Source organism: Lepisosteus oculatus, chromosome 7, assembly GCF_040954835.1.
Source record: "Lepisosteus oculatus isolate fLepOcu1 chromosome 7, fLepOcu1.hap2, whole genome shotgun sequence".
Lineage (NCBI taxonomy): Eukaryota > Metazoa > Chordata > Actinopteri > Semionotiformes > Lepisosteidae > Lepisosteus > Lepisosteus oculatus.
Genome location: NC_090702.1, coordinates 5,102,148 through 5,390,505, shown reverse-complemented (window position 1 = coordinate 5,390,505; position 288,358 = coordinate 5,102,148). Strand labels below are relative to the sequence as shown.

The 288,358-nt window shown below is 40.5% G+C and overlaps 3 protein-coding genes, 1 long non-coding RNA gene and 1 other non-coding gene across 8 annotated transcripts; 3 read left to right on the top strand and 2 right to left on the bottom strand.

The window, feature by feature from the left end:
* Positions 1 to 47,164: 47,164 nt before the first annotated feature.
* trnac-gca (transfer RNA cysteine (anticodon GCA)) lies at positions 47,165 to 47,236 on the top strand. The gene has a single exon. It is a non-coding gene; the product is annotated as a tRNA-Cys (tRNA).
* Positions 47,237 to 77,172: 29,936 nt separating this feature from the next.
* avpr1aa (arginine vasopressin receptor 1Aa) lies at positions 77,173 to 83,717 on the top strand. Its single transcript, XM_006633806.3, has 2 exons — positions 77,173 to 78,397; positions 79,455 to 83,717. Exons 1-2 carry the CDS (start codon positions 77,431 to 77,433, stop codon positions 79,745 to 79,747), a joined length of 1,260 nt encoding a protein of 419 aa, XP_006633869.2. The 5' UTR covers positions 77,173 to 77,430; the 3' UTR covers positions 79,748 to 83,717.
* Positions 83,718 to 109,812: 26,095 nt separating this feature from the next.
* On the top strand, positions 109,813 to 194,861 carry ppm1h (protein phosphatase, Mg2+/Mn2+ dependent, 1H). Its single transcript, XM_015353294.2, has 10 exons — positions 109,813 to 110,234; positions 137,696 to 137,861; positions 144,228 to 144,569; positions 155,786 to 155,898; positions 160,723 to 160,807; positions 165,032 to 165,150; positions 177,000 to 177,063; positions 178,586 to 178,693; positions 182,782 to 182,933; positions 185,668 to 194,861. Exons 1-10 carry the CDS (start codon positions 110,002 to 110,004, stop codon positions 185,813 to 185,815), a joined length of 1,530 nt encoding a protein of 509 aa, XP_015208780.1. The 5' UTR covers positions 109,813 to 110,001; the 3' UTR covers positions 185,816 to 194,861.
* A 16,032-nt stretch (positions 194,862 to 210,893) lies between these two features.
* LOC138240793 (uncharacterized) lies at positions 210,894 to 212,579 on the bottom strand. The gene is made up of 2 exons (XR_011190038.1): positions 212,200 to 212,579; positions 210,894 to 211,610 (listed from the first exon to the last, which is right to left on the bottom strand). It is a non-coding gene; the product is annotated as an uncharacterized lncRNA (long non-coding RNA).
* Positions 212,580 to 215,439: 2,860 nt separating this feature from the next.
* mon2 (MON2 homolog, regulator of endosome-to-Golgi trafficking) lies at positions 215,440 to 285,436 on the bottom strand. 4 transcript variants are annotated; one of them, XM_015353281.2, is made up of 36 exons: positions 284,944 to 285,436; positions 268,494 to 268,557; positions 266,398 to 266,525; positions 263,854 to 263,985; positions 263,023 to 263,152; positions 261,223 to 261,320; positions 259,266 to 259,391; positions 258,566 to 258,760; positions 257,749 to 257,873; positions 256,168 to 256,307; positions 255,561 to 255,714; positions 250,771 to 250,991; positions 248,129 to 248,210; positions 245,796 to 245,977; positions 244,663 to 244,710; positions 242,294 to 242,406; positions 240,376 to 240,480; positions 239,859 to 239,939; positions 239,681 to 239,754; positions 238,747 to 238,837; positions 237,857 to 237,958; positions 236,022 to 236,132; positions 234,911 to 235,086; positions 233,301 to 233,463; positions 232,171 to 232,464; positions 231,067 to 231,265; positions 228,589 to 229,214; positions 226,890 to 227,033; positions 223,920 to 223,937; positions 223,444 to 223,572; positions 222,149 to 222,339; positions 220,180 to 220,240; positions 219,947 to 220,070; positions 219,028 to 219,235; positions 216,916 to 216,998; positions 215,440 to 216,109 (listed from the first exon to the last, which is right to left on the bottom strand). In XM_015353281.2, the coding sequence occupies exons 1-36, from the start codon at positions 285,049 to 285,051 to the stop codon at positions 215,946 to 215,948; spliced, it is 5,190 nt and encodes a 1,729-aa protein (XP_015208767.1). In that variant the 5' UTR covers positions 285,052 to 285,436; the 3' UTR covers positions 215,440 to 215,945. The 4 variants fall into 4 exon arrangements, with proteins under 4 accessions (XP_015208767.1, XP_015208769.1, XP_006633870.1 ...); XM_015353283.2 differs by lacking the exon at positions 223,920 to 223,937; XM_006633807.3 differs by lacking the exon at positions 244,663 to 244,710.
* Positions 285,437 to 288,358: the final 2,922 nt, after the last annotated feature.

Below are 288,358 nucleotides of genomic sequence, written 5' to 3'. Positions count from 1 at the left end.
CCACACACCTACCTGGACACTCAGTAAAGATTCTGAATGAGCAAGGAGCTGCTGTTCTGTTCTATTTCATTGAGTTTATAGAAGCATTAAATAGAGTTTATAACAAAAGGACGGGAGAGATGACAACAATCAAGTTCAATCAGACTCAGCTGTCAGTAATTAGCAATCGCTCCTGACATCCATTCCTCTCCCAAACACTATAAATACCTACGAGATCCTTATCTCTCTCTCTTGCACGTCTCTTGCATCCCACCTTCACCCCATCTCCACCTCTGCAGCTTCCCCTTGGTCACCCTGCATATGGGGGTCATGGTCTCCTTGTTCTATGGCCTGGAGGCCAGCCCTCAGCCAAGCGGGTTAAGCCACAATTTCGCTCCATGACGGGTGTTGTCATTCCTAGTGAACTGGCTGAGTGTTTGATAGACCACTTAAAGCTGTTTCACTTTTGACAGACCTGGTGGAAATCACTGTATTTGAAGACATCACCATGACCATAATGCTGGATATACACGGCAAAACAGTCAGACTGTAGTGTAGTGAAGTGTGATGTGAGAAGGAATCTTGCTTAGCACAACAATGCCTTTGGTACAGATTGAGGGAAATCTTGTTGCTCTGCAATAACACTTCTTTCTCTTCTGCAACCCAATCCATTTGTTGGTCAACAAGCAGAATTATACCAGCCCACAACTTCCATTAAACATTGTAGAGGTCCTGCTGTGCCACTTTTCATTTTGAAAATGGATCATGGTTCTATTGTTCTGTATTTATTGGCACACCTTGATTAATACCTATTTAAAAAAATGTTTAAAGCCATTAAATAGGAGTAATTCTCTTGAGAAACAGTACATATTGCAAAAACATACAGGGCCCTGAAAACACAAAAATGGAGTATGTAGTTTATTGCAATTTGGTCATAGCTCTTGGCCTATGGATGTTCACCCTGTTTCCCAGTCTGGCTCCTGCAACGTGCTGTCAGAAACCTGACACTGGAGCTGTGGGCATGCAGCAATCACACAGGACTTATAGGGAGACAGCCTGTGGGTGGCTGGATTTCTGGAGGCCTGCTGGTGAAGAGGTTTCTCTTCCATTTCTGGGAAGCAGTCCTAAACCCTGGCAGTCACGGTCAAAACCTTATTCAGTTGTTCTATGGACAGAGTAAGATTCTGTCTCTGGTGCTATATCTCCTGTTACTATGATAGGTCCCCCCTTCACTTCGCCCCAAATAAGATTGCTGTGATGCCTGCGCACATTAAAACTCACACTGAACCAAAGTGTTAGGAATCCCTGGTGGAAAGATACAAGGATCCTGTGCAGACGCAGGAGTGGGTAGTTGACGAAGCAGGCAAACAATCCAATACGATAGGCGATTACGTAGTCCAAGGAGAAGGGTGTTTCAGTAACCAGGAAGAGCGATAGAGGTGAACAATCCGAAGCAAGAGGCAAGGTCATGGTCAAAAGGGGTAAAGTAAGTTGTAATCTGGGGAGAACACAGGAGGCAAACAGTCCGAGACGTGAGGAGAGGTCTGTAGTCGAAACGGCAGAAGGGAAGTCCAGAATCCAGAATAAACGAGGTACGGGGGAAAACCGCCAGGTAGAGCTCTCAAGGAGTAGACTCAATAACAAGCAACGGGAAGCAAGTTAGGATGGTATAAATAACACAATGTGCTAGAGCGTTTGCAGGTGTGTTAACGCGTGCGGCGGCGCTTGTTAATAATAACCCGCTGCTGGTGCTGGTTAGATAGCTTCAGAGTTGGTCTCCGCTGGCTGGCGGTCGTGACACAAAGAAGTGCTCCACAAGGAGTCCACCATTTTCTAACCACTTTATCCAATACAGGCTCACCAGGGAGCCAGAGCCTATCCCAGTAAGAAATGGACACAAGGCAGGATACACCTTGGGTGGAACCCCAGTCCATGGCAGGATACACGGACACAAACCTGCACACATTCACACCAGGGCCATTTGTCCCAGAAGCCACATTGTCATAGCCCCAGCCTTATTCAGTTGCTGTATGGACAGAGCCAGATTCTGTCTGGGGTGCTATATCTCCTTTTACGTTACCGTGACAGGTCCCCGATCCTCTTCTCCCAAAAAAAGATTACATGTGATGCCTGAACACATTAAAACTCACACTGAACCAAAGAAGTGCTTCACAGGGAGTCAACCTTCCATTCATTTTCTAACCACTTTATCCAAGACAGGCTTGCCGGGGAGCCAGAGCCTATCCCAGTAAGCAACGGGCACAAGGCAGGATACACCTTGGGTGGGACGCCAGTCCATGGCAGGATACACAGACACAAGCTTGCACACTCTCACATCAGGGCCAATTGTCCCAGAAGCCATTTAACCTAGCAGTACGATTTTGGACTGGTAGGAAATCAGAGCATGTGAACCATGAACAAAGGGAAAATACACAAATTCCATGCAGATAGCACCCCAAGAATTGAACCTTGAGCCCCAGTATGAGGCAGCAATGTTAACCACTGTGCCACACCTTGCAACGTGTCTTGATTCAGCAAAACTCTTCCTCGGTTATAGATTAAGACTTGCTGTTCAAACAACCCAACACAAACTAACTCCACGCACATCCTTTACAGAATATCAGAGACAAACCTACAGTAAATGTACCCATGAAAGAATGTTTGCTAGGCCTTCACACATTAGCTTATGGATTAACTGGTGATTATCACCTCAAGTGTGACTATTAACAAATATTAGAGACCTTAATGGGCTCTAGTGGCAAGTCAGCTGTAATCACAATTTTTACTGCATCTGGCCTGCCACAGTGACAGTACCACTCTTGTTAAGAAACTGGCGCACAAGGAGCCCTTAGTTTACTGAGGTCTGTGGTCTTCTAACTCTGAAAACTACAAGTGTTGTTAGTGAAACCTGTAGTTCAACAGTGTTCTTTTCTTTTTGCCCAAACAGGATAATAAATAACTATAGACTGAGTCACTGGGGTAACGTTAAATTATGACATTTAAGTGTCTCATTTTCAACAAGGTCAGAAGACTAAAACAAATTAATGTTTAATGGACCTCTATCTCTGATCAGTGACCCACATCTTGGAAAGCTTATGGAAGTTAGGGAGGTAAACTTCTCAGTCCTCTCCTCCTAATTTCTATATTAACAAGGTAAGGTTCTGGATTTTGATCACCACTGAAAATTATGAAAGCTGTAATTCAGTATTCTAATGATCCTTGAATTGATGTCAGACTAAACTTTATTTCTATTTTTCTTTTTTCTTCTGATTTGTTTTGCACATTTGTAACTGTATATGTTCATAGAAAGCACATCTTGCCGATGATTTCTGAGAGCAGGTTTGGAAAAATCTAAATGGCATATGCATATGACTTTTCAGTTTAGCTATTGGGTTCATTAGTAAAGAGAAGCAACAGTATGAGATCCCTTCACTGTATGCACCTACGTGTAAATAGGAAGCAAGATAAAAAAGCTTAAAACATCCTTACTTAGGAAAATAATGAATTCGGCTGCCATCAGATGAATGAGACAACTTCTTCATCAATGTCAATTTGGGATATTGCAATAGAGAAAGCAGCTATACGGAATGTTTTATGATGCAAATATATCAATTAATCAGGAAATTACAGCGAAGTAGGAAAAACAACAATGTCCTCTCTGCCAGTCTCACTGTTCATGGTGTTCACAAACGTTTTATTTTTACAGTATTTTTACAGAATTCTACCAATAGTGTCTGTATTTACCTACAGTTGAAGACATTCTGCTGTTAAAGTATGCACATTTGTAATATTTTTAAAACAAACTATTTTTGTACAAATCCTCATATTTGTACAGGTTAATGAGTGAAACAGGTTAAATGTCAGCCAAAACTGCAAAAAACAATGTTGATTGTGTAAGTTGTCCCCCTCCTGTGTGTACTGTATCTATTTCAAAAGTTGGTTAAAGTTTTAATTTTGTTTTTTAAGTTCTTTCCTAGCTTTCTGAATGTGAAGATAGGATGCATACTATGCATACTAACTAGGAATTTTAAGATTTTGATTTGTGTTTTAATGTGACATTGCTACATAAACTCAGCTCGCACACTGACTGGTTTTATGTCCAATTTTCAAACTATTTTGTTTTTACCATCACCAGGTTCCATTCTCTGGAGTATAGGCTGTTAATCTCTTTGTCTCAGACAGCACGCTCAGATCAAACCAAAAAACTGCTCCAGGCGCACTTGTTTTTTATACTGTCTGCGTTCCCATTCAGACAACAAAGCCGTGCAAGGTTTGAGCCGACAAGGAGTTTCAAATGTCAGAGAACAGATCAAGAAATCTTTTGCATTTAAATTCTCAATCGCAGTAAAAAACAAGTCAGGAACTGATGGTCACAAACGCTACCAAAGGACTATTGTGTCAGCGTCAGAACTTGAACTTAATTTAGTCAACCACAGCTTAGTTTGTAGTAACTTTTTATTGAACTAAACTTGACGTTACAAGTTAGAATACACGGCAAGAAGGGAGAGCTGAAAATTAACAGTTCAGTTTAGGTAAGGGTGAAAAGCACATTGGCATTCAAAGCTTGTTCATGATATATGGTAAATAGCTACAATTCATATGGGACTGGGAGCTTAGGGGTAAAAAGATGCATATTTCGCTACATTTAACTTTTGTATTCTTGCTCGTTGGAGCACTCGCACATTCCGCCCTGTAAAAGATCAGCAGTACAGTTTAATCTATGTTGCTGAGAGTGTGTGGAGAAGCTTAGCTTTCTTCTCTGTGCTGTAAGCCTTCCCCTACAGAAACACACTACACTACATCTGCGTGAGATGTTTGATAGTTTTCCCATGATTTTCCCATGCATAGAACATACATTTGTGCAGTTTCGCCACAGTGACATCATTCTCTACCACACACTACCTGCCTTGGCTGTAGATATCTGGCTCTGGCCTGGGGTCATTGACCTGGTCTCCTGACCTGGCTTTTGAACAGATGCCTTCTCTTGTATATGGCACCACAGAAATAGCTGATGGGCGGGACAGCGTCATCAAGAATGGCCAATGGACCAGAAGTAAAATGCGGACTCATGTTATTGCCCTCATTCACGGTAATAACATGGCTGGACTCAGACAATAAAAACCAGTGTAAAACTGTTGCAATTCTAGGCAAAGTGGGAAATACACCTTGTGTGTGCGTCTCCTTCAGTGTTCTCCCAAAGTGGCCATTTACAGTACATTAGGATTAAACCGGTCTCAAACCTTCACTGGACTGCGCTGTGACTCCTCCCGGAATTTCACTGAGCTCAATCGTACTGTATTTCACTCCCCTTTCGCTGCCTTCAACTTTTAAAAGGTTGAATTTGTATGACACAGCTCCACAGGAGGCATTCTCTGCACGGAAATCATGTGTTAATAAAGTTGTCCCCCAGCAAAGCCAAACTATTGTTGCTTTGTGCATCATGCACCCCTCTTGAGGAGACCGTGTGAATAAGGGCAATGAAGATCCAGACCTGACTTGTTTTACTTGCCTTTGCTGATTACAGTATCACAGAATATAACCCATTTTAACAGGTTTGCACAGAGCGGCCTAACTCCACAACGTGGACAAAAGTTACATTTCCAAACTTACATGCAAATGAAAAGAACATTATTTAAAGCTCTCTGAAATACAGCTAAATTTCCTTGTATTGGTTCTGCACAGTGGACAGAGAAAAGGCCTTTCTCGGGATCTGCTGGACATAAAGTTGTGCCAGGATTCTTAAAGGCTTACCAAGGACTGCAGAGTTGAGGTTTTGACATTTTTAAGGCATTTTTATGTCTTTTTGACTGAGCAAGGTGAACCAACATATAAAGGAAAAAGTTAAAATGCTTTGGATAAAAAAAAAATCTTTTTTGGACTCCTAAGGATTTCTCATATACAATAAGTGCTGCTGAGATTTTTTCTCAATGACAACAAAATTGCTAAAATCTTAGTTTTTTGGAGGAGTGGTCTTATGCCATTTAAGCTACAGATATTGTCACTGGACAATGTTTGAAGGGAAACAAACACCAAATAAATCAATACATAATAAAGTTAAAAGAATTGTGTAAAGTGTTAAGCATCATGGGCATCAGGAATCCAAAATCATGATATTTACAATGGTGTACATCCATACTCATTTACCATTTCTTGACAGCTTTTTATGCTTGCTGGACATACAGTATGAATATCTTTGTAGACAGGACCTTTAGTTACTTAATTTTATTACCACTCCAAACATCCATGAATTTATTTTCAGGAGAGAATTTGGAATTATAGTATTGGTATTCAGAATGGCTGGTCTTTCCATGTGGCATGCCAGAATCAATACTGATTTAGAGAGCAAAGCTAAGTTTCTTTCTGTGCTTATTTTGGAATAAGCATATTGGCATTGAAACTCTTTAAACTTTGCCAAATTGTTGTTGTTTTTTTGGACAGGGTGAAGTTCAATGTACATGTATGATTTTTGTCTAAAAAGCAACATTTTGTACCTTGAAATGTTCAAATGCAGTCAGGTAAATAAAAATTACAAAGTTTCATATTCCTTCATTTAAATTAAAGAAAGACAACATTTACAGTGGAGAATTCCTCTTTTGTTCTATTTGTTCTGCAATTCCATTCAATTTTTTATGAGACAACTATGTTACAACAACAAGCATCACTTACTGTTTTCGGTGACAGTGTCATTTACTGTAAGTATATTTTGTTCTTGTGGGAATGTTGAGAATACTTAAGAACTTCTAAGAATTACGCTATACAAAGCTTCTGTGTTAGCCTAATTTTAAGTTTCATATCCGGCTCAATAATTCATGGCATTGTTCGATATCAGAACCACTGCTTACGTGCGTGAGTCACTGTTACTTTTAAAAAGACAACAGTTCCCACAGCATAATGCGTAAACAGGACAGAGCATTTCAAGTCCTTAAAAAAATTGAATTACTGTAACATTTGGTTTGTATTTGAGCTGCATTTGAATATAGGCTTACTTTGCATGCAGCAAGGCAAAGTATTGTGATTGCATTTGTCAGTTTGGCTTTATGGCTCATGGGAAAGACATACTGTGTACTGTACTTTAAAACAAATCCAAAATGTTATTACCTGTAGCCGTACATGAAGTAGGTGGACAAGAGGCTGTAGAACTAGCAGTGGTGCCATCAGTTTCAGTGAAGGCTGTATGAAATACTTTTTCCCCTCGTAGCAAACAGATAAAAATGAAGATGGGGACGTCAGTGAAATCTGAAAACATGCTGGTGGGTTTTCAAGGCAACTTGAACATTGGCTCTGGTATGAGACTGTGTCTGTGTGTGCCCTAAGTGTATCCTGCCTTGCACTTGTAGCCAGATGCTCTCTCTGTTCCGGGCTCTGTATTGGTTCCCGTACCAAGCGAGTCCGGGATCTGGAGCATCTGGTCCCTTTCCCCCTTTTCCCATCCGACCCTCCACCGGATCCCGCTCCAGTTTTTAATCCTGTTTGTCCTCGTCTCGGATGGACCGCCCGGCTTTGGACTTCTGCCTCTCCTTGGATTTCCCTTTGGACTCTGTTTTGGATTGTTTGCCCCAGACTCACCCCCCCGAACACCTCCGCACTATGGACATGCCCCCCGTTTACATTCTGGACTCCTGCATGTCCTTTTCCCCGTGTTTTCCTCAGATTGTGTCGTCTGCATAGGGTCCCGAAAGAACACTTTCATTACAGGATTATTATTATTATTAAAATGGAACAACTAAACTATGTAACGCTTTGTAATCATGTAAACAAAGGAATAAAGATACTATAAGACATTCTTTGAGAACACTGCTGTTGAAACCTTATGAAAGCATTATGACAGCACTGGGAGGATAGGAAATGAAGGAGATGAGCAATTAATGCATTAATGGATGAAGAAAAGGTCTTTTCTCTGCATCTTCATTAGAAGCATCTTATTTATAGTTACTGAACAAAAAAGAACTATTACCATTAGTCTTTTTTTAGAACAAGGGACCTCATCAGATCACAATAATGTAATGAACAACAGGTACAGTAGATTATCTTTCATCCATCCATTTTCACTCTTTTCCTGATGAGGTTACAGTAGATTAATCAGAAATAAATGTAATCTTCCATGATCGTTAATTATAGAGATATATCACATGATGAGTGGACCACAGCATGTTTAATTAGAGTTATGTGACTATTATCTTGCTAATATCCCACTGTCAGTAACCTTCACATTCTACAGCAGAACGTCATATCCATATTTATATGTATTTGTATTTTATTTTAGACTGTGACATTAAGGAACGAAGAATTCAGAATTAGTTTTTCTTGTTATCACCGTTACTTTGGAATCAGCAGGCAAGATCTAAAAAGAGTTAAAATGTAGTAAATATTTGCCTAGATTATTTAGATTGAATGCTGACGATTTTCACTCTTGACTTTATTCTAACAGGATTATTTACACATTCTCCAGCAGTGCTAAAATTTGCAGAGGATTAAGAGAACAATTTTGTGAGAGTATTAGTCTGAACTTCAGGCACAGAACAACATAGTTTGTTAAGAACTTTGAGATCACCCATCATAAAAATACTGTATCTGAAGTCAAAAGACTTCGATCAGCAAAGTATATAAGGTGATAAAGAATGAAAATATATACTTACATGTATAAACACAGATTAAAGTAGGGAGTATTACTCTACAACATAAAGGAGGAGCAGAGTCTAACTGAACATCATAAGGGGAAAAATTATGAGTCTGTATATTGCAGTTGTAATTAAAAAATGATGTACTGTAGATGCATTGCTGAAAAGGACTGTTGGGATATTTTGACTCTTACAGTAGGGGTTCCCAAGTTGATAGAAACCAGGCTTTTTCTTTGTCTTCCTGATTAATAAACATCTCTGCAGGTGGGAGCAGTTTTATATTGGTCCAGTTCATATGTAATTTACATTGATTTATCCTAATTACAGCCTTACAATATTGATTAATTCAAAAGACATACCGTAGAAATCGTCAGGATTCCTGCTGCTGCAGGTCTAGAATCTCTGTATTATGGTACTGTATACTGTAAGTAACAGGTGTGCAAAGATGAATTACAAAATGACAGAATGCTAAAGAACCCAAAGTTCTCATCAGAGAATGGGTCATAATGGTCCCGCTGGTCAGTGCACAATCACAGAGACCACAGTATATGAACATACAGTAAGGGGAAAGTTATGAATCGATATGCTGCAGCTGTAATTAAAAATAATGTAGATGCATTACTGACAAGGATTGCTGACAAACTGACACTGTCTGTTTGTGTCCAATGGTTTTTAATCTGAATTGGCATGTAATTTGCAGACAAGTACATTTAGGCTTCAATAGAACAAGTTTTTACATTATTTTATAATCATTTTTTGCACATTATTATGAATGTCATGCACATATTTTATAAGTATTACATCTTTAATGTCTTTAATGTATCCCTTTCCATTTCTTGATTTATTTTTATTTTTTCTAGAAATGTTGCTAAATAATTTACTTGAGGTTTTTCTCTGGCTATTTTCACCATGCCAACATTTTCTCTATGAATATAAATACAACCTTAGCATTCCTAAGACACAGGAAAAACAGAAATTGTGGAGGCACAATGCTAAACATGAAAAAAAGCAAATAGGCACAGGAACTTAACGAAGATTAATGAAAGGATCTTCCTTTCTATGGGTCAGACATTTAAAACATTTGAAGTTCATATTAAGAATATGTCAGAAGCAACCAAATGCAGATATCAATTACAATACAAATGTATAAGAAGATGAATTACTTCCTTAAGAAGATGAATTACCATCCAAGGTGTCAAGTGATGGAGTGGTACGTTGGCGCAGCTGTGGGGTTAAAGGTTTAACTCTAATACCAGTGTGGAGTTTCTATGTTTTCCCTATGTCCTTGTGGGTTCCCTCCGGGTCCAAAGACATACAGTACTGGTAGCTGAATGGCTTCGGGGAAAATTGGCCCTGGTGTGACTGTGTGTGTGTCTGTGTTTGTGTCTGTATGTGCCCTGGAAGGTACTGGTCTCCCATCCTGGGTGTATCCTGCGATGCGCCCATTGCTCATGCTAGGAAAGCCTCTACTGTAGTTCCCCCTTTGATCTGATATTGGATAAAGCAGTTAGAAAATTGGCGGGCGGATTAATGGAGGTCAGGTGCGGACACAGAAATGGTAGACATGGCTAACAATTGATTCCTTTGTTTGTCAGAACACATACTAAGTTGCCTGCAGAATATCTGTATTTATCAGCAGTAGAATTTGAATATAACTGAAAGAGTGAATGAACTGAGTCCTTTAGGGACCTGTGAAGATACAGTAATAAGGTGTCGGAACATTACAAAAATAAACAAGACCTACTGTCCACCAGAATCCGGACACTTCCTGTCTACTGTCATTGCATTAATCATAACCAATCAGTGATGTCAGCATTACAGTCCTCCACATTGTTTAGGTTTCAACAACAGTGGTTGACTGTGTCAAGTGGATAGGCCAGCACAAAAGGTTGGAGTGTTTTGTTGAAATGTGCCTGTTGCCTAAGTTAAATAAGTTAATTTAAGTATTTTGGTATTTATTTTGAAAAAGTTGGTGAAATTAGTTTGAAGACTCATCATATCTCTCAAGTCTGGGATTGAATATGTCTTTTTGTGGCATTTCACTTTGTTTTATACCACCACTACACTGTATCTCTCTATTTTTCATTTTGTTTCTTGGATCTCTTCATAGTTTTGTTTTTTTGTGGGGTATTTGCGTGTTCTTGTCAGCTAATGCTTTCGCTGTGTGGAGATCATGGAGCTTTTTTATTTCAATTCTCATCATCCCAGATACGCTTTGAAGTATATTTTGAAACTGAACAGATAAATTCCAGAACAAAGGCTCACAGAAGAGAGCACAAGTCAAATGGGGAGAAAACAGTACGTATAGAAGTAGATAATGAATGACAACTGTTTAAAGTTTCAGTGTTTGAAGGGCAAACCAGACTCATCCCAAGAGTATATTGATCAAAAGCTACATAAAAATCACAAACAAATGCAACTTGCACACACACACTAACAGATCTTTACTGTGGACTGATACAACAAGAACATCATTTTAAGAGAAGCTTCTGATTTGCAAAGGTGAAATACTAAATGATATCTGTATGTTTCATACTAGTAGGTGACAAATCGGCTGCTTAATAAAAATCTCCATTTGATACGTTCCTCCATCCTACCTTGATAGGTAGGATATTCTCATTTCTAACCAAATTCAATTTTTTCAGGTTATCCAATATGCTGTTTTGTTTTAAAGAATAGCCAGACTCTTAATGCGATAAATATTCAAGATGTCATATACTTGCCTTCCTTATAGTTTTACTTGCATAGTTATCCATCGCAAGTGTCCTAGATACAGTATAATAATTATAATAATTGCTTACACTTATATAGTACTTTTCTGGACACTCCACTCCAAGCACTTTACAGGTAATGGGGACTCCCCTCCACCACCATCAATGTGCAGCCCCACCTGGATGATGCGACGGCAGCCATAGTGCACCAGAATGCTCATCACACATCAGCTATCAGTGGGGAGCAGAGTAATGAAGCCAATTCATAGATGGGGATTATTAGGCCATGATTGGTAATTTTTGAGAAATGCCCTAGGATTTTTAATGACCACAGAGTGTCAGGTTCCCGAGTCAGGTTCTCTTATATAATCAAATTCCAAAGATGACAGCTGACCATTTTGAATATTTCTGTATTCTGATTTGAAGTTTTATTCTGTTGTTTGTGAAATAACCCATATAAATTAGTCCATAAGCACAGTGGTTAATTATTTAAATAGCTGACTACTTTGAAAAAAAATTCTCAAAAACCCATCCAACACATACTGTATTATTGGTTCGATGTGCACAGGAACTGAGTGTGGAGAAACTAATGAAGAAAAATAATCCACCCTACTAATCTCACCATCTTTTAAACATGAAGGAAAGCAGAGATGCATTAAAACAGACTCACAATTAAAGGGAGTCATTTAAAATAATGTCTGCTAACCTCAGCCCCAATGCATTTCTTTGTAAATCAGTGTCATGAAATTCTAATTTCAAGCCAGGAAGGATGGAAATCAACTTTTAAATTAGTCCAAGAGAACGATCAATCAGTTAAATTATTCATGTTCGTTGGCAGGTGCCTGCATTTGTAACATACCTCCAATAGCAGAGCGGTGGTCCTGTTGCTAAGGATCTGCACCTGTGGCTGGAAGGTTGCTGGTTCAAATCCCACAGCTGGCAGAGGAATCCTACTCTGTTGGGCCCCTGAGCAAGGCCCTTCACCCCAACTGCTCCAGGGGTGCTGTATAAATGGGTGACCCTGTGCTCTGACCCCAGGCTCCCTGTCTGTGTGTCTCATGGAGAGCAAGTTGGGGTATGTGAAAAGACAAATTCCTAATGCAAGAAATTGTATATGGCTAATGAAGTGATCTTATCTCTTAATACATCTTTCACAAGGAATAACAGCACCCATCAAGGCAATGACTTTAGGTACATTAATTAAAAAGTTAGACATGTAAAGTTTTTGGGTCAATCTGCCTGGCTGAAGCCCAACATCCTGATCGGACAACGAGGAACCTTTGGAACCCCAGCAGGGTGAGTGAGGAGTGACCAAGGGGCAGCTGTAAAAGTGAAGAGAGGTGGAGTAGAATGACAACGAGACAAATGGAAGAAAATGCGAAGCTTATTATGGTGCCTTTCATGAAGCAATGCCATGGAGGGTATATAATAAACAAAAAGAATCTAAAATCATTATAGGAAAGTGTGATTCACTTGTTTAATTTGCAATGACATACTGTACTGTCACACTTATTATTCCATATCACATAGTAATATGCCGAATAAGATATTTACATTCAATCAATGCAGTAATGCTTGCTTGGATCATACATTTATCTTGTTTTGGGTTTGTCGAAGAACATATTACTTTATCTTTATTTATTATTCCCCTATAGTGGAATTAAAACAAATAGCCAAACAGCACAGCACCACTGAATACCATATACAGAGAAATAATTACAGACACAAGGCTTAATCATTTATCTAGCTACATTGTCTTGCAAAAGTATTCATGTTTTTTTTTTCATGGTTTCCTGTTCTGTTGGTTTAAAATGTCAGGACACTTTGAAGGTGTAATTAATATTTGTTAAATGCCCAACCTATGCTACACATCCAAAGAAAAAAAAAAGAGGTAAACTGAGGAATAAAAATGGTAATTTTATATTTGCATAAGTATTCAAACCCGTTGTTATTACAAACCTAAATTAAAGTGCAAAAGAGTACCTTGGCCACCAGTATAATGAGTTGAGTGTTTTCTTTCTGTGTGCAGCAATAGTGGTTCACATTTTTTCAGAATAGATACATTATGAAGCAATTGAGATGGAAGAAAATGACCATGCAGTCATGCATTGTAGATTATAGATTTCTGCTGTCTTTCTGCTACAACTGCTTCCTTTCCTTGGCTCAAAAAAAAATAACTTGGGTCCCTTCCCCTTCTCAGACATAGAGTGTGCAAAATAGTTACATCATCATTCCACACTGTTGGAAAAGCAGTTAATTAGAAAGTTATGTGACTGAAAAAAGATCTACTGCATGTCTCAAGTGACTGTATCTGCTGGATTGATATGCGACTGGAGGTCACATTATAGAGCTAGCTTCACCTTAACCTTAAACATACATTGTTTCCCAAGACATAAATTAATAAGAATAACAACCACAGACAGTCAGGACTTCAGTTGTATGTCTTATCCAAAGGGCAGTGCTTTTGTTACGGTATAATGTCCCCAGATATACAGTACATGTGTCACTATACTGTTAGGTCAGGACCCACGCAGACCACAGGATGAGCATGCCCTACTGGTCCCACTAACACCTCTTCCAGCAGCAACCTTATTTTGGCAGGTGGCAGGTGGCAGATTGTGAGCTGAAGGGTGATTTAGCTGCTCGCTATATCATTTACCTTTTTTCAAAATAAGAACAGCCATTAATTCTACTGCCATCCCACATTTTGGTCATGCGTGGCATACAATGCTTGCTTAGACTACAAGAAACAAAACTCAGCAGAGTTCGACCAGTGCTGGCACATGCAAATTTACCCCTACTCAAGCTGCTTGTCAATATCTAGCAGTCACATTGACTGTGCAGCTGGGAGCAAGTCATACTGACTGGGGTTTACTTTGCCACACAAAAAATAGGTGATTCACAACTAAAGGATGAAAAAAATAATTTTATACACAAAAGGTACTGTAAGGCTAAGAGTGTGTAGAAAAGAAACCAGGAACCTGTAGAACAGCACACCATCTTTGCCTTATTTCTGACTTCAATATGTTTTAAAGAAATTACTGTTTTCCTCACCTTGTTATGGTAAATTTATCTTTTATTTGTGCCCCATTCCAGTCCATTTGGCTCCTGAGTGTTCAATTAAAGTGACTGTTGTTTCATTGAGCAGCATCTGATTATATTAGAACAATATTCATTAAGCATTTTCAGCACCACTGAATTAAACAGGCTGTACTGAAGCCTGGAGCAGTGCCAGGCGACATAAATTATCTAAAACCGAGGGAGCAAAGAGGTAGTTCACATGCACTTGATACCAAAATGTAATGTCTTATAAATGCTCTAAAGTTATTGCCTTTTAAAAGTGCCAAATTCCTCCTTTCAATCACAAAATGTGCACTGAGCTGCCAGACTTAAAAAAATATGAGTGAACTGAGTTAACTCTCCTTATTATACAAAACAAAAGTGAGTTAGAACAAGAAGCTTTGGTGGAATAAAAAGCCATTCATCACGTTAAATTCCAAATAAATGTTCCAAGTATGAGAAATATGAAAAATACAGGATAAATGCCCCAAAATGGATAATTCCATCCCCTCATATTTATATTATATTTTAAATATATATCCTTATATTTCTGTAAACTCGTCTTACTTTGTACTCACGTTTCATTTTCTTCAGTCACTTTTCAGAAAATAATAATTTCTTACACTTATATAGCGGTTTTCTGGACACTCCACTCAAAGCACTTTACAGGTAATGAGGACTCCCCTCTACCAACACCAATGTGTGGCCCCACCTGGATGACGCGACGGCAGCCATAGTGCACCAGAACACTCACCGCACACCAGCTCTCAGTGGGGAGGAGAGCAGAGTAATGAAGCCAGTTTAGAGATGGGGATTATTAGGAGGCCATGATTGGTAAGGGCCAATGGGAAATTTGTCCAAGACACTGGGGTTACATCCCTACTCTTTTCGAGAAACACCCTTGGATTTTTAATAACCACAGAGAGTCAGGACATGAGTTTTACGTCTCATCCAAAGGATGGCGCCTGTTTACAGTATAGTGTCCCCGTCACTATAATGGGACATTAGGACCCACATAAACCGAAGGGTGTTCGCCCCCAGCTGGTACTTCTAACACCTCTTCCAGCAGCAACCTTAGTTTTTCCCAGGAGTACAATGCACAGTATACAATTTACAGAAGACTAGATTAGAAATCATAATCAGTAGGAATGCAAATCTTCTTTACCACAGGATTCATGTGGGACTTTTCAAAGGGGTGAATTTACTTGGACAGTTTCAACGTGAGCAGGCAGGTCAAACCAACATGTTGCTCTGAATCACCTTGGTTTGGGAGACCAAGGCCAATTTGATGGTCAAAGCTGTGGTTTACATGAGACAGTTTAATCTGTTTGATACCTCAAAACTTGTCAAGTGTCTGCGTCTGCTCTCCCCTCCCAGAAGTCCTTTGTGTCACGCCCAACATTCCTCCCCTAGAGGGCACTCCACTACTCCCGTTATAAGTCCTGTGATTGTTGCTAAGCTCCTCAGGTGTACCCTGTGATATGTCCTGCTATGTAAAGACTAGCTCCTCCAGTCCTCGGGCTCAGCATTAGGGTACGGATGTCGCGAGGCCCGCCTAGCACCAGGATATCTCCGTCTCCTGAGGGCATAGGCGTCATCCCCGACACTTCCCTTGTTCTGAGTCCGGGGTCTGGAGAAACTCGCCCCGTCATCTTAGGACCTCCATGTTCTGCGTGTGTTCGTGTTTTCCCCCTTCCCCAGGATTTTTAACCTTGTCGTGTCCCAGGATGGATCAATTGTTAATGGATTCCTGGACTGTGCCCTGAGCTGCCTTTAGACCTGCTTTGATTTGGAATCCATTCTTTGTCTCCACTGCTCACTGTCTCACGGAATGTCACTCTTGTTTTGTGCACTATTCAATCTCTGTGTGTTTTCCCAAACCACGCCTCCCGTTTTCTCCAGCTCTTACCGCATCACATAGGGTCTGCTACAAGATCCGACATGGTTTTCGGACTGTGGTCCAAACACTTTGTACAAAATACTGTTGATTTTAAGATGGTGTCGCACTACACGGGGCTGTTAAGCAGGTCACTGGAGGACAAACTTTCATTTAAGAGGGTATTCCATCAAATGTTCAGGACACCATCATACAAAAACATTAAATGGCTTCCTTTCATTTGTAACCTCTTGCATTTTCGTATGTGCTGTGCTTACCAAATCTCTCCATTCCTTAATAGAGCAGCCGTGATTAGCTGACATCATTAAACTGTATAAATCCCATTGAACTGTACTGTATTTAAAGAAATAATAAACAGGAGGAATGGGATGAGGATTTGTGAGAGTAAGAAGTGTAAGAAAATGAGAAGGATTTTGCCTTGTTCTTCAGCACGTGCATGTCCTACAGATAATTCACACCTTGTCTTCCAGTGTATAAACAATCACGGCACTAAGTAATTAAATGAGCCTCTTGTGACAGGCCAGCAGTAATTAGTAGTAACCAGCAGTTTCAACTGACCTGCCATTAGAGATCATTCAGCCCTCTATTACATGTAAATATGTTCACAAGTGGTGAATTAGTTGATTGATTAGATATCTGGGAAAGGGTTGAGTGTCACATTCTCATAACAGACACAAGCAGTTCTTCATTTTATTTCTTGAGCACAGTTTTAAATAGCAAAGAAAAGCCGAGCGACATACCTCAACCCAGTTTCATCGTGCTCGTGATAATAATATGCTCTTATCGATCTACTGCAGGACACAGGCCTACTGAACGCAGAGTGTTGGGTGCCTTTCCACCCCTACAGTATATGAACATACCTTGATACAAAATAATCACTTAAAGAACTCTCTTAAAGAACTGGGCAGCTTCAACTCCTGATACCTGTCACAGATGAGTCATGCTCTCCATTTGCCTTGCAAGTGGTGTCAGCTACAGTGTGTATGATGTTTGAGTCGACCCCCATTCTGTAAATTATGCGTGAAAGTGCCATTTTACCTTGGCTGACTGTTGGAGGTCCTCTTGCCTTTTTTTTAACTGTGTCTCTGTCTTACTGGCAATACTGAAAGTGTAACCCAGCAGTGTCTAGTACAGAGCACCATCGGGCTTCTCTGGAAACCAAATTTGTGCTGGAAAAGGAGTCTTTTGAGCTCAGACACCTGTGCTTTATTTGGCTCCAAGCAAACTAACTTTGCATTTCATTTTCATGTGTCTTGCCGATTTTGTTACCCTTTCTCTGTGGTATGTTTTTTTTCCAAACTGACCTTTTCCAAGCTTCTAAATAGCACAGTGCCCGTAGTGATCTTTATTATACTTGTCTCCTAAATTCTGTGAATTTAGCAAATTTGAATTCTGGGGGGGGTTGGGAAGGGCAGTGAATGTATTTGCCCAGTATCTGCCGCCTTGTCATTAACCTTTCTATGTCCCACCTAGTATCCAAAGGAAAATTCATGCATTAGGATACATACTATCCAGACTTTTTAATTGGAAATATTTAAATATATACTGTATGTGGGAGTGGGCACCATGGAGGTACAGTGGTTGGCATTGCTGCCTTGTATCACTGGAGTCCGGATTCAATTCGTGGGGAACTATCTGTGTGGAGTTTGCATGTTCTCCTCGTGTTTGCGTGGGTTTCCTCCCGGTTTTCTGGTTTCCTCCCAAAGTCCAAAAATATACTGGTGGGGTAATTGTCTTCTGGGAAATATTGCCTCGGTGTGAGTGTGTGTGTATTTGTGTCTGTGTTGGCCCTGCGATGGACTGGCATCCCAGCCAGGGTGTACCCTGCCCTGTGCCAGTTGCTTGCCAAGATAGGCTCTGGCCCCCACTGACCCTGTATTGGAGAAAAGAGGTTAGAAGATGTACAGTATATGCTGATAGCTTTAGTTCAACTGAAAGAGACACTCTGAAGCTTATTTACAATGGAAGATAAACTGTGTAATTGCAGTGAAAAAAGCTAGGGTTAGGAAAACTGTAAAAAGGAGAGTGAAGCAACTGTCACCTAAGAACAACTGTCTTACTCTAAGTGCTTAATTAATTTAAGCATTTAGAACACAGTTATGCTCTAAATGCATAGCTTAAGAGAGAACTCTTTGATCTGGGTTTGAAAGTTTAGCACAGGCCCATTTTATTGTTTTGACATAACACAACATCAACCTCAAAATATCTAGGCACAACACAGAAATATTAGTTTGATGGCTCTGGAATTAAAACTTAAAACTTAAAACCTCAGTTGTAATAAAGATCTGAACCCTTAACTACTCTGAACTCTTTAAGTGAACCAAAGACTTCTATGGTTGTTTTCCACAAGTTTAGCAGTTTGTTCGCTTTTTTATTGAAAAGTATTTTTTTGTATGCTGGAATGTACTCTTTATTAAAGACAGCCTTGAGGAAACCTTTATGGTTTGATTTGGGGTTTAGGTTGAGCAAGGATTAAGAAAGCTGCTATGTTTTGAGTAAAACAAGTCACACAGTTACGTTTTAAGTACTTGAATACAGAGTGTATTGTTTTCAGTTTGAAAGTTTTGTATGAACCCATTTGAGTTTTGGTTGTAATGTAACATCAGTCTCAAATTAAAAAAAATACTTGAAAAATCAAAATATGACCAATACTTCTGGAGCCTTTTAAGTAAAAATACTTTAAACAAATATATTACTTTAATGGTTATAACTATAAGCCTTAAATTCTAATCCTTAACTACACTAGCTAAAGAATCTAATTCTTGAAATTATATATTCTAAGAGCGTCCAAAATTTAATTTCCCATAATTATGACCTAATCTTGTTAAAAATAAAGTGGGTTTTTTGTATTCCTAAAGTGAATTTTGATTAACAATTAAAGACGGTGTTGAGAAAGCATTTTGATTAGAGTTAGGGTTTTGGGGCAACAAAAAAACACAATGCTCTGAGTGAAATGAGCTTAACAAATTTAAAATGTTTTTTTAATTAATATTGTGTAAGGTAAAGACTGTTTTTTTTTATTTCTCCAGCCCTCCCGTAACCCTGAATTGGAGGAATCACTTAGAAAATCGATGGATGAAGTATTTCCTATTTAAGAAGTGAATTTTGATCTTTTAAAGCTATTGTTGAGATGGCATTAAGCTTACTACTAAGGGTTTGATCAGATCTAGGGTTAGGGTTAGGAAAACCCTGAGTCTAAGAATAAAACCACTGTTTATTCGCAGATTGAAAATTGAGTATGGACCAGTTTTAATGTGGTGGCACTTACAGTATTTATGACAAAAAATAAAGGTATGATAATATGTTCATTCTAAAACACAGTCTAAGCTAAGCCTTGGACTACAGTTCCATATTAGATTGGACCCTTAACCTGCACTGAAATCCTGCTTTCTTTCTGTACTGATTGCCTTCTGTATCCTGAGAGGCCAGTCTTTTCACCAGCTCCATACTGCCCTGAATTTCCTGCTGAATTTTCTCTGATTCTATTTGGTGAACTTTGCCCTATCCTAATCACCAGTCTTCCTTTTCCACATGGAGTAAAAAGCCCTTCTCATTTACTCCTTCATGTAGCCATGGAAAACATTTTCATACTTTTTTATACTTTCATATCACATCATGAAACTTCACGTCTCATATCTTAATTCTTAATTTGTTCCTCCTGCACTCCCAGTTACTCTAACCAATGTGTGGACCCGCACATTCAGAAATACAAGTCTGAATGTGAGGTGGACGCAACTGCAAAGCCAGTTTTACCAGTTTTTGGATACGGTTTTCAGGTTGCTGAGATTTAAAAAGGGACCTCATCCATCTGCAATCTCACAGCAGAGTTCACCATCGGAGGCCTCAGAGTCGTGGTTTGAAATGTCACCCTCTCACATGTCTTTCACCATTTGGTCACTGAGCTCCACAACCTTCTGGGAGTGTGGTTTGGAGAAGCCATTTTGTCTGAAACTACTGGCCTCTACCACTGTACCAATCCATCTATCTCTCTAGAGGCAGGGGACCTGCCTATTCTTTAGGGAAAACTGCTTAGACATTCAAAAGTCTGGAATTGTATGAGGCAGAACTGCTATCCATTATGCTACTGTTAGCTATTCATTATACTGAAATGTATTACTGGATTACACAAATATTTGGTGGTAAGGCTCCCGCATTTCAGTTTGATGAGGAATGATAGCAGCCAAAAGTTTGTGTGACTGTAGAAGTGTTCAGTGAATTTAGTGAAAACTTTGGCTTAACCTGCTTCACTGAAGGCCAACCTCCCAGCAAGAGGATAGGGAAATTGGCATGCTTTGTGAAAATGGCATTTGGTATTTACTGTATGTTAACTGAGGCGATTATGTCAGAATTAGGCACGCCAGGTGAACTTAATTAGGTCGGCTGCCTTACTCCCTCCAGAACCTTAGTTAGAACTCCATTTGAAGAAGACCATCGGCTATCAGCCGTATACAGTAACTGCTTCAGGGGAGTTTTTTCAAATGAGGGGCAAATCGTCTGCCGTGTGTTCTGTCCACTCAGGTCATTGACTTTTCGGCATGCAAGTAGACCCACTGCACTGTTTTCACATCCTGGGATGACACATGTCCTCAGGTAATTTGCAATATAAGGTACAGTATGTGCAATGTAAACCCCTTGTTTAAGAGAGGACCTAGGGGAGTTTAATCAATTTAAAAAGACAGGGCTTAAAGTAATTCTGAAGACAAATAAGATAAGAAGAGATATAAGATCACTTTATTGGCCATATACAATTTCATGCATTAGGAATCTGTCTTTTCACATACCCCAGCTTGCTCTCCATGAGACACACAGACAGGGAGAGAAGCTTGGGGTAAGAGTGCAGGGTCAGCTGTTTTACAGCACCCCTGGAGCAGCTGGAGTTAAGGGCCTTGCTCAGGAGCCCAACAGGGTAGGATTCCTCTGCTAGCCACAGGATTTGAACCAGCAACCTTCCAGCCCCAGGCACAGAGCCTTAGTCACAGTGCCACTGCTCTAGTTTTAATATTTGCAGTAAACTATGTAAGAAAACCGGCTCAGGGACGCCAAATATGTAATCATAGTGGCTCTCTGAAGGCACCAGTTCTGTAGGGTTTGGGCATTTACTGAGACAATTATTAATTGTAGCAGTAAATCACAAAGTTGATTCTTTTGATGGGTTTAGAATCAAACCATGCAACATAACTCAAACAACGCAAACACACAGGTACTAATACACGAGGATACATTTATTAATACATAGACTATGCATATAAACCTAACAGATCTTATCAAGAGGGTTATCAGAATACAAAAGGTATATTCGGTCAGTTACAAAGAGTTACACATATCAAGAGGACATACGTTCAGTATATCATTCATTAAGACCGTTTTGTAAATGCACTTGGTTATAACTTCTACATCAGATACTCAAAACAAGTACATAACTCTTAGGAATTAAATTGATATCAACTGGTTTGGATAACAATTGAATTCTCGAGTTGTAATGCAGTGAAGTTGAATACTCATCCAATTTCTGGGGATTCAGATCTCCTGCGGGCACAAAGAAACAGTTGCAGGCTGTTGCTGTCCAATCCACGCTCTCTGGCTCCGTGCCAGGCTGTGCTGTGCGGCTTGCGACGGTGCGCTGCAGATGCTCACTGACCGGCTAGTTAGTGTTGGCTTTAACTAGCAAAGTTTGTGCACAGGAGAAAAGATGACTGTGGGTCCCAGCAAGTCAGGAAGAGGACCGGTTCATTCCTGATGAAGAGCTAGTTCTGAATAGTGATTCAGCTGTCCACAGTTCCGACCTGTTCACGAGGCCTGCTGCTGGTTACTCTCTGGCAACCTCCACTCTAGACTCTTAGAACAAAGGAAAGTTCTGGCACTCGGACACACTGGCCGTTCCGTGGTTGTCCGGGCTGAGTCTCAGGATGGTCAGGAGGTGCGCTGCGAGAATGTCCTGCCCTTGGGAGCCTTCTGCTCCTGGGCCGTCCTGCCCTGGAATTCTCCTTTGAATTCCCTTTAGAACAGTCCACAGAATCCTCTCCAGAATATTACTGAATCTTACTGAATCTGAATCTCAATCTAACAGGCTCTCTGTGTTGCCTGTTTTTACCTGGAGGAACTTCAGCTTATTGATTGGCTGAAAGTTCCATGGGCATCAGAGTCCCACGTGGGTTACTCGGCCCTACCAGTCCCTGATTGGTTGATCAAGGTGAGATATGAGTCACTTACTCCTGACACTTAGGAATGCAGTCCAGATGTCCATCTAGCACTCCCTAGACAGATAGGCTCCAATGGGTGACCATTGATTATGATAGCCAGGCTTAGCTAAGTGCAGCCCCCTTTGGGAGCTGTCCTTATTAGGAGAAAACATCTTAAATCACCCTGCATGAATAGTCTCTCTGTGGCTGCACCACAGAGATGAACAGAGAAATGGGGCCTCATTTGGGAAGGCTCAGAACACTTAATTCTTTCTTATTAATAAGCCTCGCCGCTACAACTATATATATATACTTTCTTCTCTTTTCAGCATGAAATAAACCTATTATTTGTTCCTTTTGCAGCCTACGCATGCTGATGCAGCTACCCACCTGAACTACTTCAACCTACATCTGCTGCGACCCGCTATGCCTGCCTCCAAATCTTCTTCTAGATCTCTTTGTCTTTCCTTCTCTTCCTCCTTGGATCACTTGACCCCATCTGTATATATACTATATGTGTATCTAATAATATAACAGTGTCATTCCATTTATATACAGTCTGTCCTTCTGCAATCTGGCCATTACAGGAATGAAGTCTCACAACAACAGTAGGTGTAATAAACAATGGCTGAAACCACAGTTAAAAATCAATTTATTGTGAAGGTCTGCAGCTTCACCATGGTAATTCTTTGCTTACTGAATAATTGGGACACCAAGTGAAATCGAATGTTTTTTTTTATCTTGCTCCCCTGGTTCACTGAGAAAATAAGATATATTTATGTAGTTATATTTAGTTGTATGTTTCATAGGTTCAGTTAGAATCTGTGCCACATTTTAATGCAATATGTTGTTTGCAGGAATTAAACAGAAGTGATAAAAAGGTCACTTTAAGAGCTCAGTGGCAAAATCTTGGAATTTTACTACAGAAAGAGAACCCTATAGTGTTTCGTTACAAACAATGTACAAACAATGTGTCACATTGTCTTCTAATAATTATCTATCATTTTCAAGTAAGCACACACAATTGCCTGTCCATCATAGATTGTGACCCCATTTTTCAGTGTTCTGCTGTCTAGACATAGTGTATTATATGCCCTTTAGCATCAGTCTAGGGTTACAATTCTTCTTCAAGAGACTGATAATTCACAGACACTTGTAAAATTAGTCTTTCTCTCTTCCCTTAAAAGGAAACAATATAGTGTACAAGAAAAAAAAATACAAAAGATGCAATCTTCTGTATCATATACTGTACAGTACTTCTTAGGTTAGTAACCATAGGTTTAAAAGCAATTTGGCAACATTTAAGTCAACATTACTTTCTCGAGTCAATTAAGATATTGATCTTCATAACCCTTTAATGCAAATGTCTTTGAACAGTGATAGGGTAACAGGGTGTCTTAAAACCTGGTGTTATTTATGAAAAAGCTGTTTAATCCTGCTTGTTTCAGTATACTTTGCTTATCTGATTCCTGCATTCTTATTGAGTTGGCTATCTGATTTTTTTTTTGAAAGTGGAAAAAGTCAAAGATTGTTACACTACCTTGGAATTTCCTGTGAACCTAGTAGACCTAGTACAGTCATTATATAATAGAAAAACCTTAAAGAATACAGCGATGAATGCAGTTTTGAAATGAACGCACCAGTACTTACTCACCCACTGCAAACAGATAATTTTATTTCTTAGGTGACAGAGCTGGGGTTGGGGAGCTGTAACACCGATCACTTAAAATGCCGGTCTTGTTTAACAGATATACAAAGAACTCCACTCAAACAGCTTTAGAGGAAATGGAGGCCCCCAGTGTGCAGCCTCACCTGGATGATGCGACGGCAGCCATAGTGTGCCAGAACACTCACCACACATCAGCTATCAGTGGGGAGGAGACCAAAGTGATGAAGCCAGTTCAGAGATGGAGATTATTAGGAAGCCGTGATTGGTAAAGGCCAATGGGAAATTTGCCCAGGATGCTGGGGTTACACCCCTACTCTTTTCGAGAAATGCCCTTGGATTTTTAATGACCACAGAGAGTCAGGACCTTATTTTACGGCTCATCCGAAGGACAGCACCTTTTTTCCAGTATACTGTTAGCTTTCCCAGGTATACTTACCTTTTCCAGGAGGTCTCCCATTCAGGTACCAACCAGGCTCACACCCTGCTGAGCTTTAGTGGGTTAGAAACATAGTAGTTTCTTTACATTCTTCACATTTGGCCATCTCTTCCAAAGATCTAATCCAGCATATTCTTGTAGGGACCAGGGAGTCAGATTTCCGTAATACGACTGAGTACTGTAGCTCATTCTAGATACCTACAACTCCTTGTCTCCTATAGCCAGTCCTAACTGCACATCCTTTTAAATTGTATTTGTATCCTCGATTCCTGTTTAAACCTTGCCATTATAATGTATAGCTGCCGCTATTACAAGTCTTTATATTTTTTCTGGTCTGTTTTAAATTTAAAGAATTTACCAGCTTTTTCAAGAAGATACTTGTCGATTGGTAAAGCAGAGAATTCATATTTGCTCATATACTGCTTCTGTTATGTTATGTAAAATATTCTCTATGTATAAAGAAGGTAAGGCAACTGAACATGACATTGTGCTTACAAACACACAGACTACAGTGCTCCTGAGGACCTTAAAGAAAAGATGCATCTACAATAGCCAGCAGCAGAATAGCTTTTAGAACTTTTGTACTAATGCTCAGTGTAATTGACTTTAATTATATTTATCACTACTTTGCAATTACTTTATTTGCAGAACAAACAGTGCATGAAATGAAGGTGTATTATTTTTGTGTATAATTATTGCATTAATTAAGGCTTTTGAATGCATACAGTATCTGAAGAGCCACTTGTTTGAACAGTAGCTTGAACTGGATAAACACCTTTGAGCACATTTTCTGTAAAACAAACAATCCCCCAAAAGCTGCAGTGCACAGCTGGCAACTTGCTATAGCTAAACAAGTGCGAGTTTGGCCAGTAAATTGGTAGGAGACCTCCTGTGAAAGCTAATGTTGTTGCCTGAGTATAGTGCTAGGGACACTATACTATAGATAAAGGTGATCTCCATCAGATGTGTGTGTGTGTGTGTGTGTGTGTCCTGTGATGGACAGGTATCCCATTGAAGGCAGGTGGGTGAGGGTAACCCCTCTCCAGGAGACCAGGGAAAGAATCAGAGTCCAGGCTGCAAGGGTGATGTGATCATCAGGCCTTTATTTCAGCTGAAGTTAAGGTACCATACAGCAGCATGAGAGGAAGAAAGGTTTTTTCTCCCTCTTTCTTTCATTGATCGTTTCCCCTGACAGAGCTCTCTTTACAGCCATATAATAGAAGTTACAGAAGTTCTCACTTCCACGTAGGCCCCTCTTCCAGCAGCTGAAAGACTTTCCTTTCTTGCCTTTCTATAATCAAAAACTTAACTTGTAGCTACATGCAGTCTACACATTATGTCAGAATTACAAGGATATCTGTATATTGTTTTAAACACAACTTCCTACAGATGCAAGGTCATCGGAGCTTTGAGTAACTGCTGGCTTAACATAAAATCACTTTATTAGCCTTATACAATTTCTTGCATTAGGAATTTGTCTTTTTCACATACTCCAGCTTGTTCTCCATGGAAGAGGAGAACAAGGAAGAGAGCCTGGGGTCAGAGTACAGGGTCAGCCATTGTACAGCACCCCTAGAGTAGTTGGGGTTAAGGGCCTTGCTCAGGGACCCAACAGAGTAGGATTCCTCTGGCAACTGTGGGATTTGAACTGGCAACCTTCCAACCACATGCACAGATCCTTAGCCATAGAGCCACTGCTCTGCCCCTCATATCAATGGGCTCATATTGATAATCTTGTATTTTTTTCTCATAAAATCCATGGAAAAATAGGTTTCTGCCAACTGCGATGTCAAACCCACGATGTGTCTGGCTTTTCCTGGAGGAAGGGTTGTGGGTGTCTGATGCAAGATACCTAATCGGGCTGTTAGAATCTACCCTCTTTAAAGGAACAGCTGGATGAGATCTTCGGATCATTTAGCTTCCAGAAAACCAGGTGCAAGATAGGACAAACAGCCTCTTGTCATGTGTAATATGATTATTTATTTGTTGTATGTCTAACATTTCTCACAACAAGGGGGTATGTAATGGTTAACTTCTGTCTTAAAACACACTTTACACTCTAGCAATTTCTGATGATAATGTAGGGCTTTTATTTAAAGCTGCTTAATTGGAGTGAAAAATAGACTCACCTGTCTTAATTAATTAATTGGCATCCAGTTGGAGTGACATTCCACAGGTGGAAAAGAGTATATTTGACTGGCTCTGTAGGTAATTGGCTATGCTCTTGGATTAGTAACCAGGTGTTACTCTCCTGTATATTAGTAGCCCAGAGGATAGGGCTATCTATGGTCCTGCAGGAAAGGCATAAGAGTTCAGAATAGGATGCAGCAAGTCTATGTAACACATGTGTAGTGTTATGGCTCATCTGTTTTAATTTCAACAGACAGGCTTGAAGTCTCTATGCCAGTGGGAGTTTAATAGGTGTACAGATGAGAATAAAGAGCTTGTGATTAAGGATTTGTGATTATCTAAAGAAAAATGCAGAGTGATGTGTACTGTAGCTCAATCACTTGGGTACTGAGTTTATAAGGTTCCAGTGTCTCATTATGGAAGGTGCTTAGTAGCAGGAAGCAAAGTTGGAATATGGGGTGTAAAGGGTTTTAATCCATGTTAAGTGCACCTCTGTATGATGGGGACAATTGTTTTCTTGTATCTCCCGTTCTGTCCTTCCACTTCTCAGATTAATGCCTCCTTCGCTAATACTTAATTCTGGTTAGTGTATGGAGTTGTTTGGTTATTGTACTGTACAGTAACTTAAGATGTACCATGATAGGATGGATATATATATATAAAATAAGTGTTATTATAAGTAGTAGTCTGCATTAACATCAGCTTCAGTGCGGGAGATTTATAACCATTAAATACAACACCAAAACGGTCTAGGGATAGGTAATGAGTGCATTTGGCTTCTTTTGTTTCTAAATTAATGGATAAGCCAGAAGTACATAACTTGAAAGGGGGATAATTATTAAGCAAACCTACATAGAAAAAAACTGAGGCAGACATACTTTCTCAGACAAAGATTTGTGTGTACCGTACGTCTGTGTTTGTTAGGTCTGGTCAAACAAACTAATAATTATAGGAGTGAGTTCCACAGCACTACCGACAAATTCAACCTTCTAAACTCAATTCATAAAAAGAAGCCCTAATATTTTTATTTGGGTAAGGATGTCTGTTTTTATCAAATTAGTACTGCGCTACTGTATGTGCTTACAATCAACAACCAATGATCTTTCTCTTCGGAGAAAGGGAGTAATATACTATATTTCACTTTAAGGATTTGAAAGGGGAAACCAAGTATTTCTACCAATGAGACAATATGCCCTGGCTCCTTTTCCTTCATTTAATCTATGTCCCTTCAGTTCCCAGTTTTTAACAGGTTATTGTGCGCAATTGAGAAATCAATATTGAGAATACCACTGGAAACTTAGAACCCTGTTTTTGTGCTCCTCTTCTATTCTTCTATACCTTTTTTGTTTTACTTTACAATGTTTATTATATGGGCTGGAGGTCCTGATTTAAGAACATTGCAGAACAAAGCCATTTACTGTTGTTACCCCCATTCAGTAAGCTTATCTGAACTGGTAACCTTGAGCTGTACATTTGTCTGCTACTAGAATTTGCATCCAATAACTTTGGAATTGGCAGCTATTGTGTTAAGGAACAGAAAACATCTGATTTTGTTAACTGCTTTTTGGAGCACAGTGAAAATAACCAGGAAAAATACATCGTAAATTGCACAAGCTTAATATTGAAAACCTATTTCTAAAAAATAACTTTTTTAACATCTAGACAGCGTGTTTACTGCCTAGATCAGTGGAAAATTACAAACTGCAGTACTGCACCCTGTGGTTAAAAAAAAATCAAATTAACATTTAGTTTAAATGACTTAATGATCCTAAGCCTTCACAAAGGAAATCTAAAACACAATTCTGCATGATCTCTCTCCAGTTGCTTCATAGGCCATCAAGAAGGATGCCAATATGCATTATAAAAAATAAGTGCAGGATCAGTGATATAAGCCCATTCCAGCTTGTTTTGATTTTCCAATAAAGATACCATCGATGTGTTAAAAGAACAGAAACACTCACACTTTTCTGCTTACTGTAAATGCTTTATTTTCTTGTATACTATTTCAGGTTGTGACATTTTTCCATTCAAAAACATTTAAGGTGGGCTTGAGGCACAATTATGACTCGCTAACAGAGTACATAAATTCCACAATAATATTATCACAGTATGACTATCATACCTTCTTTAAAACTACCACCTCCAGTGGCCAAAATATTAGGAATCTCAAATGATCCAAATAGATTTTCGCAGGGGTAACACGTGGTAGACCTCCATCACCCTCTGGATTGAGGTCCAGAACAATCCACAGATCTTCAGTCTTTTGAAGATACTGTAGGTGAAACCTATAAAATATGGAGTTCAATTTTATATACCATTACCCTCATTATCTCAGTATCTGCTAATATGTAGATGACAGTATTTCTCCTTACTTTTCTAAACCCTCAGCCTTTCACATGTGATGGATTACAGGAAGATATACTTCATCCAACAAAAGACCTAACAAAGAAGAGTGTATGCATGTACTGTGCCATCTACTGTATGTGTGTGTCTATTTGTGTTAATTAAGGTCTGAACAAAAACGCTTTTGACTTTATGAATTTGTATTCATTTTTTGCCAAATGTGGATAGCCTCTCACATGCTGCTTTGTATATTACATGCTGCTTTGTATATACTGACTGAGAACTAAGTTTAAATAAACTAATGTTCTACTCACAAATGTTTAAGCCCAATAATGGAAAGCTGAAGACATTTGTTATTTCAATACAATTAAAAGCAGTTGGTATCTGTTTTGATTAATCCGAGACTGTGCTTCACATCAGAGTTGAACACATGGATGAAGATATAGTGTGCAGAAGATGGCTTCAGATTTCTCACATACAGTATGATATGTTTGATTCATCATTTACTTATACTACAGTAGATAATGTGGAGAAGCAATAAAAAGGCAAACAATTTTGAAATACAGTAAAAAGTGCTGAATTTAATTCAAGGGATCCTGTTAAAATATTGCATGTACCACTGAGAAGGCTCCACAGCCGAAACGTCATGTTTCTTTTCATGTCTTTTCCACGTGGAATTAACCTTTACTTGATCCTCTGCAGCCTGCGCATGCTGACACAGCTCCCTACTACTTCAGCCCACTTCTCCTTCGACCCACCATGCCTTCCACTAAATCTTTATCTAGATCTCTTCATCATTCCTCCTCCTCCTCCTCCCTGGGCTACTTGCCCACCTCTCTTACTAAACCAGCATTCCGTTTCTTCACAGAGATCTGTTCCAACACCAGGCTTTCTAACCACCTCCTATTCCTTTACAGGTGTCGTCATTCTAATATTATTCTTAAAGGATTTCGTTTGAAATTGGACACTTTTTACTGACACCACCCAGATTAACACCCAGAGGCTTCTACAGCTATGTTCAAGGAAACTAACACTTTTGACCATTTTCTCCCTCAAACAACAGTTTACTCTTTCCGACAGCAACATCAAACAAGCCAAGAACTTTTTATGGGTATAACAGCTCCACATCATCTTCCCTTTATACTCAGATCCCTCAATCCCAAGCTTTACCACTTCCTCACTGCAGAGAAAGATAAAAAACTCAATCATCTTTTACAGAAAAAAAAACGTCAACATCCCCACTACCTCCACTAATTCTAATCTGACACCCGAAGAAGGCTCCACAGCTGAAATGTTGTGTTCCATTTCTTCTCTTTTCACCATGGAATAAGCTTGTTCCTACTGTATGTATCAGTAAGGCCTCGTTTATAAAACTGTGAATGGTAATATTGTCCATGTTTGAAAAAAGATATTGCAGCTCTGGAATGAATACAGAGGGGAGCAACCAGATGCATTCTGGGATTTAAGAGTGTCTTTCACTGACAGGCTGGTAGAACTGCACTTTTTAGTCTTGAACAGAGAAGACTACGGGGGCATCTGATACCCATTTAAAAAAAGTCAAAGACATTGACCAAAAAACAGTGGAATGGATTTCTTAAGAAGAGAAAACTGAATGGAATACTTAAAACTGGGTTAACAAAGGGTTGGAGGGATTAGAAAAGTTCTCCACTACCACTAATTTATCACTGAAGTCAGTACCCTGGTCTTTAAGTAACAGTTGAAAGAGATCCTTGGATAAATTAACTACTAACTACTGTACCAAACAGGCTAAATGGGGAAACCAGCCTAATTTCTAACCTTTTTTATCTTGAAAAGGATAAACCCACTGACTCAATGTGATGTGAGGGAGGAATTTTATAACTAATGCCTTTCTCAAAAAGGTATACAAGATATTGTGTCCACTGAATCTTTAAATACTGTATCTGTAAAAAGTATTTCCCATTTTCATTTTATTTCACAAGGTTACAATCTCATTGTTTCCTCAAGCAAAGACAAATTATTTCGCACAGGTGTGTATACTGCACTACGGACTTTTATTAGAACCATGGAGAAAAACAAATTAAATCGTAATATTTAATTTAAGAAGAACATACGTTTGGAAAGCCTTGTCATTTTTACTTGTCATAGAAATCGCTAAAACCATCCACGTTCAAGCTGGGAATGCTTACTGACACAATGTTGTAGTTCATGTCTACACAAGCTAGAACACGTGCTTCTTTAGATTTTTTTTTCAAAAAGAGAGGAGTGTGACAATATTCTGCTGTTGTGAAAGTCAATGCTTCTTTGCACGGGACAATATTCTTAAATATATAGTACAATGCAATATACACTATAAATATAGTAGGCAACATTGTTTACAAATTAACTATTGAGTTTAAATGCAAAAATGTTCTCATATAAGTGAGATACTTTTTTGTATAAATTAGGTAGTTTTCTCGTATACAGTATATTAAGTTGTTTTTTCCCTCCATGGCACTGAAAAGCTTCTGTAGTATATCCACTTCATCCAATAGAGGGACACAGGGGAGATGCAGTCTATCCCAGGCAAGCAATGGGCACAAGGTAGAATACACCTGGGACAAGATACCAGTTCATCACCAGGCCCAATTCCCCCAGAAGCTAATTAACTTACCAGTATGCGTCATGCCCTCTGCAGCCAGAGGGGGCTCCTTCTCTGTCCTGTCCCTAGTTTCCTGTGCTTGCTCTCCTTCCAGTGTCTCTCTCTCTCTCATCCTAGCGTTAATCCCGCATCAGCAGGGCTTGCTTGTTGGCACGCCCGTCTCCATTTGATGGTTTGAACCAAATCTTTGAGCTGACGTTGCCATTAAATGCGACCGAGAAATACTCCGCCTGCCGTCGGAGTGGGGGAGGGGGGGAGGAGAACAAAGTAATGTAGCCAATTCATAGAGGGGGATGATTAGGAGGCATGGGAAATTTGGCCAGGACGCCGGGGTTACACCCCTACTCTTTTCGAGAAACACCCTGGGATTTTTAATGTCAGGTGTCTCTCTCTGGGGCTATATATTTCCGGGTCACTTATTCTGCTTCACTCAGCGTTGGCGTTCGGATGTCCGGAGACCCGCCTAGCACCAGGTCGCCGCTCCGTCCGTGGCCTGAGGGCATAGGTTTCTATACAGCAATTCAAAAACTCTTTGCACTGCTGAGCCCGGGCTAACCCCCCGTTCCGCATAGGGTCTTTCTCGCTCTCCTGCCATTCCACGGTTCATCCCTTCCGACATCCGTGACAGTTTGTCTTTGGACTGTGGGAGGAAACATGCAGAGAACATACAGACCCCACCCAGATAGCACCTCAGGAGTTGAACCCACTGTGTTGCCCCCTTTGAATATGAAAATACCAGAAATGGTTTGCTGGCGGAGGAAAGGAACTGTTGAGCACAGATGGTTTTGGGGAAAAAAACTTGCAATTCCCAGGACTCGACAAGCAAGGCTGGTTGGATTGTGCAGACAGGAATTGCAGGAATGAGCCAAGAACTGGAGGAGCCTGTAACAGCACATGAATATTTTAGCAACTTTATCTGACTTTAACTTATTTCCCTTTAGGGTGTATTTGCTCTGTATGGGGAATCATGAAACTTTGATACCTTTTGCTCAGTGGAGTGTGACCAAATGTAGACATCTGCTGCTTCAGCTTTGATGTCTGATTTTGTGGTTAACAAATAAAGAGTTCAGGGGTTACACAAGATTCATATATCTCTGTGTTTCATTCAGTGAGATACTGGAAATGTTAAAGGTCACTTCTAGCTGGCAGTCCGTTTTTTTCCTGCATTCAGCCCTTCACCTTGGTGTTTATATTTTAGAGGAGAATTATTTACACTATTAAGAATGGAATTCATTCCCACAAGGCATACGAACTTGATCAATACATGTCTTCAACTGGTAATGTTAAAGTCGAGCAATTCTGGTACTAATAGCAATGTATATTGATAACACATAAAAAATGATGCTATTATATTAAACTTTAAAAGATTTCACCTTCAAAGCCATTCTTTATACAATATCTCAGCCACAAGGAAATGAACTGTTCTGTACCTTATGGGAGCTCCAGCAGTCTGAAAACCGAGACCTTAGCGACTGCTGAATATTTATCAAGAAGCACCAACGTATTGATTGATTTTTGGTTCAGCAGGATATGAAAGCTACACTTTTTAATGCCAAAGGACTGCATCATTCAGACTAGAAGGAATATTACTAAGCAGGAATTTTGTAAGAGAGTGGTGAAGATGGAATAACAGTATAGAGACAAACACATCAGTCACTGTCGATGAACGCAGGTGATAAACACATAATTGAAACATAAACGCATTTGCTAATGGATTTCTTTGACAATCCAGGGCATATTATATAAAGCAGAACACTGTGTTAAAAGTCAAAGCATGTGGGTGACTGTATTTTTTGTAAGTCTGTACATTCATTTTGTTCTGCTCCTGTAACAAGTATGATTGCAATTTGTTTAGTTAAAGCTATCAGGGTAAAGTTTCAGAGGTTAGTCAGGGATTACAAGTTTCTTTCAGCAGGTCACCCTCACTTCAGCTCACTTTGCAAATCCATCTCTTTGTAGCCGAGAGGGCATTCAGTAGAAAACAATTTATTACCAGCCACTGAGGAATACGAGAAAAGAAACAACCTTGCTTTTGTCATCTGTGTTTTAGGATCAACCAACGGGAACAATCCCTGAACTGTAAAGTTTAAATCTACCTTACTACAAATGCATATCTACATTAATATTACAGTATATGTATTTTTATCATATTCATCATATTCTTTTAATTTTTTATGTTTAATAAAATACTGTATACCATATATTACTGTATATGAAATTGCAGAAGAGTCCAGCAAAGGTACAATACAGTATATAATTTTTTTATAAAGCACTTGGGGAAGGTGAACAATATATCTGTATAACTCTTGAAATGCAATGCATCAACTTATGCAAATGATTTTCAATTAATAATAGACTTAAGATTTTCAATATTTAATATTTTTAAGTCTCTGTAAAGTTTCAGTTTTTCAGTGACAAATGTTAGCTGGTTAATATTGATATCGAGAGCTGAAAACCATGAAGTGCCAGGAGCACACCGATACCTATACAGTTTTTTAATTAAAAAAAAGTTTATTCAAGACCAACAATTTTGTGGTAATAAATTTGGTGCTTTTGATAGATGACACACACACATCAAGGTATCTATGAATTGGCTTCATCACTCTGCTCTCCTCCCCACTGATAGCTGGTGTGTGCTGATGTACTGGTGCACTATGGTTGCCGTTGCATCGTCCAGGTGGGGCTACACACTGGTGGTGGAGGAGAGTCCCCATTACCTGTAAAGCTCTTTAAGTGGAGTGTCCAGAAAAGCGCTATATACTGTAAGTGCAAGCAATTATTAATTATTATTATGATGTTACAAAGAAAGATTTAAAATTCAAAACTTTAAAAAGTTAAATCCGTCAATGCCTCCATTGATTCAAAATGAATAATCACAATGCACTTACTGTATATAAGGAGATTTTATATCTAAAGAGATTTTAAGTGATCCCAACCTGCAAATTAGAAACAAACACTGTGCTGATCCGTGCCTTTAATCTTTGTGTTGTGGTCAGCATTACTTACACCCCAGTATCATATACTGTACAGTACAGAAGTTGCTATTTACAGACAAATCCCGAGGAACAAGAATTTCACTGCACCAGTGGCCTTTAAATAATTTTACAATTAATATTATAAATATTTTTTTTGACAAAATGGTGTATTTTAAAGATTTTTGTTTTATGTATACATGTCTGACATCCCTGGTAATTAATGTATTGGCAGGAAATTCTATACGCCCCAGTAGCTGAAATGCATATAATTGAATACCCTGATATATTGCAATTTATCACCACTATTATCAATGCCAGGGCACCACAGTGCTGCTGTGGATAACATTGTTTTGAGTTTGCATGTTCTCTCCCATGTTTCCTCCAGGTACTCCGGTTTCCTCCCACAGTCCAAAAACATGCTGGTGGGTGAATTGGTTTCTGGGAAAAGTGGCTCATTCACCCTGCCACACCCTGTCCCATCCTGGGCGTATCCTGCCTTCTGCCTGTTGCTTGCTGGGATATCGGATAAAAGTTAGGAAATGGATCGATGGATCGATGGATCGATGCTATGAATGCAGTTAGAACACAGAATCTGTTGATGCATGCCTGTACAGTAAATACAACGTTTCTGCAAAAAAATAATTAAACAGATGCAATTCATGCTTTTAGGGTGACATTTTTGGTTTTAAGGCAAACAATTTTCCCCAAAACAATGAAATACACAGTAGAAGTGGTGAGTGCAAACAAGGACATTGGTTGTTCTTCCTTTTTCTTTCTGACTATATCATAAAGACAATCTGTTAGATAGTTAAAGGGAATAGCAACCCAGAAAAAAAGAGGACTTTCCCCAAGAGGGGAGCAATGAGGAAGTGCTTTGATCCCGGAGGGCATGTATTGGATTAGGAGAGACCACTTAAAATGTGAAAATCACAAGCAGTGCATTGTGGGTTGAGGAACATGGAACGGACTTTCATCATCATCCTTGGCCAGAACCTATTTATAAGAACTAGGATAATATTTAGAATAATTTAGAATACTGACATCTGTTAAAAACTGGTGGGAAGGGCTGGTGGAGAAGGCAGTTCTCCAAAGAGAAAGCTGGGATAGATAATACATCTGGGCGAACATGTTCCTCTTCTCTGGAGTTGACTGCTGCACTTCCCTGTTCACTGGGGTATCTAAATCCACCCTGAACAAGCTTCAGTAGGTCCAGAATCCTGACCAGGTTGCGTGTGAGTGATCACATTGCTCCTCTCCTGGAGTCTGTGCTTCCTGTCAGGATTTGTGTTAACTTTGAAATCTTTATGCTCGCCTATAAAACTCTGCACCTGCCTTCTGCAACCTGCCTGATTTATTATCTTCCTACTCCCCACCTCGCAACCTTCATTCATGTGGATCTGGTCTCCTGTCTGTCCCCCAAGCTTATCTACACTCTATGGGTGCCAGGGTCGTCTCCTGCTGTGCCCCAAAGCTCTAGGATTCTATTCCCAAAGTTATCAGAGAGTCACCTTCCCTGAGCACTGCCTGATCTAGACTGAAATCCTTCTTCCTCAGAAGGGCTTTTATGTAATTGATTTCCATCTTACACTGCACTTGAAACCTTTTTCCTTTTAGAGCCGCTATCTTTTATTCTTATTCTTATTATAATAATAATAATAATTGCTTACACTTACATAGCGCTTTTCTGGACACGCCGCTCAAAGCGCTTTACAGGTAATGGGGTCTCCCCTCCACCACCACCAATGTGCAGCATCCACCTGGATGATGTGACGGCAGCCATAGTGCACCAGAACGCTCACCACACATCAGCTATTAGTGGGGAGGAGAGCAGGGAGTAATGAAGCCAATTCATAGATGGGGATTATTAGGAGGCCATGATTGGTAAAGGCCAATGGGAAATTTGGCCAGGACGCCGGGGTTATACCCCTACTCTTTTCGAGAAATGCCCTGGGATTTATTCTTATTCTTATTCTTATTCTTATTCTTATTCTTATTCTTATTCTTATTCTTATTCTTATTCTTATTCTTATTCTTATTCTTATTCTTATTCTTATTCTTATTCTTATTAAGGATGTCTTTTCCCAGTCCCAATATAGGGATATTTTGGCCATTGAGTGTACTAATAAAACATGAAGTTCAGAAGAAAAGAATAAAGAAGGATGTGATTTTCCCCTCCGTCGCCATGCTTATTGTCTAAGGTATGAAACAAAGAGCCAGATTGTGGGTGTTCCAGTCACTGAGCATTAGAAATGAATCAGCCGAAACCACCTGCTCATACTTTCAGTTCTATATGTGCAAAACTAAATATGGTTTCCTTTTCTGCTGTATTTTTGGAAGACTTTCTTACCATTTCTTCAGTTACATTACAGTTACGTTTCTTCTTCCTCACCTTTCTTTGTGATATTTTAAGAATTAAGGTAAGCAGAAACTAGAAAAATACAGGAGTGCTCCTACCCCCTCTCCCATCCCCACCTACAGCAGCAACTGCTCCTAAACAGGAGAAAAAACAAAGAAACACTTAACCAAAAAGCTGACGACTGCAACAGTGAGAGAAATGAATAAAATACAGCATGTATGAGTAAACGCTGAAATAGGATTGGCAATTAAGAAAATTTGTTGACGGATGTGATCTGGTTTTTTTGCTGTTTGATTTGCCATAATCAATCACCTTTCTCCACTTCTTGGAGGTGTTGTATTTAGTTAGCTGTGTAACCCTACATTTTACTCATCTTTTCATCACCTAAAAAGATCACAGGGGATTTACTAAAGCCTACCGTACCTTTTCAGGTGTCTTCTATCTTGCACAGGCAGGCATTATTTAAGGCTCCTCTATCTTTGCAATAATACCAAAAGGTCATTTCAGAATTTTCAGAAGGAGAGGTGTGGGATTTCCTTCAGACTTTTTAATATCAGAAAATCTCTTGGAGCTTGCTACTCTTGAAATGGATGTATCTAAATTGTCCAAAAGCCTTCTGTAGCAAAACCCAAACCACACTAGACTAATTATCGTTACGCAGAGGTTGTGAGTGAGACAGAAAGGAAACAAAGGAGTAGAGTGTTTTACAGTGGACAGTGTGCCTTTGGATTCCTGATATCCGGAGATCAAAGGAGGAAGCTGACCTGGAGGATTTGAATCTGGAAGATACGTATTATGGGATGGGGACTGAGGACAAACCAGATAGCAGCTGTTTAAATGTTTCCAAAATGATAGACGTTAAGCGGTGGAGGTGTAAAACGTGTAAAACGTGAATCGTCAAAATTCAGAATTCTACCCCGGCAGAAGGATAGTTCTGGTTCTCATTTTTTGCCTATGTGGAAATTCTTTTGCACCGATGTTTTTGAATTGTGAGGCGGTTACAGACAAGCCTCAATCATGTGATGAGGATAAACGCAGAGCTCTTATTGACAGGTTTTCCCTCAACCTGCCTCGACTGATGACTAGCCGTCAGTTGAATAACCACTACAATGAACCAAAGATCTACTGCATTGGGTGGCAGGGAAAGTGAAGTTAGGGGTGTTAGAATGATGCACACTCAAGCAGAAAGTTCTAGAGGCCCCGATCTGTTGATATGAACTGCAGTTAAAGTTTTACTGTGCTACATTTTGGAAATAAAGAAATTGCAACTCACAATGCAATGCAAACGTGTTTAGTCATGGGGAATATGACAAGTTAGTGTTCACCTTCAAGCATAGATGTGTCATGAATGAAGTGATGCATTTTGGGTGCTTTCATTCATTACTTTCATTCATTACTGTCAAGTAAATTACTGTCAAGTTTTGACGTTTTGAAAAGGCTTCCTCCTCCTTTTGCCAGAAAGGATTTGGGCCATGTAGGCTTTTGTATCACATTCTCAATTTTGACACAGATCAGCCTAGCCAAGCGTCCACTGCCCAGAGTTATGTTAAGATGGATGTGTAAAAAGAAATAAGACAAACATTTTATGATAAATGGAAGGTTTTGTTTCACATTTCAGAGCAGCTGAGAGCTGGGAGGTGGCACAGAGCAGGCGGGAGACAAGCAGTTCAGTTCCAGCATAAGAGGATTTATTGCCCTTATCTAGCGTAATAGGGGAGAGAAAGAAGGGGAGATAAAGAGAGAACAGTGACTGTAGTTTCCTATACCTTGACATGTGGCAAAACAGAAGATGGGGGGGTACCCCCATATACAGGGTGTTGCAGAGCAAACAGAAGCAGGCAGGGTCAAGGGTCAAGGGTCAAGGGTCAAGGTGCAGCAGTGCAGTGTAAAAGTTGGAGTGAGTTGGAGTCCAACACTACAACATCAGGCAAAGTTGACTGCAATCACAAGAAACATAACAGCAAATAGCATTAGTTAGTAGCCTTGTATAAAAAACTGGATAGATTCCTTTAGTGACAGCATCATACTTAGGATTCCTTTAACAGCAGCCCACAAAAATATTGTGGCATATATAAGTTCTTTATACATCCTGAAAATAAATCTCTATCCAGTATAATTTTTAAAACAACAGGCAAGGCGTGTCCTTGATTTGCCAGACTGAATGTTCTCATGCACTGAGAGCACTTAAAAAGCTTTCAGTCTCTGGAAAAAATGGAATCTGCATTAATCTCATTGTCATCCGTGACTGAAGAACGTATTTTGTTTTAATTAACGTAATCTTGCATTTGTCCAGTTAATTACTTTTTTCCCAAACACACACAAATTGAGAGGGATGTTGAAATACTATTGAAATAAAAATGAATAAATCTGTGGATAGTTGCAAGGGAAAGTTCACAGTGTAATAAGTGATCGTGCAAAATACAATTGAAATACTTCGCAAGGTGTAACTGTGTCAAGTTATAAGTCCAAGTGAAGTTATTCCTTATAACTGTAACTGTACGTTAATAAAGATGATCAAATAAATCACATTATACAAAAAACAAAACCTCTTAAATTGTCACAGATGACTTTGTCCATTTTTCTGTCTTGAGAGACATACAAGATGTTTCTTTGCAGTTGCAAAATGGAATTGGCATTTCATGACAAAACGCGGAAGTTGTGAATTCATGCCTGTGTAAGATTTCCTAATGGCACATTAAATTAATATAATAAATTACAGAACACTAACAATGGGCAAAAGTCAAGTTTATATTTTTCCATTAAGGAACCACAAAACCCACAAAATACTAAAAGAAACATTTATTAATAATTATAATTAATAATAATTGCTTACACTTATATAGCGCTTTTCTGGACACTCCACTCAAAGCACTTTACAGGTAATGGGGACTCCCCTCCACCACCACCAATGCGCAGCCCCACCTGGATGATGCGACGGCAGCCATAGTGCACCAGAACACTCACCATACACCAGCTCTCAGTGGGGAGGAGAGCAGAATAATGAAACCAATTCATAGAGGGGGGTTATTAGGAGGCCATGACTGGTAAGAGCCAATGGGAATTTTGACCACAGAGAGTCAGGACCTCGGTTTTACGTCTCATTCAAAGGATGGCGCTTGTTTACAGTATAGTGTCCCCGTCACTATACTGGGGCATTAGGACCCACATGGACTGCTGGGTGAGTGCCCCCTGCTGGCCCCACTAACACCTCTTCCAACAGCAATTTATTGTGCATACATAAAAAATATGACGAAAAGGATGCATTTTTAAGTTTGCTAGTTATAGAACTAGAAGTTGAACTTTGCTCCCGGGTCATAATATCCCCTTTGAGAAATGTCATTAGGAGACTGGAGTGAACTGCACTACATTAAGAATAGCTTTAATGTTTGAGAAACTGGACCAAAGTCATCAAATTCCTGTACATTAATATTTTGGTTTGGAGTTGAAGGCTTGTCACTGCCAAACCTTCATGCCAAGACTGTGGCACCAGTACTAAACTGGCATTTTTTCTGGGCACATACTGTAGCCCAAGTTTAAGAATGACCGATGTGAATCAGCACAGTACTGATAGACCACAAGAAAATGGAAAAAGTGGTATGAATACAATTATAGCACAATTAAAAGGTTTTCCACAAAGAGGCATTGAATAAGGACTTACATGAAAAATAATTACATAAGGCAAAAAAACAGTCACTTGTTTGAGACCTTAGAAGAAACGAACTTTTGTGGACAACAACAGAAGCTTCTTTCACTCACTCCAGTTAACATTAAATGGTGTCTCTCGATCAACCACCCTTGATTTTATTTGCATATCTCTAGAAACAGATGTGCACTGTCAATAAAATACATTGATTGTGTCAAATACTGGATTTCAGGAATTAAAGGTTTCAAGCCATTAACATCTGCATAATGGACTTTCACCAGCAGAGACATGGCAGGTTCCCTTGAATGGATCAAATTTCAGCCCATTGTGTCAACTGCTAAACTGACCAATTCAAGGCAATAAGCAATGTCTCTGGCATCAGCGGGATTCATTTTTCAAAGAACAAATGTTTGCTGGGCACTCCAATATGACCATTTCCTACGTCTCCTATTTTATTGTTCATAATAAAAGAGCACTCTACAGACTCTTTTATTGTAATAATTTATTTTAAATGGTGTTTATAAAGGGACTGCACATGATATAATGTATAATATATGTACCTTTGGGCACCTGTACCTACATATTTTTGTTCCATTTTATGGTACAACATTGTGCTTATTATTCATTGGAATAAATGGAATACAAATCTCTGTTCCTTAAGTTCGGGTAGAGGTACAGTAGGTAAAGTTAAAATGATTTTCTTAATAAATCACATGGTCATTAACGGGACAGAGATGATGTTCATGAGCAAAGCAATGGTAGAAAAACCCCTTTGTGGCTGTGATGTGGAAAGACTATTTCTGTTTTCTTGCTCTGTTCGGCACATTTGTCAAAGCAAAGAAAATTACTTTTGAAAAAAAATGCATATGCACTGCACAAGCATGTACTTTTGAATTTTTTTTTTTTGTATTTAAAGGGAATTTTTATAAGCAGCTGTGTCTCCTGTCCAAACTACAGACATCCTTTTCTGAAAATGACTGAATAAGATTAAGAAAGAGAAATCGCAAGCCTACTCTATTTACCTGAAAATATATTAATAGAATAATTGTTGAGCTTCTTGGAGTTGTTTCCCTTAATTAATTATTTTGGGGAAAAACTTTTTCCCAGGGGCACTGTAGTTAGCCTTGCTTCCCGACAGAGGTTGGGCCTTGGGCTCAATTCCAGACCTGGGATGCTGTCTGTGTGGAGTTTGCATGTTCTCTCTGTGTTTGTGTGGGTTTCTTTCAGGTGTTCTGGTTTCCTCCCACAGTCCAAAAACATGCTGCTGTGTTAATTGGCTTCTGCGAAAATTTGCCCTGGTGTGAGTGTGTGTGTGTCTGTATTTGTGTATGAAGTGATTAGAAGATAGATGAAAGTCACAGTGGCATACAGTAGTCCATATTCATGCGAGGGTTCAATAAGGTGATCCAGTTTCCTGAAAGCTTCAACAGTCACTTTGCAAAACTAATGGATGTCTCTCAATTTTATGTGTGTGTGTTCTGTGATAGATGATGTCTCCTTAGTTATGTTTTTTCTGCCTTGTGTACTGTGCCTGCCTGAATAGGTTTACAAATTATGGAGTTTCTCATACTTTGAGATGACACAATCATTTAGTCAAAACAACACATGCACTTTCAAAAAAGTCTCAGACAGGTCTAGAACCAGACAAGAATATTTTCCCATATCCTGCCATAAATCTCTACTGCAAGTAAATATTTTGTGGATACGACTGCTTTTTCTTTAAATGTCAGAGATTTACTTCCAGAATATTAATGTTCCCAATGCACCAAATTGCTGCTTTCAAGCAACATAATGGAGCAGAGTAGAAAAGTCCATCCTTATCCATCATTTAAACTTAAAAATGTTTCAGCAAAAATGAGCTAATAACACAATATATCATGCCAGAGGCAAATGCACCCTGACAAAATGAGAAATTGCTCAACTCTACTACTTTGCTTTATCCCTTATCGACAGAAGTAGAATTCCACAGCAGTAAGAGTCACATCTTTTAATAACTCATTAAACATAAAAAAGAACTAACACATTTGCCGCTCTCTGCACAATTATGATAAAGCGTCAAGCATGAAGAAATATACACACCTGGGCTGTCACCACTGTGCCATGGAACAGAAAGCTGCTTAAGTGTAGAAAGTACTTTCATTTCAACAAATATTTTAAACCCTTGATATAATGACACAGAAGAGGTATTCAATTAAATTGTGCTTTACCCTACATAATGTGCTCACCTACGGGACACATAGGAAGATTGTGAAAAATGTTCTAATTTGAACATAAAAGCAACATAAGAAACAATGCAGACAAGAGGCCTTTTAGCTTGTCTAGTTGAATTGGATGCTGGGAGCTGTTTGGTTGTTAGCAGCTATTTGATCTAACTCTCAGCTAACTGTTTCTTGAAAGAAGCCAGAGCAAAGTATCAGATTTGACAACATGGCTGGGTTCTTTTTTCCAGTTTCCCATAGGCCTTTGTATAGTTCGTGTTTCGCTGTCAATTCTGAAGAAGTCCATTGAGTTGACTTTGTCAACGTCTTTGAGGATTCACAATACTCGAAAGTTCTCCTTGTAGTCTTCTGTATTTGAGAATTTAAAAAAGTCTGTCATTTATTCCTTTAAGTCTGGGAAAGTTTCTGGTCAGTCCTCTCTGGAACTCATTCTAAAACAGCAATATCTTTTTTATAGCATGGTGACCAAAACTGTGCACAGCATACTGAACAAGGTCATACTGATCCACTGTACAATTTCAACACAGCATCTCTCTGGTTTTCCCACATTATCCAGAAGACAGAAATGAAATATCTACATACTGTACTGTAAGCACTTGAATCTTTCCGCCACTATAAAAGTTAATCAATTTTATATTTATATTCAGTTATGGCTACCTGAATGTAACACAGCTCCAAGTCATTTTTGTCTGGGTCATTTTGAATCTCTTTTGCATCTTCTGCAGAATCTGTTAATCATATTGTGATATCACCTGTGACATAGAGACCAGAATCTGAAGAAGGAAAAGCAGGGGTCCAAATACCGATCTCTGTGAGGTTCCAATAATCACATCACATCAAATGTTTAGAGCAATCAACCTTTGTAACATTTTTTCTTAATTAATTAATTCTTTGTACAAATAAATGCACAGGAAATGCTTTGAAAACGCTTAACTTACAATTCAATATTCTTATTATTGACATTGTAATATTTCTGTACCATCATGATTGAGAAAAAAATGTCAAATGAATTGCAGCGTTTTTTAATACCAGTTTAGAGAGATTTACCAATGTCACAACACTGTTATTACACTGATACACGGGCTGTATTTTTAGACTGCAGGCACTTGTTATAAAGATGCTGAATCACTGACCATTTAAGGAAAAGGACAGAGGCATTCTCATGATTTGACGTGATTTGAAAGAAAATCAGGAAGACCTTTACATTTTGAAAAATATGACTGGTTTGGAAAGTAATAAAGAAGACCAAGATTGGTGATTGGTATTACCTGTTTCTCAGTTTGCAAAATGCCTTACCTTTTAATGCTTGCAGCAACAATCATTGTACATTAAACCAGATAGGCTGCATATTCTAGAAATGTCAAGAGTCACACCTCCAATCAAATGCACAGACTTGCAGGATCTTGGAGTGTAAGGGGAATAATTTAAAGATGTAGAAAACATCTTTAAATGCCATTAGTGGTTAAATGCCATAACCAAGGCATACAATGTATTTATTGCACATCCAAGAAAGAGGTTAATGAAAATATGAATCTGAGACATTATTTGCTAACAGCAGTGACAGAGGAAGGTTTCATTTGCATGCTACTTTTCCAGAGTTGTTTTCCAAAACTGTGCATTCAATATGAAAAGCATTCTCATCTGTGGACCAGGGTCACTACTCATCTTGAATGTCTGCCCTGTCATTATCTAAGGCAGTACACCACACCCACGCTTGCTTTGCCTAACATGATCTGTAGGCCATACGCCTTCACAAGTCGGTCATGAATTTCAGCCTGTGGCGTGACTTTTCTATGAAGAAATCAAATCAACCTCCCCAGTGTTCCACCATGCTCTCACAAGGCCAGTCATCTCTGGAGTGACACATATTACCATAGATAGGAGAACTCAGAGCAAAACAGATTTATTTGATTAATTAAAACAGTCAGTAGCCATATCACTCTGCAACTCACAACTGGCAACCCACTGAAGCTAAGCAGGTGTGAGCCTAGTCAGTACCTGGATGGGAGACCTCCTTGGAAAAATTAAGGTTGCTACCTGGAAGAGGTGTTAGTGGGGCCAACAGGGGGTGCTTACCCTGCAGTCCATGTGTGTCCTAATGCCCCAGTATAGTGACAGGGACCCTTTGGATGGGATGTAAAAACTGAGGTCCTGACTATCTGTGGTCATTAAAAATTCCAGGGTGTTTCTTGAAAAGTGTAGGGAAGTAATTTCCCATTGGCTTTTACCAATCATGGCCTCCTAATAATCCCCATCTATGAATTGGTTTCATTACTCATTACCAGGTAGATGCTGCACAGTGGAGGGGAATTCCCATTAACTGTAAAGCGTTTTAAGTGGAGTGAACAGAAAAGTGCTATAGACGTGTAAGCAATTATTATTATTATTATTATTAAAATGAATCTGTAAATCTTTAAATAACATGACCTTTTATAAGCCAGTTCCAGTCGCTGAATATTAGTTGTTTCATTAATTTTCTTTAGTTATTAAGTTCATTCATAAGCAAATTAGAATAGGCAAACATAAGTAGTTTTGCCGATAAATGTATTGTGTTCCTGCTTATTTTAGCCATTTTTTTACCATTTATAGTGACTAAACATTTGATGGAAACTTACAATCAAAATCTTAATTGTTTCCTTGAAATGTGACCCCCAAATAAACTAAAAATAGTGTGCATTCTTGCTTATAAAAAGTGTACTATTTTTGGATATTATGGCTTCTGTGTGTGATTGTTTCAAAATGACGTATTCTCACAGAAATCCTAGGTTATCTCTTTGGAAGGACTCACTGTTATCTGGCAGCGAACCGGAGATTTGGTGAAGGTTTGTGGTCAAGAGAAGTAATTAAATTTACCATGGTGACACTTCAGAAAGTATGAATGATACGCCACGTTTGATTTATGATGATATTGATGAGGCCACGCTTGTTTGTGCTCCTTTTATTGAAATTTCTTCAGAAATTTACCCCCACGCACCTTCAGAATTCTGCTACTCTATTAAAGATTTTTCACAATCTGTAAACTCCTGTAATTTCTTTGTCCTTAAAATGTCTCAGTGAACTGGAATCTAGTACAGCAGTAAGGCTACAGCCTAACCAGGATACCAGGAGCTGTGAGCCAGAAGCACTGACCACCACGCACAGTGCTGCCCCGATCTGTAGACCAGGGTGACAAAGACAAACTGCAGCCTAATGCTGAAAACAATAGGTTTCAAGACCATGACTAGAAGCAATGAAAAAAGAACCAGAAAGAAAAATAGATATAATGTTAGAAAAAAATAAATAAAAATTAAGATTTTTTAAAAAATATTAGTTAATTGCTCTTTGAATTTCAACTTGAAACCACCTCATATCTAATGATCTACAATCTTCTTTCTGATTTCACTATACCCTTTGCTCCAGACATGTTTTTTTCAGCAGTTTATCTTCACTATCATCGATGTGAAAGTAAGCCTTTAATTGAACAGTTAGAGTCTCACAGGCTCCGAGTAATTTAAAAATGAAGAAATTGTGCAATTTCATGGACACATACCACTCTTGAAAACATACCAAAGTCAGCCCTTAATGTAAAGAAAAAAGATCTGATACCATCTCTGTAAGTTACTGAATGGGGGTAGAATTAGTTTCCATAGAGAATAAGCTCTGTTACCCATTGTGCTTTCATTGACCCATTTTAATGTCTCTTAACCCTTAGATTTACCAGTTCACAAGGAGAAGTGGTTATTATGTTGAATGGTTTATCGTCCGATAGTTTACACTTCCTGAATAGAACTCCATTGACTGCTTTATCAGTGACATACTGTACTATAGATGGATATCACATGGTGGAGTTCTGTGCAAGGTCAGTGACAAAGGAATTTATTGGTATGTCCTAGTTGCTTGCGTACAGTATGTCTTACTCTCAAACAAAAGCCATCTTTGAAGTCCTAAGATGAAAAGGTACAGCCAGGAATTAAAGTAATAAAAACAATAGTTCCACAATTAGCATCATGCATCTATTCTTTTTGAAGAGCACCTGCTATTTGGAGAACAAAGAAAATGTTCTTCAACTTGCTGCCTTTATGATGTTAAATTTATTTATATGTTCTTATTAATTATCTCATTTTGTAATCATCTTTTTTTATGTGTATATCAATGTTTAAGCAATGATCTAGTGAAAGTGTGCTGCCAATAAATTATGCTTTAGTTAATGCAGATGATCTGTAAATCTAGAGAACAGACCCCATTTCTATTTTATACAAGGAACAGAAACATTCAAATGAATAAAAAATTATGTAGAGATCTTATTAAACTTTCTTCCCATGTAGAACCAAATGATTATCATTGAAGTCTGGGGGTATAGTTCAGTGGTAGAGCATTTGACTGCAGATCAAGAGGTCCCTGGTTCAAATCCAGGTGCCCCCTGTTTCCTGTCTTTTTGCCACCGGCCATATCATCCTGCAACTCACAACTGGCAACCCATTGAAGTGAAGTAGGTGTGAAGCAGGTCTCCCAGGAATGAATTTCCATTAACTGTAAAGTGCTTTGAGTGGAGTGTCCAGAAAAGCACTATATAAGTGTAAGCAATTATTATTAATTATAATTATTAATAAATGTTTCTTTTAGTATTTTGTGGGTTTTGTGGTTCTTTAATGGAAAAATATAAACTTGACTTTTGCCCATTGTTAGTGTTCTGTAATTTCTTATATTAAATACATGTGCCATTAGGAAATCTTACACAGGCATGAATTCACAACTTCCGCGTTTTGTCATGAAATGCCAACTCCATTTTGCAACTGCAAAGAAACATCTTGTATGTCTCTCAAGACAGAAAAATGAACAAAGTCATCTGTGACAATTTAAGAGGTTTTGTTTTTTGTATAATGTGATTTATTTTGATCATCTTTATTAACGTACAGTTACAGTTATAAGGAATAACTTCACTTGGACTTATAACTTGACAAAGTTACACCTTGCGAAGTATTTCAATTGTAATATAAGTGTAAACGATTCTTTTTGAAGCAATATTACTGTACCAGTAACCGAAAGCATTTACTCCAAACACATTTTTAAAATGTTATTCTTTCTTCTCTCCTTTCATCTGTAAATTATCCCTTTTCCCTTTTCCCTTAATGTGCATCTTTAATAAAGCAAGTGAGGCAATTAACTTAGCTTAGGCTTGCTAAAAAAATATTGTCTTTCCATGCACCCTGAATTGTTACTCAGATAATATTTTCTTACATTCATCCTATAATGTTGTGCAACCATAGAAAGAAATGAAAAATTAGAAATAAAATACACTTCATAACTTACAGAGGTGTGGTACAGTAGTTAGCATTGCTGCCTTGCTACACTGGGGTCTTGGGTTCAATTCTGGACCAGGGATGCTGTTGGTGTGGAGTTTGCATGTTCTCCCTGCATTCATGTGGGTCTTCTTTTGCAGTCCAAAGACACTTTTAAGTTAACTTGCTTCTGGGAAAAGTGGGCTTATGTGTGAGTGTCTGTGTTTGTATCTGTCTACCCTGTGATACACTGGCATCCTGTCCAGAGTATGCACTGCCTTTTTCCCCATTGCCTGTCAGGTTAGGTTCTGCACCCGTGACCTTGAATTGAAAGAAGAGGTCAGAAAATGAATAGTTGGAATATACAGAATTAATACTATAGAAATAATCTGCTTTCAAAATGTTGCTCTTGCTTTCAAAGTATGATTAAAAATGTCTACCCTTACAAATCCTCTCGTGTGTGAAAATTAAGTATTTGTTGTATTTAAAAATACTATAAATAATACTATAAAGTATTTAAAAATACTTAAGTATTAAGTATTTTATTTTCTATAATGGAACTTTTATACAATTTATACATTATACACTTCATTGACTTTTACTGAGATTTTAAACCATAGTTTATAGTTCATTTCAAGTATTCAAGATTTTTTAAATATAGTTTTGTTTAATTTATCCCATAATTCCATGTGCACTCACATCCCTAAATAACACCCCCTGAGAAGAAAATGTTTGTTTTTTTAAAAACACAACAGTGATGCTGCCACAAGTTCATTAGCATGAAATATGATGTTGTAATGGGTAGCAGAAAGCATTCATAGTGATTTTTCTAAGGTAAGATGCTAAACTATAAAGGTAACACCCTCTTCGACATGAGGTATCAAGATAAACTCCCTGTGCACACATACCTAACTATAATTAATAATAATCCCTTACATTTACAGTATATAGTGTTTTCTGGACACTCTACTCAAAGTGCTTTACAGGTAATGGGGACTCCCTTACACCACCACCAATGTGTAGCCCCACCTGGATGATGCGACATCAAGTTATTTTTTTTAAATGATTGCAAGAAAAATGGTGGATTTACTGTACGGTACAGGACATTTGTTCAGCATCTTCTTAAGCATCGATAAAATCCCCCCACTTGGGTGGCTATGACAAGTTCACCAAAATAAGTAATTCTGCTAAAATTCAAACTAGTGCTTCTCAGCTTCATTAAAAATTGTTTACAAAACTCATCATGCAGCCTTACCTTTAAATAATAAGATTACATGAAAATGACCCTATGCTCACAGTGTGACATTTTTTTTCTTATTTTCTAAGCGAAAACGCAAATTTTGTTAAAGCCTGCAGACATTCCTGACTTTTCTCTTCCCCTGGAACACAGAGTAGCTAACATAATTTCACGGGCTCTAAAAACTCCCAAATCAACCTCTTTTGGGGGCTGCCTGTACTGTAGTGTCTGGAGGGGTGCCCAAACCCCAGCACCTGGCACAAGCCCAGTTCCCTTCCAGCCCTCATAATGACCTGTGGCCTGTTCTTGAGGTGTCTAACCCTTCCCACTCCCCAGTTTTTCAAAGCTCTAGAAATCTCTAAAACTTTCACTTGACTTTCTCTAAAGAGGACTTTATTGAAAAACAATTTCACTGAAATTAATGTGGGAGGAGGAAAAACCAGCAGGAACTGAGCGGTGTTGTTGCTACCCCCGTGAAGTCTTGCTCTGTGGGCTCTTGGGTTTCCGATGACACTCCCCAAGTGCTCCTAGCCTTGAGGGCCTGTGACGCTATTGAGCTGTAAAGTGCTCTTCCCTGCTGTTCTCATGAAAAGCCATAAAGAAGAATGGAAAAATTAAGAGTTCTATTAGAGGCGGGGTAGCACATTTTGTCTAGAAAACTGTTCTTATTAGGCTAGTTTTCAAAACTCAGAAGTTGCCATTTTTGTATCTGTCAGGTCTGTTTGCTATGAAAATGAAAGTGCATGAGCCCGAGGCCTGCCTAGATTTTTCTGATTTAATTTATTCAGCAGCCAGTGTTGAATGGCTGAAGTACTTAATTTATTCAGCAACCACTGGTCTCAGAAATGCTTGAATTACCGTGTTGGATTCCTGACTGACTTTTTTTTCACTGTAAAAAATAAAGGTGCCTTAGTCTTGTATATGTAGGCCTACTTACAGTTTTCCAAGCGAAAAAAAAAACATACTTATTTTTAAAACATCTCAGACTTTTGTATGGTTTGGGGGATGTAAGAAATGTCCTTTTAGGAAAACTTTGGAACTCTTAACAACATTAGGGTAAATGGTTTTATATTTGCAGCTACCCAGGAATACTTAGCTACTCAGGAGGTTCAGAAATTTCCGGAATCAAAGTATTGACTGGCAAACAGCAACAGCAATCAGCTATTGGGGTGACAGAAACAAATCAGTCTTGACTGTAGTAAAACTATGAACATGAAACTGCATGTTTCAAAAAGATAAGGCACCATGAAAATTAGAGCTGCTACTTGGTATTGAGGTTAAATGTGTGTCTTCCTGATTTTGGCCTACTGAAAGTCAGTAAGATCTGAAGACAGGGTGCTAGGAAGTGCCTGGCCATAAAAGATGATGTGCAGATCCAGTGTAGGGACATGCCTAAGTACCCTAACACTCACAAATCTATTTTCACCCTCACAATTTTTCAAGGTCAAAAGAAATCTCAAAGAAACACCACTGATATCGAGTGAGTGGTATTTTCTTTTTGAAGATCTGGGTGAAAACAGAGGAGAAGGAAAAAAGACATAGCCCTGACCTTAAAGTCTGGCTTCACTCTTTTGGATTCAGGGTGTAATTGTATAAAGTTAGATTATATTCTAAAGAGTCACAACCCATTTCTGTTGTCTCTCATCCACAACCAGTCAAATACAGTATAAGGTTGTTATGAAGAGATCTTTGAAATAAGTACATACTGTATCTGTAACTTTCATTGGCTCCCGGCTGAGATGGCAGGATATTAAGCACATTATCACACCTTGTTTTTCCTTTGAAACACTCTGTAAATTCATTTTAGAGTGGTTTCTGCAGCTGGTCCTTATTATGCAAGACCCTGAAAAATGTGTTTTATTTGCAGTGGATTCAAGCACCTCCTTTTCCAATAGCTGAAGGTGAGACAGCTGAAAAACATAAGAACATCAAAAAGGTTCATGAGAGGAGGTTATTTGTCCCATTTTGCCTCTTTGGTAGTTAGTAGTGTGTTTATACATTCCATCCAGCCATTTCTTGAAGGAAGCCACAGTATTGACTTTAGCCATATGATCCTGTCATTTGTTTCACACTCTGACAAACCTTTGGGTGAAAAGTGCCTCCTATTCTTAGTTTAAAGCCACTTCCACAGAGTTTTGATTGTGTCCTCCAGCTCAACGATACAAACGGTTCAAGAAGGGACCTACCTTGGATCTCTGATTCACAACTCCATTCGATGATGGACTTCAGTGTGGGCTGCATCAGGGACTGACAAATAAACCAAAAACCGGTCTATTTGTTAATGAGAGGGCAGTCTGCACGTCCCTGGGGAATATCCAGTCTTGCCTTCAGCTGACGGAGGTGAGGATCATGGCTGTCATCTTCTCACTGAGCAAGGAACCCAGGAAGAATGATGTCAGTCAGATGGATAAGAGGCCGAAACATAAATAGCATGAAAGTGGCAGAGAAGGTAATGAGCTGATTTACAGTACTGTGCAGTATGCCCCATCTAGCAGAATTGGGCCACATTTCTAATCTATTCATTACTGGGTTTCCTGAAGGTAGGAGCAAATAATCCTACTAAGTTTGTACAGACTCTGCTGCACTTCAGGTAAGGACAGGACAGTTCTGAGCTTATCTTTACACAGATGAATAGCTACTTCTTCATTTTGCCCGAAACAAAGAAAACACCCCCTCAGAACTAATGTGCTTCCTTCCTGTTCTTCCCAAAAGATGCAGAAAATGTATTGTTTTGGTTCAAAATTCCCTTCACCAGATGGGCCAGTAGAGGTTCCTGCGTTTTCCCAGCCAAACTGAAGATCATCCTTTCAGTCGCTTAGATTCAGTGGCAGGAATGTGAAAATGTGTTTCAGAGCTGCAGAGAAGCAATTCCTAGGGTCCAACAATGTACTGTACTCCTCCCCCCTCAGTTTTCTGGGATAATACTGTTGCTACACTTTGTACTGGGCTTTTTCTAATATCAGATCATCTGATGTGCTGATATAGTGAATTTTACAATGGCTGCGCTGCTGTTGTACTAAATACACTGTTATGGGCATGTGGCTAAACCACAATTAAATAATATAAGTTCAAGTTCAGGAGTGTTTCTATTAATCTTGGCATTTACATGCTGACATTACATTTCACACCATACTGATGAACTTGGTTGCTCATCTAATGAGAATTCCAGTTATCGCATGTCAAAATTTGATTCTTGCATAAACCAAGATGACTGATTGCCATTTTGTTCTCGAATTTCACAAGACAGCTTTCTTGGGAAATACTGCACTGATAGACTTCAATGTTGGTGGGTTTTATCATACCAAAAAGTGCTTCAGGCTTGTACCTCTCTGTAACGAAGCGTTCTTAAGGACCCTATGCAGGCAACACAATCCGGGAATGAGTGGGGAAAACACGGGGAAAAGTCATGCAGGATACGGGGATGAAAACAGGGGGCATGTCCTTGGTGCGCTGGTGTTCGGGGGAGCCTTGGGTACGGATGGCGAACCGAATGGCGAGCCTCCTCAGAAGGGAGCACTGACTTGGCTTGAAACCAAAACTGCTGAGCAGAGCAAAGTGCTATCTTGAAACAGGGCTTTTAAATAGCCTTAAATAGAAAACAGGGAATTGAATAAGAAGTAGGAAAGTGCCAATTAACACGGATCACGGAAAGGGGATCCGGTTAAAGAAGCAAACCCTGGAAAACCGTGAGCCCTCATGAGAATGAGATGGCATCCCATAGCAACCACTAACCAAAGGACGTTGTCTTGTTTTGTTCCTACAATGAGTCATCACCTGCATGAAGAACTACTAGAAGACTGCTACTAACTGCTTGTCTTCACAAACTGTCTAGACAATTAAATTGCTGTCATTCTCCCCTTCTTTCTCTCACACTGTTAGTGTTAGTGGGAAGGAACTTGGTAGGAAGCATTAGAAATTGTTTGTACAGTACTTGTCAATGTAGTGGGGCTAGTTTGGGCACAGTGACTTCATGGCCCTCTCTGCGCGTAGCAGGGACCTCAGGCGCCTGGGGTGAGGGAGGTCTCCTTTAGCTCATGTGGCTGTCTCCCTGTTGCGTTAGACCTGGAGACCCGCATTCGTGCCCCAGGTGTTGCAGCATGAAATGAGCAGGGTGGAGAGGTGGAGGGCACGAGCCTGCACAGAACCGTGACGTTCAAATCAAGTCTTCCCTTTTTGTTTGTTTTCTCTTTTTTTTAGTTTTGAATTGTATTAATTTAGTTCAATATGTGTTTAAATTTTTTTTAAATATCTTGTTAAAAGGAAGTACAGATTATATTCATTTTATAAATGTCTGCATGGGCTTCTGGCCCATGTAAACAAAGCCTTACTGTAGGCTTTTATTTTGACAGCAAAACTTTACAAATGGATGAATGGTGTTCAGATTCTTGAGTGTCATAGCTAAAGAATGACATTTGAAAGTTTGTTTTCCTCGTTGTACAGGAGGGATTATCATGGAATTTTATCTCCGTGTACCACAGAGTCAAACACAGTCCTAGAATATATAGAAAAAATCTTAAATCACAGTTAATCTCTTTGAACAAGGGCCCTAAATTTGCTTACCAGAAATAAGAAGCAAAAGACTGATATTTCTTTCCTAATGCTTCAGCTGATTTGTAAAAGAATATGTATAAGCATAGTTTGAAAACAGCATCGCCATCACTGGTTCAGAAACAAATCTAAATTTAGATTTTTATTCATGAGAGTTTTCAAAGAAGACAAAAATGCATTTCACTGTTTCCATGATGACAGTGGATGGGAGTCCACACGTGATTATGGGATAAATGAAATAATAAAAGTCAATGAACTAAGCCTCATAAGGTTTTCCTAAATAAATGAGAGAACACTAATAAATCTTTAGAATCACATACTTCAGATAAAGTTAAATTTCAAGGAGGATCAGTTTAAGTAATTTGGTTGTCTATTTGATTTCCTGACTACTGATGTACCCAATCTATTGCCTATTTTTTTTTAAAAAACCTTGCACCACAGTAAAAAACATGATAATCTTTTTCTATTGCAGTTGGTTGCCCTGCAAATTCCTGCGAATCGATTAACAATTGTTTTATGGACTTAACAAATCTTACCTGATTTCCAAAATCATGAAAATGGCTACAGACCCCATGTCTTTGATATATTGCAACCATGGTTAATTTGAAGATTTGCTGATGTTCAAAAGGGTTTTCAAATACTGTATGTACAAATATCTTTTTTTTATTATAGATGTTAGCCTACAGGATTGTTCTGAAAACCCAACTTTGTTTAAAAATAAAGTTACAGCAATTAAAAAAAGGTTCTCAGCAGTAACGACAATTGAGACCAGAGAGTACAAGCAGCCAGTCCCATAATATGAAAAATACTGTGGGATATCACTTATTTTCTGAACAAGATCATGTAGAAATTAATAAGACATTAAGGACTTGTCTTTTTAAGAAGTCAAGTGACCTCAAGCCTTGACCCTTTCACACTTTTCTTCTAGGTTTCACTGCAAACTTAAATGAAACAATATCTTGTTGAGTTAGTCAAGACTGTCTTTAACAGGATCTATTAAGGCCCTGATTGAAGACTGCAATAAAACCAAAAGGTTTGAGGCTATCTAGTTTCAAGGCTGAAGATTAGTGGTATAGACAGTGTGTCTATAAAAAATAACGCAGCATCATGTTATACGATAAAAACAGACCCCAGTCTTATAAAACAGATAAACCTTGGACTCCAATAACATTAAAATGTGTTTTAATCCCAAGCAAAGGGTAAAAATGTAATTTTCAGTACCCCTATGGCTAACAGTGCAATAACACAGCATGCCAATTTATGGGTAGTTTGCTAGTTTCTGACAGTGAAATAGCACTTTTAAAAATGAAAAAAAAAAACTTTTTTCAACAAAAGCCCAAAGCAACATTTTCTTTTATCATAACAGATAGCTTTGATCTGATTATCTGGTTTACAGATGTACATTACATGTAAAATAATTTTTCATTGCAATAATGAATGTAACTACAGTTATGTTTCCTGTATTTTCGAGAGACACAATTGTCAATGTATGCATGTAATTTTGTGGACTCAAAATAATTCCCAGACTGAAAGAATTCTTATGGAAGCATTGTAGCACCACTCAGAACAAAATATTTACTGCATTATTGGTTGATAATGTTACACAATGTTGTAATTATTGTCAGATAACCTTCTTTTTTAGTAATTATTGTATTGATAATAGATAAAGGTCTTCTAATTGTTTTGTTCAGTACAGTGTTACAGGGGAGCTGTAGCCTATCCTGGAATAAGGCAGGATACACCCTGGACAGGACACACACAGACACAAACATGCACACGATCACACTCACAGTTGGGCCAATTTTCCCAGAATCCAATTAACCTACCAGTATATCTTTGGACTGTGAGAAACCCACAGTAAAACCCACAGAAAATCAGAGCACCCAGTGAGGACCCACATGAATACAGGGAGATCATACAAACTCCACACAGATAATACCCAAGGAACAGAACTCAGAACCCCAGCACTACAAGACACCAATACTTACTGCTGCGCCAGATAATATTAGATAAAAGTGCTCTTAAAATAGAAGGTTACCTAAATAGAGAATACCAGCAATAGATCAATCGGGTTGATCAGTAATTAAAATTAATTATCGGAACCCAAAAAAAGATGGTAAGGATTTTGCCAGGAATATATCTGAATTCTTTGTTCCCTGGCTCAGCTTTGGAGAAAAGAATAATAAATCAGGCACACCGGATTAAACACATATTTATTAATAAGGACACAGTAAACAAGAGAAACATACAATATGCATTATTTACAAACAAGGTACCTTGAAGACCTGTCCTGACCAACCAGAAAAAACTCCAAACTGCTGCCAAGTATTTGAATCCTATATAAATGCTTGAAAATGAATGGGAACCCATCTCCCTATTCTAAAAATGCATTCACTAACCAGGAGAGACCATTCTGTAATCTAGGGATTCTCTATATGGGAAATCAGAGTTTCCTAAAACATCAGAATAGCCAGCTGTCTTAACAAGGTTCAAATACTGAACTCCAATCAGAAAGGATGATACTGTAGGAACAAGAATCCCCCACCGGTCTCTTTTCCTCTCCCCCTGTGTCTTGATATCCTTTCTCCAGTCCTCCTCTTCATCTCCTATTTCTCTCTTCCTACCTTCTGTTTTTTATTTTCTGTTCCTCAACAATTTATGACTTTTAATCATTTACCCAGAACTTAATAAACCAAGGTAAAACACTTTCGATGAATGTGCAGGAAAGGACTTTGACGTTTCTCAAGCAACTGTTCTTCCTGAGCTCTTGGGGGGGAAAAACAAAATGATCAGACCGTTGTGTCCTTTTGCCCATCTGTCGCATTTGCTAGCTTGGACTTTGGTCTTCTCTCCCTGAGTCATAAATATCCTAATTAAATATGTTTGACTAATTGAATTGACAAAAATGATTTGAGTGAAAATTTAAATGACATACAGTAGGTGGCTGACTGGAGGCCAATTAGTTTTAGTACATTTAACACTGCCCACCATCCTGTTTGCCAACCCTAATTTACGCCTCCAAAGTGTATGGCAGATAACACAAATTATTCGACTTCCTCTGCGGTAATTCTTAATTTCCTGTTGGGTGAGTCGTGCATTCTTTCTGCTTTCATTCTCTATAAACACCAAGTAAGATTCTCTATGATAAACAAGCAGCTGGGACCATCTGGGCTCGTATCTTTCGTCCATATGTGTTGCTGTCACTGCTGTTTTCCCTTGGTGATGTTTCTTTCCTGTTGGCTGACTCAGTCCCACTTAACTCCACTAAGCATCACCCTGTTCATTCTTGGAGGACGCAACCGAATTGCAGCTCAACTTCCTATCAGGTGGTCATACTGTATGATAACAGGGGCTTTTTTTCCGGACCCATAAGCCTGCAGGGAATCTCTACATGCCATCAGGGAGATTTCTGGACGTGGCTTGGCCGGTTTGAGCAATCAGGGAGGCTTCCGAGTGTTGAATGAAATCTCCGTCCATCCACTCATTTTCAAACCACTTCCTCCAATTCAGAGTCACAGTTCCAGTCCAGCGCAGAGCACACACAGACACAGACACACACACTCACACCAAGGCCAATACTTCCAGGAGCCAGTTCACCTACTGATGTGGCTTTGGACTGTCAGAGGAAACCGGAGCACCTGGAGAAATCTCACGCAAACACAGGGAGACCATGCAAAGTCTACGCAGATTACACCTTAGGCCAGGAATTGAACCCAGGGCCCCAGATGCTGCTTACCAATGCACCAATGTGCTGGTCCTGAATGAAAACATCTTTGGTTCTGCTTGTGAAAATGGCTAAATGACTGCTACACCATCCCTCTGCTCAGGGTTTATAGCCAAATTATCAATATTGTAATGCAACGAACATCAACCAAAGGCACTAATACAGTAGGTGCTGGCACTATGGCTAAGGCTCTGTGCCTGTGGCTGGAGGGTTGCTGGTTCAAATCCCACTGCTGGCAGAAGAATCCTACTCTGTTGGGCCCCTGAGCAAGGCCCTTAAACCCTCTCTTCCAGGGGTGCTGTATAAATAGCTGACCCTGTGCTCTGACCCCAAACTTCTCTCTGTGTGTCTCATGGAGAACAAGCTGGGTTAATCAAGAGGATAAAATCCTAATGCAAGAAATGGTATATGGCTCCTGCAATGATCTTATCTTATCACAATGTGCAGAGTCCTGATTAATCATCACAAGTCCTCCTGACTGAAGTGTTAATCCTGACAACAAAGATGAAAAAATGACCACTTAAATAAAATTTTGTATCACTACAGTATATAGTACAGTATATGCACAGTGACTCAAGCTTGGGACAGATCAGGCAGACCTTATGCACAGTTTTCACAAACCATTGCTGTTTGTTATGATAAAACAATGACAGATAAATTAATTACAGCACTTTGTCAAAATATAACACTGGATGATAAATCCCCATAATGTGATAGTAAATCCACTATAATTTTTTAATCTGTTGTTTTGAGTGTACTGTGCCTTTCTATATTGCATTGCTTGAGGCCAAAAAGGAAATCCACATAAGCTCACTAAAATTAAACTATAACTACTTTCATTCATACCCAAGCGTCAGACTTGTCTCAGGTCAGTTACCAACTTCTCTCAATATGGACCTCAGTCCTACTGTTGTCTGGGGCAATGCCCATAATCAGTAACCAGAAGGAAACCAAAAAAATCCTAACAGACCTTTGCATAAACTACAGAGGCGCAACATTGATTGCACCGAAGTCAGTTTAAGGATTGAGTATTATGACTGTATCTACAGGAAAATAAGTTTGGGCCAAAGCTGAGAAAGTGCAACAGATGTTCCCAGTGTTGAAGTTTCCCTGTTCCACTATTTACACTTCTAATAGAAATCTGTACACCACATGCAAAAAGAACTGAGTTTTTCTTATGGGGCAAACTGAGAATATGCATTTTAGGATATGCAGTCTAAAATGAACAAAAGTGCTCTTCATTCTCCTGATATCTCCTTTTTCACGTGCAGCATTATTTCAACATCAAGTGTTTTCTGCTTTTCTGTTATGATTTAAATTTCCATTTTTGCTCTTGCTCTGGCAATGTTATAACTTTCTTTGGAAAGCAGAACTTGACTGTTCTTTCACTTTGCCTTTGGTATAGACTTGTCCTTTTTTGTCTTTTGTACCTTCTCTAAGAATTATCTCTCATGGGATTAGGAATGCTGTGCCATAAAGAACATTCAATATGCTTTCAGTCATTGAACCATCAAGTGGGTGCGTTCTTTAGCAAGAGAACTATATATATAGTATAGCAAATACAAACTGTGTTATAATATTGTTTTTGGTTTCAAAGACATTTTCATCTTGCTTATGTATAATGCAGGTCAATAGTTTTAATCCATCCCTCCCTTTTATCCAATTTAGGGATGCAAGGGAGCTGCAGCCTATCACAGCAAGCCAGTCCATCACAGGGCAAACGCAGTCAAAGACACAAAAACTGTAATGCACAAAACTTACCCCGGGACCAATTTCCCCTGAAGCCATTTAATGGCTACCAGTATGGCTTTGGACTGTGGGAGGAAACTGGAACACCAGGAGGAAACTCGTGTGAACATGGGGAGAACATGCAAACTCCACACAGACAGCACCCCAAGTCAATCATTAAACCCAGGCTCCAACACTGCAAGGCAGTAAAGTAATCCACTGTGTCACCCTGCTGCCGTAGTTTGAATCCATTTCCATTTAAACAAGCCAGGATATTTTAGTTTCAATGAAAAAAATATTGGTGGGATTGTGTTGCTATAGCTGTAGCTTCTACCAAGAAACAGTTGCCTGAGATTCTTGGAGGATCAATTAGCTACTAACTACTAAACAAGCTAGATGGGCCAAGGTCTTTTTTAGGCACTCATAGATGAATCCCATATTTTGTGTGTTCTCATGTAATCTGTCTTGAACTACCATGTAATTTCTTCTGAGAGTTGCATTCAGTGTCATGCGTTTTTAAAATTGTGTACTGACACTGTGCAGCTATTTCTGTAAGCTCATTGGAACTCTGAAACTGTGAATATTTCCTTTTGAAAACCTACATATGCACGCTGCTAGGTAGATTAATTAATATCTACATTTTTTAAGCATTTCACCCATTTAGCATTTAATACATTCTGGTACAAATTACAGTATAAGCACTTTTTTATGACTGGAAAAAACAGCTTTTTGCTTAGAATTTTTTACTTTATTTCCCCATTTGCTGTAGAATTAAAACAGCTCTGACAGAAGCTAAGAATGTATTGTCATCTTTAAAAGCAATGTGCAGGATTTTATTTTATCCTTGTTCATATTTATAAAATCTCAGTAAAAATGCTAGACTTTCCGACAAACCACATTATTCATTCCCAATGGATTAGTCAAGATTATGCTACCAGCTTAATACATTTTCTGCAGCACTTTTTCGAGGAAGCTGATTGTAAAACACTTCTGCTCACCTAGAGCACATATAGTCTCATTGTCCAGGATTAGGGTGAAAGTGCTGCAACCCTAATAGTAACCCTTATGCATTTTTTCTGTTCTACTCTCTTTCAAACAATCAACTCAGGCCAAAAGTCAAGAATTTTTTTAGTTAAAAAAATTCTGATTAATCCATTCCTCTGAATAATAGTCTGTTCCTGGTAGAAGACTCACAGTAGAAATATGTCTTTCAAGTCCCCTGACATTGTGATGCATTTATTTGTGATTGAACAATTAAGGGCAAGTGGAAACAGTAAAACGTGCCGGTCTTTTAAAATGTGACCTTTCACATTTTCTGTACAAAGATTGCAGAAAGTCCTTTCCTTGTCAAAAATCCTTTCCAAGGGGCCTTAGGATCTGAGCAGAGTTTCTTTTTTGTAGAGGACGGAGGAGTGCAACATTTCACCGTGATTACTTCCAGTTAGATTTTCCCTTAAATCACAGGACCCAACTTGTTCTAGGGAACTTCAGGATAGTGTGAGTTAACAATCCATAACGATCCAGATCGAAGCAACCAAAATGCCACTCTAGCCTGACAATAACTGGACAAATTTACAGCAAAAGATAAAAAACACTGCACTAAGCAACTTTTCTGAAGTACTATTTCTCACGCTTTAAAATAAGATGAAAGTCTTTACTCTGAGTAACTGTCAAATGAAGACAATTGGAATTCACCATAGCATTTTTTCATAATAAATATGTCCCTTCTCATAAAAAGTTATCTACTCGTTGTTGAGGAAACATATTGCTACGTTTTAACTCGTCATGTTTGTTTTGTTGCTCAATGTTTTATTAAAACATCATTCTTCTAATACCAATGTTTTCTGCTTTCTTATTAACACTGCAGTGTACAGTTTTCATTTGCATCCACTATAGATATTTGTGTAATTGATAGCAAATGTGATGGATGTGGTTTTGTTTCTAGGTTGCAAATACTGTAGTCATTTTCTGACTGAACCTGCATTGAATATGTTGTGCCAATTTCTTCTGCATATAAATTGAACATTAAACCACATAACTTTTTTACAGACTTTATTTTGTTTGATGAATCTGAGAGTGCAAAACAAATTTCTAGGCAATTAATCATCAAGTCTGTAAAATAAAGTTGAAACCTTGACTGGTTATTCAAAAGAGACCCTGTAGTTGATGAGCTGAAGCTGAAAGAAGACAAAATACTGTATGATTCATAAATACAGTAAAAACACTGATGAGAACTACCTACTAGAGAGGCTGTATTCAGCACAATTTCTTAAACAATTAATCAGTTTAGAACAAGCTTACTACTTGAAGTACAGCATTCATTTCTTAGTTTTAATACACAGTCCATCACTCTGTGACCCACTGAAGCCTGGCCAGTACCTACTGTAGACCTCCTGGGAAAGCTAAGGTTATTGCTGGAAGAGTTGTAAGTGGGGCCAGTATGGGGCGCTCATCCTGCGGTTTGTGTGAGTCCTAATGCCCCAGTAAAGTGACAGGGACACTAAACTGTAAAAAAGGCGCCGTCCTTTGCATGAGACATAAAACCCAGGTCCTGACTGTCTGTGGTCATTAAAAATCACAGGGTGTTTCTTTAAAGAGTAGGGGTTGTTAAGAAAAGTGACCAGGAAGGTGTTAACACCTGTGTCCATGACATTTACTAATCATGGCCTCCTAAGAATACCCATCTGTGAACTGGCTTCATCTTTTAGCTCTCCTCCCCACTGATAGCTAGTGTGTGGTGAGTGTACTGGTGCACTATTGGTGGTGAAGTGGGATTCCCCATTAGCTGTAAAGCACTTTGAGTGGAGTGTCCAGAATAGCACTATGTAAGTGTAAGGATATTATATTATTACATCATGCCTCAGACAGGACAAATTCTGGCGTGGCTGTGCTGCAAGAAAAAAAAATGTATATGGGGATTTTGTTTTTTATTATCAATGTAAGCAACTTTCATTTGTAAAGCGCAATGCATTCTGTGCTCAAGCAGTTGATTTTAGTGTGAGCTTGAGTTCAAAAACTTGTTTTCAGAATGTGTTTGAAACCCAGGGGAATTTTCACATAGAAACACAACAGGATTGTGTCAGAAACTACTACTTTTAAGTCTAAAATAAAGACTTATAGAAATTTGACAATTTGGTTTAAAAATTCAAAACTGAGTAAAAGCTCAGAGAATTAATTATTATTAATGAATAATTAGTAGTTATTGATTAACTATGGTTTGATATCTACATACTGTACTGTATGTATACAGAATAAAAACAAAATGAGAATAATAAACATTTTTACCTCAACTAATACTTTACTGTATATCATATACAGGTATATACTGTTGCTTATCAAAATAATCACATTTTAAATATAATATAATGTATTTTATATCTAATGTATGTGCAATATATAGTACATACTGTATGTACTGTATAAATTTCCACTTAATTGAAATACAAAGTTTCCACCTTCTTCACCTAAAGGAGAAGCTTTTGCATAACTCAGTAGTGTTAATTCAAAACAATTATTTTGTACAATACAAAAACAAAAAGTATGTGTTAAACTTTTCCTACTTAATTGAGTCAGGGGTGTTTTTCTGGTACCTGTATTGTTAAGATCATGATTTCCAAAGACAGAATGAAAGGCAACGGGACCTTCAAAGCTAATGAGAAAACCCTCATTGTACAAGCAATTACATATTCACTGCAGAATTTAAAACGGCATGAAAAACAAAGGAGGAAAAAATTACATAAAAGGTCAAATCTAGCAATAGCACATGCAGTACAAAAGCAGCTGGGTTACACTAAGCTGCCACACAGCTCTATGTACTGTACAAAAGACTGAGACAGCCTCCACTGTTTTTACTTCAGGGGAAAGAAGTAAATAACATTCCAAAGAGAATTTCCTTGATAAGAACTTTTGTCACACAATATAGACACATATCCCCCACCCAAAAAAGGTTGTTAATGCCTTTATCCATTTCTCTCACTAATTTTGTTGAAATGACAAAGAAGACAAAGAAGATTTTTTTTTTCACTTGTTTGCTGTTTCCCTTTTTAACTATACAGTATTGTAGCTCTTGCCGTTTCCCCACTGGACATTTTGGAGGGAGAACACCCAGGTCAGTGCGGATGACCCGGAAGTAGAAACCCCTGTCAGTTCCAGGGGGGCTTGGTGAGGATAACTGTGATGGGAAATTCTTGTTTCCCTGGCAGCCCGCCACATGAGCAGAGAAGCGTCGTGCACAAGTTCCTCTAGACCTTAAAAAGTCAGCTTGCTCTTCATTTCAGCTCACTCCAGTTCAATTGGGCTTGGCACTTCCATGTAAAAGTTGGTACAAAACTGCATTACAGATGGATCTCCACACTACAATGTGCTTGTGTTATTGAAAATCACCTTACATTACAATTTACTATAATATACAATACACATATACAGTACAATATATATGTATTATTGGAAAAAATACTTCCACACAGAAAAGTCACCTTCCTTGTCTGAAGTACTGAAGTAGATAGATAGATAATACTTTATTAATCCCATAGGGAAATTGATGTGTTACAGCGGTCCAGCCCAAGACAAGCAAAACAGACATCAGAATAGTTATAAAACAAAAGACAAACAAAATAAATAAATACATAGGTGTGTGCAAAATGTGCTGATCATAGTCGCTGTAAAAACAATAAAATATGTGCAAAATGTGCATAGGTTTATACAGACTGATTGTCCAAAAAGTACAATGGAGTAAACATGCTGTCCATAGAGGAGCAAATGAAGGGCTAACAGTCATAGCCTAGGGCAGCGTTATACACCCTGACAGCCGCCGGGAGGAAAGACCTGCGGAAATGTTCCCTTGAACACCGTAGCTGGAGCAGTCTGTGTCTAAAAGTGCTCCGCTGCCCAGTAACAGTCCCATGAAGCGGATGAGAGGTGTTGTTCATGATGGCTGTGAGCTTGTTCAGCATTCTCCTCTCAGCCACCACCTCCATGGGGTCAAGCCTCATCCCCAGCACAGTGCCAGCCTTATGATGATAGTGGGATTCTTCTTGTACTCTGGGATTCTTTGGGGTGTAAAATACTACAGCATATATATCAAAATGATTATTCATGATTATTTTCAGTATGAAGTTAACTTCTACTTCCTTTGCTGCATGCACAGTGATTCAACATCTCACTCTGACGTGAAGTAATAAACTGTATTAACACTACCCAGCAGTAAAACAACTCATCTGCTTATCTGGGCAGAATACTTGGAAAGTCGTTTTTGTGAGAAATGTACAATATACATAGGACGTCATTGTGAAATGGAAGAGCAAGAAAAGAAATGCTCTGAAAATGGTGAAGGCATTATAGAAACACTTTTAGAATATCTGCCAGGCCAAAAAATCATACGCTTTCCTTACTGAAATCTTCAGCTTAGAGACCTGTTTGGAAAGTTTCACCACAGATCGTTACAGTGTGCTGTAAGTAAGAAAGAACAGAAGCCTCAGCACAGTAAGGGTTGCAAAGGAGCTACAGAAAAAAGATCTGACTGCGGTCTTCATTCACACACCAAGGAAAAAGCTTCAGGCCAGTGCATCTATGAGACATTCCTCAGAAAAACTACCCTGTATTAACCAGAGAATCATTCCTTAGTGGGCACAGATCTACAGAAATACAGAGTCTAATTCCGTACGAAGGACAAATGACACTATAATAACCCCTTTCTGAGGTTCTGAGAAGATCCAGCTGTGGTGACAAAGGGCTGTGGAATGTGAGAAAACGCACATGATTCCCAAGCATTTTAAAATTGGAGTTACAGTGCGACGTGGATGTTCAGAGCATGTACTGTAAGGTTACGGTCCGGACATCATTCATTGTGTCATGATCCACAATGACTGTTACAATGTTTTAAGCTCACGAAGAGAATTAAATTGCATACTTAAAAGTTTCAATGTCACCGAGACCTTCCAAGAAAACTGACGGATTTCTTCAGAAAGCGAAATAAAATACAGGATTGGGCTCCACAGAGTCCTGGCTGAAACCCTATTGAGAATTTGGTGGGTTACCTCAAACCTTAGTTACACCACTACTATCCAACTTTCAGTGAAAATTCTGAATCAAGAAACAAGCTGCTTGACAGGAATTGTGCCCCCTTTATAATATAATGTCATGATTTAACTGGAGTTCTTTGGAGGTATAAAAAACAATAAGAAAAGCAGAGAATGACCTTGGCAGTGGAAGGGAACTAGACGAGTCTGTAAAGACCATGAGCTACAAGATCACTCTGATTTAAAGGCACAAAAGCAGCTTTTGTATTTGATGCACTGTTCATAAGGAGCACGACAGAGCTACTGTAAGTTATAACAAATGTGTTGTGGGCCAAAAGGTTTAAGAAGCTTCTACCCTCTATAAACTATAAACTAAGTCTATAAACTTGCATGTTAAAGTCTGTAGTCCTCCTATGTAATAAATGCCAAAAAAAAAATAAATAATTCCCAGAGGCAGTTACAAGGAAGATGACCAGGAAACTCTGGGATATGAGGTCCAACATTTATCCACTGAAGCTGTGTGTCCTTGAGTATAAAAGGACATGGCAAAAGTCTCTGATTGGTTTAATCACATAAATAAAAAATGTGCATTGTTTATGAAATTGTCATCCACCAGACCCACTTATTGGTCCTGAATTTTAATTTTCTTTTCTCTTTTCCAACTCCACTTGAGGAACAGTCATTTCCTTCATTTTACTTTGAAGTTGCACTTGTATCCATGTTGTCCATAACCTTCAATACTCACTTTCCAACATAATTGTAAATACTGTACATTAAAGGGCTGTAGATTAAAGTTAATTACATAACCAGAGATTGATTGTTACAAGCTGGTTTTATTTCTGTTTACAATTGTAACAAAACTGCAGATTTAGAGATATTGTGCATATTATACAATAATTTATTCAGTCTTGTCTTTGCGAGGTCAGCTTGGCTTTCTATATAAAGCACAGAAAGGACACAAGTCAAGTAAACAAGTATCAAGCACCGCAAGAAGCATCCAAAAGATGAAGAAAAAAAGGCCACAGAATACAAACTAAAAGACTGAAAAATGAACGGAAAGCAAAGTATTTAAGTGGTTTACAGAGGATTCTACATAAACAAATAGAATTGCCTTTCATTTAAGATCATGGTCACATAAGGTACTGTATATTTTCCAAATGAATATTAAGTGTCTTTTACGTCAGTAGTTAATAGGAAAACAACAGAAAATGGTGCAAGAAACGACAAAAGAGTTTTTACTCTTTTTTTACTACAGCTATTCCACAAACCTTCAAATCGATCGGCGCACACCACGAACTGTAATTGTGGTATGTTTGCCGACAGAGAGAAATACGAGCATCCCACTGAGCCGATAATCCTTTCTGTCTTTTCCAGGTTTTTTTTTTCTTTTGGCCCGTTCTTTAAGAACCACTAATCCCTGATAAACTGCATTGGGAGTGTAGTTAGTCGGGTCAGAAGGTGAAAAAAGCAGAGCAGCAGGATGCCAGCTGGAAAAAAAGGGCTTGTTCTGGACAGTGACAGGCTGCAAGTTCCCCTGTGGAGGAGGCACCTCGTCTCGTTCTGCACTGTGACTGATGGGATAAATCAATGTCCCCTCTGTGACCTCTTATCAGGCACTCTTCTTCTTTTTATGACTGCTGTCCTTTCCTCGGAGCTGTACAGTTCAAAACAGCTGCATGCCAAACGTGAAATGTCCGCTGAAGAGATCTTAAACAGATCTTTATACTGTATCTCTTCCACGATTCGAACAGCTTTGCCTTTTATGTCTGTTTGCTTCGCTAGTATGCTTGTGTTTCGGTTGTGCACATGATGTCATAAGAAATTATTCACCTTTTACAGTTTTACAGGTCATGTTGTTTGAGTCGGATTTTATACAGACGGCTTTCTCAGTCTAACTAGAGTGACTTTGATACTTAAACTTTATTGATTTGAATTAAACCATTAAATATCAATTCATTTTTTTGCACACATGTGGAGGGTGGGATAGTGGTTTTGCAGCACTGGACCCTGGGTTCTGTCTGTGTGGAGTTTGCATGTTCTCTACATGTTTGGGTGGGTTTCCTCCAGGTGCTCTGGTTTTCTCCTTCAGTCCAAAGACACACTGGTAGGGTTTTCTGGGGAAACCGGCGCTAGTGTGTGTGTCTGTGTTTGTGTCTACATCTGCCGTGTTGGACTGGCACCCTGTCCAGGGTGTATCCTGCCTTGTGCCTGTTGCTTGCCGGGATAGGCTCCAGCTCCCCCATGACCAGGAACTGAATAAAGCAGTATGATGATTAATGAATGGATGGATTTTGATTTTGCAGCTCCTCAAATCATTTATTTACTGGGCTTAAACCTTTGCATTTATTTTTAAACAACACCAAAGTTGTGTCATTGGTTCCTACACAACGGATCAGACGGAGAAGTGAGAAATAGGTTCACTAACTGAATTGGGGGTGGGGGGATTTGGATATACCGTAGATTTAGCAATCCCCATATTTACAGTAGCTAGGACATCAGGGTTATCTCTTACAAACTGTGCTGAAAGATCTTTATTGGCTAAGCAGTCACAGCCTTAAATTAGCATATCAGCTGAAGGCTAATACCTCCAACAGCATAGAGTCCCTGGTCACTAAACTGGGGCAATTCAGGTCCAGGAAAAATATTATCTAAGGAGCCACCAACACCACTGTACAGCAGCAAATTGGTTTAACTTGCAGATCAGCCAACCCCATACTGACCAGAACCAGCCTTGTTTAACTTCTGAGCTCTTACAAAATCAGATTAAAAGCTGTTGTCCTTTGTATAGTATTGTTGAACAAACAGTCTAAAGACATTATTTGTTATTTTAGGTTATTTTCAATTGAGGAGCCGATGTTGTGCTCTTTCTCTAGACTGTTTTAATACTCTGGTGTTATGTCTCTGTTTTTTCACATTTCAGGCAGAAATATTTAATAGAGTAGACATATTTGCTTTGACATCAACAACATAATTTGGAAAATGCCACACATCAATGTCAGCTGTTAGTCTGCACTGCCATTTGGGATAACCTTGAACAGATTCAGTGCACTACAAAAGCAAAAAGAGTCTGTCAGTCAGCCTCTAACTTACTGATACTGAAGGACCTTTTAAGCAACACTTGACTATTTCGAGTTTTCCACTGTGAATCTGCACAGAGTAATAATTTAAATGTCTTTTTTTTGCCTGGTAATTACAAACCGAGCTGAAGACGATAACAAGGAAATAATGCATCACATCAATATGGAAAAAAAACCCACAAGCCTAATGATAATATCAATGGACATGTTCTATCAAACTATAGTTAAACATTATTGCAAGTTCAACTTTAGAAATAATTACTTCACTTTCCTGTTTTGACAATTATTGCAGATAAAACATTTCATGATTTAATGATACAGTTGCCTTGTAGTCATTCTGTGATAATCACAGTAATTTACAACACAACGTGCATGTCAAAGTAAATGTCAAAGAGTATTATCTACTCGATTGAATTTTTAATGGCTAAAATGAGTACAGTACATCTTATTAATTCCTTAAGATATTTCTACACCACTATTTATAAGTAGGAAAATTGCCCATTTGCATGTTATACTCACCTCACACAGCAGGAAGCATCTAAACAATTTTACTGAGCATAATAACAAATTGATGCTAAAATCTTCCATTTATCCCTTTTTTAGTTACATCCTCCAATTCAGAATCATGGGGGAGCCGGGGCCTATCCCCACAAGCAGAGTATACCCTGGATGGAATACCAGTTTATCACGTCAACTGTCAATTTTTCCCAGAAGCCATTTACTCTACCAGTATTTTTAGATTGAGGGAAGACCATATAAAGCACCGGGACACCCATAGAAACCCATGTGAACATAAGGAGAACATGCAGACTCCATACAGATAGCACCCTAGTACCAGGAATTGAACCCAGTGCCCCAACACTGCAAGGCAGCAATGCTAAACATACCAAAGAGGCAAGCATGCAGTACAAAATGTTGTTTTTGTTGTTGTTGGACACAACAAAAAGAAAAAAAGCAAAAATGTAGAATATCCCCAGGGTTCGGAAAGCTGGTGAACATTGTGAAGTAAATTAAAATATTATCTTAACAAAATATTTTACTGATTCGCATTTTTAGTAGCTATCCAATCACAGAGTTAGCCAGGATCTTTGTACGATATAACATGAATTAACTAGTTATCAAATTAAACTATTTGGAATGATAATCACCAGCCGCCATATCACCCTGCAGCTCTCAACAGGCTACCCACTGAAGCTAAGCAGTATTGAGCCTGGTCAGCACCTGGACCTCCTGGGAAGCTTTGATTGTTGCTGGAAGTGGTGTTAGTGGGACCAGCAGGGGGTGCCCACCCTGTGGTCTGTGTGGGTCCAAATGCCCTGGTATAGTGGTGGGGACACTGTAGTGGGCGTTGTCTTTTGGATGAGACATTAAACCGAGGTCCTGATTCTCAGTGGTTATTAAAGATCCCCGGGCATTTCTTGATAAGAGTAGGGAGTTATCCTGGTGTCCGGGCCAAATTTCTCCCCCTCGGCCTTTACCGTGGTCTCCAAATTGTCCCCATGTATGATTGGCTTGCACTTGCCCCGCGATGGACTGGCACCCCATCCAGGGTGTGCCCCTCCTTGTGCTTGTTGCTAGCTGGATAGCCTCAGGCTTCAAAGTGCTTTGGCAAATGACATGACAATCCCAAGAAATGAACTTCTCAAATGTATCTTATTTTTTATAGCTGTAAAAGCAATTATTTTCAAGCCAGTTAAAATTTTGAACCAGACACCCTAAAGTGTCTGGCTCACGGAATCATAAAACACAGTACCTTCAACCAGAAACGTTACTCATTTGTGCTAGAAAACACAGCTTGATTTTTGCCAACTGAATTTTGAGTTTCCGAATGTGGACCTTGTTGCAGTTTGAATAAATCTTTGAAACATAAGAAAACCTGCTGCAGTTTTGAAGACAGTGAGTGTGTTTGCTGGAATGCAATTAAGATAGGCAAGTATAATGCTCTATCACCCAGTCAAGCGTTTATAACTTGAGTACACACAGCATGAACCTGCTTTATAGGCTCTCCAAGTTCACGCTGTGTGCTGCCAAACACATGATACAAACACCTCACTACAATGCTATCCGGGAATATGCCAGCTAGTCACTTTTAATATACTGTACGAATTTGAAAGAGTCAGACAAAATGTCACATAGTAGTTATTTTCAGTGCAAAGGCGTTTTATGACATTTATGAAATTCATGAGCACTTTTATTTACTGACCTGTTTTCCTTGTAAATGTCCCCATAAAATCTGCAGAAATTGACTGCAGAAAATAACAACTCTAATCTACTTTCTCTTATCTTATGCAAAACCGGTAGCAGACCATCAGTTTATAACTGTTAGCTCTCCAAATTGTGTTCCAATTGCCTTACAAATTTTAAAACTACATTACATCTGGAGGGTCCTAAGTGGATCAATCAGGAAAAAGAGATCTGATCACATTGCAGACTGTATCCAGAGATCCAATCTGGAATCTGGAATCTGTGGCTTGCGGACTGTGGCTGTGTCTCCTGTACTGTATGTGCACTACTTACCACAAGAGGGAGACTCTCCTAAACTCCATTCACGGTCAGTTTGTAGACCTTGATTCTCATTGCAGCCGGTCCACATGCCCAAACAATGGCAAGAACAGGAAGTTCACGTGTTCATACCTCCTTCTCCACTTGTGTGACTCTCGACTTGTTCATTCCACTGTGACAACAACATGGAATCAGAAGACTTTGAGGGCGGTTCATCTCTGTTCAGGGTTGGGGTCTAGAGAGAAGGGGCATATAGTGTGAATGATGACCAGTCAACTTTCGAGTGAGAGATGGTTCAGGTCTATAACAAATAATTCAATAGTTCAGTTAGATCCTAATGGATGTAAGAGAGAGCCGAATATGTATATACATACAGTATACAGTACGTACATGTATATAGGCAAGGCTCATCTAGCTAAGTTAAAGGCAGCTGGACAGACTGTCCAAACCCCTCCTCGCTATTGTGAGGAATGAGCTAGGGTGCCAGTGCAAGGGTGCAGATCGGAAGGGGGTTGAATGCAAGGGAGATGCATGGAAAGAAGTCCCAGGTGTGAGGTTTAAATGTGTAGCCAAGTGGTAAGTGTGCAAATTCGGATCTCCCAAATTTCTATTATAACTTATGTTATAATTCCATTTATGAGAGAGATAAGATCACTTTATTAGCCATATACAATTTCTTGCTTTAGGAATTTGTCTTTTTGCATACCCCAGCTTGCTCTCCATGAGACACAGACAGGGAGAGAGAGAAGCCTGGGGTGAGAGGGCAGGATCAGCCATTTACAGTATATAGCACTCCTGGAGCAGTTGGGGTTAAGGGCCCACCAAAGGATTTGAACTAGCAACCTTCTAGCCACGGGCGCAGAGCCTTAGCCACAGAGCCACCATTCCGCCTGCATATAAGCCAGGTACAACACTGTAAGTGATTTCAAAAAGTTGTGTGCTTCATCAAAGTGAGGGAGGTATCTAGAGTGAGATCTGGAGATTGAAAGAATGCAGCAATGGATTTCTCATGTAATGACTGAGATGAGTAGGGCTCAACAGAGACTCCTGTCCTCTGGTTACTGTTAACTGGACCAGTGTACTTCTGGTACTGCCAGTGACTGCTCTTTGACGCAGCTCTACTGTTTGTGTTCTGGGCTTACAATGAGAAAATAAAAGGATTGGCCTAACAGTGCTCTCTCAGATGTATGTAGTCCGTCTTCTATCTGTCCTTGTGGAAGAAGGGCCATAGCAATGAGTTCAGCCAACTACAAAATTTCCAATTCCAAACTAGGGGATATAGAAATTGACAGCTCTAGATGAATATTCTTGCTTCTGGGAGAACTGAGCACATTTCTCTACCCCTTCATTAACTTAACAAGCTTTAAAAAAAAAACAAGAACATCAATGAAATGACTATTTCATTATGCAGCACTAAACTTTAACTTTTGTAACATGACACGTGCAATGAATGCAATCTTGTGGTGAATATGTTTGAGGTGTCTGCTCTAGTTTCTCTGAAAGTTATATATATATGAAGTATTATAGTCAATTTTAGACATGCAGTGCTGAGCAAAAGGTAGCAAATAAGATTAAATATTTTGCACTGTTCGTTTCTACTAAAATTGTAACACTTTTCTTTTAACAGTCAAGGCTGAATTGTATTTTGTAGTTCAAAAATTAGAGTATCCTTTTTAAGTTTAGAAATGTACAAAAAGGAGAAATAAATGCTAAATGTCCATCTTGGTATCTTCTGACCAAATCTAAGCAGAATCAATAGTAGTCAAATTTGTATAGTAGCAGATAGTGCCAAGAGAACTTTTGATTGAATTGTAAAAGCTAACAACAAGCTTATTATACAGCATATTCTGTACATACAGTACTGTATATTGTAACGTATGTCTGTGTGTAAGACATCTAATACTTTTACACAACAGTACACAGATGAGTGCTGCAGTAACATGTCCATAAAAGGTTATTCGGAAAAACAATCAATATAAACATCCTCATAAATATAAAAATAAATAAATATAAAAATCTCCCCATGTTCCCATTTGTTTTATATCCATTTTTTCAAAGGTCATCTGATGTTAAAACTCACTTTGGCTTATATTTTCAATTTACAAAATACACAGTAAAAAAGTCAAGCTACTTATGAAATGCAATATAGTACCACTTCAAAACATTTTAGATGTTGTTCATTCTGTTTTTCGATGAGTTGTACATACTGTACATTGGCCCACAGTCAGAACTGGTGATTTCTAAAAGGCATAGACACTGAAAAAAACATAAAACTTAATAGCCAAGGCTGGCTTGGCCTATGAGTTAGTCACAGTACGTCCTTGAGTTTTATTTTTCAGACTCTGTTAGACATTTCTAGTAAACATGTACAGTATAGATGTATATTAGAGAGAGTTATTAGGAAGTTCACAAAGTGATGTATCCCTTCAGTTACCCATTTCACAATTCCCATGCTTTCTCTGAAGTTCTTTCTTCATGTATTTCTTGTGATTAAGGCAGAAAAAAAAACAAGGCAAAAGATGCCAATTGCACACATGTTCAAGAGTTATTTCAAGTTTCATGCGCTCTTCGCTACTTTCCAGTTAGTATTTTTGAGACACCTGTGTGGCTACACAAATTTAGTCAATTAAATGATCTTTGAAATATTGTACCCCCCCGAATATGAGCTCTTGGGTTCTAAATAGGGGTTTCAAAGCCAAAAGGTTAAAAAATTAAAATTGAATTGTATGCCTCTGGCTGGCTGGTCATTTCTATCACAACTCTGATGAGAAGTAACCACCTACAATATAATTGGTCTCAGTGCCTGTACCTAGTGCCATATTCTTTGACTGGATTAAAATTTCGTCTTAGGAATGTGATATTAGCCATCTGGGAATTGTTCCAGTGCCTACTGGGAGAGACTGAGACGTGTGGACATGCTCCTTTGACACAAATTTGCTGAGCCATTCATTATTTGACGTCACAGCATGCCTGCAGGTTACAGAGAGCCTGACCAATTAACCCTAACTCCTATGAAGGACGTTCATTAATGTGGTAGCCTGGTTAGGTACCCTTATAACATGCAATAAAAACAGACTGATCAGGACTGTGAAGGTAGCTAGAACAACAGCTATAGCTTTCAGACATTTACGGTAAGCAAACAGCGCAGAGTCCAATATAATCACTGACTGTCATGACCACCCCTTGCACAGTGAATCTGAGCTCCTTCCATCTGGGTATCGATGTTGACTGCTTAGATTCAAGAGCAATAGACCAAAGTTATCTTTATTATTCCCACAGCAACCTACCTGCTACATTTGGACAATCAACTGTATATTTTACTTTATTTAATGTATATATTTATTTTCTCTCTCATTATTTGGGCAGCAGCCATATCACCCTGAAGCTAAGCAGGTGTGAGCCTGGTCAGTACCTGGATGTGAGACCTCCTGAAAAAAACTAAGGTTGCTGCTGGAAGAGGTGTTAGTGGGCCAGTAGGGGGTGCTCACCCTGCAGTCTATGTGGGTCCTAATGTCCTAGTTTAGTGATGGGGACACTATACTGTAAAAAGGTGCTGTCCTTCGGCTGAGATGTAAAACTGAAGTCCTGACTCTCTGTAGCCAGTAAAAATCCCAGGGTGCTTCTCGAAAAGAAAAGGGGTGGTGTCCTGGCCAAAGTTTCACCTGGACTTTACTTATCATGGCCTCCTAATAATCCCCATCTCTGAACTGGCGTCATCACTCTTTTCTGAGCTGGTGTGGGGTGAGTATTCTGGTGCACTATGGCTGCCATCGCATCATCCAGGTGGGGTACACATTGGTGGTGGTGGAGGGGATCCCCATAACCTGTAAAGTGCTCTGAGTGGAGTGTCCAGAAAAGTGCTATATAAGTGTAAGGAATTATTATTATTGCTGTTCTTATTTGTTAATAGGTTCACGTTGTCTTAAATGTATTATGTAATGTGTTATGTATTTTACCTGGCTGCAATGCAAATTAAGCCAAATAAGGTAACGGTTTAAAGAGTTATGCAAGTCTACTAGGGGATTCTTGACACCTTTAGTTGGTGGGATGATCCAGCTCTCAAGACGCAACATGAGAATGACAGAGCTCACCTTGTATCCCCAGTGAGAGGTTTTAATGGTTAAGCCAAAAGTGAAGGAACGGGAGAGTATTGTTTGACAAATTCTCTTCTGTTTCTTTTCGAGGGGATTTTCTTCCTAGCACACTGCCCCTTGGAAACCTTACTAAAGCCTTCCAAGCTTTCCCTCTCTTCCCTGCTCCATCTATTTTGAGTTTAATTTTTCTTTGCTTCTCAAAATAAACACAGTGTAATCACGTCCTGTGAACATCGTGTTCTGTACCTTCAGTCGTTTTGGATTATAATTAAAACGCAGGACAGGTGCTTGACTGGAAACCAATTTGTTCGTGTCGCAAATGGAAAAAAAAATAGACTCTTTGACACCACCTTTCCGTGGAGAGATAAGCAGCCCTAATTTCTCCACAAACCGACAAAACAATTCATGCTGGTTAAACAATGCAGTTCTGTGGTCTCTTGAATTGTTCAAGATATTGAATGCAGCACCAGTGCAATATACAGTATATGTTTTTGATGGTACTGTATGTGATTTTAAAAATAAATTTTCTACACAACGAAGTGATCTTCAAAGGAGTGCCTGGCTAGATTTTTTACAGTCTTAAAAAGTAGCAGCAGCTTATACAATTTGTAGAAATCTTTAACTTGGGCCCCGTGAATTTAATTTGTAATTAGGAAAAGAGAAGAGCAACTCCTTTTTGTAAGCCACATAATACAGTATATACTGTTGTTAAGTACTGCTCAGAATATGTCCCTTTATTTTATTCAACTTTTTGACAATAGGTCTAAAAATAAAACGCACTATTTTAGACTAAAAACGAATTGGGAAGTACACATACCTGTTCATTAATTAGCGTTTTGTATTGTTCCCTAATTCTGCGCTGTGCGTAGGAATTCACAATGATAGTGTGCTATGAGTTTTTGAGTTTTTCTTCTTCCTCTTGACATCCGAAACTATTCCTGGGTAATTTTGTTTCAGCGAGTGAATTGCTAGTACCTAAGAACATCTCATTAGGCAGCAAAGTAGCTGACACTAACAAAGATGTTATTAACGTATCCCGAATATATCCTATAGCTCGATTTCGAAAAGTTTGAATAATGAATGAAACTGCTGTATTTCTTCCTTTTTAATGAGACCTTAATTATCTGTTTTTTTTCCAACTATGGAATGACGCCGTTTTGATTGTATTTACTGTAAAATATATGACATACTGGAAAACTCCGCTGAAATAAACTACGCGCAAGCATTATGTAGGTAATTCTAGAGCAACATCAACGTATGTTAATCTGATGTTTTAACAGACGGGTTAACATAAGATTTATTCATTTCAATGCGGAAAATCCTCTGTGCTTTTGAACACGGGTTCCATATGGATTTTTCTTTTCGAGTTGCCAATATGAACACTTTCGATCACAATCCTCAATCGGTTGAAATGGAACATCTGCAAAACTGGTTCCGCTTAGAACTTCGTTATGTACAGTAAATACTGTATACTCGCCGCTAGGTTTTTGATGGCTTCGGAAAATGTGATATTTGTAGATCCCTATCCGTTTGACTAAACTCATTGAGCAGTTCCGAAAAGCATGCCCCAAACCCAGTTTGTGATTCCTGTCAAGTGGCATACTGTAAATGTAATCCTAACACAATGCAAATATTTAGTGCTTAAGAAATCAAATTAAACGATTTTTCTATTATTTACATATAGTGTAAACTGAGTAATAAACCCACTTTACCGAACTCCTCATTTGAAAAAAAAAACTAAAATCTTTTCTGCTTATTCAGAAAGCACTGTTGCAGTAACTCCGCTCAGGATATGCGTTTTTCACCAAATTGAGGTTTTGATTTTATATCAAAACTCCATGTATTCTATTATACTGCAAATATTTAAGAATGCAGAAGTTACGTTTAAACGCTTTATGTAACATCTAAAACCGACATTCTTTAACCTCCAAAATATCCTTAAAAGATAGTGTAATAATACATAAAATATTAATAAAAAACATTTCAAAGTACCCCCCCCCCAAACAAAAACAAACAAAAAAGCATGAGCATCTCTTTCAATGCATACATCGCAGCTGTTTTTTTTTTCTTTATCACAACTGCTCAAAATTCGATAAATATTTCTTGAAAAGTTTATAGCGTGTATTTATTGACCTGGGTTGGTGGGAGTGGGTTATTTTCAGTGATGCGGCGTGACTAACAGCTGGCGTAGACGAAGTGGGCTTGGTTGATAGCAATTTGTCGTTGATTAATGAAACGCGAACCTCTTTAAAAACGTCTCTTCAGCTTTCCAGTTCAAACATCACTCCATCTGTTGAGTAAGTAGGCGGCCGGCTTCGCGCGTCTTGGAAAGTAACTGGAGGGCAACAGAGCTCCGCTCCTCTCCACTTGAGTTGCTGGGAGGAGAGGTGAGGGACGGGGCGAGGCTGTCATGCACTTCCCCGTGAATGTGCTGTTTTACTCGGGGGCCATGAGGAATTTTACCGACGAGAATCAGTCCTTGGGTCTGAGCGCAACCGACGGCTCCATGGCAGGCGCCGGCAACGCCAGTTCCTCAAGCAACGCCAGCGACCCTTTCGGCAGAAACGAAGACGTGGCCAAAATCGAGATTACAGTTCTAAGCATCACCTTCGTCGTGGCCGTGATCGGGAATTTGAGCGTGCTGCTGGCGCTGTACAGGACGAAGAAAAAGATGTCCAGGATGCACCTCTTCATCAAGCACCTCAGCTTGGCCGATCTCGTAGTCGCGTTTTTCCAAGTCCTGCCCCAACTGTGCTGGGAGATCACCTTCCGATTCTCCGGGCCGGACTCCCTCTGCAGAATTGTGAAGCACCTGCAAGTCCTAGGTATGTTTGCCTCCACCTACATGATGGTCATGATGACTGTCGACCGCTACATCGCTATCTGCCACCCGCTGAAGACACTGCAGCAGCCTACCCAGAGATCTTACATTATGATCATCGGCACATGGATATGCAGCCTGGTGCTCAGCACGCCGCAATATTTCATATTTTCTCTGAGCGAAATTAAAAACGGGTCGGACGTCTACGATTGCTGGGCGCACTTCATCAAGCCCTGGGGCATCAAGGCGTATATCACCTGGATAACGGTCGGGATCTTCCTCATCCCGGTTGTCATACTCGTGGTCTGCTACGGTTTCATCTGCCACAGCATCTGGAAGAACATCAGGTATAAAACCAAAAAGCACGTCGGGGAAACTGCGTCCAAAAACGGTCTAATTGCCCGGTCCTCCGTAAGCAGTGTCAGCACCATTTCTAGAGCAAAACTGAGGACGGTGAAAATGACTTTTGTGATTGTCTTGGCTTACGTCGTCTGCTGGGCTCCTTTTTTCATCGTGCAGATGTGGTCTGTCTGGGATGAAAACTTCTCTTGGGACGGTACGTGCTTAATTTAGCGTTTTGATATTTCTTTTCTGTAAAGCACTGCATCGTAGAAAAGAAAAGCAGATTGCAACCTCTGAACAAATCATTTTATGACCGGGCTAGTTAATTACAATTAATTGTCAAATGCTTGCAGGCGCTGTTTCCAGAAATTGTGTCATACTTCTTACTGTTCCACATTCCACAGACACGCAATGTTTGGGCGCTATGATTCAGTGCTTCTGAGGTGTCTTCAGAATATTCGAAAACTTTGAAGACATGAGAAATGTAAACGACATTAGTTTCTCTTGGCTTCCTTAATTCGTAAATGCAAAAGAAAATTAAAATCGTACAGTATCAACACAATCTGCCTATATATCTGCGTATACTGTATACGCATACTGTATACAGTATATAGATAATACTTTAATAATCCCGTAGGGAAATTGATGTGATGTGTAAATTGATATCAACAGTTTTAGAGTAGCATATACAGTACAGACGTTATATGTTTAGAAATAATATTAATATTATAATAATAATAATAATAATAATAATAATAATAATACCCCAATATTTTTCTTAGAAACTTTTCTTTTGGCGGGGTAAACTCTGGAGACTTTTCGAAATGTCCATATTCCTTATGTTTATACATTGCTTAATATAAGTTTGGGCCGTGTTGAAAGTTTAAAAAAAACATATTGTGTTCCGTGCAGTAGTTCTCAACGACTTTTTAAATGTTAAATTCGGCACGACTGCGAAACATGTAGGCTAAGAAGGAGCTCGTTAAAGGCGTGTTAATGAAATGAATGTACTTCTATACTTAACCCAAAAGACTTGAATAAAGATCATCTATATTTTCGTTGGTATATACCAGAAGTTTAAAATAAACATGAGGTAGAACGAGTGCCAATGTACGAATATGAGTAGGTTGTTACTGTATTTGTAACTCTCGCACTGGTTGGTGACTGTATTTTTCTTTACGTGTGCGTTACATATGTCAGACCGAAGCTTAAGCAAAGACTTGAGTCCGGTCTCTATAATGAGCCATTGCTCGCTTTTTCTCCCCTCCTAGAATCGGAGAACACCGCGGTGACGCTGTCTGCGCTGCTGGCCAGCCTGAACAGCTGCTGCAATCCGTGGATTTACATGATTTTCAGCGGACACCTCTTGCAAGACTTCGCCTTGTGCTTCCCCTGCTGTCAGAGGCTACAGCAGAAGTTCAGGAAGGAGGATTCAGACAGCAGTCTCAGGAGAAACACCCTTTTAACCAGAATCAATAACCGGAGTCCGACATGCAGTGTGGGGACCTGGAAAGACTACGACAATTCGCCCAAATCCTACAGGTCCATTCCGGCGGAATCCTAAATCTGACTCCGATTTAATCTGTTTATTTCATTTTTGATGTATCAGTTTCGAATTTTAACGGCGCAAGAAGAAATTTTATTATTTTTTTAGAAAGCTTTACTTCAGCTATCGGTCACCCGACGGTTACAAGCTGAGGTTGTATTGCACAAGCCGACCTACTGTACAACCTACAGAGTTCGTTCATTCAGTAGTATAATACTCCAACAGCATAAATGACATACAAAATAAAATATTAAACATATTTAGAATTTGTGAGCAACAAGTGCAATATTTTAAAGCTAAGCAGCACTAGCTGTTAAACCTCTTTATATTTTTTTTTCTCCGCGTTCATTTCATTCCTATTAGATTTCACACGTAGTATTATATGAATCAGATAAGGGACTGGACCATTATCTCCATAACAGTTGTACATATGAAGCCTGTTTGGTCTCATTGGTTTGGCTCTGCTTTATCTGTGATGAAGACAATATGCACGTATTTTATATATGTTTTAAATTTCGACCTTGCACCCTTGGCTAATTAGTAAAACGCACACATATGCTGGTCAGTATTGCTGACTGTGAGTGTTTGCATGTGTGTGGACCAGCTAAAAAGTATGCATGGTTTTATTTTTGGTTTTGGTGAGAAACTGTGTGTGGTTGATTATTTATGGCTAACCTGTGGGAGCAAATGATACACCACAGAAGGTCCGTTTTTCACATCATATTTGATAGGATTTTTTTTTACAAAAGTGTACTTCCAACCCCAAAACAATGCTTCACAAACTGTCAAACATCACTAGATAGGCAGAGTAACATTACAAAACATTTCCTGTTCTACTTGAGTATGAAAAAGTCCAGAAGAATTATTTCAGTGTCTCATGTTAACAAATAAGTTGTTCGCCGAGAACATGAAGTACATTTGTAGCGGAGCATTTTGGGGAGTTATGGTGGTTTTTTAGCATGTTATATTTATAGGTTTGTTATTCGTATTATTTGCTTTTTCCAGAGTCTATTTATTGATTGTATTTGGTAAATAGTGTATAGAGAAAAATGTCAAAAAGGTTGTATTCTTGATTATATTAGTACAGTACATACAAATTTATGTTAAATTTAAATATGGGAAATTGCTTGAAGTAATGGTAAGTTAACTTTTCTCAGCTGCTTAAATAATTGCAATTCTGTTAAGTTTGGTCCTGAATGAATCAAGTACTAATGCATTGTATAAGACAAACGGGCACTTTAATAACGTGGAACAATATTGTTTCTAGTATCTACATAAAATGTCACAGGGATTTTCAATTATATTTCATTTCAAAAGTTCAAAATAGACTGTCGGCACAACCAGAAACTCGCAGGTGTGGTTAATGTGTTCTTTTAAACAGATCTCAAGATTAAAAGTTTTGGCTTCTGCTGAATGCGGAGTCTTGGCAAATCTTGGAAACTGGAAGTCAAGTCGTTTTAACACATTTGCAAAGTAATTAGTCTGTCAGAGTGAATATAAGTGGCCATTATTTTTCAGCATAATAACTTTCCATTACAAACATTCCACCCAAAACTCCATTATATTGATTTATTTTCTTCAAGTGAATATAGCTGGCCATTATCTTGCATCATAATAACTTTTCTTTACAAAACTCTCCACACAAAAATTCAATATACCTACTGTACTTATTGTGCTGTATGTATTGTAAGTGGGGGCTTTGATCATGCAAATGTTCCTTAACAACTCATTGCAGTTCATTTACTCATTTTAAATACAGTAGGTTTTAAAATATTTTGCTTGTTGCTGGTCAGTCATTAAGAGAGCAATGGTGTGCAAAATATTTCCAAAAATATACAATCTTTCAATAGATCAATCTTCTTATTGCCATAAACCCAGGGTAACTGAGAATACTGAACTTGTCATATTTTTTTTATATGTGGCATAGTTCAAATAAAGCAAAATCACTTACTCTGCATAAGCGTCTGGACTGATGTGCTGGGTGTGTTTTAGGCTATTGTGTAGCCTGATGTAACTGAAATCCAATCTGAACATTAAATATTGTTCTAAATGTCAATTCAGTTACCCCAGTAAATTCAAATGATGGAAAGAAAATTTATGGGAGGAGAAGAATGGGGAAATATGGAAAACAGCTCAGAGTATTCAAATCTAAGCACCACAGATTGACAAATAAAAAGTGTCACTAAAGTAAGGGGATAGCAGTGCATTTTGTTCTGCATGTGTTTACTTGGTGCTTATTATATGAACAACACATTATCTAAAAAAATCACATTGCTTAACACCTGGAGAGATTTTTTTTGCTCTCTCTTGTTGATTTTATTTAACATTTCTTTAAATGACTTATTAGTGCACATGTGATGTTCCTAAAGCTATCAGAAATCTGCAAAAACAACTTGCAATAACGTTCTTAGGTAAATATCATACTAGAAAAAACACACAGACTTTATGCATATCAGTAGATACCCAACTGTCATATTCCTCTCTTTTCATTATGAGGCCGGAATAGCTCGGAAATTGTAATGAATTTTGGCGTAACCAAAAACATTTTAAAAAGGAAAGCTCCGCATTAATCGTTAGGATTTGTACAATATATAAAATGCACTAAGATTATTCCAAGCAAATGTAAAATTGTTTTGTTTTTGACAAGTTCTGTGCATACTTTTTTTGTGGTGGTCTCTACTTTTACTTTGTATGCAATAAAAAAGAGAAATATCTTAAGCATCTAAAGACAAAAATAAAAACTCTATATGGACAGGGCCTATACTGTTATGTTTCTATTGATTTAAAATGAAGATTTTATAGTGCCTAAATGACTATATGTGTAGCAGTATAATGTAGCTATTTTAGGAAGATGTCAGACATTAAATTAAATATACATGTGATCATCTTTTGAGTTAGTTAGAAAATCTTACTAGCATTTAATAATAAACAAGCGCAGAATATCCACAATTCATACTATGGGTGTGAGCTATGTGTACTGAAGTATTTTCTTACTGTGGCTATCTCTGTTATTTTCCTCATTTCTTGGTCAGTTTTATGCAGCCTAGGACAAGTTATAAGTACAGAGACAGAGTGTTTACTCTTCAAGAGTTAATCGACAGCCCATGAAGGTCCAATACCATACATGCGTTTGCTGGAGACTGCACCTTCATACTTTACTCATTCTTGAAAGATGCTTGTTTTTCTAATATTTATTTTGTTAGCATACACAGAGAACAATAAAACTATTTTAAGCTTCACAGCAGCCATGAGAAGGAGATTACAGTGCTCTTTAAAGCCTTGGGGAAAAAAAACACATCATTGGCCAATTAAAAAGCAATGCCATACAGAAAATGACTTGGGTAATATCTTTTTTGACACATAACAATGGCCTAAAGGAGTGATAATTCTCAGTGTCTGACCATGCTTCATTATGATCATAAATGTCAAATGCAGCACAATCGGATTTGCGCCCTTTTGGAATTGAATTATGAGGTTTTTGCAGACTAAAATCCAATGCAGTCGAGAAAATTGGACACGGAAATGGTCTTAACCATACTGTCTTTTAATTCTGCCAAAAGATAACCGGACTCCCTAGGAGAAAATATGAAAGCTGTTCCCTTGTGACAGAGGAGAAGGGCTTGAAAGAAATACTAATTTCAGTACTACAGGTCCTGGAGGTTTTCAAAGATAAGTCAATTTCTTGCTCTTTGGGTATCACTCAGAATTACTTCTGTATGTGTTACTTCTTGCTTTTGTGGAATAGAATGTCAATACATGGTTTTCACTCTGGTTATCAACCATCTTCCAAAGACATGTTCAGTCAGACTTGATTGCACTGGTTCCATTTTTCTTGACCCTGCGGTAGACTGGTCTTCAATCCATGGAGAGGGACAGCACCATGCTGATGACGTCTTGTTTCTTATTGATACCTACAATTCAGTCCCCTACATTCTAGACTTATATGATTACAAATCCTATTTTTGTAAACTCCGTTGAATGCTACAGTATGTAAAATAAACTGATCAAAATAAATTTGTGATCCTAATTTCACTCCCACTAAAACACAGTAAATCAATTCTGTTATATACTGATGGAAAAAAGAAACGCAACATTTTCTGGAATGAGAAACTATAGTTATAGCTTATGTACTTTCATAAGAATTTGTCCATTTGTTTTTAGCCCTCTGACCAGCAAAACAGCTTGTGCAGTGATTGGCATTGCAACTTGCCAATCACACGAAAGCTCGTTAGGTGCTCGAGTTCCAGGTGGAACAATGCCTGGACCTTTAAAAAAGCCTTAATTCAAAGCTTAGGTCACTACAAGAAAAAGGCCACACTTAGTCAGTTTTCTGTGCATTCCATAATGCCTTGAATGTCACCAGAAGCAAGGGAGAGGGCCATTGGCTTGCTGCAGGCTGGCATGTCATGTGCCAGCGTTGCCAGACACTATGGAGTAAGCCGCTCCACTGTGTCCCGACTGCAGAGAAGGTCTCAGCAGACTGGCAGGACAGATGACTGTCCAAGATCTGGTCGCACTCAAGCGACCACATCAGAAGAGGAAGGACACATCAGACTGGTCCATCTGAGAGATCGTTTCAGACCCACCACCCGTACTGCTGCTGAAACCGCCGGCAGACACAATGCCTGCATCGGTGACAGTGAGGCTCCATGCTGCTGGCCTTAGAGCAAGGCGACCTGTCAGAGGCCCTCTGCTCACACCTCCTAGATGTCACACCCGACTCAGCTTGGGCCAGACAGAAGCTGCAATGGACTCGTCAGCAGTGGTATCAGGTCCTCTTCAAGTGTGAGTCACTCTTCAGCCTGTTCCACGCAGACGGGAGGGCCAGAGTGTGGAGGAGGAGTGTTGCAGTTCTTTTTTCCATCGGTATACAGTATATATCTTTGTTTGGATTGGTAAGCAATTGACAATCTTGCAGTGCCCTGAAGCTTACACAGGCGTGACTTCAGCTGGTTTTAAATATTATTATTGGGCTTTCCACTTAAAGGTCTTTAGGACATGGTTGGATGTGATTGGATCCCAGTTCATTTGTTTTTTTATGTTTAATTCAGGAGTCATTAATTAAACCAATCAGATTTCAAGATTTATGTCCTGACCACAATGACAGGACTGTCTTCTTTTTTAATTGGGCCCGTTTCTATCAAACATATTGGATATTGGGACAGAAATCAACCTTTATCTTGGAATTACTGTCAAGATTTTACAAACTCATTGATTTGGAATACTTGTCTCTTATTCACTGGGTCTCAGTTTCGTGCTTATTCACCGTGGTCCATGCTAGATTCCCACACTCTTCGTGACTTTTCTGATCACCTGAATATATATTTGTCACATTTAAAAATTTCTATATATGAAATATTCTCTCCTTTGATGTTAGTGTAGTAATTAACCACCTAATTTTCACTTTTAAGAAATAATTTAAAATTTAATAATTCTAAATTTAATTTTGAAATGAAATTACCTTTTTAATTAATCTCAGTTTTACAGCACACGACAATTGCACAAGAGTATTTATTTCATTGTCTGTTCTGAATACACTGGACATTATTGCTGTGGATGCCTGTGGCCTGCCCTAAAAAGGAAAAAAACAAACCCTCAAAGGACCAATGTCCTTGTTTTAAACAAGCATATGTTAATTTATGCCAAAAAGGACAATCGGTCCTTTAAAAACAACACCAGATTGCCCTTTTATTAGAATCACGCCCATAGTCATTTAAAAAAAATAAAAATAAACCCACTGCACAACACTTGCACGTTATTCATGAGTAGAATAATGAGAATACACTTTCAATGCAACTTCTAAATTAACAACAGGTGGAGAAAATTGCCCTGCTCTAATTGGTAACTCTCATGAGATAACAGGCAGAAAATGATCAACAAATCCAGTGGGTTTACTCGGAAGGCACATTTTTACATTTGTATTAAACTTGAGAGAAATAAAAAATCATAGCCATTGATTTATAGTAATTTTATCTCCATGTATTAATGAACAGAGAGCACAGTTTGGCACAGACAGCATTACCGGGAGAGCAAATAAAATATACGTTTTATATATACTTCTTTTAAGTGATTGCTTCTGAAAAATGGCAAGACGTTGTAAGATTTGACAATGTCTGTGGGTGACAGAACTCATTTCTAACAGTACAGACTTGTGAATAAGTTATTCTCTCCCATTTTCTTATTGGTCTATACCAAACGTTCATGTGAACAACACTGTTTCTTAAAAAAAAATTCATTTAAAACCTATCATTTACAAAACTATCTCCATATATTTCGATGGGGGATTTATAGCTTTATCATTGTAGAGTCAAAAATCAACTCACAGACAAATGTTTTTTCATTGTTTGTGGATGGAAACCAGAGGCCAAAGATGAGCTTTTTTTGTCAGTTGGTTTCCTATGAATTATTGTCTTGAAACTAGCTTTCATCCCAAAGATAATTTAATATCCAAAACATGAATCATTGTATTATTGTATTCAAAGGTACATTTCAAATGGGAGCTCCACTAAATCAGACGGTTTCACTAAATATCCGTGTTTTTCATTGCCCTGTCATAATTAAAATGTATCTACACTGTCAACATATTACAAAAGAAACATTTTTTCTTTAAACAGATCACAAATTAATTGAAAAAAATCAAAGTTTGCAATGTATACATATGTAACATCAGGGAACATATTGCACCTCATAAATGTCCTTGTGGGAAGTAACTGTCTCTGAATCTGGAAGTTTGTGCCTTTTTGCTCCTATAACGCTTGCCAGAGGGAAGGGGGGAGAAAAATGAGAAACCAGGATGACTGGTATCCTTAGCGATACTTCCAGCCTTCCTTGCATAACATATGCACATTATTTGTGCATTTATAAAGCGATGTTTAAACAGGCATAAGAAATAGGGACCATTAAAAATTCGAACTCGAATATTGCTTTAAATAGTTCAAATTCTAGTGGCCATTGGCCACTAATTCCACAAGGTTTGTTTTAGAGTTAATTTATCCTGGCTCTCATGGCTATTATTAAAACAGTAACTCCTGCACTTTCATTAGAGTATTAAATCTGTTCATTGAAATATGCATCCCTCCTTCAAGACTAACACCTCTGTTAGCCTGTATGAGGCTTACAGCATGTACTGTATATGTAGATTTGGGAACTTTGTAGCAGCCTAAAGCAGCCTCAATAGCACTGATCAAACTATGAACTATGAACTATGTAGGCAAACACTACATAGAGTGTCATTATTCATCTCGAGAAATTTGATTTTCTTTATTTTCTCAATTTGTGTTCAAGCATCATCTAAATGAGTCAACATTTATTCAATCCTATTTCCCTCAGTGACAGTTAAAGAGTTACTGTAAGTAGTCAACTTTTTGTCCCAGAAACAAAAGTGCTCAACAATAGTATGTTGTCTTCAAAGACAAAATTAATTCAGCTGAGACTACAGTTGATTTTCTCTTATACCGGCCAAAGGTACCTTCATATATTCAAATCAATTCTACCCATGAATGGGACTTCACTGTACACTGTATTTTATCATTCCTAAACTGATAGGGATAAGCTCTAAAGTATGCTGGAATAAAGGAGAAAGGGCTTAAAAAGTGACAGTCATTCTGCTATGACTGTTACTGGTGCATAAACTAAGAACTAGACTGAAACTGAACGTGTTTTTTTACTCAGGAATCCTGTCTTTGTACAGAATAGGAAATGATGTAACTGATTAATATACAGTAGATCAGTGTGTACATACAAGTAGCAAAAAGACAACCTGATTTCTCTTCTGCCTGTGACAAGACAAATGGCTTATCTTTACTGGAAGAATCATCTCTAATTCAGATGTACTGGAAAATGGCAGGGGTGTGGGTGTGGGGTATGAGGTTGATTGTCATCCTACTCAAAGCAGGTCTCATTGTACTATAGCTTTCTGGTGCAAGTTTTGAAAAGCAGCTTTTGGAAATAACTGCCTCAGTGTTGTCCAACACATTATCATGGATTAGTTAGCATGCTACCCAAGAATGAAATGAAACTGACATACCTAGAGCCATACAACACATAAAAATACATCAATTTCAAACAATTATCTTCTTGAACACAAGAACAAAAGGCTTGACTTACAGTATATTCACTATTCAAAGCATCTACAAGTGTGTTTAGGTATTCCTCTATGTGTGTATGAAGTATGACACATTCAACCATAAAAGCTTTAAATGCTGTTCTGAAATTTGTATCAGTGAAGAAAGATTAATTAAAAACATAAAAAAACACAATAACGATGCTGTAATGTGCCTATTAGTGTAATTGTTTAACACTGGCACTGCAGGATACTTGACTGCAACATGAAAAACTGATTTTCTTTCCTTTCTACCAATTAGTAAGACAATAATATTAATCTTAGGTGACATTAAAAGATCTCTTTGTACTGTATGTCTGGCTATATCTTTCTGTGATAAAAGCCAAATCAACATCAGAATAAATCATGAATGCAGAGAAGCCACTTTTTAAATCTCTAGAAGAGTACAGTATAAATACAAAACATGTGTCCCAGATCACAGTGCTTTGCTTATATTGGATTCTAATAATAATATTTTGTAAAAACCTTTTATACTTCAGACCAGTGCTGCTTATTCCTGATCCCGGAGAGCCATAGGGTCCTCAGATTTTTATTATACCTGAACTTTTAATGACTTGGTTAAATCAAAACATTGACTTAATTGTCAGACAATCCCTTTGTCTCGATTTCAACTGTTTCCAGCTCTTTGATCACAGAGGAGTTTGAGCTTCTTTGTAAAACCCACAAGAATGTGTCTTTCAAGGAGCTCAAGTGAGCATCATTACTGCAGAATATACTGTAGTAAAAAATATGAACATGGAGACGTTTGTCAAAAATGGCTTATTTTTAATTTAGCCACACAGTTTAAAGTGGAGAGTGTTCTACTTTTACTTTACTTTATAGGGCAAAGAGTTCAATTGGTCTAATTAAGATTTAATGAGAGAAGTTTATCTCTTAAAAGTCATCCTTTTGATAACATAAGAAGACTTTATAATCTCTCTGGATGAAATTTGCCAAAGAAGCATTGTGGAATAATGGGAAGATACTTTCAGGTGGACATTTAATAAAAAAAAAAACAACCAATTGATTTTGCCAAATGACTGACTGCATATACTGTAGGATGTCAGGCTCTAAATTACCCAGACATCATCTTTCCAGTCTTTATCGGTTAATCATCTCAGCTCTAATCCATCCAGGAGATTGTTTCTTAAATAAATAATGGTCTTCAAGTACACAATTTTTAAAAAAGTAATAAAAATAATCGCTAATATGGGGGAAGGGAATGACATTGGACTCTCGGCACAGATGCAGTTCCAGTAAAATGTGTTTAGCATATGTGAAAGTTTAACAGCAGTTTCAGATCACAAATGTGAACATGTAGCTCTTGCCAAAACCTTAGATTAAACCTTCTTGAGTAAAATAACACTGCTGAAGGAAATTGATTAGTAATATTTACAATTCTTAGCTATGGTTAGTTAGTGTTTAAGGCTGGATGCTGTTCAAAAAGCTAATAAAAGGACTGTTTGTTCTTCTTTCTGAAATTCACACTGCTGCTTGAGAAAAGATGATGAACTATTTGTATTATAATCTTTGGCATTAATAACCTTCACACCATCAAAGCCCAAATTAAACTTGAAACTGATATTTTGGGAGCCCATGTGCTTTTCTCACATAGAGCTTTTCAAATATGTGGAAGGTTTTCTGACCACTCACAGCTTGCTGACGGTTAACAGTATTGGTGTTTTTGGAGTCTAAAAAAAGGTAGGACAGCCTCCATTTACCATGGTGAACTATTTCCTGTCCTATCCAGGAGTATATGTGCAATAAATACTCATTCCATGTTTATTGTTAAAGATAAATACAGGTATATTCAGTATATTTCTTTATTATGCAATACTGGGCTTCGGAAATGTTAATATCACCTCATTTATAAAACACTTTGTTGTTTTTGCATTAAGATGACACTTGATTTAAGAAACTGTTCTATTGTGTATTCAATTTTTCCACATTTTATGAAGAAACTTCAGGAAATTTCCATAGAGGAATATCTAGAATAATGTCTCATTCACCTTAGAGAAGTGAATAAATAAACAAGATTGATTTCCATCAGTCATTAAAGTTGGCATGTAAGGTTTTCCTAATGTCTGCAGTCTATGAAGAATTATGAAATTAATAAGGAAAAAAAGCCCTTATTCCCAGCTACATCTGCACTTCTTCGAAAACTATAGAATGCATGTCTTGAACAGATGTTGTTATTCTTCACAATTTAAAAAAGAGAGTACCGAAAACTGACTTCAATTATTTTAACAAGATCTACGATGCATTCCCTTTTCTTTGACCATTTTCTTCAAGCTGTGCTTTGAATTATTATTGGATCAAGGCTGCAAGAACATACACGTTTGATTTAGCAGTAGCATGTGAGAATTTTATTTTTTCATTGAACATTTCATATTATGAATCTGCTCTTATCTGAATGTACAATAGTACACAAATGGAGTTCATATAACGAAAGTTAGGGAGGGATGACAACAACTATGCTCGATCGTTCCCAGCTGTCAGTAATCAGCAATCACTCCCTTCATCCTTCCTCCACCAAACACTATTGTCAGGAAACAGTTCTTTCCGGGCCCTATGCAGACGACCCGATCATGAATTGTGAGGAAACACTTGGGAAAAAGTCATGCAGGAGAGGGTATGGAGACAGGGGGCGTGTCCAAGGGGTGCAGGTGTCCAGGAGGAGTGAGTCCGGGGCGAACAATCCGTGAGAAAATCCAAATGAGTAATCCAAGACAGGAGACTAAGTCCAAGGCCAGAAGATCCATCCGAGGGAATTAAAACCATGAACCGGGTCGGGACCGGCTGGGGGGGATCGGGAACAGAAGGTTAAAACCATGACGGAGCCAGACGCAGCAGGACCCCGGGCTCTCACGAAGCGGAATCCAATGAGGAGCCAGGAGTGAGGTCTGCGTCTGGCTTTTAAGGAGGAACTGAAATAGGGAACAGGTGCAGGTAATGGGAGAGAACGAGGAAGAGCTGGAGCGCCCTTAAGAGGAGGAGTAGCAATCATGACAACTATAAATACCATTGCGATATCTCTCACCCTGGCATGCGAGTTTTGCATCCCACCTCCACTCCAACTCCACCTCTGCAGCGACCCCTTCGTCACCCTGCGTGGGGGTCCTGGCCTCCTCGTCCTATGGCCAGGAGGTCGGCCCTCGGCCAAGCGGGTTGAGCCAAATATCCGCTCCATAATAGTGTCATCACGCTTTGATCTTGGGCATTGTCATTCCTAGTGAAATTTAATAGTCACTCTGAAAGTATTTATAATAATAATAATAATAATACAAAACTTTATTTTATATAGCGCCTTTAAAGGTGGCTTCTCAAAGCGCTTCACAGGATGACAATAACAATAATTAAGAAGACTACAACAATAAATAAGATTTCACAAGATAGGACACAATTATAATTACAACAATACAACATTAACAATAGAGGAGACCGTGGAAGGTGGTATTAAGAAGAGCAGAGGGGTGAAGAATGGAACCAGTTAAGTAAAGGCTTTTCTGAAGAAGAAGGTTTTGAGTCATGATTTGAAGGAGTTTAGAGAAGGTGACTCTCTGATATCCTTGGCAAAGAGTTCCAGAGGTTGGGGGCATAGCAGGAGAAGGCCCTGTCGCCCATACAATGTAGACGGGCTTGGAGGACAGTAAGGAGGGCAGAATTTGAAGAGCGGAGGTTGCGAGGTGGGGAGTAGGGCGATAAAAGTTCAGACAGGTATTGAGGTGCCAAGCCATGTAAAGCCTTATAGGTGATCATGAGGATTTTAAAGTCTACGCGGAATTCGACCGGAAGCCAGTGCAAGGACTCCAGGACAGGAGTAATGTGAACACTTGCACTAGACCTGGTCAGGATTCTGACTGCTGAATTTTGGACATACTGCAGTTTGTTCAGAGTAGATTTAGATACCCCAGCGAGTAGAGCATTGCAGTAGTCAATTTGAGAGAATACAAATATGTTGATCAGCTTTTCAGCCACAGTTAATGACAGCATAGGGCGTAGTCTTGCGATATTTCTAAGGTGAAAAAAAATATGTTTTGACAGTATGCTGTACAAGTGGGTCGAATGTTAAGCCAGAATCGAATATAACCCCAAGGTTTTTCAATTTTGATTGAAGCTCAAGTACAGAGCTATCTACAGATAGGGTTACCGGACTAGCTTTACGAAGTTGATTGGGGGTACCAATAAGCATGAGTTCAGTCTTGTCACAGTTAAGATGAAGAGTCATCCAAATTTTTATGTCAGAGATGCAATTAGATAGAATAGAGACAGTCACATCAGTGTCAGGTTTGGTATGGATGCATATTTGAATATCGTCAGCATAAAAATGAAAGCTGAGGCCATGTGATCTTAAAAGCTGACCAAGTGGGAACATGTAAATGCTGAAGAGCAAGGGGCCCAGTATTGAGCCCTGGGGGACACCAGACTTGACATGACCAATTTCAGACCTGTACCCATTGAGAGAGACAAAGTGACAGCGATCAGTGATGTAAGACTTAAACCATTTGAGGGCAGTGTCAGAGACTCCAAACACAGTCTCGAGATGAGAAAGTAAGATGTTATGGTCAACAGTGTCAAAGACAGCACTGAGATCAAGAAGGATGAGTATGGAAAGAGAACCAGAATCAGAAGCTATTAGGAGATCGTTGGTGACTTTGACCAGGGCGGTTTCTGTGCTGTGAAGTTGACGGAAGCCAGATTGGAGGGGTTCGAAAAGGTTGTTTGTCATGAGGTGGTTATGTAACTGAAGTGTGACAGCACGTTCTAAAATTTTAGAGAGAAAGGGTAAGTTGGAGATGGGGCGAAAGTTGTTTAGATTGTCAAGAGCCATGTTAGGCTTCTTTGGCACGGGGGTAATAGCAGCAGTTTTGAGGACCGTTGGTACAATGCCGGTGCTCAAGGATTCATGTATAATATTGAGGACAATGGGACAGAGAGAAGAGAAACAGGACTGGAATAAAGTGGTGGGAATGGGATCTAAAATAGATATGGTGGGTTTCATGCGTGTAACTAGTTTGATTTAACATGGCATGAGGGTGCCACGGGGGTGCAGTAATTAGCATGGCAATCTCACAGTGCTGGGGCCCTGGGTTCAATTCCTGGGGTGCTACAGTATTCAGTGTGTGTCCTCTGATAGACTGATCCCATCCAGGGAGTATCCTGTCTTGCGCCTATTGCTTGCCGGGATAGGCTCTGGCTCCACCATGATCCATGACTTTCATTGTTTATTTTTTACTGGATAAAGAGAGTAGAGGACAGAGATTGAAAGTAGAGGACTTTATAACCATATGTACACTTACATTGGAATTCTTAATCGCGCTAATCTCTCGGGACATACACAGTACAGCAGACAACACCACACAATATAGACAGTACGTTACAACAACAACAATAAATATGTAATAGTGAAATGAAAAAACATGATAGACTATGCAAAAGTGCATAGTGTAGATGTACATTGAGTCGAAGGCATTGCAGTTAGCTGTTGAGGATTTTTTACTGCAGTAGGGTAGAAGCTGGTCTTGAGTCTTGTGGTTCGTGCTTTAATAGTGCGGTACTGCTTGCCAGAGGGTAGGGGGGGAGACCAGTTTGTGGCCGGGATGGTTGGGATCCTGATTGATGGATTGGGCTTTACTGAGACAGAGGATGGTGTGAATCTCACCGGTTGATGGTGAATCACATCCTATAACCCTCTGTGCCGTTGCCACAACCCCTAGTAGTGCATCTTTGTCATGCATAGGTATATTGGTAGGATAAAATTGTTAGAAAATGGATGGACATAAAAATCCAATCACTACACAGATGGGCCAAGTGAGTTTTGGAAAACAAATCAATTTACATGAAACGTCTTAGAAGGATATGATTTGTACAGTTATCCTGGAATGCAAAATTCGCTTGAGCTTCTTACTGGAAGGAATAGCACGATTAGCTACTGTCGTATTTCTGCTGATCCACAATTCTATCTGTTTTGTCAAGATGACAAACTGAACTTCTAAAAAGCCACATGATTTCTACCATGTGTGTCAAGCATTAAATCGTGTTTTACAATACTGTGAAAGTATGTGAACTCTTTTATAAAACACTGCTGTGGGCTGGTGCTGACAAATGTCAAAGGTGTCTGGACGGAGTAAAATATCCGCGTTTACGTCAGGGCGTCTGAAAGATTTATTAATTTTTCTAAAAGCACGGCATGTACTGCTTTCTAAACACGTTCTTTTAAAATGTGTATGCTGGACCTTCCAGTTACAGAAAAGGTCAAACAGAAACTCTTCCTCTTTCTAGTGATTCATTAATCCTGAATGGTAAGTTGCTGTTAAGGGCTTTTTCCCATGTCGTGTTAAATTACACAGCCATCATTGAAAATGACCATTTTGTTCATATTGTGTTTCCTTATGCTGTATTCTACAATAGTTTGGTTATATACTGCATTTCAGTATTTGGCAGGCTAACGTATTACAACTTTCATCTAATTTATTAAACATCAACTTGATACGTGAATAAATCATTAAGTAATTACATAATTAGATCTCACTAGGTCATTTTTGAATTATTATTTGTCAGAATACTGGATTAAAGAGTGTTTTTCTATTAGGCCCTTTAATAAAGGGTCAGAGTGAGCTCGGAATTCTTGGAAGAATATGAATCTTCAACGACAACCATTTGAGAGTTTGAGAGTCCTATACTGCATGTTATTTGAGTTCATCTGCATTACTTTTTTAAATTAGCACTTTACTCTTCCCCAGAGCAAATTGTTGGCAGATGGTCTATGGAATGGAAGCTTAAAGTTACCAAAATACCATCTTATGTTGAGGAAAGTCAATGCAGAGTTTTGAAGTAATAGAAAGCTAAAGGCACAGCCCTCCATAAATTCTCAGGTGCACAAACAACACAAAAAGATACGAAAGTGAACCAAAATGAACTGAAAGATATTTTAATAATAATAATAATTGCTTACACTTATATAGCGCTTTTCTGGACACTCCACTCAAAGTGCTTTACAGGTAATGGGAACTCCCCTCCACCACCACCAATGTGTAGCATCCACCTGGATGATGTGAAAGCAGCCATAGTGCGCCAGAACGCTCACCACACATCAGCTCTCATTGAGGAGGGGAGCAGAATAATGAAGCCAATTCATAGATGGGGATTATTAGGAGGCCATGATTGGTAAGGGCCAATGGGAAATTTGACCAGGATGCCAGGGTTACACCCCTACTCTTTTCTACTCTGGGATTTTTAATGACTACAGAGAGTCAGGACCTCGGTTTTACGTCTCATCCGAAGGACGGGATTTTCTCTCTGAATGTCCAATTTACACACTTCAAGTGATGACGCACATAAACTGGTGATCAGAATTATGGTATAACATGGCATACAGTCATATCAGCAAAAGTCACCATAAATTCACTGAATGATGTTTATGAAACATTATTAATAATCTCCAAAGAAAATGCAACAAACATAATACAGTATGCTAACACTTACTGTAGGTCTAGTTCTAGGATAGGGGGAACTAGATAGGATAGTGAAAGAAATGTTTCCTAACATGTTACTGAGCCTAAACAGAAAGCTGGGTTGATCCTAAATCACTTGAATGAGAAAAGGAATTGTAATACTCTTCAAAAGGATTTGATCGGTCTCACCAGTGATCAGAAATACAGAAGCTTGAGCTTGACGATACAGGGAGAAATAAGATCTTAGTCAGAACAGAGTGAAGGTGAGTGATTACAGTGATACACAGCTGACGTCACGTGACAGAATTCCTGCAGACTGCATAACTGTGACTGCTGAAGGAATGGTATTTGAATTAGAAACGTTTCTAGTTAAATGTGTCCTCAGGGGCATTTAACTTTTTTAGAAGGGAAACTGTTTACCACAATTTTGTGTCCTTCTGGAAGTCCTACGTGGACAGTTTCACTCACTCTGAACATTCTGTTTTTTGTTAGTTAAGGAAAAAATGTACTGATGTTCATATACAGTAGTATTTAAGATGTTGCATTTTAAAAATGAAACAGTTTGCAGATTCTCTCAAAAATGTCTCATGTGAATGTCACATGGAATTGTGACTATTTTACTGTTAGTGTATCGTTGCTTCCTACAACAAATTTTTATTATTTTGCAGAGTTCACAGAGGGAGCTGCAACTGCAGAAAAAAAAACTTGCAAAGCCCTCTAATTACACTCAAAATGAAGGATTTAACTCAGCGCAGCCAAATCCAGAGGTTCTGCTGTTTATCTCCTCAGTTGTTAACGGTTTGAGAAATAAAAAAACAAGGGCAGACCGTGCCAGCTCGAAAACAGAGCACACAGAAGAGATGAAAACCAGAATACCCCTGTTGCTTTTGAAAAAAGGCCAATTAGGAATCATTCATAGCACTGTCGTGCTGATCGGTGAGGTCAGTGGTGGCCAGCTCTAGATCTCTAGACTTATTTTGATCAATTGACTGTTTTCCTTTCCAAGTCTATAACAATTGAAGCATTACAGGAGAAAAGGAAAACCTTCTGGTCTAGGGATCTAATCATTCATCACTGACTTAGCTTTTAGAAAGTCAGCATTCTGGTATGATGCAATGTCGTTATTTCACTACAGTCAGCATTTGAAAACTATTCACTATTTCCCCCCCAAAAAAGACGTTTAAAATGTTATTTTCTGCTGGTAAAGAACCTTTTCTTTTTTTCTGCATGCATCAATGACTCCCTAGCCCTGTTTAACATTGATGTTTAACATTAAAAACAAGAACAGACTAGTGTTGCTTTAGTTTCTCACGTTTGCATGTTTTCAGAACATATGCTTCCACTTACAAAGCTAGCCTACACATAAAAAAAATGACGTACTTATGTTAGAATAAAATTCCAATTTAAATACGTATATGTATTCATGAGTATTTGCCCATTCCTCCTGGCAGATTTTCTCAGGTTCTGTCAAGTTGCTGGGGAATCTCTTACAAAGTCCTCCCACAGATTCTCAATACTATACAGTCAGGACTTTGATGGGGCCACTCAAGGACATTCTCTTTCTTATTTTTAAGCCGCTCCAGTGTAGCTTTGGCCTTGTGCTTTGGGTCAATATCCTGCCAAAAGGTGAATTTCCAGCGGTTTTAGGTTTCTTTCACAGACTGAAGCAGGTTTTCCTGCAATATTTGCCTGTACTTTGCTTCATACATTTTTCCTCAGTCTAGACAAGGTTTGCTCATTGCTGGAAACCAGTACAATGGTGTTGTCACCACCATGCTTGACAGCAGAGATGGTGTTGACTGGGATGATGTAACATTTTGCCTTTAGACCTTCCTGTTCCAGTTTCGTCTCACCTGACCACAAAACAAATTCTGACATATGTTTGCCGTATTCCTTACTATGTTCTGCAAAATACATGCAGAATTTGACATAGAAGCCAATGTGGGCTTCCTTCTTGCCAGTCTGCCATTCAGGCCTGCTTAGAATTATGGACATTTTCTCTTGTGTCTGCCATTGAACTAAAGTATGTACAGTATCTTGCTTAAAGTCGCTATTGACACAGTGGATATCCCTAATCAGTTTTCTAACTCCATGGCTGCTCAAAGATATATTATTGAAATCTGTGCCTTTCTACAAGTTCATCTCTGAGTTGTTTTGAAAGTTCCTTTTTCTTCATGGTTGAACCCTGGCTTGAAATTCACCACCTGACTGATAGATCAAGCAGAGACTGATGTATATCTTACATCTGGTACACAGAGGCCTCATAATTTTTTGTGAGCCTTAATACAGTAATTTTGTGCACCTAAATTAATTTAGATTTGCCACAGCAAAGGGTATGCAACCATTACTTTTCCATTTTTCCTCTCTATGCATTTCTTTCTTTTTGTGTGTGGATTTTTGTGTACATTGCAAATATGAATTGCCAATTTAAATTGTCATGACTACAAGCTACATAAAGCTACAAAATGTAAACATTGTGCAAGGGCCTGAACATTGTTGCAGGGTACTGTTGTTCAATGAATAATTACAGTTTAAATTAAATGCATTTGAAATGCGTGACCCATAATTCACTTTGACCCTTACCTCCAGTAAAATATACTCAGGATCTATAGCCTGCTGTTCACAAGGCACTTAACTAGAACAGAGATACAAGGGCTATATTGCTTTCTGAGTTTATATTAACATTTTCTGGGACACAGTGGGTGCAGGGAATGTGAATGCAGTACCTTATATTCATCAGTTTGTTCAGCTTTTGTTTCTTTCAGCAGCGATTTCTTTATGGCGTGATATCCACCCTTCTCCTTATGCACTGATACAAGAATGCATAGATGCAGTATCATGATCCACATAATCAGTCACTTAACTGTCCTAACACCAGCATACTCCCACGACTTCGGTTAATCAGACACCAGCCCAGTCTAATTCTCTGAATCGACAGAGCACTAAATAATCATCCAATCACGCTTCTTGACTTTCACTGCACCTGTTATTTATACCATTCTCAAACCACACTTCTTTTCTTGTACTTAAACAGCTTGCGGTTCTCCTTGCTCATTCACTGTTTCAAAACTCTTCTAAAGATTTCTTCTAGCCTCAGTCTTTTGGAAACTGACTCTCAGCCTGCTTCACCGACACTGACCTTGCCTAGCCCAGTTGTTTTCTCTGGGGACCTGCATAGGGTTCTCTGGTTCGTTTCATGACATGCAGCAGCATTTGAAAACAGAATCAGATAAAAAATAATATTTTTGTTTCTGTGATACATCAGGGACACAGGAGGAAAGTTAGTTATAAGCAAGTCTGTCTAAGTAGTAGGTATATGATGATAGAAAGTTCAACAGACTCTCATTGTCACGATTGGAATCCCTCCTCTTAAGGCGCTCCGGCCCTTTCGTACTTTAGTTGATTATGTGCACCTGCCCTATGTTTGTCCCTGCTTAATTAAGCCTGGTGCTCTCGCTATTCCTGACTCTGCATTGGAAGACGGACACCTGGAGGCCCGCCTACCATCAAGTCGCTCTACGTCCGCAGCTTGAGGGCTTAGGCTTCCGATCGGCGTCCTGACTGATCTGAGTTCGGGTCTCAGAGCGCCTGGCCTCATCACTCCGTTTTTAATCTCCTTGTTCCACGTCCCTGTCCTTGTTCAGGATCCTGTACTGGATTTAGTGGTGTTTGTTTCATCCTGGATGGATCCCCTGGTTTTGGACTTTGGACTGCGCCCTGGATTCCCCCTTTCGGACTGCCTGGACCTGTTTGCCATCACCACGCCCCCCGAGCACCGGATCACACCCCCACCTGTCAACCCATCCTGATCCTCTTCGTCTCCTCCCCTGATGTCCTTATTCACTTACTTCCGGATTATACCGTCTGCATAGGGTAGTGAACTAAGCTTCACACTCATCACCCCAGTATTGATACTTCTTTTCTGAAATGAAACCCTGTTTTCTACTTTTTTCTATAAAATGCCTTGGCACTTGGGTTCACCACTGAGTTCATTCTGTAAGTAAGCTAATGTTTTACATGAGGACACCCTTACAAAATGAAAAGAAAACATTTCAGTGTGGTAAACCAAAGGAATCTCAGACCTAGGTAACAGGGGAAGGCTTTGATTTGACCCACAAACTGAAAGGCCATTTATGTTGCCTCCGAATCCAACACCAGTGCTCACCAAACATCTCCATTGTTTACCCAGAGTTAAAAAGAGCATTTTTACCACAACTCCATGAAAACATTTTTCATGGTTGTCAAATGTAGAGGTTTAGATTGATAAGGTTTTTGTCTTTTGTTGACCACAAAACGCCCCCAAAAAATGAGACTCGTCAATCTAACGATCAGTAATGCTGTGTTCTTCCAAATCACTCTTTTAATTATTGGGTTTGGATTCAGTTTATGTATTATCCACACAAGGCACTTAAATTCCTAAGTTTGTGTTGCTATACTCTTTAAAGGTCATTTAAAAATCCTTGTTAAAGTACTTCATTTGACCGAAAGAGATGCTCCTGGCCTATGATACGATTACTCAGACTGCTGCATATCCCAGCGAACAAAAGGAAGTGTTGAGGGTAATCGTTGGGTCAGTAGGGCAACAATCATTTCTTGCTACTGTTGATCACCCTATTGCTTATCAAACCAGCACTTTTGGTCACCCTATTGCTTATCAAGCCAGCTGGCGGCCTGGCTGCCTGCCTGGCCCTCTGCGGTCTCAAGGGCTTCATCAGTCAGCCAAGTCGAGGAATCAGCATCGGGGTCAAAGCCGTAACACAGGTCGGGAAGCCGGAGGTTCAGGAATTAGACAGTTACGAGGATTTGAAGACAAGAACTGAGAGCTCCACTGGTAAAAAACAATACTGAGCATTGTGGTGGTGGTAACGAGCCCTTAAGTACTCTGGGAAGCAGAAGGTGCGGTGATGAGCGAAGGGCGTGATTGGAAAATTATTTCAAGTGTCGGCATTTGCGAGAATTGGAAAGGGCTCGTGTCTGATTAAGTACAGTCGTGACACCAACCCCTTGCTGCCGCTCCAAAAGTATTCCAGTCCGGTACACGCCGGCACCCAGTCCCCACACAGCTGTCCCCACTGGATCATCAGTCTGCCGTGGTTTCGACATCGCCATCAGTCACCTGCAGGGCCAGCAGTTCAGGGTGTTGTGGAGACCACCGCAGCTCCGTTGCTCCACAGTACACCAGCAGGCGGTCTCCGCACCAGTTAAACGGAGACGTCAGCAGCTCACCAGTCAACTAACAGCCGGCAGCCCACGTCTGCAGTGACTGCCTGACTGACTGCTGCAGTGACTGTCATGGTCACCAGCTCTGACCCACCCAGCCTTTGGGCTTCTCTGGTGAGCTCTGATGCCTTTAGCCTACGGGCTTCTTGGCGAGATCCACCCCTTCAGCCTTCTGGCTCTCAAGTGAGCTCTGACGCCTCAATATTTCTGCGTCTCCAGGAACCTCCGAAATTCCCCAACCCCAGGCATTTGGAATCAGACCTGAACCCCCTTGCAGCTACCTTTGGTGCACGGTCATGGCATGACACCAATCATTTACTGTACTGTATGTGACAATCTCAGTCACAGCTAGCTAGCCAGGATTCAGGCTAGTTAGTCTCTAGCCAACCGAGCCCAAAATGCAGTCTGAGCAGAGTCCTTTATCTGTACAAATTCTGTCCTAACACTGTTTTTTTCACAATTCATCATTGATCATTCCATTAATCATGGAATGTCTCTCATTGTCAAAGACAGTTTTAAAAGCTTTAAGCTGTATATTCTTACAATAAGCTGAAACATCTTTAACATCTTTGTGGAGGAGCCGCCTGTGTTTGGAGTGGAAGCTGGCATGTAATTATTCTGTACTTCAGTAGTTCCCAACCCTGGTCCCAGAGGGACACTGTCTTCTGGTCTCTGCTCCAGTTGAAGTTCTTAATTGCGGGATAATTGATTACAGTTTTCAATCTGGGGCATATTTGTACATTTGCTTTCAGCTCTTGAAAGGTCTAATAGGATTTGTAATACATATCATCCCAATAGTAAGTTTTGAGTTTCTGACCTGCCCTTATTTAGGTGTATTGCCTCATATGTAACCAAGTGAACCTCCCTAGAAGGCAACATTGCTGGATTGTGTCGTACACCTCTGTGCCACTCTTACCTATGTCTGTTCATCAATTGATCAGCTAGTAAGATCTGTTTAGGCAGGAGCAGAAATTGAGAAGTGGCTGCATAAAGTTCTGTATTCTGATGTTGTGAAAATATTGTCTTTGAAATTAAATAATGGTCATAATAAGCAAGCAGACCAATTATGTGATCAATTAGCACTGGAGCTGTAGGTCTCAGCTGGAATGAAAACCAGCAGATACACTGTTCTTTTGGGTCCGGATCTGGGCACGACTATTGTAGGTGCCAAAGAAAATTCAAGATATAGCTGCTGAGCTATGTTGTAATTCTCACAGCTAAATATTTAACTTCTAATAAACCCTCTTGAAAGTCTCTTATCTCAAAAACCATAAAAAGAAAAATAACCAAATAATGTTAATACCTATTGATGAATGACCTCAAACAAGAACGAAAGAGACAGTAAAAAACAAAAAATTATGAAAGAACACCATGTTCTCTGAAAAACCTCAGTCTCCTGCTTCCAATTAAAGCAAGAGTTGAACAATTATATGAACAACAACCATGACACCATTGTGTTATAACCCCTGCCCATTTTGTGTCAGGAGATGTCTCAGTATCATTCATTCTATCGTATTAATGCATTTTTTCACATTTAGGTTAAAGACTGTAGTTAAATCATGTTGCACCCTAGTGGTGAAAAACAGTTTACTTTCAATGTGCAATGAATTGCTCACAGATTTTAAGTACACAGGGATAATAATAATAACTGCTTACACTTATATAGCGCTTTTCTGGATACTCCACTGAAAGCGCTTTACAGGTAATGAAGAGTCCTCTCCACCACCACCAATGTGCAGCATCCACCTGGATGATTCGATGGCAGCCATAGTGCGCCAGAATGCTTACCACACTTCAGCTATCAGTGGGGAGGAGAGCAGAATGATTAAGCCAATTCATAGATTCCAATTCATTAATTAGCTAAAGACTCAGAGAAACACCCCTCAGTAGAATACACAGTTTATTATCTGAGAAGAAACTGATCCGCTCAGTGATGTGCTGAAGATTCATGCAATCTGGTGTAGATGTTAGTAGCTCTGTGCACATGGAGGCAATGAATTCTGATTGTACTCTGATAAAGGGCAGCTATGTTTTGTTCATGATTTGATGATATGTGTAACTGGGAAAGCTAAGGTCGCTGCTGGTGTGGTGTTAGTGGTGTTAGTAGGGCCATTAAGGGGCACTTACCCCGTGGTCTGTGTGGGTCCTAATGCCTAGTATAATGACCTCGACACTATATCGTGAAAAGGCACTGTCTTTCGGATGAACTGTAAAACCGAGACTCTATGTGGTCATTAAAAATCCCAGAGCGTTTCTAGAAGAGTGAAGGGGTGTTATCCCAATGCCCTGGCTAAATTTCCCATTGGCCTTTGCCAATCATGGCCTCCTAATAATTCCTCTCTATGAATTGGCTTCATCACTCTGTTCTTCATCCCCACTGAGAGCTGGTGTGTGGTGAGAGTACTGGTGCACTATGGCTGCTGTTGCATCATCCCGGTGGATACTATACATTGGTGGTGGTGGAGGGGAGTCCCCATTACCTGCAAAGCACTTTGAACAGAGTGTCCAGAAGAGTACTATTACAAGTTATTATTATGTGCTATTTACCCGACTTATCCTATTGTAACAAATACGCCCCTACGCATAACAGGGATGTTGGCCGCCTGGGCTGAGAAAGGTCTTCTGTAGCATAACAGACATGTTGGCTGCCCATTCCTGAGGAAGGTTTTCTTGAGCTCAGCCGACAAGACCCCTGTTGAGCGACACCGGAGACCTGGGTTCGAGCCCATGTAGCGAGGGACGCACCGGGGTAGGGAGTGGCGAGGGCACAACCCCAAGAACCCAAATTCACTACACTATTTTGCACTTTCTTGATTAAACAGCCATCCATCCATTTTTTAATCACTTTATTCAGTATGGAGTCGCAGGAGAGCCAGAGTCTATCTTGGCAAGCAATGTTAGCAAGGACACCAGTACATCACAGGGCACGCACAGACACAAACATGCACACACCCACAACAGGGCCAATTTTCCTAGAAGCCAAGTGGCCTACCAGTATGTATTTGGACTGCAGGAGGAAACTGGAGCACCAGTTGCAGGCAACGCACACAATCAAGGTAACATACAAACAGCACCCTAGTAATTGAACCCAAGGCAGCAATAGGAACTGCACCACTGTGACACCCTACTGCCCCTTTTTGTTTTGGCCAAATATTTATTAAAAGACCTTATTTTTATTACCATTTAATGTCTGTGGTCTGAGAGTGCAAATACAGCAGACTTTAAACACACCATGGATCCGCATGGGATCCAAATTTGAAAAGAAATAGTGCACTAACATATTTTCACTGTAACAATGGTATAGTGACATCTGGTGTTCATACAAAAATGCTGCAGTTTGTGTTGTGGGTTTATTTCAGGATCTCAAAAATCTCATTCTGTCATTTTTGCCATAAATAACTAATGCAAACCGAATTGTTAACTTGTAATCATGGAAAAATATAAAAAGCAAATGATGTTGAAAAATTCTTAGCACCTTTAATTTTCCTTATTCAGTTCAGCACCTTTTACATTTCTTTTCAATGTAATAAAGATAATAATAATAATAAAAAAACTTTATTTTATATAGCGCCTTTAAAGGTGGCTTCTCAAAGCGCTTTACAGGATGACAACAACAATAAATAAGTAGAATACAAAAGATAAAACACAATTACAATAAATAGAGGAGACCGTGGAAGGTGGTACTAAGAAGAGCAGAGGGGTGCAGAATGGAACCAGTTAAGTAAAGGCTTTTCTGAAGAAGAGGGTTTTGAGTCATGATATGAAGGAGTTTAGAGAAGGTGACTCTCTGATATCCTTGGGCAAAGAGTTCCAGAGCTTGGGGGCATAACAGGAGAAGGCCCTGTCACCCATACAATGTAGACGGGCTTGGGGGACAGTAAGGAGAGCAGAAATAAATAGATAGCCAATTAAGATATTTTGATTTGCTGAGCTTTAATGAAGCCTGGAATAAGATCCATATCACCTCAGTAGTCTACATATGAATGACTATGAAATATAAAAGAAAGTGGATTAGTTTGTGGATTGCCATCAATTTAATGGAATCATACAAAACTATCATGGGCTGCAAGTTGATTTTATATTTAACTTCTGGGCAATTGTTTTTCGTATTTTTTTCTTTCTGTGGACATACATATAAGTTATTTAATTAAGTAAGACAGGAAATTATTTCGACTGTGAAGTCTGAGTATCCTGACCTTTTCAGTAAAATTTAATGTTAGATATGGATGGGATATAGTGTAGTTAATATATCCTGAAACACATTTTGAGCTTGTAAAATGTTGCAGTGTATTTTTCAGCAATGTGAGTTAAACTCCCGGCAGTTCATATCACAGGTATTACAATACACTGTTTGGGACACAATAAATGAACAGACAGGGACGTTATGTTGCAGCTGAAGTTGCTCCGTCTGTTTTTATACAGTTCCTAAGAGTCACTTAGCTGATTAAATTTAAAACCTCTGTCACGGTAGGCACCCCAGCCATGTCCGTGTTTGGTGTTGCACGGCTCTCCCAGGTAATCCTCAGTGTTTACATGCAACCGAAGTCTCGTTCTCGAGACTTAGAAGCACTGATCAGTTTACTCCAATCAGCGGAAAGAGAGTTAAAATCACAGGACGAGGAATCTCTTAATTGAGATTACAGTACTAATGATAGTACTGTACCTTCAGTTCCTGCCATGAAGCCTGACTGCAGTGTGGTAAATGTAAAGCTGTTCCTACTACAGTACATTAGCCTCCTTGTGCTCCTGGAGAATCCTTAACTATTTCAAACAACAAGGCATTGTCTATGGATGCTTTATCAGAACATAAAGTCTACATAGACAAGAAACATACAGCAGCCGCAAATATGAATACTGTTTCCACATACAGGCTTGGGTTTCCTAACAACGCATTATTACGCAGTTTGGAAATTAATGATCAGTCTTCATTCACTTTTCATCAGCAATTATCATAATCCTGGCTGACCTGTTATGCCTTTTACACTTCATGAAGTTCCCCCTGGATCTCCTCCGAACTTTGTTTTCTGGAGAACTAAATGAAAAAAAAAAACATCAGGAATACGATATTTTATGTAAAATAAATGATGGGGAACAGGGGCGGGGGTGTCCAACATTTTATAACATTGAACTTTTTCCACAAAATCTTTGAGAGCAAGTAAATCCCCGCTGCTTGAGATGGAATAAAGACTTTTCACTCTAAAACAGAATTTCAAGACTATTCCATAACCTGGCCACCATTTACAATCTCTGGGTGTTAGTCTTGGTCATAGTCAAACTAAAAATGCTACAATATCTGGCTTTTGAAAACCTTGTTCATCATAATTCAGCTTGGTCTGACTGTTCCACTTGTTTGTCAAGCTTAAAAAGTGGTGCTGTTATTCATATTTTGAATGTTGAACTTTATTGCCATATATAACCGGTACATGTACTGGTACAATGGAAATTACTTACGAAAGTCTCTCAATTGTTAAAAAAAGAGTAAAACACAAAGTGCAGACAGTGCATCAAGACAATATACAAACAAACAGTAGACAATGTACAAGTGAACAAGTAAACAGCTCAAATGTAAACAATGCAGACATGTAAACAGTGACTGCAGATGTGAAATAAATAAAATTACAATGTGGTTGATGGTGTAGGTGTGGTCAGAGGGGCATGGCCAGATGTGTTTGCCAATTGCACTGTTTGTGGGTAGAAGCTATTGAAGAATGCTCTTGTATCTCTTGCCTGAGGGCAGTGGGGTGAAGAGCTCATGCCCAGGGTGGTGACTGTCCTCTGTGATGGCCAGAAGTCTACCATGGCAGCAGTCCTCATAGAGCTGTTTAATCTCTGTGTGACCACACCTGATGATCTTCTAGGCCACATTGACCATTCTCTGCAGTGCCTTTCCCTCGGGAGAAGAGGTGTTGCCGTACCACACGGTGATCCCGTTGGTGAGGACGCTCTCGATGGTGCAGCGGTAGAAGCTCACCAACACAGGTACTGGCATCCCCCATCGCTTGAGGCACCTCAGGAAATAGAGGCGCTGCCGAGCCTTCTTCAAGATAATACTTGCGTCTTTCATGTTGAGAAAACTAGTCTGTCTGCATTCTCAGTCTCTCTTCCTCAAATCTCTCAAATACTGTACATCTACACAAACAGTATAGCAAAAATACACATAAAGACAAAAAAAAAACATTCTGTTTACAACCGTTTTTTGACTGGCAATGCAGTAATGATCCAGTATAAGTACATGACGTCTGGGCAAGATAAATTAGTTAAATCATGAAGGAAGTTGTATTTTGTTAGACTAGCTGGGACAAAAACCTGTTTTTTTTTTCTTGGACGAAGCTGCTTCTGTAACTTTTATTTCAAAACATTATTAAGACACAACATGTAACATGTAACCGTGAGTAGTCATAGCGTTTGTTTACTTGGTTACATGTGTGAATCAGTAAAGTTTTAAATTGTCCTCATCTTTCTTTTACAGTCCTTGTCAGCTTTGCTCATATTTCCTGCATGCGTACAGGTCTTCCACTGAACTGGCTTAACTTGCTTGCTGCTTATCTTTTTAAGATAACAATAAACCTCCCCTCTAAAATATAGCCTTTATCATGGCATCATGACATCTGGTGCATTAGAACTTTAAATACTGGAAAATCCATTCACCCACCCATTTTAAGATCACTTTATCGGCCATATACAATTTCTTGCATTAGGAATTTGTCTTTTCGCATATCCCTGCTTGCTCTCCATGAGACACACAGGCACACAGACAGGGAGAGAGAAGCTTGGGGTCAGAGCAACCTTCCAGCCACAGGTGCAGATCTTTAGCCACAGTGCCACCACACCAACCTTTTCTAATCCACATAACAGTACTGAGTCGCGAGGGGACTTGGAGTCTAACCTAGTGTCACAAAAGCGTTCTTTCCGGACCCTATGCAGACGACACAATCCGGGGATGAGTGAGGGACAACACGGGGGGAAAAAGCATGCAGGAGTCGGGAATGTAAATGGGGGGCGTGTCCATAGTGCTCAGGTGTTCAGGGGGGTGAGTCCTGGGCAAATAATCCAAAACAGAGTCCAAAGGGAAATCCAAGAGGGAGGCAAAAGGCTCAAAGCCGGGCGGTCCATCCGAGACGAGGACAAACAGGATTAAAAACCGGAGCGGGATCCGGTGGAGGGGTCGGGGGGGAAAAAGGGGGAACGGGACCAGACGTTCCAGATCCCAGACTCGCTTGGTACGGGAACCAATGCAGAGCCTGGAACAGAGTGAGCATCTGGCATTTAAGGTGGGCTGGAAGGAGGCTGGAACAGGGGGCAGGTGCACAAAATCAAGTCCGAAGTGAAAGAGCCGGAGCGCCCTTAAGGGGGAGGGACTACAATCGTGACACCTAGCTAGCAACGGGCACAAGGTGAGATACTATACACCCTGGATGGGATGCCTGTCCATCACAGGGCACAGACAGACACAAACATATACTCACACCAGGGCCAGTTTCCCCAGAAGCCAGTTAACCTACCAGTATGTCTTTGGACTGTGGACTGTGGACTTTGGACTGTGGGAGGATGCCAATGAATTTGATTCATTGTCACAGATACAAAAACTACCTATATTCACTATTGAAGACTGGATTCATAAAAAAAAATATCCTTGTAGTGATATACTATAGTCTAATAGCTATTTGTTCTGTTCACAGATAGGCGTTATTTTAGTTGTTATTATTTAGAAACGTTTTAAATACAAAACAATTTACATTGTATTTACTGAATTTAAATTCTAATGAAAACATATCCACTAATCCACATTAAGAAGCGGTGCTACAAAAAATCCATTCTTCTAATGCTTATTGTAGGATCTAGAGCATGACTTGGAAATACAGTATTTATGTCACTGGGTGATGTGACCGTTCTGAAAGGAGTCATATTACAACAAAATCACACCAGCTTCCAAATTAAAGTCAGTGTTGCTTGCTCCTAATCATAACTGCTGTTTCTATGTTGTACAAACGTGGTCTAAGAGCGCGGTGATGTCTTGATACATTTTCTCTTTTTTATGTTGAGAAGCAAGAGGAATGATTTGCTTCTAGAAAACTTTATCCAAGTGGATAACACTTAAAGCTCTGTTCAGAATCTTCTACTGATGAGCTTGGAACAGCCTGTGTGATATGAAAAGCAGACTGTGCACAGTGTCACATTATTTATTCATTATTTATCAAAGCAGTGCATCAGCAGAAACCTCTCGCTAGCAGATGAATGGAACGTTCACAGAACACCAACCACTCGTAGTCTGTTAATGTCTGCTGTCCATGACCTTGTCTACAGTATGTACAAAACACAACTTTGACCGATTTACAGGTTCTCTTCAAAAAGAAGCTTGACATAATGATATACTGTACAGTAGAGTATTTTTTTTAAAAAAATCCGTTCGTACAGGGGTTGACATAGCTTTCAAAGATGTTGTGTCCATATATAGAGTAGACTACAATGTACAGTAGGGTCACATAAAACACACTCCATGAAAGAAAGGGAGCAGAAATAAAAAAAAGAAAATGCAGATAAGCTTAATTATGCATGCCTTTCAAAGAGCAGATTCAAGCAGCACTTGTCAGTACTGAAAGGGTCAGTGCAATTAAATCCAGAAAGAAAAAAAAAACGTTATCGCTTTCTCTCATCAAGAAACCTAAAATTAACAATACTATCAGCTACCACAGTCATCAAAGCTATGCATCTGTAATCTAATCAATTTTACAGCACTTGACTTTCTGTAACATACAGTATATCAGTTCTATTAAACTTAAACTCGCCGAAATTCATTCGACACGACCCCTGTTTCAGTTTTTCCAAACAGCTCTTCATGTTTTATAATGAAAAGAACGTATTCGTTTGACGAGACGGAATAGCCGTACGTTAATGGTGTTAATCCTTCAGACATGAGAAAGTCGGGGTCCGTCACTGTTTGCTAGACCTTAATTCCCTGGGAAATAGACTCGGAGAAGACAAAAACATTCCGATCGTCCCTGTGGCGAAGTAATACTGTATTATAATCAATGCCCACTGAACTCGCCTCACATACGCAAGAATAGGATTAAGAGAATGAAACCAATTACTATTGCTTTATCATTATTAATGGCAATATTTAAGAACTGTTTGCTGGACAGCGCACTTCAAGGCTGCTTCTGTAACCGCGTTTTAATAATAATAATATAGAGGTGTGCAGGTACTACTGTACGTACTGTAGGATACCTTTGACCTGCAACCACGAACTGTAAACTCCTCAAAAAACACTGCCTCTGCGAGCAAATCCAGCAGCCGGCTCGTCACATGACCGTGCTCATCATGGGTTTATTTCCGTGTTCCCGAGGATCCTACAGGACTGAATGAATTCCAAACTAGCAATTGCCCCTACTCGGTGCACAGTCGTTTGAGCGCATTTCGGACTTGGGGTGGGGGGGTAAATCTGGGGGAAGGGGATCCGGTGCACTTTCTCGCAAACATCCCTTGCCGAAGCTTATAATATGCTCACAAGGGTGAAATCTGCTGTTGCCAATTTCATGGGAGGCATCATGGCTGGTAGCTCCAGTAATGATCATCTTGGGGGCTCGGACCTGCCTCTGAAATTCCCCTACATGAGACCCGAGTTTCTGGGACTGTCGCTGGACGAGATCGAGTGCTCCGCGGACCACATCGCCAGACCAATCCTCATTTTGAAAGAGACCCGGAGATTACCGTGGTCCACGGGCTACGCAGAGTGAGTACTGCGTCCATTTTAAACTATAATAGCAAATAGCTACTGTAGTTCCATGCAGTACAGTACTGTGCGCTTTGCGCTACAGTTTAGAACAGCCATCTCTCGTATGAATGACTCCCTCGCATTAAAACAAAATGCATACTGTAGCTATTCTTAAACTGCTATTAAAATCTGTGTTTTCTAAAGAGATAATAGTGTGCACGTCACAAGTGCAAAATAAAATTTGCTTCATTGTTACGGTAGCGTGATTAGGAACGGTGTTTCCGCAATTACCTGAAAAAAATAAATAATTTGTTGCTACTGTATATGCATTTTTGAGATCAATGTCGAAGGCTTTTGTGTTTGACATTTTTTTTTATTATCTGATGCTTGTACTGTATCACCCACACATCCACGCACTCTCTGCAGTTTAAAGTGAATCCTCAGCTACTCGAGATGTTATCTGACTTGACAGGGTGTATAATGTAGGGACCGGTTGTTCGAGTGACTGGCCTCTCTTGCTGTTTTTTTAATGCTGTGATTATTATTGCGGAGATGCGCTTTAATCTGCAAAATGCCTCAATCACGGTGCATGCTTTGTAATCAATAAAACGAATTAAGACTCGTCCTTTTTCCTTGGAAGATTCAGCTATAACAATACCTGTGCTTTGTGTTTTATTGTGCTTTACCTGTGTTTTATTCTCAACAGTATTCCGAGCAGAGTTCCAGCCACCTTTTTTCAAGTTCATGCCATCTTTTTTAAATGCTAAGTAGCCTGCAGCAGTTTTAAGCTGAAGCTGGCCTGATGTGATATTTAGTTCACTGTTCATCTATCCACACTTCATTAATTTACAGAACTGTAGCTGCGTCACAACTGAGCAACAGTAATGCTTCATAGCTAGTGTATTTGTTATTTATTCACAATATCAACCCATATCAAAATGAATGTATACATGATAGTGTTCAATAAAGTGCCTTATCATAACAGTTTCTTGCTGTTATTCACCAACTTGGTTACAAAAAATAATACTAAACCTGATTTTAAAGCCAACCTAATTTTAGATCCAGCTGAATCCCAAAACATAATTACATGAATCATTTACTTAATTAGGAGAAGCTACTGCAATATGGTTCCCAGACCTCTCTTTATTGAACATTTAAAGCTGTCTATAAAACTCAAAAACATAGCTTTCCAATAGGGAATTTTGCAGCATAATAAGATAAAACATTGCTCCTTAATCAACACTTGTCTTGTTTGAAACATAGAGGGGTGTATTTGTCTTTTAATGAGTTAATGAAAGAGGAACACTAGACATACAGTAAGTCGTACAAACATTCTTCCCAGAAATTCTTGTTTCTTAAAATGACTGTATGAAAATCAAGACTGCTTTCTTAAAGGGCAGCAGTCCAGATTATGAAAATTAAAATTCAAGTGTAGCCTCTAATTCCGGAAGCCATAAGTTTTCACTGTAGACCGCCTGCGACAAAAACTAAGCACAAACTGGAGCAGACACAAACGTGTGTGTGGTAACTTGACCTACACACGGTCATGCAAACAGATTGTCTACAATACCGTAAACACAGAAGTACTGTGGAAACATTCACAGTTCACCCAGTACAAGGGTACTGCTTGTTCCTACCATTATAATCTGAGGAGCCCTTCTCAGTCTTTTGCAAGAATTGGAGATCCCACATTCCCACTCGCAGAAAAGCAATGAACTGCTTCTCCAGGTGTGAAGCTGTTTCAGATGTGTGTTTGGAAGTTAGGAACCCAGTGCTGTGAGTACTGCATACCGTGTGTTATCATCATGAAATTTATTTCAGTAACCACTTGCCCGATTCAGGGTCACGGTGACCCAGAGCCTATCCCAGGAAGCAATTCAGAGTACACCCTAGACAGAACAGGAGTCCATCGCAGGGCAAGACACAGGCAAAAACAAATACACACTCACATCAGGGCCAATTTTCGTAGAAGCCAGTTAACCTATCTGTATGTTTTTGGACTATGAGAGAAAACCTAAGCACACAGAGGAAACCCCCAACTCAATAAACATGTAGAGAACATGCAAACTCCACACAGACAGCACTCCAAGAATTGAACGTGAGCCCCAGGGTTGCGAGTGCTGCCCTACTTTATATGTGATTCATGAAAACATCCTTAATGATCAGCAGAGCCTTTTCGCTGCCATTTAGCTAATATGGGGATAGAGGTCATGCTACATTCTTTAGCAGCAAGGGTTGTGCTATTTGATGTTGCCTTTATGAATCTGGTGACTCAACACTTCATATTTAGATAAAAATGAAAGAACACATTTCTATTGTTTGTGCATTTGAAATACTGTGCTAATGTGGACAGACTTTGAGGAGTTGTGAATATGTACAAATGCTCTTGAGTGTAGTGGTCTACCTACTTGATCTGTAAAGTGGAATAATATGGCAGTGTTAGACTTTTTCCTTTGCTGTCCTCTTAATACTCATGCTTCAAACACTTAAGCCTGTCTTGCTCATGTAATACATTCAGTTATACAAAAATAAATCGAGGGACTCTATTCATCAGCATCATTAGTTGAAGAAACGTGGCACACGGAATTTATTTGACAAATTTCAAAGGAACCTATTGCTGATTTTTACTTCTGCCCTAGGAAGTTTCACAGATACTCCTCTTTGGATGTGTTTTCTGTGAGGAAGTGTGTTTCGCTCACTGGTAGTCTGCCTACATCTTATTTAATACTGTAAACTGTTACTAAACCACTCTTAATAGGTTGCCAGTTAGTGATACACAGATATAGATGGAAATTACAGTAGATTGTAACAAATACTCCTATAATGTCCATTGCACATTGGTTCATAGTGGAAACTGAGGTCACATGGTCATTAAAGTTCACGTTTATTGTCATTATGCTCATACACCAAAAACAACAATACAATTGTATAAAAAAGAAAGACAGAGACAACAGGCAATGTGCAGAACAACAACAGGTAACAGATAATGGGCAAAACAACATCAGTTGTGCAAAATCATATGTCAACAGAATAAAATGAAGGATAGAAAATTATGGGGAGTGAACCTGTTGACCTGTGAGGTAGAGGTACTGTAGATTTCAATGTGTGTTCAAGTTTTGATAAAGAGAGAAGGCACTGTAAGGGTTCAGATCGTAGGTGAGAGAGGCTGGGAGTTTAATAGTTTGATAGTGCAGGGGTAAAAACTGTCTCTGAGTCTGGTAGTCCGGGCCTGAATGCTCCAGTACCGTTTTCCAGATGGCAGAGGGTCAAACAGTCTGTAGCTGGGGTGTGTGGGGTCTTTGATGATGCTTAGAGCTTTCCTCAAGCACCGTCTGTCATAAATGTCCTGGATGGATGGGAGAGCAAAACCAGTGATGGACTGGGCAGTTTTCACCACCCGTTGTAGGGCTTTGCGGTCAGCAATACTGCAGTTGCCATACCACACTGTGATGCAGCCTGTCAGTATGCTTTCTGTAGTGCATCTGTAAAAGTTAGTGAGGATCTGGGGAGATATCTTAGCCTTCTTCAACCGTCTTAGGAAGTACAGGTGCTGTTGTGCTTTCTTAATCAGACAAGTGGTGTTGAGAGACCATGTGGGGTCCTCGGTGATATGGACGCCAAGGAATTTTAAGTTTCTGACCCTTTCCACTTCAGTCCCGTTGATGTGGATAGGGCCATGACCATTTTACAGTTTTCTGAAATCAACGATCAGCTCCTTAAAACAATAAATGTGATGATGTTCATAATACCAGACCTCAGTACCGTGGCGTTCATGCAAATTTTCAAGTTTCCTGAACTTTGGTGAAATAAGTATTTTTTTAAGCAAGGCTGAACTAAAAGGTTAGGTGAGTTCCAGCAATTTAGGACTCAAGTGGAGTAGCAGGCGTGGGGGATTATAATGTTGGTCTTTTGAAATTACCAACACCTTCAGAGATGGGGAAAAGCTGAAAGCTGTTTCAGGAAGCCCAAAACCTAGTGTAATTGAGCGGTTAAGTGCTGAACTTCTTGAAAAACTTCTAAACACTGTTTCCCCCAAAGGCCACGTTTGGACATCCTTTGTTACAATTACAGTTCAGCACTAAAAAGCACAAGGCAGGATACACCCTGGATGGGACGCCAGTCCATCGCAGGGCGGACATATGCCGACCAACACACTCATGTCAGGGCCAGTTTTCTCAAAAGCCAAATAACCTTTCAGTATGTCTTTGGACTGTGAGAGGGAACCAGAGCACCCAGAGGAAACTCACGCAAACACGGAGCACACAAAAAGATAGCACCCCTGGTCCAGGAATGATCCCAGGACTCCAGCTCTGCGAAACCCTAGAGCAGCAATGCTGATGGCTATGCCACTTGATTCCTTTGATTCCAGATGGGAAATTTGCCTTTCAGGCAGGTAAAAGACATAATACAATGCGCAATACATTTCCTACCATATGAACCCATTAACAAATAAGAGACATACATGTGTAATGAGAAAAATAAATATATAAATACAGTAAAGCCATGGGAATAAAACATGTTGTAACTTAGTTCTTTTGCACTTGAATCTAAGCTGTCTTAATCTACACCCAGGTGGAAGGAGCTCAAATTCACTGTGCAATGGGTGGTCATGACAATCGATGATTATATTGGCCTTGTGGAACATTTATAGACGTAGATGTCTGATAGCTGTTGCTGTTGTGCTCTAATAATTTACTGGCTACCTACACAATCCTGCTCAGTCTGGTTTTTCATGGTGTCTGTTTTTTCACTGGGCAACAACTATACAGTTTTATAAAATACAGGCCTTGGAACCAAGGTGGTGGTTTTGAATGTTATTGGCTCTTTACTCAAGAGTCCTGAACTGAACAGTCTGGACTTACAGTAGGCGTTGACTTACTGTACAGTACTGGTCTGAACTTTGTACATTTTCTTTGTGGGTGTTTGTCTTTGGAGGTGGGAGATAAGATAAACATTGTTGTGCCCTGGGGGATTTTTACACATTACATCTATTGCACAGGTATACACGCCTAATTTCTGTCATTGGACAGTCATTGAACAGTCACAGTCATTGGATGGCATTATAGGTCTGTCCTCAGTCACTGCCCCAGGTAACTCATTTCCTTGAACTTCTAGTCCCAGCAATAAGCTGCAATATGAAAGACAGGGCCTTCTGATCCTACTCAAAGATGTTCAAGGCCATTACCATTGTCAGCTTACATAAGGCAACCACCACAAAGTGTGCACCCACAGAAATCATATGGATTTGTTATACCCACATATACAGTATATGACTTTACTTTTCACAATATTTACAACCAACCACAGTGCATTATCTGTGTCATGAAATATCCCTCATTTGTTGATTGTTTATAGCATTTATCGGGTAACCCCACTCAAGTTGTCTAATTCAGTGCCTGCAGATTAAAACAGAAGACAGTAAACCAAAAGCCAACAGAATGCTTGTTGAATAGGTTGAGTCTGCTGGTTGGCACCAGCGATTAGGAAAAATGTATTGTGAGCACATTTTAATCCTGGCATAGTGCAGCGCTTAACGTGGGGCGTGAAATTACATCGGAGCACTCAAGGTGCTTCGGTATGTTGCTTTTTGTAAAGAGAAAAAGCATTAGTCTAACAGTGGAGTGGAAGGGAGGTTAGGTAAATTAAATTACAGATGCGCCACTTGCGTGACTCCACTTAAAAGATGTCGACATTCCTTGGGTTTTTACAAGGACAAGCGTAGTCCCTCACTGTCAGAAGGACCTTAGTTTACACACTGACGAGAAAGGTCAAGAAAAACAAAACATTTATTTAGACTGTGATTTTCTGTTATCACTAAATACGAGAGAAACCCTGGAAGGTTTTGAAGCCTGAGGTTTTCATTCCAGCTGAGCTCTTAATAGAGTACGTGATTGAATTGATTGCACAAAGTGCCTACTGATACCAGGTCTTTAGCCATCAAGAAGGGCTAAATTGCTCATACATCCGACAAGACTGTACCCTTCATGGACTAGAGGTGTTTCAGAGTAAAATTTTGAATCTATAAACCCAAAAATAAAGCAATGCATGGATAACCTGTATATAATTGAATATTATTATTTATAAGATTCAATCTTGGCCTATTTTCTGCTGGGCAAGGAATAAAAAGGCCAGCATCAATTCGTACAGTGTCTAATGGAAAAAGGTTCTTTGTGAGCATCTTGGATAAAACCTTATCACTTTAAGGGGAACTGCAATGCAGTTTTTATAATCCTGTTAGAAAGACTTGGCATTCATGAATGCATTTCAAACCGCAATGAATGTGAAATGTACAGAATGTCATGTAAAACATGCCATTTACATCACAAAGATGACGAACTTCCAGGTACTGTAGGTGCAGTGCCATGTTATTCAATTCAGAATGAGGCCAACAAAACATAGCCCTATTACGCTGTAAACAACCAGGCTTGTGAACAGATCTCTTTTAATCCAGTATAAATATTGCTCTTGACTTTGAGATGGTTTTGCCAACAAATACTACTTGTTAACTCTTCTTCAGATCACGTTGGAACGCTGGTGAAATGTCTGCTTTACTTAAACCGTTACTGAAATCATTACCTAGTCACTCATATATCACATTATGTTAGTCATTACGTGACTAGTGAGCAGGAAGGGCTGCTTCACATCACAGTTCTCCTGATCTCTCACTCTTGCCTGTGGTGAGACAAGTAGTTTGCAATGAAATGGGGACCATACAGAAGTTCACGATTTTTGGAATTTGTAAAAGTTTCTGATACCGTCAATTAAGTTATTTTGTTACCGAGATTGAATAACCGGTCTGAGAAAATGGGACCACAGTTCCCCTTTAAATGCAGTGCTTAAGATCCAACAGAGTAATCGGTACCACATCAAAACATAGGAACAGTGTAACAGATTTTATGGATTGGTGCATCATGCTTTCATTGACAAAAATGTGATGGCATCCCTCTATCCTTGCTTTGTGATTGGTCAGCCTCAGGACTCTCATACATTGTCTTAATTCCATATCTGCTTTAAACTCTTCAAGCTTCTTTCTTTTTTCTTTTCCATGCCTCTGAAGGTACTTTTTTATTGCTATTTGACTAAAATATCAAGATCTAAGCAGATGGAATTCAGACAGGATAGCTTTTTGTGTATACAATTGTCCACCAGGCGCACACAAAGTTTACAGTCATGTAATGATGTTGTAAACTTGTATTGGGCTCTGCTGCAATTAGGGTGACTGTTTTGTGAATGATCAGAATTTATCCAAAAAGTGTGAGTCAACACACCTAAAAATAATAATGTAGGGTTGTGTTTTTTTCTTTGTTACTGAAGTCAGTTTTAGTCAGTAGTGAAAACTAAATAAGACATCAGTACAGTCAGTCCATCCTATTTCTAATTTCTTTACTAAAACAAGGTCGGGGGGGGGGGGGGCGGAGTTTATCCTGGCAAGCAAAGAGCAGAAGGTAGAATACATCCTGGATGGGATGTCAGTACATTGCAGAGAAGACGCATACAGTACACACAATCACTCACACTAGGACCAGTTTTCTCAGAAGCTAATTAATCTACCACCATGTCTTTGGACAGTAGGAGGAAACCAAAGTACCTAGAGGCAGCCCATGTGAACACAGGTAGAACGTACAAACTCCACACAGACAGCATCCCAGGTCCAGAATTGAACCCAGCTCAGTGAGGCACCAATGCTAAACATTGTGTCCCTGTGCCACCTACAGAGTGAATCTAAGTCATGAATATTTAAAACTACATTGGAAATGACATGGATATTTTAAAACTACTTCCAAATAAGGTTTTTTCCTAGTATGGTCCTAATGTTGAACTAAAAACATGTCTATAAAGAATTTATAAACAGTAAACAGAGAGGTCTTTATTCTCTATGAGCTCCTTTCTAAAGCGCCTTGTTATTTCTTCTTTAAAATAAACAGGCTTGTTATGGAAGTATGTTGATATACATGTATGTACAAATGTTATTTTCACGCGTTTTTTTTTTATTTCTATCCTTATGTTTTTAAATAATTACATTGAATTAATTTGGTTTCATGGCAACATAACAAAGGCGGCAAACGAGAGGAGCCCGTCTAACCCACTTAGTTGCTAACAGTTAATAAATGCAGTGATCTTACCCAGCCATTTCTGGAAAAGAAGAGAAGTGATCAATTTGATAACATGGCTGAGTAGGTTCATCTAGACTTCGACAGTCCTTGGTTCTAAGCGCGCTTTCCCTTAGTTTCGAGGTGTTCGCTGGTTCAGGTTTCACTGCCTGTTCCAGATTAGTATTTTTAGTTTCATTTAGAAGAATTTGAATGCTTAAATCTAGTCCTCTCATATTTGTCTCTGCTCAAGATGAAATGGGTTAAGTCGTGTTAGCCTGTTGGTGTCCTCCGGCGTTCCTGAGGTATGTATCTGGACTGATTCCACGGGAGCAATATATTTTTTTGGTGAGGAGGTGGCTAAAATTGCACATCATATTCTATGTGTGGTCCTGTACCACAAGATTCCTGATTTTTATAGTTTCTAGAGTGAAGGGTTTTGAAATCTGCACTTTAAACCACTTACCCTAATATCAGTTGCCTTTTTAATTGCTTCACCCCATAGACTCTAGCAGATTTAAGAGCCTAAGACTTTCATAGGAAGAGTCTTGATGCTAAATGTTTCCCATTTTCTATTTTCTGTTTGTTTTTGCTGCCTGTACTTTTCTTCACATCACACATCAACTGGCTGGTGTCTGCCTGGTACCGAATTCCGCTTGAATGTTTTTTTGAAGTTCCATTACAGTATTTGCTCATCTTCCTTGTTTGGTATTATGTGCTGATTATACAAGAATCTAGATCAAAAAGAGTGGTCTGACCTAAAACTAATCCCTGTGGCACTCCATTATTTGCGTCACCCCCTCCAACGTGAACCATTAGCACTTCTTGTCCATATTATGCATTTTTTGACCGAAGTATGTGCATTGCCTTGAATGTGTGCTGCCTTTAGTTTGAGAATCTTGCAGTTTTCAATCAATCACCTGCTGAAAATCTAAATATAACATGTCGCATGCTGCGTTTGTGGCCTTTAGTGTTGTACATTTAACATTTTTATTTTTCTGTGAACGTACAAGATTTTGAAAAAAAATCCAAACTGTACAAAGTAATAATTAGTCCTAATTCTAATGTCATACTAATTATTCCGTCCATTGCTGTTCGTGTAATAACAGTAAGGCTTATTGATCTCAGTTTTGTCCCCAGTTTTGTCTGTAGCTAAACACTCCATTACCGATTTTCCAGTCACTGGGTGTTACCCAGAGAACTGCTAGAGGAGTCTTTCTAATGGTTAATGAATAACATCCATTTCTTGGTTCTTTGAGTATAACTGGATATCATCAAGCCATATAGATTTATGCTTCTAGTTTGTTTAACATTTTTTGCTCTTCTTTGCGATTATAATGCAAGAGGGAACCTTGCCTTTCTGCAGCCTGAGGTATACAGTGAGATTCTATCTTGGTGAGAAAGAATGAATGAAATTGCTATTTAATACATCGGACTTTTCCTTCTCATTGTATAAAAGTTTCCATTTTTTATCAGTGAGATTTACTTTTCTTCCTCTATTACTGTAAAAAGGAAGGAATAACCTCCCCTGTAGTATTCTATCTCTTTTAATACTATACCTAGATGGGCATTATTTTTACTTGTATTTTCAGTAATTCATTTATTAAGCTCTTTGAGCCACTTAAAGGCCACTTTTTAGCATTTTGTTTAGCATTTAACACTTTCATTTTGGAGGCAACTGTTGTGTGCTTCGACAACAACCTCTAAATTTTCAACCTCTCTCCCTTATTAATCAGCCTCAGGAGGTTGCTCAGTGTTTCAGTTACCTAGGAACAGTAATAGTATAGATGAACTTTTAAGCTTTGCAGAGAATACCAAAAGCATTTAAAAGAAGTCTAGTCAGCATATATTTCTGATCAGGATGCTGAAAGGGTTTGGGGTGAGTAAAAACATTATGTGTTTATAGAATGTCGAAAGAAAGCTCCTTAATTTTAGTATCATGGTATGGCAGTCTGAGCATTAAGAGTAAAGGGAAATTGGCCAGAATTGTAAATCCTACTAGTAAAATAATTAGCGGACAACAGAAACAGATTAAAGAGCTGTATTATATTGCAGTTCAAAGGAAAGCTCAGCTAATCGTTGGCAACCACTCCCAACCTCTTCATTTTCATTTTCAATAGCTACCATCTGTGAGGTGTTTTAGAATGTGGCCCAGAAAAACTTCTACAACAAATCTATTGTTCGGTTTGTGATTGGTATGTTAAATGCAGCAAAGTGACTGTTTTCTGTATGAACCTATCAGGATAGTGTAATGATACTGTCATACGTGTATTTTGTATATCTAGTGTTTCCTTTCTGCTATTGGAGTTCTCAAAGAAGGGTTTCTTAACAAAGACAAAGAGGTCAGTGTGATCATGGCCGTCTGAGGGTGGGTCCTGTATTATAAAGGATAAATGTTAACTTTTTAAACCCAAAAAGCAGAATCTAAGAGAAAACGCATTGAAGACTGAAATATGAGTTAAAGCTTTTCATGTGTCACCAAAAAAAAATCAGCAAATTTAGCTACCACCTGTTTATATTTATGTCACAAGTCCTTGATTACTCAAAATATTTTGAAATACTTGAAGATATTGTTGAATGTCAAAGGTGAATGTTCAGAAATTTTCCAGATATGAAATACTGTCTTTCATAGAATAGTGCGTCACAATGTACTGTAGTTGTGTAGAATCAGTTTAATGATGCTACAAAGCATGCATTTTAATGAAAGATCCTTTTAACGTAACTGTTATTTTACAATGTGTTCTGTACTTTTGATCAGGATCAACGCATTTGTTACTGGTCTAGGTCGATGTGTCCCTGGTGTTCTGTACCATTAAAATTACACATGAAAACACATGAACAGTTTTGAGGTACAGAGTGTGCACTAATGGAAGTGTTTTTTTATTGGATTGGAGTCCAGATATCTAAATCATCTAATAGTGAGCATGTTCTGTAACAGTGGATTTCCAGGAAAAGACAATGTAACTGTTGTGGTGTTTTCTTTATTACCTCTGTATTATTTACATTGTCAACAAAATCACTGGCTTCATTAAATATTGATTGTAGGATGTCTGAGTTACCACAGAGTTACTCCTGATTTGTGGGTTTTCCTTCCAGCCTCTGTAGATGATTTAACCGATGTATTTCTCTGTTTTTCCATCGAATATTAATAATGTACTGGATTGTAATTGCATTGTGATCATTTATACATTTATATCAGTAATGTTTGGGGTGGTGTTGGGGCTCTGTGGCTAAGGATCTGCGCCTGTGGCTGGAAGGTTGCCGGTTCAAATCCTGCAGCCGGCAGAGGAATCCTACTCCGTTGGGCCCCTGAGCAAGGCCCTTAACCCCAGCTGCTCCAGGGGCGCCGCATAAATGGCTGACCCTGCGCTCTGACCCCCAGTTTCTCTCCCTGTCTGTGTGTCTCATGGAGAGCAAACTGGGGTATGTGAAAAGACAAATTCCTAATGCAAGAAGTTGTATATGGGCAATAAAGTGATCTTATACACTATGGAAGGAAATTACATTTTCTTCTCCTCATACTTTAGTCCTTTTACCTGGTTATCCAGACTGTAGTCCTGCAGTGTTTAGAGAATTCTCTGTATTACCAGCATCTTATGCTGAGTTGTTCAATTGGTCCAAATAAATCAATAGTTTGTGGGGAGCTAAGAGCTGAGCTGGACCACTTTAGTCCACTAGACCTACAGGAACAAAAATAGAGTTTCTGCATCCCTTAACATAAAATTTTAAATTTAATTCAAATATACAAAATAATTCATGGGTCTGGCAGGATAACACAGGCAAAGAATATAAAAAATGTAACATGTAACTACAAGTGCTTCTTTCTCAGTCTAGTGAGACTGACAGGATTTGTGATCGTACGAGTGTCTGTTTCTGGAGATGGCAAAACCTTTTTTTCCCCTAAATCTAAGCTTACCAGTCCAGTTCTTCCTGACCCCACCGCCTGCAATTTTCAGCTAAGCTTTTCATCGTTTAATCGAACCAGTCAGATCTTTTTGGAAGAGGCAGAGATTTTCATTGGCATTAAAATTCATGAGTCACTTTAAGATGCAACTTTGTACAAAGAAGGGATAATCTGAAAAAAGTCTAGCGACATTTATTATCAGTTTGATTAAGCAACAGAGAGTCCATTTGGAATAAAACCCAGCAGCTGCAGCAGTTACAAGGACAGGAATTGGGAGCTTCTGTTGTAAAGTGTGTTTGAGTCAGGATTGCTCAATCTTTCCAGCCTCTCTTAATTTAATTCCTGGAGGGCCTGGTGACTTCTGGATTTATGTACCTCCCGAGCTCTCAGTTAAATAATCTACTTGTTTAATTAACTGCATAATTGTGATACTTCGAAGATAGCCCCAAGGTGTTGTACAGGTAACTAACTTTTATGACATTAACATTTTGAGTACTGTAGGCTCATGAAAAATCCTACAGTTGTCCAGCTTAGTAAAAATTCAGGTTAACTGTGTAACGTGCTACTTGAGTTGGAACAACAAAAAGAAAACCACAGGCCCTTCAGGAACGGAGACCCTGGATCCAGAGTGTTGTGTTTGAAACAACAGTACTCTGGATCCAGGGCAATTACTAATAAAAGCTCATTGAACCGAAAAAAAGTGGGAAAGCTTGGTTTGCAATGTAAATACGCAGCATTCAGTATTTACAGTTACAAGGCTAGATTATCAAATAATGCAGTTAATGCAGGAAGATATGCAGGGATCTTTGGGTTAACTGGCTCATGGCTCACTGGTCCCATTACTTATTGTACTTATTGTCCTCAGAAAAAGAGTTGAAGGTGTGCTGCCCTCACCGAGACAGAGTTCAGCTCCGTGGCCACTCCTTTAGAGTTCTGAGTAGACAGTAGACCAGTAGACAGAGCTTACTTTCACTTTTGCCTTCATTGTGTTGTATCTGCAGTCTAATATAAGGCTCCATTTCAGGAGAACATCTTTGTCTTCCATGCTGGCATCCTATTTCGTGTTTATTCCCATGCAGAAAATCAAAGTAGACAATTTGTAATTTTATTACAGAACGCATTGGAGCTCTCTGGTGAGAGTTTTCCAAGACGTGGCACATCTGTGAACTGCTAGATCATTTTATCCCCAATAACAGCAGTTTCACAGCGAGTAAATAGGTTTATAACTAAAGAAACCGCCGTCCTTTCCAGAACTTGTTTTGGAGAGTTATATCCATCCATTTTCTAATTGTTTCAACCAATTAAGGGTCAAGGAGAAGCCGGAGCCTGTCCCAGCAAGCAACGGGCACATGATGGGGTACACTCTGGATGGGATACCAGTCCATCGCAGGATACACTAAAAACACAAACACTTAAAAATTATAATAATAGCTTGCACATCTATAGCGCTTTTCTGGACGCTCCACTCAAAGCGCTTTACAGGTAATGGGGACTCCCCTCCACCACCACCAGTGTGCAGCATCCACCTGGATGATGCGACGGCAGCCATAGTGCGCCAGAACGCTCCCCACACACCAGCTCTCAGTGGGGAGGAGAGCAGAGTAATGAAGCCAATTCATAGATGGGATTTATTAGGAGGCCATGATTGGTAAGGGCCAATGGGAAATTTGGCCAGGACACCGGGGTTACACCCCTACTCTTTTTGAGAAACGCCCTGGGATTTTTAATGACTACTAAGAGTCAGGACCTCGGTTTTACGTCTCATCCGAAGGACGGCGCCTGTTTACGGTATAGTGTCCCCGTCGCTATACTGGGGGATTAGGACCTACATGGACCCCAGGGTGAGTGCTCCCTGCTGGCCCCACTAACACCTCTTCCAGCAGCAACCTTAGTTTTTCCCAGGAGGTCTCCCATCCAGGTACTGACCAGGCTCACGCCTGCTGAGCTTCAGTGGGTTGCAGAGTGATATGGCTGCTGGCTGCTGGCTGACTTACACACTCACATCATGACCAGTTTCCCGAGAAGAGGATTAACTTACCGGTATGTCTTTGGATGGTGAGAAGAAAGTAGAGCACCTGGAGGAAACCCACACAAACATGGGGAGAACATACAAACTCCACACAGACAGTACACAAAGTACAGAATTAAACTTAGGGTACCAGCGATGTGTGGCAGCAAAACAAATCACTGTGTCACTGTGCTGCCCAGAGTGTTATATATAATTTGATCATTACTGAGCAGACTGCAATCCAGATTCTGTTTTTTATGAATCATGAATAATAACGACACACTTAAGGACCAATTCCAGACCTTAATGATTTATTGATAATATGAGTGACAATGAGACAAGGAAGAGCAAAGTCTAAACAGAGGGGAAAATAGAACATACATTTGCTTTTATTTCATTCGATTACGTTGGAACGCTTTTGAAGAGTTAAGGCATGAACTTCTGCATGGCGAGATGCTCTAAACGAGAGGGCATTAATTATTCTTAAAAGTGGAATCATAAGATACATTCTGACTTCAAATGACTCAATTTAAGATTGAAAAATGTTTCGCTTTGAAAGTAGGCTTTTCAAAAGTACTATACTTAAGTGGATTTAAGAAATGAATTGTGGAAAAAGTGTTCTGGGATTACTTTTCTGTTATTAATTAGCCTCACAAGTACTATTGACCTTGGAACAGTTAGTGCAGTACTGTACGATGGCTGGCTTTGCTTGAAGGCAGGTTTAAAGGGGCCAGTATTCCTCCGGCCAGATTCAAGTTTATGTCCAAGGGATTTCATAGGGTGAAGCTGATTGTAGTAGCATTTATAAATGAGACTTCTATTTCTATCTATCTATCTTTCTATCTAAATTGCTACCAAGGATAGATTTGTAAAGAATTATGACTCACCTGATAATGAGGCACTTATAATTGATATAATTAGTTAATGGGATGGATTAACTACTAAAGTATTTCATACTGTCTTTATAGGTTACCTTGAATGATTCTGATCAGGTTTTTGAAGATTCTGATTCATACAAATTTAAGATTGGTAACTTGTTTTTTTTCATCCAAAGTGGTATTTCTTATAACCGTAGAGAACACTAGTGCTGGTTTTTACAAAATGATCGATACTTGCAGAGGATGTCTTGTTTTGCTAGGGCAACTGTTAGCAGAAAATAGCTTAGAAAACTCTTGTAAGTTAAATATTCACAATTCAGCATTCAGATGTCTTTCAAAAAAGAATTAACCATTTTAATAAAAGCAGAAACTTCATGCATTACAGTGCATTCCAAGAAAAAAATGTTTTTCTTTTCTCTGTGTACAAGAGCATGGTACAGTATATGTACAGTCTCAAAATATGAGAACATGGACAGCAGTCTAATTTACTAAAGTCAAATCCTGTGAAAATGTGGGGGAAAACAGTACAACAGAGCAATGCTGGTGACTGGTTTTTACAGAGAAACTAGAACAGTAAGAAAAGAAGAAATACACAGAGTCTTCATTCTCCAGTGTGCTTAGTATGGTGATGGAGTGTGACGTGTTCATAGAATCACCTACCCATCTTGCACATTGAAACATAGTTTTCCTCAAATTGATCAAGAATAACTTTATTAAAAGAGAAAAGGCATTGAAAATAAAGTAAAATACAGTGCGATATGTGGCTGCACTCAGCTTGTTTGCAGCACATTTCTGCTTGTTACCGTAAGTGAAAGTTTGTGAAGTGACTAGCCCATGAATTGAATGGGTTACAAAGACATCAGTTTAAACCATTCATCATGTGCTTTGCCAGCTACTGGTAGCTCTTCTTGAGAAAAATCTAGACATGCAATGCATGTTGGGTTGCATATTTACATTAGCTCTTATAAATTTTATTACAGTGAACATTTCGCCCCCCCAAAAAAATGAATTACCTGTACAGTACCTTTTTAACTAAAGGTGCGTGGCATGATTTTTTTTTTTAATAAAATAATACATAAAACTCAATATCCACGATTTCACCACTACAGCACAATGCTATGGATTTTATGAAGGTGGTGTACTAAGTGGTGATTACGCTGTTGAACTTCAGGTTTTATTGCAGATTTAAATAGCTTCAGAGGAGGAATTTCTGCTGAGATGATTACTTCTTCAAATTCAAGTTCTTGAAGTCAGAATATTCACAGTTGTGAAGGGTTTCCATAGGAAGATTTAGCACTTTTTGGGCTCATGAAGTAGATCCTAAAGTGCTTACTGGCACTGGTAATAAGCAAGATTAGCCAAATGATCTTCTTTAAATTTATTCTCTCTTATATCCTTAAGACGGTGTAAAACAAGGCTACTCAAGCTTCAGCATTCGAATCCCCTCCATTTAACCCTTTTGCCACAAACAGCTACTCACTTCTTTATTTCACAACTACCTGTGTCAATAGAACAATTACAGTACATGCTTGTTGTACAATGGAGGTTCTGTATGTGGATTCACCCTGTGGGTGAGGATAGACAGTGTTGCAAATGAACATGACTTGTGCTTGATCAACAACCTGGAGCCGATTTTAGACTATCAGTGCTCCGGCACCTTCTTGTGACATGAAAAATTGAACACTTGATCTGAGCCATAGGCCAAAAGCCCAATTTTTTTCTCTGCATTTAAAAAAGCCTTGAAATGCAGCTGGTGTAGATTATCCAACCATCCATTTTCTAACCCCTTCTCCCAGTTCAGGGTCATGGGGGAGCTGGAGTCTATTCCAGCAAGCAATGGCCACAAGGCAGCTTTCGCATTACCAATCACAGGGCAGTTACAAATAGACATGCACTCACATCAGTGCCCATTTTCCCAGAAGCCACTTAATCTCCCAGCATGCCCCTGGACTGTGGGAGGAAATGGAGCACCTGGAAGACACCCAGGTGAACATGAGGGAGAACATACAAACTCCACACAGACAACACCCGCAGGTCTGGAACTGAACCCAAGACCCTACTACTGCGAGACACCAGTGCTAACTACTGTGACACCCCTGGTTTAGATTAGCCATTTTTAATAGTGAATTTGAAAACCTTTTCATTTTCAAACCTTTCCCATAACCAATGGCCAAAAGGCAATCTCAAATAATCTACAAGTCTTATTTGAGTAAAACTATCAAACAATGAATCTGAACCTTTGTGAGACATGAAGAAATTTCCCAGAAGCAGGCAGGTGTGAGCTCTCCTATTGATGTGGTTGTGACTAATGACAGGGTTCTGGTTGAAGAAAGAGGACTGAGATGTGTCATGCGATTCATCACGTGAGAGGATATGGATCTGGGAAATGAAACTCGGGCGTTTCCAACTGTTTGGACCACTGAACAATTTGATGTTCATCAAACCAAGCGCCCATGGCTGCTGCACATGTTAAAATGTAGGTTCCCTGGTCTAGCTAAAGAGTGGAGACCATGTAACATCCTGTGCTCCAGATATAAAAAGAAAAGAGCTGAAAAAAGGCTGTAGAATATGTTTGGACCAAGCTGCATTTATCCGCATCTAGCATTTTGGAGAAAGCTAAATGAATACTTTAGGGCTGAATAATATCATTCACTAATGATGACTATTGATGATCTCCAGGATCTTGTTTAACAAATAAGGCACTGAAAATGACAATGTTCAATTAAAGGATCACAACCACCTGCAAGATGCTGCAATCACCCTTTCATTTATGTCTTCTTCCTCTGTAGTGCGTATAGTTAGAATTGTACTTGAGGACCTGGAGATATTTTTCTGACTTAACCTTTGTAGCTGCCAATTCTATGTGACATCCAACCCACCCAAAAAACGTGTTTTTTCCTTTTAGACTTTGTTTGCTTTGGGCTAGCAGGCTCCAAACCTGTTACTTTGCTTAGATGTGCTGTGACTTATTCCCTCTCTTGATGTGTGGTAAATGCAAGAGATTTTCTTCAAGATTAGGGATCTCTTTCGACATAGTTTGCATTAATACACATTTTTTTAATATCCACTGGAATTCAGTAGAACTGTGTGACACTCAGGACTGTGTGTGGTTGGCCATGTGCCCTAGCCTTATCTAGTACTGTATATATCTCACTAGCCTTATCTAAATATATCGCGTCTTTTCTGCTGAATCTATTTTTAAACGGATCTCAGAACAAGCCCATGAACAGTGCACAGAGATGTGCCCAATTGCTTTTGCTCTTTCAGTAGAGAGAGCCTTCAGTATGACTCACAAAGGATGCACAGAAAGATTTGTGAGCTTATTGCCTTGTAATCCCAGTCTTTTTTATACCAATGTTCCCAATTATTTCTTTATTCTGGTTTATTTTCGATTGGTTAAAGCGAAGTAGTACTGTATGTGGCATCCTCTGTTAAACACTGAAATGCCTTATAACTTTGGTTTCATTACAGAGTAGGCCTAGTGCAATAGAGCAGAAAATGTAAGTAATCAGTAATGCTGAAGAACAATAAACATTGAGATAATAATTCTGCCATTTTGTGCAAATGTTTTTCCTTGCTTGTTTATGGTTTTATCCAGTCGTAATCCGGATGATAGTAGAAGGCTTTTGCGGAAGCAAACATTTTTACACGGTTAACAGCAATATGTTGTTTTACTGAGAAACATTCACAACGGATATTCATTACTGCATGATGTATAACTTTGTGGTGTGAAGACAGACCTTGACATGCTGAAACATGATGTTGGTGACAGAGGAGTAAGAGTTTAGAAAATATTGTAGGCCCCAAAGTTTTTAGTAATAAGTAACTTTTATGGATTCTGTCCAACTTCAGGTGCTCAGAAATTAAAATCCCCTTTTTAGTGGACATCTCATCCAAAGGGCGGCCCCTTTTTTTACAATATAGCACAAATGAATAAAGAATGAAAAAAGTACCCCAAAAGTATAGTTAAAGCAGGTGAAGGACTATAAAGGCAGCTGTGTTATTAATATTAGTTTGGCTTTGAGGTAGAAGAAAAATTGAGAATTATAGTATTCAGCTGTTTATAAATCATCATTATGTGTTACTCATACAGAATATAGCATTTTGGATTTTTGCGGGGGTTCTTAATTACATAATACAAGTACAGACACAGCAATCGTGGCATAACTGCAAGAAAGTGACTTAACAACGGTGTGATTTTCAGTGGGGCATCACAATTAATGGGAAATAATGGCAAAATTGCATATGTACTGTAAACCCTTCGATTTCACTTAAAGGAATGACTTCCAAAATGAATCCACAGAATTCTAATTGGTAAGAGTAAGCCGGATCTCGGGCGAGATCACGAAAACATTGCAAGAGCAAATTCAGGAATAAAAAAAAAAGTTCTTATATTCCTTTTTTAAAAATGGAAGATGGTGATGTCCCTTATATATACACACACACAGATTTCCTATTTATAGAACACTCCAGGGCTTGTACAATTTAGAAAGGTGCGCAGAATATTTTGAAAATGCATTTTGAGACTGCTGACTGTTCTTGGCACGGTTTCCATTATTGATTGATTCACTTCCTTAAAACGATTTCAGCTGCACAGTCAGTAGAAAGAAACAAAAAATGCATTATCTAGACCTGCCGGCTGTCATTGCATTCAAGCCCTCCCTCCCCGAACACTTTTTTCCATACCTGTGGTAGACTTCTCTGCTACAGCTTATTGAAATTGTTTACAGTGTTGTGAAAAAAAGCAATTCTTCTGTTGTTTCCAGGACATCCAGCACAGCAACTGTTGACGTTTGCGATCAAGCGATCGTTTTCATAGCAAAACTTAAGCTTTTTTTTTTTGCAGGCTGATTTAAACTTGTGAATCAACAGTCTGGCGTCAGTGTGCTGGAGATGTACTGTAACACTTTTGTCTCTCTAAAAAAGGAACTTAGCCTGAAACACCTGGGGGTGATCTCAGGACAATCAGAACAATTCACGCATTCTAGGAAATTCTAGGAAGTGGGCATAGAATTTTTGTAAGCTTAGGGGAATGCTAAAACTGAATGGATTTGTTTTGGATGAAGAGCCTAATCCATCAGGACATGTTCTGTAGTTTTTACAACCTTTACACACATGCAGGTCCTTTTTAGTACCCAGAGGATTTTTTAATTGAACTAACATCAGCCTGTATGAAGCATATCTCATGATCACACATCTGTAGGGAAAAGTAGAAATCTCTAAACTACTGGCCTGACAGAGCCAGCCCTGCAACTCGTGTTGCTTAGAAGAGTATATCGCTGTTCCATCTACTACCAGCTGTTGATCCTATCCTTTGCTGTTCACTAGGGGCTGTAAAGCAAAAAAGCCAATTTAGAAAATTCTGCTGGGTGCAGCACTTAAAATTGTAAATCATTTTTAATTGATCACAATGCAAGATACATACTGTAGCTGCTTTCAGTGATGTTTAAGTTCATACGGCACCCTCACTGCCCTGCCACAAAGATCATTGACTTCCCAGGTATCTTTAAGCTTGCACTTGTTGTAGCTTCTCCAGTTGCTGTGGAGTTCCCAGCAGGCACTAAAGGGCTGGCATTGTGTAAAATAGGGACATTACAAAAGGGATGGATGGTGGGGTTAAGCCTCACCTTTTGCAGTGTCGCATAGAAACCTTCACTGTAAATGGTGCAGAACAGAGCCACTGTTCATTATTCCTTTCAAGGCAGCTACAAAGGTAAAGGAAATAGTACTGTGAATGCTTCTTACTTCTGTTACATCAGTACGGTTAATAACCAAGAGTATAGTTTATTAGAGACAATTTGGTAGGTAAAATTATCAGCTATCGATTTATCCGTTTGAATTAACACAATTCTCAAGTGACTAAATAAAAGCTGTGCATTTTCCTTGATTTTTTTCCCCCAGGTTAAAGATATTTGTACATGATAAAATTATAAAATTACTTGTTGTTACTTGAAAATGATAACAAATATTTTACACTTAGTAAAGTAAAAGTAACTGGCTCTTTTATTTAACAAGGCTCACAAACACAAGAATAACTGCATTTTTGCTTGTACTTGTAAGATTAGAGCTTGCATATTGGGTGCTGCACGGGGAGAGGTTAATTAGGAAAGTCCTGTGTCTTTTTGAATGGAGTTTATAACAGACTTTCGGGAGTTCAGTCAGACTCAGCTGTCAGTAATTTACAATCACCGCTGATGTCATTTCCTCTCCTAAAACACTATAAACACTGTACGTGAACCCCTTTTCTCCCTCACATCGTCTTTTTGCACCCCACTACTTAATCTCCACCCCTGCAGCTGCCCCTTGGTCACTCCTCTGTCCACAGGGGGGTCCCAGCCTCCACGGACAGGAGGTCAGCCCTCAGCCAATTGGGTTAAGCCAAATTGTGACTATTCTATAATCTATAACATTCTATAATCGTTTCAGTACACTTAATTCCTGGGTGTTGTTATTCCTAGTGAAATGGCTCAATAATTGATAGTTCTCTCCTAGACAGCAGGTTTGGGTCTGGCTATGTATTCTAGCTGTGACAGTGGGCCAAGCACTTTTGATATTGGAATGGTCTTGAATTGGCCAGGATTTCTGTGGTTTGCCACGCAGCAGTGAAACCTCTAAGGTCTGCGGTTTTCTTTGTGAAAAAATATGTAACTCCTTCAGTCGCTTATATAGAACAAACTACCCAGCCATGTGGTTGAGGTCTAGATGAGATCCTTGGATTATTTAACTAATTACTGCCAGCCTAGAGGGGCCAAATGTAACCATTGTGTGTAATCATTCTCCTGTTTTTAGGTATTTGAATGGGCAAGAGAGAGAAAAGAAACTAGAAGATAAAAGAGAGGTGGCTAAGGTCCTTTTAAGATTTCACTGAGGTGTTTACTAAGTAATATGTCAGTAGCGTGCCCTAGGCTAAGAAAATAATGTTTTGAATTACGTAACAGAATCTTAGAAGAAGCAGGAGTATTCCAGATACTAAAATTTAAGAAACATCTACAAGGCCCAGTGATTTTCTGCCAATTCTTCTTAAGAGCACAGGAGATATTATCCATATGCCATTAGCAAAACTCTCCCAGCGGTCAATTAAGATAGGGCTAGCAACCATTGACTGGAAAAGTGCTTCATGTAGTGCCCATCTAGAAAAAGCACCACAGATATGGACCAAGAAATCATAAATGTTAATTTTTAGTAGAGGATTATCTGAATGGCAGCAGGATTCTTAAAAAGTACTGTAGGCCTTACTAAACTACCTTGTTAGTGTTTTGGAGAAACAACAGCAATGATAGATATGGAGTACCATAAATAATATGATATATTAACTGTTTTAATTAATTCTTTTGATGATGTTCCACATTGAAGATTCATTCTATATGGATATTCTATTCTAGATAGCTGTAGGCATCTAGGATAATATATGTATTTGGATTAATAACTTGCTAATGGATAGAAAACAGACAAGACACAGATAAGTGGTAAATTCTCAAATTAGGGTAAACGTCCCTGTGTTAGGATCACAGCTCTGCCTTATTTATATCAGTAACAGAAGGCGAGTCAAGTTTGCAGTTTATACTAAAATAGGATTAGCAAACAAAAGCTGCAAATGAAAGGACTTTGACAAAATTCAAGACTACAGTCTAGACATGCAGAGTGCTACATGTACAGTAGAAGAAACATGAGCTACAAACCTTAAAAAAAACATTGAGCAAATAGAAACAACATACTGTTTATGTTGATACAGTGCATCATAGTGTTAGACGACTATGAAGATAACTGATTTAATTTTCCTCAAAACAATTCATGACCTTTATGATCAACAGAGCATCACAGCCCAGAGGACACAAGTATAAACTGTGTGGAAGTGCATCTTAAACTGAAAGCAGGGGAGATATCTTTACACAAAGGCCTGTGGGAGTATGGAACAAGCTGTCCTGTCATCCATTTGCTGAGACCAAAACAGTAGCGTCTTTCAAAAAACAGCCAAAAGGTCCTCCTGTCTGTAATAACCGGTTTTTATGCTTATGTGCTTATTTTTGGAAACAGAATCCCCTCCATACGGATTGTACTGCAGCAAAAAAAAAGGCTCATCTAATTATAACTGTGGAGATCTTGCCTTTGAGCTGTGTTATTTTGGGTAATGTATGATAGTGATTATGATTCTTCAGTGAAGAAAATCTAAAAAACATTAAGCGATAATATCACTCGAAGGGATCATTGTCTTATCATTTGTTGTGAGAAATCACATTACTTCTATGTCTGTAGCTGTGTGACTGAAACGCATTACAGGAGCTTTTTGACCCCATCAGCAACAAAATGGTATTACTTATGTAGCAGGCAGAGATAAATAACTTGGCTTCGAAATCGCAATATATATTATTTGTGTTTAAGATGATGCTGCACACTTTTAAATACTGTCCAATGAACTACCTGAAATGGAGTGCTACAGCTTTATAAAGAGATCCGGTGAAGAATAATTCATGCTCATATTCACCCTGTCTGCATTTAAGCAGATCATGCACAATGTGGCATAGAAATGTGACCTTGATACTCAGTTCAGAATACAAAGGTCTGTGGCTCAAAAATAAGCTATTGGAGAAATTTAAGATTTAGCTTGCAGGAAAGTTCCAGGAGTACACAGACTTTTGCAATATTTTGCTTTTGCTAGAAGTTAAATAGATCATTTTACTTCAATCAGGTGCAAGATTTAATATTTTGCCAACAAATTAAGGGAAAGGATGAAATTGTGACAGCGCTGAACAGACTTTAGGGCTTGCAGGTACTCCCTAAAATGGCAGGATCTATTTTAATTCTTGCTGTTTTTGTGGATATATTTAATATATAAAATTTAACTTCACGGGGAAAGACCTAGGTGAAACTTAACAAGGTCTGGATATATTCCCCAACTATTTGTTTTGTAGGTGCATTTTTATGCCACAAATGTTGACATTTTCCTTTGCTCATTTTCAGTTTGCATCTTCAGACTTGTTGAAGCAGGGTCCTCAATCTCAGCAGCTCTTTCTCTTTCTTAGCAACTCTTTCTCTTGTGTGGTCCTTCCCAAGACCCAAAGACTTGGCCTATTGCATATTTTGTTGTTATTCTTCGGCCTTGTCTTTCATTTCACATTGAAAAGTCTTTTACATTGTTTGTGAACGGGTCACTAGGAAGGACGAAAAACAATTGAGCCACTGGAAAGATAGTTGAACTTAATCTGGGTAAAGGTCTCTTAGGATATGGTAGTTTTCTGATTTCTCAGAAATTTGTCTTGCGGCAAACAGCTACAGTATGTTTTGCATACACAGAAACAAACAGACAGTACAAGTAAACCTCTTATTACATAACCCACACATCTACCCATATTAATATTAATTTCACACCCTATATACTCAACTATACTATATACAGTATACAACCAACTATATCAGAACCCTGTAAATTTACTCACCCCACGATTACTAAGCCCATGTAATCACTTTGGCCCATAATCCTCTATTAGCACGTTCCCATAAACCACTGCTCATTTACTGTGAGCGTGATTATTGATTGAGTTGTTTGATTGAGTGTGGGATAAAATACATCTTCATTTTGTTAAGTCTACATTAAAGAGAACGTCTGAAACGTTTGTGAGTTGGTATTCTTCATGCAGGACCTCGGAGAAGATGCTAAAAACTAGCCCCAACGTGCTCTTCAGTTTGAAAATGTAAAGCGTCCCGCTCATAGGGGCTCAGAGGGGGCTACCCCACTAGCCTAGAAAACATAGTCAAGAGCCTGGACATCTTAGCTTTTTGTTGCAAAGAAAGAGTCCTTATACCAGATGGTTATTTCATACTGTATCACAGTACAGAAAAACATGGACAGAATCTTGATCTCCACTTTTGCTGTTTGTCTGCTAGGTCTAAGCTGGTAACACCTGTGTCAGTGGAGGGATCTTCTGAGACTGATTAAGGATGCGCTTGAGTTTGCTGTGAAATTTTATGGGATCCCTGCATGTCTTAACCTTCTTTTTAGCATTCTGGTTTAGCTGTGTGTTCATCTGCTTCATGCTTAAAGCTTTAGTTGTTTTTATTTATGATTTATTTCCCTGAGGCAGCTTGGCACAGTTTTTCCATCTCTGTGCTGTGATTCAATTGTATTACTAGAGCTTGTGCTTTATCGTCTGCGTTGCAGAAAGGTTGTGGGTCTGAAAAGGGCGCTATTTCCCCCAGGCAGTGTGGAAGATTGTCATCTAAGCTTCAGAGTGCAATTTTATTTACACAGCTTGTGAGGCTGCATACCAGTATTCACCAATATTCAAAGACACTGACACATAGACTATAGATAGATACTTTATTAATCCTGTGAGGGAAATTGCAGTGCCACAGCAGCCTGGCACAGTCAATACAGCACAGTGTAATGAAATGATACAATAATAAACAATACTATATAGTAAGTACAGTCAGTGCGAAGTGCAGTACAAATTGAGTATACAGAATTGCTCCCAGTACAGAAGATACAAAACAAACCAGAATGTATAGTACACAAAAAATATATTGCACATTCTAAATATATTGCAAAAATCCCTACCATGTATTGCACAAAAACAAGAATTCATGTTTAGTCCAAAAACAGGTCAATGTTGCCCATGTGCAGACACACAGTGGATGAGTTGTAGAGTCTTATGGCAGAAGGCAAGAATGACCTCCTGTAGTGCTCCTTGTCGCACCGTGGTTGGATCAGCCTATTGCTGAACATGCTGTTCATTCTCACAAGCATGTCATAGAGGGGATGCGAGACGTTGTCCATGATGGCCATTAATTTGGACACCATTCTCCTTTCAGCTACTAAGCCACCTCTCAGCCATATGCATACGTTTAGAGCGTTTTAATTACCCCTGTTGCTCTACTGACCAAATAACTGCAAGATGAGAACAATCTACAACCTACAATCTACAGAGTGACTTTCCAGTAATTGTAGGAGTACAGTAAATTATCTTAGGGCTCGGAACACCTGAATGCTGTATGTGCAACAGCATTTGCTAAGGAAAAAACTCATTTAACTTAATGTGCACAAATTCTAACAAAGTTTTGAAGATGAAATTCATAGCATTAGGAATAATTCCTCTGCCATTGCTTTCAACAATCTGGGCATTTAATTCCCTATGCTTCTCAGTCCTGAGGCTACTACAGTAATAGAACAGAGAATAATTGGGACCCTCTCTGTGGGCGACAGCTTTCAGTACCTTTCAGTCAAGTAATTAAAATAGCTTTTTTGATAATTGTTCTGTGTGGATTTCTATTTAAAAACCTGTAGGTGGTTTGCTTGTATACCCCAATGGGAGTTCATTGCTGCTGTCTTTTAATTTACATATTTAATTTTAATGTGGTGAATGGGTTACAGTACACTGCAACAATAAGCTATCTGCCCCATATTTCATATTTTCCTTGGTATGAAGTCACTGTCCTTGCTGGAGCTCTGTAAAAATGTTTCCTAGTTACCGCAAGTGGGTAGTTTGACTTCATTGCTCTGTAATTAACGATAATGCCAGTGTACATGAATGGGCCCTCTTTGTATCATTCATTGTGGACTTCCCCTCAAGAGGAAATATTTTTCCTTACTTACTACAAGTAAATGTAATTTCTTACATTTTTAAAGGAATTCAATTATGAACTGAAGTCATTCAGAATACTGTTGTTAGGCACAATGACAGTGCATTACGTTTTATGTGGATATTCACGAGCAGTATTTGCTTGTGGAAGTGCTGAGTTAGTGGTCCATAAATTATTGGAAGGGTTTTAAAAAAATAAATCAAGTCATTCTTCAATTAAGATAGAATTAAAGTTACACTTAAAGTTAATAAAGGGGAACTGCAATGCTATTTTTATATTTCGGGGTTGAAAAGAGTCAGCATTGATTGAGTGCATTTCAAACCACAATAAAAGTCTAATGTGCACAGTATCTTATAAAATAATTAACTTCACGAAATAGAGGAGATTTCCAGTTATGCTCAGCGCCATGTTCTGTGATTCAGAACGAGGCAACACAACGTCCAGTGAGAAGTTGCCCTGTTACATTATAAACAACCAGGCTTGTGAATACATTCCTTTTAATCCAATAGAAATATTGCTTTGGTTTTGCCGAAAAATACTACTTGTTAACTCTGCACGCAGATCACATTGGAACATTTCTGCAGTGAAATAACTGCTGCACAAACTGTAATTATTCACTGATTATTATATTACTCATTGCAGTGACTAGTGAGCAGGAAGGGCCGCTTCATGTCACAATTCATGGGAACTCTTGCTCTCCCCCGTGGAGAGACCAGGGCTTTGTGACAACATGGCGACTTACAGTACTTTCACATAGTTCACGATTTTGTGCTTAATTCGAAATGAGTAAAATTTGCCTAGAAAATCAAGGAATTTATTTTGTTGCCAAGATTTGATAACCAGGCCGAGAAATTGGGACTCCAGTTGGCATTCGAGGAGCATGTATTTGCTCTCTTGCTTTATCTCGAAAGGAGACGTGTTTTTTGGTGTCGTTTCTTGTCATGTCACTTTCCAAGTAATGGGTTGTATGGCATGGGAATACATATTTGAGTGCTGAGGGTTTTCTTTATGTTTTTTTTTTCCAGGGTCATCAATGCAGGGAAGAGCACGCTGAATGAAGACCAGGCCTGCTGTGAAGTTGTCGTTGTTAAAAAGAAGCCGGGGGTCCTGTCTAGTCCAAATAAAACCTCCACGTTAAAGAGAAGGTCATCGCTGCCAAACGGCGAGGGCTTGCAGCTGAAGGAGAACACAGTGAGTCCATTACCAGTGCCATACCTGTGGAATCTCCATTAGATCTTTTTTTGTTTGTTACTGTGCAATTTTGTTAGAGGCTGTGGATGACGTGACTGCACAGTGGTTGGCATTGCTGGGGCCCTGGGTTCAATTCCAGGCCTCGGGTGCTGTCTGTGTGGAGTTTGCATGTTGTCCCTTGGTTTGTGTGGGTCTCATCTGAATGCTCTGGTTTCCTCCCAGAATCCAAAGACATACTGGTAGATTACATACTGGGAAAACTGGCCCTAGTGTGAGTGTGTTTGTGTCTGCGACCTGCTCTGGCTCACCCTCAACTATATATTGGATTGATGTTAAAAGGCATGCAGTGGGGTAGTGATTAGTGCTACTGCCTCACAGCTCTTGGGTCATGGGTTTGATTTTGGACTGGGATGGCATCTACAGTATATTGAAATTGTATGTTCTCTAAGTCTGCGTAGGTTTTCACCAGATCCAGTCCTGGTTAATTGGTAGCTGGTTAATTGGTGTCTCTAACAATTGTGTGAGTGTGAATGTATGTTGTGAGGCATCCCACTTCTCAGGTTTAACAGGCAATTGAGCAAAATGATCTTCAATATCTACTGTGCATTGAAGTAAAAGGATTACGTGGAATAAAATAGTACGGTTTTAGCTTTGTTTTTGGGCATTTGAGTATCATGCAGCCACTGATGGCTCAATCCAGAAATTCCTGTTTCATGGCATCAGCTTGAGTCAAATTTAATTTTCTCTAGGGTATCTATGACACTGGTACCTACATCTACATCTGGTATCTACAGGTATCTACAATTCGGTCTAATAAAAAGTTATGATCCAGTATTTGTCAGAGAAACTAATCATACTGAAACTAAAACGTGTTTTCTTACAGTCCCCTCTCGTTTCTTGTAACTGGTAATTATTTGTTGGTTCCATGCAATGGACAGCACAGAGGATACATACTGTTGTGGATGTCTCACATATCAGGCAGCTGTGCACATTCCAGAATATTCCAAACTTGTTCAACTTGCCAGGCTATTCTTCTGCCTGGGTGAGTTTCCTGTGTCCAACCTAATACATTAATGTCTGTTTCTTCATAAAGCTCATAAAGTTCAAGAAGATCACACATGATCAATTGTCTTATTTTTCCCCATGTACTGTACTTTCTGAACAAGTACCGTATAAAAACCCACCTTGTGCTTGCAGATCTGCTTTACCATGTCCAGCTATGTCAGTGCCTGCTTTGTTATGAGCTAGGTGTCTTGCCAATTACTACATATACGTGTATCTGTGTCAAAGCTGCACATTAATTCCAAACAGCCAGCAACTTTAAAGGTGCTACTGAGTTCCAAGTAGGCTTGTTCAAAAGCAATGGCAGTAATGCAAAAAGGACAAAGTATTCACAATTAATTTCCAAAGTTTTATAAGAGCACTTTTTTATTTTGTTCACCATGAGAATAGGAAGAGAAACAAATCTCGTCGGATGTTCCCTTGACAAATGGTCTGCCTTTAAAACTAGGACTGGGAGTTACTAACCAAAACCTGCTCTTCCACGTCTGTAAGTTGTTCTAAGTAGGACTGCTTACTTGCTCACTGTGGGGGTAAAACAGGGCTTTACTAGAACCCTGGTGTTTCTACCTGACGTTTCTACTTTGACATTTACATGATCTTGGAAATTCTGTGGTGTATCTTCATTTTATCACAGATGTATAAAGGCATGAAACCTTATGCTGTATTCTAGAAGCTAGGGATTTAATTCCTTCCCTCTTTAGTGATCTCAAATGTTAACATTTTGGGACCGTCCTGCAGAGACCTTGGGTATACACCCATGTGGAAGAGTTCTGAGCACTAACTTCTGCAGTTTGTTCTGTTGGTTTGATGAGACTTCTGTTGCAGAAGTCCCAGCTTGTGCATTTAAGCCATGAATACAACAGCAGGGCTCCCAGTTTCCACTTTTGGACATCTGGGGTCTTGACTTTGCTTAACGAGTAAGGTACTGTAGCAGAACTCTGGTTAGGCTTATCTATTTGCCACCAGGTTAGCTCATACAAAAAGGAAACACAGAAAATCTGTTTATGTTTTTTTTGTGCACAGTTTTGAAGGCAAAGGATTTCAAGTGAGTTTAGGGATGCCATTACATAAATCTAAGGATGCCATTTGTATCCGATACATTACATTTCTGCCTTTCACCTGTATGAGAGTAGACTACTGGACATTAGTTCCATTATAATAAATATTTGTGAAATGGCAAACACCAGAAAATAAAAACAGGCAAAAGACAGGAAAATGCTATGTACTAACTAGGCCACATCATAAAAATAACAGTTTATTTTTAAAGATGTTTTGTATACCTGTGTTCTCTCTGTGGTGGAGGCCTCCCACTACAGAAAATATCAGAATGTATGCGTTTTTATAAACATTGGAATCAGTGTGGCACTGACTTTTACAGTGAGTTACCCACATTCCCACAAATCCCTTATTCTGTACTCTCAAAAATAGAGCAGTGAAACCAACCATACACATCTATTGCAGTTGGAGTGCCAGATTTAGTTTACCAGCTCTGCTCTGATGCCAGTAATTTTAAGCTTCATTATGCAGTGCTGCCCCCAACATAACAATCATTCATGTCATGGTGTGATGTTACCACATACTGCGCCTTTCTTCATGTGTCGGTAATCTTTTCAGGTGCTAACCACGACAGTGACTTGGGGGGGGGGTTGACGATGGATTCTAATATGGCCTCATCTAATCTGGTTTTATTTTTTTCCACATTATACCTGTAGCATGGCTTCTGTTTCATTCTGCGTAAGAAAAAACTTGCAGTACTTATCTTTCTTGTCGCCATCTAAATGTGGTGCTCGGAACAGAGCTGCAGGTAAACAACAGTGCTTACGCCTATACTGTATATACTGTATAGGGGTGTGGGGTGCTGAATAATTTAACTTATTTATTTGTCTAGAGGGCTCTACTAAATTTACAGAAACATCAGGTGCACCAACATGTTGTCCTTTCCTGACTGTCAGGTGAAGATTCTCTGGTTTTGATATCGAAGTGTCAGAACAATAAATCCTGAATGCATTTCTAGACAATACTGGACTTTTCAAAACACTGAACTAACATTTAATAGTAGAAATCTGTCATTATTGATGCTCGGAAAAGTACATCTCTTATTAGCGATGGAGCCTTCCAAGAAACCCCAATTATCTTCAAATAACATAGAGGCCCTGATAACTTAATGACATCCAACCAAACATTTTTTCTAACCTCTGTATCCAATACAGGGTCACAGAGTATATCCCAGCAAGCAACAGGTGCAGGGCAGGGTACACCCTGGATGGGATGCCAGTCCATCACAGGACGCACGTAGACACAGACACATACTCACACTAGGGCCAGTTTTCTCAGAAGCCAATTCACCTGCCAATAACGTATGTTTCTGAACTGGTGGAGGAAACCCACGTGAACACAGGGAGAACATACAAACTCCACACAGACAGCACTACAGGATTTGAATCCAGGCCACTGCCAATGCAAAGAAGAAATGCCAGCCACTGCATCACCGTGCCACCCAACTTAAAGACATATTTATTATCGATGTGTGCTAATTTGATATACATTATGTCAAAATAAAAATCAATGTAGTCTGTCTGCAGATGTGCTTCACCATATCTAGATATAGAAAAGCATCTTAAGTTGTTAGAATTCCTTGAAAAGGCAACAACAAAAATGCATATAAACAGGAAGACATGTTAGTGAATCGAAAACATAATGCAAATAAGGGGTGAATGTTGAAAATGGGCTGATTAATTAGTGGTCTGCCACACGAATTTGCCTTAGGACCACTGCTTTTCTTAAATCATCTGGTATAGTTTGTAAACTAATCAGTTTCACAGATGATCCCAACATACCCGATTAACACATGCAAAACAAGAGTCAAGGGAAATTCAAGAAGATTAGGACATAATAAAAGACTGTGCACCTCCTGGCACCTCACGCAACAGTTACGGTATGTTTAGCTCCATTTTTTTTAAGTATTCTGCATATTTGAGAAGTTAACAGACATTTCCAGAGTCTAGATCAATCATGTGGACAAGGAGAAGCAGATCTACAATAGATCTGATACCTATTGGTACTGTATCGTGTTTCAGTCTGAGGAATTTCCCCAAATTTCACTTTCACTGCATTTAATTGCAGAGAAAAAAATAATTTAAAGGTTTTAATTTTTTAAAGGCTGCACATCTGTGAGTCAAGTGAGTGTTGGGGATTGTTGATGTTTGCAGAATCAGGAGCACTTCAGCTATTCATTGATTTTCTGCAGTGCTGATGGTGGGTTCAGATGCTTTTCAGTGTCAATATCGGCCTGCCCGACAGTTGCTGACAGTTCAGTTTTATGTTTCAGTTTTTTTCTGTTATTTTTATTTATTTGGCTTCTCAGTAAAAAAAAAAACATTCCCTTACGTGTTTCAATAGTTTGTGTTTCTCGGAAGCAAAACAAATTTGAAAGTCTAGGGGAAAAAACACCAACTGGATGAATGTCAGCCGTAGGAAACTCTTTGCAAACCTATTTTCTTGGGTCAAAATCCTAAATCGCAGGCATCACAGGGAAGTACAAGAAAAATTAATGAAAGAGTTGTTTATTGTGAGGTTTACTAAATATTCTGCCTCTATAGAATTCATAGCTCCTTTATGTTAAGAAGGCAGGCAGCAAGGACTTGTTAGGCTAAAGGTGTGTGATAAACAAGCTGCACACCTTAATATATCTTAATATATGTACATTTTGTGCTGGTTCAAAAATATTGCCATACCACATATGCCATATATTGTGCTCAAATAACATGTTGTCTTTGTCCTTAATACAACAATTATGGCAACACAAAAGGTTGAATATGTGTTGCCATAATTGTATGGATTATAATCTGCACTCTGAAGTGCTCGTGTTTCAGTGCTGATCTCTGAGAGAACACGTAACACACGGAGCGGTGGCTCTGTGGCTAAGGATCTGCGGCCGTGGCTGGAAGGTTGCCGGTTCAAATCCCGCAGCCGGCAGAGATCTCCTACTCCGTTGGGCCCCTGAACAAGGCCATACAATGCCTGACCCTGCGCTCTGACCCCAAGCTTTTCTAGCTGTCTGTGTGTCTGTGTCTCATGGAGAGCAAGCTGGGGTATGCGAAAAGACGAATTCCTAATGTGAGAAATTGTATAGGGCTAATAAAGCAACATAACCTTTTTCAAAACTACCCTGAACTGCACTGTGACTTTTCGGATTCCCACACCTCTATTTTCAAAGTAGTGCTTTTTGTGGGTGGGTGGTCACCCTGCAAAAGACTGGTTGTGCTGTCCAAGGACTTGTCCCACCTTGCTCCTTATTTTTCTTGGATAGACTCTTTCTCACCATTTTCTAACCACTTCCTGCAGTACACGATTGCGGGGGAGCCAGAGCCTATCCTGACCAGTCTATCGCAGGGCACAATCCAATACACATACTCACACCAGGGTCAGATTTCCCAGGAAACCTATTAACCTACCAGCATGTCTTTAAGACTGTGGGAGGAAACCAGAGCACCCGGAGGCAACTTGCGCAAACATGGGGAAAATATGCAAATTCCACACTGACAGCAGCCCAGATCCAAAACTAAACCCATAGGCCCATAGGCACCCTGGGACAGCAAGGCCACCACTCCACCATTTCCACTATGCCAGCAGCTATATCACCCTGCACCTCACAACTGGCAGCCCCACTGAAGCTCAGCAGCTGTGAGCCTGGTCAGTACCTGGATGGGAGACTCCTGGGAAAGCTAAGGTTGCTGCTGGAAGAGGTGTTAGTGGGGCCAGCAGGGGGCGCTCACCCTGCAGTCAATGTGGGTCCTAATGCCCCAGTATAGTGACGGAGACACTATACTTTAAAAAAGTGCTTTGGACCTGACTCTCAGCAATCATTAAAAATCCCAGGGGTGTTCTCGAAAAGAGTAGGGGTGTAACCCCTGCTTTCTGGCCAAATTTCCCCCTGATCTTTACCAATCATGGCCTCCTAATAATCCCCATCTCCGAACATCACTCTGTTCTCCTCCCCACTGAGAGCTGGTATGTGATGAGTGTTCTGGCGCACTATGGCTGCCGTCCCATCATCCAGGTGGGGGCTGCACATTGGTGGTGGTAGTGGGATTCCTCCTTACCTGTAAAGCACTTTGATTGCAGTGTCCAGAAAAGTGTTGTATAAGTGTAATAATTATTATTATTATTACCACCCTTCCCAGGAAAAAGAGACTTTCTGGTAATGGACATATGGAAATCTCTAGGATGCCTGTGTGCTTGTGTGGTGTAGGGATCTGAGCCTGCTTCCGGTCTGAAGGGGTTTTCATGCGTGTGTTTCGACAGGACTCAGAAGGCTTGACGTTCCACTACTGGGCGCTGTTTGACGGCCACGCGGGCTCGGGGGCGGCCGTGGTGGCCTCCAGGCTGCTGCAGCGGCACATCGTGGAGCAGCTGCAGGACGTCCTGGACGTGCTGAGGAACAGCGCCGTGGCGCCGCCCACCTGCCTCGGGGAGGATCCGGACCACGCCCCCGGGGGGCGGGCCCTGACCCGCGCCGCCTCTCTGCGGGGGGCGGCCGGCGCCCCCGGCTCTCCCAGCGCCCCCCCGACCCGGTTCTTCACAGAGAAGAAGATCCGGCACGAGAGCCTTGTCACGGGGGCCATCGAGAATGCCTTCAAGACAATGGTGAGCCCGTCGGCCGCTTTCCCATCTCCACAGCCAACAACAGGGTGGTTTTTCGAAGCTGAAGCTCAGACTTCGCCCCTCTTTTTCTCTTTCTTCCTGGCTTACTGCCGTGTCGGGTCAAAAAAACACTTCTTTGTACGCTGCATAATTCCTCCCTTGGTAGGTTCTTACAATTCCCCTGCAGGTGATTTGGGACCACGCTTTGCTCTGTTGTGAAATGGCTGGTCAATACAGATAATTAACCCTCCTCAGAGCTGACTGACAGTTCTCCATCTGCATCGTAGGTGGTCACGGCTTAGGTCTCCGCCAAGGGGGTGCTGTCGTCCTGCCTAGCCTCCAGGTCCAGATGGCTTTGCTGTTGAGCAAGGGATCCTCACACGTGAAATGCTAGTATACTGCTATGCAAATGTCAGGTTTCCCAAGGCACGCTCATGTGGTCCTAGGAGGTGCAATTCTTTGTACTGCTGGTCGTACAGTCAAACCTCTGTATGTTGCCGAAACATCATACAAGTGTGGTTCCAGTAGGGAGCTGCGTCAGCATGCGTAGGCTGCACAGGAACAGGTAAAAAGTTTAATCCATGCTGCAAAAGAGAAGAAGGGAAATCGTTTCGACCCGAAGAAGGGTACACAGCCGAAACGTTGCCGGCCTGCAGGTAGTTGGGTGGATGGATAGATGTGCAAAACTCACTGACACAAAAGGTAATCAGACAGAAATAAGTATGCAGCGTTTATGAGGTTGCAGCTTGTATAATAATAATTGCATAGTAACAGTAATGATGCAGTTGATAGAAGGCACATGGTAATATGTCAGTTGGCACTGCTGCCTCACAACTCTGGGGTCCCTGAATCAATTCCGGCCTGGGAAACCTGTGTTCCCATGTTCCTCCTGTGCCAGCAGCCATATCACCCTGCAACTCCCAGCTGGCAGCCCCACTGAAGCTCAACAGGTGTGAGCCTGTTCAGTACCTGGATGGGAGACCTCCTGGGAAAGTTGAGGCTGCTGCTGGAGGTGTTAGTGGGGCCAGCAGGGGGCGCTCACCCCATGGTCTATGTGGGTCCTAATTTCCCAGTATAGCGACGGGGACACTATATAAAGGTGCTGTCCTTCAGATGAGACATAAAGCCGAGGTCCTGACTATAGTCAATAAAAATCCCAGGGGGTTTCCCGAGAAGAGTAGTGGTGTTATGCCATTTTCTGGCCAAATTTCCCGTTGGCCTTTACCAGTCATGACCTCCCAATAATCCCGATCTCTGTCTTCATTACTCTGCTCTCCTCCCCACTGAGAGCTGGTGTGTGGGGAGTGTTCTGGCACACTGTAGCTGCTGTCGCATCATCCAGATGGGGCTGCACACTGGTGGTGGTGGAGGGGAGTCCCCATTACCTGCAAAGCTCTTTGAGTGCAGTGTCCAGCAAAGCACTATATAAGTGTGAGCAATTATTATTATTATTATTATTATTATTATTACATTAGGTTTTTCATCCTTTTCCTTTCTGTCCCAGAGACATGCTATCCAGGTAAATGGGTGTTTCTAAATGATCAGGTTTAAACAGATGTCCTACGTCAACAGGCCACACAAATTAAAACTTTAGTAGAGAAAACTATTTTGTTGTGTAAACATTATACATCTGTGTATGTATTTGGTAAATTTATTTTAAAATGCATAGTTTAGCAATTGAATTAAAGAGCCAACAGTTTACGTATCACTTTTGTTAAATGTAATATTTTAAACACCAACAAAAAAGCTGTCCAATAATAATTATATTGTGGATATATTGCTATGCAGTCCTTGTTCATTTCTTTGTAGCAGTAGATACCTGTATGTTATATCCCGGAAAGCTGAAATGATTTAGTGGACATTGATTAACCACCAGATGGTGCCCTACTGTTATTCTGTTTTGTATCGTCATACTGTAGTTTCATAAAGGCTGTACATAATGCTTTATCTGCTATTGGGATGTAACCCAAAAATATCTGTTAAACATTTCCTAGTTGTCTTTAAAGATAACAAGCAGGTTTAACTGAGAGCATGAATGACGAAGTACACAATCCTAAAAAACTGTGTGCTCAGAGTCCTCTGGTCAAAAAAGCAAAACTAAATATCTGATTCTTTTCCATGTAGCTGTTAACACTATATAATGCTAACACCAATAATAAATAGAAGTTTTATTGCATTGGCTCTTTAGCTCAGTTGAAACCAGGGGTCCCTGCTGAAGCACAATTTGTTTATAAAGGTTAATATATTGAGTGTACAAATAATTTAAACGTCAATATGACAGCACAGCATTAACAGTGTTTAATTATAGAACATGGATCCTAACTGGATGTGATAGTATTCTCTTTTTGATGCTGTTTTCAATATATTCCAGCAGTAGGTGTAGGTAGGACTGTGTACATTTTAGAGTTCCTATGATAACAGTTGAGATAACCTAAGACTGTGCTGACAGTACTAATAGAAAGTGAAAGTGAAAAGAAATTAAACTGTAGTGAGTGCTAACAAATGTCCTTTTTTTAGCTTTAGATGTACAAGGTAGTGGAATGTGTTTTAATATATTTAATCTGATTGGGTGCAATGTGCACTAGTTAAGTCATCCCCACACCTGTTTTATTGATTTCGTTTAACAATAAGTTCAAACACCTGACAAGTGCTTCATTTTACAGTATGTCACTATAGAAAAGAAAGACTAATGTAATGATGTGTCCCCCCGACTCTGGCCTGCATTGGAGGTGATATCTGTCTTTTGTATTTGTACATTTCCAGATCTTTCTTGATACCATTTCTAAAAGGTGTAACTACTGCAATCAAGCTTGGAAAGCTACAGTATATTAATCCATAATAATCGAAATCATCCTCAATAATAACAACTACTTATAATAATAATCCTTACTAATCTTATCATTCTGGACACTTCACTCAAAGCACTTTACAGGTAATGGGGACTCCCCTCCACCACCAATGTGCAGCCCCACCTGGGTGATGCAACTGCAGCTATAGTGCGCCAGTACACTCACCACACACCAGCTATCAGTGGGGAGGAGAACAGAGTGATGAAGCCAGATCAGAGATATGATATTATTAGCAAGTCATAAATGGTAAAGGCTGGGGGGTGGAATTTGGCCAGGACACTGGTGCAAGACCACTTCTCTTTTCGAGAAACTCCCTGGGATTGTTAATGACCACAGAGAGCCAGGACCTCGGTTTACATCTCATCTGAAGGACAGTGCTTTTTGCAGTATAGTGTCCCCGTGGCTATACTGGGGCATTAGGACTTACACAGACCGCAGGTTGAGCAGCCCCTACTGGCCCCTAATATACCTCTTCCAGCAGCAACCTTAGTTTTGGGTCTTCCATGCAGACACCAGCCAGGCAGCCCCACTGAAACTCAGCAGATGTGAGCTGCAGCTCCTGACTGTGAAACCCATCCCAGGAAATGAATAATATTCTTTGCAAAGCAATGTTTCCAGAAATGTGCTTTATAAATGAAGCAATGCCTTTCATAAATAGGGATTTTCATAAGAAAAATATGAACTCCCCCCAATCAAATGTTTGAAGAGTTTAGGACACAAGCTCTAAAAACTGTATATCAATACGCTTTTTCAAAGCATTCTTAAAATATCTCTCAGACCTAGATTCCAAGGAAATTTGACGTAGGAGGTCATCCTGCAATGTATTAATGAGCTCCATCTGGTCAGTCCTTGTGTGTTGAAGGCAGTGCAGTGCTGACATTTCCTCACTGTACACGCCGTATAAAGGTTGATGATTCTGTCCCCGGATAGTTTGTTAAAATGATTCGTGAGCGCTTGTGTAAGCAGTCAAATGAAAGAAATGCAACACAATACAAACCAGTGGCCGAGCTAATTACCAGAATACAAAGCAGACTGATGAAAAGGTACAGGAAGTAGGCCTCCAGAGGTTTAAATCAGTGGAAGTCATCTGGTTGTCAGAAATCTGCATGTGTGAAAATGAGAGTCTGTGGAATTCTCACTGTTAGACCCTGTTATACCCTTGCATTTTCTATCCTGTTATTGCGAAGAGTTCCCACTCCTCTGAGGAAGTTCTAAGCAACCTGTATTTTCCATCTTTTACCCATTACAAGATTTTACAACAGGCTACTAAGGAGAATGTACATTTAACACAATTCTTTAAACAGTAACACTCATAAAATACAGTAAAAAGAATGAGTATTCAGGCAGTGCAGTGATATCTGTCATTTTTGCCGGCTCCGAAACAAATCTGTATTTCAGATCAAACAATCAATACAGAATACAGAATGTCTGCTTTTATTTCTGGCTATTTTTGTGTGTACATGTTAAACCATGTGAGAATTAAAATGGTTTTGTTTTCAATCCCCTCCAATTTCAGGTCAGTACACAGTAAATTTTGGAACAGATTAACCTAAAGTAAATCATAGCTGTGTAAAGTTAGTATTTGGCTGCATACACCTTACACTAACAATGTCTCTGGACTCTATGTTCCTTTGAGATGCTTTTACATGCATCTTAACTTTAGCTACTTGTTGCTGGTTTGTGGGTGTTTCTCTCTTTTAGTTTCCTCTTCATCAAGTGAAGTGCATGCTGCCATTATGAGCCATAAAAGTAAACTCCAAAGACTGGAACATGGCTGTAGATTTGCAGTTTTTTTGCATTTAGTAAATCACAACACGGAGCACCAGAATAATCTTGTGAATATGCTGCAGTTAGAAAACATCAGTGTGTTTTGAAGCTCACTTTAAAGTGAAATGTTGGACAGTGAAGTGAATTTTGAATTTGAGATGAAAAGATTAATATCAGGCAAAAAGTATATTATTTCAGCTTTTGTTTTTGGGCATTAGTTTTGCATACTGTACATGTTTAGAAATGTCAGAGCAATGTCATTTGTTGTGTTCAGTCCCCTCATTTCAGGTGTGCATAAGGGACAAATTGATAATAGTTTATGACATCTGTGGCTTATTTCTTTCTCATCTCCCACTTAAGCTATGCATGAGCGTCATATAGACATGTATTGTCCTCCTGGATCTTTGTCACTTCAGGCTGGTCCCACAGGATCGACAGCAATTGAGATCCTTTGATCAGTGTAGCACTATGCAGTCAAGCTGGAATCAATAACTACAGCTCTGTGCCAGCTAGTCATTTAATACACAATAATTAGCACAATGTTCTGCACATCTATACCCCATCCTTCAGGCTGGTTAATAAAAAAACCTTGATTTAGTGCTAAAGAGGACCTGGATTCACTACTGATGTCATGAAATGTTCTCTTGTTAAGCGGCACATATCGCTCCCTGACTGTGTTCGTTCTTGTGGTCAATGTTCGTTCTGGTCAATCGTGAATAATCAGTCAAAATGACGCCAAGCTAATTTAATCAACATCCATAACCCGTGCACTTTATTTCTCTGGAAACACACATGCATATTTCGAGTGATTAAGTTTCTGTTTATGGCATATGAAGGTGAAAGGCTTTTCCTTACCTGAGTGCATGATCAAGCACACTTTCCTCCTCTCTGTTTTCGATAAGTGAGAACACATAGGGCTGTTTCGAATCCTGCATAGCATCTCGCCCCATATTAAACACAAAAATCCTTGGGAGGGCACCATTTTTTCTAAGCCGAAATTTCTCACCTTATGAAAGACATAATTACAAGAAACGGAATGAAAAGAAGGTTTGTCAGCATGCATATGTATTCCAAGGAAAATCCACAGATTTGAAGTTGCCCATTCTTGTATTGCATGGGACGCCAAAAAGCATTGTAGCCTGCCTGTATCTGTCTTATTTACTGTATATTCACTTCTTCTATAGAAATTCATTTTGACATTTAAGCCTAGAAACATTCAAGAAACCATAAGGCCAAAAAACAGGTCATACTCGCCTAAGTGTCTCGAGACACTAAGTGTTTTGATCACACTGTCAAACTGAATTTCAAGGAATCCCTGGGAATTAGTTTTATTTATTTTATTCCATGCATTAATAATTGACTGTGATGTGTATGTAAATGTTTTCCAGTTCCCAAAGAATCCAGGGTGATGTTACATTGTGGTAAATTTAGATAAAACGTCTGCATGTATTCCTTTTGAAATAAGAAAGGGGTCAGGTCTCCTGTTAGTTCTTCATTGCTAAGATTGAAGAGATAAGTCCCTTTAATATGTACTAAATCCCCTAGAATTTCTCTGTTTTTCTTTAAGAAGAAGTTTATAGCTCAAGTCGAGTTGCACCAAAGCTATGCGTCTCCATTTGCTAAGCAATATAAAATGGAAAGAGGTACCAAAACACCACCAGGACTTCAGACAGGGAATAGAAATAATTATCAGTCACATCCATTTTCTAACAGCTTTATATAATACGGGATCATGGTAGAGCCAGAGCCTATTCCAGCAAGCAATGGGTACTGAGTCCCTGTATGGGATGCCAGTCCATCACAGAGCACATACAGAAATAAACACACACCCACTCGCACCAGGGCCAAATTTTTCAGAAGCCAATTAACCTACCAGTACGTTTTTGGACTGTGATAGGAAATCTGGAACAGCATGAGGAAACTCACATGAACATAAGCAGAACATACAGTACATTTGGGATACAAAGAGGATCCAATTAATAAAGGGTAAAGAGAGGTGTTTGGGTGAAGTCACAAGGCATAGAAAGTTCCAGTTTCTTTTGCTGTTGAGAGACCTTTTTATTAAAAGGGGGGAAAATGACTTTGTTTATATAAAAGATACAAAATTCCCCATGTTTAAGTAGCGCCCCAGATTAATATAGGATTTTTAACTCCTAATTAAAGTCTTAACAATACAGCATCAATCTAGGAAAGTCTATTCTTCAGAGGTAAAAACAAAATATCTGTGTAAACAGTGGCATCAAACTAGAAGAGATAAGCAGTTCTGTGTTCGGTCACGCTTGGGAGTGGAGGATGCAGTCATCTATCTGCTACACAGAGCTAACTCTCACCTGGAGAAGACGGGGAGCATTGTGAGAGTTATGTTCTTTGACTTCTCCAGTGCCTTTAACACCATCCATCCACCTTTAGTGAGAGATAAGCTAAGGGCGGCGCAGGTGGACACTCCCCTGCTGTCCTGGATTATAGACTATCTGACCTGCAGGCCACAGTATGTACGGCTACAGAGCTGTGTGTCCGAACAGGTTGTTACCAGTACTGGGGCTCCACAGGAGACTGTCCTTGCTCCATTCCTGTTCACCTTTTACACCTCTGACTTCAGGTACAACTCTGAGACATGTCACCTGCAGAAGTTTTCGGATGACTCTGCAATTGTGGGGTGCATTAGAGAGGGGAGGGAGGAGGAATATAGGAGCTTGATTACCAATTTTGTGGAGTGGTGTCATCTTAACCATCTCCAGCTAAACACCAGCAAGACCAAAGAAATGATCTTCGACTTTCGAAGGAATAAGTCTCCGCTGAACCCTGTTTCCATCCGTCTAGTAATACTGACGCCCTGTACAAGAAAGGTCAGAGCCAACTCTATTTTCTTAGGAGGCTCAGGTCCTTTGGTGTGTGTGGAACACTGCTACACATTTTTTATGAATCAGTGGTGGCGGTGGCCATCTTCTACGCTGTTGTGTGCTGGGGCAGCAGCATCATGACAAAAGATGCAGATTGGCTCAATAAACTTATCAAGAAGGCTGGCACTGTGTTGGGGATGAGCCTTGACCCCATGGAGGTGGTGGCTGAGAGGAGAATGCTGACCAAGCTCACAGCCATCATGAACAACACCTCTCATCCGCTTCATGGGACTGTTACTGGGCAGCGGAGCACTTTTAGCAACAGACTGCTCCAGCTACAATGTTCAAGGGAACGTTTCCGCAGGTCTTTCCTCCCGGCGGCTGTCAGGGTGTATAACGCTGCCCTAGGCTAGGACCGTTAGCCCTTCATTTGGTCGTCTATGGACAGCATGTTTGCTCCATTGTACTTTTTGGACAATCAGTCTATATAAACCTATGCACATTTTGCACATATTTTATTGTTTTTACAGTGACTATGATCAGCACATTTTGCACACACCTATGTATTTATTTATTTTTATTTATTTTGTTGTCTTTTGTTTTATAACTATTCTGATGTCTGTTTTGCTTGTCTTGGGCTGGACTGCTGTAGCACATCAATTTCCCTACGGGATTAATAAAGTATTATCTATCTATCTTATCTATCTATCCGTACTGTATTAAACATGGCTTCCAACATCCAGACCATAGCATAGTTATTTCTGGTCGCATTACGTATTGGCATCCTCTGTCTCTGACAGTGTTATTCACTGTGAGATGAATACTGTTTGTTAAAGTATACTTCTCTGATCCTGTGACTCACCAGGACCTGGGGAAGGAAAACATTTGTAGCAGGTGGCCCCAGTTGACAATGCATTTGTGCCTCTTTCAACTTGTAAGAACGCCACACTATGTTTAGTATGTAGTTCAGGTTGTGCTGCAGAATGTGTCAGGGACATGGCAGCCATTTCCATTCGGAGATTGTTTCCATTCCAAAGTGACAGCAGAGCTGAAATATGTCACCCCTAGCCTTCTGGTGCGTGTAGGAGGAGAGGTATGCTTGCTTGGCTCACAGAGTACTGTCAAGCTGGTGTTGATGGCAGCGACTGCTCTGCAGTTACTGTTAACACGGTTACTAACTTGTAGACTAGCGATGTAGCAGAGTGTGTGACGGAACAGTTGGTAGTTTGTTGTGGCCTTGAAAACATATTAAACACAATTAGTTTGCAGCAGTCCCCCTCCTTTCTGTTGTCATTTGAATGATAATAATAATAATAATTACTTACACTAATATAGCGCTTTTCTGTGACACTCCACTCAACGGGCTTTACAGGTAATGGGGACTCCCCTCCACCACCACCAATGTGCAGCCCCACCTGGATGATGCGACGGCAGCCATAGTGCGCCAGAACGCTCACCACACATCAGCTCTCAGTGGGGAGGAGAGCAGAGTAATGAAGCAAATTCATAGATGGGGATTATTAGGGTAAGGGCCATGATTGGTAAGGGCCAGGACTCCAGGGTTACACCCCTACTCTTTTCGAGAAACACCCTGGGATTTTAAATGACCACAGAGAGTCAGGACCTCGGTTTTACATCTCATCCGAAGGACGGCGCCTGTTTACAGTGTAGTGTCCCCGTCGCTATACTGGGGCATTAGGACCCACATAGACCGGAGGGTGAGTGCCCCCTGCTGGCCCCACTAACTTCCCCCACTTCCAGCAGCAACCTTAGCTTTTCCCAGGAGGTCTCTCATCCAGGTACTGACCAGGCTCACACCTGCTTAGCTTCAGTGATGTATATAAATGTAGTAAATGTCCTTTGTTTTTGTAACCATAGCAGGACCGTGCTTTACTGAGTGGACCCAAAGTTTTGGTATTGACTCGCAAATGATCTGTTTGACAAACTCAAGGACAACCCCCACACACCACCATGACCTGACAACAAGTTGTCTTGGATAAATTCTGCCTTTCCATGGAATGTGTTTCAGTAGTTAAACAGTACAGTGAAGTAAAAAAAATAGCTAATATTTCTTATTAAACAACTGTACTACAATGTACTAAACTGTACTACATATGTGACTCTAGGGCTTTTTCTAAAATTGTAACTTTTGTCTGTATCTTCCTGCAGCTGGTTAGTGTGCTATGTTGGAATGTGGTAGTGAAGTTAAAATAGATATTCACTTATTTCTAAAACTTTAAGACAAGACAAGGAATTTCGGCCCAGGGAGTTCTTTATAGAAGGGTTAAAGGGGAGCTGCAGTCCCGATTTCTCAGTCAGGTTATTAAATCTTGGTAACAAAATTAATTCATTGACGGTATAGAAAGAAATGACAAATTTTGAATGAAGTACAAAATCCTGAATTTCGTGAAAGTACTGTAAGTCGCCATGTTCTTGCAAACCGCTGGTCTTGCCTTGGGCAAGAGAGACAGTTCGCGCAAATTGTAGCCCTTCCTGCTCACTAGTCACTGGAGTGACTAATGTAATGCGATGTACGAGTGAAGACTAACAGGTTGTGCAGCAGACATTTCACTACAGAAATGTTCCAACGTGATCTGCATGCAGAGTTAACAAGTTCCATTTATCAGCAGAACTATTTCTATTGGATTAAAAGAGAGAGATTCACAAGCCTGCTTCGTTGCAATGTATTACGACTGCAACACTTCACCGTAAGATTTGTTGCCTTGTTCTGAATCCCAGAATATGGCACAGTGCATACCTGGAAATGTTGTCGATTTTGTGATGTAAATTGGAGGTTTTACAAGCTACTGTGTATGTTTTACTTTTACTGTGATTTGAAATGCACTCATCAATGCTGATTCTTTCTAGCCCCAAAATAAACAAATATCACTGCTGCTCCCCTTTAATACACTGACATGTTTCAGAAATAAATCTCTTTTAAGTTTTTGGAAAACCAAAAACCTAGTTGCATCCCGCCTAACATCACTGGGATTAGTTGGGGGTAAATGTAATGAAGAGGTTTCTGGGCCCTAGTGTCATATATTGCCCTTTTCTGGGAGAAAAGACAGTCTCATCATTAACTGTTTCTTTCTCCTGATTCAGGTCACATCTAAAACCATATAGCATGACAGTAAAAGTCTAAAGTGATGAATGTATCTTGTGATTTACAGTCCCGTATAAATGTAGGCTTTGGAACAAGAATGAATTGGTGATTTTGAAAAATCAATGAAATGAAAAAAGAGAATTACATTTTGGGAAAAGAATATAAAAAAGTATAGCGATTATTATTTTTGCTGTGTTTATTAATTTCTCTGGATACTACAAACATTTAACAGCAGCTGTTAAATTCTCAGTTAAAGGTGTTTTTTTTTTCTAACAAGAAAGCATCCCTTGAGACAAAACACTTGTTAGTACAAAGATAATCCAGAGAAGTGGAATATGCTATCCTTTGGCAGGAACAGCACTAGAAAAACAAAAACAAATAGCTCGATACTGGAGTTTGTTTACATCAGCCATTGGTCATGGCCACCCAAAAAATTACTTTTCAATCAGCAGAACTGATTACTTTATGATTATCATCTTTTTTTTGCCTCAGTAAATATGATGGACAGGTTTTAAATTTTGTGTTACCCAGACAATCAATAAAAGTAAGAGAAACCGAGTTTTTTTGGAGGATATCCAGCGTCGACCTCCCAGCAGCAAATCAGGTAATAATCTTACTAACAAACTGGGTTCTGTCTCTTTTTGTTTTGTTTGCCTGTAGGACTCTCAGATTGAAAGTGAGAGAAGCGTATACAACATCTCTGGGGGCTGTACTGCACTGGTTGTGGTCTTCCTTTTGGGAAAGCTCTACATTGGGAATGCAGGCGACAGCAGGTGAGAGGTGACTTCGGAACTGGGTCTCCGGCTGACACAAGTCCTGATGCTCATGTCTGGTCCTCGCAGTCTTCTGCGGCCTTTCAAAAACACTGGAAAGCAAGGTGGGAAATCCCAATCCCATTTCAGAACCGTTTCCTTCCGAAAACTACCATTGGTAAGAAAGTGGATTCAAAGCTTTGAGACATTAACTTATGGAGCCATTACCCAGGACTTTCCAAGACTACTTCTACAAACTCCACGCAGGTAGCTTCCCAGGTCTGGAACTGAACCCAGGGCCCCAGTGCTACAAGACAGTAAAGATAACCAGTACACCTCCAATTGAAATAATCTCAAGCTACAGTATTTCCTAACACATTTGAGGATATTAGATGGCCATTCAAATTGCACATAACCAGGTGCTGTATATGCACTTGCAGAAAAAAATGTAATTGTCCAAATCATTTTCATTTGATTTCCTTTGGTTTGAGCAAGTAGTTAGAATTACCCTTAACCAAAAATTACATAGCCAGAAATGCATGCCATCTTCAATAGAAATATCATAGTGTATGCAAAAAATTGAATAAGGTATAAAAGCTATGTATTTTGCTTTTGCCAAAAAAAATATAGTTTTAAGAAAAAAAAGTTTTTTTGTTTTTATTCAGACGTCTGTGAACTCCAGTGTAACACAGCCAGTGTGGGGTTTCCTCAGGTCAATTCTTGGAATCGGTCAGACACTTACAAACTTCCATTGACAATACTATTATAGTAACTGCTACTCCCATTTGTGCTAATTTTCCTGTAAGGCAGGAGTTCTCAGTCTTGGTCATGTACGCCCGCACACCTGCTGGTTTTCGTTTAATACCTTCTTAGTTACTGTAGCTAATTGGAGACTTTGGAGCAACTAGTTAGTTCAAGAAATACAATAATAATGAATTCTTTAAACTCCTATAGCACTATTGTAGACACTCCACTTATAGCACTTAGCTTTGTGTGCTTGTTAAGTAATGAAGCCAATTCATACAGTAGATGGGGATTATCAAGAGGCCATGATCTGGGAAAATTTGGCCAGGACTTCGGGAGTTAACACGCCTACTGTTTTCGAGAAACGCCCTGGGATTTTTAGTGACCACAGGGAGTCAGGACCTCGGTTTTACATCTCATCCAAAGGATGGCACATTTTTTTTTTTACAGTACAGTGTTCCCATCACTATACTGGGGCATTAGGACCAACACAGACCACAAAGTTAGTGCCCCCTACTGGCCCCACTAACACCTCTTCCAGCAGCAACTGTAGCTTTCCCAGAAGCTCTCCCCTCCAGATACCATATATTAGTGTAGTTGGGCATTAGAAGAAGGTGTGACAGCTTGGAACTGCCTTAATTACAGTGATTTAACCTTACAGCTATCCCCTTTTTCCTGGTGATTTCATCTCATTCCTACCCTTAACGAAACACCAATTTACACCTGTTCCTCTCCAATGTGTAAAACAAGACATAAGTAGGAGCTCTCTGCTCAGGGAGGCCTATTTACTGTCTAAAGACTCTTGACAGCAACCCAGTTGAGGGAATCTCGTTAACAAAACAGGAGCCTGCAAAATTGAAACCTAGGCTGACAGAAATTTCATTTTTGTCATTTGGGTACAAACTCATGGCCTGTCTCCCCCCCAATTTAGGCTCTCGTGTGCTACTGTGTTGTGAAGCAGTGTGCTCACCCAGGGGAATTCATTCATACAATTCATACAAGGGACTGGTTTGCTTTCAAAAGACAAGTGTAATGGAGGGCTCTGGACACAGAGAGCCTTTAGTTTGTGAGGCTGTCTCTACTGTTACTCTTCTGAAAAACAACATGTGGAGTTAAAATACTTCACATTATAACTTACTCCAGGTTAGCTGCTAAACTTGTTTGTTACCAAAGAAGGAACGGAATGGTGAGGCAGTGGTTAACACAACACTGGTGCCCTCGGTTCAATTCCTGGGGTGCTATCTTTGTGGAGTTTGTGTTTATGGAGGTTGTTCTCGGTATACTCTCCCTGTGTTAGCGTGGGGTTCTTCAAGGTGCTCTGGTTTTCTCCCACAGTCCAAAATCATACCGTTTTTTTAATTGGCCTCTGGGAAAATTGGCGTCTGTGTGTGCCCTGCGTGTCCTGCCTTGCGCCCATTGCTTGCTGGGATAGGCTCTGGCTCCCCCATCACCCTGTATTGGATAAATCGGTTTCATCCATCCCGAAAATGTATGATTGGATTATTGAAGATGGTAAAATAATATACAGTATTTGAACTTATGCTTGATTTATGTGCTCCTTCTTACCTCCAGAGTCTGTAACAGTGGTGACAGATATATGCTCCTGAATTTCAACACGCAAAAGCTAATGTCTGCTTTCAGAAAAAGGTTTGTCAGGTTTAGTCACACTGCAATGATGTCTTAGCTCAGAGAAAAAGAGGGAAAACAGCTGGGCATGTGGCTAGCACTAAAAAAAACCAAAACAAAATAATATTACAGCTAAAATTTCACTTTGCCGAGTTGAATCTGTTGATATATGTTTAAAATGTTTTAGCATAGTAATACAATCACTTCTATGTAGGACATGATACCAAATTCCAGCCTGAAAAACATCAGCAATGTACAGTAGGATCCTCTCATTAAGAAAACAATTTCTCCTGGAAAGAAACTTTAAGAATATTTCTCCGTGGTCTAAAAACAATATCATAAGCAATTCTAAGAGGGACTCCTTAAACTGAAAATGTTTATGAAAGAATATTTTCAAACGACAGCAAAGAGGAATGGGGAACCGTTTTAGTTTATGATACTGAAAGACCAAAATGTTTAGAGTGGGATTCTCAATTATTAATGAAAATCAATTTCATTTGTGTTCGTTCTGCTATGTGGGAGAAGGCCCCCCACTCGCTTTTTAAATCTTATCACAGCATTAACAGAACTGGATTAGGAGTATTGCATCTGGACTAATAACATCCTGTCTGTCTCGAATAATTCCATTATTCTGCCCCTGACCCATTCAGTCACAGAGCAATCCACTCACGTCCGTCTTATTTTGAAAGATGTCTTGAGAGTCTTTACCCTCCCCATCCCCCTCCTCTACCAAAATAAGATTTCAGCTAATGAGATTTCATGACTGATTTTGCCAGTCATATTCTTCATGTTGGGTGTACACCATCGCGTAGAAATCTGCTTTTCCGTGTTTTTGTTTGTTTTTTAGTTCCAACTTGAATTTGTTTCTTTTAACATTTTTTTTTATTTGTGGTTTTAAAAGACACAATCAAACTGCTGTACCCCAAATTGCTCTGCCATATGTCGTGGTGAGTTTTTCTCAGATTCATAAATCTACCACCAGGACAATGAAAGCTGGCAGCCCTGTGTTAATGGCATGCTTTTGGCAATAGAAAACTCCCTGGCGAGAATCCAGCCACAATATAATTTGTATGCAAATTAAAAAGCCCTGTTGTTATAAGTTCAGCAGACCCGATGGCTACATTTATTCTCAAGCTGTATGGCTGTTGTGGAAACGGAGCAAAACTGAAGATTAGGTAAAATAAGGTGCAGGAAACTGATTTGGCCAGAGGTTGCTGAATGTGTCCAAGCTTTCTAAGTCGTGAAAGAGACCATTGTGGAGTGTCCAAAAAGACTGGCAGAACGGAAGACACAAAATTCAAAATGTCAAACCTAGTTAAAATTTCCATGAAGAATTTCCTGGGAAGATATTCCTCTATTGTTCAAACAGCAGCAAATAAAGCTGTTCTTCATTCCGTTATACCTGAAACTAACTGCTTAACCAGTAGTTCACAATCCCTTGTCTTAGTGTTGCAGGACCATTCACTTTTGGGCTACAATTGAACCCTTAATTTAGGATAAGATTAATATGAACATTTTGTTCAGCTTTCAAACATGTTGGAGGTCACCCTGGCATTTTGTTAGCAAAATAAAATCCCAATCATTTGGGAGTAAATTGCAAATATATAGCTAGCCACTGTATCAGCCTGCAGCTCACAACTGGCAGCCCCACTGAAGCTCAGCAGGTGTGAGCCTGGTCAGTACCTGGATGGGAGACCTCCTGGGAAAAACTAAGGTTGCAGTTGGAAGAGGTGTTAGTGGGACCAGTAGGCTCAATCTGTGGTCTGTAGTATGATATTAATGCTCCAGTGTAATGACAGGGATGCTATACGTTAAAAAAGGCGCTGTTCTTTAAATGGGACGTTAAATCAAAATTCTGACTCTCTGCGGTCTTTAAAAATCCCAAGGCGTTTCTTGAAAAGTGTAGGAGTGTTACCCTGGTGTCCTGGCCAATTTTCCCCCTGGCCTTTGCCAGTCATGGCCTCCTAATAATCCCGATCTCTGAACTGGTTTAATCACTTTATGCTCTCCTCCCCACTGATAGCTGATGTGTGGTGAGCGTTCTGGTGCACTATGGCTGTCGTCGCATCATCCAGGTGGATGCTGTACATTGGCGGTGGTTTAGTGGAGTCCCCCCTGTAAAACACTTGAGTGGAGTGTCCAGAAAACTGTAGGAAACAGTAACAAAAGACTTACTAGAGACACTGTAAAATGGCAGCAGTGGTTGTGGGAATGCAGTTGTAATTTGTAATTGTAATTTAATGCAAAATTAGTTATGATAAAGCTACTGTAGGTTTTGACTGCTAATAACTTACATATTTATTCTTTATTCGTAAAGGTTCCATATTTTTAATCTTTTTTTAACCTGTTCAACTGAAACCAAATGTGTTTATTTTATATTTTAAAAAATGAGCCAAAAATATAAGATTTTTACAGTTTCAATGTAACAGTAACTGCAACACTTGTTTCTGTCCCTGTTGCTGTCTTTTTGTGAAGGGCTATTATCATCCGGAATGGGGAAATTATCCCAATGTCTTCAGAATTTACCCCAGAATCTGAACGGCAGAGACTTCAGTTTTTGGTAAGAGACCGTGCTTTACGAAGTGTATTATTTTAAAATTTAATTTAATGTGGCATTTATGGTAGAATAATAGTTTTCTTTTGTATGAGGCTTCCCTGTTTTGACTCCTCCTTAATAAGGGAAAGAACGTTTAATGAACTGACCACACGTCATCAATCTAGATGATGAGTATAAATTTGTTTCAATTGCTTGGTAATTATAAAATAATTCAAATATTGCTATTCTAGACTATGAACAATGATAAACTATAACAAATAATGCAAAGATCTAAAATAAAAATGGCACAGTATGTAGGAAAACAAGAATACTGCTTCTCATTTATAGTACAGTAGTTACATTGTTACAGTTAGGTACTATCCAGTACTGAAGGTTCTCAACACACGAGCCTTTATTATAAAAGGGTTAAAATGTAATAAAAATAAAAATTAAATTCCTTATCCAAGAAGATGTCAGAAAAGTAGAATCTTGGCAATGCTTTACAAAAGCTTAGCTTGGAGTGAAATTGTCATATGAAAAAACAGGACAGTAGGTATAGTATAAATGAAAGTTCATAAAGTCGTTTCTCATACAGGAGGGGCCACTCTACATATGATGGGATTGACCGATAGAATGATTGATAGGAAAAATCATAGTTTTGGCTTCACTGTCCCAGCTGAAAGGACATTGTCATTTCTACTGACAAGATTTACTAAGCATTTCTGTAATATTTCAGTCTTAAATTCCGACTTCTCTGCTGAACATTTCTAAAGAGAATATTTTATAGCTCAGTTCAGTTAAATCCAGTTCATTGGTCATAGGCAGAAGTGCAATGAAATGCTTATTTGCATGCATGCTCCAATACGAAGACATCAAGGAAACGCCAAAGCATAAACACAGAACAGCATCAGCAACAACAACAAAGTCAAATAACATACAATTTAAATACAAGTCAGCAAACCCACCAGTGTGAGCCAGTGGTAGATTCAGTAATCTGGCAGCTTGTGGGAAGAAACTGTCTCAGAATCTGGAAGTTTGTGCCTTTCTGCTCCTATAACGCGTATCTGAGGGCAGGGGAGAGAAAAGTGAGAAACCAGGATGACTGGTGTCCTTAGCAATACTCCCAGCCTTCCTGAGACAACGAATTGTAAAAATGTCCACAATAGAGGGGAGCTGTTCTCCAATGATGGACCGGGCTGACCTGATCACCCTCTGTAATGCCTTCCGGTCAGACAACGAGCTGCTGCCAAACCATTCTGTAATACCACACGTGGGCACACTTTCATTAGCGCACCTGTAGAATGAAGAAAGAATAGTTGAAGACAGACCAAATTTTCTCAACTGTCTGAGGACGTAAAGGCACCATTGTGTCTTCTTTGTAGGTCCATTTACATGCTCGGATCGCGTTAAAAGCAGCCATATCACCCTGCAACTCACAACTGGCAACCCACTGGAGCTCAGCAGGTGTGAGCCTGGTCAGTACCTGGATGGGAGACCTCCTGGGAAAAACTAAGGTTGCTGCTGGAAGAGGTGTTAGAGGGGCCAGCAGGGGGCGCTCACCCTGCAGTCCATGTGGGTCCTAATGCCCCAGTATAGTGACGGGGACACTATACTGTAAACAGGTGCCATCCTTCGGATGAGACGTAAAACCGAGGTCCTGACTCTCTGTGGTCATTAAAAATCCCAGGATGTTTCTCAAAAAGAGTAGGGGTGTAACCAAATTTCCCATTGGCCCTTACCAATCATGGCCTCCTAATAATCCCCATCATTACTCTGCTCTCCTCCCCACTGATAGCTGATGTGTGGTGAGCGTTCTGGCGCACTATGGCTGCTGCCGTATCATCCAGGTGGGGCTGCACATTGGTGGTGGAGGAGGGGAGTCCCCATTACTTGTAAAGCGCTTTGAGTGGAGTGTCCAGAAAAGCGCTGTATAAGTGTAAGCAATTATTATTATTATTAAATCATTAGTAATGATACCCAGGAACTCAGCTCTGATCTTTGTAATAACTTTATTTCCTAAACTGCTTTTACTCTTTTATGTGGGGAACCCAACATTGGGTTGAAACGGTCCAGTTAAGCATTCATTTTCAACAACTTACCTTTCCCTTAAGGTCTAAGGTTTTTGTTGGTCTGTACCAGCCTTTTGTTCTAAAGCGAGGAACGTCTGCTCTGTGTCTGTAAACCAAGAAACACTAAAATTCATTGTCTGCCTGCTAAAGTGTTTTACCACAACAGATTTAGCAAAGGAGGAGCTGATCTTGCTGAATGTATCTGGAACAATTCTTGAGGCTGTTTCCAAAAGCTGGGGGTTTAAATTTCTGCTCAGCTAAGGGGTGTAGACATCATTAGCTAACAGGGTTCTTGGCACCAAGGGAAGTGACATGGCCCACTGAGACTTTTTAATGACCTTTTTAAGGATATTGACCAGTTTGGGAGGTGGGGGAGTATCAGTATGGAAAATGAGAAGAAGCTAATCATCTGTGGAGTAACTCCGGGCAGTGTATGTGCTGAAGTCAACAGCAGTGCAATATTATTTCATATGTAATGAAATGTACTGTTTTCACCCTCAACTGCCTGCCTTAGACTGATTGACTGAACTGCCACACTGACTTGATAATATGCAAACCTAGATGTGTGCTTGCTAATATTTTCTGTTGGCTCTATTATCTGATGTAGTTTGTGACATAACCTTAAACTGCAGGAGTTATTAATTCTGCAAGTTAAAAATGACTGAATGTGTGACTTTTGACTACTTTTGATTACAGAATGTGCCTCAAACAGACTAAATCGGTTCTCTTTTTCTCTATTTATCTGAAAATGTGTGTTCAAATGTAATTTATATTGAGTAACGTTGTAGGTATTTGTGACGTTTAAGAAACATTTTAAATCCTGGACAGAATTGAACAATTATTTATTTTTAATCTTTTGTCTCCGTGTGGCTTGATCAAAAGCGATTTATTATCTCAGATGAGCTGAAAGCCTCGGAGACGAGCTGAATAACAACGAAAAAGTTTAGAACGCCGTCCGTAAAAACTCAAATCCAGGAAAGTCATCCTAGAACTGCCTGATATTATCACAGTGCCCTGTTTGGAATTCTGATGCAGGAGTGCTTTTATTAAAGATCACTCCTGCATTTAAAAGTCCTGAAGAGATTAAAGAAATATTGTACAAGATGTGTTGTTTCCTTTGGTGTTCCTTCTCACTATATTATAACTAGATTGTGATTTTTTATGTTGTTTATGTTGAATGTTGTGCTGGTCTAGAGCCCAGGGAGAATTGTCTCCTAGGGAGATGTAAAAAAAGATACATCAGAATACATCCCCAATTCTTTTTTAAGACAGTGTTTTATCTTTTTATCAGCATATTTCCCTGGTTGAAACATGCAAAACAACTGTCTAAATGACCTGAAATAAATGTTTCTTAATTTTAGTAAACCATTAAAAGAAATGTGGAGTGACCAAACTAGAACCAACAATCACTTTACAATACACTGGGAGGCTTAGTCAAAGAAGAAATCTGGAAAATAAATGGATATAAATGGAAAGCTTAGGATAATAGATAATTTGTTTCACTCTGTGTAGTTGGCGGTTCTCAAACCAGTGAGATCTGGGAAAACCTTTATAATGCCATTCCTCTAGTTGAACTTGCTGCTCATATTAGAGAGGGTTGAGCACTCTCTCTAATATGTGTGACAGTGTTTTAACTTTTAGTCGAATGGATGCAAAGCTGTCAACTGCTTCCAATCACTTGGAATGGTGGGGGTTGTTTCTGGGAACACATACCTGTATACATTTAACAAAAATAATGTAAGATACGTCAACCAACACAAAATGGAACCTAACACTGCAGAGCGCCCACCTATAACCAGGCCTGTATAAAGGCTCCGTATGTCAGTGATCTGGTATAGTGGAATTAGGGCGTTTATTTCTAGTAGGGAGCTGCGTCAGCATGCGTAGGCTGCAAAGGAACAAGGTTTATTCCATGCTGAAAAAAGAAGAATAGAAACGCAACGTTTCAGCTATGGAGCCACCTTCGTGTAGAGGAGCCTCTCCTTCTTCTCCTTCTTCGAAACATTGCGTTTCTTTTCTTCTCTTTTCAGCATGGAATAAACCTTTAGTTGTTACTTTGTCCTTTGTCTAGTCAACTGGTGGGACACTTGTTTCCGAAAATTGGAAGCCCACCAAAATGTAGGATCTTTTTCTTGGTCCACTACAATATTTATGCTTTTATTTCCGTTCTGTGTTCCAGGCCTACATGCAGCCTCACTTATTAGGGAACGAATTTACCCACTTGGAGTTCCCCAGGAGGGTGCAGCGAAAGGAGGTGGGCAAGCAGATGTTGTACAGGGACTTCAGCATGACAGGCTGGTGAGTTCAGTTAATGCTCCCTTTATTAAAACTACACGTAGTGACACAGCATTCAGAAAAGCAAAATAATCCTCAGATCTTAGAATCTGCTGCTCATCCTTCAGTGTGCACCTTGATTATTTCTTTTACAATGTGAATGTTGTCATTTTCTAATAACATGATAATATATGATGCTATAATACTATGAGGTTTCTTGGCCAGGCGAAATGCTGCAAATGTCGTCTTCTTCAGCCATCCTGCTGTAGATCGGCTTGTACTGTCTGTAGTTTCAGGATCATTGTCGTGCTGTGTGAGGCTCTTTTGGTTGAGCCTTAGCTGCCGAATGGATGGCCTGACATTCCCCTGCAGACTTGGCTGAAAGAAGTCTGAGCTCACCGTTTCTGCCACTGTTGACAGGCCATCCAGATCCTAAGGAAAAGCAAAGCTCCTCCATATCATGATACTGCCACCTCCATGCTTGACATTTAAAATGCAGTTCATCCATCCAAAGGGAGGTTCATTTGGTTTTCGCCAAATTTCTGGATAGTATTCAGAGGTAAAGGAGAAGTCTCACTGAAGAGCACCTGGATGATCCACAATACGACTGAAAGAAATGTTCCCTGGAAAGATGAGTCGAAAGCTCAACTTTTCGGCCACAAAGATAAATGTTTTATGTGGAGAGAACCAAATCTGGCCTTCCATAGTCTCCTAAACTCCTTAGATAACCCCAATAAAATATTAAAGCAGAGTCTGAAACAAGCTGTTCATGCTTAAGGAGGCCCTTAAATGTCACGAGGAGGAATGACATTTTGAAGCACTTCTGGAAGGAGAAATGGACCAAAACTTGTGAAAGCCAAAATGAGAGACTCATAAATAGTTACAGGAAAACCTAATTGAGATCATTACTGCTGACAGAGGCACCAAAAGTTACTAAATCTAAAGTGTTGGGCTACTTATTCACACGAGGATATGTACCGATGGATCATTTTTCTTAGATAAGTCATCCAAATATATTTGATATATATTTTTCTCGGCACTGTACAATAAATGCTCACAAGTTTTGTCAGAGACGCTGAAAGCATGTTCTAATTCAGATGAAATGGGCAGGAATGTTTATTGACTGTGGCTTTTAGAGCTCGCAAATCCATATGCGTCCATTTGATCTTTTTCCCTGCCTCCTGCCTGTGTAGACGGGATTGCTTGAAACTGCAAGGGAGTGGACAGGCTCCGTGCCCAGAGTGGTTGTATGTTTTCTTTTAAGGAGCTGGCTTGACTGATGGGCCATAGATCAATAGAAATTAATTCATTGGATCTGAGACAGGGGCTTATTAGAGAAGCCTCGAACAGAATCCCCCCGAGAGCACATCTAATAAACCAGCCCCATCTGATGCTCTTCATTACCATTTACATAGATCCCCAGGCATTGCAGAGAAAATGTGTCCATGCCCCTTTGTGTGGAGAAATTCTGCGTCAACAGGAAAGTCCGCGGAATGAGACGGGAAAGAAATACAGGCCAGGAGCTACAAGTTTAAGATTAAAGCACAGAAGTGTTTCGTAAGAAGGTTCCACATCTGTTGTTCCCAGCCACTGTCGGCAAAAAAAGCGAGCAAGTCCTTCTTCTGAGTGTCTTTCATAACCGCAAAGGTTTTGTTACATCAAAAAATGCCACATTCTGAAGAAAACTCTTCCTGACTTCTGCTGGAAGTTAATTTCTGCGTACATTTACTTACACGTCAACTGTGCATCAAGCTGTAGTTTAGATTTTTGTAGGTGCCAATGATTATCGAAAGTAAAGACGTATTTGTAATAATTCTGCTATTTTGTAGTTTTATTAGTTATAACGGAACAAAATGCAGGTACTGTAGTTTTCAAGTTACACGGCAGAGAAGATGGAGTAACTCGAAAAACAAATCAGTAAATCAAAAACTAGTTTTCCATAAAAAGACAAATAAGAACTGTAGGAGGGATGTGTTCTAAGTCCACTCCCAAATGAAAATGAGTACAAATTTATTCAAGGAAGAAGGCTGTTCCTTTGCAGCCTATGCAAGCTAACACTGTTCTCTACTTGAACGTAATTTTATTTATTTAGCAGAGGTGAGAAAATGGAAGATGGCAAAGGCTGTCTGTGTGTCACCCACGTGATTTAATTAAGATGACTATATTCTCGCAAGCATTAGGCCAAATTGCATGTTGGTGTCCATGCCAAAGCACATTAGAGTGATACAAATACGTTCTCCTAAATTAGGTATTCTTGAATTGCCAGAAACTAAAAATGCTCATCTAATTATAGCCAAAAAGGTCATTATCACCTAAACATTACATATATTACACTTTCTACAGTACATACCGTATAAATTCTTGTTAACCTGGTATTTGTGACTAAAACACATCATAACACATAAAGGTTACAGAAATAGCTTTGCACAGAATAAGGTCAAAATGGCATACTCTATCCATGCAGACACAGAAAGTAGGCACTGGGCATCAGTGATGTTAACCCATAGCGTGGGATTCATTTTTAAATAGTCAATTAAAATGGGCAGCCTTGAGATCTTGACAGATTGCCTTTCACTCCAGAATATCTGGCAACATTTTGTTTTCTATTAGATAGTAAGATTCTATTTCTATTTCTATTTCTATTAGATTGCCAGGACACTACTCCTCTGTGTGCACATACTCCAGAAGGAACACGTGATTTTATCCAAGCCTATTTAAAGATGCAGGGGCAGGCAGAGAATCCTACCGCAGAGTAGGAGTCAGGCTGCAGAGCCAGCGCATTGAAATGATTGATTGTTCGCCCTGTGCTTGTTCTGAATGTTCGATAGACTTCCAGTGTTTTGATGGAGTGGCGGGGACAGAGAACTGACCTGAATTGGACTGCACAGCTCATGATAGTGATTAATTGGTCCCACACTTGAAAGTACGAACAGCGCACATCCAGTAATGTCCAGCGATTCAGGAACAAAAGATTGTGGCCTTATCTGTGACAAAAAAAAAATTCTCATGAACCAATCATTTCTGCCTGGCATACTAAATAATGCAGAAAATGGAATATGAAATGTGAAAATGTGTTAAACATTTTCTAGCAGGACACAATAATGTCAAACCTAAAGACAAAAGCTTGGAAGATGTAGATTGCAGAGCATAACAAGAGCAATAATAATTCAATTTAAACCAAGAGTTGCCTGCCCAAATTCTACCCTGAAATACAGTCCAAATGTCTAGCTTGTAATTTTAATTCTACAGACCACAAAGGTGTAAGCACAAAATATGGTACAACCAAAAAACACATTACAATACATGAGCTGAACCTAAACTGTAGCCCCTTCACATCAAAGAGATGTCTATTCAGACTGCGTTGCTAGCACAGTGAATGCTGATGAACCTTATGTGGCACATTACCATACTGTGGATCCTATATTTTATAGCCACCAGACTTTAAGGAAGACATTTCCTTGGGAAATAGGTCACCATTCTTGAAATCCCACCTCTTTGTGGCACATCACATATCAGATGAGTTGTAATCTAAATCCATGTGTGATTAGTAAAAGGAAGTTTTCTGTTCTGGTGTGCTCACATGACTCTCAAACATTTCTGTATTACTGACAGACTTAGCTAATTTCTTTATGTGGGACACCTAATGTTTAATGAAGATGCAAGTAACTTTTGTAATATGGTTGTTAAATGTAAAAGGCTGTTACTGTAAAAGAAAAGAATAATGCCCATGACCTCTCGTAATATAACTTTTAGTTGCATTAGGTGTTGAGGGGCAGAATCAATGAAGCAGCCATATTTTTTTGAAAGGCTGGAAAATCCCAGCTGCCACTGCACAGGTGCAGTTTGTCCTTCAGGCGCATGTGCAGTACAAGCAGGGAGAGGTCCATGTTGGTCTCGTCCTTGTGGGCATGTCCATCCAGAACACTGGACATTGTATATGCATGAACATTGAACATGTCCATCCAGAACACTGGACATTGTATATGCATGAACATTGGACGTGTCCACCCAGAACACTGGACATTGTATATGCATGAACATTCGGCCATTGTCCATCCAGAAGTGTGCCTCATGAGACAAAATCTGTTTTCTACCTCTGTTAGCTGCAACAGTCTTGTCCGCTAAGTTGAGCCTGTGAGGTTAAAAGCCTACTAACATGGGAGAGTAGCACTGTCATAGATACCAGCTTCTGATATATCCCAGTTGTCTCTTGATACGTACTACAGGCTTGAATAAAACAGTCCCGTTCGTGTGCACAAATGATACCAGTCATGCCCCTGGGCTTGGACAACAATTCTGGGAGGGCCTGCGACACAGGCTATTTATGATTGATGATCAGTGGATAAACTGGAATTCACTCCAAAAACTACTAATACTGGCTGCAGGTTCACTTGATCTTCTTTCCTCCCCACGTCTTTGGTGGTCATTAAAGCCAGAAAGGTGCATGTTGAGTTTTCCATCAGAATATGACCAGAGTTTGTGATGCACAATGTGGTCCTCTGATTCTAGTACATTTGGTTGTAAAAAGCTCATGCATTTTCTACCAGCTAAATTTTGGCTATGCAAATAGCACATTGATGATCATTTTGCATGATCAAGTAGTATTGTCTCCCTGTCAGCTCCAGATGACTGATATAAACTTCTCTGTACTATGATAGTAGGGCTCAGGAGGAAATTAAAGAGTTGTTTATTATGTTGCAGCTACAAAATTGTGGAGTTCTCTGTCCAGTCATATTGAAGGTTCACTCACAGTGGCTACCTTTCAATCAAGGCTAAAAATCTATTGTATGTATTTATAGTCAAGATATCTGACTTGAAATTGATGTGATAGAGGTTTAAATCAGTATTTATCTATCTGTTTTGGGCATTTTGAGGATTTTACATTTCTTCTTCTGTTAATTTGTGTGTCTGTAATTTTTATGCCTTACTCTCTATTTTGATAAAGCTTGAATCTTGAATCTGGCACCAATTACATTCTACAGTATGAAGAATAAGATTTAAATTATACAGAAATGAGTGAAGGCAAAAAGTTTTCCGTAATTCTTTGAGTCACTCTTAACAGAATATTGTAACATGGACTCATATTTCTAGTTGGCTAAAACAATGTGTTTTTGTTTTCAACATTTTGTATATAGCTGAGAGCTTTCAGGCTACTGCAAACCCGTTAATTTACTGCTGCTGATTCTACTCTGAAAGTCATCAGGCAGGATTTCTCCTTAACAGACAGATCCTATAATATTCTGATTTTCTAAACAATGAACATCAGGTCCAGCTTTCTCAATCTAATTCAAAAAGCATAGGATATTAAAAAAACCTGTTCTCTCAATTAGCTCTTTGTTTTAGTGTTGCAGAGCGCGTTCAAGTAGTTTATGATGTCAGTACATTAGTTATCTCCACCTCCCTCTAGATTCAGCTTATGTGGACACACTAGTGTTAAAGGAGAAAAAGAGTACCCGATAAAGACCACAGTTAAGAGCACTGTAGAGGAGTTTGCCTCTTTTGAGCCCAACAAATCTCTGAACAGTGCTGTGTGTGCCTGCCATTATTTCTCTGTCTGATTCAGTGTACCACTCGTGTTCTCCAGAAAGAAAAAGATGGAAAACTTTTTCTTGCAGTCCAGTGTTCGTCTCGTCTTAACGATTTTAAGCTACAGTACCTTACTTGGCCTCACTGTCTGTAACTTGATATAACGTGATAGTGGGCAGTTGAATTCAATAGCTTCTCAGCGGTCCAACTCTGCCCTCCTGAAGAGAAACAAGTAAAAAAACATATTTGGGAATATTGCAAATTCAAAATCTTAAAAAGAGATCAAAGGTAATAGACTATTTATTTATGAGTAGTCCTTGAAGGTGTAAAGCAGAAAAACCTGGTAAAGCAGGAATTTTAAAGCTGAAGTATTAGTGATATACATCGCAATTACAACAGTATAACAATTATATTTTATAACTTGTAATCTATTTTGATTTTTTTTTTGCAGTGCTGTAAAATCAGTTTAAGGAGCTACCTGAAATGTACATGAAGTGACAATGCACAGAAGTAGCTTTGTTGTTATTTTAGAAACTCCCACTGTGCATGTACTATGGTCTGATTGTGTGATACAGCAGATACGCAGCACTGATCTTGACTTAGAGATATATTTAGAAATATTCTGATTTCAAAGTTTTCTCCTTTAATTATTTTAATTATGAGCAATATGTAACCCAAGGAAGGAGTTAGAGCACTTCTTCAGCTGCTGTGGATATATAAGGAAGAGAAAGTACAGTACAGAATGAACAGTACAGACTAAATGACATTCCTGTCCTCTGTCCCCACATGGTTTGCAGTTGCTAAACTATTTACTGCTGTACAAATAAATCTGGGAGACACTCTGTGGCAGTTTTGTATTTTGCAAAGGGCACGATAGCAAATATAACTGGCACAGTCTGCCCCTGCTGTCATCACAGTATTATCATTTGTAAAACAAACTGGGATATTCTACATCTGTATTTATATAATACTGTAGGAAGTATTGTAGCTAAACAGGGTTGTGTAGACTTGGGACTTGTTTTGTTTCTGTTATGGGATAGTTCTTTTTCTATCTGCGTAATACAATCTCATTATCCTAAATTACAGCACCATACAGACGTTGAGAGAAATCTGTGTGTAGGTATTCTCCGAGATAAAGTATACAAGCTTGCTATCTGCCTTTTAGATTTCATTTGCAAATCATATTTCACTGAATGTGAAACCATTTTAAAAAATCACCAAGAAACATTCAGCATTTCTTTGCTGAGCTGTGGTATCCTGTACAGTATCTTGACTGTAAGAAAATGCTGATCCTGTGCTTTATGACTTAAATGAAGGTGAATGCTTTTTACCCAGTAAGGTACTGGAAATCGTTCCAAATCAACTTCTATACAGTAATACAATTTTAATTGTAAAACTGACCTGAATACCTTGGTTAAATAAACATTATTAAATCACCATACTCTTAATTACATTGTCATTTAGGATTAAAGTATACATGTCACACAGCAAACTATATCCAAGTATGTGGCTGTTCTTTAGTTTTATCTGAATTTTTTTTTAAAGTAAGAAGTCTACAAATATAATACATTTAAGATGCTGTAAAAAGTAACTGCCTGTGAGATTGTGATGTCAATCCTGTACATATAGAGACAATAAAAGTCCTAAATTGTCCCCCAGAAAAGTATATTCCTTCTAAGACCTTCCATCTGTTGTTTCTTTTTCATCTTCTGGAGCTTGGTTCTGAATGATTTATTCATCTCGGGAAGTAGGAACATACGAGTCTTGCTAGCGAGTGAAGTACGAGGTATTTCCTCCCCTGCAGCTAACAGCAGGTCAATGGTGTCAGGCTGGCTTATGCTAGTTAAAATGCATCAGTTAAGGCGAATCTCATTTGCATATGTAAATCATTTGAAATCGAGCTCCAGGGTTTAAAAACTTGTGCAGGAGAGACGGGGTACAGAAATGACAGAGGAAGCTGAGGTGTAAGTAAAGAGATCTGAAACATAATCAAAACAGGTGAGTTGACTCTATTGTCTGTATTGGCCATCCCTCCTACCTCCTATATTCTTCTGTATTAATGCTTCTTATATTCATAGCAGTTTGATTCTTTTGTTCGTCTGGTGAATCTCTCACCTCCCAGCTCAGTGACACACACTTACTCAGACGGAGGTGAAGTCTCCTATGCCAAAAGGCCAGCCCCCTGATGCAGGATAATGCAATGATAGCCATTTGCCTTTGGGATATTCTTGGAAAATATGTCACCATTGTAACAGGCTCAGCTAAACTTTGTCTCTCACATCTCTCAGAAATGAAGCTGATGTATTTCAGAATGAAGCAAAGTAAAAAGCTAGGTTATAGTGCCTTCAGAGTTGATACTTAAGAAGCCATATGCCTTTTTTGTGGTTGTCAGAAATTAGTGTTTGTTGCTAATCATGTTTATTTTAAGGTTAAGCATTTAAGGTTAAAGAACACAGAAAACCATCATATACCCCTTTTTAAATAAGTTTACTAAATGGTGTGTTTTTGCACAATTCTGCACAATGCACAAAAACGTGTTGTTTTTGCAGTTAAACTTAGGATTTAAAAGGAGCTGGGAGATTTTTAAAACAAAGGAGGAAAAATGCAACTCTCCTCCAACGTACTGTAATTAATGGTCAGACTGTAGAAATTGTCACAACTACAAGTACTTTTTTTCTCAATAGACTAAGCTATCTCAAGGCTGATAGGACCATCCTAACACTTTTCTACACGTCTTGTATTGAAAGTGCCTTAACATACTGTCTCACTTGCTGGTTTGGTAACAGTACCATTGATTGGTACTGTTTCTGGTTTCTATAGCTTCTGATTCTGGTTCTCTTTCCATACTCATCCTTCTTGATCTCAGTGCTGCCTTTGACACTGTTGACCATAACATCTTGCTTTCTCGTCTTGAGACTGTGTTTGGAGTCTCTGACACTGCCCTCAAATGGTTTAAGTCTTACCTCACTGATCGCTGTCACTTTGTCTCTCTCAATGGGTACAGGTCTGAAATTGGTCTTGTCAAGTCTGGTGTCCCCCAGGGCTCAATACTGGGCCCCTTGCTCTTCAGCATTTACATGTTCCCACTTGGTCAGCTTTTAAGATCACATGGCCTCAGCTTTCATTTTTACGCTGACGATACTCAAATATACATCCATACCAAACCCGACACTGATGTGGCTGTCTCTATTCTATCTAATTGCATCTCTGACATAAAAATTTGGATGACTCAAAACTTCCTTCATCTTAACTGTGACAAGACTGAAGTCATGCTTATTGGTACCCCCCATCAACTTCGTAAAGCCAGTCCTGTAACCCTGTCTGTAGATGGCTCTGTACTTGAGCTCCAATCAAAATTGAAAAACCTTGGGGTTATATTCGATTCTGGCTTAACATTCGACCCACATGTACAGCATACTGTCAAAACATCTTTTTTTCACCTTAGAAATATCGCAAGACTACGCCCTATGCTATCATTAACTGTGGCTGAAAAGCTGATCAACATATTTGTATTCTCTCGAATTGACTACTGCAATGCTCTGCTCCCTGGGGTATCTAAATCTACTCTGAACAAGCTGCAGTATGTCCAAAATTCAGCAGCCAGAATCCTGACCAGATCTAGTGCAAGTGTTCACATTACTCCTATCCTGGAGTCCTTGCACTGGCTTCCGGTCAAATTCCGCGTAGACTTTAAAATCCTCATGCTCACCTACAAGGCTTTACATGGCTTGGCACCTCAATACCTGTCTGAACTTTTATCGCCCTACTCCCCACCTCGCAACCTCCGCTCTTCAAATTCTGCCCTCCTTACTGTCCCCCAAGCCCGTCTACATTGTATGGGCGACAGGGCCTTCTCCTGCTATGCCCCCAAGCTCTGGAACTCCTTGCCCAAGGATATTAGAGAGTCACCTTCTCTAAACTCCTTCAAATCCAGACTCAAAACCCTCCTTTTCAGAAAAGCCTTTACTTAACTGGTTCCATTCTTCACCCCTCTGCTCTTCTTAATACCATCTTCCACGGTCTCCTCTATTGTTATTGTTGTATTGTTGTAATTATAATTGTGTCCTGTCTTGTGAAATTTTCTTATTTATTGTTGTAGTCTTCTTATTTATTGTTATTGTCATCCTGTAAAGCGCTTTGAGAAGCCACCTTTAAAGGCGCTATATAAAATAAAGTTTATTATTATTATTATTATTATTGTAACAGGCTGGAAAAACTAGTCAAAATAAGTAGCAAATTAATTGTGGCAAATCAAATCTACGAACAGAGGGTGGCAAAGAAAGCAAAGTGTTTTATAGAATGTGTCTCTCATCCCGACCATAGAAAGTTCACACCTTTCCAGTCCAGGTGTAATACTAATAGACACAGAAAATATTTCACCTCCCCCTGCAATATCTCTTTGAACAATGTTTCGGAACTATCTTCTCCCTTATCTTGCTGTAACACTATTGCACTGACCTCTTGCTTGGTAAAATTGTGTCTGTCATTGTGTGGTTATGTTGGGAGAGTGCAGTAAAACTTAATTTTCCCAATGGGACAGTAAAGCTTGAATTGAATTGTTAGACACATAAAAGTGCCTCATTCTTCAAGGGTAACTGCTTGAAGTTGCACACAGATTTAACATGTTTTCTCTAAATGCTGTTTTTTTGTTCTCTGCTGTGTTTGCAACATTTTTGTTTAAATTAAAAGAGAGGGTAAAATGTACAATACGTTGATTCAGATATAGAAACGTTGCACATACAGTAGTGAAATAATCTCAGAAAATGTGTGGTATTTTCTGTTTTGTCTTCTGCATTTGTGATGCAGGTGGAAGGTGTGCCTTGTCACTCAAGAGTCACAGTAAAATCTCCAGTCACCCTCTGATAACAAGCTAAGAACACTGAGTACCTCGTTGAAATTAACTGTGTATCTTAATAATGACAGCTGTCTTTTGGACCCTATTTGCTTGTGGCACATGGGACAAATCACTGGTTTAAATGAGGACAATGAACTTGTGAAGAGCTCTTTGTGGTAAATGTAGCTAAAAGTGCTATTAACAGGAAACAAAATGAATACAGCGAATTTCACTTTCACAAGAGCAGAGCCGGAATTCAAAATGACCCATCTCTCCCTCCTAACTGGCACTCCCAGGGTGCTTTCTAATTGTGTTTTTTTCCACACTAATATGTCTAAAGAAAAACGAACCGAAGGTCATTAAATGCAATTTTCCAATTAGCGTCGCAACAGACTACCATCGTGTGACAAATCTAGCTAATGAGGGAGCCTCTCCCTGCCCTCTACCTATGTTCCAACTTCTGTACTCAGCATTCACACCTCTGCGTGGTCTCGTTTATGTACTGTATTGTGACGAATGCTGCAGGTTCAGGGTCGCCACTGTGGGGAATTACGGGCTGTAGATGACGATACAAGGTCACCGACAGTTTTATTACAGTAAGGAGTGCTAATCACAGAGGCAGAGAGAGAAAGTGCAGGCATCCGCTGCATGCAGAGGAGGAATTCATGTTGTTTATTTTAGCTGATTGCTATAAGTTGTGATTACTGTTTTTTCGTTTAGTTGATTAATGTCAATTTAAATTAACGTAATGCCAATGCATTAGTACTTCAATTATCTTATAAGGGAAGGTTACTTATATTTTTTAACCATACATACTATATACTATAGTACATCATGCGATGGTATAGGTGTGGGTCTTGGTTATATGCGGATTTGGCTACTTGTGACAGTTTTCTGCACCGAACACTACTGTATTGTATTTTAAAGGTCATTTTTGATTTTTTTAAATAGTTGGCTAGGTTTGGGTGACTTGCGAGGCCCTTATGATCTTACAGAGCTACTGCATCGCTTCTCTGGTGCAGTGGGTCTCCTATTTAAAAAGATGAATCTGAAAAGTTTGCGCGTACAAACTTCTCTCCTCTTCCCGTTCTCAAGGTCCTAAGGGTAAAAGCCAAGCTTCTGAGCAGCTGGGGGACGAGGCAATAAAAAGAAAACCCATCGATGAGGCAAAACTAAAAAACAAGCTGAGCCGTTCTGTCGTCACGCGAATGTGCGTCAGGTTTTAGTGCTTCGAACTGAAACAAATCTTTTGCAAGTCTTGTTCCATTCTCCTCCCCCAGGCTGATACTTTAACACGGTTTTTATCTGAAAGATGAATACAGCACAACAGCCCATGATTGCAAACACTTCGATGATTAGAAATGAGCACTCTTTGGGAATTGCAGTGATTGTCGTACCTTGAGAAGGGTTCTTTGATTCTGTTTACATAAGCACTGTGATTTGCTCCTTATCTTGGGTAACTGTATGGCGAAGGAACAAAAATAAAGTCTTAATTGTCCTTTTCCACATACAGGGCATATAAAACCATAGAGGAAGATGACCTGAAGTTTCCATTAATATACGGAGAAGGGAAAAAGGTAAGGCCAGCATTTGTCGACTGAGTGGTGCTTGTTTGACCTTCCATTGCTCACAGAAATTCAAGCACTAGCGCTTGTGTGTGCTCTCAGTTCTGTCAGCCCCAAGGAGACCTGTGTCATCCAGCAATTTTCTGACCACTTTATCCAATACAGAGTCGTGAGGGAGCCAGAGTCTATCCTGGCAAGCAATGGGTACAAGGGATGCCAGTCCATCATAGAGCACACACAGACACAGACGCTCTCACACCAGAGCCAATTTTCCTTAACCTACCAGCATGTCTTTGGACTGTTGGAGGAAACCAGATCAACAGGAGGAAACCCACACAAACATGTGGAGAGCATACAAATTCCATGCAGACAGCACCCCAGCAATTGAACCCAGGTCCCCAGTTCTGCAAGGCAGCACTTCTGACCACCATGGCACTGTATCGCCCTTAGATCTGTGGCAGTCTCTTGAAATCTTTCCTTTTGCAGTGCAACATCAAAGGAGGTAGTCTCGGGAACTCTCCTGCAGGTGAATCATGAAGTCTGCCTCAATTGACGTGGGGCGTTTCAAATAACAGTGTCGCTCGTTCAGAACGCCTGGGGCTGTGATTGCGGGGCCGTTTGGAATCATTCAGATATCACACGTGGTTCAGCTTGAACACACAAGGTTAAGCCTTCTTGATGCAGTTGGAAAAAGTATGTCGGTTGTTGGAGGAAAAAATTGAATTTGTGGTGTTGTGAAAAATGCCTTTCCTAACACTGAGAGCTATTTAAGGAAAGTACCCTTCTGCCCCCCTAAAGATTTCCATTGGATTGTAATCTTTGGCATCACTTTGCAGGGAGAGATACAGTCTAGTTGAATTCCAGCACACATCAAAAGCCTGGTAAAGGGTCTGCTGTGCTAATCAGAGAACCATAAATCCCAAGACGCTGCCTCTTCTGTGCCTGAGGAGTGAGAGTACTTTGAACACTCAGTCAAGGATCTGCCAAGAATACTGATTACAACTACCCCCCCCCCCCCCTTTCCTGAGATCTGCCCTGTTCAAATAAGCAATTTTGGCACAGATGACATGTGCATCACAGACACAAGCACACAGAGAGATTTAACACAAGCACAGCAGTATCTGCAAGGTTACCCTTGAACAGCTCTGGAAGAATTCTGTGAACACTGGTATAGTCCACTTTGGGTGCTCATATTAAAATGGCAGCAGAGGAGAACAAAAAACGAGTACAAATGTGGAAAGGATAATCTGGGATGAGGATTTATAACTATGCTGTATTGGAGCATAAACAATTACACTAAAGTAGACTGCAATCTTGGAAAAATGTATTGTATTATTTCTCACTTGTTTTTTCTGGATTTTGCCAAAAGTTGGATCGTATTCTTAATATTTTGTCTCCGTTAGTCTCATAAGCATGTTTTATGCTTATGCCCCCCCCCAAAAGAAACCTCTATATCATCTTCAGCTGCAGACATACCAAGTGCAACTGATGAGCAGCGAGCAGTCAGAATTGTTGAGATTTCCTGTCTTCGCAGGCTCGTGTCATGGCCACCATCGGAGTCACGAGAGGCCTCGGAGACCATGACCTCAAGGTGCACGACTCCAATATCTACATCAAGCCATTCCTCTCCTGCTGTCCCGAGGTACGGCTGCCCAGTCCCCTTTTCCCGAGGGTGCGAGGATACACCTCTTTATTCAAAGAGTGGTGGGAGCGTGGAACAAACTATCCGGCCATGTTGCCGAACCCAAAAACCCAAACGGGCTAGATGGACTTCCTCACTTTTGTTATCTTTCTTGTGCTCTTATATTCACAGGGCAATAATGTATTGACCAGGGTGATGGGAAACTTGTTTCAAAATGACACCTCTCCTTCCTGTCAGTCCCAGGGTGCTTTCCAGTTGTGTTTTTTTTTTTTTACACAATATGTTGTCTTAAATACCCCACATAATTAAAGGGAAACTGCAGTCCGAAGTCTCTGATCCGGTTATTAAATTGCAGTAGCAAAATAAATCCATTGCCGGCATAGACAAATGTTGTATAAATTGTGAATTAAGCACAAAATTGTGAACTTCGTGAAATTACTGTAAGTCACCATGTTGTCGCAAACCCCTGGACTCACGAGCGAATAAGTGCAGGTCGTGCAGCAGACTTTTGCTGCAGAAATGTTCCAGTGTGATCTGCATGCAGAGTTATTCACAAGTAGCAATTGTTGGCAAAACCGTCTCGAAGTCAAGAGCAATATTTCTATTGAATTAAAAGAGTGTAAACAAATACACTTGTTTACATTGTAATAGGGCCACTTCACCTCACTGGACGTTTTGCTGGCTCGCTCTCAATCACAGAATATGGCGCTGTGCATACCTGGAAATTGAATCTATTTTGAGATGTAAATGGGAGGTTTTACACACTACTGTGTACATTTTGCTTTAATCAGTGTTGATTATTTCTATCCTCGAAATATAAACATAGTGTTGCAGTTCCCCAGCTAATTTCCTACATAAATAAGTATCCTACTCTAAGTATCTTTGGTTGATGCTTTAAAGGACTTAAAAAGGATTTGTTTCAGAATAACTGGACCAGCTACTCAGGGCTGTGTAGCCTGTGATGTCTTAAAGGTGGGTGGATTGGACAAATCCTTACTCATTCTTAATCCTTATCCTCATTCTTCCATGTGTTGCAATTGCAGGACGAAGCCGTGAGCGTAGATGTGAAAAACACAAAACTGGTGATTGCAGATCGGGTGGGGACAGTCGTGCATAAGCATTCCATTTTTTTTGCATTACTAGTGACGCATACACACAGTTTTCAAGTGAATATTTTTCAGCTAAACCTGAAAACTACAACAGAATGCTTTGTGAGGAAAGAGAAGATCAATTTCAGCAAAAGGCGGCAAGACAAAAGGCTGCAAAGTTAAAAACTTTAGTTTTTTACTTTAATAAGGCTCTGTTACATAAACAATTAAACTTAGGTATAGGCGTTGTTGCTATTTCCTTGCCCCTGTTCAGGTGACAAAGGTTTCTTTGAACGCAGGTAAATAGCAGTTGAACAAAACTGTAGTTAACTTCTGCATTCGAATCCTCCATTGGCGCTGTATAAGTGTGTCTGCGCACAGATAATGTGGCCAGCTCCTGTTTACAGGACACTTGTATTTTTAAACTCAATGCGTGAAGCTGTTCTTACACTTGCTCGTGCGAGTATTGATATGCAATTGGTTTATGAAGTTCTCCGATTATGACGTTGCTGGTTTTTTTTTTTACCTTTTATTTTAGTACTGTAAAGCACAGTTAATCCCATATTGGCAAAAGCTGGAAAAAAAAACGCCTGCACCTACAGCATCAGAACCCATTTCACAGCACTGTGTGCTTGAATTCAACCCCGATAACATGGGTTGAAGAGCACAGCGGGGAAAAGAGACAGAGGCTCTTGGCTAATCAAGTCACACCAGTCTCTCAGACAGGAGCAGGCAGGAGCTGCCTCTGTCTTCTCACTGGCACTCAACCTCCACTTCATCAACTCTGCATTGCAGGGGTGTGTGGTGGTGGGGAGGGTGCAAAATGGCCTTTTTCCCCGCACGTGTGTTTCTGTGAGAAGATCACTGACGTGGCCCAGGTTCTGTGACAAAATGTGCTTCAACAAAGGTAAAATATGAGTAGTGCCACCTTTGAAAAGGACTTTTTTTTAATAGTTCTTCTGAGATACCTTTGAAATTTTTTGTCTTTTTTAAAACAAATTGAGGAGATTTGAAGGAAGCAAAAATTTTTTTGTTTGAGTTTTCTCTGGATATTTCTTTCTAGTGTGCATACTTGAGTATGACATATAAAACTAAAATATTCAAACTTGAGGCCCAGGGGGTTTCTTTCATTTCAAGCCCTCGACCAGGCCTGTGCTGTCTATACTTTCCAAGATAATTAAAGATGTGTAAGAGCACATCCTTCCAGGTGGAAATAGCCCAATTCACAAACGTAAAATAAAAATAGTGCTTTTGAGGCATTGTTAGTAAATGTTCCTTTTTAAAGAACATCAGGGAGACTTGAAGGGAGCAAATCTAGTGAGTTTTTCTTCTTTCTTAGTTGAACCTGAAAAGCATCTTTTCCAGACACAGAACTGTGTGCACCCTCACCCCAACCCTCTGCCTGACTGACCCTCTGAGAATACTGTTGAAATGCTGTTTCTGCCGAACCATTTGTGTATCTTTTCCTTGTGAATAGTTGAACAAATTCATTTCATTTTGATCTCTTGGGAGATGACTGAAGCCACAGGCTTTTGAGACAGGGGATTAAAGCATGCCTGTGAAGACCTTATTAATGCTGTAGGAAAGAAGCATGCTTCTCCTCTGAGGAGAAGATACAAGGCTCTCTTTGCAAACGGAATTCTACTTCTCCAATACGTATTCCTTTTTCGGTATTATTGCTGTTTAAATCATGCCATTGGGCTTGAACTGCAAAAATAAACCCAGTACATTAAAAGAAACTTCACTTAAAAAACACACTAAAGATGTTTAATGTCATATTCAGATGACCACGTGACTAGCTAGATATTCACCAGGACACTTTGAGACAGGATAGGAAACTAAAATTGACTTTAAATTAAAAGACATCACTGTGTCAATTCAGCATTACTCATTTGCTGAGATGGAAATTGATGATAACTTGCCCATACCAAGTGAGTGTGTGATGCTGATCAGCTGTTCATTATTACTATCATCAATCTGACCATGTCACGGATTCGTTCGTTGGAGTATCTTCACAACATATTTTATGTTGACCAAACCTAGTCACTTTGTCATGTTTTGTAAGTGTAAAAACAGTTATTAAAGAAATGGTATGAATACTTTGAATTTTTACCTCTGTGCTGGTATTTAATCAGCCGAACTGAGTTTAGCAAAGGCGTGATGCTGAAGGTTAAACATCAGAGTAGTTTAATATATACACAGCGTCCCAGTAGATGGAGTCAAATGGTCATGAGTAAGTACAGTACTTGCTAGGATTATGGTTGCTCACTGAATCACAGCTTTTCAGGAGAAAACCTGAGCCCAGCCCATCGGAAACTAAACTAGTCGAGTGCTTCATTGTGTTTTGTAGCATTTTGTTTAATTTTACAAGCCCTTGTAAAATTAGCCCCAGATTGCACACGTGAAGACTAAATGATTTTTAGACTCCACGTATTGATCTATATAGGTCTATGGAAAATTAGATAATGAGCATGAAATATCCAACATCTGGTAATAGCTAATGAAAGAGCCCTGCAGCCAACGAATTTAAAATGATGGAAATTCTGGTGCAGTGTAATTCGCTTTTTTCCCCAATTAAGCCCCAAGGTATGACTGACTATGTTCTCAGAAAATGCGTTTTATTACCTCTGAGAATGGGTTTGCCAGAAATTTAATTGCTGGGCGTATCCACAGATGTCAAGTAACAGCTTGTCACTGGCGTGCATATCTTCAGTGTAGCTGTTCTACCAGGTAGGGCAAAGATCTGTTTCACTTCAGCATCACTGTGTGGTTGACAGAGAATGGGCTGGGACAGTTGGGACCAACACTGTCTAGTAATTAAAAAAAAAAAGTTCTAAAAGACAGAAAGAATCCTGTGACCGCATATCACTTCATATGCATATTGTGCAATACAACGTGCAGTGGGGTTAGAAGACTTCAGAAGATTTCACACCGATAAAAAGGCCCTACAGAAAATGATGTTCCCCCCATCTGATTCCGCTGTTCCTCCTCTTGTTCCAGGTGAAAGTTTACAACCTCACAGAGTACGAGCACGGAGCGGACGATGTCCTGGTGCTGGCTACAGACGGGTTGTGGGATGTGCTGTCCAATGAGGACGTGGCTGAGGCCGTCACCAACTTCCTGGCAAACTGCGATCCCGACGATCAGCACAGGCATGTCCTTTTAAATAGTTGTTGACCGTTAAATTCGTAAAGCACAGGAACGAAAGTGCAGCCATTCCAGGTTTTAATGCAGTTCCCTTGCTGCATCAAAAGTCGACACACCCTCATTGAAATGTCAGCTTTTGTCGATCTAAAGGCTGGAATCGAGACAAATCATGCCAGACCTTTTTTTCACCTTTAATAAGATCTTGTAACCCACCATATTTAGGTGAAAACAAATGGATCGTTTTTAGGAAAAATAACTGAAACGAAAAAAAAAACTTTCTGCTAAAAGCTGCTTGGATATCATCAAGAATGCTTTTACCAACTTCCGCTTGCCTGTGGTAGCACTGAATGTTGCCACGCAGATACAGAGGTTCAAATCTGACACTGACACAAAGTCATGTTGGTGCATTGATCATGGAGCTTCACATGAAGTAAAGGCTGACATTTCCGTGAATAGACCTTGGAGTTATGTTGAATAGGTTATTAATAGTGTGATTTATGTAGTACAATCAGGGTCTATAAATTGTATCCAGGTTAAAGAGCACTCAACCCTTCTGACTGTAATATGAGAGAAAATGATTCTTCCCAATGCATAATGGTAATCCTTTTCCATTATACAAATCTATCAATTTTCTAAACGTTTTTTCCCATTCAGGGTTGTGGGGCAAGAGCCTATTCCAGGGCAGGGTACAGACTGGGCAGGACGCCAGTCCATCACAGGGCACACACAAACACTTGCACCAGGGCCAATTTTTCCAGAAGCCAGTTAACCTACCAGCATGTCTTTGGACTGTGGGAGGAATTTAGAGCACCTGGGGGAAACCCACATGAACACACAAGGAGGGAGAACATTCAAACTCCACACAGACAGCACCCCAGGAATTGAACCCAGGGGCCCCAGTGCTGCGAGGCAGCAGTACTAACCACTGCGTCACTATGCTGTGCCAGACAGGTATCATTGGATCGATTCGTTTTATTTTTTCCACACAGTTAATATCACCATAGATGACTCGAGTATTGATTCATGATGCTAAACATATTCCTCTTCTTTCATCAGTTCACACTCAGACCAGATCGGTTTACACTGGACCAGTTTCCAGTTTAGTGACGGGGACACATTATGAGACAATGAGACGTAAAACCGAGGTCCTGACTCTCTGGGGTCATGAAAAAATCCCAGGGCGTTTCTCGAAAAGAGTAGGGGTGTGACCCTGGTGTCCTGGCCAAATTTCCCAGTGGCCCTTACCAATCATGGTAAGGGCCTAATAATCCCCATCTCTGAACTGGCTTCATCACTCTGTTCTCCTCCCCACCAAGAGCAGGTGTGTGGTGAATGTTCTGGCGCACTATGGCTGCAGAAAAGCACTATATAGTGTAAGGAATTGATGATGATGATGATTATTATTATTATTACAGGTACATGGTGAAAGCAGGTACTCACCAGTGGCCATTGCCAGTGTTTAATTGTGCCCCTGGCAGCCTGACAGTTCCACTGTTTTATACAAGGAATGTACAAAAGAAAGAATCACGAGTGACAAATCCTGAAGTTCTCCACAGAGCTTCGGCAAAATTACCTGGACAAGAAACACTCGACATAGCCCAGGAGAAACACCCAGCAGGAAGCCCGACTGGTGGGCCAGGAGCTGCAGTGGGTGAAACATGCCAGATTTTGGATTGTCAGCTGCGGAATGCAATAAGAATAAAGATAAGAACTGCTGTAGACTTGTTTGCAGTAAGGTCACAGCAAAAATGGAGAAACCTTGTAACGCCGTTGTGAGCTGAACTTCGCTGCTCGTTGCAGTTGCATTGTATTTTCAGACTAAACCAATTACACACCAAAGACAAGCTATTCAAGTTAATTAGACCCATTCCGTCTGCATTCAAGTTTTTAGCTGTTTTTATCCAAATACTTACTTATGTTACATTTTATCCATAATTTATTAAAATGTGTTACCACTTCTCTCCTCTATACATCTAGTTTCTAGCCACTTTACATGGTTCAAGGTAGTGGGGGAGCCAGAGCCTATCCCAGCAAGCCATGGGCACAAGGCAGGGTACACCCTGGACAGGACGCCAGTCCACTGCAGGGAAGACACAGACATGCATACACTCACACCAGGGCCAATTTTCCCAGAAGCCAATGAATCTGGGAAGAACCCAGAGCCCCTGGAGCTAGTTAAAATCACATCTAAATTAATTGTGTTGTGTGTGATTCTCTGATATGTTAATATTAAGGATATTTATTATGTTAACAGTCAACTTGATATGTGTCACTAGTATTACGTAGTAAAGTCCTGGTGGTTCAAATGTTAAAGCTCTTAAGCTAGCTGTCTTTACAAAGGACTTGGCACTTTACACTGGGAGTTACCCAGAACACCCGCCTGGAAGATCCCAGTCCAGGTTTTTCAGTTTTCCCATTTTAGACCAAATTCTATAAAAAGCTGGGAAGATGGAGTCTTGCCTTGTCAACTTTTTGTGGAAGCTTTGCCATCTATAGCTCCAGGGTTTGAGTGCTGCAAGTGTGACTAGAGGCGTCTTTCACTAAAAAAACCCGAAAAAACTCAAAACAGAACTTGCCATGGACAGAAACAGGCAGCTCGGCCGTCTGGGATTTAAGCAGGCCTGGGAAAAAATGAATTCAGATTCTGAATTCAACCGTCGGGCGCTCAGGCCTGTTTGTCTGCCTGCTCTCCTTTCGCACGCTGTAATAAAGTGAAACCCTGTTCTCTGGCGGCCACAGGTACACGCTGGCAGCTCAGGACCTGGTGATGAGAGCTCGAGGAGTGCTGAAGGACAGGGGCTGGAGGATCTCCAATGACAGGCTGGGGTCGGGAGATGACATCTCAGTCTACATCATTCCTCTGATGCACGGGAACAGGCAGCAGTAGGAGCCAACAGGATTGGCTGTAGCCTCAGTCAGGTACACAGGTGTTTGGGGTGGTGGGTGGGGGGGCAATTTCAGCCCATCCTCAGCCTCCCTATGAGCTTCATTCAATGCTGTAAAGTTCTAATAATGCAAAATCAAGTAAACCCCCTTTGGCAGGGTGCAGTAAGCGCAAAATTGTACAAGCTTCTCTCATGAGGGAGACCTCAGGATTCCTAAGTTTCCTTTCACGAACACTGGATTGCACCAGTCCGGCGTTTCATCCACTTGGAAGGGCGCGGTCCAGATTTTTCCGTTATTTTTTCCCAGTGACAAAAGAAGAGAGGAATTTGGGTAATTTGTTTTTGTTCCAAAGCTTTGAACCATTCCATCCAGTTTGACGTCCAGTCCAGCTTTGTGTTTCGGATTTGATTTGATTTTTTCTGTCTGGCCTCACAAGGGATGTGAAGGCTCTTAATGTACCAAATCCCCCAGGTTTTTAGTTGCAATTTTCTTTATGGCAGGAAATAGCTAAACCAATGTGAGGCAGGTGCAATGTTCTGTTACTGTGTTGTTTTTAGTTTTTTGCCTTCTGAGCAAATAACCTTCTTGTCTTCTGAGGTGTTTTTGTTTGTGTTTAAATCGGTTACCAAGAAAATGTTAGTCTTTCTTGAAATGATTGAACTTTCCTTTGTGAATTTCTGTACAATGTATAAATAGAAATCACTGATGTGTATTATTCAAGTCCCCTTTAAACATGTTAAAAAAGTATTTTCTTACGTATTATGGATAGTTAACTTCACATTTATTCATACTCTTGCCAAATTTTGACCAATCATTGATTTAGCAATGAAAATGCAGGCGGACAATTAATATTTGTTTTTTAACCAGGCCATTAAAATGTATCCATTTAAAATTATAAATTTTTGGATGTGTGGAGATCGGGGACAATGCTGTGACATGTCCCATGATGACAATATAGTAAATGCCAGAAATGTTTTTTTTTAACATTTTCATTTGAAATCAACTGATGTACACCTGGTTTTCTGTGCTAAATACATTTAGCTTTATCAAGGGTATGAATAAATTCAGAGGCAAGTGTATCTAACCTGTTGTGTTCTGTCACTGTGCTGTTCTGATTCTGAATGAGAATAGCCATGTGTTTCTTGTAAATATTCTCCAAAGCAAATGTAAGTAGAAGATTTCTGTATGAAGATGTGGGCCTGTGCGCCTGTGTATTCTGTTGGCTCAACAGGGAGAAGTTCCTTCTAAGGTAGGGAGCAATTGTGCGCCTTCGGAGAATGAACTTTCACGTGTGTTTTTCATTTTATTTATGCAAGAGTCTTACTACAGGTTTATTTATGGATTATTTTAATGTATTAATTATTTTTAAGAGCTTTTCAAGCTAAAGGTTCGTCATCTGCATTAGTAGTGTCAGGCTCGTCACCTGGAGATTGACAGTCCCCTGGGTTTGAAGCCAGTAACCCCTTAATCTTTTTTTTTTAATTGATCTCATGGTCAGATCAGCTGGATATATTCTGTATTTTGTCAGAGCTGATAAGCACTTTCTTCCAGGTACAGTTGCTGTGAACTTTTTTCAGGTTTGGGTAGACATGATTCCAGTGAATCTGATAATTAGGCCAATGAAGTCCATAAGGGCTTTGGGTTGCATTCAGTGATTGGAGCATCAACAGACTAATATGTAACATCAGCTAACAGACCAAGGACAGAGAAAATCACGATATCAATGGAGAAGTAGAGAATTGCGAACAAGAGCACTTTTTTACACAAGTTGGTGTTGGAATCTGAAATAAACTACCCTGCCATACAATGGCTTCTGCTTTCAGTCAAGAGTGAAACGAGATCCTTACAACAATTAGTTAATTTGCGCCAAAGGAACTAGATGAGACTTCTTCACATTTCTATTCTGTTATTTGCAGCCTGTTCTTTCAATATTTCACAGTATGCTTCAATCATTTAGAGATTGGTTTTTCTATATCTTTAGATGTTTCAAAATATGTGTAAATGATTTCAAGACGGCTTTAAAATATTCAATATTCAATATTTTGAAATATCGCAAGATTTCAACTACTTCAAAAGGCCAGATATTCCAATAGAAGCATTTCCAAATTTTCTTTTCATATTTGCGATCTTCTGACCGATTCCAGTTCACACATTATTTAAAACCGGTATGAGATAAACATGTGTTCTTAAATTTGACCAAAATAATTTCTGGCTTGCAAGTACTTTTGCGCCTGAGCTCAAAATTGTCCGTTTTTATGATATGCGTTTGTTTATTTATTTAACACCCTCTTGATAATGGCTCGCCTCGGACTAGGCAAGTTGAGCAAGATTTTTCCGCCCATAGGACCTATCGCCAGTGACCAGGAAGTAATTTCTCAAAATGAATAGGAAGCCATTTTAAAAGATGACATCGGCACGAAGGACAGATAGCTTAAAATGAAAATGGAAAAACAAACAAGCGATTTAAGATGTCCCAAAACATATTTAGTGATTTTGCATAATAAAGAGGACCCAGTTTGAAAATATCTGCCAATGATATCTTTAAATTATCTTGAAATGCACATTATCGCTGTAATGACACGCTACTGCATTGGGACTTGTAACGAGATCCTGAAATGTAAGAATACCCAGGTACTGGATAAGAGGCAGCTGAGCAGTTAATCTGCAAGTACCCTGCAGGGAATCAACCAGAGTTGTGCGTTACTGGAGCCAGACTGAGCGGAGATGGAGGTGAGAGGCAGGCAGCTAGCTGACAGGCGAGCTGAAGCAATCAAGCATGCTTGTACAACTGGGGCTGTGGCTAGCTGAGACTCAGGTGTGTAGCTGAGCTGAGCTGCGCGTACGGACAGAAAACTCAGTTCAAGTCCGTGGTCGAACAGGCGAGGATCACAGCCGAGAAACGAAAGGAAAGACCGTAACACGGGAAAATCCGCGAGACGATGTCGAGACAGCAAGTAAGAGTCGGAATACAAAACAAAACACGTCTAGAGAGAAACAAGGAATCATGACTTGAGGGCATTCAGAGGCAGAACTTTGGAACAGGACACAAAGGGCACAGAGTTGAAACTCAACGACAGAGCCCCAGGCTCTGTCAGGTCCGTCCTGACAGTATTTACCGTCAAGAACACTGGGGACAGCCCTAGTCATAAACCGACTCCAGTTGCTCCAAGTCTCCAGGTGATGAGTATCCAAGGCAACCAGCGCAGGGAGACACAAGGCTAGCTTGGCCCACTGCTTGGGATGATCTCCAGGCGATCATTTGGCCGGCGAGGGGAGGAGCTGTCTTACTGAGAGAAATGTCCTGGCCAGTCGGCTTGTTCATAAAAAATACAGATATTATTCCCCTTCTTAAACTGTTACGTAATGTAAACATGAAATTAAATGATAAACTAAACACTGCTGCAAATACATTCTGATATACTATACGTCTTAATTTCTGGACTGACTTTAAAAAACCACTCGCAATATACAGTCTGTTTCTGAGCCACTGTAGTAACACTATTCAGTAACTGCTAGCATCAGCTAAGAGGAACAACAGCAAGGCTGTATTGTTGAACACATAATGGATCTTCAGATCTGTACCCTTGTCTTGATGTCACCCACATACTTGAAATACTTCAGAACTACTTTATACTGCATCTGGACTGCTTATCTGTTGAATTGTGTTTCATCACAAACACTTTTGCTTCTCTTTTATCCCCAAACAATAGTGAATAGTACGTCAATTTTTAGATAACAGTGAAACACTCTTTTCCCAGACTGTGATTACTCTTAAAACAGAAACTTTATAAGTGGTCAGACCCTTTATTTTTTATTATTATTATTATTATTATTTTCATTTTATGCACGTTTTAGTAAGACAAAGTGAGGCACTCATTTTCTCATCCTGCATTGTGAACGCAGGAGGAATTTATTTTAGTATCTGCTCCTGCTGTGCAAAGCCACTCTTTTGTGGCGTTTGAATGAAACAAGAAGGCAGATTTAGTTTGGATCTCCGATGACAATGGAATTAAACCCTAGTAAACAGAGAGACATGTTGTGTCAGGGAGAATATTTGGAGATAGTTTTCCCACAGTAGAACCACATGGAGGGGTCAAGTGTATAACGTTAAGGTCATATTCCTCTATGCCCTCCCTAAAGCAATTCTGTTTAATCACATCCGTTCAAACATATATTTTTGTATTCTTTGCAGAATTGAATTCTCCCTCAAGCTACATATCGTGCAACAGTACTATCAGGTGATGGGATTAGGGTCCACTACGTCAGCAGCAGCACAGACATAATGTCTATGCGTGATACAGAAGTCATGCTGAGGAACACAGAGTTAGTGTTGCTGCAGTGATGCTGCCCTTTATGTACAGTACCTCTTAGGAGTCGTGACGTTTTCATATTTCTAAATCATTCAAAGCTATATCAGAATGCACAGTTAAAACAAATCTAAATTAAAATCAATTGAGGAAACGGGTGTAAGTAAATGCACTTTTTTTATCGGTGTGGAAAAGATTAATACATTTGTTCATTGCTAATACACATCTTCACAAGATTCTAATTTCAAGTATATCCTGCTGTTTTACAACTGTTAAATTCCTTCTACCTCAGTTATTGTTCTTTGGAAATAGTCGGTACATTATAAAATACACTGTACATTAGGAAAGTGCACAGTAGAATGTTTTTCAGAGTTGAGAAACTTATGACAGTAGGGGTGAATTAAGTGGAGACTTTAATTAGAATTTAATTCGTTTACGCAACTCGAGGAATGAGGTTCTCCAGTAATTTTTCCAAGCACATTGCTCATCGCACAGTGATATGACAAGATTTCTCTTTATAAAACCCTTCGAAAATAAATATTTGTCGGGAGAAGGCTAATTTTAAACTGTGTGCCATCTTGAAATCTTACATGAAGTAGTTACTGTTAATTAGAGAAGCAGAGGGAGCCCCTATCACATTCTGACTAGATGGAAAGAAACCCAGAAATACTCAGCCCCTACATTCATGCTCTGTTTATTTCTACACTTAGCTGACTGAGCTCAAGTCTAACTTAGATAAACTACATTTCCGAGCAACTTGTTGCATTCTACAGCTTGAATGTTTTTTTCCCCATAATACTGAGGTCTTAGCTTGAAAATAATGTCATTACCCAATGAGATTTTGATTTTGTTTGCCAGAGCAAGATCCTTAATAATTAACATTTATTACAATTTATGTAGCTTCTTTCACGTGATGCACTCCAAGTCAACTTCACCAAATATTAGAAATGCTGTAGGTGTGTAAATAAGATGGAGTTAAATGCTTGACATCACTTTATGGAGATACTGCTTCATTTTATTGGTTTTCCTTTCTGATGTAACATGACAGGATTTGCAAAGAAATCTTTCCTTGCTGTGGGGAAACATAGTAGCCTTTGTTATTGATGTTGCTCAAGAATATTCTTTTACACTACGAGACCCTCTACACTGATAGTGTGCCATACAGGTGTGACTAAATCATCATACCCAGCTGCAATATTCAGATACCTCAAAACTGCTGAAAAATATGTCAGCTGTAGTCACATAGGGAATTTTATTCTAAAACAGGAGGTGCGCTACTGCATTTTGTTCATGAAAAGGCAGACAGTTGGGTGCAAGACGAAATAGCATTGTCAGAAAACTTAGTTAAACCAATGTTTAGATGTCAAAGGTGTACAGCACTATGTATATGTTCAGTCTTTTGGAAGGAAAATTAGAGATTATGAAGCTGCACTTTTTAAATGATTGTAACCAAACGAGTACAAATATGCTTTAATTATTGATTTGTAAAGGTTTCTCACTACTATGCCTAAATGCTCAGTGAAAATATGAAACACAAGACTCAGGCAAACAGACATGTGCAGGGAACTGACTCTAACTTGTTACAACCCCCACCCCTGATAACACTAGCTGACTATTAAGATGAGAGAAAAGTGCATCTTCTCCCATAGAAAGATGACAAAAAATTGCACAAAATAACTGCTTTGTTAAAAAAAAAAGATGCACTTTATATTTTAGTGTGAACTTTTTATAGTAAGTGAAGGACATCTTATTTCAACTCTTACGTTCTATGAATAATATGTTGAGAACAAAATAAAATACCTTACCAAATAAAATGTGCTTAGTTCCCTTTGAACACAAGACTGACAGAGGTACTGCTTTTTTTTCCCATTTTGGATTGTGCAGTAGATTGTTTTTTTTGGCGTAGGCGGTGACGGAGTGCTTACACACCGTCAGGAACAGACAGGACTGTGTAAGTTTCAGCAGGGAGTCTCCACGATTAAAGTTCCTCTCTCACTGTAACTTAACAGGTGTAAAAGGTGGCCATTTTTGACTGCCCTCTCCTGGAGAATCAGACACTCTTTTGTCTCTATCATTGCCTGAAAATAGTGTACCACAGAGAATCTGGGAATGTACTTGCACAGACCCCCAGGCCAGTCACTTGGGAAAGATATCAGCATGGGACTGCATGTGTCATAATTTACCCTTAAATGTATACAAACAGTTATGAAGTTAAAACGACAGGTATTATGTATCTTTTTTATTTTGATGGCCATGGAGTCTTATTTTGCCACTTTGTGGAGTGTTATGTGTAAAACAAAAAGCACAAACCCTGCTAGTATAACACTGTATTCTACAAAATATTAGAGCATGGTAGGTTCCACAGGAGTATTCTGGATGTGTCAGACATAATGGCCTAGCACTTGATATGCCCTAAGATTCCTGAGGACTATAAAGTAGTAGCAAACCAGGCCTTTTGTTTGGTGCTATTGCTGTCCTATGATAAAGAAGGTTGATGTAAGTCATTTCACTAGAGGCAGAGCTGTTGGTGCACATGTCTCTGGTGGATCATGCAATCTAATAGAAGAGCAGACTGATGTGCCAATACAGACAACCTCAAGAGTTTACAGGCAGTTAATGGCATTGTATGGCTGGCAGTATATTTTAAGGTTCCGTTGCAACTCCCTCCCATAATATAAAATTTAAAAAGAAGGTTTAATAAGACATTTGTCCCAAGGTTAGTAGGCTAGAGGTTCCCAGCCATTTAGCAATGTTTAAAACCCAATGTTCACCGTTTTCAAAACAATGATCAAAACAGCTCAAGAAAAATGGTACATGCCTAGCCAATGTGAAGTATTGAAGTAGCTGACCCAACACATATACTGTACCAATCGAATCTGATCACTTCTTCTCCTCTACACATCCTTCAATCTAAAAGTCTGCTTTTTGGGCTAGCAAAGAGATCTGTCACACTTCACTGTTCGCTTCAACCAAACTAGCTAAGCTTTCAGTGGATAGCCATAGAGATGATTCTGCTTAAACAATATTGTGTAAAGTATTCTACTTTCTAAATTCTAAGCAAATGTCTTTTGGACAGCAGTGTGCAGTATATAAATCAACCCTTTGCTTTTGGGCTGTTCATTTGTCATTTTTGCATGGGACCATACTACAGTATATGAAAGTATGACTGGAGTGCACTGAAACCTGAAACAATTGTCCAGGTTTCATGTCCCATTCTACAGCCATTGCAGTTCCACTAAGGACTATGTAATCAGTGAGTTCTGTAGTCTTTATCTGCCCCTTTGCTTGATTTAATACTCACACTGATCTGAAACTTTGACATTCTAAGCAATGATACAAAGTAACATTAGATTTTCTATTATTATTTGAGCCCAGTAAAGGCAGTGGAATTATTGTCAGTGAGGACACAGGACAGGATGAAATAGTGATAACAGAGATCTGTCATGCAAGCGGTCTTTCATACCAAATCAGTCCAGGTTCTGCTTTTCTACATCAGAATCAAACAGAAGAGTTGCTACAGTACTATCATTTTCCACGACTGCAAGAATTCTGCACATTAAAAAAAAATGAAATTCATGGACTGTGGCAGACAATCAGATTGATTTTACCAATGCAGAAGTAGGGTGTGTGGCAGCTGGTCACAGAGTTACACAGAAATTAAATTTCACAATGGACTAGCACATTTTATATATATTTTATTCTTAATCATAGACTGGTGTGTTTCCCATGTATGTTAGTCTGGGATAATGACCATTGTTCTAGATAGTCCTTTGAAAAAGACCTTTTCTGCTTGATCAGATCTTATAAATAAGGGGTTATCATCAAAAGAAAGAAAAAGAACAAATAAATGGAATGTGATTTTCTGAACAAAAACAGAAGTATCCAGAAAGGTGATATCAATATTCCTAGGTATAATACGAAGCACTTGAAAGTGAGCCAGCATTAATCTTTTCAGACAAAAAGAAATATACATAGAGATCTCAGAGTGGCTTTTAGAGAGGTCTTCTCTCATCTCTTTGGAGTCTATGGAGTTTGAAAAAAATATCTAATCAATGGCAATGAGGAGATTGTACCACATGATTGTGTAAACGTAATCATAGCTCCACGATTGTGAGCGATAAGACTGAGGCAGTATACTGTTGGAAAAACTTGGATTATATATTATTTTACACTGTGACATCACTGAAAGTCATAACTCACTCGTCAGAATAAAACACTTCACACGTTTGAAAACCTGTTTTCAAACTTAAGATGTATTCATTTGTTTAGTTTTGTCCGTTTTCCAGAAAATGCATTTGTGTGTGTCTCAGTTAGCCTGAGGCTGTCAGGCATTCAGCATTGAAGTACTTCTGTGAAACAAAACTCTGTCCACCCCTGACCCCCACCTCCGATTATCCTTTTCACACTGTGTTAAAATAACCAATGTAGTATCCAGCTCTGAGAAGTAAAAGATATTTTGACATTAGCTGTATTATATGTAAGAATTCAAGAACTGTAAACAAAAAAAAATGTAAAGTTGTTTGAATGTAAGAGACATTTTGGACCAATGTTAATTGTATCCTTTGTGAATGTGAAATGTACATTTTTGTAACCAGAGGAAACTATGAAGTCAAAGGTTATTTTTAGTGTTTTGAATATTTTAAGTGCAATAAGGATAAAAGGTAGAAAGAACTTGAAACAATGTGGACCTACAATGTTCTTTTTTTTTCCTCAGAAACATAAAGACTTTCTTCCTTTGAATGTTTTCTGTGCATTTTGTTCTGTACTTCCTTGCACATTTATATACAGCTCTAGAAGAGGGGTGCAAAGAGAATGTTACACTGCACACAAATGCATGGAATAGTCTTTTGTGGAAAAGTATTGAAAGTGACTTCTTCACTTGGAAAAAAGAAATCTTCAAAATGTCCTGGATTTCACACTGCCTGTTGGTCTTGATGAAGCACTTTTTTTTAGCCACTTCTTAGTGCACCTGATCTGGGTAACCAAAGTGTTGTTTGTGGAAATATCTGGGAAATTTGCAGACTTGATATATTGTATAGTATGTCGAACAGGAAGAAAGCTGTCTTTTTCAGAAGTTATGAACTCTTTAGCAGTGTCCATTTTCAAACTGGGTCTTCCAATTGAGGGGCATGGGAGAGCCAAAGCCAATACTGGCGAGCAATGGACGTAAGGCAGGATACTTTCTGGACAGGACGCCAATCCATTGCAGGGCACATGTAGACACAGACACACACACCAAGGACGGTTTTCTCAAAACCCAATAATCCCACAGTCCCAATGTCTTTGGACTGTGGGAAGAAACCCCTTGGAATACGGGGAGAACATACAAACTCCACACAGACAGCATACCAAGAATTGAACCCAGGGTCCTAGCACTGCCAGGCAGCATTGCTAACCACCGTGCCATCATGCTGCCCTCACAACCTTTACATGTTGTGTTTAAATTGAAACAAAAACACACAGAGCAGAAGGTAATCATTCATTGAGATGTGAGCCTGGCCAGGACCAGGATGGGAGACCTCCTGGGAAAGCTAAGGTTATTGCCAAAGAGGTGTTAGTGGGACCAGTATGGCAATGGGGACACCATAATGTAAAAAGGCGCCATCCTTCGGATGAGACGTAAAACCGAGGTCCTGACTCTCTGTGGTCATTAAAAATCCCATGGCGTTTCTCTAAAAGAGTAGGGATGTAACCCCAGTGTCCTGACCAAATTTCCAATTGGCCCTTACCAATAATGGGCTCCTAATAATCCCCATCTCTGAACTGGATTCATTACTCTGTTCTCCTCCCCACTGAGAGCCGGTGTGTGGGGAGAGGACTGGCGCACTATGGCTGCCGTCACATCATCCAGGTGGGGCTGCACATTGGTGGTGGTGGAGGGGAGTCCCCATTACCTGTAAAGCGCTTTGAGTGGAGTGTCCAGAAAAGCGCTAGGTAAGTGTAAGGATTATTTATTTTGTCTGTGCTCTTTTCTATGATGTTTTTCCACCAATGATATTGAACAGGCGACCGTGACTGCTGTCACTCTGCAAAGGAACTGTGAATTAGGTTTGCATATTGAAGTGGAAAATTAAAAGAAAGGTGCAAAAAAACATATTACACAGTAGTTTTATGTTAATTGGTAAACTTATCACTGTTCTCCAATTCTGATCATGGTAGAGCTCTGTCCATCAGTTTGTTTTTACATTTGTCAAATTAGGGGCTCAAGTTTAAGTCACTCTAGACTAATAATGTTAATTGCAAAGTTCAGTAAAAAGCTGGAAATTAAAATCAGATGACCAAAACCATGGGTGGAGAGCCCTTCAGCATTAATAATAATGATGCAAGGGATCTGCATGTTTAACAGCAGGGTACGAAGATGGTATTCTAAAGCATGTAAAGTAGGTCACCTGCGTCTTCTGCTTTGTTTCAACCGAGTTTAACTTAAGCTTGAACTGAACTAATGTACTCTGTTAAATTGTTTTAGTTCCAGCTCATTATAACACGCGATTTCAAGCTACTTCCAAAGTTTTTCGAGCAGCTCGTCATTTCTGTTTCAGAACTCAAAACAATTTAAGATTCGGGTTTTAATTAGGCTGAGGTTCCTTATTAAAAGCTTGACCCAAACGAGCACTAAATCCATTTTTCTAGTTCATGACTAATAGTCCCTGTTTTTACTCTGTCAATCCAGATAAATGCACTTTTCTTTGAATAAAAAGCCAGTATGCCAACAATAAAAGACAACAGAATCAGAAATGATCACTAATATGAAACAGTTTCCTGTTAACTACTGTACACGGGGAGGGAATCAAGACATTTCGATTCATTTAAACTGAAGCTTAATTTCACCTTAATGTAGTGAATCATTTTGTAAGGGTATACACCAAATATAACTGCATATTGGCCCAGAGTCTCAAGTCCTTCTTTATTACTATAATGGACATGTGCATTGGATTAGCACAGAAATATGCACGTACTCTGTATGTAACCAGCATTTTTTTTTTCACAAAGAGTAGAGCGTTGCACAAGCGGATTTTAAAAAAAATAATATTGAAAATTAGTTTGCAAAGGCAAATACAACAAGTTTTATGCAGCTGTTTTCAAAGTCTTGGAATGCATCACCTCACAACATTGGCTACATTTCTGCTGGAAAAATAAGCACTTACCAAAATCACACTTGCCCGTCGACTCTCTCTTCCACGAATGCCTGCCGAGCCGGTGAGTGAGGCGTGATCTGGGCAGAATACCTTTCGATCAGGAACAGCGCCCGCATGTTAGTGAGAAGCCGGGAGTATAGCGATATGGCACAAAAGTTCCACCAAGCAACCTTGTTTGCAGGCAGAAGCTCAGGTGAAAATCTCAGGTTCTGTCTTTTCCGTGGCCATCGAGTTAATCATCTCAGTTTTAGTAGATTATATTCGTATCCATACTCCTGGACTGCAATGGGGTTCTGAATGAAATACGTCAGTAACATACAGTAATATAATCTGACGTTTGCAGTACTGCACATACAATTAAGTAATTTACTTTCACCTCGGCTCTTGACCAAGATGGATTCTTCTTTCAGCTGCAAATTTATGGTATGTACTGCTCACGTATTAAGTAAGCAGATTATTTAGCAAGTCTCTGTACTTCACACTATATTAACACAACTAAATTTTAAGAATTGTTGTTTTTTGGGGTGGGGAGGCAGTTGTTTCTATCCCAACCTCAACACAGTCTTAAACTCGAAATCTGGGCCTTATACACAGAAACTACAGTATACATATTGCACCTTTAATGTGATATTGGAAGTGTATGGAAACAGACTACCAATGGGTTAGTAAAATACATCACAGCACTTTCAGTAACCACTTATCCAATTCGGGGTCACAGTGGACCAGAGCCTACCCTAGGAAGGAAGGGAGGATACATCCCGGATGGGACCCTAGTTTATGACAGGGCACACACACTCACACCAGGGCCAATTTTCCTAGGAGCTAATAAACCTACTAGGATGTCATTGGACTGTGGGAGGAAACCAGAGCACCTGGAAGAAACCCATGGGTAGAACATGCAAACTCCACACAGATAGCAGCCTGGGTCCAGGATCGAACCCAAGGCCCCAGCGCTGTGAGGCAGCAGTGCTAACCACTGTAGCACCATGCTTACCTACAGTAAACAAAGAGAAAATGAATTCCGTGGTTTCTTTGTCTCTTTCTGCAGAGGTGCCGTCTTCCTCATGATACTGTAACGCAACCGGGGCTCAGGCGGGCGCCCTTGCCGCATCTGGTCGGCCCCATCCCGACTGGAGGCTCGAACCCGGGACTTCCGCGTCTCTCTGCAGCGACCTAGCCCCGTGAGCTAAAGAGAGATCTCTCTTCAGCCCAGTAGCTGTGGTCCTGCTATCACAGGGAAGGGCGGTGACGTCACCCGCTCTGGTATGCCGGCTCTTACACACAGTGCTTGTCGGCCGTAAGCGTTACACTCTCCCCCGCTTAAATCGCCCTCCCCGGCGAAGGGCTATCCCACCCCGCTTCTGACACCAATGTAACGCAACGGGGGCTCAGGCGGGCGCCCTTGCCGCATCTGGTCGGCCCCTGCACCGTCCGGGGCTCGAACCCGCGACTTCCGCGTCTCTCTGCAGCGACCTAGCCCCGTGAGCTAAAGAGAGATCTCTCCACAGCCCAGTAGCTGTGGTCCTGCTCACAGGGAAGGGCGGTGACGTCACCCGCTCTGGTACGCCGGCTCTTACACACAGTGCTTGTCGGCCGTAAGCGTTACAATACTATACGTTGTGGCTGATGAAGTGTTTGGGACTTTTGGAGCCACTGTCAATAAACGGGAATATCCTGTCATCCTGACAATCTAAAAGCCATAAAAATCAACAAAGAGCTGAATCATCATGTTCTTTCTCTCTCTGATTAGTGCCCAGTCGTTTAATAGCCTTTATCCTTACTAAGGCAATGCACCAGTTGTTGGAGAAACACAAATTTTGACCTACTGTAAATATCATGTTTGAATTTGGTACTGCCCTCACTTCTACACACCTCTACTTATTAAAAGTGTAAGCTGCCCATCATTCCTGCAAGTCTGCTCAATACTTTACTTTCAAGTGAAATGTTTTTTTTTAAATGGATTTCAAAGCAAGAACGTTGCATTGTCCTATGATCTTCTCAGGCAATGTGAGTAAAGGGGACAAAGTTAGTGGGGGACAGAGACAGGAACTTCAATATCCTGCAAAGACAAATGCTCGTTTCTAGAAATGGCAAGAATAAAAAAATATAAAAATACTAAGAAATGTTTTCTTTTTTACAGTGGTTTGTTATACAAATTTTGACTACTCCTCCTAGTGGGATTCTCCATAGTTAAAGCACAAGATCCCACTGTGTCCAGAATATTTTACCCAATTCTACCAGTAATCCATCAACCCTGGAACTTTTCCATTGTTGAGTTGCTCCACAGCCAGTCCCTGAAAAGAAATTTGTGACTCAGAGCTCCTTAACCTTTTCCAGTGGAACAAGTTGCAAGGAGGCAAATAACATTCTGGTACACAAGTACAGTTCACATTATATTTCACAGGCTTATTTTCAGATTCGCCAGACAAAAAAGGAGGGACTAAAATCAATCTTGGTAACAGATTTAGTCAAAAGGAGGTAACAAAATAGAAAGATACCCAGCACCTGGTTTTAGCTATTAAACGATGACCGCTCATCAAACAGTCCAAAGAAGTGTTCAATTGGCCTCCTTGTCTACGTGGTTCCCTTATCGTTTGAACATTACTTTGTCCAATGTGCTCTGGAACTATTTAGTCTTAGAAACCCCATACTTAGAATAATAAAATGATATACTGTACAGTAGGATCATAACTACAGTAGGATTCTGTGTTCACTTTGCATTTTCCAATTCTGCCACTCACATTTTTAAAAGAGTGTGAGTATATACTGTACATCTTCCTGATTAAAACTTTCAAATTAAAAGCTGTCAGTCATGGAGGAGGGGGGGGGGGGGGCAATTTTTTTGTTCCAGTGTCATAAATGAGCCTTTTTATTGAGAAGAAATAAGAACTGTATGAAGAATCAACAAGGAATCCCATTAAGGAGAGTAGAGAATATTCTGAATAGCTCTGTTGCCTGACAGGACTTTTTAGAAATCTTTTTAAGATTATTACAACCCAAAATTGACCATTGCAATTAAAGCTTGGCACTGATTCTGCAAGAAGGTTTATATTTGGCACTTTCTGCTAGAAATATTGCTACTTAATCTCCTGGTGTGTAAGTCCCTTTTTTCATATGGCCCCAGTCTCCCAGTTTTCTTCTGCTTAGTGTTGCATTTTCTCTTTTACGTGGTAGAGATTATCTGCCTTGCCATCATCTCCCAGCCAAGGTGATGTTCTGCCAGCATCCCAGCTTCAACCCATGGAAATAGAAGCTGAACCAAGTCACGAGTTCACTTTACACTGAAATCGGCAGGTAACTATCTAAATCGGTGGGTTTAAAGGAGGAATCCTATGTTCTCTGGTTGTCTCTGTCATTCCTTGAATTGCTTTTACAATGCTGGGTTTCGCATTTTGCCCAAACAAAATATTTTTAATTGTTTTCCCTTTTTCACCAGGGTGACAAGTCAAATCGGGGAAATAAGTCACAGATTCTGCTTAACCATGGCACAAAGTTTCACTTCATTTTGCATTTAGATGTTGAACATGTCTGGTAACAAAGCAGTCAATGGCTCATTTAGGCATTCTGCAGAATGAGATGCCAAGGAGTAGGAACTGCACTGTAGCTCGTCCTGTGGTTTACATGCATTTTTAAGCTTCGTTTAGCTTAACCTCTAAGCTAAATCACTGAGCCTCTTCTGTGTGTAGTGTACCAAAGGTACATGTCCTAGAATGGACAAATCAAAAAGACATTTGTGACTTGTACATAGGTTTGCTAAACATAGAAACCCCTATATTCAGTGTGTACCATCAAATCAGTATTTAAACAAAAGTCTACAGCTCATTGTACTTGCTAATTTGTAAATGGTACATAGTAATATATGGGACAAACAGAACCAAATAAAAAGTAGTCATATTAAAATGGCAGCAACAGAGCCATAAATACCAGATTTCCAGAGCTTTACCAAAAGCAGGAAGATAAAACGTTGTTATTGATTTTAGTATCTTTTTCTCATAAATGTATCAAAAATGTACAGTATAGAAATGTACAAATCATATATTCATCTGCCCAACAGTTCAATGGTAAGACGTAAATTGTATTCATAAATGATTCAAAAACCTTAATGTATCATGATAAAAGGAATTTAAATTAGATGACTCAAACATATCAGAACATATGTAGGGTGGGCTCATCGGAAATCAAGATCTTATTAATAGGAATATCATAAAGATCACAAAATTCAGATAACAATAAAAATGATTTACTATAGAAAGCAAAATTGCTAATGGGACTTAGCAAAGGAGAGACAATTACTGTGAAAGAATTTGATTTCCCTCAAATATATTTGTAAAGTATAGCGAAGCATTAGGGAAGAGGAAATATTAAACGGCTGTTTTCTTTACGTATTCTGTATATCAAGGCAATTAAAAGTATTGACTGGTCTTTTCAAAAGAGCAAAGAGGGAGAGGTGAGGGCAGCATCAGGGAGCTGTGATCACAAACTGGCAACTTCTGAAAGCAGAGTCATTCCAGGTCACGTTAAATGTACTTTTCTATCATGCTCTCCATGACATAACACCCTAGAGAGCTGCACAGAGTTAAAATCGAGCATTAAAACACAAACAAAAACAAAATCAATATCCATTAAAAGCAATTTCAGTCTCAACCGCCTAACCACTAACAGAATTCTATAAATGTGAAGCACAACAGCAAAAAGTAAAAAGATCCAGCTGTTTGTTTTTGTGTGTGTGTGTCATACACAGAAAGGCTGGACAAAATAAGTCTTTACTTGATGGGCTACTTTTTGTTCAGCCCAAAACATGTACCCCAGATTGAAAGCCCGAGATTGCTATGGAACTAATTAGAAACTAATAAGACAGTGCGTCTCAACTGAAGACAGCAGGTACATCTTTACACAAAGAGTAGCAGGTGTCTGGGGCTCATGATACATGCACTGCTTACAGTCAGACATGCTAGTCAGGGCCAGATGGACTCCCATCCTCTTACACCTTTCTTGTACTTGTAGATTGTGAAAACAGGGCTTATCAACTGCTTCTTCATTTAGCTCTTGCACAGCTCTTGGTTACTTCACCCCTTGGCTAACATAACCACACCTTTTGAGAATCCCTCGGTTTTCTAACCACTTCTTCCAATTCAGTGTCACAGAGGAGCTGAAGCCTATCCTGTCAAGAAACAGGCATAAGGCAGGATATACCCTGGATGGGAAGCCAGTCCATCGCAGGGCAGACAGATACAAACACACTCACACAAGGGCCAGTTAAACTTACCAGTAGGTGTTTGGACTGTGAGAGGAAACTGGAGTACCTGGAGGAAACCCACACAAACACAGACAGAACATGCAAACTCCACACAGATAGCACCCCAGGTCTTGAATTGAAACCTGGAGTCTCAGGGCAGCAATGCTAATCACTGGACCACTGCTTCACCCTTTGAAAAATCTTTAATTTAAAATATTTTTTCATAATTAAAAGAATATGAAGGAATCTATTATTTCCTCAATTAAGACACCAATTATGGAGCTGAGACCTTATCTGAAGAACCTAACAGAAGAGATATGAGTACTTAAGGAGCAACGTTGAAAGGATTATAATAGTACTGCTTGCATGGCCAGATATTGGCTTATTTTCCGGGATTTGGGTAACAATTTTGGCTTCTGAGCGCTTAACATGACTTTCTAAGCAATGTTTTCCCCACAGGAACAAAGAGCTCCAGTTCTGAACCAAATCATTTTAGTCAAAACATTTTAACAGCTCTCAACCCCTATAAAGGCTGTTTTTAGTTTATTTCTCTTTTCTGTAGGTGTATCTACAATAGAGATGCACATATTAAGTTGCTGAGGAACATTTCTTTCCCAGACGTCTTTTTTTTTAAATGACGTGAAGGTTTTTTTTTTTAAATACAAGCTCAGGAGGAACGACTCCTGAATGAGCAAGCAAGTTCTGCTTCACCTCTGCAGCCCTCATTTCTTACCCTCCATGATATCATTTCCTCAGAAAAGCTATAAATACCTTATTACGTTCCTTTCATTCACCCCTCCTACAGTCCTTCTCTAACTTTACAGCTACCCCTCTGTTAACGCCTCACTCTGCAAAGGGATGCTGACTTCCTGTTATACAGCTGAATGGACGGGCCCCAGCCAGACGAGTTAAGCCAAAACGACCTACAGTATGTGTAACTTGTCAACAGATATTCCTACAAACACTTTTATTTTGGGGTGTAGTTATTCCCTGTGAACTTCATCTAAAATGATCATGAACAACAAATTTTGAATCTGTAACTCAGTTAGCTAAACATCACTATCTTCGGTGGGAATAGGAATTTGATGTAATGTAGAAACTTCTCCAGGAATTCAACATCTTGAACATGGTTTAAAATCATTTATACCACTAAGAGACTGAGGCAGTAAAATGAATGAGTATATACAGTAGCAGTACCGACAGACACACACACATGTACATGGGGGACAGTACAGTGGTCAGCATTGCTACCTCTCAGTGCTGGGGCCTAGGGTTCAATTCCAGACCTGGGGTGCTGTCTGTGGTGGAGTTTGCATGGAGTCTCCCATTGTTCCCGTGGGTTTCCTCCAGTTGCTCTGGTTTCCTCCCACAGTCTAAAGACATACTGGTAGGTCAATTGGCTTCTGGGAAAACTGAATGTAGTCTGAGTATAAAAGGACTGATTAAAGGAGAGGAATATGTAGCGACTGACCACATAATTCGATTCAAGCCTTCATGCAACCAGGTTGGTATAACCCGGAGCACATTTTAACAGTCTTTACATTGCTGGCTGGGAGGAATAAGGGAGGGTACATGTGTAAACGCTAAGGATGAGGCTTGAACTAAAAATGACGTGTCTCTGTTGCTCCCACCCACACACATGTAAATCCATTACAGGGCACAATGCACAAATCCTGACCCTCAACTTGACCCTCAGTCATAGAAGAGTGAATATTTCTGCATGTTTGGGGTATGTTGCCATGCAATGTGGCGACCATAATGTGTGGAGTCCGTATGTTCTCCCCGAGTTTGCGTGTGTGTTCTGCCACAGTCCAAAGACAAAACGTACCAGTAGGTCAGTGGGCTTCTGGGGAAATTGGTTCTGGTGGGAGTGCGCATTTGTGTCTGTGTGCGCCCTGCGATGGACTGGTGTCCCATCCAGGGTGTACCCTGCCTTGTACTTGTTGCTTGCCAGCTCCCCTACAACACTGAATGGCATAAAGCAGTTTGAAAATGGATAGATGGCCTATGAGAGGCCGGAGCCACGCAGAATCCTAAAAGGCCCAAGGGATATTTCTAAATCAATTCTGACAGAAGCAACAAGCTATTGCAACATTTTAAAATCTGTTTGGTTTCTGTGGGACAAATTAACACGAAAGCCTAAGCAGCATAACCTGTAAAGAAGAGGTTTCATCAGCATGAAATATTACAACAATGTGAACTAAAATTTAACTATTTGCTGTCAGGGCTTTTTCACCCTGACAAGCCATCTGACAGAATTGTATGTTGCTGGGGTTTTTTATGACTTGTAATGTAAATAACCGCATTAGACTTATTCTGAAATTTGTTAGACCAATGCACATACTGTATTGCTAAATATTACAATTACACTTTTCCCTGAGTAAATAATACACTTTTATGAAGTCATGGACAAAAACACATAGGTGTCATTTGGAAAATGGGTGCTATTCACCAATTCATTTTAATAAAACGTGTTTATTAAATTACATCGATGTACCAATAACGATTACTGAATACAGCCGGCAAGCGCAAAGACAGGTGAACCCGCCTGAAGTCAAACAGGGTCATTTCTGAAGACTGCAGCTCCAAAGGTTATCTACCGTAGTTGCACTCATTAAGCTCTATAGAGTTGATAACATTCACACCACTGAGAGCTTAAATTTTACTGAAAAATCATACATTTTACTTAAATTCTATAGCCTTTGGAAGAAAGGAACAGGAACGTATAAGGAACATTGCACTTTAAAACACTAGGGAAGAATGTTATTGCGCTGTCTTCCCTAACGCAAGCAATTCTGCACGCAGGCTGAATGATTCATGCCTCCACATGCTACTCCGGAGAGCCACGGCGCTGACACCCATGCACTCCGTGTAAAGGCAATTGCTACGTGGGAGGCATCTCAAGGTCACCCAATGTTTCGCTGAAGAACTGGTCTCGGATGACAATTTACGAATGCCGCCTCGGTAAATGACGTGAATAAATTCCGTACGCGAAACTGTTACTAGAGAGAGGTAAGGTAGGTGTCAACATGCCTGCTGTAAACTCCCTTTTGAAAGTACTTTTAGTAATTCCACCTTTTTTTTCTGGTATTGAAATAATCAGGAGATTCAAAATCTGAACAAAAACAGCCTAAAGGGGTATAAAAGCCTTCTTCGGTTGGTCATGTTTGACCAGCTGTTTTTATTTTCTTTGCTTCAGATAACAGAACAAAAAAAAAAACGAAACACATACTTCGTAACACTTTGAATATTGCTGTTTGTTCTGCAGTGACGTCGTGTTGTACACTACTCACTTTATTCCTTACGATTTTCGGTGTAATGCAGCTTCACAAGAAAAAAATTAAAAGGTGTATTCAATCATTAGGAAAGGCCCATTTACAGAGGGAAAATAAACTGTAATCCTATTGCAGGTGTTGAATCTACTCTTAGGGTAATTGGAAGGCAGCATTGAAAGTATCAGAACAGCAGTTCATTTCCACACTGATATACAATAAGCCCTAAGGATTAGGCATGCCCAGCAAACAGCATGATGGCACAATGGTTTACAGTGCTTCCTCAAAGCCCTTGAGTCCTGGGTTTGAGTACAGAGCACCTTCTGGTAGAACTTGCATGTTCGCCCAGGCTGCTGGGTTAGACCCTGGGTTGGACGTAATGGCTCTGGGTGGCAGACGGATAATTATGCTGACCCAAGACTTGTGTTCACCAGCCTGTGACATGCCTGACACAGGGCAACAAGTACTTGCTTCAAGCACAAAAGCAAGGGCTCCTCTGCCAAAGGGATGCTGTGAGAGACAATGACAAGAAAACTAGCCCATTGCATCAATATTACATTATTTTATGTAATATTATATCAGCGTCACATTTTACCTTCTCAGGAGGTCCTCGTCACATCATACTGCAGAGCCTAGCAGCACAAGCAAAAATGTGGGGAAACCATCCTTTGGACAAATGTTCTCACAAAGCAGAACACAGGCTGGACATAAACCCTTCTTTTGTCAGATTCCAGACCATTAGAAACGACATGATATTCCAGAACAAATAAAATGCAAAGATCTGCAATTTCAATACCATCACCCAAATGAATTACAAATGCCAGAGCATTAAAAATGAGTTTTAAGTAGAACACACAACTCTGTATAGCAAAGCTGGTCATGCCTGAGCACAGCGTGTGTCTGTCCTGAGTAAAAATGAAACAAAGGAATGTCTTATCCGTTTTATAAAACTGTTATTGATCAGTTATTTGCATGTCATTATCTGCATTCAACAGTTGTTCATTACAGAGAGGGCTATAGAGAAATATTTTTTCTTTAATAAGGGACATGAAACACAAGGCACTCTTTTATCAGTAACTCAGCACTGTCAGGCAAATGCAAAAATGAAGTCTACTGGCGAGTTATTTTCTCAGTTAAAGGAGGCTTGCATTGCTACTTCAAGACTGGTACATCCTTTCAGATATTACTTTTTGTCTGCTGCTTCTTTTTCTGTGCTACGCTAATAGTGGGAAAAGAGTTGAGTGGTGAGTTTAAAATGCAGGTAGGCAATCTTTCATTGACACGGTAATTTCCTTGCCTGGTGCTAGCCAAGCGCTAACAATACTCACCCATCTCCCATCCCAGCCTGAGTGAAAGGACCTTTAATAAGATTGTAAATAAAATCAAGACTGAGAAATTCGTTTTTTCAGCCCAGCAATCACCGGTCCAACACCTGCTGTAAATAGTCTCTGGGAGCTGTGCGCATGGACTGCCCACACTTGAGAATCAACAGAAGCAAACGGGAATGCAATTTAAACAGCTGGACACCATCGAATCAATGATATCATCCTCCTGTTTTCGAAATAAATGCTTCATGGAGTTCAGGGTCAAAGGTGACCTGGAAGCAACAGGCACATGGCAGGATACACCCTGAACTGCACGCCAGTCCATCACAGGGCACATACAGACCCAAAGGCACACACTCACAGCAGGGCCAGTTTTCCCAGCAGGCAATTAACCCGTCAGGATGCCTTGGGACTGTGGGAGGACATCAGGACACCGGGAGGAAACCCACACAAACACAGGGGAGACCATGCAAACTCCACACAGAGAGCACCCCAGGAATTGAACCCAGGGCTCCATGTATATTAATATATCATTAAATATCCTTGCAGACTAACACCTAATACATATGTGTCAAGGATAAGACTCCAATATTAAAAGTCTAGATGAAACTCCAATATTAAAATATGAGGGTGGAAGGGATGGACTTTAACAGTCAAATTGTCTTAATATTGAGCCTGTCCTTTATAGAGTTGTTGATATTTTCTTGTATTTTATTTACAAAAGGCCTGTTTTTTTGTATATTTAATAGAATGCTATCAATGCCTCAAAACAGGTAGATAGTTTTGGGAGGAAACCCACATGAACACAGGGGAGAACATGCAACCTCCACACAGACAGCACCCCAAGTATGGAATTGAACCCTTGGGCCCCAGCACAACGAGGCAGCACTGCTAATGACTGCACCACCGTATTGTCTCGAAACAATAATTGGGATTATTTTTTCCCCCCATTCCTTAATTTATGTAAAATGAGGGGAAAAATAAATTCTTAGAAACAAAAAAGAAATAGGAAAACCATAGTTTATGTGCAGGTCTGCTCTGAGGTGCAGCTTCAATATGTAGCCGTGACAAACTTGTGCTGTATTTTCCCCCCACACAGGGCTATAAACAAGAGAAATCTAATTTATTACCTCAGGTTTAATAGTCTGAAGCAGATTTATTTTTGCACCGGCTGAAATGATCCGAAGAATGATCACGTGCTCAGTTGAGCCACTGCTTGCCTGAGCTTATTACAATTTGAAGCTGGACTCTCCTCGTTTGTTTAGACACACATTCCAGACACAAGAAGAGGTTAAAGAAAGAAGTGCCTTTTCAGGGTGCACTACGGTCACCATCAATCACACATTTGTTTTAGTAGAGGTACTTTACAGTATCTTACCTGGTCTGTACAGCACATTAGTACCAAGCAGGAAAGGAACCTGTGAAACACACAGAAGGTGCTTCCCTCCGCCCTGAGTGAGGATCCCATCAAAAACCAAGGATTGCAGACTCCTGGAAAGCCTTGAGCCTACCGCATTTCTTACCAAACCATCTATCCCTTCTCTAACCCTTCTTCCCATGCAGAGTGGCAGGAGAGCCATGCTAGACTCACCCTGGACTGCAGTCTATCGCAGGGCAGAGACAAACCCTCTCACACCAGGGCCAATTTTCCCAGAAGCCAATTAACCCACCAGCATGCCTTCGGACTGTGGGGAGGAAACCGTATGCAAACTCCCACCAACACGAGGAGACCATACAAACTCCACACAGATAGCAACCCGACGTAGGGACTTAACAAAAGTACCCCGTTCTGCAAGACAGCAACACTAGCCACTGTGCTGACCTACTGTACTTTAATTTGAAAAATACAAGAATACCTTTACAAATTTAGAATTGAAAATGTCTAGAAACAAAGCTGATCTAGTGGGGGAAAAAAGATTCTCACTGCTGTTTTTCCAAGACAAAATGAACTACTCAAGCACTTGTTGCAATTGTTCAATATTTGTAACCATTAATGAAGCAGTGATTAGATGTTGAGGCAATATTTGTAGTTGTGTGGAGCAGCTCCCCTGCCTTTTATTGTGACTTCATAATGGAGATTACCAACTCTTTTGAACAACGGATACTTAAAACCATTGACATTGATGATGAATGGTTCAGACGAATAAGGCATCATTTTATTGTATTCTGTGTAATGACCACTTATGCCGAATATCAAAAGAAACTTAACACCATGCGTATTGTTAGGCAGTGTGCAGAACTGGATAGGTTTTTGCCGTCATAATTAAGAATTAAGTGAGTCATTGATAACTGATTTGACTTTGACTTCAAGTAGCTTCAGCTGTTACAATAAGTACTAAATCAACTCATTAGCTTGGGCTGACTGTGCCCAAATGATGAAGTGGTTTAACTTCTTGAATGTTATCAGGAAAGAAGGAACTCACCTCTCCTAGGAAGGGGTGGAAGTCAATTCAGGCAGACTCAGTTTTCTACTGAACAAAACCTGGCTTTTTAAGTGATCTGGTCTTTAGAATTTTACCTTCCTGGTCAGAGTCAAAAAATGACTGTAGGTATTCAATTAAATGCACAGCATAGATATCATTAAGATATCAAACTGAAAAGGCTGCTGAAAAATACTAGGGCCAAACAAAACTAAAACTGCTGCAATAAAGGATCAGAATGGCATTTAAGCAATGAGGACTGCACAGTGTTTTTGCAATTTCCTTAATCTTTTATATTTCTTGTTTGCTGGTGCAGTCAGCACTTTTTTCTTTCTTAATTAGATAAGAGGTTTTCATAAGACCTTTTACAGTTGAATCCTGAATAAAGATCCTTCAGTACAAGTAGTTACCTATAAACCATCAAACTTGATCAAAAGTCTTAACAATTAAAGTCCCATGCTGCTTAAATAATTAGACCAGCTTTGTAAAAGAGAGCTCATGTATAACAAAAGGGCAGAAGACACCATACCCACAAGGAATCAATTCCAACACCCCAGATGTCTCAGAAATGAACAAAGACTTCTTAGCAAAGATTTATTGATGATGTTAATGGGATTCCGATAGCCAAGAAACTAGAATGGAAATCTCACTGGCTGGTGTTGGTCACATCTTGCTGAGAACTCCCTCTTGCTGCAAGAGATGATCATTTAGCTGGGAAAACAACCATATGAGAGACAGAAACAGTGCAGAATCACACGATACATATTAAGGAGTGCCTTAATGAAGGACATCAAAGCAAAATACACATGACATAAACCAATCCTTTATGTGCCTGAGATAGTCAACTGTTGTGTCACTTCAGAACGTCTGCACAACTGCACAGAATTCATTCAGAAAGCACAAACTAAGCTAATTCTGCTTGTTTTCATGTTGGTTTTTCAAACTTCATTTTTTTAGTTGTATTGTACCATACACTTCTGCTTAGTCACATCCCCTTAAGAAAATCTTATTTTTAATCAATTCACATACAGTGAAGACATTTCGCCATTGCTAAGAGCCTTTGTTTCAAATTGACCTGATCGGGGAATAAAGAAACACTCTTTCTGAAAGAGTGTTTTGAATTTATTTTTTGTAATTCTTAATGCACGATGCCCTCCGTGATAACAGATGGGAGAAATTAACATCCATGAAGCCCGAGGGCGACATCAAATCGATAAAAAATAAATGGTTACTTTTTATTATTATTATTTTATTATTTATTTTTTATTACCACACTGCTTAACGTTTATCAAGATGGTAAAAGGAGTTTCACTAATCACACATAGGTATCTTTGCCATGCACAGAGGGGAATTTCAAACACGAAACTCTAGAAGCACAAAATGTTAAGTAAACGAGAAGTTTATTACGTGTGCAAGATCTCTTTGACAAGACATTACCGAATACACTTCGCATACAATGCAATACACCGCATGAAGATAGCCACATCTTGTGACGGCAATTAACATTTTTTTAAGAAGGCAGAGCACCTGCACAGTATGCGCACACACACACACACGGGTAAATGTGAAACTGCGACAGGACGATCAGGAAAGCGTGAAGACGAGACCCATTTGATGGCCGAGGAGACTTCGCTTGAAGTCAGCCAGCGCGCAAAAAAAAATAAAAATAAAAATCGGAGCTCTTCCATTCCAACTCACGCACGAAAACGATACGGAACCTCCACGTTTCAGACCCCCCCGGCCCCCCATAAATCTACACTTAAAAAAAAAAGGGGGAATAAAAATCCAAATGGACCGTCCTCACACAGCCTCGGCCTGTGCCTTCGTGCACAACCCCTTCCCCGAAACCCAAGAGCCCCCGATAAACAAAGGAGTCCCCCCCCCTTCATCCTCCTCCTCCTCCTCCCTCCGTGGCGGTTCCTGTCGTGGTCTTCGTGTCCGCAGCGCGTCGCCAGCACTAGCAAGGCAGTAGCTTGCGCAGTCACCTCCATAGCGGGCAATGTCACAACCCAACCAACAGCACAAACTACTACCTCAGCCAGGGGTCTGGTGTGTCCAACGGCGGCCATGGGGCTGTGGAGCGCAGGCGGGAGGTGGGGACTGGGGGGGGAAGGAGGTTGCGATGAGAAAGAAAGATGAAAATAAGACGCTAGAGGCCCCAGATCCTTCTTCTTTTTTCGCTATCTCCTGCAGACATCAGCCTTCCTCCTCCTCCTCCTCCTCCTCGGGTGTTGAAAGACCAGGGAAATCCCCGCCCAGTACCTCCTCCTCCCCCCCGCCCCCCTCCTCGCCTCGCCTGACCCGGGGCCGAGAAGAGACGAGCTTCCTTTTCTTCTTCCTCCTCTTCCTCCCCCCCGTTAAAAAAAAAAACAGGACTAATTGCCAAATCCCAACCCAACCCGCACCCCCTACCCCGCTTTCCAACCCGCGTCCCGCCGGCCAGACCCCCCGGGCAAACGAGAAACCGGAGACAGGGGGATAAAATTAAGACACGGGAGCGCTCTTCTGCTACGAATGCCATCTTCCCCCCCACATAAAATGAAACGATTAAGGTCCATCGTGTCCCAATCCGGTAACGCAAACATTATTTGAGGTCTCTGACCGCCGCCCCTGTCCCGAGTTTCCATCTCTGCTGAAAGACCGGATGGTCGGAACAAATCACGAAAAATAATAATACAAAAACACGCACCTCCGCAGACCAGAACTGTGCCGAGGCGATCACTGACACTTCGCACAAAAAGAAGAGAGGGGAGGATTTAGAGAGATGACGTTTTCAGCCGCAGAGGTTATTCCCACATTCATCCTGATCCGTGAGACCCGGCGAACACGTGTAGTAATTAATTACCTACCCGCAGCCGGCGGGGAGTGAAAATCCCGTCCCTGAATACAGTATAACAGCGCCGTGAACGCTTGCAAAACGTGACGACGAAAAAAATATACATCTTGTCCTTGCCTACGAAGAGCCCGATCGCTCCTGAAACACGAGGTATTAATACCGATGCGCCGCAAACGTGACAACTGTCAGATTTTCACATTTTAGGTGCCGATCCACTTTTCCGCCACCCCCCCCCCCCCCTGATTAAAAAAAAAACGATCATTTTTTAAATGATTTTATGCCGCTGGTGGTCTTATATTTGTAAAGTGCATGCTCGTAACTGCAGGATTGCAGCGCTGAAGCCCTCTCCCTCTCGGCCCATGCGGAGGCAATGCTCCAGTCTGACGGGTTTGCACGTTTCTGCGGCGCTCCTACCGGCACCTCGACATCTCGCAGGTCTATCTGATCCTAATCCGTCTCTTTTTTTTCCTCCCCTCTCTCTCTCTCTGTCTCACCCGAGTGCATACATGGTGCATGCACGATGCACCGCGGAGGAGCTCAAAAGCCTCTTCCTTCCTCTCCCCCGTGTCTGACCGAGGCCAGCCGTCTCCAGCAGTTCCCCCACCTTCGGCAACCAGCCCACCAACCTCTCGCCAGCACATCCTTCCCTGCCTCTCCTCCCCGGAGCCCGGCTCTTCTGACTCCGGTCTCTCAGGTCTGCTCCGGATAAAATTCGCGGGAAACGTCAGACGAGGCGTGCGACACCATGTGACCGGCTGCACCGCGCTGGGTTGTGGGAAACGTAGTTCTTTTAAGGCCAGTGTGGTATTTTTTCTTTTTAAGCCTTTCTTTTTACAGTGGTCTTATTTTGGGGGTAAAAAAATATCGAGGGACAACTGAATTGGATTAAATAACGAAACTGTAAATAGAAATAGAAAGAGATACAAGGTCTCACATCATTCTAAAGCTCAGAAGGGCAGTTCCTATCTCACTGCTGTTTTTTGAAGCTCATGTTGATGTTTTTGGCACCATAGGATGATTAAAAATACATGCACTGTAGTTCATATACAGTACAGGTTTTGGTGTCCGCAAATGTAGGAAAAATTAAGGTAAACACTGAAACTAATAATAATCCCTTACATTTATATAGCGCTTTTCTGGACACTCCACTCAAAGTGCTTTACCAGTGTGCAGCTCCCACCTGGACGATGTGACATCAGCCACAGAGCACCTGTAGTTTCCCACACACCAGCTCTCAGTGGTGAGGAGAACAGAGTGATGAAAACAGTTCAGAGATGGAGATTATTAGGAAGCCATGATTGGTAAAGGCCAGGGGGAAATTTGGCCAGAACGCCGGGGTTACACCCTTACTCTTTTCGAGAAACACCCTGGACTCACACCTGCTCATCTTCAGTGGGTTGCTAGTTGTGAGCTGCAGGGTGATATAGCTGCTGGCAAATTATTTTCACAGACTTGTGAATAGAGGTTTCATGCATTAGTTGTATCCGAAATGAAAATTCTCAACACTTCTATTAAGTCCTAATATCTGCAAGAGCCTTACTTGCTTCTTGGCACTTTAAACAACTTGATTTGGACCTTATCGTTCCCTGAGAGTCACTGCTGCTAATTTACTGCAGCACCGATTCCAGAACCAAAAGCTCTCCCTTCTCAAAGAAATGCTACCCCACACCCCGTCCTGCAGTTCGGCACATCAAGAGATTGAGTTTGAGACGTCACCTAAAACACGTAACCCGGCTTTCAAAGCGCTCGGCGCTGGTGCAAAATCAAAATCCCTTAATTAAAAAAATATATATACACAAATTAACGCGCTTTATTTCTTCTCCAAATCATCCAACTTATTTCGTCTTCAAATCGACTGGCGGCTTTCTCCCGTCCACAAAACCCTTGATGCGTCAAATCGCAGGAAAACAGGGGCTCCGGAGCTAAAACGTTTCGTATCGACAAAATTTGATGCTGTGCGGATATTTGTAATAGAATGTGGCTGTGAGAGGGTGAATCCAACTTTTTAAAGAAGAAACATGCTGAAGCGGGGTTTGAGAGTCATTTCCCAGGTTGCTAACAGAGATGGGGGGGTTTAGTGGGTTTTGGGAATTCGTTTTAAAATCGTTCTGACAAGGGGTGCATTCACATGTGCGTAGTTTTGTGTACGTGAGTGTGGAGTATTGTATATTGAGTGACAGGCCTGGAAGGGTAAAGTGTTTTGGGTGATAATGGACAGCGTCTATGTGATTTGTGAGGCTGAAAGAAGGTTGATGGTTAGAGAAGGATATCTTTAATGTTGAGAGTGTAATGCTGTTGAAGAATTTTGGCCTTATTAACTTTGCACAGTGGCAGCCTCGCAGAGCTCTGGACCTGGGTTCAAGTCCGGACCTGGGGTGCTGTCTGCGTGGAGTTTGTATGTTCTCCCCCAGTTCGTATGGGTCTCCTCCATAGGAAGATGCTTAAACGGAAGATCCTGTTGTATTACACACTGTGAACACAGTTGCCGGCAGACCAGTGATAGACTGTGCACCCAGTATAAATTCCTCTACTGCTTATCAAAACTAAACAAACTAAGAGATCATAAGAGAGCTGTGCAAAATACAATCAGACAGACTAATCAATGGGCTTTATGTTATGTTTTCCTGCATAAAAAATAAATATGCAGAGGACTGATCACTTCTGCAAGATGCTCACTGTAGACCAGAAAGTTTCTTCATGTCAAAAGACAAAGAGAAGCAGTTCAAAGCCAAGTAAATCTGGCAGAAATAATATTGCAAAACATTTACAATATGGGATAGGGACATTACCTCACGTGCAGAACACCGTTGCTGAACTTGTGTACGCAATGCCACAAACTGGTCAGTGACACCCACCACCCAAAGGATGTTGCTATCCAGCAACAGGAGCAATGTACATCTAAATTTTCCTAATCCTCACTGAAGTAAAGTATCCAGGATACAAATACCTCCACGGTCTTTGGAGCCTTGCTCATATGAGATTAAACACGTCTGGAGAAACACCAAGTCTGGCATTTTAAGGCACCTTAATTCCACTTCTCTCTGGGGAAAAAAAAGCATGTAGGTCAAGAGGAACATATGAATCCTTTCAATATTTCCTTCACAGTTTTTAATGGGAAAAATTATAGAACTGTACCATTTATTTGTACACACACAAGTACATCCCCTTCTCAGACTGGCTACAGATGACATGGAATGTTACAAAAGGGTCTGCGCAAAACTCCCAATCATTATTGATTTCTCGTGCTAAAAAAGTGCACCAAAGACCATCAACTGTTGCTTCATTAGATCAAGAACGCCTCGATACTTTATTCTTAATTACATCATTAACACTATCACCACACACTGTACATTTTACACTCCCTTCGGAAAACACTGCATTTTTATTGTAGCAGTTAATACGGTAAGTCCAGCTGCTCAAGTTCAATTATTAACTTGTACTTAAGTTTACACGGATATCGGTCAATTCCTTTTGCTGGGGGCGGTCTCTCACAGTTGTCCCTGTTCAAACAGGCCCTTGTCGAATGAGAGGTCCGTTCTGTGCCTTTAGTCTTTAACTTCTTCCATAAAAACTCTGTCTTCCTTGCTTTACGTCAGCAGTCATGACTCTCCATTTTGCACTTTGGTTACTGGTGGCTGCATAAAGTCTTTGAAAGGACTGAGAGCTTCTTTCAGAGCTGAGCTCACTTCAGAAGATGAACACGTTATACACTCCACAAGAGTCGGGTACAAAGCAATTACTTGTGCCCAAGTATTTCCATCCACTGTTGGTAAAAGAACCACAAAGGCAAAACAAAAAGAATGTTGTAAATTTGAAAATAAAGCTGATTCTATCAAACAACGCTTTCCCTTCATTTAAACTTCATTATAACGCTGCCATGTGCGACTGATAAGACTTGTAAAAAGAACAACAAATGTTTTCATGAATGGTTAACAGCAGACAATCACATGAGCTACACTAACACTGACACAATGTCAAAGAAGACACGCAAAATATAAATCAGAAGTTGACTGTTTTTTGGGACAAAAGTCCAACATTTTTATCTGCCTGTCCAACCACCTATATCAAATAACTGCCATTAATTCCTTACACCCTAAAAGCAGTATAAAAGGATTTCTAAAACAATGTCCTTGCAGACATGCTCTTCTGAAGTACACACTACTCATTGTTTCTGTATATATCATCCCAGTGACATGTACACTTATCTAGTGAAACTCCTGCACAATCTCTAATCATCTCTAAGAGAAACTGAAGAAAGTTATTGCTTTCACAAAATGATAGGAAATGGATTACTTTCCAAATATTCTTCCCATAAAATAACTTTCTTTGCTTGAAGTGGAAGAACTAAGGCAGTGGTCCAGGCCAAGCAGTACCTATTTTCAGACAACACGTTGTCAAAAAGATATTTTACACTGCTTATCTGTCACCCGTAATAATGGGCTGCACATCCACCGGCATATTTTGCTGACTCTATAGTATTTAAACTTTAAATACAGTAGTAGGCCAATAAATTAAAAGCTAATTAAGCTATAGATATGTGACCTGCCACAAATGAATTGTTTTACTCACCATTTTCTGGTTGTGTTTTCTTGAGAGAGTCCATGAGTGTACTGATAGCTTTTAGGACAAATATGATTTCTGTCACCTGTTGCCTGGAAAGGAAATTAGAAGATTCCATTTTTTCCTTGCTCGATTATGCACTAAACTCTGACCAACAGAATCTTTGGACTGCTGTGCTGATTTAAGTGTAAAGATGGGTTACACACTGAAAAGTCCCACAATTAAGTGACTTCACGTAACTCAATAACATCCTTGCCAGGCAAAGATGTATTCAAGGCACCTGAACTGAACAGAAAAATAAAATCAATAAAGGTGCAACTTTTTTTTCCCCTTGAGTACACATGGAATTAAAGCACTGGGCCAAGATTCAGTTTAATGCCTTAACAAGGAACAAGTTAAGATTTATTCCATGCAGGAAAGAGAAGAAAAGAAACAACGTTCCAGCTGTGGAGCCTTATTTGGAAGGCTTCTTGACACGAAAAAAAGAGAACAACACAAACACAACAGGTTCTACACACGGAGAGGACTCCACAGCCGAAACGTTTTGTTTCTTTTCTTCTCTTTTCGGCATGGAATAAACCTTTGACTTGCTCCACTGCTGTAAGAGAATGCCCACTACACCCTCTTCCCTGGTCATCTTCCTTTCAGCTCTGAGAAAACTAACAGGGTCTGTCTGTCCTCGGCCACATGAGACACGAATGCAAGACTGATTGGAACCTGTAAAGATGATATCACTGATGTCTTCCTAAGAGTCTGCAGACCCCCTCAGGTCAGTGGTCTGGCCTGCTGTATAGCGGGTTTGTTACTTGTCCCGAGTTGTGTGCAGCAGCGTCTGAGAACTGAGAGTTGAATCTGAAAGCGCACACATCGGTATGAACAGTAGAAAAAAGGATCAGAGGGTACGAGGGGGAGCTACATGGAAGTGCAGTTCAAAGCCAAGAACAGAAGGCACTTCTTCAGGGTGGTGAGAGGGTGGATGAAACTATCCAGCCATCTTGTAGAAGCCAGTACCCAAGCTTCTTTCAAAAAAATGATTGGACGTGATCCTTGGGTCAATGAATTACTAGCTACCTATAGACAAGATGTGCCAAAAAGTCTCCTCTGCTTTGTAACCTTTTTTTGTGTTCTTGTGCTACATAAACCACACACCATCTTGTATTCAAATAAGACAGTACAGTGAAAAAAAAAAATCACCCTGACACTCATGAGAGCCCAGATCCATGAAACATGACCTTTACACACTATTGGACAGTTCTAACATAACCGCATAGCTAGTTCCACAAAAAAACAATTCCTAAATGTGTCACCCGGCAGTTCTGCTGGATTTTCCAATGAAACTCCACCATCAGGAGTTGTGTGTGCGCGGCCTTAATCGGATAATGATCTTCCCCAATATGTGTTCACGTGTTCCTCAGCGAGCGGATGATAAAGCTGTTTTGCAGCTCACTCAGTTCCATTTCAGTTTCGGACTGCCTTTGAAAGGAGTTATTGGCGCAACAATATCTTGAAGAAGTCACTGTGTATGGTGAAAATGTGTTACAGTGTCTGTTCTCTTGGTCTATCAAGCCTGTTTTTTGGAATATTACAGAGAGAGAGGAAAATAGGGTAGTTCCCATTTTTTGGAATGTCAGTCAAGGCATTGGAGATCATGTGAAAAAGGAAAAGAGAAAAGAATGATGTAGAATTTGATGTTTTGACTTAATCTGGGCCAGTTCTTTCAGCATTCGCAAAATTACAAACACACGTACAGTTTTGCGTATACGTTGTACTTGAATAGGAAGAATTGGCAGGCCTCGCAATTCACCCATCCTCCCAAATTTTTAACTACTACTTCCAATTCAGGGTCGCAGGGCAGCCGGAGCCTATCCCAGCAAGCAACGGGCACAAGGCAGGGTACACCCTGGGTGGGATGACAGTAATCACAGGGCACACACACACACACTCTCACACCAGGGCCAATTTTCCTAGAAACCAATTAACCAACCAATTGGACTGTGGGAGGAAAGTCACACAAATGCAGAGAGAACATGCAAACTCCACACAGATAGTAAACCAGGTCTAGACTTGAACCCAGGGCCCCCCGCGCTCTGAAGCCTCCACTTGAGAATCGGCAGGATTTACCTCGGCAGAGGACACCGCCCGCTGAGCCTCTCGTCTGCCACGTAGCGGTGCAGCACGTCCTCGGACCTTTTCAAGAGCACGGAGAGGGCCATTCTGGAGATGTAGCCTTCCTGAGGGGTCGAGACTTTGTTGCTGAAGGAGAACTGCAGCAGCGTTTCAAAGCACACCTTGGAAAACTCCTCCCTCATCCGAATGTCTATCTCTGCCTCTGCGGAGAACAAATCGGAGAAGACGCAGAAAGCGTTTAGATGAAAATGCCATTTATTTATCTACCTGTTTTGAGGCATTAATAGCATTCTATTAAATATACAAGAAAACATCAGGCCTTTTGTAAATAAAATACAAGAAAATATCAACAATTCTATAAAGGACAGGCTCAATATTAAGACAATTTGACTGTTTAAATCCATCCCTTGCACCCTCATATTCTAATATTGGAGCTTAATCTAGACTCTTAATATTGGAGTCTAATCCTTGATGCATATGTATAAGGTGTTAGTCTGCAAGGATATTTAATGATATATCAATATACATGGAGCCCTGAGTTCAATTCCTGGGGTGCTGTCTGTGTGGAGTTTGTAAGTTCTCCCTGTGTTTGTGTGATTTTCCTCCAGGTGCTCCTGTTTCCTCCCACAGTCCCACAGACTGGTAGAATAAAAGGCTTTGAGGAAAACTGGCCCTGGTGTGCGAGTGTCTGTCTTTGTTTGCATCTGTGTGTGCCCTGTGATGGACTGGCATCCCATCCAGGGTGTAGCCTGCCTTGTACCCACTGCTTGCTGGGATAGGTTCCCTGTGACCCTGAGTTGGTTTGAAAATGGATGGATGGTTATTCCATTTACCTCAAAATATTTGATAAATACTAGCTGACAGTCATTTTGCTATGAGACTGCCTGTCACACATATTTTTATTTTGTCTCACCTGTAAATGATGTAGACTGAGAGTGAATCGATCCCTTATTTAGCATCGTCATGATCTGTCCAACAAAGTCTTTGGGGATAAAATTTGCAAAAGGCAGGATCTCTGTGCTGATAAGCTGGACAACCTACAAGAAATGTAGCACATTCAGATGGCACAACAAAGAACAAAATCACGTGAACTAAATTGCATGGAGGAGAAGAGAGGCTTGCCACTCCTGATATCAAAAACCTTACCTCGACATCTATGCTTTCATTTTTCTGAAATTCTTGAATAGAGAGATTGTCCGGAGGCGTGCTAAAGAAGAAAAAGGATATAACAACAAACCACCATACGTTACCAAATCAGTACAGCATAGTGAGCATGGATGCCTTAATTCTGAAACCATTTCATTGTACAAAGCTGGGAAAGGCTAAAATTACACAGCCTTTACTTCTTTTCGTTTTAGAGAAGTTAAGTGCTTTGCTCATCACGTGAAATAACATGAAAGTTGATTCCAATGTAAAATGATTACACAAATGACTTATACAAATAGCTTACAAATTCCAATAAAGCCTAAAACTGATATCAGAAAACAGAGGAAGCCATGTAGAAACTGCTGATATCACTTAATGGGAAATATCAATTAAATAAAAGCTATTAATCGTTTGAGAGCTTAACACCACAGATTTAACAGATTTTCCCCTTTTTTCAGCTTCTGCTCTTCTGCACAAAGAATAATAATAATAAACTTTATTTTATATAGAGCCTTTAAAGGTGGCTTCTCAAAGCGCTTTACAGAATGACAACAATAAATTAAAAAAATGCACAAGATAAAACACAAGAAAAGAACAAGAAAAACACAAGAAAAGGTACTAAGAAAAGCAGAGGGGTGAAGAATGGAACCAGTTAAGTAAAGGCTTTTCTGAAGAAGAGGGTTTTGAGTCTGGATTTGAAGGTTTTGAGAGAAGGTGACTCTCTGATATCCTTGGGGAGAGAGCTCCAGAACTTGGGGGCATTACAGGAGAAGGCCCTGTCACCCCTAGAGTGTAGATGGGCTTAGGGGACAGTAAGGAGAGCAGGATTAGAAGAGCAAAGGTTGCGAGGTTGGGAGTAGGGCGATAATAGTTCAGACAGGTACTGAGGTGTCAAGCCATGTAGAGCCTTGTAGATGAGCATGAGGATTTTAAAGTCCACATGGAATTTGACCGGAAGCCAGTGCAAGGACTCCAGGATAGGAGTAATCTGATCATTTGCACTAGACCTGGTCAGGATCCTGGCTGCTGAATTTTGGACATACTGCAGTTTGTCAAAGTAGATTTAGATACCCCAGCAAGTAGAGCATTACAGTAGTCAATACGAGAGAGAATGGTGGCTTCACAAAGGTCTTTAGATTTACATGCCGACGAGAATGTCACAAACGCAGATTTCTGAAGTGCAGCGAGTGTGAAGGAAATATGTCTATTCTTGAAAGAGCACAAACTCCACACTCTACTTTGTACCTCCTGTATACTCCTTATACTCGTGTTCTTTAACCCTGCCACTCCGGAATTGACACTGAATTATGGAAGGCAGCAAGCTAATGTCTGTGATGACAGAGACAAATGCCAGCAGCCATATCACCCTGCAGCTCACAGCTGGCACTGAAGCTCAGCAGGTGTGAGCCTGGTCAGTACCTGGATGGGAGACCTCCTATGAAAAAACTAAGGTTTCTGCTGGAAGAGGTGTTAGTGGGGCCAGCAGGGGGTGGTCACCCTGCTGTTTGTGTGGGTCGTAATGTCCCAGCATAGTGATGGGGACACTATACTGTAAAAAGGCGCCGTCCTTCAATGAGATGTAAAACCGAGGTCCTGACTCTCCGTGGTCATTAAAAATCCCAGGATGTTTCTTGAAAAGAGTAGTGGTGTTACCCCTGGCATCCTGGCCAAATTTCCCATTCACCCTTACCCATCAACACACAACACTCTCTCTCGTGCTGCAATGTAAAAAAGCAGCACACAAACACAAACCTATCATGGATATTAGAAGATTAGTAGATTTAAAAATCATCCCAGTTCACCCAATTCTCCTAGCACCTCTGAAAATGATGCAGTCAGGATAAGAAGTTCTAATCTCCTGGCTGCAGGTCTCCTTCTATGAATTAGGTGTCCTTTTCTGGAGTGGCTTTAATAAAGCCTTAGCACAGCAGCAGCACAACTGCACCTGGGAAGAGCGCAGCTCACTTACCTTTTTGTGAACAGGAAGTCTTCAAACGCATTTGCGAGCTCTGGCCACATGGTGTCAAATTTCCCAGAAGACGCGTGCTGCCGTGCAACTGGAAGTCCAATCGATAGCACTTTCAACAAAGACGACACTGCCAGCTTCCACGTGCTTTCTGAAGGGCAGGCGTACTTCAGACCCAACGGTATCCTCATGGTCTGCGTGACAAGAAAGCAGGACGCACACAGTTACTGGAATGAATCTGTGGAATACCTGCATTCAGATCAACTGAAAAAGAACACACTCACATCACAGGATCATTGGAATGTATGAGCTAGTGATTAACATGGTTAAATGACCACTACGAAATGTGAAATGACTACAGAAAAAAAACTAATCAGGCCTTTTCCACAAGATGGAGTACTCCATGATGACATAAATGATGAACAGTTTTCCAGACATGTAATATGTTCTTAAATTAGCCGTAAAAGTGGACTTCATATATTGCACAGAAATAATAAAATAAAAATAAGGAACCTCAAACACCACAGTGGTTAGCACTGCTGTCTCGTATCATAGGAGGCCTGGGTTCAATTCAGAACCTGGGGTGTTGTCTGTGTGGAGTTTACATGTTCTTCCCTTGTATGCGTGGGGTTCCTCTGAGTGCTCCAGTATCCTCCCACAGCCCCAAAACATACTCGTACATTAATTAGCTTCTGGGAAAACTGGCCCTCGTAGTAGTGTAGTAGTGTTTGTGTCTGCCTGCGTGTGTGCCCTGTGATGGACTGGCGTCCTGTCCAGGGTGTATCCTGCCTTGCACCCGTTGCTTGCCGGGATATACAGTGACAGAGAGTGGAACTATGTCCCTAAGAACACAGAACAGTGGCCGAAACTAGTCCCAAGCTCCAAAGAGAAGCATCACACACAGACAAGACTCCCCAGCGATTTAATGGAATGTACAAAATCCTCTAGTTAATGCCAAAGCTAAACAAAGGGACTACTCTGAAGACACTAGTGAAACAAAGCTCTGATGACACAAGTAGAATTTAAGCCCAGGTGCATTCAGGAGAGAAACCAGAAGGCCCATTTTACAACATTAATAACCTAGAACAACTTGCTCAACCACATTACCAAAGTTACTGCACAACAGATTTGCCCAAAACAACCAAACTAGCAAGAATGGCTTTCTTTACATCTTTACCCTTCTAATGTTATAATGAAAGAGTAAATCATATACACTGGTTGTTGCCAGTTGAATTGGTCGGATCTGAATGAATCTGCTTGTGTGAAGTTTCACAGAGAGACCCCGTTCAGGGACTTACCTTGATGATTTTCTGCAGCACTTTCTCACTGACTACCGCTTTGTGGCAAGCTGTTTTCTGGTACAGATCCACCACCACTTCCAGGGATTTTTCTGCGAATGGGACATAGTTCAAGGCGACCCACTCGGCCTGCAACGCACAACAAGAGAAGCTGCAGCTCGCCGGAACTCAACTCAAACGGACACCAGAGTTTCATACGTTTGGATCCTTTTTTTAACAAAAAAAAAAAAGACAACATGCAAACAAAGCGAACAATAACCCAAAAAAATCATATCAGAAGGGAATCATCACAGGACCAGTACACAGAAGCAGGTACAGTGGCAAAGCTGAGTTAATGCTTGCAAACATGTACATGTATATGCCAAATAAAGACAGTGTCAGTAATGCAGGTGACTAGAAGCCTATCCATGCTGTTAAAAATCTCTGTCTAGTCATTACTGATTAAGCTATAATAAGCTGAAGGTTGTTGAACTCACCGGTGCAAATAGTTGGATCTAAAGTGGATCCATTGAGTAGTACGGCAGACAGAATAAAAGAAGATTTAAACCATTAACGTACTTGTGGTGGACCAAGCTTCAAAAACAATGTCTGGATGCATTTAGAGTTCTTATGCATGAAACGTCTATGCACACTGTAACTGTTTGCAGTGTAACAAAAGGCTAAGGAGGCCGAAATCAGTCTAAGTCATTAACTTTGAACACAGAGTCGCAAAAAAGTTAAATACCTTTTAATTTTAGAGACCTTTGACATTTTGCAATCTAAAACGGAACTAAAATGAAAACTGCTTTAGCTTGTCTTCTCTTAAACCTGCAACAACAGTCCAGAGATGTCAAACACACACTGCACAGTCTATGCTAACATGCTTTTTAACCAGACTTAACCGTGATGAATGTTACTGAACTTTCTATGGGCTGATAGGAAGTACAGTACGGAACATGGGAATAGGATAATCTGAGAAACAAAGCAGGGCACTGGTTTCTTATTGTGCTGTTTGGGAAAAATTCAAAACTGCTAAAAAAAATCAATTCACCTAAAAAACGGAGAAACTGTTGTATATGGTATCTTTAACCAAAACATAATTGTGCATTGAGCTCTTTTGTATGCTGAATCCCTAGGAGATCATAATGCACTACAGACAGCACCTGACTTTATCCAAGTACTACTGTCTCTGAATCCAATGGGGTTATTCACTTTAAAAAAAAAATTGTGAATATTCTTAGATTATAATAATTTGATAATGATGCCTCTACAGTGAACACTCGGTTATTCCAGTAAAATGATAGTCCACAAATTGAACACCCTAGCTTTGACTGCTTATTTTAACAAGTCTAATATGAAAATACTGGAAACCCAGGAGATACAACATGTGCTGCTTAACTATCGATGCAGCATTTGTTTTCCTTACACTGCCTTTACTAAAACCAAATGTTTCCAAGTGTACCGTATTGGGAGAATCATTCGAAAAAGGAGATAAAAGGATGCTTCTGTATACCACTCACTTTATTATAACATGCAAGACTTAATTTTTTAAGACCAGCTTCAAATCGAGGCTCAGCTGTATCTGCGTACTTTAATGCACTTGAGCCTTCTTTGTCCAATTTAATGATAAATAGCATTGTTAATAAAAGAGGAGGTTCATCTTATTTTCATATGTGTACATGCATAAAAAGTCAAGGTATCAAGAGATAAGGCTTTATATTGGCCAATAACCTTATACAGAGGGTCTGGCACAACTAGTATTCAATGCTGAGAACAGTGCAGCTCCGAACATAAAAGAGATCTCACATTAGTTTTCAGTGTTACGCGGGTTGTTTTTTGTCCAGCTAGCTAATTTAGCCAGCTTTCGGAAAAACAACAACACTAAACTACCACTGCCTCAAGCTGAATGTGTCCAAGGCCAAAAACATGATAACTGACTTCACGAAAAACACTCACACTCCCACCCTAACCTATATCGGGGGAGAACCTGAATCCGAGAGGCGAGAACAAACCGGGCAGCCTGGTGAAAATCTGGCAGAAGGTCACTGGGGCTGATCTGCCAGCCCTCTCCTCCATCTATCATTCACGTAAAGCAAAAATCCATCTGCGGTGATCCTTCACACCCCTTGTTTAATAACTTCCAGGTACTCCCATCAGAATGCAGATACCGACTGCCCAACTCCAAAACCAACAGACTGAAGTTCTCATTCATACCTGTAGGTATATTGTTACTTAACACTTGACCTTCTATGTAAATATGTATGCATATTGCTGTTCCTGTTGGGGTTTATTTCTTCTGTCTGTCTGCACACCAACACTGCTGCTGTAAAACAACTTGCCCTCCCCCCATCCTAACAGGATACATTTTGGATAGGATGCCTGTCCATCACACGCACGCATTCACACCTGGGCTAATTTTCCCAGAAGCCAATTAACTTACCACAGTACGCTTTTGGACTGTGGGAGGAAACGTGGGGAGATCATACATACTCCACATATATAGCATCCCCAAGTTTATCTGATAGCAACACTTCCTCCAGGTACCCCGGTTTCCTCCCACAGTCCAAAGACATTCTGGTAGATTAAGTGGCTTCTGGGAAAAATGGCCCTGGTGTCTGTCTTCTGCTGTGTGATGGACTGGCGTCCTGACCAGGGTGTATCCTGCCTTGTGCCCGTTGCTTGCAGGGATAGGTTCCAGCTCCTCCATGACCCTGAATTGGATGGATGTTTTTTCCAACTGTTTTCTAGCAAAAAATGAAAAATCACGAAACAACTGCTGAAATCTATGTATACAGTGCTATAGAACATGAAGGCTTAATATCCGTTAGTGTTGGATTTAAAAGGTGTATCAGTCCTCCCCAAGCACTTTGTTGTTCTGTAAATCTGGTGTTTTAACTAGCCATGGCTACTGAAAAAAACAGCCTCTTCACACACCCAATGTATCGCTCACACAATCTCACAAAACTAGGCAAGTCAAACATGAAAAATATACTGGCGACTAATTGTGCTATTAAAATGAGTCATGCAACTTTGCAATTCCAGTATGTTATTTAGGATAGATAGACCTAATATGGTATAAATGTTTAAAACAGCAAAAAAAAAACTTGTTTTTTTGTTACTTTTGTTAATATGCATCTTCCCCAGAGTGAAAGACGACTCAAAGCCTATGCTGGCAGGATACATTCTGGATGGGATGCCAGTCCATCACATGCACAACAGGGCCAATTTTGGGAAGCAAAAGATACTCGGTATGTCTTTATAACAAGTCCCAAAGTGGATATAGTCAAATGGTAATGGAAGAGAGGAAAGCAAGCACTTTGGAAATTCCAGTGGGGAAAAACAGATGTATATAGACAGGGAGATATATAACCAGGATAAGAAACATCTGTACAAAAAAAAACTAATCTTTTCACATTTTACTTGAAAACTTTGACAAAATGTTAACCAGGAAAGAGAGAGGCGCTGACCTGATTATATTTCGCGTTGGCCACATGTTTGGTTTCTAGCTTTCCGTACTGAGGCGGTTTGCAGGCAAACTCCACAAACAGCAGGAGCTGGTCAAAGATTGCTGGGTACATGACTTGCATGTTCTCTGGTCCGACACAGATGGCCTGGGACAGGAATAAGGAAGAAACATGCGTCACCGCAGAGAAAGGGATTCAATTTCATCCAATTCAAATATGAACTAAACTAGCGGTTTTATCTAATTTGCCTTTGTAACAATGCACACACATTAATTGTACTTGAAGAATATAATTAAAATACACCTAAATCATGCACATGCAATAATTTGAAGCCTCCGGGTATTAGAACAGGTATTTTGCCTTTTTAAAAGAAATGGGTCTAATATAAATACAAAAGGAGGCACTTCTTTACCCAAAGGTTGGTAGGAGTGTGGAACAAGACTACTTAGCCATGCTGTTGAAGTTGAAACCCTGGCTTCTTTCTAGAAATCTCTAGATCAGATTCTTGAATTAAATAAGTACTCACCATCCACTGGACTTGAGGGAAGCCGAATGGCCACCTCTTATTAGTAACCTTTCCTATGCTCTATCAAAAAGCCAATATTATAGAAGTATACAATCTTCAATGCAAAGAGCACCCATATACACAGAATATCTGGAGCACTCACAAATGTTGATTATTCACAACTATAAGCATTTATAGCATGACACCTGAAGAAGACTTCACAGCCGAAACGTTGCGTTTTCTCTCTTCTCTTTTCAGCATGGAATAAACCTATTACTTGTCCCTTTGCAGACTACGCATGCTGACGCAGCTACCCACCTGAACTACTTTATAGCAAGATATATACTAAGTGCTTCTCTTAGCTTCTTTTTATTAACAACAACAAAAAAAAAACTATTACGTTTCAAGAGACTGGTTTTGACTCGCGTTCATCCCAAAGAGAGAAAAAATGATTTGGGACTCAAATGATGCGAGACCAGAAAGGAGCCAGACAATTCCTTTTTCCTGCAAACTGGTGTTCTCCTTTGTACGCCTGGAGCTGAAACTGCCCTTCAGAAACTTCAAAACCTGCCAGCCGACGGGTCTAGGGGGGTGAAAGGGATCTACAGGGTATTTCAGTGTGGTTTGGTAATCTATCAGTTCATTTTAAATCCCAAATTACCCGCCTCATCCAGACAGCTTTGAAGGTCATGAGAGTGAAACAGCATCCGTCCCTGCAGCCAATCTTGGAAAAATCCATAATCAAACAGGTAGGAAAAATTCAATCAGATCCTTCCCACATCCTCAATTCTGAATATCAACTTCTTCCTTCTGGCAAACGTTTTAGGGTTCCCAAATGTAAGTCAAACAGATACAAACATCCCTTTGTTCCACTACCCATTTAAGCTGTCAACACAAATGTCAAGGATGAACACGATTTTGACTCTAACAACCCACTTGAGTGCGATATGTTATGTGATGTGTTATAAATGTTACATGTTGTTATGTGTTATACTGTACACATGCAACAGCGCGATGTGCAATGCGTTTCTTATTTTTTGCAATAGAAGAATGTGCCATGGTTTTCTTTTCTTCTCTTTTTTTGTTTTGTTTGCATTCTATTTAAATGTACAGGAGTGCTGGGTGTCCATGGTAAATTCCCCTCAGGGAGGACAATAAAATCTTATCTTGTCTTACAGGCAGAGAAGGGACACGCACCTTTTGCAAGACGTCCAGAGACGTCAGGACGGCTTCCTGCAGGCTCGTCAGGACGGCCTCCGTATAGGAGGGGAGGATGAAAGGAGAGGCGTCCGAGCTGATGGGAACAGAGACCGCCCCGTACAGGATGACCCCCAGCTTCTTCAGGTCCTCCATGCTGAACCCCGTTTTGATGTGCTGGTACAGGGCGGGGAAGATCTGAACCAGGGCGGTGAGGAAAGGCTGGCTGGGTATAAAGGCGAGCTTCTCCGAGCCCGTGGGCGGTCTGGTGCTCTCCGTGCCTATCCGGTACCAGGTGTTCCAGGCGGACCACCAGAGGGCCGAGTCGTCGATCTCCTCGGACGCCGCGGCCGCCTGCTCGGCGCCGTTGTACCTGGCGAGCCTCTCCCCGAGGGAGTCGGACCGCAGCAGGGGTCTGCCGGGCCCCGAGGCCGTCACCGGCTCCATCAGGACGGGCATGCCCATGGCGGCCAGCGCGTCGGCCTTTTCCGAGTCCTTCACCGGCGTCACGATCTGGAGGATCTCCTGGAAGCTCTTCAGGGCCGCCAGGGAGACTTCGTTGTTCTTGCTCAGGGCCGCGGACTGGATGTGGTCCAGAAGCACGTCCCAGGCTTTGAAGAAATCCCCTGTGGGCAAAAGAAGATCCCCCTTATTGGCCATATACAATTTCTCGCATTAGGAATTTGTCTTTTCACAGACCCAAGCTTGCTCTCCATGAGACACACAGACAGAGAGAGAAGCTTGGGGTCAGAGCGCAGGGTCAGCCATTTATACGGCTCCCCTGGAGCAGTTGGGGTTAAGGGCCTTGCTCAGGGGCCCAACAGAGCAGGATTCCTCTTTGAACCGGCAACCTTCCAGCCACAGGCGCAGATCCTTAGCCACAGAGCCACCTACTCCGCCCAAAAAGGGGCAGCTTGAGAAACAGAGCGTTTTTTTTAAGGGGGAAACGTGTGCAAAGGAAGGCGGGGGGGGATTGTAAAACGGCCGTATCGCAGTTCAAACTGACACCATAGGTGGAAGGCAGAAAACGTGCAGTCAAAACTTAATGCATTTTTGTTTTTCACTACATATGCACCGCCATTTGGAATGGCCGATTGTAGGTCTCGGCTCGCGTGGACAGCTCCCATAACGCACAGGGACAAACGCCACAACATGTCGTTCAATTTGCCTGCACAACCCTCTTTCTTGCTGCGAGCTTCACAGTTCCAAACTAGGGGGATAAAACCGACTGGAGGAGTGGCACATCTCTCACTGATGTCAAGAAGCCCGCAGGCCACACATAGTTGCGAGAGTCGCGGTCCGTCTGTATGAGGTAACGGCCCTAGCTCGATAACCTCAACCCCACACGTGCGCATTTTGTGCACTCCTGCTTGAAGAATCCTGCTCACGGCTGAGCCCAGCCTGCCCTCAGACCAAGCGCCTTTCCTGATTAAACCATTCACTTTGTCACATTTTGGTTCTTAAAATACATTTCTACCTGAAATGCTCAGGAACTTTTTATAGTATATTAGCGTGTCACTGTTAACAGGCCTCAAAATGCTGCCTGCTTCCTAAATTAGTCAAACCCTTTTCATCACAAAGGTGGTTGAACTGTCGTAAAAGGTGGTTTGGAAACACTCGGTTTTCTAACCATCTAACATTTCTAACCAGAAAGGCACTGCCCTACATAAACTGCACACACTTAAGTGTTCTTATAAGGTCTGGTTCCCTGAATTAAAGAGCACGGTGAGAGATTATAACAAACAGTAGGAGACAAATAGAATTACATCTCCTTCCTTAAGGAGACACTTAGATGCTATAGAAGTTAGGGAGTTATGGGGCACCACCACCGAAGAAAACAAGAGTTTAATCTCATAGAACTGCTACAATTATAATGTTACCGGTGTCATAAGCAGACAAAATAATACAAAGACATACAGTCACAAAAACAGAAAACCTCTGCGCCCATGCCACATACAACAAATCACCGAACATTCAGGGTAGAAGAGCAGAGTGTCCTTGCTAACTGGACTAAACCAGCAGTGTCACCAGGACTAAGTGGAAAAGTGCTCTACCTGTCGCAACAGAGGAGCATCTACAAGAAACGATGGCAGTAAACGCATGTGCCGTCATACTCCCTTCATCTTCTCATTCTCGAGTGGGAAAAGTGCTGGACGTATTTGAACATCCAAACTCAGTAACACAAAATAAAACAGAACAACTACACTCAAAAAAACAATGGGAAATAGTGCATCAAGTGCATGTGCATTATACGTCACTGTAAACAAAGGAAATATTCCAAGAAAACATAAAGAAGTGACAGTTATAAATGGGGAAAAAAAGGCCACAGAAAACAGAATATGAGAGACCTCCAGTGAGAACAATATGCTCGATAAAAGATGTACTGGAATTTATCGTGTCAGCCAATGTCTTAAATAGGAGGAAACAAACACCTCACTGCAGATGTGTTTTTGAATCTGTGATGAGACAGGGACCAACCTAGAGACTGCAGTAAGTATCTTCTGGTGTTGAAGATCCTGGCCACCCCAGCCAAAGTCAACACCCAGGTCTCTGCCCACTGCTTCTCCGCAGTGTCCCTGGAGTGATGGATGAGGATGTTTCCTCCTCCCGACTCGATCTTCTCCTTGTCTGCTGTGGTGGAAGACTTCCGCACGCAGTCCAGCAGGTGGAACAGAACCTACAGGGAAGAAAGAAAGGAAAAAAAAAAGATGAGACATTTGAAGGAAAAAACAATTAGTAGAAAGGTGGTTACAGGCAATGTTCCCTCTAAATTGTAATGGCCTGTGTGCGCAAAAAATTTCAAGTTGTGCGATTTTTTTCCCAGGGAAAAAAACTTGCACGCACGAAATTGAGTGAATGTAAAATTGTAAACCTGAAATGATTTTTTGTAAATATCGTCATCCTCATAGAAGCATAGGATGAGGATATAGCAAAAGACTGGGACAGCGACTCAACGAGCCCAGTCATACAGACTGAGTGCCGGGCGACCATTAGCCGTGAGGTACGAGACCACGATAGCACAGATACCTATTATCGAGTAGCAATAATAATGCACACAGCCAAGTTGGGCCTCTCGCAGCCAGTCTCATGTGGCCAAGTTAGCATTTTAGCCCCAAGACAACCATGTTTGTTTTATTTATTTTAATTTTATTTTTTGTGCGCAGTTCAATTTGCTATGTGCGCTGATTTCATAACCTGTGTGCATGGTTACAGGGTATTTCCTCTCATACCTGGATTTTCATGACCAACAGGTACAGTATGTGTTGCTACTTGTTATACTTCCCCATTTTCTACTTTACATAACACATAATATTTTGATATTTTCACCTGAGGAAGTTTTCCCCTCTCTCTCCCTCCCACCTGAGGAAGTTTCCCCCTCTCCCTCACACCTGAGGAAGGCGCCACAGCAGAACTGTTGTTTCTTTCTTTACATTTTGGCATGGAATGACCCTTTACCTGCTCCTCTGCAGTCTATGCTGCTCAGTTTCTGGAGTTTTTATGCTCTGAGCCTCACGAAGAGCCTTTTGAACCTACGGCGAGGCTGCTAATAGCCCTGTCGGGACTCCCTCACTGCAGCGCTACCTTCCAGACGACGGTGTGCCAGGTGGCCTGCTGCAGCAGAGTCCCGTGCGCCGTGATGGTGGAGAAGAGCGTCTGGCTGGCGCTCTTCCTCACGGCCGGCCGCGGGTCCACGCACAGCTCCCCGAGCTTGGCGTACAGGCACAGCCAGAGGCAGTCGAAAGGCGGGGCCGGGTGGAAGGGCCGGTTCAGCGGCACACCCTTCTCCTTGGCCTGCTTCTCCAGCACAGCCTCCTCCTTGTCCAGCTCCTTCTCGATCGTCTCTCCTCTTTGGAAGAAGTAGTCCGAGATGTTCCACTGCAAGACACGAGAAGAGGACATTGGGACTTCTCTTCAACCTTCCAAGTCGTTCACCTTTTATTTGTGATATTATTAATTAATAATAATTCCTTACACTTATATAGCACTTTGCTAGACACTCTACTCAAAGTGCTTTACAGGTAATGGGGAATCCCACCGCTAACACCAGTGTGCAGCCCCACGTGGATGATGCTCCAGTACTCTCCCCACACACCAGCTCTCAATGCGGAGGAGAGCAGAGTGATAAAGCCAGTTCAGAGTTGGGGATTATTAGGAGGTCACGATTGGTAAAGGCCAAGGAGACATTTGCCAGGACACCAGGGTTACGCCTCTACTCTTTTTCAGAAATGCCCTGGGTAGTTTAATGACCACGAAGGGTCACAACCTTGGTTTTACGTCTCATCCGGCCCATTTCTCACAGTATAGTGTCCCCGTTACTGTACTGGGGAATAAGGACCCACATTTGGTCTGATCTGGTCTAAGATCAGCATCTTCACCTGTCAAGATGTTAGTTTGCCACCCCTGCTCAATGGCCTAGAGCAAGGAACGCTTTTTTAGAAAGCTGTGTGAAGACTTCTTCCTCTTTTTGCTGTGACCCTGGAGAGGTGGAGAAGCCTGAAAGCTACATCCATATCCATGGGGGCACAAACCCCTAGCAGGTTCAACCATACTGGATTGGTTTCAGGTAAGACTTCAGGGGAACAACAACAAACTAGGTTAGGGGGTTAGGCGTGGCACCAACAACTGCACCCTTTAAAAAGCATTATGGGTACAGAAGCCTTCACTTGGCGTGATGAGGCCTACTGTAAGTAAAGACGTATGTGAAGACTTACCAGCAGACCTATTGAGGTCAGGCTGATATTCAGCTCTTGATTCTGCAGTCCAAAGCTGCCAGCGACGTCTACAACGATCTGAAGGCAGGTGCAGGGCGTGGTTGGCAGGAAATCTGTGACCACCAGCTGCAGGCACTGGAAGGCTGTTCGAATTAAGGATTCCCTGGAAGATCAGAAGGGAACAGGCACAGCTTCAGCTTAAGAATCTTTACAACCTCCGCTGTACATCGAGAAAGCTTAGGTCCTCCTATAAACAAACAGCAGCACGGTAATTTCGACTGGACGGAGAATATGCATTTCATTTCAACAAGGTCAAGTCTTCTTTTTCTTTGTTTTTGAAATCCTAGAGTTGACATTTTTTTTTTGTTATTGTCCACCTACTTTGGATTAGCCAATTGTGCGTCTTCAGGTCTTGGCTAATAGCTATAAGAAAAAGAGGTTACAAACGCGAGGAGACGATTCGGATGATCTAGCCCCATTGGTAATTAGAAGCTAATTAATCCCAGGCTCATTTCTTGGGAGACGCTTTAAAAACATGGCTGGGTCAGCTTGTTTCACACTCCCACAACCCTCTGTGTGAAGAAGTGTCTCCCATTCTCGGTTTTCATTGCTCTTCCACACAGTTTCCACTTGTCCCTTCTGGATTGAGTTTTACTCTCCATTCAGAAGAAATCTGGTGGGCTGATTTCGGAGAGAGGCGAGAAGTCCCTGTTCAGTTCAGTGAAGGATTGAAGAGATGCTTATTCTGTTATGAAAAGGTCTCTCGGTTACTCTGCTTGATCTCTCCTGGTCTGAATTGCCAGAATCGTTTGATAGAGATCTCATATTTTAGCATCATTATATTTAGATTGAACCTTTTCACATATGAGACAATGGTCGGCCTTGCTCAGCCTAACTGCCACTTAAGTTATTTGTGAATACAAGAAGAGCGCCTCTCTTTGCTCATGCATAGCACACAGAAAAATCCCTCTCACGAGAATCCTAGTTTTTTTGGGGGGTGAACACATCTCTCACCAACAACACTGTACATCTGCAAGCACCCGAGAGGTCACAGGGGTCGCTGTTGCTACCAAAACATAAGAGAACTCTGGCTGATTAATCCCAAATCTTCCATTGGCAGAATTCAGGGTAGTTAAAGTTAGACAACATCCAAACACATAAAAGGCCCTCGATTAAGAGAGAATAATTAAAGATCCTAAATCAATGGCGTAATCATTTTAAAAGCAACATGGTTCTCTCATTTGCCAGCCTTTGTCAATCACATCAGTCTTTACCAAAAGGTTTATCAGAGACAGAAATGTATTTCTAGTCAAGCTGTTTTTTTTTTTTTAATAAAAAGAAAAACGACGTACCTTTACACAAATCAAAAGCTCATGCCTCTTGTGTGACAAACAAACATTTGGGGCTCTTCATGCAAAATGCACGTTTAAATTCTTAAAGCAAACATTTAGAAGTGTTTTAACTATAGGGCCTTTGAAATACACCATTTTCCATTTTAAGAAAACCGCCAATGATCTTCAAAGATCCACTGTCACTATCCCACTCCACAGACTGCGGGCCGGCCCAGAATCCCGTTCGGGATTATCGGGAAAGGTGTCCTCTCTGCTCACCCCTGATCATTGCGGATCGCACCGATGACGCCCAGCACGAGGGGCCAGCCGGGACCCAGGCTGTCGCCCTGGCTCTGTAAGATCTGCAGGACACACTCCAGCTGCTTCTGCCTGATGTCGGAGTGCGCAATGTTCGACAGCTCTTTCAGGGGGTTCAACAAGAGCAAAAGGAGCCTCTGAGGAAACAGCAGCATCGAGACAGAGAGAACAAAACAAGTCAAGTACTGTATGGAACTTGTTTCACTGGCTATCATTTTTGCTAAAGCAAAATAAACTGATTTATAAGTGAGAGGTGTTTTTAAAGCCTCTTCCCCAAGAAACATTTTGTATTCCTGTCTTCTGAGAAATGTTTATTTCCTTAATATTTCTTAGGGAGCATTTTACTTTTTTTTTTTACAACCAATGTTGTGTCCTGGTTGACTCTGGTAGGTTATTTTTCCTGGGAAAATTATCTGACTGACCATATATTAACTAAAACACACACACGCAAAAAAAAAAACTGAATTAAACAGAACTCTTCCTGTCCTTCAAAGAGATAACACTTTTTTTGGTACAAATGTCACTGTATCTATTTAGGTTTATAAACAAGACCTCGCCAAAATCCAAAAACTACATTTCAGACAAAAATGAATCTTTTCCAACACATACCACACCAAGAACCTTATAATTTCACGGGTATTTACATAACAATTTTACACATATTTACGCAAATGTGGAGCAAAGAGTGTTTCAAATCTTCTTGTACTGTTGCTATTTCTTGAACTGCCTTCTCCTAAGTGTTCTGAACCTTTTTCTTAAACACAAAATTTGCTAGGCAAGCAAATCATGTAAACAAAATGAGACAAGTGCACTGAAAATGTTTCAAAGGAACCACAAAAAAGGCTGTTTTCCCAAAACAAATAGCATTAACTGTTAACACTGTGGGTGGCCGGCATGTTCCTACACAAATACAGAGAATTCAAGAAGTACAAAATAAAAAGTGTCTGCCATTGACTAAACTGATATACTCTGATATCTGGTACAATTCTGCTAAAATGGAAAGATTTCTATATCCAGATTCAACTCCTGTGCTGTTGTGCATCTGATATCTTTATCCCCCCTGGTTCTGCACCTGGTTCTGTGACAGGGGAGGGTCATGCCTGTAGGCCAATCCAGCCTTTATCAACGAAGTTACTGCTTCTGCGCCCCACTCTCTCATTCTGGCATTTGGATGCTGACAAACCTGGAAAAAGTAAGATAAATTAAATATATACTGAGCATTTGCTTAAAGAGAAAAGGGGGAGAAAAAGAATATCGCTCAAATGTAGATTTGGACTTTTTGGTAGACTGTACCATTACAGGACAGAAGATAATGTCAGTGACTGAACAGCAGCTTTCGACACACACAGCATTCTGGGAAACGCGTCACCATAGAGATCTATTCCTGCTAACGAACAGCTCCATTTGAGGAAATTGTCAAATATTTAGAACAAAGTTCTAAAAGAGTTCTGTCCACTGCTTCTGTTCAATAGAAGAAACCTGAATTATCACTACCAAAGAGAAGCTGAATAGGCAATTTGATAAAACTGAACTTGATTCATTAACAATCAATACAATATTTGTAGTGTAGATGTTCTATATATATAAAATATGATCCCCATAGAGATGTTGTTAGACTAATGCATGTCAGTAATCCTCAATGAGAATGTTAGATTATGATGCTTTTCTAATGTAATTTGATTACTATTAAATGTCAGACAGTTGACCAGTTTATCTTTTATAACTGGTGTAGAAATTGCTGTGTTCCATTTTGTATTTTCATTAAATCTAATCAGTAACGTCCAATGTAATAAAAGGTTTGTTGAACTTTTGGGTTTCTTTTTAACAGTTTTTTTACACAAAAACAAGACACTCAGACGCCATTAATTGATTTAATTTCATTTCACACCTTCAGTAACAGATCAGGGTAATTTCTCACAACATGCAATCATTTTGTGCAACCATTTGTGAAGAAAAATTAATCGCAAAACAGAAATTATTCACAGTTATGACAGCCATCAGATCTAAGGACCATATGTTTTGAAAGTCTGATTTAAAGAATAGTGAAACATTAAAGAAAAAAAGGAAAAAATGAAATTATGCCTTTTCTCAGCAAAAATAACCTGCATTAGATGGTTTACACAGGGAATGTGCTATGTCAAAAGTACTCAACAGCACAGAGGTTGAGGCATGGTGCATTTATTTTAATTACAGGCAATCATGTTTTATTATCTTATCTTTAAACATAAAATCGTGATTTAGAAGTTCAGTCCTTTTCTAAATCTATAAACTCAAATAAAACTGGAAATATAGTTTTCTAGGGTGCACTCCCGTAACATTTGTTTGAGAGGAAATGAAGGGGAAAATGTGAGAAATGCAAGGATTCGAGTTATTAATGTATCATTAAAATAAAAGCCATATTAGAATCCTTATCTCCCCTTCACAAAATGTTGTGTAAATTACACAGCATAGAATGAGGCAAGTTAAAATCTTGTTTGGTAACAGAGAGATGAATTAGATGAAGCTTTGCTGAAGAACTGTATCTTACCTTCTGTATTAAAGACACGGATGCAAAACAGAAGAGAGAGAAACAACAAGTAAATGGCAAAAAATTGTAGTTTCACTAAGGAAAAAAGCTCTGTAGAAAAAGGAGTTGCCGACAACACGACAAATCAATTCAAAAGCAGGGAAAACATTGTCAAGTAAAACATAAGAGGCAAACACTGCACAGCAGTACTTAACACCCAACTTCAACTCTAAGCTACATGTCTAAAAGTTATTTTCAATTTGTTTTCCTTCAGTAAAATGGATTAAATAAAACATGCTCCAAATTAACCTTAGCACGTGAGTTTAAAGCTCCCAGTTTATTTTTGCCTTGGCAATGCGGAAACATCCTCTCTGTTTTTTTTGGCCCGGAACTGCTTTTACCTCCAAGAGATGGCCAGTCAAAGGTCTCCAGAGAATTTCAATACGGTCCATGTTCACCAAGCCTGTTTCTAGCAGCTTAGCCACAGCAAACAGAGAGGGTTCCTAGAGAAAAGGGAGGGACATCTTTAAAGTTGGTGTTCAAGAGTGACCGAACACAAGGAGACTGAGACTCCACATTGGGTGGGGAGTTTATTTAACTCATTTTTAAAAAAAATCAAATCTGTGCTGCGCTCACAATCTGCAATGGGAAAATACAAGGCAAGGCTCATTGTAAATCTAATCTGCCAGACATACTGAGACACTTAATGTATATCATTAATGGACAAATTTTGACAGTAGGTGTAAAGCTATCAAAGACAAATGTTTGTGATCCTGTCTTGCAGTAGTAATGTGGGTTATCAGGACCAAGATGACCACTAGCACTCTTCCAAACACACTTTAACAGATGAGAAATTAATACTAGATCTAGGAATCCACTGCAACATTCAATCATTCACTACCACGTGTGCCTGGCAGAACTCACCAATGCACTGTTGTCATAAAACTAGGATTGTACAAACTCCATGCATCATTCACACCAAATGACAACTTTAACACTTTTGTGCTTGCTGCACACTGACAACTACACTGGACGTATCTTGATTAGTCTGTCATTTCAATTTGTAACAAAACTATCATAGGATATTGCATGATTTCACTAAAGAGGATGCCTCAATGACTAATTTTTTTTTTAAAAGGATACAAGATACAATTGGTTGAACGCTACCAATATTGAGAATACGATATAATTTGCACTGGTTTAATGGTAACAAGACGCTATGGTATAGCCAGTCCAATTCGCTGGCACAGAAAGGCAGTTCAGAAAAAAAACATTTTATATCAAACTTCACCTTGTTATTCCCGTAGGCCATATCCATAGCTTCCATGGACAGGGAACACAAAGCGTTTATCAAGTGATGCAGAGACACATCGTCAAGGTATCTGCAAACACAGACAGAAGATGGCGGCGAAAATTAATGCATATCAAGAAGGTAAGATATTAAAGGTCAGACGCCCTCTCTCTGGAACTAAAATACTACAATATTGACATTCCAAGTGGGCCTTTTATATAATGTGGTGCTGTTGTTAAATATTGGGTCAAAGGCTGCAAATGTCTAAGCACGATGAATAAATACACACTAAAAGTAATATTTTGCCCAAGAAACCGCCACACTGCTGCTCTGGCCTGTATTGCTCTGCCATGTGTGCTGGTGTGTGACGACCATAAAACGACACTCTCCAAGACAGTTTAGGAACGCACCTCGGTCTACTGACTTGTCTCGGAAGCAAAAGGAAAACCTTTACACCTTCAAAGTTCCAGACTTGCATATAACTGAAAATCTGTACGGAGATCTCAAAACACGCAGTGCATGCAAGAAGATCAAAGAATATGTCCAAGAAGCTCGAAGAAGCTCTTGCTAAGGACTAACTAACAGGGTGGCGAAACATTTGTGTGTGCCATTATTTACAAAACTGTCAATAAATACTAACTGTGCGTTACAATTTGCAGAAAGATTACATGTTTCAGCTTGTACCACACAGAGGTTGTGTCAACTTCTTTTTACTCAGAGATTTACTGAAACATACAGTCTGACCAGGGGTGCCTAAACCTTTGCATACAACTGTATAGAGAACAGATCCTTCATAATTACAACCCGGAACAATATCGGCTGTAACCAGCACATAAAAGCACTTGTGGAAACTAATGGACGAGTGTAAACGCTTTCTCTCGACTAGCAATCTAAAGTCTGTAAGAGCACGCAAGCATATAAAAGATATCCTTACTGTGAACTTTCAAACAGTCTTGAAAGAATGTTGGAGATGACAGGCAAATCGGTCATAACGGCTGTGGTTAACACCTAGAGAGAACAGAAAAGTTTTGAACTTTCAGAAGGGCCGTGGGGGACACTGCAGAGAATGAAGACGACTGGTCGGGCAGGCGGGCAGGCGGGCAGGCGGTTACCGTGCTCGGCCCCTCCACGGCCCGGCCCGGCTTCAGCGCTCCTCCGCTTCCGGGTTTCAGGCCCAGAATCCACACCAGGTGCTGGAACCAAAAGAGCAACGGGGAGGGAAAGCAAAAGTGACGCCAAACGTTGCCAACAAAAACACAAATAAACCAAAGAAGAATTCGACCCCACCCCTCAAAACAAAAAACATGGTCTAGGATTCCACCCTTGTTAAATTGCTCTGGTTAAAAAAAGCCGCTCATTTTACAGTTTCAAGAAAATGTAGAATAAAAAAAAAAAAGATGACAGCCTGACACAAACCATAGTTAAATCCAAACCACTTGGGCTGTGTTTTTTTATTGCCTCTCCCCTCTTTATTTCCAAGCTGGCCAAGCCCGGTGGTGTTTCAAAAGTGTACTAGTACACTTTGATAAGCTGGCAAGCCCTGCTTACCTGTTGCAAGACATCTATGCAGAAGAATACCATTTCAATTCCAATTAACCTCTCTTAACCGGACCACTGATTACAAATTACCTGCAGAGTGGCCAGCACCAGCTGCCAGGACGTCCCGAGAACAGAGCCGTGACAGTGCGCTAGATTCAGCAGGGTCCTCATGCACTGGATGTTTTTAGCAGTAAGCTAAAGAGAAGAGACTCAAGTCAGGAATCATGGCTCAACTAAATTACACCACTAATGGCAATTTTCTCCACCCGAGAACTGCAGAATCCCAATGCCAAATGGCAGAAATTTTTTTTGTTGTTGCATTTTTGTACATTTCGAACCTTTCATGGCTGTGAGTGAAGCATCTTTCTTTTACGAATGTTAAAATCTCCATATCAAGAATCCAACAACCTCTTGCAAAATGCGATTATACTGCACTTCAATGTATCCCCCATTTCAATTTATAAACTACACTGACTTATTGGACATATGCAAGCCGACATATTAAAAATCTCATTCTCAATTCCTCGTATACAGTATGTTTGGTTGGTCCGACATTGAGAGGAGGTAGCAGTAGTGGAGTCTCACTCTTTTGTTGTTTTTCCAGTATAACCACCCATGGTGTAAGTCTATTCAAATTTCTACTGGCTTCAAGCTCAATGGGATCTAGAAATAAGTCCAACTTAATGCTGGATACTTCACAGAGTAAAAAGCAGCCTGCTACCATTCTTTGAGTGAAAACAAACTACAAATACTGTACAAATACAAATTGGGAAACAATGAGCAAGAGGCTACTTATGTAAAAGCTTTAGGTGTTTAATGCTGACAATTCCAATTGCATCTTCTAAACAATGTGAGGAAGAAATAAAAAGGCAAACATTTTGAAGATATATCATTAAAAGAGCTGAACTCAAATCCCTAAGTAAGGCTTTATTTGGAATATTGTGCCCTATTTTGGTTGTCGCATATAAAACAAAGATATCGTTGCCCCGGAATCTGTTCAGAGAGGAGCAAACAGATACACTCCAAGGCTTAAGGGAATGTCTTACACCGACAGGCTAAAAGAACTGAATCTTTGTTGTCTTGAACAGAGAATATTACGAGGGGACCTTATTAGTATTCAAAATCTTCAACGACATTGACAAAATCAACCCAGCAGATATCCGCAGAATCAACAGGGAAACACAAATCAGAGGACACAAGTGGAAACTAGGTGAAAGTGCATTTAAAACTGAGAAAAGGAAGCACTTCTTTACCCAAAGAATTGTGGGAGTATGGAACATGCTGCCCAGTAGTGATGTTGAAGGCGATTCCCTGGTTTCTTTCAAGAAATAGCCTGACTAGGTCTTTAAATCAATTAGGAACTGAACACAAAATGGGCAGTTGGCCTAAATGGTTTCCTCCCGTTTTAAACTACTCTTCCAACCATCCATTTTCTAACCTCTTTAACTAATAGATGCCTGCAGGGGAGCCGGAGCCTATCCCAGCAAGCAATGAGCACAAGGCAGGATACGCCCTGGGAGGCACATCAGTCCATCATAGGGCTCAATCCAATCCCATGTTGTCATAATGAAAAGAAACAACAAGGAATATCTAGTAGTACTATTAACAAAAGGTTTTGCAGTGGGAAAAAAAAACATTGCTCCACAGCCGCCCAGCAGAGTTCTTTTCCTTTTTAAATTAGAGCCAGCAGCTATATCACATGAAAACACAACTGGCAGCCCCACTGAAGCTCAGCAGGTGTGAGCCTGGTCAGTACCCGGATGGAAGACCTCCTGTGAAAGTTAAGGTTGTTGCTGGAAGAGGTGTTAGTGGGGCCAGTAGGGGGCGCTCACCCTGCAGTCTGAGTGGGTCCTAATACCCCTGTTTAGTGATGGGGACACTATACTGTAAAAAAGTAGTGATGGAGGGGAGTCCCCATTACCTGTAAAGCGCTTTGAGTCGAGTCTCCAAAAAAGTGCTACATACTGTAAGTGTAACGATTTTTTTTTTAAGTGTGAGGCAGCCTTACCACGACTGTGCCTTGAGGCTGGACAGTGAGAGGCTGTCCCACAGCCACCACCTGCTGATGAGACTCACTGGAGGGGCTGATGATCTGGACACTGTGCCCCTGGATGGAATACGCTGCAACACAAGACAACAGCTTTAACAGTGCTGTCCAGGTCCTCGAGGAGAAGCAGGCAGCTAAAATACTGGAAACACTCAGTCTACCAGAACTGCTCTACTGCATAACTAGTTCAGCAGCGAAGCAAAGGCGTTCCCCCCAAAAAAAACTTTGAAAATGGGCAAAACACTGTTAAAACTAATAAATACCCAAGCGCTGATGTTAAGATTAGCTATGAATGGAAGTGCTTTCCTTTTTTTTCCCCTTAAATAACATTTGGGAGTCTTGCATCGCCTCCAACTTCAACACAAAGGTGTACATTGAGCAGACAGGCGATATTACTGATGTCTGACAACAGTCTGCTGCATTCTCGCGTCTAGTAACCCAAGTGACTCCAAGCTCGGTGAATTTCTGAGCCGTGTGGATTCAGGGAAGGAGCCCTAAAACTAACTCACGTCCTGTCAGATTCATATGGACTGGAGCACAGGGAGGCAGCTTAAAATAGGACATTACTAGTCAAGGAGTGGTTTGTATACAAATAAGTATTTTTAATGAGTCAGTAATCCCAGTCACTTTTTCCACCATTTTCTCCAAAAATGAGAATTTGTTAAGAAGCATCAGCTTGTGAAAATGGAAACCATTGGAAAAAAGGATGTAAATTGTGACTGATGCGAGAACTGTTTAGCTTTTTCTCCACACAAAGAAGACAGCTAAAAATGGCTGGACTGGAGCTGTGAATGCTCAATTATTTTTTATGATGACACAATACAAATGGCAATTATTGCACAGTTACGTTTCTGGAGTAATACATTTCTAAGAAGCGTTTGAGGGCCCTGTGTATTACAGTTTCAATGAAGCTAGACTAAATCTAAATCTTTGAGCCTAATAAGAAAAGAACTGCACACCCAGATGGCATACCCAATTAAACAGATTACATTAAAACGAAACGGCATCAAGCATAGCATAAGGTAACTCAATAATTATTTTATTAAACAATGAACAAAATGCCTTTGAGAATGCTGCCTTAAAGATATTTAGCACTAAGATGTATCTTTCCAGTAACGTACCTTATGAAATAGTTCACCAAACAAAATTAAATACTATTCATCAGAATATGGTGATAGCAATGGTAAAACACAAAAATCTTGATTTAAAAACTATAGAAAGACTGCTGTTGAACTGAGAAACAGCCAGATTGTGCTGTGCTTCCTGTAAATGGTTTCCCTTAGGGCACAAATTCACAGAGGCTTTTAAATCTGAAACTGATTTTAATTTCTTCCCAACTCATAAAAAAAAACAAAAACAACTACTGGTTAGAATATTTGGAAGAAAAAAACAAATATGACTGAAGTTAGATTATCGCTTTTTACATTTAAAATGGCGCAGATCTAGCTAGCTGGAGTTCACTTTTCATAAAGAACAATCAAGCCCTAACGATCATATATCCATCCGTTTTCTATTCCGCTAATCCAGTACCAGGGCCAAAAGAGAGGTTGGAGCCTAACCTGGCAAGTAATGGGCACAGGGGCAGGATACACCCTGGATGGGACGCCAGCACATCACAGGGCACATACAGACACAAACATGCACTCGCTCACACCAGGGACAGGGTTCACAGAAGCCTATTAACCATCCAGTTACGTCTCTGGCCTGGACAACAGCAGTTTCAGAGCCAGGACAGGGAAAATAGACAATGACTACTGCAAGTGGTAGGGCTTGGAGGGTCTCTTTCATGGAGCAAATCCAGCCATACCAACCACTTGAACAGTAAATGGATTGAAAAAGGACAATCACCATTTTAAGAACTTTTATAAGTTGGGAGAGTGTGTACTCATTGTAAGATTGCGATACATAAAGTTTATTTTGTTAAAAACAAATGTCTTTGGCCTGCGAGAGAAAACTGAAAGACCGTTAGAAACCCCTGTCTTTTGATAATTTGGGGGTGGAAACATAAAATGTCTCACCCCTATTCCACAAGCAATGTGCCGGGTCCGCACCACCGTCAACTGCTAACGGGCACATCAGCCGCCCAGCCACTTGCAAAGCAAAGATCATTCAGGCAAAGGGCTCAACGCACTGCTTTTCACAACGAGCGCTAAAAGGGCAGCTGCCGGGAGTGAGGATGGAGTGTGCTCATGCCTTGCAAGTTACAGCTTTTTTACGGGGACAACTGAAAAGTTCGACACTTGTGGGGGGGGGAAACAAAGCAACCGTCTGAGGCAACATGATTCTTCCACTTGGGTTGACATTCAAAAGGCAAACAGACGATCAGTTACCATTGTGAGATGCTGAAGTCACAGCCTTCCCACAGATGTAGTCGGTCACTGTGTGTCAATGAAAAAGAATAACACTTGTTTATTGCTTTTAATTCTCTTCAAAGAGGAAGCTATTGCGAATACAGGCACTAGCATGCACACAGTGTTTCATATATAGTCCTCATTCCTTCATACAGCTGTCATTAGGAACAGTGTGCGTTCCTATAACTTTAGGCACCCAAAGAAGAAACACATGAAACAATGGTTTTTTACTTCTAAACATGAGAGAGAAATATTGGCATTAGACTAAATAGCTGCTGTTGACGTGCATGTAAAAATGTTTAACGGAACCTGGTAAGAAAGCCGTGAGCCGTAAAAAACATACTACTGCACGGTAACTGCTCAGTTCCTTCCACGTACAGACTGTATGAAGCATTTTCACCAGATCTGAACCTCAAAAATCCCTTGCAAGCCTTTTCACAAGATCAAGCACCCATCTCATGTTTTGCTACCACAGCCTCCCACATATCCTTGTCCAACTTCTATCTTCACAAAAGGTTTTCGGAATTCCTCCGTTAAAATGGCAAAGCGATGGAAGTCCAGGCATTCTACCTGGTCAGGGGGGTGTTTGGGAGCTAACTATTAAAGAAGTCCGAAAAAGATCTCGAGCGAGTTTGGTACAAAAGCCTCACGAATAAACAAATCATTTCATAAAGGTTAACAGAATTTCACTAGGAGGGAAACACACTGAGAACACTGTATTTTAAGCTTTATCCCTGTGCAATTCAGCATTATTAGGGGACCCACGTTTAGAGAGACAGAAAAGCGCAGCGTTAAGAGTGTGTGGCAAGAAACGTCTTCTAAGTTGGAATAAAACAGGCGTTTCACAACTGCTGGAGAATCAAGCCCACTGTGCCCACTTTCTTCACCTTGAGTATCGCACAGTCAGCCTTTGAGACAACAGTTCCTGTCTGGACGCGTAAAACCGTGTTTGAAACTTAAAGATGTTGTGTTACTCATCTCGGATTGTATGGCCCCTCCCTAGCTCACTCATGCATCATGCAGACGGCACTGTGGAGTGACTCGGACTGTGTCTCCAGCCCCGGACACAAGCAAGGTAAGGGAGCAGACCGGGGGGGGTGAGGGGTGCTCACACTTGTTGGAGAGATTGGAGGCCGAGCTGCTGAGGATGGTGAGGGCGTAATGCGGCGGCAGGGAAGCTTTGCAGATGGCGGTGATGAAGGCGTCTCTCGGGGTGACCAGGCCCAGCTTCCCGCACAGCACCGCCATCATCATCTCTGCCTTCAGGATGTTCTCCGTCGCCGTTTCGTCGGTGCTGGGGCCGCAGGGAAGAGTCGTTGGAAGAGAGAAGGACACCCACACAGACGGGAAATTAAAGACGGGCAGATTCGCGGCGCGAAGCTGAGGACCTTTGATGAGTTTGAGCGCTTAGGCTCCAATCAATAATTTGCCGATGGGTACCAACGTGCATGGGCACCTCTGAAGCTGGTTCGGTCATCTTTATCGATGGCGTCACCAACGATGGCCGCAGCAGAATGAATTCTGACATTTACCGAAACACGTCAGGTAGTGTTCTCATGTTTTGTAGAGAAAAGTTCTCACTTTTCTCCCCCCTTCCCTCCGCTAAGCGTTATAGGAGCTTAAAGGCACGAACTTCCAGATTCAGAGGCAGTTTCTTCCCACAAGCTGTCCGATTACTGAACCCTACCACTGGCTTACAGTGCTGGTTTGACTTTTTTTGAAGCTGTATGCTAGTTAACTTGTTGTTGCTGCTGCTGCTCTTGTCCTGTGTTTTTGGCGATTACTTAAATGTCTTTGTATTGGAGCGTACATGCAAATAAGCATTTGCTTGCACTTGTGCAGATGACAAATAAACTGAACTGAGGCACATACTTCCAATCCACTTTGAGTGGAGCTTCACCCCGCAGCGCCATAATGACCCAAACCATTTGGCTAAAACTACCAAGAAGCTCGTCAGGATTAAGGAGCAGCAAGTCTTGGGTTGGCCAAGGCCATCTCCAGATCTAAATTCTGTCGAGCACGCATTTTACACATGAAAGAAATTCAAAAATCAGAACATCCCAAGAATAAGCCAGAAATCAAAGTGGAAACAGGCAAGCTTCTCAAATAATCCCAGAAAGTTTGGTGAGCTCAATGGAGTGGAGACTTCATGCAGCTACTGCCTCAGGGGGATAGGAAACAAGACCCAAAGTTTTACACTCTGAAATGTACATATTATAGTGAATGTGTCCCATTATGGTCACTACAAATGAATGTGTTGAACACAGTTTTGGTTCAAATTTAGTCAAAGGTATGGACAGAATTACTGTTCACACACATACTTCCTCTCCACTGGTTACCCCAAGATGTGACGATATGTAAAAAGCTCCTATAGGTCCCACAGTAAACTTTTCCAGGTAGAAAGACTAAGTTACGTGTCTGAAAAGAATGTAGTGCAGCAAGATGAAAACCGAGGAATTATCATCACACACTCCACATCTCCTCACTGAAAACTGCGAGTAATCTGCAGTGCTATCACGTCAAAGACGCACCCACGTGATTCTATTAATTGTATTCCTTAATCTGTATTTTATTTTGTGTTTAATTACTGAAGACTACAGGGTAAAAAAAAATGTACAGTCTTCATACGTTTCTAAATATCAGTATATCAGCATTAAAAAGATACTTGTATTTAATCCCTAGTTGATTTACTGTACTGTATATTTCAAGTGTATGTATTTGGCGTGTAATTATTCTAATTACAGGGTTTTTGAAATGTTTAAATTTAAAAAGCAGAGACAGCTCAGACAAATAAGGGAGGATTGCTGAACCCGGGGGAAGGTGTATATTATACTGTATGCATTATTATCAAAATTACTGATTTTCATTATATAATATACAGTATATTATATATTATCCTGAATACCATCATAACTTTCATTTATAAAGTGTCTTTCCAAACCAAAGGATGTTGTACATAGTGATAAAAAAAGACAAAAGAAGTCCAATAAAAGTGAAAGAAAAGAAGACACGAGAACACACAGGATATAAAACACAGCAATCAGACATAGGCCCCAGTGAAAAGGCTAAGTTTTCAGGTTAGATTTGAGAATAGTCAAAGAATTTGTCTCTCAAAGAGTCAGAGGAATTCCATAACAATGGAGCAGCGAGAGAAAAGGCACAGTCACCCCCTTGACGATGGGGGCATAAACGAGATTGTCGGCCCTTCCGCCCCAGTATGTTTGGAGGGCACTGTCGGTAACCGTGTGCCATACTGGCAGTTGCTTACACTGATTCACACACTCTCTCACACTCTCTCACACTCTCTCACACTCTCTCACACTCTCTCACACTCTCTCACACTCTCTCACACTCTCTCACACTCTCTCACACTCTCTCACACACACACAAGGCACAGACACGAAGCTCGGCGGAAAACCCGCTGCAGCTCCCACGAGAGAGATACCTGGCATCCAGCAGGAGGGAGAGGGCGGCGAGAAGTCCACACCAGCAGGCGCTCACCATCTCTTCCCAGACCACCTGGGTCCCTGCAACACAGGGACAGGGTCGGGCCCCACTTTCATTTCTCGAAAACACAGAGCAAGAAGAGTTACAAACCAGAGGAGGTCAGTCGGCCCATCAGGCCCGTTCAGATAACTATCAAATCTTGAAAGCAAACAAGGCATTTTTTTCAATATCATCGCGGGGTAGCTTGTTCCATACTTCCCAAACTCTCAGGGTAAAGAAGTGCCTTTTGGTTTTAAATACACTTCCCTGTACTGTAGTTTCCACTTACATGTCAACTTAATGTAAAGACTTTTTTTCTGCATTTTACTACATGGAAAAACTACCAGCAAGGGCGGCATTGGTGGCACGGTGGTTTGAATTGCTGCCTCGCAGAGCTGCAGCCCTGGCTTCAAGTCCAGATGTGGGGTGCTATCTGTGTGGAGTTTGCATGCTCTCCCCATATTTGTGGGAGTTTTCTCCGGGTGCTCCAGTTTCCTCTCACAGTCCACAGACATGCTAGTAGGTTAACTGACTTCTGGGAACATCGTCCCTGGTGTGAGTGTGTGTTTATGTCTGTCTGCCCTGTGATGGACTGGCATCCTGTCCAGAGTGTACCCTAACTCGCACCCATTGCATGTTGGGATAGGCTACGGCTCTCCCGCAACCCTGAATTGGAAGAAGCAGTTAGAAAACAGACAGATGGATAGTTGTCTGCTACGCTGTGTCTGTGTGTTGGCCCTGCAATGGACTGGCATCCCATCCAGGGTGTATCCTGCCATGTGCCTGTTGCCTGCCAGGACAGGCTCTGTCTCCCCCGCGTCCCTGAATTGGGTAGAAGCAGTTAGAAAATGGATGGATGAACTACCAGTAAGTCCCAATTAATTTAACAAATTTTGACTATTTTTTTAAGATGAGTGTAAATTAAAAAAAATCCCTTTCGAGATATTTCGCATGCAACACATGCAAAAACCATTAGAGGGCACCCAAGTGAGTCATGTAGCATTCAGGTGGACATACTGTAAGGATTCTTGGGATTTCTCAAGTACATACTTCTTTTCCAGACACAATTACTGTGTTGTGTTGATCCTAAAGTTGATCCTAGTATAAATAATTCAAGGCCACCTGGGTTTTTGGACGATCCCCATAAATCATTGCAAATTGTCATTTGTGAGAAGTGTATAGAACTATTTTGTGCTCAGCTAATCTCTTTCTGGATATGGAGAAAGACAAGTTAAATAAGTGAAAGAATAAAATGTGTGTTGAACACAACTGAGGATGATGGGTCAGTGTCCTCTGGGGTGGTCTTGTTTTCAAATCAGGCAGCTCACAAAAACGTATATTTTCTATTAACGGAGGATCACATCAAAACAGATACACATACAGCACTTTCCTTCAGTAAAAATATACTTAAAGCACATGTATCTTACATCTTCTTTTAGGGATCAATTTGGAATAACAATCACAAGCTACAAAATGGGACAGTAAAACTCTCTCCAGCAGTTGCAGATACATTGCTGCCTCAGCATAAAGAAATTCATGAATTTTAGAAGCATTTCATTGCTCATAAGCATTTCCTTGAACTCGTGCATATGACAAACAAAACGAACTGAACTTTTCTCTAATCTGCTCCAGAATGCGCACTTCCTGGAAGGCTTGCTGATATTAATAAATATTTAGCTGCATGTAAGGAAAAACTAAATCTATGTAATAGAAATATCTTTTATAACACTTCTGTAGCAGTTACACTCAATATTGAGGCTAAAAAAAAAAACAGCTAATCGCAGGGAGAACTAAATTAGCTGTAGAAACCCGACTTAAATGGATTTTAAGCAATTTAACAAATAACTAAAAGCTGTAAAAGAAATAAACTGAAATAAATAAACATAATCAGGAATAGCTACTCTATCACGATTGCTTCTAAAGATCCATTCATGTTAACAATAGACAGTGACAGGAGCTGTACTCAAACTATAAAACTTCCTGCAGATCTGTCCGGATTTAGATCGCCACGCCAGAGACACCTTGTGTGTGTCCTCTTGTGTTCTCTGGAAAATGGCCTTTTTTCGTCACCCTGCACAGCACTGAGGGAAGAAGAGCCGTGAAGTAGCCGCTCAAAAGAGCAAACGGCTTCGAACCTGAACCTGGTGTCGTTGTGCGACTTCAGTGTGGCTCTCGACTTGTGTCAGCTTGTCTCCATTTTACTTGGGCTTTGGAACGTCAAAAAGATTAAAGACAAGCTCCTAATTCATTAATGCATCAACGTCACGAGAGGTGGTATCGATATGGAGTTTCATCTGACTTAAAGGGGAACTGCAGTCTCAATTTCTCAGTCCGGTTATTTTCTCTGTAACAAAATTAATTAATTGACATTATAGAAAAATGTCCTAAATTTCAAATTAAACATGGAATTGTGAACTTTGTGTAAGTCGCCATGTTGACGCAACTCGCATTCAAGTTCCCATGAATTAGCCCTTCCCGCTCACTAGTCACCATCCTGACTAATGTAATGTACAAGCGAATAAGTATAGGTCGTCCAGCACACACTTCAAACACATCTGAAGCGAATGGCTTCAAAGAAACAAAATGGTGAAAACTACGCACCGGACTCCTGCTCGCCAGGCTGCGCCTGCCGCTCCGGAGGCTGTTTCTGGGGGGCCGTTGCCTCCGCGGCCCCGCGCCCGGCCTCCGCCTCCTCCTTTCCCAGCTCCCTCTCGATCATGGAGGTGATGCCTCGCACCAAGTCCAGCAGGCAGGTGAAGGCCACGGACATCGCGTAGCCTTCCGGGATCGACGGCGGCTCCACCTTGTCGAGCATTTCCAAGCTAGAAGGGAAAAAGCCGCGAAATAAACTTTCAGCGATGCGAACCACAACAGGAACAAACCGGGAGACTTTGTTTTCTTTCCCTGCACCCAAAACTACCCTCCATGACTGCGCATAAAGAAACCTGAGGTATCTCCAGTACCTATGTTTGTCCTGCAAGGAGTTGAAAACTGCATTCTTCTACTGAAGCAACGTCTGCCATGCTCTTACTAAGCTACAGCACAATAAAGCCAAGCCCAGCTGTGACTGCTGTACCCCTCTCTAATTACAGCTACCAGAGTTGAATAAGTAAGTTGACAGGTCTCAGTTCTCATCACACTAAGTACTTCAGATATTGTCATTTATTTTAGTCAGATGTAACAGACAAATATCCCATCTATCCGTTTTCTAACCGATACTTTCAATTCGGTGTCATGGGGGAATGGTTAGACCCTGGACAGGACACCAGTCCACACACAGACACAGACATACACACATTTACCCCAGGGTCAGTTTCCCGAGAAGCCAATTCATGTGCCAGTATTTGGACTTTGCTCTGGGTGGAAACCCACATGAACACACAAGGAAGGAGAACATTCAAACTCCACACAGACAGCACCCCACGAATTGAACCCAGAGGCCTCAACGCTGCGAGGCAGCAGTACTAACCAATGCGCCACCATGCTGTGCCAGACAGGTATCATTGGATCGATTCGTTTTATTTTTTCCACACAGTTAATATCACCACACATGACTCACATGTAGATTCATAATAATAAATAATAATAATAATAGTAATTGCTTACACTTATATAGCACTTTTCTAGACACTCCAGTCAAAGCGCTTCAGAGGTAATGGGGACTCCCCTCCACCACCACCAATGTGCAGCCGCACCTGGATGATGCGACAGCAGCCATAGTGCGCCAGTACTCTCCCCACATACCAGCTCTCAGTGGGGAGGAGAGCAGAATGAAGCCAATTCACAGATGGGGATCATTAGGAGGCCATGATTTGTAAGGGCCAATGGGAAATTTGGCCAGTTACACCCCTACTCTTTTCGAGAAACACCCTGGGATTTTTAATGACCACACAGAGTCAGGACCACAGTTTCACGTCTCATCCGAAGGATGACACCTTTTTCCAGTATAGCGTCCCCGTCACTATACTGGGGCATTAGAACCCACACAGACCACAGAGTGAGCGCCCCCTGCTGGCACCACTAACACCTCTTCCAGCAGCAACCTTAGTTTTCCCAGGAGGTGTCCCATCCAGGTACTGACCAGGCTCACACCTACTTAGCTTCAGTGGGCTGCCTGTTGTGAGTTGCAGGGTGATACGGCTGCTGGCTTCAAAAGAGCTCACTGTTGGCAGCAGCAGGGGGAATTTGTTATTGATCACATGACTTCCTAACACGCACATTTGGCAAACTAGCTCTGAATTGAGAACCATGATCAGAGTTGTTGCTGGCATTAGGGACAGATCAAATCTGCAATAAGGCACTGCATTCAAAATATCCCTCACTTTTATAAAAATGAACACTATTACCTTTTGGTTGATGCAATACATTAATATAAAAAAACTGAAACATAAATCAAGAAGATTACAGTCTCAATGGTGAAACAGGACTCTTTATACCATCTACTGCCCTCCCACTTAGCTTGTAAGTGGGTTGGCTGAGCTAACGAAGCTAGGAGGATAGGACTCCCCTTGGGCTGGTATTTACAGTTGTGTGAAAAAGTGTTTGCCCCCTTCCTGATTTCTTATTTTTTTGCATGTTTGTCACACTGAAATGTTTCAGATCATCAAACAAATTGAAATATTAGACAAAGATAACACAAGTAAACACAAAATGCAGTTTTTAAATGAAGGTTTTTATTATTAAGGGGGAAAAAATCCAAACTTACATGGCCCTGTGTGAAAAAGTGATTGCCCTCCCTGTTAAAACATCTTTGGAAAGCTGAGTTCAATTTCTCTAGCTACACCCAGGCCTGATTACTGCCACACCTGTTCTCAATCAAGAAATCACTTAAATAGGACCTGAAGTAGACCAAAAGATCCTCAAAAGCTAGACATCATGCTGCGATCCAAACAAATTCAGGAACAAATAAACACTTTTTCACACCACTGTACCTGACCTCACTTCAGTGACCTTCCACTCAGCCCACATCAATTACTCTGTCCACACATCACAACTAACCAACGTCCTTACTTTCTGTGAGTCACCCTGCAGGCATCATAAGAGGGACTTGAGCAACCAAAGTGAAAGCCGTATGTGAAGCAGGGCTCTTAGTCTAATATAATTCATATCATGCTGCTATGTGATTATTTTAGCTTCATGTAAAATAATATAAATATGTATGCAATACAACATACAGCTCAAATAAAAGATATGATAAGGTGCTAGTTGAACAAAAAAAAAAAGTCAGGACCAGTATTAGAGGCTCAAGTCAGAAATGTGAAACGATTTAAATATGAGCTACACCATGCACAGAGCTTCAATACAGTGTGAAAACTTAGGAAATAAGCCCCACCCTCTTCCACTTACACAAGCACCCAGATTTATTTTTCTATATGAAGAAAAAGGCTGTGTGCCCAAGTAAACTATCCAAACTTGTGTGATATTTTGGGATTTGAAATGAACATTTTTTTACGGAAGCTTATTTGCACCAAGGAAAAAAAAATCTCATTTAATTGCAATAATATCTCGTATAATTTTTTGCATTTATGTCCGTGGTGCTAATAGATATCGCTACATTTTCGCACTAATATAACTCAAATATAATTCAAAATTGGGCTCCAGAAAGTGTGAACAATCAAAACTGGCTACAGGAAAGCATGAACAGGAGATCTAAGCAATGGTTATTATTTTAGGCCATTTGACCTTCAGGCTGTTTCTACAGGTTGCCTGAGAGAGGTTGCACAGATTTTAATGACTCAGTTAGACAAGCTCCTAACTCATTCATTCATTAATGAATTCATTAGGGCAAAGGAAAGTTCCCTTCAAACATGTTCTCAAAGAGATGCATGAATGTCATAAGAGGTGATATCGATATGCGGCTGTAGTCTCATCTCACTAAAAGAGGAACTGCAGACACAATTTCTCAGACCGGTTATTAAATATCTGTAACAAAATAAATTCATCGACGTTATAGAAAAAAATTTACAAATTTGGAATTAAGCACGGAATTGCGAACTTTGTGTAAGTCGCCACGTTGTTGGAAACTCGCATTCGAGTTCCCATGAATTGCGACAGGATGCAGCCCTTCCTGCTCACTAGTCCCCTTAATGAGTAATGTAATGCGATGTACGAGCGAATAAGTACAGGTAAGTACTGCAGACCTTTCAGCACAGAAATGTTTCAACGTGATCTGCATGCGGACTAAACAAGTAGTATTTGTCAGCAAAACCACCTTAAAATCGAAAGTAATATTTTATTGGATAAAAAGAGCTGTATTCACAAGCCTTCTTGTTAACAGTGTCACAGAGCCGCTTCACCTCACCTGCAGTTTTGTTGCCTCGTTCTGAATCGCAGAAGATGGCACTGCGCGTACCTGCACATTTTCGGCTATTTTGTGATGTAAATTGGAGGTTTTACAAGTTACTGTGTACATTTGACTTTTACTGTAGTTTGGCATTATTTTGTCAATGCTGACTCTTTCTAACCCCTGAAATATGAAAATAGCATTGCAGTTGCCCTTTAAACCCTGATGATGGTCTGACCACCATTGTGTTCTCAAAAGTCACACTAAGGGTCTGGACAAAGCTATTCATGCATGTTGTTGAAGTAGATACCTCACAGGGTGCCATATTGAGCTAACTCTATCAACAGTCAGAGGAAGGGGTCTGATCTCTTCTCTATATGACGTGCTAATGAATACAGCTCTTGCCAGCAGCCATATCACCCTGCAACTCACAACAGGCAGCCCACTGAAGCTAAGCAGGTGTGAGCCTGGTCAGTACCTGGATGAGAGACCTCCTGGGAAAAACTAAGATTGCTGCTGGAAGAGGTGTTAGTGGGGCCAGCAGGGGTCCATGTGGTCCTAATGCCCTAATGACGGGGACACTATACTGTAAAAAGGCGCCGTCCTTCGGCTGAGACGTAAAACCGAGGTCCTGACTCTCTGTGGTCCTTAAAAATTCCAGGGCGTTTCTCGAAAATAGTAGAGGTGTAACCCCCGTGTCCTGGCCAAATTTCCCATTGGCCCTTACCAATCATGGCCACCTAATAATCCCCATCTATGAATTGGCTTCATTACTCTGCTCTCCTCCCCACTAATAGCTGATGTGTGGTGAGCGTTCTGGCGTACTATGGCTGCCGTCGCATCATCCAGGTGGTGGAGGGGCGTCCCCATTACCTGTAAAGCGCGTTGAGATGTGTCCAGAAGCTATATAATGTCAATCTTTAATCAATAGCTTCACAGTTATACTTTGATGGGATAAAACATGAAACAAGACAAATGGTGGTCCTGATCAAGACATTCATCCATATTCAAATGCCCCATATTCAATTCGCACTTCCCCTTTAAGGTCTAGAATCCGAATATCAGATGTATGTGGAACGGGCCTGCGCAGGTTCTTGGGCATACTTACTATGTGGCTTTGGCGCTGCCCTGCACGCTAATCGTCATGAGAGGTATCCAGGTCCCCCTGTACTCAAAGGCAGCTTGTGGCATCACCCCTCCGCTCACCCCAGCCCCTCCAGGACCTCCCTGAGGAACTGGCTGGCCTCCGGACCCCGAACCACCTGCAGAGGACATCCGCCTTAATGACAGATCGCTCGGCAACGCCACACCACAAACAAAAAAAAAAACCGGCGCATTCACAAGGACTTCTGGTTACTCGGTTTTTATCCGCCCCAGCGTCTGTATTGCTCACTGAATTTATTTTTGCTGTCGGAATAAGAATTAGTCTCCAACAGCAGCCAATTTTTTTTTGTGTGTTCCTGCAACTGACAACGACAAAATCAAGAATCACAGTCTAGTACGTGTTCTGTGTAAATAAATCAATATCGGGACGTTCCCACAATGTACCGAGAAGGGAGACATTACGGATGAGAGCTGAGAGGCAGGAGATGAAGTATTAGTCATATATTTTGACATAAAAGGAGAAATAAAAAACATCTATCGCACACTCAGTCGCATGTAAGTTAAAACTGGAAAACTGTTTCTGTAAGTAGCAGGGGTGGAAGAACACTGACCTGTTGGTGTGTTGACAGTAGCTGGGATTCCTGTGCTAGGCACAATAAAGAGAGACTGGATGAAGGAACCCAAGGCGTTGACGATGTCTCTGAAGACCTTAGTGGAGTGCTGCTTCATGTCGTACGATTGACAGAATGATCTGTGCATGTCAAGAGAAATGCATGTCAAATACAAACACAGGAACTGTAGCACAGTTACAGTCAGGTACTTTTCCAACAGGTGGCCAAGGAGATAGAGATGAGAGTGGCTTCTGAACTACAAGTCCCAGAATTCTTAGAGCACAGAGGAGGAAACAGGAACCAGATGAACAGACACAAACGATCAGCACAGACAGGAAAGTCAATTAACAAAAGCTGGGACTAGGGCACCAGGTCTACCACAAGGACTTAGATAGTAAGAAAAAATAGATGTTTAAAATTGACTGGTTTGGTTTCGAGGAGAACCTGAACTAGATTTTAACCAAAGCCCACAAAAGACCTCCATAAAGGTCTCTGGTTCAGTTTTGCTTTGTTCGACACATACTGCTAAACAGCTGAAGTTTTTGGGGACAGGTTACAAAGACAGCCAGAGCTGTAACCCAGGACAAATTAATCCTGGTCCTGTTGAACTGGTTTATCTGTAGGTTTTTCATTCCACCTCAGATCTTAACCAGCTAAACCAGCCAGTTACAAGTTTACTGGATAAATTGTAGACCTCTTCAGGTGCCTCTGCTTTAAAGACTTTAAAAACCCGTCCTTCTGGGATTTCACTATCAATAAAATTATTTCAAAGTCAGAGGCATCAAAAAGTCACAATACGAAGACAAACAGCTGTCAGGAGACTATGCAACATAGACTACAACATAGAATATGCAACATAGACCATTCCACAGTTGTGAAAACATTTTAAGAAGATGTATTGAGATAAGCCCCCAAAACAGGTATTTTACAGCTTTCTTTTCTTTACAAATCTGGATGCCAGCTTAAAACCGAAATTCAACCTGTCTAACGACACTGGCTGTAAGGGTCTGATGATGTTTTATTCAGATACGTGGAGCTTTTCTTCCTATGCTCCAGAATGCTGCAGAGAGAAGCTGAGGAGTATGCTTAGACTTTTAGCAACCACAATGAGACTTTCTAACTGCACACCTATTTATCTACTCAACTTCAGCAGTTAGTAGGATAGTAACTTGATATTGGAGAATTCTCTTCAAATTGTCAATTATCTCATCCATAGTTACACCTAACAAGCAGCAGACGCAAGATTATTACTCAAGAAACTAGTCCCTTGCGTCCGATCTGATTGTTTCTGAACGTGTACTTCACCATATCTTCACACAGTCTTCCAACCATAATAGTTTTTTCCCCAAAACAGAGGAGAAATGGTTTTGTGTGGGGTTCAGCAGGGACATGATGGTAAAGTGCAGTTCGAAACAAAATGCTGTCAAACTGAAATCTGTATTCCCGCAATGTTTTTTGAAGGAAATTACCGGAAGAGGCGAGTTAGGAGGTACTAAAATAAACTATTCGGCTTCTTCTTGCATAGCCTCCATATGCCTCAGTCGTAAGTGTCAGGCAGGGACAGTAAGTAATGCAAGTTACCGTAACAAATGGGGCTGCACACAGAGTCTGTGTATAGATTCGACTGCGACAGCCCGAAGCCACTGTGGTTTCTCTCCATCCAAAAACTTCACCAGCAGAGACAGGAAAATCTCGCACTCCGTGACCTGTCAGGCAGAACAACCAAACTACTAGAACATCTGCTGAGGTTCATAACTAATTACTGCGACACGCGACCCTCACACGTCGACAAATGCACCTGCCTCTTCTGACAACGTTGAAATGATACCACCTCAGGTCTATTTCAAGTCATTTTCAACTAACTCTTAAGTATGAGTATTTCCCCCCAAAACACTACTTTACTGCTTCAAATATTAGGGACCCCTAAATCTGAAAAAGTTAGTTTTGTACGTCAGAAATGATACTTCTTTCATGAGGTATTTGAGTAAAAAAAAAATGTGCCAGCCATTCTGACATTACTCAGGCCTTTACTAGAAACTGTGGCATTGGCTTATAATGAATATTAGCAAATTTGCATGAGATTTTTTAAAAGAAAGTTAATAGGTTTATTCCATGCTGAAAAGAGAAGAGAGAAAGCACAACGTTTCGCCTTCCTCTTCTCTTTTCAGCATGGAATAAACCTATTACTTGATCCTTTGCAGCCTATGCATTCAGACACAGCTACCCACCTGAACTACTTATTTTTTAAAAGCCTCAGAAGTGCCTACTGAATGAATATCGTTGGCATCCAGCGCCTACTGAATGAATATCGTTGGTATCCAGGCTGCCGAATGGAAACGGTTTCTGTATAATTCAGCAATGTGTGGCTCTCAGTCGGACAGGCCGAACACAAACTCACCAGCAGGCTGTAGAAGTGCTTGATCAGAACTGACACTACTCGCAGGAGACGCATACAAATGGGGAAGTAAGGCTTTTCCACCGGAGCTGGAGAGGCTGTGGTGTTGCTCCCCTGTCTGAATTTAATGTTGGGAGAGAAGAGTTTAATCACCAGTGGGCACACTCTCTCCTTCAAGAGGAAGCTGAATTCCTGATGCTGAAAGAGATGAGAAAAAGACAATTCGGTTTCAGAGGGCAATCCTGGCGAATTCGCAGAGCGTTAAATTATACTGATCTAAAAGTTTCCAGATTTATCCAGATGCACAGAGACTTGTATGTATACAAAACCTGAAGAAGGCTCCACAGCTGAAACATTGTGTTTTTCTTTTCCTTTCAGCAATAAACCTTTACCTGTTCCTTTACAGCCTGGGCATGCTGACAAAGCTACCTACCCAAACCTCTACAGTCGTTTTCTGCTGCGACCCACTGTAACTTCCACTACATCTTTTTCTAGATCTCTTCATTCCTTCTCCTCCTCCCTGGACTCCTTGCCTCCTTATCTCACCAAACTAGCATGCCGTCTCTTCACAGCGATCTGTTCCAAGACCAGGCTTTCTAACCACCTCCTATTCCTCTCCAGATGTCGTCATAATAGTATCACTCCATGTATAAAACACCAATTGAAAACAGATCAACTTTCCCACATACTTTTGTATACTCACCTGCAAGAACACCCCAGGGAAATCATTTAAAACGGATTCCAAAAGCTCAAGGCCAAATGTCCGCGTCATTTCTGTCATGCCCACCAGCCAGTAAGGGGCGTCCGCATTGACCAATTGGCACAGGTCCTGTTTAAAACAAAAGGAACAACATTTTATTTGTATTTACTTCGCAGTACAATGTCAGTAGCGCTGCTGTGTTGCATTATAGAGGCCTACAACTGAATCGGAACGCTGCGGAGCAGATCCTCTTAAGACAGTAGTGTGGTGTGGAGGACCTAAAACATACACGAACCTCTATTCTCCCTTCAGGAAGGTGGTTAAACGGCTGAGGCTGCACCGCGACCCTGAAGCTTTCCCTTCCTGGTTTGGTCTGTAACCCTTCAGCCATTCTGCTTTCCCTATGACTGTACTCCTGTTTTAACTGGCTTATCCTGTTTGGCCAGGGACAGGTATTAAAACTGCAATACTTCTTCCCCTGACACAGCAGCAGTCGGTATACATAGATATTACGGAAACTTTGATAAAATTTAGTCGCTTTTCCTTGGAATCCAGTTTACTTCACTATGTATTGATTTCGACTATCGGATTAGACACCGTTCTCTTCTGAGGTAGTCTCTTCTGTAGTGAGAAATCAGCTCTCTGACAGCAGCAGCCAATTTCTCTAATACACTTGTGAGGAATTTGAAGGCTGAAACCTATTCCTCTCTCTCATTCTCAGGAGTATTCCTACACTCTCTTCTAGTGTTGTGCTCACTCTATATCCCTTCATGCCATTGTCATCCTCCATTGTCCAGTCATCCTCGACTGGAAACTGTAGGATAGCGTTTCTCAGATGGTGTGTCCGGGCAAAGTGGTGTGACAGAAAAGCCACATATGAGAAAAATAAAAAACGGAATTAAATAACGTTTATATATATATTAATGGTGCCAGAGAGGTTAGCATTTGTGCCTTGCTGCACTGGCTCTCTGTATTCAATTCTGGTCCTGGGGAGCTATCTGCAAGGAGTTTGTATGTTCTCCCCATTTTTGCCTGAGTTTACTCCTACAGTCAAAAGACATGCTGGCATGTTAATTGGCTTCTGGGAAGACTGGCCCTGGTGTGAGTGTGTGCTTGTCCGTGTGTGCGCCTTGCGATGGAGTGGCATCCCGTCCAGGGTGTATCCTGCCTTGCGCCCTATATCCTAAATTGGATGAAGCAGTTCAAAAATGGATGGACAGATTATATGTATTAGTTCTGGGGAGTAACCAAAGAGGCATAATGCACGTTCGACAGGGGCCACGCTGTAAGATTGTTCACAGGGGAACAGCATGTGGTGCGAGTTCAGTTCTTCAAATCTGAAAAAACAAAGACAGAGAAACGTCTGATTCCTGCCATACTAAGGCAGCTATGCACCCTGAGGCCACTTCAGATCAAGCAATGAAATAGTTTTGTTTATAATAATAATGTGATTGCGTTGGTAACATGTATGTATGTGTGAGAGTAGGGGGCTGGTTTACTGCTAAACGTTCAGATTTGCGGATGCGAACTGTGGGGATGGAAAAGATTGAAAAATTTCATTTTACAGTTGCCACCAAACCCACCAGCACGTTTCTGGGTGAGGAGAGGAAAAGGGAGCGTCCAGGGAAAATTCACACGGAAACAAGAACATGCAAACTCCACATATAATGACCATTACTGCAGGTTGAAGCAAAATGAGTGCCGGGCCCGAGAAAACACTGGATCTGGGTGGTCCTTCTCATTTTCCAAGTGGCTACCCATTGGCCAGGCTCTAGTGATACAGGGCGTTAAGTTGCTGTTCCTGTGTGAAAACAAATCTGGATAGCATCTGTGGAAACGGTGGGACTCGGGAATGGACCACAGTACTATCTCCGGAGGAGGAGTTCAAAAGCGGATGTGAAAACAGCTGCTCGATTTAATACAAAGAAACAACTTTTTTAGCAATACAGCATTTATTTACCTGAAACAACATGTACGCGTCCTTAGCACAAGGCCTCAGGGAGCTGAATGACCTCCGGTTGCTGTTTCCTTGAACTGGAGGAGGTTGTTCCATAATACCTACAAGGGGAATTAGCATTTTAGTCATGGTCTCTCACTCAGAGAATTGAACTAGCTGAACACCGTTAGTCGCTATTCGGCCCTTCACACCTGTCTTATGCTTTTTCTGACCTCTGGGTGGAATTTACAGTTGTGAGAAAACGTTTGTGAAGCCTTTGGGATTATCTGGGGCAAAATACCTCCTAACCGCTGCGCAGGTCTGATCAGGAGCTACAGAAAGAGTTTGATTGAAGTTATTGCCAATAACGGAGGTTCCACTTGTTACTAAATCTAAAGGTTCACATACTTTTTCCATCAATGACCTGGATTGTATAAACAATGTGTTTAAAAAGGTATGGCAATGAAAAATGTTGCGTGTGATGTTTGTTAAATAAGTCTTTATTTATTATTTTGACTTAGATGAAGATCAGATCACATTTTTGGAGACATTCGTGCAGAAATCTATATAACTCCTAAGGGTTCACAAACGTTTTTTCACAACTGTAAAACCAAGGCACCGATAATTTGCTCATTAAAGTCCACATTGCACTGTACATACTAGAGAAGTGTCAACTATCCTGCTGCAATTCTGGCAATTCTATGATTTGCAAAAAGCATAATGAAACAAAGGATAAGTCCTTACAGGTACATAACCAATGCTAAAAAAATTAAGCCAAATAATCCACTAAGCTTGCAGAACTGATGGGACATATACATTTCAACTAGAGCTGGGCGATAATTAGATAACGATAATTATCGCGATATAATTTTCCTCGATATAATTTTAACAAAAGTTCGATAAATATGTTTATGCTTTGCGCATGCGTGTTCCAGACCGGGCAGCTAACAGATTTGTTTAATGTTTCTGCTGTTTGGCAAGTGTTTGTTGTGTTCTTAAAATAAAGAGTTGTTTAATTTACCGACTACCTGTCTGGTTTCTTCAACTTTCACTCAGGAAAATTTTTATCGTGATAATGTTTTTGGCCATATCGCCCAGCCCTAATTTCAACAATTTCAGTCTACAATTGAAATAAGAAAAAAAAAACACAAAATGACAATAAAGCAAGTCCCTGCAGAAAGATCATAAATGTTCCCAACAGGGAGTTTTCAACTAAATATTTCAAAATCTCTTTCTTAAACCTAAATCTTAAAACGTGGCTCTGAATAATGACTGAATAATGTAGTTTTTATTCAGGTACTGGCATACGTGATCTTTCACACCAGATCCTGATGTGCATTCATAAAAAAGGGTTCATCCATCTTTTTTCTAACTTGATTCTTCCAGTTCAGGGTCGCTGGGGAGCTGGAGCCTATCCCGGGCACGTATCGGGAGCAAGCAGGATACAGCCCGAGTGGGACACCAGCGCTCATTCCAGACCACACACAGACACAAACACAGGCAGGCACACACTCACACCAGAGCCCGTTTTCCCAGAAGCCAATTAACCTACCGGCATGTCTTAGGTTTGTGGGAGTAAACTGGAGCAGTTGGAGGAAACCCACATGAACATGGGGAGAACATGCGAACTCCACACAGACAGCACCTCAGGGCTGGAATTGAACCCAGGGCCCCAGTACTGTGAGGCAGCAACATTAACCACTGTGCCACCGTACAAAAGCATATAAAAGTTGTAGTTTCATTGGTATCTCAAAACATAAGCAACTTGGCAAAGGCAATTTATTTGATGTCACGGAGTTCCGCTCCCCCAGTATGAACCCTGACCTTTGCATCGCTCATCCTCGGCCACCATCCTTTCAAAGACCACCGTGACGACCTGCCTGACAGTGGCGGCGGCAGTGTTGTTAGTAATGTTGTCCTTGGTGAAGTGCAGTCGAAAACACAGCACAATCGCCTAGAAAAGAAACGCGTTTTTTTTTTAATTCACACCCGTGGGCGTGACAGAGCTTGTTGACACGAAATAACCCCACTCTTTTTCTTTTGAGAGGGACAATTCCTTTCCCAGAATGTTATTTGCATGCAGGGAGGGGGAACAAAAAAAGAAAAACGCACCCTGTGAGCACATTTCATGGTCAAGGCAAATAAATGAACACGATATCAAGCGGCCCTGTTATATTTCAGAAAACTGAAAGAATACAAGTTGACTGAAAATAATGTTGAACGGTTAGACAAAACTGTTTCACATAAATATTATTTTATTTTGTTTTCTGCCATAAAATTTAATATGGCCTTTTTTCTTGTTCACAGTAAGAATGCAATGAGAAGCTACACAGCAGTGGTGGATGAACCGGGTCCCCTCCTACATGTGTAGTTGTTTGGGGACCTTTGGGATGGGACAACATGCTACAAAAGTTTTTTTTTTATTATTCCTCCAGCATCACCAGCTGGGCAAGCGCGAGGCCCGCACATAAAACAGCATGTATGTGAACAGTGACTGGCCGCATTACAGAATTCAAATGTGTGTGGGTTTCAGAGGGCTGTAAATAGTGGAGGGAAAGTAACAAAGCCTCAAAACGGCAACCATTTTCAGTCTAGGACTGCAAGTGAAATATAAAAAATATATATATATCCTTCGAGCGGGCCTGTGCACTATACCTTTGACAGTGCCTCATCGTGGACCACAGTATTGGTGGTTAAGAGCACCAGGACGGTCTGCAGCAGCTTCAGTTCTTCCAGCCCGTTCTCCATCAGCTGCCACAGCATGTTGATAATGTTTCCAGCCGCAGCCTGCAACCACACAGTCACCCACACAGAAAACTCTTCAGTTCCACTGGTGCCTGACAGCATTCGAGAGTCTCAGCAGGCAGCTCCCGATTCACCGGGGGAAATCGCTAATTCCAATGATAGCAATGCTCCAGGGGAGATTCCTGCTTGTGACTGAGGCCATAAACAACTCTGGGTTTAATGAAGATTATTAGAAGGTGGTTCTTACTGGCTTTTAGGAATACATCCACACACATCTCTTATCTCAGTCTTCCTGGACCGGTATTCACTAAGAGTGAGATTACAACTCTCACCATCATTAATCCGCGTTATGTGACCCTTTTTGGGGGTGGGGGGTTCTTGGAATTAGCTCCTCTCATGCACTGCGTTAGGAAAATACTCCTGAGAATGAGCCAGAGAAACAAACTGGTGGAGCACAATTTTGCTCAGCAGGTTTTTAGAGCAGTCTAAAAGGCTAGATCTCGTCCCCTCCTGCCCATGTTCCAAAGCGATCTTCATAATCAGCTTTCGGATGCCTTGTCCCTACCTGCTCCTGTCAAGAGAGCTACATGACACAGTAAACTAGCAGAGCAAAGCCAAAATACAGATGACAAGATTGGGAAACAAATAAGAAATAGCGCTACAGAAAAATGGGACAATGACATCATTTCGTTGCAAACCGCTGGTCTTAGCGAGAGTTCCAACTAACTGTGACGCAATGCGGCCCTTCCTGCTCACTAGTCCCTGGAATGACTAGTGTAATGCGATGTACGACTGAGTGAGTACAGGTTGTGCAGCAGAAATTTCACCACAGAAATGTCCCAAAGTGATCCTCACACAGTGTTAACAAGTAAGTTGTATATGTTGGCAAAACCATCTCTAAGTCTAGAGCAATATTTCTACTGGATTTTAAGAGACATCTTCACAAGCCTGCTTGTTTACAATGTAATAGGGCCGCAGAACGTTTTGTTCTGAATCGCACTGCAAGACGGCAATATGGTGCTGCGCAGATCTGGAAATGTTCTTTTGTGATAAAATTCAAGACCAGGGGTGTGAGCACCGGCCGTACATCACCAGCCCCACAGAACTTACCAGGAATAAAACAAAAATGGCATTTCTAATAAAGAAAACACGGTCATGGAAGACTGTCCACATGCGTGCTGGGCTTGAGTGAAAGAAATGTGAATGGAAAACGCCTGGTTTGTTTATAACCTCCACTTCTATTGTCAGACAGAAAAGCGCTGTGTTCCTAAACCCCAGAGTTATATAAAAGTGGGGAGCAGCAGACCGTAGCTAAAGCTCTAATGAAAAGCTTGAAGCAGGGAGTTGCCAATAACATGTTTGCACTGTCAAAGAGCTTCTTTCAAACACCCCAGGCCATTTGTGTTTATGGATAAACAGGCTTTTTGGGAGGTTATTTGTAAAATCTTGCCCATGGTATTCTTTGCTCTCTCCTTGTCTTTTCTGCTGGTGTGCTCAGAACAGCCATTTGCTCTTTCTTAGGGTGCACAGAAGCAAATATCCGGGAGAAAGCATGTCTTGATCTAGCTGCAGAGGTTCACAGCACTTCCAGAAGGTGCTATGAGAGAACTGTATTTTCTTTTTAAACCTAAACGTGTCCATTCAGCAACGTGAACGTGTCATGGAAGTGAACGCTAACAGTACTTAGCCTGATGTGTTACTAACTTACGATACCCCACAGCTCTTCAAGGTGACTTACTTAAATTGATTTACTCAGCACAAATACAGAAAGATCAAATGTTTTACAAATAACCCCTTATATGACAACTTCCTCATGTTAATGTGACAGCAGCCATATCACCCTGCAACTCACAACTGGCAGCCCCACTGTAGATCAGCAGGTGTGAGCCTGGTCAGTACCTGGATGGGAGACCTCCTGCGAAAGCTATGGTTGTTTCCAGAGGAGGTGTTACTGGGACCAGGAGGGGGCGCTCACCCTGTGGTCTGTGTGGGTCCTAATGCCCCAGTATAGCAAAGGGGACCTTATACTGTAAAAAGATGCCATCCTTTGGATAAGACGCAAAACCGAGGTCCTGGCTCTGAGTGGACAAGAAAAATCCCAGGGTGTTTCCTGAAAAGAACAGGGGTGTTACCCCGGCATCCTGGCCAAATTTCCCATTGGTCTTTACCAACTATGGACTCCTAGTAATCCCCATTTCTGAAATGGTTCTCCTCCCCACTGATAGCTTATGTGTGGTGAGAGTACTGGCGCACTATGGCTGCTGTCGCATCATCCAGGTGGGGCTGCACATTGGTGGTGGGAGTGGGATTCCCCATGACCTGTAAAGCAATTTGAGTGGAGTGTCCTGAAAAGCACTAGGCAAGTGTAAGGAATTATTATTATTAAATAAGTAATACAACAATTCTTCAGTGTGTGTTACCACTCATATTTGGAAGAATAGTTCTTCGGTTTACCTCAGACACCACTTCGTGAGACATGAGCCGCTGAATGGCTGCCAGGCATAACTGAGTGATCTTCGGTTCCTTGGTCCCACAGCCCATGAGGAACGGCTGAACGACTTCTGAGCTGTTGTCTTTCAGAGCTGGGAAGAAGATGAAGAGACACTTAACCACGCTGGAAAGAAAGAAGCACAACGAAGCTCCCCATTCCAGTGTTAAACAGTGTCTGGTGGCTGGGAAGACAGGTAGGGTTATATGGCCCAGGCAATGCTAGATCAAGCCTGGGTCAGGACTTCACACAGCTGTGACTGGGTACTCCAAGCAGAGGTGCACGACTGGCTACACACTGACAGGGCAGGACTGAGGAATAATGTGGTGGGGTAGGATGGAGGATTAGCGTGGCAGGGCAGGATTAAGCATGTTTGTGTCTGTGTTTTCCCTGTGATGGACTGGCGTTCTATCCAGCGTGTACCCTGCCAGGATAGGCTTCAGCTCCCTTTGTGGCCCTGACTTGGATAAGGTGGTTAGAAAATGAATGGCAGGATGGATTTAAAACATAAAATATAAAACCCCTACAAAGGTGAGCCTAGAACTGCATGCCCAGTGAGAAAGGAAACATGACAATCAATTATGGCACAAAGATTAATGAAAAAGCTTTGTAGCAGGAACTGTAGTACAGATGCTCAGAGAAGATGCCGAAAAATGTTCTTCATAATTAACCAGTGTGTAACACGTTCGTCAAAGCTGTTGAAAGGAGAGAGAGTGCGCAGATGAGTGTTGCTAATGATGTCAGGATGCTGCACACAAAGATATTAAAATACCTCTGCGTCAGTGCCCTCTGTCACAGTAATTACAGCTGCCTGGGTCTTAACGCACTGCATGAATTACTGAGAGGAATCACGATTCTCAAAGCTCAGTTAGAGAAAACGCTGTGTGCTACCTGTCATGGTTGTGTAAGAGAGGGAAGCAGGTGGCAGGGCCGTGAAAAATGAAATGTCATACAGCCAAGCAGGGTTAATGACTTTGATATTGAAACACTACTCCTGTCGTAGGTTCTGCTGCAACAGCCACACTAGCCTGATACAAGATCACACTGGCAGACCAAAAAAGGCCACCAGAATATTAGCCGCTGGTAACAAACTCCAAACCGTCTGTCATTACGTGGATTGTTATTTTCTGCGGTGGTAGCACTCTCACTTCTGTGGAAAACGAGATGATATACTCGCCAGAACATTACCCCCCCCCACAACAAATATCAAATTGTTAGGGGCTAACTTATTTCATGGCTTTTCAGTTGTGCTAGCACGGCTGGAAATGGAGACAGGCTGCCTATCCTCACCCACTGGAGGCAAAAGACCCCAGTATATTTTCAGCAAAACTGCAGTTGAAGGGGGTTATACAGAGCTTCAAGTAAGCCTCTGACTCAGAACTGATAGATTTTAGGTTTAAGTCTCCACTGCAGACACTGCTGTTGTACCTTGACTGAGGTACCCAACTGTATAAATGTTGAATCTTTTCCAAATAAAGTAAAAAAGAAAAATAAATAGCAACCAAAAACACAGAGGCCTCAAAATAAAAACCGCATAAGAATGATAGGTTTTTGGCACAGAAAATGGTACAAACCATTCAAGCTCCATCTTATTACAGTATATTGCTTTCAGAAGCCTGACATTTCACCGAATTGCTAACACAATTAGCATTTTTTTCAACTCATTGTGTCATTTAATGTAATTAATTACTGCAATATCCATTTCTGTGGGAAGATGATCAGAATCGATAGAAAGAAAAGAATCCCGCACAGAAACATGTAGTGGTCACCTTTAAGGTCAAGACCCTCTAAGCCTCTGTGTATTTCACCCTGAATTTCAAAATAACCGAGAAAAAAAACATTGCTTTAATACCGATGAGAAACGGCATTTCTGGTTGACTTAAACTACCGGCGACATAAATAAGCGTTTGTTTTTTGGTTTCTGAGAGAGGACTTGTGCTCTATTGAAGAGACTGAGCTCACAAGGATTTAAGTGTCTCCTCTTAGCGTGTGTCGGGCCTTGTTTCAGAAACAGAGTGAATCACACCAGCTTGCGCAGAAATGCCACAGCTCTCACGCCTACCTGCCAGGATGTCCGTGTTCCTGGAGGCTATCGTCTTGATTTTCACTATGCCCGATTCTGCAGCCTGAAAAAAAAAAGAGATGTGTATTACCGTAATTTTAATATTAAAAAAATCTAATAATATCTAGGCCTATCTTTCATGTTGACCAAGTTCCTTACAAAGGCTTTGAGCAATGTTTAGACACCGACGGATTTAAAAAAGAATGAACTGCATTCATATGAGTGCTTTTCATCCGCCAGAAGTACAGCATCTTTTCAAAGAATTCACGTTTGTGAAATGGCCAAAGGATGCACGCATATTTGTTAAACTCAATATTTTATTCAAAACCTGCATATGCAAAACTGAAGACCCTTAGGGGAAGATGCATCGAAATAAACATCAGCAAACACTAAAGAGAAAAAACCTGAAATATGTTGATTGCCTAAGTATTCAGACCTGTGAATTCAGTATGTGGTAGAAGCCCCTTTGAATATTATATTAATATAGTAGTATATTTGGCAGGAATTAAAGTCACAAGTTTGTGTACAGTACATCTCTACCAACTTCATACACTACCCTGGTGGTATTTGCGCCCATTTGTCTTGGCAGTTTTGCTCAAGGTCTCTCGAGTTGCTTGGGGATCACTTACAAACAGCAGTTTTCAAAACAAAGAGCCATAATTGGTTGATAAGGTTATTGGAGAGACCTGGGCAAATGTGTGCACATGGGTCAAGGGTGCTATTCATGCTTCTGTAACTACTTTCAGCAAATTAAGAGCACCAGCTATAAAGCATCCAAAAGTTTTAAATCCCCTACCTGTAAACACACAGACAATTCCCTTGTTCTTGCATGGTGTGGTAAAATTATAGCAAATTATTAAACAGCTTAACATAACAGTTAGGATCAAATACTTCTATAGATGCGGAGCAGTGGCTCTGTGGCTAAGGATCTGCGCCTGTGGCTGGAAGGTTGCAGGTTCAAATCCTGCAGCTGGCAGAGGAATCCTACTCTGTTAGGCCCCTGAGCAAGGCCCTTAACCCCAACAGCTCCGGGGGCGCTGTACAATGGCTGACCCTGTACTCTGACCCCAAGTTTCTCTCTCCCCGTCTGTGTGCCTGTGTGTCTCATGGAGAGCAAGCATGGGTCTGCGAAAAGACAAATTCCTAATGCAAGAAATTGTATATGGCCAATAAATTGATCCTATCTTAAATTCAGAACACCTTGGCGTTAACTGAAATCTATTTTTAATAAACAAAACGAAAATGAAATACTATACTTTATAATTGACAGAGCACTGGGAATCTGTCACACCTATAAGAAAAAAAACAAACATAAATCGGAAACGTATCTTGTGAACTAAAAAGCATTACAAATCGTGCACTACCCTTTATCAGAATAATGTTGTATTAAGAAAGAGAAGTCTCTCACAGCCCTAAATACTTTTGACTGCTGTCAAAATCCATTTTAATACTAGCAAACCCAGCTTTCATCAACGTCAGCACAACTTCTCATCCCGAGTTTTGAAAAATGAGCCTTTGTTGCACAAGTAAACGCTGCACTCTGCTTCAACTTTCCTACGGTTTCTGCTCATCTGCATAATCTTGTCCTGTTCACAGAACTCTTTTCCCTCCCTGATCGCCTAGTTCAAGGAGTTCAAATGACAGACGACCGCACAACCCTCTCAGTATGACAGCTCAAATTTAAGTTCTGTTACATCAGTGCACTGGCTCGGTCTCCTGTAAACGCTTCAGAATAAAAAAAAAAGGATTGCTTTTAGGAAGGTCTGTTAAGCAAAATACACACAAAAGCCAAGTTTTTTGCATTTATTAGGATCTGCATGACTTCTATTCTTTTTTGGGTGTGTTTAGCAGCACTTGTTGCAGATGCAGTGCAGTTGCAATTCTTAAATTTTACACATTAATATACACCCACAATCAGAAACAGGGGATTGACACAGCAGTAAAGGGTGTTTAATACAGTGATAAGCAATACGATTCCCTACCACCCCTTCTAAAAGTGTCTCTCCTGACAATCTAAGAATAGTCAAACGAATGTTACTCTGCACACCACATCCATAACATCTCACCTGGACCTTGTCTCTCACTCCACTGGATCTGTTCAGCCAGCCTGACACCCATCCTTTCTGGGATTTTATTTTTTACCACCAACGCACCTGAGGCAACACAGGTTTGTAGAACCGCTCCATTTCTCTAGGGGCTTCGTATTTCGTTTTTGCTTCGCAGGACGGAGCGTGCCCCGTCTTTCGCCAAAAAAACACAAAACAAACGGAATGTGCCGACTTGCTGAAACGGTCATATGCGGTGCGATATCGTATCGCCAAATACAGAAATAATAAAAAATTTTCCCCAGTGGTGGGTGCGAGAAATAACCAGGGCACGGGAGAAAGGAGGTGAAGTGTGGGAGATAAAGATGGAGACAAAAACAGAGAAAAAGGGTGAAAGAGGGAGACCGAATGAATGTACCCCATATCACCATATCGTACTGAACAGCTGTATTTGCTGTCCCTTCGAGCGCCGACAGTATAAATGAATGCAGTCTCACACGCTCACTCCACAGGTAGGCCGCATTCCATACAGTGAAATGACCCACTTAACTCCAGTCCTAAACTCACAGGATTATTCACTTCTGCCCTCAATGCCAGATTTCCAAAACGGCAAAAATGAGACATTTGCTACCAACGGGACCGAAAAAAAAAAAACTACTTCACAGCCATCGACTGTGACAAATAAGGAAGGTGAAGCACAAAAAGGCAATCAAAAGCCTTTTCTGTAACTTGATTCACAAACTGCACCAATGAAGAGGAAAGCAAAAATGTGGAACACGCCTAGGGCAGTGAAATGTATATTTAATATCCAGCAAGAAAACACAGCATGGCCGCCCAACCTACAATTACAGTCCTTCCACAAATACAATCGCTTATTATTTTTGAATAATAAATAATAATTATAAATAAATGTGGGGCTGCACATTGCTTAGGCCAAAAATATATTTTACACCACAAAGACGTACATGACTGAATGTAATGTATTGATACCACTGGGACACACACAACTGAGTGCCAAGCAGCCATGAAATAAAAAACTTGTATATATATATATCAGCCTTTTCCAAATGAAAGTTTTACTGACAGTCCTCGGGCAGGATTTGTTCATTATCTGCTAAGGTAACATTTATAACTTACTCCGCTATAAAAGTTTAGCCTTTAAAATGGTTCTGGAGATTAAAAATAGATACTGTAAGGAAAGTTCTCTAATATTCTGATCACAGTCGCAGCAATTTTCTTTTACAGCTGGATGTCTGCCCATAGCAGAAACACTAGTTTACTATCTGCTTCTTTGGTATGTGCTCAACAGACACAGTCACTGGCTGACCATACAATGATCAAATTGAAACTTCACACAGAGGCCTTTGAAAACTTGAACAGCTGACATGTATAGGCATAATTTAAATACATCAGAAACTGAGAAACAGTTGGGAGGGCTTCTCGTAATTCTTGATTTATTTAAAATAAAATTGGGTAGTACCTGATCATTGTTTGTGAAGCCTCTGGTGGCTGTAAGACTTCACACCTTGCCCATAATTAAGCACACAGCAGTGCACATCTGAGGCTTGCGAGGCACCTGTGAGTTTGTAGCGATTAACAAGGAAAGCCACTCTGTTTCTTCAGCTCCTACCAGCTCTCCTGAAGATAACAGCCCGTCAGAAGGAAACTGAACACGACAGCGAGCCTGTCAGGGGAGTATGTGCGTGTTCCTCCATTCCTCTGTGCAAATTCAGGGGGTTATAAGGGAGAGCCCCATTAATGAACTGCTGTCTCTGCCAAATCAGAGCGGCTTAAAATTGATTAACAGGGGTCCCGATGCCAACAGTTGTGAAGGAAGAAGAAAAGAAAAAACATGACCTTGAGGCTTTTGAACAGTGACCACAGCAACAGGAAGATACAGAACTCAAGAGGAAACCGAACAGAGATCCCTTGTTACTCGTCGCCTTTGTGTGGGTAAACACCACAGGCCGAGAGAGCACACCGGACCTCTCTTCTGGAAAGAGGAGAGGAGTAGCAGCTTTGCCAATGGCCGATTTGACTGGCTCAGGAGGAAAAACGCACACTCTCGTCCCCGAGCTCCTCCTTCATGCTCTGCCCAGCGGAATTCTGGGAGCTCATTTTGCCTTGATCCAAGTCCCCCCCAAGTGAAAATTCGCAGCACGTTAAATACAGTGTACAAAGCGAGAGTAACAAGAAAGAAAATCTCGGGGTGCAAGGAGCTCGCAGTAAATAAAAATAATAATAATAAATCAGATGTATTATAACAGGGCATGTGGAGAATGCATGCTCTCCTCATGTCTGCATGTCTTTCCTCCGGGTGCTGAGACATACCAGTAGGTTAACTGGTTTCAGGGAAAACTGACCCTGCTGCGCGTCTGCGTGCCCTCTGATGGATGTACCCTGCCTTGTGCCCACTGCTTGCCAGGACAGACTCCGGCTCCCCCATTGCATTAACTGGGTAGGAAATGGATGGACGGAATGTAACATTACATTTAATGTACTAGGTCAAAATCTAAAAATGACTATTCTAATGACTAGGAATACAGTTGGCACACACTGTAAGGCATATTTATAGTAGGAGCTCCAGGCTTCTGTAAGAACTAGAGGGAGAAAGGGGTGAGGAGAGGCTCAGACAGAAATGAAGTTCCAGTTCCTGGCAGATCCACAGGGAGCTGGAGGGGAGAGAAAGGGCGCGAGGAAGAGAATTTAAAACACTGCCATTAAAAGAGACAGAGATGGGAAATGGACCAGAGGAGAATAAAAGAAGCACAGCGCTGTTAAGTTCCATCTGACTAAGAGAAAAGAAGGAGAGACATTTCGTCCTATACTTGTGCGTGTTCATCTCCCTTTTATCTGCGGCCAGCGGGCATATGTTTAATTTTATAAGGTGGTTTTACAACCTTGGAATTGATTTTGCAATTAAACTACTCATGTTCACAGGAATTGAACATAAACTAAATGACACAGTGAGAACAGCAATATCGGCGTACAAGGCACCAGTGCCAGAACTGGACTGGATTTCATGATTCCCAGCTGTGCACACTGGATAATCCTCTACCGCAGCAAACAAATCTACCATCGTTGTGACCTGCATGGTTGGCAAAAGAGTTTATGCACCTATCTGCGATGCAGAGAAAATCTGCACAAGAAAGACATGCTGGCTGTCTTCCTTTATACCATGAATATACATCAGCTTCACAAAGCAACAATGCATGAAGTAATTTAATTAAAGGAAAGTCAGATTACAAAAACTAGGAACAAGCAAAGGTTAATTCACGGTAAACCCCAGACAGTTTCTTGGCACGGGTCAATATACAGCAGAAGAGTCTTCTGTGTTGAAGAAGGTACAACAACAGCAATTCTGCTATGTTTCAGGATGGGATTATCGTAAAATGTGCCTTCTCTAGAACTGATTACTGCAACTCCCTGCTCGCTGGGGTGTCTACTGTAAATCCACTCTGAACAAACCACAATGTCCAGACTTTGTCAGTCAGAATCCTGGCCAAGGGTGTGTACAAGCGATCACATTACTCCTATCCTGGAGTCCTTACACTGGCTTCCAGTCAGGTTTCGTATCAATTCAAAGCCTTCATGGTCACCTATACAATGTGGCTTGCACCTCAGTACCTGTTTGACTTATCTTCCTACTCCCCTACCTTGCAACCTTCGTTTGTTTGACTTTGGTCTCCTGTCTGCCCCCAAGTTCATTTACATACTATGGGTGACAGGGCCTTCTCTTGCTGTGCTCCAAAGCTCTGGTATTCTATCCCCAAGAATATCAGAGAGTCACCTACACTGAGCACTTAAAATCCAGACTCTTTGTTGTAAAAGCTTTTATTTGATTGATGGCTACGTCTGTCCCTCTTTATCTTCTACTGCATCCTAAAACCTTCTGTTTATTTGTGCTAATTTTTAATCTCCAATCTTAGTTGTTGTTTTTCTTTACTGTTTCCTGTAAAGCCATTTGAGAAGATGCAATATAAAACAAAGTTTCATATTATTATTTACTTGTTCCTTGGCAGTCCATACATATTGACCTAATTCCCCGCTTGAAACATTTTGAAAATGCATGCTTTCCCTTTTTCGTCATGCCCTTGCTGTTTTTTTTAATCCAGCCAGTTTGCGACACCGGAAGAAATGTGAACAATTGAAAACGCATGAAACCCACATTACTGTCAGGACACAGAGTCAGTCAAACACGCCCAAAGCTTGGCTGTGCAGTGGCGCTCGGCAGCGTTTTCGAAACCAAGAGTGTCGTCTGCTTCAGTGAGCTGCAGCTATACAATGTGCAAATTGTCCCCAAGCTGGGTGAAACCAACGCACAAGGCACAGGCTGTATTCAGGCTTCTCACAACAGCGGTTATTGCTTAAAGGAAGCCGTTCCACCTGGCTGTGAGAAGGGAGGACACCTGGGTTCAAAATTTAATCACAGAGCTTAGAAACAGCAAAGACAAAGGTCAAAGAAAACACATTTTAAAAATTAGGACTATGCCTCTTCCCACTCAGTGAAACATTTTTGAAACCCTGTATTTTCACACTGTCCCCCCCCCCAGTAGCCGACACATAGAACCTAAGTCTCTTCCACCTGCTCGTTAGCGACTCTGGCACTGATAAGTCCTCTTTATCAAGGAGGTCAGCAGAGCAGGCAGTGCTGATTCTGTGGAAAGTCTGGCACCTCCTTGTCAATTCAGGCTGCCTAACTCGAGCGCACATCTATGGCATAAAACACTCCAGGGTGGCGGATGTGCTGTTAAGGCCTGGGACAGAGTGACGTCTCCACCCACAGGAGACGTGGCAGAATTGCAGGTGACTTATTCAATTTTGTTTATTCTCTGTCCGTTACAGCGCAAGCTCACACGACCCAAGTGTCACCGCCAATGGCCATATTAGCTCTCAAAGCTGCACCCCTCCCAAGGTCTACAAAGGATGTCACACTGCAGACACTGTTTCTAGGTAGAGCACTGGCTTTCTGTATGGGATGGCGCCAAGAAACATTTTTGTGGTATACTCTTGGCCCAAGACTTAAGATCTCCCTACTCCTCTTCTTTCCTATTGTCAGACAGTCGCGATCAAGAATTATAGTGTCAGCAGCAAGGAACATCACCAAGCTACCTCATTTACATATCATGGGCACCGTTCCAGCGAAGACTTAAGACCATAAGTAACATGAGGACACCAGTTAGCCCTTTAAGCTTGTTTGTTCAGTCAAATATGGGATTCTCATCCAGCTGTTTCTTGAAAGAAACCAAGATATTGGCTTCAAAGTGCCTCCTGTTCTCACTTTTTATTGCATGTTTCCCCTTGTGTCCTCAGGTCCATGTATCGCTGGTGAATTTGAAGAAGTCCATTGGGCTGTACTTATCGATACCTTTGAGGATTCTGAATACAGGTCTCCTACAGAAAACAGCTATTAGCATCATGTGCATCGCAGTAAACCTCTTACAAGAATTTCAGACGATATTAGAAGCAGACACTGTTTTAAAGGTAACTGAAATGAAATAGTTCAGGTGGGTAGCTGCGTCAGCTGAAATGAAATGCCCATGTGGACTCTATGAGAGGGGAGAAGGCACACACTCACCTTTCAAACCTAATAAGAGAACAACAGGCTGCTTTTTTGAAGAAACATCTGCCACATCTGCCTAAATGTGTTATTATGGATTTATGTTCTGATGCTGATGTCTTTGTGCAAGGTGAATTAGTTTTACAGGCTAGTGCCATAACACGGTTTAGTTTAAAACCCATTTTCAAGGAAACCTAGATAACAAAACAAACTAGCGTTTGCCACCAAAGCACCAAATACCTCCAGCGTGATTTATCCTGTTTTTATAAACTTCAGACAAAGAAGCATTAATATAGGATTACTGCTGCCGAGATTAACCAGTAGGCTCTCCGAAATCTCTACACACAGAATTAATGTGCAAACGCTGTTTAGACCCGCAAAATGCTTCAAGCCAGCCTCTCCATACTGTAAAAGTTCTTTAACTTAATCTATAAAAACAAAAACTTCATCTACAAAACAGTGGTCTGCTTTCTAATGTTTTCAGATGTTTATAAGGTCGGAGTTCCACATCTAGTGTACCTTTTTTCCCCACCTATGAGAGAAGAATTAGGTACTGTACTGCACACTCTCCATTATCAAATATCTGTATTCGATAACACTATCACATTGCGAGATCTAAATTGTGCTCTGTTACCAAGAAGGAGGATTTAAAAATGTTAAAGATGTCAATATAAACAATCAAACCCCTGGGTCGCTTGTCATTTTCATCATGGCCCTCGCCCCTTGACTTTCCCCAGACACATTCAAGACAGTCGCCACGTCAGCGAGCTTCAGTGGGGCTGCCAGTTGTGAGTTACAGAGTGATACAGCTGCTGACCATAAATGATATATAAATGAGACTTTGGTCAGGTCTTAATTGTGCAACACATCTCCGCTGCCTTCTGATCTTTAAACTTTAAACATCCCCGATTAACCTTAACTTCTAGTTTGTCACCTGCCTGAACACAGACAGAGCAATTAATTCAACACAAAAGCTATTCCTTTTAAGACGAGGAACGCATCAAGCAAACACATGCTGTGCAAATCAGCATACAGCTAGCTAATTCTCCCTGAATACCTTAATCTTCCTGTGCCCCCTGCTTTCTTACTGAACTTTTCAGTTATAATAAAATCCTTATACTTATTTAGCGCTTTTCTGGACACTCCACTCATTTTACAAGGAATGGGGAATCCTTAAAAAAAACAGCATAAGAAGCCATACAGAGATGGGGGATAATTAGGAGGCCATGACTGGTAAAGACCAGGGGAAAATTTTAAGTTCATGCTGAATTACAACACTGTGCTTTGTAAACTCCCTCAGGACACAGTGTTTTTGACATATGACTCTGAATTTGAGATCGCCTCACCTTTCCTGACGCTGTGTTTGCCATGTTTTAAACATTAAAGTTTGGCACACTCCAAAACTAGTTCCGTTTCTGCTCACACACCATTTTAGTCCTTTTTCAATTTAGAAATATCCAGCCAACTGTCATTCAAGACAAATAAAAGGCGGAGTGAGAGTTAAGAAACAAAGAAGTGTATACAAAAGCACAAAAAATTAATATAGAAAAACAGTTCTTAAACAACAGCAGGAACTGACAAACAGGTTACACTTCTATGGACTGTTTTATAGCACCGTTTTATAGAACTTTGGTTTCTGAGTAATTGGGTGTGCAATTGTTAGAAATGTTACTTCCCTACTGTAGCAAAATTAAAATAGAAAAGTGACTGAAATTGTGGTTAAGCCTTTTGGAGTGTTGTAGAACATAACTGAAATTCTCCTCCATTTTTTTTACTTAATTTAGTGTAATGTGCCCAGATAAAGCCGCACCAACAAACCAAATGTATCAGATTGCCCACCAGTTTATTTTCAGGTACATGAAACTCAATTTATTTAGTTCAAAGAATCAGACTGACCCTTTTTTAACCACTGAAATTGGTTAAAAAAACTGCACGTGATACGTCTGGTCACCCTGAAAAATAAAAATCACTTTACTAGGATTTGTAGCCAGTATTAGGGTATTGACTGCATACAACAGTGCAGGAGCTTTCAAGATGGAGCAGTTAAAAATTGTGTAAAACCAACATTATGAGCAGTTCTTGCTTATGGAGATGCATTAAATTAAAGAAAATTGTGGGTCTGCTACTAGGCCCACTGCCTTTGAGAACACTTGATTAAAAACATCTGTATACTGTTGATGAAGTTAGAAAAGTGACTCAGAAAAGTTTGTACAACACCCTTTGCATTATGCTGCGATTATGGCCAAAGAAACAGAGAAAAAGAAACAGCAACACACAGCAATACGCAGCAACACACTATGTTTAACTTTCAGGCATAAGCAGTGAGTCGCACAACCATTGTTTTCGGGTGATCACAGGCACCAGAGAAAAACTGCTACTCTGCCTAAGAAATCAACAGATATTAAAACTTCTACAAATGAAAACAGGAACTAGGAAAACATTTCTGTGCATCACTGCTATGAGACAGTTAACCGCAACAGTGAGTGAAACCCAGCAGTTCTTGACTTGGGAACGACAAGAACATTTTTATTTCATTAATACAAAAACAATAGGGATCCTCAACACAGGCATTGTTCAGAGCTACAGGGCTCCACAAAATAGTCTTTGTCTTTGCAGATAACCCCGTTTGAAATAACCCCGTTTTTATGTTATTTTGGATACAATATATTATTTCTATAAAAGACCAGAATATCTTCTCTCGGTTTTGACGACCTGAAGATCAAAAGGATTTTTTCTTTTCTTTAACATAAAAGAAATACTCGGACTTATCTCTCTTTCCAGACTGCCACGCTGCCTATTAGAACTTTTCAAAGAATGCAACTTTCAGCTGACCGTCAGCAAAATAATCTAACGAGCACATTCAGTTCATCGGCATCTCTCAAACTAGAACAATTTGTGATGAAGTGTTTTTTTATACACCTGGGGAAAAAAATCCTTCTCCTTTGTTCAACATTGTACTATATACACACCACAGTAAAGGTAGCAGTTAAAACATCACCCACCAGGGAAAGAGGAACACACACAATCATTTGTATATCCAGTTTCAATTGCTTTCCATAGTCGTTCGTGCTGAACACACAACTGCAATTTCGCAATCTGCACAAAAACACTATGGCCTGTTCATGACACGACATGACAGAGGCCAAAAGAAACAGCTTGCCGTCCATGTTCGATGAAAAACAAAGGCTGAAAAGACGTACAACTGGGGGAAATGTGAATATTAACCCCCTGGTACACAAGCCTGACGGCCACCAGCGTCACATTATTGTGACAAACTGACACATTTTAAATAAGACAAGACAACACACACCATGGAGTGTGATAGCTGTTGAGGCACAAACAAGTGAACTGGAAGGACTGACTAGGAGTTCTTTCTGATGTGCAGCTGTTGCTATCATACTGAATGTCCAATTAGGGCTTCAATGATGCGGTAGCAGACGACCGCTTTGCACTTTCACTGAAATGCCCGTCTCGAATTCTGCTGAATTTCTCCTTTAAAGCACTTTATTTCTGCCAGATATTGCGAAGAATGGACAACAGTGTCAGAAATACAAAAGGTAAAAATACTACTAAATGAGATCAGCATAGTGTTGCAATTATTTCGGTATTTGTTTTTTAATTCTGAACACATAACTGTGTGTTTTAGTCAGATGTTCTGACCAGGTCTGCAGCTGGTGATATTTTAGGTTCTTCTGCTTTGATCATTAAAATCGAGCTCGAAAGATGCAGTAGTAAGTCGCTACTCTCCAATGTCACTTAAATGCTTATGAAGTTTTCCTTAAAAAAAACTTTAATAATGCCAGAAACCACTTAAGATACCTTTGAAGGTCTTCAATTATGCCTTAAAAAACTACAAAACGTGTTTCAATGACTTCCGGATTCTGTTTTTGTAAAATCTGAATACCTCACTAGACAGTTCATTCAAATTTATTTTGTCAGATGCTGGTGATCCTTTGGCATCCACAATGACACTGAATGCGGAAAACAGATTTTCTTCTTCAATCATAAATTTAGCATATTGCTTAAGAAAGCAGAGTAGCCTTAAGAAGACAGCAAAGGCATTATTTACAAAAACCACAAACCCAAAATAAATAGCACCAGATCACCAAGAGCAGCATTAAATAGTATAAAACTAGCATTACTGTAAGCATGACTAAGACAGAAATTCAAAATTCAAAAAGGCATGAGCAAACCTTTAATTTGTATAACGGCTGGTTAGGTTTAATCCATTTCCACTGAGTGACAGTATTACATTTATCAGATATAGAGCAAATAAAATGATATTTATTTTGAGCCGAGTATGAGCCACTTGCCGGCAGTTTATCTATTTTCTCACAAAAGTAATTTATTCTGATGATCCTTGTTGTAAGAGCCACATATTTAAAACACAAAAAGTGTGCTGTCAGTTGTGCTTTAAAGTGCACAACTGTAAACCTGGACAATATATGAAAAGAAAATTTATGACGACGTTAGACGCCAATATAACAATAAATTATATATCCTTTAACAACTACTGTACATACCAATTCAATATAGATAGCTGAAACCATACATCTTCCATAAGTAAATCGTAAATTACATAGTGTGCAGAAGAAATGTATAAAAAGGGTAGAGACATGATTTAATTTAAATTATCATAAAACCGTTTGTTGGCGTCAGTTCTGAACAAATGTGGAAATGATAAAGCACTATCAACACGTTTGAACAGTTTTAGATCCATTTTAGCAAAGCGCGTCACCACCCAACATTTTAAAGGAAAACGTTTTAAGGATATGGAGACCTGGGACAGTAATTTTAAACTCTGTAAGTAATTAAACAGTCCTCACTGGAGACTAAAGTGAGCCGCTCGCTCTGTTCATAAATTACGCCTTTGCGATAAAGCGATAACCTTTACATTTTTGTAACACAGGGCCCAAAACCTTGAGATACAGCAGACAATTTCAGCACAAACCACACTCCACAGAGGGCGAAAAAGTGAACTGGGTGGAAAATCTGAATCTCTCCCAGTTATACAGTAAACCCTGCAGGAAGAGTTTGATTACACAATACACACAGTATTTTAAACTGGTCGGGTGGGTTAGAGCACATTAAACTGAGGTGTGCCAAGTTCACAGTTTTGTTTTTCCCCAGAGCAGAAGAGCTTTGCATGGCTTCCTTCTTTAATGTGAACTACAAGGCAGTCCTCTTTTCACTGTTTGAAAATGTATTCATGTTGTTAATTATTCTGTTTATCAGTGTGGTGTCCCATGCTCAGCTTTTCACCCCCAAAGGATCCCAGAGTGAGCACTGCTGCTGGAATTGGGGCTCTGGGTTCAATTCCAAACCTGGGGAGCTATCTGTGTGGAGTTGTATGTTCCCCACGGATGCTCAAGTTCCCCCCCCCCACAGTCCAAAGGCATGCTGGTAGATTAAGTGGCTTCTGAGAAAATGTACCCTAGTGTGAGTGTGTGCTCTCTGAGGGACTTGCATCCTGTCGAGGGTGTACCCTGCCTTGCGCCCACTGCTTGTCAGGATAGACTCCAGCTCCCCCATTGCATTAACTGGGTAGAAAATTGATGGATGTACTGTAACATTACATTTGATATATTCGGTCAAAATCTAAAAATGACCATTCCAATGACTAGGGATACAGCTGGCACACACTGTAAGGCATATTTATAGTAGGAGCTCCAGGCTTCAGTCAGAACTAGAGGGAGAAAGGGCAGAGGAGAGGGATGAAGCAGTTAGAAAGTGGATGGGTGCACTATTTATAAAGCATCCAGAGTGTCATACATATATAAACACAAAAGGAGACCCATTTAATCCATTACTGAAGTGCGTCACACACCTTGGTGACACTCGACAGCTGTTATGCATAAGCAGCCCCACTGCACGTCAGATCAGGTGAAGAATTGAGAAACTGCTTCAGTATTTTCAACTGCCAGCAACCATATCACCCTGCAACTCACAACTGGCAGCCCCACTGAAGCTCAGCAGGTGTGAGCCTGGTCACTACCTGGATGGGAGACCTCCTGGGAAAAACTAAGGTTGCTGCTAGAAGAGGTGTTAGTGGGGCCAGCAGGGGGCGCTCACCCTGCGGTCCATGTGGGTCCTAATGCCCCAGTATAGTGACGGGGACATTATACTGAAAAAAGACGTTGTCCTTCGGATGAGACGTGAAACTGAGGTCCTGACTCTCTGTGGTCATTAAAAATCCTAATAATCCCCATCTCTGAATTGGATTCATTACTCTGCTCTCCTCCCCACTGAGACCTGTGTGTGGTGAGAGTACTGGTGCACTATGGCTGCCGCAGTGTCATCCAGGTGGGGCTGCACATTGGTGGTGGAGGGGATCCCAATTACCTGTAAAGCGTTTTGAGAGGAATGTCTAGAAAAGCGCTATATAAGTGTAAGCATTACATTATTACTATATTACTATTATTATTAATTAATGCAGATTTTTAGGAAATGCAGAGTGGAATTTAGCCAGGACATGCAGGTTAGCACCTTTGTGCTTTCAAACAGTGCCATGGGATCTTTTAATGGTCAAGTAGGCAGGACTTTGATTTAATCACTCATTCGATGCACAGCAGCTCCTGCAGCACATAGTGCCCAGCTTCCATACTGGAGCGTTGGTTTGTAAACCAACGATAGATGATAGATGAGTGCCGCCAACACTTTTCATTAGAGGTCTGTCACCCCAGCAAGTTCTTAACAACATTCCCATGCATTGATCACAGAGGCAACATACTGTATACTACGTAGGAGAACTGCATACTAAAAGAATACATGTAGAAGGTGTCTCAAAGTGCTTGTGGGCAATGGGCTCTAAAACCATGCTTTTGCCTTAGCTTGAATATGGTGAACTTTGCTAGGTCTCATACTGATAAAATCTGCATTTTGAGGTCCGTTTACCAGACCTAAACTGATAAAGAGTTGGGAAATTGCCTCAAGAGAGAAATTTCAATAAAAAAACGTTAATAAAGAGAAGAGCAAGTCGGAGAAGGGAACTACTTTTTTGTTCATTTTACTCTTTCTTTCTCGGTGGAATGCAGACTTGGCAGAGCTAAGATGCATTGGTGGTGGTGGAGGGGAGTCCCCATTACCTGTAAAGCGCTTTGAGTGGAGTGTCCAGAAAAGCGCTATATAAGTGTAAGCAATTATTATTATTATTATAACGTCTGAGGGGGAAAGAGCACTTTAGGAAGAGAAACTACACTCCGGTCCAGAAGACGGCTCCCACACCACACAGCTCCGTGCCCTCGATGCACAGAAGTCATCATGCTAACCAAGGTGCTGGTTAACAACAGCTAACCATCAGGGTGAAGAGCAGGGCACGTCACACAGACATACAGCAAATTATATCAGCATCCTGTATACATCACGATTTCAGTACAACAAACACATTTGAAAATGTATTCTTAATGAGTAGAATAAGTGAAATTCTAAGTCAAGTACTACCCCTGTCACGGTTTTTCATTTTTAAGCTAAAACATGGTTGGTCGGTGAGTCCAAAAAGACTACTTTGTTAAAGGAGTGCAACACCTTTTGATGGATGAAGACAGCATGTTCAAGAATTGCAAATTACACCAGGGGAATATTTGGTTTTCGTTGTAGAACAGTGGTAGAAACAGACAGACTCCATCACTAAGTTTCTGTAAAACTTGTAGGTACAGGGCTTTTTTTTTTAAATAGACATTCAATTGTCACTTCCGCTTTGCAATCAAGGTGTTTTTGTTTTCGTCTTTGTTATTGTCATGAACAGTAAAGATAACGTACACACTGTATAACGAGGTCATCACAGGCTATTAGAAAAGCCAGTATTGTATCCGATAAAGCTCCTACACAGAATAATAGAATTGATTACAAAATACACGGAAAAAATATTTTAAAACACCCTTACACTAATTACTCAGCATGTGATACCTCTTTATCTGAGTTTCGAAAATTAAATAACACATTTTAAGCACCCCACGTATTCCTAACCTAGTTTTTTCATACGAGAAAAATAAAACGTCTAATAGAACATCGCAAATCTCAGTATCATTTACAGTTGAACACTTCTTAGCTTCCGATTTCTTTGAAATGTTAACAGACTATTCTTTACGAGTTTGTCTAAGCTGACTTGGCACGATTTCTATCATACTGTGCATGTTACAGCATAACCTAACGCTGGACGCTGAAGTTGTAACTATGACTGGGTGTGAAATATGATGGATTTGGCTAACACAGAATGGGCTTTCTGAGTGAGAATCGTGTCTGCGAGGCTTGGTTGGTACAGTTGTACAACTTTGACAGAGCCGCTGCAGAGTATTTTACAAACTGGATTAAAAAACAGGGTTTGAGCAAGGAAAAACCTGTAAACTGGTATACAGTGCTGCGATCTCAACAGAGATCACTCAACAGAGTGCAATATCACAGGTTTTCCCTTCCCTGCAGAAGTGCCGACTGTTCACGGTGACTTTTTGTCAAGCTTTCTGACAACACCTGCGCTACTTGACAAGAGCTCTGCTAAAGAAAAAAAAAGTGATATGTTGCAGCCGAGGATACCACATAACCATGTAAACAGATCCATGCCTGCTGCAAATAAAAGTTGCTTCGCTTTTTATTTTTTGGGTGGGTGGGCTACTTTCTATCGTTTCGGGTTACCCAAATCGCAAAAATACCAACAAAAAATAATGCACTACATTTGCTGGCGGTACCGACTCACCCTCTCTCGATACCACACACAAAGCGCATACCCTGACTGCTCGTTGGCACACGAAAACGCATGCCTTACGCCAAACCCACCTCCCTGAATGGATTGCACTTCGTGTTATTTAAAAAAAAAAACAGGCAGCAACCACGCGTGATATTTTCTTCGTACCTCTTTCACGGGGGGGAATTTCTTCCTGCACTCCATTGACAGCGATCGCAGATCGGTCTGCATGTTCTCAAGTAATTTCTTCACCGCCTCGGGGCTGCTCGTAGTCATTTTCGCTGCGCCTCTTGTATAAAATCCTCCCGATACAAAAAAAAACAAAAACAACAACAACAAGGCGATCGCAGTCCTACAGCACGATCCGGCCTACTTTTTCGCTCTTGTGTGAAAATAAAATCGCCGTGCGTGTACCACTCGTACGTCAGCGTCCATTGACATAGACGGTGCCACTTTCTCCTTCCAAGCCGACACGACAGCAAAGACGACGCAAGCTTGCGCCTTTTCTTTCATCAAAATCCAGTCGCGACGCGGCAGGCTGTCACCGCCACCATCCTGCCAGATCGGGATGCCGGTTTGCTGCTGTATTGGCAAATTTCAACCCCGGGTTTCCTCTGCCTCCAGCCTCCACCATTTGCTGTGCCGTTCCGATCCCACAATGCCCGAGTGCACACTGACACGTCACACACACTTCCGTAAACAGTTGCCGGATCTCACGGGAAACATTACAGCGCCCCCTGCTGCAACTACAGGAGACGACATATACATTACAAATAAGTTGTGGATGTGATAATAGCCAATCGGTGCGCTACCTATCACAAAAGTTTTCCCATGAGCAGCCTACTGTTGCGCCTTTTAGTGCATTTTCGAGTTAAAATTAGAAGGTAGACGCGTAGCCAGATATATTATTGTTACAGTCACCTTTAACAATCAGCTTGTATTGACATCCATAGTTTCCTCTTTGTGAGGAGATACAGTACAACACACATACGGTGCCTTTAAGGACGCATAAGCAACTGGGACGTTAGGTAGAGATGCATGCGTGAACCCTTTCTTATGAAAATTAACATACTGCAGAAATTTGGATAGAAAAAAAGCCGTACCATATATTTTTGTCTATTACTGTTAATTCATCTATAACTCAATGAGCCAGCTTCCAAAGGGGATCGTCTGCATCTTTGTATTAACATAACGCAACAGACGAAGCAGGAATTATCCGTTTAGTCATTATACGAAAACAAAAGCCCAGTCCTGATAAGGGTTATGACAACCCAGGGCCTGTCTCAGAAGAATAGAGTGTAAATCAGAACTACCCCTTGATTGGGATGCCAGTCCATCACCCATGAAGGAAGGAACATGCAGACTCCACACAGACCATTGTCTGGAATCCAACTGAGGACCCATGAACAGTGAGCAGCAGCCCTAATAACTGTTTCGCCAATTGATCTTTATGCTCTCACTACATCATACTCAGAAAGGCGTTAAAATTGTCCAGTGTTTTAGTTAGAACAGTTTTAGAAAAGTTCAAGGAAAAAAAGCTGTAACTCTCTGAGGAAAAAGAGACAAGCCACATACAGAGCAAGTAATCAAATTTCTTTCGTTTTGAACAGAAGAAATTACAAAGGAGATGTATTCAAGAAATTCAAATGTTGTATACCCATCAAATGAACTACTTCAGATAATTTGGTTAATCTGTTTATTTTCTAATCTGCCTAATCTTACTGAAAAAGCAATCACAGCAAGCTTGAATAGGTGACAATATGCTGATATTTGATTTATATTTAATTATCTGAAATATAAAGATAATTGATTCATTACCTTAATATTTTGTTGGATTTTTAAAAAATGGTTTTCAGTGTAAAACTGGATTTCTCATGTGGTCAAACTAATTGAAGTAATCGAAGGAGTAAATAATTGATAAATATATAATTAAATACTAGTATCAATAATGAGGGATAAAATAGTAAGTAATAGTAAAACAGCACATGTCTTGTAGCTAGTTTGTTTGGTATGGCTTCTTATTTTCTTCACACTGTGTGCAGAGAAAAGATTAGCACCTGCTCAGACAGAGAAAGTTTTAAAGTCTGAGGAGAGACAAATTAGCACAACACTCCCCACCTCCATTTAGAATAAGCAAAATTGCATTTTCCACACCAGGACACTGTGACATAAACAAAAGATATACATATGCATGTAAGAAAAGGTGCAAAGAGTTTAAAAATACCTAGTGAAGTACAGGGCGTTTATTGTCCATAAACAACTCAAGTTCAACCTGTGCCCTAATGCGCTGACCTCAGGAATGTCATGGATGAGAAGAGGCTTTTTTCAAGATCCTTTCCAGGCCTTACCTTAAGCCAGAACAATCAAGGTGCTCTTGAAAGTGCCATCCATCTATGCATCTCATGGAACACTCGGAAGCTCAAGATTTTAATAGTGACACGCAGTAGAGGTGGCACCATGATATGATGAAGGAATACCATGGGTACCTGCACTGCTGTCCATGTCTTTCAAAAGAGGCAGGATAGCTTTCAGATCATCTCTCGGCTCTAGGATCTAATTTGGTCCCAACAGCCACGCTGGTTAACTCACTCAGAGTGAAAGAGCGGATTAGTTTGGGAGGTGCTCTGGTCTGCACCCCACTCACCACGTGTCGGATGGTCTTTCACAGAAAAGGAGGTGGAACTAAAAGACTGGAATAACGCGATAGCCACGATTGGGAACATCACTCAATGGTCAGGCACAGCTCAGGGTGACCAGCTGCAGCACATCTGGTGAGCCTGCGAAAGGCTGCCCTCTGTACTGGAAGTGTGTGCTTCAGTGCAATACTGCCCACACAAAACAAAGAAGGAAACTCAGGGCATCAGCTCAGACACTGGTTTGGCTAAAACAGTAGCAGGTTGTTTTTTTATATAACAGAAAAGTCATGTTTGTTGTTTAATCCCCAGATTAATAGCTTCACTGAGCATACAGGGACCTCTCTTCTGTTTTTAATGATCCCTGTGAAAGTAGCCAATCAAGCTCGGTTCCGTGTCTCTCAAAAACAAAATCTGTACTGGGTATGGGCTGAAGTCATACAAGTCACAGATTGCCTTGCGCATCGCGAAGCTAACTTTCCAGTAGGGAGCCGCATGAGCATGCGTAGGCTGTAAAGGAACAGGTAAAGCTTTGTTCCATGGTGAAAGAAAAAGAAAAACAGCGTTTCAGCTGTGGAGCCTTCTTCAGGTGCGAGGGAGAGAGGGACAGTAGGGGACACATGAAGTCGAGGAGAACAGATCATTCATTCATTCTGCAAATGCATAGAGGGGATTTAGAAAGAGATGCGTCTGTCGTCGAGATAAAGGCAAAGGTGTAGTCCAAGTTTAAGGATAATTGTAGTTCATTTGCTACTTTCCGCTCTCTCCCTCACACCTGAAGAAGGCCCAACAGCAGAAACTTTGAGTTTCTCTTCTTTACCTTTCAGGAACGAACCATCACCTGTTACAACATAATGCGAATGTCCAAAGGAAGGCAACGTTGGAACTTATCACACACACTGTACTTTCCAGGTACAATATTACAAACCATTCAACAATAAACCGGCCAT

Coding starts and splice junctions, on each gene's coding strand:
- mon2 (XM_015353281.2), bottom strand. CDS start 285,051: ATGACTACGAGCAGCCCCGAGGCGGTGAAGAAATTACTTGAGAACATG. Junction 239,755..239,858: donor CCGTGGAGGGGCCGAGCACG/GTAACCGCCTGC, acceptor TGTTCTCTCTAG/GTGTTAACCACAGCCGTTAT. Junction 232,465..233,300: donor TGACCTCAATAGGTCTGCTG/GTAAGTCTTCAC, acceptor CGTGTCTTGCAG/TGGAACATCTCGGACTACTT.
- avpr1aa (XM_006633806.3), top strand. CDS start 77,431: ATGCACTTCCCCGTGAATGTGCTGTTTTACTCGGGGGCCATGAGGAAT. Junction 78,398..79,454: donor TGAAAACTTCTCTTGGGACG/GTACGTGCTTAA, acceptor CTCCCCTCCTAG/AATCGGAGAACACCGCGGTG.
- ppm1h (XM_015353294.2), top strand. CDS start 110,002: ATGCTCACAAGGGTGAAATCTGCTGTTGCCAATTTCATGGGAGGCATC. Junction 110,235..137,695: donor TGGTCCACGGGCTACGCAGA/GTGAGTACTGCG, acceptor TTTTTTTTCCAG/GGTCATCAATGCAGGGAAGA. Junction 155,899..160,722: donor GGGAATGCAGGCGACAGCAG/GTGAGAGGTGAC, acceptor CTTTTTGTGAAG/GGCTATTATCATCCGGAATG.